Source organism: Sphaerodactylus townsendi, linkage group LG05 (genome assembly GCF_021028975.2).
Source record: "Sphaerodactylus townsendi isolate TG3544 linkage group LG05, MPM_Stown_v2.3, whole genome shotgun sequence".
In the NCBI taxonomy this organism is placed as follows: domain Eukaryota; kingdom Metazoa; phylum Chordata; class Lepidosauria; order Squamata; family Sphaerodactylidae; genus Sphaerodactylus; species Sphaerodactylus townsendi.
In genome coordinates, this window is record NC_059429.1 from 20919767 (window position 1) to 21205404 (window position 285638).

Genomic DNA, 285638 nt, shown 5'->3' on the forward strand with positions numbered 1-285638 from the left:
CCCCCCCCCCCCACCCCCCCCCCCCCCCACCCCCCCCCCCCCCCACCCCCCCCCCCCCCCACCCCCCCCCCCCCCCACCCCCCCCCCCCCCCACCCCCCCCCCCCCCCACCCCCCCCCCCCCCCACCCCCCCCCCCCCCCACCCCCCCCCCCCCCCACCCCCCCCCCCCCCCACCCCCCCCCCCCCCCACCCCCCCCCCCCCCCACCCCCCCCCCCCCCCACCCCCCCCCCCCCCCACCCCCCCCCCCCCCCACCCCCCCCCCCCCCCACCCCCCCCCCCCCCCACCCCCCCCCCCCCCCACCCCCCCCCCCCCCCACCCCCCCCCCCCCCCACCCCCCCCCCCCCCCACCCCCCCCCCCCCCCACCCCCCCCCCCCCCCACCCCCCCCCCCCCCCACCCCCCCCCCCCCCCACCCCCCCCCCCCCCCACCCCCCCCCCCCCCCACCCCCCCCCCCCCCCACCCCCCCCCCCCCCCACCCCCCCCCCCCCCCACCCCCCCCCCCCCCCACCCCCCCCCCCCCCCACCCCCCCCCCCCCCCACCCCCCCCCCCCCCCACCCCCCCCCCCCCCCACCCCCCCCCCCCCCCACCCCCCCCCCCCCCCACCCCCCCCCCCCCCCACCCCCCCCCCCCCCCACCCCCCCCCCCCCCCACCCCCCCCCCCCCCCACCCCCCCCCCCCCCCACCCCCCCCCCCCCCCACCCCCCCCCCCCCCCACCCCCCCCCCCCCCCACCCCCCCCCCCCCCCACCCCCCCCCCCCCCCACCCCCCCCCCCCCCCACCCCCCCCCCCCCCCACCCCCCCCCCCCCCCACCCCCCCCCCCCCCCACCCCCCCCCCCCCCCACCCCCCCCCCCCCCCACCCCCCCCCCCCCCCACCCCCCCCCCCCCCCACCCCCCCCCCCCCCCACCCCCCCCCCCCCCCACCCCCCCCCCCCCCCACCCCCCCCCCCCCCCACCCCCCCCCCCCCCCACCCCCCCCCCCCCCCACCCCCCCCCCCCCCCACCCCCCCCCCCCCCCACCCCCCCCCCCCCCCACCCCCCCCCCCCCCCACCCCCCCCCCCCCCCACCCCCCCCCCCCCCCACCCCCCCCCCCCCCCACCCCCCCCCCCCCCCACCCCCCCCCCCCCCCACCCCCCCCCCCCCCCACCCCCCCCCCCCCCCACCCCCCCCCCCCCCCACCCCCCCCCCCCCCCACCCCCCCCCCCCCCCACCCCCCCCCCCCCCCACCCCCCCCCCCCCCCACCCCCCCCCCCCCCCACCCCCCCCCCCCCCCACCCCCCCCCCCCCCCACCCCCCCCCCCCCCCACCCCCCCCCCCCCCCACCCCCCCCCCCCCCCACCCCCCCCCCCCCCCACCCCCCCCCCCCCCCACCCCCCCCCCCCCCCACCCCCCCCCCCCCCCACCCCCCCCCCCCCCCACCCCCCCCCCCCCCCACCCCCCCCCCCCCCCACCCCCCCCCCCCCCCACCCCCCCCCCCCCCCACCCCCCCCCCCCCCCACCCCCCCCCCCCCCCACCCCCCCCCCCCCCCACCCCCCCCCCCCCCCACCCCCCCCCCCCCCCACCCCCCCCCCCCCCCACCCCCCCCCCCCCCCACCCCCCCCCCCCCCCACCCCCCCCCCCCCCCACCCCCCCCCCCCCCCACCCCCCCCCCCCCCCACCCCCCCCCCCCCCCACCCCCCCCCCCCCCCACCCCCCCCCCCCCCCACCCCCCCCCCCCCCCACCCCCCCCCCCCCCCACCCCCCCCCCCCCCCACCCCCCCCCCCCCCCACCCCCCCCCCCCCCCACCCCCCCCCCCCCCCACCCCCCCCCCCCCCCACCCCCCCCCCCCCCCACCCCCCCCCCCCCCCACCCCCCCCCCCCCCCACCCCCCCCCCCCCCCACCCCCCCCCCCCCCCACCCCCCCCCCCCCCCACCCCCCCCCCCCCCCACCCCCCCCCCCCCCCACCCCCCCCCCCCCCCACCCCCCCCCCCCCCCACCCCCCCCCCCCCCCACCCCCCCCCCCCCCCACCCCCCCCCCCCCCCACCCCCCCCCCCCCCCACCCCCCCCCCCCCCCACCCCCCCCCCCCCCCACCCCCCCCCCCCCCCACCCCCCCCCCCCCCCACCCCCCCCCCCCCCCACCCCCCCCCCCCCCCACCCCCCCCCCCCCCCACCCCCCCCCCCCCCCACCCCCCCCCCCCCCCACCCCCCCCCCCCCCCACCCCCCCCCCCCCCCACCCCCCCCCCCCCCCACCCCCCCCCCCCCCCACCCCCCCCCCCCCCCACCCCCCCCCCCCCCCACCCCCCCCCCCCCCCACCCCCCCCCCCCCCCACCCCCCCCCCCCCCCACCCCCCCCCCCCCCCACCCCCCCCCCCCCCCACCCCCCCCCCCCCCCACCCCCCCCCCCCCCCACCCCCCCCCCCCCCCACCCCCCCCCCCCCCCACCCCCCCCCCCCCCCACCCCCCCCCCCCCCCACCCCCCCCCCCCCCCACCCCCCCCCCCCCCCACCCCCCCCCCCCCCCACCCCCCCCCCCCCCCACCCCCCCCCCCCCCCACCCCCCCCCCCCCCCACCCCCCCCCCCCCCCACCCCCCCCCCCCCCCACCCCCCCCCCCCCCCACCCCCCCCCCCCCCCACCCCCCCCCCCCCCCACCCCCCCCCCCCCCCACCCCCCCCCCCCCCCACCCCCCCCCCCCCCCACCCCCCCCCCCCCCCACCCCCCCCCCCCCCCACCCCCCCCCCCCCCCACCCCCCCCCCCCCCCACCCCCCCCCCCCCCCACCCCCCCCCCCCCCCACCCCCCCCCCCCCCCACCCCCCCCCCCCCCCACCCCCCCCCCCCCCCACCCCCCCCCCCCCCCACCCCCCCCCCCCCCCACCCCCCCCCCCCCCCACCCCCCCCCCCCCCCACCCCCCCCCCCCCCCACCCCCCCCCCCCCCCACCCCCCCCCCCCCCCACCCCCCCCCCCCCCCACCCCCCCCCCCCCCCACCCCCCCCCCCCCCCACCCCCCCCCCCCCCCACCCCCCCCCCCCCCCACCCCCCCCCCCCCCCACCCCCCCCCCCCCCCACCCCCCCCCCCCCCCACCCCCCCCCCCCCCCACCCCCCCCCCCCCCCACCCCCCCCCCCCCCCACCCCCCCCCCCCCCCACCCCCCCCCCCCCCCACCCCCCCCCCCCCCCACCCCCCCCCCCCCCCACCCCCCCCCCCCCCCACCCCCCCCCCCCCCCACCCCCCCCCCCCCCCACCCCCCCCCCCCCCCACCCCCCCCCCCCCCCACCCCCCCCCCCCCCCACCCCCCCCCCCCCCCACCCCCCCCCCCCCCCACCCCCCCCCCCCCCCACCCCCCCCCCCCCCCACCCCCCCCCCCCCCCACCCCCCCCCCCCCCCACCCCCCCCCCCCCCCACCCCCCCCCCCCCCCACCCCCCCCCCCCCCCACCCCCCCCCCCCCCCACCCCCCCCCCCCCCCACCCCCCCCCCCCCCCACCCCCCCCCCCCCCCACCCCCCCCCCCCCCCACCCCCCCCCCCCCCCACCCCCCCCCCCCCCCACCCCCCCCCCCCCCCACCCCCCCCCCCCCCCACCCCCCCCCCCCCCCACCCCCCCCCCCCCCCACCCCCCCCCCCCCCCACCCCCCCCCCCCCCCACCCCCCCCCCCCCCCACCCCCCCCCCCCCCCACCCCCCCCCCCCCCCACCCCCCCCCCCCCCCACCCCCCCCCCCCCCCACCCCCCCCCCCCCCCACCCCCCCCCCCCCCCACCCCCCCCCCCCCCCACCCCCCCCCCCCCCCACCCCCCCCCCCCCCCACCCCCCCCCCCCCCCACCCCCCCCCCCCCCCACCCCCCCCCCCCCCCACCCCCCCCCCCCCCCACCCCCCCCCCCCCCCACCCCCCCCCCCCCCCACCCCCCCCCCCCCCCACCCCCCCCCCCCCCCACCCCCCCCCCCCCCCACCCCCCCCCCCCCCCACCCCCCCCCCCCCCCACCCCCCCCCCCCCCCACCCCCCCCCCCCCCCACCCCCCCCCCCCCCCACCCCCCCCCCCCCCCACCCCCCCCCCCCCCCACCCCCCCCCCCCCCCACCCCCCCCCCCCCCCACCCCCCCCCCCCCCCACCCCCCCCCCCCCCCACCCCCCCCCCCCCCCACCCCCCCCCCCCCCCACCCCCCCCCCCCCCCACCCCCCCCCCCCCCCACCCCCCCCCCCCCCCACCCCCCCCCCCCCCCACCCCCCCCCCCCCCCACCCCCCCCCCCCCCCACCCCCCCCCCCCCCCACCCCCCCCCCCCCCCACCCCCCCCCCCCCCCACCCCCCCCCCCCCCCACCCCCCCCCCCCCCCACCCCCCCCCCCCCCCACCCCCCCCCCCCCCCACCCCCCCCCCCCCCCACCCCCCCCCCCCCCCACCCCCCCCCCCCCCCACCCCCCCCCCCCCCCACCCCCCCCCCCCCCCACCCCCCCCCCCCCCCACCCCCCCCCCCCCCCACCCCCCCCCCCCCCCACCCCCCCCCCCCCCCACCCCCCCCCCCCCCCACCCCCCCCCCCCCCCACCCCCCCCCCCCCCCACCCCCCCCCCCCCCCACCCCCCCCCCCCCCCACCCCCCCCCCCCCCCACCCCCCCCCCCCCCCACCCCCCCCCCCCCCCACCCCCCCCCCCCCCCACCCCCCCCCCCCCCCACCCCCCCCCCCCCCCACCCCCCCCCCCCCCCACCCCCCCCCCCCCCCACCCCCCCCCCCCCCCACCCCCCCCCCCCCCCACCCCCCCCCCCCCCCACCCCCCCCCCCCCCCACCCCCCCCCCCCCCCACCCCCCCCCCCCCCCACCCCCCCCCCCCCCCACCCCCCCCCCCCCCCACCCCCCCCCCCCCCCACCCCCCCCCCCCCCCACCCCCCCCCCCCCCCACCCCCCCCCCCCCCCACCCCCCCCCCCCCCCACCCCCCCCCCCCCCCACCCCCCCCCCCCCCCACCCCCCCCCCCCCCCACCCCCCCCCCCCCCCACCCCCCCCCCCCCCCACCCCCCCCCCCCCCCACCCCCCCCCCCCCCCACCCCCCCCCCCCCCCACCCCCCCCCCCCCCCACCCCCCCCCCCCCCCACCCCCCCCCCCCCCCACCCCCCCCCCCCCCCACCCCCCCCCCCCCCCACCCCCCCCCCCCCCCACCCCCCCCCCCCCCCACCCCCCCCCCCCCCCACCCCCCCCCCCCCCCACCCCCCCCCCCCCCCACCCCCCCCCCCCCCCACCCCCCCCCCCCCCCACCCCCCCCCCCCCCCACCCCCCCCCCCCCCCACCCCCCCCCCCCCCCACCCCCCCCCCCCCCCACCCCCCCCCCCCCCCACCCCCCCCCCCCCCCACCCCCCCCCCCCCCCACCCCCCCCCCCCCCCACCCCCCCCCCCCCCCACCCCCCCCCCCCCCCACCCCCCCCCCCCCCCACCCCCCCCCCCCCCCACCCCCCCCCCCCCCCACCCCCCCCCCCCCCCACCCCCCCCCCCCCCCACCCCCCCCCCCCCCCACCCCCCCCCCCCCCCACCCCCCCCCCCCCCCACCCCCCCCCCCCCCCACCCCCCCCCCCCCCCACCCCCCCCCCCCCCCACCCCCCCCCCCCCCCACCCCCCCCCCCCCCCACCCCCCCCCCCCCCCACCCCCCCCCCCCCCCACCCCCCCCCCCCCCCACCCCCCCCCCCCCCCACCCCCCCCCCCCCCCACCCCCCCCCCCCCCCACCCCCCCCCCCCCCCACCCCCCCCCCCCCCCACCCCCCCCCCCCCCCACCCCCCCCCCCCCCCACCCCCCCCCCCCCCCACCCCCCCCCCCCCCCACCCCCCCCCCCCCCCACCCCCCCCCCCCCCCACCCCCCCCCCCCCCCACCCCCCCCCCCCCCCACCCCCCCCCCCCCCCACCCCCCCCCCCCCCCACCCCCCCCCCCCCCCACCCCCCCCCCCCCCCACCCCCCCCCCCCCCCACCCCCCCCCCCCCCCACCCCCCCCCCCCCCCACCCCCCCCCCCCCCCACCCCCCCCCCCCCCCACCCCCCCCCCCCCCCACCCCCCCCCCCCCCCACCCCCCCCCCCCCCCACCCCCCCCCCCCCCCACCCCCCCCCCCCCCCACCCCCCCCCCCCCCCACCCCCCCCCCCCCCCACCCCCCCCCCCCCCCACCCCCCCCCCCCCCCACCCCCCCCCCCCCCCACCCCCCCCCCCCCCCACCCCCCCCCCCCCCCACCCCCCCCCCCCCCCACCCCCCCCCCCCCCCACCCCCCCCCCCCCCCACCCCCCCCCCCCCCCACCCCCCCCCCCCCCCACCCCCCCCCCCCCCCACCCCCCCCCCCCCCCACCCCCCCCCCCCCCCACCCCCCCCCCCCCCCACCCCCCCCCCCCCCCACCCCCCCCCCCCCCCACCCCCCCCCCCCCCCACCCCCCCCCCCCCCCACCCCCCCCCCCCCCCACCCCCCCCCCCCCCCACCCCCCCCCCCCCCCACCCCCCCCCCCCCCCACCCCCCCCCCCCCCCACCCCCCCCCCCCCCCACCCCCCCCCCCCCCCACCCCCCCCCCCCCCCACCCCCCCCCCCCCCCACCCCCCCCCCCCCCCACCCCCCCCCCCCCCCACCCCCCCCCCCCCCCACCCCCCCCCCCCCCCACCCCCCCCCCCCCCCACCCCCCCCCCCCCCCACCCCCCCCCCCCCCCACCCCCCCCCCCCCCCACCCCCCCCCCCCCCCACCCCCCCCCCCCCCCACCCCCCCCCCCCCCCACCCCCCCCCCCCCCCACCCCCCCCCCCCCCCACCCCCCCCCCCCCCCACCCCCCCCCCCCCCCACCCCCCCCCCCCCCCACCCCCCCCCCCCCCCACCCCCCCCCCCCCCCACCCCCCCCCCCCCCCACCCCCCCCCCCCCCCACCCCCCCCCCCCCCCACCCCCCCCCCCCCCCACCCCCCCCCCCCCCCACCCCCCCCCCCCCCCACCCCCCCCCCCCCCCACCCCCCCCCCCCCCCACCCCCCCCCCCCCCCACCCCCCCCCCCCCCCACCCCCCCCCCCCCCCACCCCCCCCCCCCCCCACCCCCCCCCCCCCCCACCCCCCCCCCCCCCCACCCCCCCCCCCCCCCACCCCCCCCCCCCCCCACCCCCCCCCCCCCCCACCCCCCCCCCCCCCCACCCCCCCCCCCCCCCACCCCCCCCCCCCCCCACCCCCCCCCCCCCCCACCCCCCCCCCCCCCCACCCCCCCCCCCCCCCACCCCCCCCCCCCCCCACCCCCCCCCCCCCCCACCCCCCCCCCCCCCCACCCCCCCCCCCCCCCACCCCCCCCCCCCCCCACCCCCCCCCCCCCCCACCCCCCCCCCCCCCCACCCCCCCCCCCCCCCACCCCCCCCCCCCCCCACCCCCCCCCCCCCCCACCCCCCCCCCCCCCCACCCCCCCCCCCCCCCACCCCCCCCCCCCCCCACCCCCCCCCCCCCCCACCCCCCCCCCCCCCCACCCCCCCCCCCCCCCACCCCCCCCCCCCCCCACCCCCCCCCCCCCCCACCCCCCCCCCCCCCCACCCCCCCCCCCCCCCACCCCCCCCCCCCCCCACCCCCCCCCCCCCCCACCCCCCCCCCCCCCCACCCCCCCCCCCCCCCACCCCCCCCCCCCCCCACCCCCCCCCCCCCCCACCCCCCCCCCCCCCCACCCCCCCCCCCCCCCACCCCCCCCCCCCCCCACCCCCCCCCCCCCCCACCCCCCCCCCCCCCCACCCCCCCCCCCCCCCACCCCCCCCCCCCCCCACCCCCCCCCCCCCCCACCCCCCCCCCCCCCCACCCCCCCCCCCCCCCACCCCCCCCCCCCCCCACCCCCCCCCCCCCCCACCCCCCCCCCCCCCCACCCCCCCCCCCCCCCACCCCCCCCCCCCCCCACCCCCCCCCCCCCCCACCCCCCCCCCCCCCCACCCCCCCCCCCCCCCACCCCCCCCCCCCCCCACCCCCCCCCCCCCCCACCCCCCCCCCCCCCCACCCCCCCCCCCCCCCACCCCCCCCCCCCCCCACCCCCCCCCCCCCCCACCCCCCCCCCCCCCCACCCCCCCCCCCCCCCACCCCCCCCCCCCCCCACCCCCCCCCCCCCCCACCCCCCCCCCCCCCCACCCCCCCCCCCCCCCACCCCCCCCCCCCCCCACCCCCCCCCCCCCCCACCCCCCCCCCCCCCCACCCCCCCCCCCCCCCACCCCCCCCCCCCCCCACCCCCCCCCCCCCCCACCCCCCCCCCCCCCCACCCCCCCCCCCCCCCACCCCCCCCCCCCCCCACCCCCCCCCCCCCCCACCCCCCCCCCCCCCCACCCCCCCCCCCCCCCACCCCCCCCCCCCCCCACCCCCCCCCCCCCCCACCCCCCCCCCCCCCCACCCCCCCCCCCCCCCACCCCCCCCCCCCCCCACCCCCCCCCCCCCCCACCCCCCCCCCCCCCCACCCCCCCCCCCCCCCACCCCCCCCCCCCCCCACCCCCCCCCCCCCCCACCCCCCCCCCCCCCCACCCCCCCCCCCCCCCACCCCCCCCCCCCCCCACCCCCCCCCCCCCCCACCCCCCCCCCCCCCCACCCCCCCCCCCCCCCACCCCCCCCCCCCCCCACCCCCCCCCCCCCCCACCCCCCCCCCCCCCCACCCCCCCCCCCCCCCACCCCCCCCCCCCCCCACCCCCCCCCCCCCCCACCCCCCCCCCCCCCCACCCCCCCCCCCCCCCACCCCCCCCCCCCCCCACCCCCCCCCCCCCCCACCCCCCCCCCCCCCCACCCCCCCCCCCCCCCACCCCCCCCCCCCCCCACCCCCCCCCCCCCCCACCCCCCCCCCCCCCCACCCCCCCCCCCCCCCACCCCCCCCCCCCCCCACCCCCCCCCCCCCCCACCCCCCCCCCCCCCCACCCCCCCCCCCCCCCACCCCCCCCCCCCCCCACCCCCCCCCCCCCCCACCCCCCCCCCCCCCCACCCCCCCCCCCCCCCACCCCCCCCCCCCCCCACCCCCCCCCCCCCCCACCCCCCCCCCCCCCCACCCCCCCCCCCCCCCACCCCCCCCCCCCCCCACCCCCCCCCCCCCCCACCCCCCCCCCCCCCCACCCCCCCCCCCCCCCACCCCCCCCCCCCCCCACCCCCCCCCCCCCCCACCCCCCCCCCCCCCCACCCCCCCCCCCCCCCACCCCCCCCCCCCCCCACCCCCCCCCCCCCCCACCCCCCCCCCCCCCCACCCCCCCCCCCCCCCACCCCCCCCCCCCCCCACCCCCCCCCCCCCCCACCCCCCCCCCCCCCCACCCCCCCCCCCCCCCACCCCCCCCCCCCCCCACCCCCCCCCCCCCCCACCCCCCCCCCCCCCCACCCCCCCCCCCCCCCACCCCCCCCCCCCCCCACCCCCCCCCCCCCCCACCCCCCCCCCCCCCCACCCCCCCCCCCCCCCACCCCCCCCCCCCCCCACCCCCCCCCCCCCCCACCCCCCCCCCCCCCCACCCCCCCCCCCCCCCACCCCCCCCCCCCCCCACCCCCCCCCCCCCCCACCCCCCCCCCCCCCCACCCCCCCCCCCCCCCACCCCCCCCCCCCCCCACCCCCCCCCCCCCCCACCCCCCCCCCCCCCCACCCCCCCCCCCCCCCACCCCCCCCCCCCCCCACCCCCCCCCCCCCCCACCCCCCCCCCCCCCCACCCCCCCCCCCCCCCACCCCCCCCCCCCCCCACCCCCCCCCCCCCCCACCCCCCCCCCCCCCCACCCCCCCCCCCCCCCACCCCCCCCCCCCCCCACCCCCCCCCCCCCCCACCCCCCCCCCCCCCCACCCCCCCCCCCCCCCACCCCCCCCCCCCCCCACCCCCCCCCCCCCCCACCCCCCCCCCCCCCCACCCCCCCCCCCCCCCACCCCCCCCCCCCCCCACCCCCCCCCCCCCCCACCCCCCCCCCCCCCCACCCCCCCCCCCCCCCACCCCCCCCCCCCCCCACCCCCCCCCCCCCCCACCCCCCCCCCCCCCCACCCCCCCCCCCCCCCACCCCCCCCCCCCCCCACCCCCCCCCCCCCCCACCCCCCCCCCCCCCCACCCCCCCCCCCCCCCACCCCCCCCCCCCCCCACCCCCCCCCCCCCCCACCCCCCCCCCCCCCCACCCCCCCCCCCCCCCACCCCCCCCCCCCCCCACCCCCCCCCCCCCCCACCCCCCCCCCCCCCCACCCCCCCCCCCCCCCACCCCCCCCCCCCCCCACCCCCCCCCCCCCCCACCCCCCCCCCCCCCCACCCCCCCCCCCCCCCACCCCCCCCCCCCCCCACCCCCCCCCCCCCCCACCCCCCCCCCCCCCCACCCCCCCCCCCCCCCACCCCCCCCCCCCCCCACCCCCCCCCCCCCCCACCCCCCCCCCCCCCCACCCCCCCCCCCCCCCACCCCCCCCCCCCCCCACCCCCCCCCCCCCCCACCCCCCCCCCCCCCCACCCCCCCCCCCCCCCACCCCCCCCCCCCCCCACCCCCCCCCCCCCCCACCCCCCCCCCCCCCCACCCCCCCCCCCCCCCACCCCCCCCCCCCCCCACCCCCCCCCCCCCCCACCCCCCCCCCCCCCCACCCCCCCCCCCCCCCACCCCCCCCCCCCCCCACCCCCCCCCCCCCCCACCCCCCCCCCCCCCCACCCCCCCCCCCCCCCACCCCCCCCCCCCCCCACCCCCCCCCCCCCCCACCCCCCCCCCCCCCCACCCCCCCCCCCCCCCACCCCCCCCCCCCCCCACCCCCCCCCCCCCCCACCCCCCCCCCCCCCCACCCCCCCCCCCCCCCACCCCCCCCCCCCCCCACCCCCCCCCCCCCCCACCCCCCCCCCCCCCCACCCCCCCCCCCCCCCACCCCCCCCCCCCCCCACCCCCCCCCCCCCCCACCCCCCCCCCCCCCCACCCCCCCCCCCCCCCACCCCCCCCCCCCCCCACCCCCCCCCCCCCCCACCCCCCCCCCCCCCCACCCCCCCCCCCCCCCACCCCCCCCCCCCCCCACCCCCCCCCCCCCCCACCCCCCCCCCCCCCCACCCCCCCCCCCCCCCACCCCCCCCCCCCCCCACCCCCCCCCCCCCCCACCCCCCCCCCCCCCCACCCCCCCCCCCCCCCACCCCCCCCCCCCCCCACCCCCCCCCCCCCCCACCCCCCCCCCCCCCCACCCCCCCCCCCCCCCACCCCCCCCCCCCCCCACCCCCCCCCCCCCCCACCCCCCCCCCCCCCCACCCCCCCCCCCCCCCACCCCCCCCCCCCCCCACCCCCCCCCCCCCCCACCCCCCCCCCCCCCCACCCCCCCCCCCCCCCACCCCCCCCCCCCCCCACCCCCCCCCCCCCCCACCCCCCCCCCCCCCCACCCCCCCCCCCCCCCACCCCCCCCCCCCCCCACCCCCCCCCCCCCCCACCCCCCCCCCCCCCCACCCCCCCCCCCCCCCACCCCCCCCCCCCCCCACCCCCCCCCCCCCCCACCCCCCCCCCCCCCCACCCCCCCCCCCCCCCACCCCCCCCCCCCCCCACCCCCCCCCCCCCCCACCCCCCCCCCCCCCCACCCCCCCCCCCCCCCACCCCCCCCCCCCCCCACCCCCCCCCCCCCCCACCCCCCCCCCCCCCCACCCCCCCCCCCCCCCACCCCCCCCCCCCCCCACCCCCCCCCCCCCCCACCCCCCCCCCCCCCCACCCCCCCCCCCCCCCACCCCCCCCCCCCCCCACCCCCCCCCCCCCCCACCCCCCCCCCCCCCCACCCCCCCCCCCCCCCACCCCCCCCCCCCCCCACCCCCCCCCCCCCCCACCCCCCCCCCCCCCCACCCCCCCCCCCCCCCACCCCCCCCCCCCCCCACCCCCCCCCCCCCCCACCCCCCCCCCCCCCCACCCCCCCCCCCCCCCACCCCCCCCCCCCCCCACCCCCCCCCCCCCCCACCCCCCCCCCCCCCCACCCCCCCCCCCCACCACCCCCCCCCCCCCCACACCCCCACCCCCCCCCCCCCCCCCCCCCCCCCACCCCCCCCCCCACCCCACCACCCCCCCCCCACCCCCCCCCCCCCCCACCCCCCCCCCCCCCCACCCCCCCCCCCCCCCACCCCCCCCCCCCCCCCCCCCCCCCCCCCCACCGCCCCCGCCCCCCCGCCCCCCCCCCGCCCCCACCGCCCCCCCCCCCCCCCGCACCCGCCCCCCCCCCCCCCCCCCCCCCCCCCCCCCGCCCCCCCCCCCCCCCCGCCCCCCCCCACCCCCCCCCCCCCACCCTGCCAGCATGGCCAATTGGCCATGCTGGCAGGGGCTGATGGGAATTGTAGTCCATAACATCTGGAGTGCCAAAGGTTCGCCACCACGGCCCTAGGGGCTCTGGGCGGTGTACAACATTCACACATACAATTAATTAAAATCAATAACAGACAATATAATACTAAAATCCGTTAAAATCTACTTAAAACAGCAGTTAATATCACTTGCTCATTTCACAGGTACTTTTTTTATTTGATACAAATTATCTTGACTTTAAGGTCATAAACAACCTTTTAGCAGCATCAGACCACACTTAGGAAAAGTTTTGTTCTTCCAAGACTGAGTAATTCAGATTCACCCCACTTAATACATATTTAAAATCCATACTGTAATTGTACAGGGTGCTGTTAAAGAAAAGACCTACAACAGTGATGGCGAACCTCTGGCACTCGGAACCCTCTCTGTGGGCACACGCACACAGGGTTTGTCATGTGGGGGGCGGAAAATCACCCCCACACACATCTAGGCTGGCCTATGCCACTGAGCACAATATGACTGCACCGTGGTGAACAAGGAGGACTTGGCTGGCGGGCCTGGTGCCAGTGCTCCGGGTGGCTGCTGCCCGAGGGGGGGGGGGCAAAGGAGGCAAAGATGCTGGAGATGCACAGAGTGGTTCCCACGGGACTTGCTGGAGTCTAGAGCAGGCTAGCCCCTGTTTGAGCAGGTGGGGTGGAGGAAGAGGGAACCAGCTGTTTATTCTAAACTAAAACATCAACATTCAGGTTAAATTGTCGGGTTGGCACTTTGCGATAAATAAGTGGGGTTTGGATTGCAATTTGGGCACTCGGTCTCAAAAAGGTTTGCCATCACTGATCTACAAAAAGCCAGACATGAATGTTTAGTAATCTATTTACCCCAAACCTTGCTTATACACTCAGGTATCTTATCCTGTTACACCAAACCATCCAGACAATTCTACCCGAGATGTTCTACCCTCTAACCAGTGTGGTGTAGTGGTTAAAAGCAGGTGGACTCTAATCTGGAGAACCGGGCTTGATTCCCCACGCCTCCACCTGAGTGGTGGAGGCTTATCTGGTGAACCAGATGCATTTCTGCGCGCCTACATTCCCGCTGGGTGACCTTGAGCTAGTCACAGTTCTCTCAGCCCCACTTGCCTCACAAAGTGTCTGTTGTGCGGAGAGGAAAGGAAAGTAAGCCACCTTGAGTCTCCTTACAGGAGAGAAAGGTGGGATATATAAATCCAAACTCTTCTAACAATGTGTTTGTTCCCTACATCCATTTCCATTTGGACCCGGAACTTCTCTTGCGCTTGCTGTCCCCACACGGCTGCCATTAAGAAGCACGCTGCCGCTCCGTCGAGTTCGGCGGACGCCCTTTCAGGATACACAACACTTGGGGAAAAGGGCGAGTCCGCCTTGTGTTGAAGGCGGGATCAAAACTGGAGGCGGGACATAGCTTCCCGATCAGCCAATGAGTATTTCCATAGCGTCACTCGCAACCAATGAGTGGACGAGTACAACGACAGGAGGCGGGGGGAGCGGTTGCTGAGGAAGGAAAAGGAAGAAGAAGGTGCGAGAGAGGTAAGGGCGCGTTAAGAAAAAGTTGGGTGGGTTGTGTGGGGGTGTGTGTGTGTGTATGTGTGTGTATGAGGAGATTATACCTGAGGGAAGGAAAGGTCTTGGGGAGTGGGGCCTTTAAGGCATAATTCATTTCCTGGTCCATGCTGTACAGCGCCGAGCACAAAAGCTCATAATGTTCTAGTGGCCTTAAAATAGCCAGGCAAGATCTCTGCAAGGGAGAAGAGCTCATCTGGCAGGCAGTTACTAGAAAATGAACCAAGATTTGCAACTGGGATTTGCAGCCAAATGTGGTGATCCACACCCTTAATTTTGGAAATGATAAAATAACGATATTAAGACCTTAATTAGAACAGGGAACAGCTCTTGAGAGGGGAGATCAGGAATGGGGGTCAAAGAACAGAAGCTGTTGGGTTTTGAAGGGTTGTAGTGAAAGAACTGCTTGTATTGACACCTCAGATGCTTTTCTATGAAAGCTTTCGTGCATCTCTATATTTTTGTCTGTATATTTTATGTTAGATTCGTGCCGCAATAAATCTATTGTCTCAAGGTGCCGTCAGATGCGCTCCATCTCCATTTTTGGTGTGTTCTTGTAGAGACGGAAGGAAATCCCGTATGCCAAAACTGTGTGTGATGCTGATGAAACGGAAGACAGATGGAGGAGGTTGGTGTCTAGCAGCAAAGATGGTATACACCCCTTGTGCTTTTTAAAGACTTGACAATTATTGTAGCAGAAAGTTTTCATGGAATGTGGTGGTGGGGTTGAAATCGCCATCCATTTGCAGCTGATTTACGGTAACTCTGTGAAGTTTACGAGGCAAGAGACAAACCAAGGTGGTTTGCCGTGGCTTGCCTCTGCGTCATAACCCTGGACTTCCTTGGTGGTCCCGTATCCAGTGGTGGGATTCAGCAGGTTTGCCCCACTTCAGCAGAACCGGTTGTTAAAATGGTGCTTGTAAACAACCAGTTGTTAAATTATTTGAATCCCCCCACCGGAACCGGTTGTTAAATTATGTGAATCCCACCACTGCTCCCATCCAAATATTAACCTGGATGACCTTCCACAATTTGATGAGATTAGGTTAGCCTGGGCCATCCAGATAAGGGCATTTCATGAAATATACCCTCCAGGAACCTTGTGGAAGCAATCCGTACCTGGCAAATGTATACATAAGAACATAAGAAAGAGCCTGCTGAATCAGACCAGAGTCCATCTAGTCCAGCAGTCTGCTACTCGCAGTGGTCCACCAGGTGCCTTTGGGAGCTCACCTGCAGGATGTGAAAGCAATGGCCTTCTGTTGCTGCTGCTCCCAAGCACCTGGTCTGCTAAGGCATTTGCAATCTCAGATCAAGGGGGATCAAGATTGGTAGCCATAGATCGACCTCGCCTCCATAAATCTGTCCAAGCCCCTTTTAAAGCTATGCAGGTTAGTGGCCATCACCACCTGCTGTGCAGACACAGAGGAAAAATGATAAAAAGTGGGTCACTTTCCAATCCATACTGAGCCTGAGTTCAGTAGCTTCAGATTTGCAATTAACATCCAGGTTGGATTCAATAGAGATAGAGAGTATTTGTAAGCTTACTTTGGAAAGTGATAATTCTCTTGATGCATGTCGATTGTCATGGATGGACCTTGCTTTGAAAAAAAAATCCCCTTCTTTCCCTTTTGTCCTATCTCTGCTTCGGGTTATGGTGAACTTGTACACCAGGAGAAGATGGGAAAACCATGCTTCTGTGTAACAGCTGGTTGGATCTGCACCACTATTTATAATTTTTTTTGCCATCAAGTCACAGCCAATTTATGACGATGTCATAAGGTTTTCAAGGCAAGAGATGTTTAGAAGTGGTTTGCCATTGCCTGGACTTAGCAACTCTGGACTTCCCTTGGGGGTCTCTCATTGAACTGCTAGCCAGCATGGTGTAGTGGTTAAGAGCAGGTGGACTCTAATCTGGAAAACTGGGTTTGATTCCCCACTCCTCCACATGAGTGGCAGACTGTAATTGGTTTGTTTCCCCACTCCTATGCCTGAAGACAGCTGGGTGACTTTGGGCTGGTCACAGTTCTCTCAAAACTCTCTCAGCCCCATATACCTTCAAGGTGTCTGTTGTGGGAAGAGGAAGGGACGGACTTTGTATGCCACTGTGATACTCCTTATGGTTGAGATAAGTGGGGTATAAAATCAAACTCCTCTTCTACTAACCAGGGCCTATGCTGCATACCTTCTGAGATCAGGCTAGAAAAATGTTATGCTGCCTCTCTAGGGAACCTCCTTTGGTTTACAAAATAAAGCATCATGAAATGTGAAAAATCAGTCAATGAAAATCCAGCATTAAAAGCCTAGGCAGAGCATAAAAGCACTACATAGCTCAAAATGAACGTAACAGTTTCCAGGCTAAAAGCACACTGTTAAAATCGTGTTTTACACTGTACATAAACAAGAGCTTCTCTTACTATATTCAGTGACCTTAATAATGACAGAAAATATTGTCTACTTTTCTGCAATATGTAGGCCTAAGACAGGTTACTGCTCCATTAAAACAGCAAAAAAAGAATAGAAATAAGTAAGTGCAGCTCAATTTCAAAGCTTCCAGCGGCTTAAAATATCTTCTGGTATTGAAAAGGCTGACCATCTACCAAAAGTGCCACAAATACTTCTGTCCCTAGCATGAGACTGTTAAAAGGACAGTCATTTACAAAATACTCCAAGTCTGGTGGAACCCTGTTTATGCAGAGAAATAGACGAATGAAAAGGTGAGATCTCCTTGGTTCTCCTGTCATACTGCTGTCTACAGCACTCCAGGGGCCCTTAGGTAAAGAACCTGCTTTGCATGCAGAAGGTTTGAGGTCCAATCCCAGGCATCCCTGGTTAAAGGTGTTGGAAAGAACCTTTCCCTGACTACAATACTGGAGAGTCGCTACTTACTGGGATATATCAAGCTGGATCACTGGTCTCTGTAAGACAGCTTCCCATGTTGATGAGGTTACTTTAAGCAGAATCTTTTTTTAAAAATCCTTCCTAGATCTCCCTGGGATTCTACCAGCCATCTAGACTCCTGATGTCTTAATTAACTTTGTGGACTGAAGAACATCCCAAGTGGTCTAGTTCCGTCCACCCCCTTCTGTGGCCCCCTGCCCGCGGTGCAGCCAAGATGAAGGTGCTCATAGCCAAGGTGCTGTGTCTCCTGGGGGTGTTTGTGCTCATGCTGGGTGGCTCGCTCCTGCCCGTGAAGATCATCGAGGCCGACTACGAGAAGGCTCATCGCTCCAGGAGGCTCCTTGCCCTCTGCAATTCCTTTGGAGGGGGCGTCTTCCTGGCGACCTGCTTTAATGCGCTGCTTCCTGCCGTGCGAGAAAAGGTAGGCTGGAGGGGAGGGCCATGTGTGTCAGCAACCCCCTCTTCAAAGGGGGTGGAGACAGTTTTGCGGAGGAGGGATTTGCTTGGGCTACTAGTCATGATGGGTAAATGGAACCTCCATATGCAGAGGCAATCCACCAAACTCTAGAGGCAGTGAGTGGCTATTGTGTGTGCTTGTGGCTTCTGTGACTGATCTGGTCTGCCTTGACAGGTCAGGCCTAGCCAACTTCATGTGTTCCCTGCCTAAAAAGCACTAATTTTAGCTTGATAGCTTTCTTGGTTGCTGCATCACACTGCTGACTCAAGCTTAGTTTGTGGTCTACTAAGACTCCCAAATGCCTTTCGCGTGTAGTGTTGTCAAGCCAGGTGTCACCTATCCTATATCTGTGCATTTCATTTTGTCTGCCACAGTGGAGTATTTTATATTTATCTCTGTTGAAGTTCATTTTGTTAGTTTTGGCCCATCTCTCTTACCTGTCCAGGTCATTTTGAATCCTGACTCTGTCCTCTGGGGTATTAGCTATTCCTCCTAATTTGGTGTCATCTGCAAATCTGATTAGCATGCCCTCTATTTCATCATCAAAGTCATTGATAAAAATATTGAATAGCACTGGGCCCAGGACAGAAGCACCCCACTAGTCACTTCTCTCCCGGATGAAGATGAGCCATTGGTGAGCACTCCTTGGGTTCGGTCTGTCAACCAATTGCAAATCCATATCCAGTTCACATTTTTCTAGCTTACTTGCAAGAATGTCATGGGACACCTTACTTTACTAAAATCTAGGTATACTACATCAACAGCACTCCCTTCATCTACCAAGCATCTACTCTATCAAAAAGAGATGAGATAAGTTTGGCATGATTTGGTTTTGAGAAACCCATGTTGACTTTTAGTGATCACACTGTTCCCTTCTAAGTGCCTACACACTGTCAGTCTGATTATTTGCTCCAGAATCTTCCCTCATATTGATGTCAGGCTGGCTGGACAATAATTGTTTGGGTCCTCTTTTTCCCGCTTTTGAAGATGGGAATAACATTAGCTCTCCTCCAGTCCACTGGGATGTCTCTTGTTCTCCAGGAGTTCTCAAAGATTATAGCAAGTGGTTCTGAAATGACTTCTGCCAGTTTTTTTAATACTCTGGGATGTAGCTCATCAGGGTCTGGAGTTTTGAATTCATTTAAGGTAGCCAGATATTCCAGTACCACCTATTTATTTATTCTGTGCTGAATTTCCCCTGCTGTATCTTCTGTTCCATTTTCCTCTGGATGAGCACTTGTTTTCTTTTTGAGAAAATACTGAGGCAAAGAAGGTGATAAGTAGTTCCGCCTTTTCTCCATCCCCAGTTAGCATTTTGCCATCTTCTCCATTCAGTGACTCTATTGTAGCTTTTTTCTTTCTTTTTCTACGGACGTACCCCCAAAAACTTTTTTGTTTTTAACTTCTTTGGCTAGCCTGAGCTCATTGTGAGCTTTAGCTTTTCTGACTTTCTTCCTACATGTCCTTGCTATTCGTTTGAATTCCTCTTTGGTGATTTCCCCCCTTTTCCATTTCTTGTACATGTCCTTTTAAAATCTTAGCTCAGTTGAAAGTTCTTTAGACATCCATCCTGGTTTCCTTAGATACCTTCAATTTTTCCTCCTCATTGGAACTGTTTCAGATTGTGCCTTCAAGATCTCACTTTTATGAAATTCCCATCCATCACTTTTATGAAATTCCCATCTCATCCATTCAGTATTTTCCTAAGCTTACTGAAGTCTGCTTCCTTAAAGTCTAGAATGTGTGTCTGACTATACTTAGTATCCCTTTCCACTGTATAATAAACTCCAGGAGAACATGATCACTCCCACCTGAGGATCCTACCACTTCCACTCCACTGATCAGGTCATCATTATTGGTTAGAAGCAGTTCTAAAATAGCCGTTCCCCTTGTTGCTTCATCCACCTTCTGGACCATGAAATTGTCTGCAGGGCAAGTGAGAAATGTGTTGGACCTGTTAGTCTTGGCAGAGTTTGACTTCCAACAAATATCAACAACAAATTGAAATCTCCTATTACTACTACTGCTTTCCTTTCTGAACGTTTGGTCATCTGTTCCAGGAAGCCTTCATCCAACTCTTCAGTCTGGCATGTGGGTCTATTACAGACCCACAAGGAGATCACTGCTGTTCTCTCCCTTCATTTTTACCCAGATGCTCTCAATATGGCTTCCAGGATTTAAGTCATGGACCTGCTCACAGTTATAATCATCCCTGATGTATAATGCTACTCCTCCTCCTTTCCCGTTGGATCTATTTCTCTGAAATAGGTTGTACCCTTCCATTATTACATTCCAATCATGAGACTCATCCCACCAAGTTTCACTGATGCCTATTATATCGTATTCGCTTAGCCATGTTAAGAGTTCAAGCTCATCTTGTTTATTTCCCATGCTCAGTGCATTAGTGTAGAGACATCGAAGGCCACCGTTCATGCTCTCTGGCTGCTTATTTAAGGTTTTATCCCTCACACTGGTGGGTTCATGAACTATTCGTTCAGTTCTCTCCATAACCTTAGGACTATAATCTCCAGCACTTGATGAACTCCTGCCCACTTGAATACTGTCTCCCTCTCCCACATAACTCAGTTTAAAGCCATTCTGATGAGGTTTGTGAGATTCCTAGCAAAAATGTTCCTACCTACAGGTGTGTGGTGCAACCCATCTCTAGCCAGTAGTCCCTCCTCATGAAACTGCAGCCCATGATCCAAGAAACGGAAACGTTCCTGGGGGCATCATCTGCAAAGCCAGGTATTCACCTCTGCTGTTCTTCCTTCCCTCCCTGGGCCATGTCCTTCAACAGGGAGTAGAGATGAAATGACCTGCTGGGCATCCAGATCCTTCAACTTCCTTCCCAGAGCCTCAAAATCCCTTCTTCTGTCCCAAAAGCTACATCTTACAGTGTCATTTGTTTCCATGTGGATCGAAAGGAAGGAGTAACGATCAGTGGGCTTGACAAGTCTTGTCATCCTCTCTGTGACAAGGGAGACAGCACACCTCTCGAGACATCTTGTCAGGCCTGCCAATGGCTGTTTCTGTTCCCCTCAACAACAACAAGAAGAAGAGTTTGGATTTATATCCCCCCTTTCTCTCCTGCAGGAGACTCAAAGGGGCTTACAATCTCCTTGCCCTTCCCCCCTCACAACAAACACCCTGTTAGGTAGGTGGGGCTGAGAGCGCTCCGAGAAGCTGTGACTAGCCCAAGGTCACCCAGCTGGCATGTGTGGGAGTGCACAGGCTAATCTGAATTCCCCAGATAAGCCTCCACAGCTCAGGCGGCAGAGCGGAGAATCAAACCCGGTTCCTCCAGATTAGATACACAAGCTCTTAACCTCCTACGCCACTGCTGCTCTTACCACCACCACACGTCTCTTACCACCACCGCACGTCTTTTCTGGGGTTTTGCAGGTGCCATTTCATGGGTTGAGCCTTCTGACGCCTGACCATTTTCTGAGAGCTGACTCTTTTGCTCCTATATCTGTTCCTTATCCTCACCGACTAGGGAAAGAACTTCACATCTATTTTGTAGATTCAGACTCACAGAATGTTCCCTGGTCCCTCTACTTCTTTGAGTCACATTCCTCCCAATTGCCCACCTTTGGTGTTTGAGAGCTGCTATCCTCCTCAGAGAGATCCTCTGTGGGTTCCACACCTATTATTGTCTGCTCCATTCTGTCCAGGAAATCTTACTTTTTCTTAAATGTTCCGAAGTGTGGATACTTGCGCCTCTAGCTGCTGGACCTTCTCTTCCAAAAGAGCAACCAGCGTACACTTGCTGCAGGTGTAAATACCTACGTTGCCCAGCAAAACAACAACAACAACACACACACACATTCCACAGCTATTGCATGTGACTGCAGCAGTTCTCTGACTATCCATATTTAGTAGTCTTCAATAGTGTTTCTTTCAAAAAGTCTTGCCTATTTAACCAAGAACTTGTTCACTGAGCTCCAGGGAATGAGACCTAGCTTTTGAAGCCTCTACCTCATGCCCAGACTCTAACTCACCTTCTATTGTCTCCTCCAAGATCTCTGCTTAACTGACAAACACACATACAAAAAACTGTGCGCGCCACTGGGCGTGCGCCGCTGCCTCAATGAGAGTGCTGAAGACTGCTGAATGGCAGTGAAATAGAGGTGGTGACTCACCAGAAGCCCCACCTCTGAGAAGCCCGAGGCAAGAAGAAGAAGAAGAGTTTGGATTTATACCCCCCTTTTCTCTCCTGTAGGAGACTCAAAGGGGCTTACAATCTCGTTTCCCTTCCTCCCCCACAACAAACACCCTGTGAGGTGGGTGGGGCTGAGAGAGCTTCATAGAGCTGTGACTAGCCCAAGGTCACCCAGCTGGTGGGTATTGGAGTGCACAAGCTAATCTAGTTCCCCAGATAAGCTTCCACAGCTCAAGTGGCTGAGCGGGGAATCAAACCCAGTTCTCCAGATTAGAGTGCACCTGCTCTTAACCACTATGCCACTGCTGCACACAGCCAGGACAAAGAAAAACCCTCATGGGCACAAGAGCCTTCCCAGGCCCTCAAAAAGCAAACACACAAGCCCTCCAAAAATGCACATAGTTAAAAATTTGACCTTAATGTCAAAAAGCACAGCCCCCAAAAAGCATAACTTACCTTTTCCTTTCTGCTGCTCCTTTTTTGTTTTCTCCCAGAGTTCAGGGCGTGTGCCTCAGTAGTCCCAGTTGCTTATCGAAGATGCTTCCGTCCATTGCTCTGTTGAGCTTCTCTCTTCTGCTTCCCTCTTAGTTTTGCCATGATTGATTCGAGAAAAACGGCACTCGGCAATCCAAATGCAGACTCACCGTGCAATATTCCTTTGCTTCTGTGTATTGCATGGCAGAGATCAGGTGTGCTGTGGAGTGCGGTGAGACAACAGCAGATAGGGATGTGTGACGTGAGGGGAGTAGTGTATACAGACAGGTCAAACCCGAAAAACCCTACTGGTTGCAAGCGAAGATATGCAACAATCCGATCATCTGCTTATTTAATTATAATAGAATCATAGAGTTGGAAGAGACCACAAGGGCCATCAGATCCAACCCCCTTCTATGCAAGTCTTGTGGAAGTCTAGTGTGAACTAGACTACAATAGCATGTGTACAATACGAACCACAACCCTTGCCCAAGATAAACTATTGCATATATCACCAGGAAGACAAAAACATGATCCAGACTCTACTCTCAAAGCACATGTAACTCATCAGAAACATAACCTCGACAATACATAATAACCTCAGAAACGTAATTTTGTATGACATCATCGATGGGTTCACCAGAGTGGCAGTGGCGTAGCAGTTAAGATCAGGTGCACTCTAATCTGAGGAACAGGATTTGATTCTCTGCTCTGCCACTTGAGCTGTGGAGGTTTATTTGGTGAACCAGATTAGCTTGCGCACTCCAACACATGCCAGCTGGGTGACCTTGAGTAAGTCACAGTTCTTTGGAGCTCTCTCAGCCGCTCCCACCTTACAGGGTGTTTGTTGTGGGGAAGGGAAAGGAGATGGTCAGCCCCCTTGAGTCTCCGTACAGGAGAGAAAGGGGGGTATAAATCCAAACTCTTCTTCTCTTAAATGTCCATTTTCTGGTGGCCTGTCCACTTCATCAATATCACTGTTCGTGCTTGCCCGTTCTTGGGTTCATTGCTTCCAGACATCTCGCATGAAATGAGAAATAAACAATGGAAATAGAAAAAACATATGTAGCATTTGTAATCTGTTTCATAGTACGATATAATAAATGCCATATAAATACATCACGGATAAATCTCCTTAACTGATGCTGTACAAAAATATATAATTATTGTTAATAAGTATACGATCGTGTAAAAATGGTTTCCCGCAGCCTACCCTTACCTCCCACGGCTATTGCGAGGTTCAATTTTATTCATTCGTTCGTTAACTTGATTTAGTACGCCGCTCTCTGTGGCAGAAGTGGGCTCAGAATGGCTCACGACATACATATGCAGTAAAATTACATATAAATGCCATATACAATAGTAGCTTAAAATATACTATCCGAATCAAACCGTATGCAGGTGGTGCTAGGACTTAACCAAGGGTGGGACAATTTACTGCCCCTCCCCAATTTGATGAAACAAAGAGGGGGAAGGGAAGGAGGGAGAAGAAAAGTTTGGATTTATATCCCCCTTTTCTCTCCTGTAGGAGACTCAAAGGGGCTTACAATCTCCTTGCCCTTCCCCCTTCACAACAAACACCCTGTGAGGTGGGTGGGGCTGAGAGTTCCGAAAAGCTGTGACTAGCCCAAGGTCACCCAGCTGGCGTGTGTGGGAGTGTACAGGCTAATCTGAATTCCCCAGATAAGCCTCCACAGCTCAGGCGGCAGAGCGGGGAATCAAACCCGGTTCCTCCAGATTAGAATGCACCTGCTCTTAACCACTACGCCACTGCTGCTCCTTGGAGGCCAGCCGAGATGGACATGTCATCCCCCGGGGCTGCATCTCAACTTGTAGGCCTCGTAGAATAGCTATAGCTTGTAGGCCCTGCAGAACTGAGGCTGGTCCCACGGGGCCCTGCTTTTGCTTGAGAAAGCTTTCCACCCTTTGCCCTGACCCCAGAGGAAGGGGATGCTCAGACCATCCATCGCAAAGGGGTTGTTCCCCTTTGACCTCCATGCAGGAAGGGGAGGATAGGAACAGGATACAGATGTGAGAACTTGCTTGTGGGCTTCCTGTATGGGCTTCAGGGCCAGCTGCTGTGCAGACCGGATGCTGGACTGCATGGCCTGATCCAGTGAAGCCACTGTACTCAAGAAGCTGCCTTGCTGAACCAGACCCTGGGTCCACCTGAGTCAGCGCTGCTCATTCAGTCCACGGGGGCTCTCCAGAGTATCAGCTGGGGTTCTTTCACGCCATCTGCTGCTGGGTTTTTGAACTGGAGGTGCCAGAGATCAAACCTGGAATCCTCAGCATGCTGAGCAGATGCTGTTCCACTGAGCCACTCTCCCTGCCCTGACGATGTTCCTAAAAGGGACTTTGTGAGAAGGGGAGGCTTTCTGGAGGCAAAGGGCTGCTCATACAAACATTGGTGCCATGGGCAGGGGCGTACCGGCCACGGGGACACGTGGTCTCACATGTCCCTGGGTGCAGGCCAGTCAGTCATGTGGGGGCTGCAAAATCACCCCTCCTCTTCCCCCCCACACCCACTGAGCCCTCCCCCCACGCCCACTGAGTTGGAAACCTGCCGTGGGTTGCCCCTCAGCCTGGCCCTGGCCCACCAGGCTGGTCCGTCAGCCAGCAGAGCCTCGGCTGAGGGGCAGCCCATGGCAGGCTCCCGGCTCGCCGGCTGGAGCTGCCCTCTGCCAAGGCCTGCTCCTCCTTCACCTCCAGCGGAGGCTGAAGCGAGTTGCAGCCACAATGGTGGAGGCACGCCCCAGGCCAAGGGGCAGTCCATTGAAAGCGAGGCCCTTCCTAACCCCGCCAGGCTGTTTGGGACTGTCGCCACCGGCTAAGGTAAGTGGAGTGGGGGAGGTAAGGGGAGGAGGCGCCCGGAGTAGGTGTTGCCCCGGGCGCCAATTTTCCCCGTTGCGCCTCTGCACAGAGCCCAGAAGCTTTGCTCTTGATTTGGCATCTTTCCCTTCTTTGTCTTTCCAGCTCCAAGAAGTCCTGAAGGCTGGAGGTGTGACCACAGACTACCCCCTGGCTGAAACCATCATGCTGCTGGGCCTGTTCCTGACCATCTTTTTGGAGCAGCTGATCCTGACATTCCGGAAGGAGAAGCCGTCCTTCATTGACCTGGAGACCTTCAACGCCGGTTCGGACATCGGCAGTGACTCCGAGTACGAGAGCCCTTTCATTGAAACTTCCTGGGGGCGGCACCATCCCGGCGAGCACAGCCACCATGCCCACAGCCACGGCCTGAATGTCCACGAGCTGTCCCGTTCCAGCCCGCTGCGGCTCTTCAGCCTGGCCTTTGCCTTGTCCACCCACTCTATCTTTGAGGGCCTGGCCCTGGGCCTGCAGGAGGAAGGTGACAAGGTGGTCAGCCTTTTCCTAGGCGTGGCCATCCACGAGACGCTCGTGGCGGTGGCCCTGGGCATCAATATGGCCAAGACGGCCCTGACGATGAAGGACGCCGCCAAGCTGGCCATCGTTGTCAGCTTGATGATCCCGGTGGGCATTGGGATTGGCGTGGGCATCGAAAGCGCCCAGAACGTGGCCAGCAGCGTGGCCTCGGTGCTCCTGCAGGGCGTTGCGGCAGGCACCTTCCTCTTTGTCACTTTCTTTGAGATTCTGGGCAAGGAGCTGGAAGACAAGAGCGACCGCCTGCTCAAAGTCCTCTTCTTGGTGCTGGGGTACGCGGCGTTAGCAGGGCTCGTCTTCTTCAAGTGGTGAGGAGTCAGCTGCTGTCCCCTTCCGCACCCTTTGCCTTGCCTTCTGGATGGGAAACAGGACCCTGCTCCTAAAGATAGGGAAGGATAAATCCAAGTGGAACGGGAGATGGAGGAGGGACAGTTGCACGGCAGGGCTGTGTGGTCTGCACAGTAGGCCTTCTCCAGTCGGCCTGGTGTTGGCAGGGTGCTTGCCAAGGCGATTGGAAGCACTGTTTCTACAGCCACCTCTAACACCCTCAGGGAGACATTTGCCGCCAGACCAATCCCATCCCTTGCTATCATCCACATTGTTGAATACCTGAAACAAATGAACCCAGCGGGCAGGGTTGGCACATCTTGGAGCAACCCCACCGGTTTTGCAATCCTCTTTTAAAGTCTCGCAGCCAGCCAAAGTCCCCCGCAGTCAAAGAGGCGACGTCTCAACTTTTTGTTGCAGGACCAGAGAACATGAGGCCATTCCCCTCCAGTTCTAACTGGGCTTTTTTGTTTGTTTGTTTATAGGCAACAACCCAGTTCTTGCGTTTTGCGGTCAGAAACATTTGGTGAAAGAAGTACATGGGACCATTTGCAATTTCCCCCTTTGATATAGGTTGCACTCAGGAAGGTTTTATGAACGATGTGCCCCCCCCCCCCTACTTTGCAGCTCTCATTGTGCCAAGCTGACCCTTCCAAGTCTTCCAAAAAATTTCTGGCACGTTTTTCTGGCCAGACGTTGATGCCATGTGGAGTACTTCTAGGCTGGGACCCTTGTATGATACACAAAAAGGCCTGTTTGGCTGGGGGGGGGAGGGGTTTGCTCCCCCAAAGCCATTGACCAATGAGTTTCCTTAGGCATATCCAATAGCTCAGGGGTCTACAACCTGTGGCTCTCCGGATGTTCATGGACTACAATTCCCATCAGTCCCAATTAACCATGCTGGCAGGGGCTGATGGGAATTGTAGTCCATGAACATCTGAAGAGCCACAGGTTGCAGACCCCTGCAATAGCTTATGCTGAGGAGAGGTTTGGGAGATGAAAGTTTCCTTGTCGTAGGTCAAGCAAGGTTTTCGCTTCTGCATCTGGAGACCGGGGGCATGTTTTCCTTGGAGCAAAGCTGATCCCCCCCCCCCCCCAACCCCAGCCGAGTTAAATTCGCAGTGTCCTCTGCAGGTGACTTCGCTCTGAAGACCGCATACCGAGATCCCACATCCAAAGCAACCCGTGACACTCTCTTAGAACCAAACTCTCTCTTAGAACATCTTTCTGCTTTCCAATCCGGAACTTTCCGCTTTTGGCCCCAGGTGTACAAGGAAGAGGACGGAACGACATCTGTCGGCAATCGCAGCGTTTACGGTGTTGCTTCTGCAGAGCTTGACATCAGCCAACAATCTTTCATTGTAATTCCGTGCGGCTGCCGTGTGGGACGACCAGCTGCCCCTGAAAATCTGTTGCGAGCAAGCGGAGAGAGGGTAGCAGCTCTTGCCATCATTCTCCTCTCCTGCTTCTTGTTGATGCCGGCCCCCGGGAGAGCCCTGTGGGAGGGGGGCCAAAGTACACCTCCCACAGCATCTGCGCCATCTAACAGTGACGGGTTCTAGCTGCGGGAAACTGCTGTGGAAACCCCAGATAACGCATGTGTCCTTTGGAGAAACAGAAGTGGGAGGTGTGCGTGTGTGTGTGCGTGCATCCGCGTGTGTCGCTTGGCTCTAGAAAACATCCGTGAGGTTTGCGACAGAAATATGCCAAGAGCCTGTTGGCCTCAAATGTTGCGAACCGGCTGGCCGTTCCTCCTTGTTTCTGCTTTTTTAACTGGCAAATCGTACAGCGATGCGTAATCAAAGGGGCGAACTCTTCTATTGTTGAGCTGTTGCGTGATGCAGGCAACCACGTCAAACCACGCTGCCCCCCCACCACACACACCCCCAACCTTTCCCCACAGAACAGAGGAAACAGCGAATTTAAAACCGATCACCAGTGTTTTTAGCAGTTCTCATACATCCCCAAATATCAGCCCGTGCTTCCTGTTGGACTTTTTCCACATGTTTTAAGCCTGTTATGGGGCAAGAGACCAGTAATCTGTTTTGGGTTGCCGCCTCTCCAGTGTCTTTAATCCGAGCACAGTTAGTCTGTCAACATGGGAGTCCGTGAGCTTCTCTGCCTGCTGTTCCAAAGAAACTCTGTTTCTTCGCATTTATTAGTTGTTTTCATTTCGGTGATTCAAGCCCCTGCTGCCGCAAGGAAACCCCCGTCGATTTCCAATATTTTCTTCCTTCGCATCACCTGCAGGTTTATCCTAATCGGGCCAAACGAGTGTCTTTTTAGGAGCAGCCTGCCCTGTAAAAAAAATGTGAATGAATGTGCACTTGGAACCCAGGAGCGGAATAAGCCCTTGGACGGAATTTCAGACGCTGCAAAAGGGTTGCCCGCTTTGTGTTGATTTGGTAGTGCCGAGGAGGGAGTTTGGGGGAAGATGGCAGGGAACCATCCGTGGGTGCGTTTTATGTTCCTTCCGCATTCTGACTAACTCCTCTGCACCCACTTTGTGTCATCATTGGTTGAACAGGGTGGGAGAAATGAGTGAGCCAGGAAAGGGTTTAGCCCATTTTTCCCTTAAAAACACTTATCCTTGCATTGCAGAAAGACACATTTTCTGACTTCGGTCGCAGTTCTGGTCTTAGTTTTTTTTGCCTGTGCTTAATGAGGCTTGGCTGCCAGTGAGATTCTTTTTGACAGAGTTGGCCCTTCTCGCTGGGCAGCGACGGCCCAAGCAATGGAGAAAGCCTGATACATGTCAGAGGCCTTCTCATGGCTGATAAAAAGTTCTGTGTAACTTGGAAGCTTGTGTGATCTTTCAGACTATCGTCGACCTGCACATTCCTGCCTGAATGGCATCGGCGCAACAGCTGCCATCTTGGTCGCCAAACCGACATGATACCAGACCAGCCCTTTCTCTTGAAACAACCTCTAGTTTCTCAGCCTCGCTGGCCAATTCCACAGTCTGCACCCGCACTTGCAAACCACAGTGTCATGCTGGGTGCCTTTGGAAGGAAATGGGGACGCACAGGACTGTTGCATCAGGCAAATATGGTGGAAATGTTCTCTATGCTTGTGGGTCATCCTGGAGCCAGGCCTCTCCCTTTGAGTTTGGTTCTGGGATTAATACCAGCTCCTTTCCTACTTACTTCAGCTGACCACGGGGAACCTGTGCATGTGTGTGATTGTATGTTATTTATTACATTCCTGGTTTGAGGTAGACCTTTTCTGGGCACCGTTGAGATTAAGGAATCTCTGTTTTGCTGGGAGCTGGCCAGCATTTTGTTCAGCGGTATTTAAATAAAGCTCTTTTTTTGTAAAAAAAAATAAATCCCTTTTCTTGACAGCTTGTTTGGTCTCAGGGAGAAAAAGACTCAGGTGAAATCCACCTGCGCTCCAGGCCCGGGTCTGTCAGGGGGAATACCAAGCAGAGCTCTTAGTCACAAACATGGCACTTTCCTTTGGCTTAGAGACTGGAGCGGGTGTGAATTCTGAGCCGCGAACGCGGCCAGCAGGTCTTCGTAAGGGAGGGGGGTTGTAGGTGAGTGTTGCTTTGTTCAATTACGTATCAGTTTCCTGCTCCCTGCTTTCTTCCTTAATATCGGGAGATTCCCAAGGCTTAATATCGGGACGTTCTTTAGAGCAGGGGTGTCAAACATGAGGCCTGGAGGCTGGATGTGGCCCTTTAAGAAGGTTTATCAGACTTGCGAGCCAGACCAGATTGGGAGTGTGGGGAGCCTCACAGGCCTGATAAGCCCTCTCAAGGCAGCCACCCCACCCCACACCACTGTGACCTCGCCAGTCCAGGCACAGCCACCCCCAGAGCCTTTCTGGGGCCTGCTGAGGCAATCATCCCCACCCAAGGACCTGGCCTGACCAAGAACCAAAGGTGGGGAAATTTATGTCATATCCAACCCTCATTTGATACCCCTGCTTTAGAGAGGAGAGGAAGAAGAGTTTGAATTTATACCCCCCCCCCTTTCTCTCCTGAAGGAACTACATGGCGTAGTGGTTAAGTGCTTGCACTGCCACTCACACAGTCAGGAGTTCTAAGCCCCCTGTGGGTCAGATATCCTGGCAGCTGGCTCATGGTCAACTCAGCCATCCATCCATTTCTTGGTCGGTAAATGAGTACCTAGCTCGTAGCTAGGGGCTAAAGAATAGCCGGGGAAAGCAATGGCAAACTTCCCCACAGAGAGGCTTGCCCATAAAATCACTGCTTGCAGTGGTACCCCAGGGTCGAACATGACTGAAGGAGAAACTTTACCTTTACCTTTTCTCGTGTAGGAGACTCAAAGGGGCTTACAATCTCCTTTCCCCGCCCCCCACCCCCCACAAACACCCTGTGAGGTAAATGGGGCTGAGAGAACTCTGAAGAACTATAACTAGCCCAAAGTCCCCCAGCTGGCATGTGTTGGGAGAGTACAGGCTAATTTAGTTCCCCAGATAAGCCTCCACAGCTCAAGTGACAAAGCAGGGAATCAAACCCGGTTCTCCAGATTAGAGTTCACCTGCTCTTAACCACTACCCCACACTGCTGCTCAGAGTGGCAGTAACAGCAGAGCTTGACCACAGATTCACTAAAATTTTCATCCTGGATATATTTTTTTTTAATTCCGTCCCCTATCTTCTGACAGCAGAGATGGCATTTTAGTGACCTGACCAAGAATGCAGGCTAGGTGGGCTGCGGGCCCGATTCAGCCAAAGGTGCTCCTTTTCAGCCGATAGGTATTCTTGAGAGTGGCTTCTAATCACTGGCCCCCGTTCGCCGCGGCAGCAGAGGCCAATTCCAGGCGGCAAAATGCTGCCAAACGACAGCGGGTCGCTTTGCTCTCGCTGGTCGCCCAGCATGGTTAACGATGCCCCCGTGGGCGCGAGGCTGCGATAAACAAGGTGCGCCGGCCTGTTGCGCCCAGCCGGTGCCCACGCCAGCCTTCCTGCCGCCTTTGATCAGCCTTCATCCAACAGGGGAGGGAATCCTCGGAGTCCTCTGAGCGGAATCGCACCACCCCCAACCTTGTCAGCGTGCCTCAATGGCAGACGTGTCTGGCTTGCGTGGGTGCCACGCAGCCACCCCCACCCCCACAAACATTGCCGTCCATGCCCCTTTCTGGCAGCTCTATTAATAACCACCCTAGATATTAATTTGGTGGATGAGTCATCCTGCCTCTGGCCACGCATGGGGAATTATCCAAAGAAGCAAGGCAAGCCCTGTTCCTAAGAGACCCCCCCCTTCCCCAAATTCCCAGTAGTGCCACGGTGAGGTGCATAGGGCACGGGAGGTTTGGGAAGGGAGATAAAACCTGCTATGGGCCGTCCTCGTGGGCTCCAGTGGAGCTGGCCGTATGCATTAGACACAGCAAGGCAAAACCTTTACAGAAGAACCAAAGGTGGAAAAATTTGATGGGGGTAAGGGGACCGGGGCGGGGGGTCGAAACTGATAACGCTTTCTTTCTTTTACTCAGGTTGGCCAGGAAAGGTTTCCCTCCCCCTGAATGGCAAACCTGCCAGTGACTTTGGTTGATAATTTCCCCCGTCGTGAAATGTAGCACGGTTTCCCAGACTTTTATTCTTTGGACATCTGCCTGTTCAGCAGGTGGCTGTACGGCGGGGTGTGTGTGTGTGTCTTTGATCCTGTAGAGGGAGGGAGCCTTCTTTTGGGGGGCAGCTGGCTAAAATCATTGCCATTCGGGGACGGGTCCCCATTCTGCATCCCACCCACATTCCCTCCTTTCCTCCCATGCCACAACAGGCCACAGATTTTTTTTGCCTTTCCAGAAACCAAAATGACTCATATTTATCCCTGTGGTCCTCTCTCCCTGCTTCTTTTTAAAGTCAGCGCAGTCAGGTGCCCGCCCTGAATTTCTGTATTATGGGAGGGAGAGAAAAGGCTCTTCCAATTCCTCGTTCACCATGCGTGATTTTACACCTCCAAAAGCCGAGGCCCCGGCTGTCCAGGTCTTAAACCCCTTCCTTTAATCTGATAAAGCGGTAATCCCCCAAGACGGAATTGCCTGGATTTTGCTTGAGGAGGCACCGTAGATCCTGGGAAGCAGACGAGGGCCTCTTGGAAAAGGGGAGCGGAAAAGGGCTGACAGACCTCCCTTGCTCTTTTCAAGCCTCTTATCTGGTATCCGGCAGTGCCACACAGCTCAGCTAATGATGTGTTACGTTCTGGCTGGACACACGGGTGTAGTGGTTAAGAGCAGGTGAAGTCTAATCTGGAGAACCGGGTTTGATTCCCTGCTCTGCCACTTGAGCTGTGGAGGCATACCTGTGTTTCCCTGAAAATAAGACAGGGTCTTATATTAATTTTTGCTCCAAAAGATGCGTTAGGGCTTATTTTCAAGGGATGTCTTATTTTTTCCCATGATTTTGCGCCTCCCACGTGACCAGATCAGCTGCGCTGGGGAATCTGTAACTAGGGTTTATTTTTGGAGTTGGGCTAATATTTCAAGTATCCTCCAAAAATCCCCCCCAAAATATGCTAGAGCTTATTTTCGGGGCAGGTCTTATTTTCAGGGAAACAGCTTGTGCACTCCAACACATGCCAGCTGGGTGACCTTGGGCTAGTCACAGTTCTTCAGCCCCACCTACCTAACAGGGTGTTTGTTGTGGGAGGGGGAGGGAAAGGAGATTGTCAGCCCCTTTGAGTCTCCTTATAAGAGAGAAAGTGGGGGGTGGGATATAAATCCAAACTCTTCTTCCTTCATTTCTCCCAGCAGTTTACGACTGGTGAGAATCCAGTAAAACTGCCCATCAAGGGCAAAGCAGTGCAAGCGTGAAGGGCTATTTCCTACCGAAGAACGATATTTGTTCTCCACCGGACAGCTTGCATAATAGCACTCTTGTGATTTCTGCGGCACGCTTATTTACGATGGGGATTTTAACCCTCCCCAATGTTGCTACCAATATTCTTTTCTGCTTCTTCAAAGCAACCTCCTGAATAATTTTTCCCCATCAAAGAGCACATTACCTGCTGGTTTGAAAAACGCACTGGACGTGTATGGGTGAAACTCACTGCTGCAGGATAACCAGATGAATAAGATTTTTTCCCCCATATGCCCATGGCAATTGGAAGGGTGATTGCCAGTTTGTGCTTGTGGCCTTTACTAGTAGTAGTAGTAGTAGGAGTTTGGATTTATATCCCCCCCCCCTTTCTCTCCTGTAAGGAGACTCAAAGGGGCTGACAATCTCCTTGCCCTTCCCCCCTCACAACAAACACCCTGTGAGGTGGGTGGGACTGAGAGAGCTCCAAAAAGCTGTGATAGCCCAAGGTCACCCAGCTGGCGTGTGTGGGAGTGTACAAGCTAATCTGAATTCCCCAGATAAGCCTCCACAGCTCAAGCGGCAGAGTGGGGAATCAAACCCGGTTCCTCCAGATTAGAATGCACCTGCTCTTAACCACTACGCCACTGCTGCTCCTAGAGAGACCATAGCATGTATGTCGTGCAATCCATAGCATTCCAACTTGTAATGACTAATGAAATCACCTACACAGTAGGGAGGAACCAGATGCCACACAAACAGTGCTCTTTATAGTTTAAATACTGGGGGGATGAGGACGCAACCTCGGGTCTGTAAACTAAATCAGATCATCACTGGGGTTGAAAGCTGGGCCCCCCTGGACCCTCCTGTGGGCTCAGCAAGCTTATTCCCCAACCCACAACCCCCCAATGCCTTGTTCTCTGTAGTCTTTATGATTTACAGTCCTAACCAGTGGTGGGATCAAAAAAATTTAATAACAGGTTCCGATGGTGGTGGGATTCAAACAGTGGCGCTGGTGCACACACGCCCCTCCAGTCCCTATTGGGCAGGGAGGTTGCTTTAGTAACCCCTTCTCGGGACTCAGAAAAAATTAGTAACCACTTCTAGAGAAGTGGTGAGAACTGGTTGGATCCCACCTCTGGTCCTAACCATGATTTATATTTATTTATTGGCTTCATTTATGCCCTGACTTTCTCCCTGCAGGGGGGACTCGAAGTGACTTGCCTGTCCTTCATATTACCCTTGGAGCAAACCTGTGAGGTGGGTTAGGTTGAGAGCTACAACTGAACCAAAGTCACCTAGGGTGTTTACTTGGCAGAAGGTGGATTCGAACCTGCACCTTTCTGGATCCAAAGCGAGGACTGCACTAGTTCTCCCGGCCCACCTGGATCTGACTTCTTTTTTATGTTCTTCTAGGAAGGGTCCCCTGTCACCTGGATGACCAAGCACACCTTCTCATCAGATCTCAGAAGCTAAGCATGATAGGCCCTAGTAAGTTGGTGTTTGGAGGGGAGACCACAAAGGATGTTCTGTGCAGGGAGCAGCAATGGTCGCCACCCAAACCCCTGTTAGTCCCTTGCCTTGAAAACTCTACTAGTTGCCATAAATCGGCTGCAACCTGCAAGCCAGGGTCCAGATAGCGCGATGCAGGAGTTCTTTCTTCCTCGTCTCGCCGTGCATTGGGGCGTAGAGTTCAGGCGCTCGATGGAAACGCGTGTCTGAGGTTCACACGTGCATTTTTGTGTGTGGCTGTGCTCTGTGTCGATCCGGGATTCTCTCAGCTGGGGCAGCATCCCCCGAGCTTTCTGGGTCACCGAGCGAGCCTGTCTGCAGAAACGGAAGTTGCGGGGGGGGGGGAGGAGAGGAACGGCGAAAAGAATGAATGAATGATGAATGAATGAGCACGACCCAAAAAAGGAGGCGAGCGCCCGCGAGCCCCGGAGCGCATGAATGAATGAAGCCGGGAGCGCAGGGCCGCGGGAGGGGCCTCCCTCTCCCAGCTGCAGCGCGGCGCCCCCTCCCTCTCCCCCCGCCTCGTGTCAGCGACGTTCACACGTGACGCGCCCCCGCCCGGCTCCTCCGCCTCTTCTCCACTAGCGGCGGCGGCGCTTCCCGGCTGGCCCTCCGATGGCCGCGCCTGAGCCTTGCTGGCGCCGGGGCTGAAGCCCAGAGCCGGAGCCCGAGCAGGTGAGAGGGGTGGGGGGGAAGGCCCTGAGGAGAGGGGGGGGCGCAGAGGTGTGGCTGAGGGTCTGCGGGGTCCGGCCTTGGCTGGAGGGGGGGGGGCCTTCGTGCGCGCCCCTTTGGGCCACGGATGCGCTCTCGGGACTGCAGAAGCCCCCCCCCCCCCTCCGCGGCATGCAACGCCCCCCGCCCCTTTTCTCTTCCGCGGGTGGCGAAGGGAGACGGCTGCGCCGGGCCCCCGACGTGAAAACCGGGGATGACGTGTGTGGTGCAGGGAAAGAAGGGGGCGGGGGGGGGGGTGCCATTGAGAGCCACTCCGATTCAGAAAAAAAGGGGGGCCTGCCTCCACCCCCCCCCCTTTTTTCCAATCCTTCCCGCCCCCAGTTTGCTAAATCGGCGGGTTGGAAGCTCAGGTGTGTGTCGTCGTCCCCCCTTGGAGCCAGGTAGCGAGGCAGGGAAGGGGTCTTTTTGCAAAGGGGGGGGAGGCCAGTGGAGCGGTTTTGGCGCACGTGCGTACGTGCATCCAACGTGTGTGTGTGTTGTGTGTGTGGGAGAGCGGGCGCCTGCGACACGGATGCGTTCGTGTGGTAGAGAGGGGGGCCATCTCGTATTTGCTGGAGGACTGGGCATCCCCTCAGGTCAGGTGAGCGATCAGAGGGGGGGGGGGGCCTGATTCTTACTCCAAGGAAAAATGGGAGACCCCCGCCCCCAGGAAACAAGGGGTTTTGAGTATAGGCTCTCTGTTTCGCATCTGATTTAACCCCCCCCCCCCTTTAATAATAAAGATCTTGGATTCTAGACCTTTGGTGAGCCAGAATCAGGACTATTACCTGGCAAGATTTCGGTGAGTCTGTCCCCCTCCCCTGTGGGTGAAGCTTTGAGTAAAAAGCAGTTCCAATGGGCATATGGAGGAGTGTAGGTGGGCTAGGCTTTCAAGTGTGGATGCGTCGCTGTGTAGAGCCCCATTGGATCCAGTTGCACCCGTCTTGCCTCCAGCATCCTGTTCCCAACAATAACCAGGTAAATCCGGTCCAGAAGCCTGCAAACTGGGCACGATGGAGATAGCTGCATGGAGATAGCTGCGTTTCCTGCAATTTACCTTTGGTATCTGGTGTTCAGAGGTAGACTGTTTCTGCATGTGGAGGTTCCACTGAGTTTGCATGGTAGATTTCTTTGAAATCTTCTAGGGGCCAAAGTAGATGTGCGGTTGGAGTTCCGTGTTGTGAATTTCCAGGGCTTTTTCTTGCTTTTAAACATCTTTCCTTAGGGTTTTTTTAACGATCTGAGAACAGAGATGAGAGAATATCCCTGGGAAATCTGGACATGAAGCTCTCGGCATGTTTCTGGTCTGGTTCTCTGGTAGTGACTGTCACCTTGTCCCGTGGCACTGAATTTCCTGGGAGCCCATTGGGGAAAGATCAGCCTAAAAGTCCACCCCCTTATTGCGTTCCTGAACTGTTCTGCTGTAGCTTTCTTCATGGAGCAGGTGCCCTGGTTGTTTGCACTGTCTTCTTCTGCACCTTTTCTACTTCCAAAATCTTCCTCTTTGTGGTGTGGCTGCCAGAACGTGGAGCTCAAGGTTCAGTCCCAATCCAGATTTTGGGACATATGTGTCACCTTATGCTGAATCAGGCTGAGGTTTCAATATTGGTTCCCAAGCAGTGAAGGGGCTTTCCCATGATCTGGAATCCTTTAAACTGGGGGTGCCGCCGGAGGTTGAACCTGAGACTTTCTGCATGCTAAACAGGTTGTGGGATGCTGGTTAGCCGAGGTTTCGTTTTAAAAACAACCCTGCAGTGAACTGACAACCCTTCTTTTTATTTTCTTTCCTGCTGTTGTCCCTTTCCCCCTTTTCTTTCCCTCCCCTTCTCAATGTATGAGTAATACATGGGGGTGGGAATGGTATTTTATTAGAAATGTTTTATCCCCCGGAGGGAATATCTGGCACCAGAGACAATACTGCACTGTATTATTGTTTTTTTAACATTGTTTTATTGTAAGCCACTGTGAGCCCATTGGGGAAAGATCAGCCTAAAAGTCCAATCAATCAGTCAACCAACCAATCAACCATTGATCAGAAACCTTGTTGCCTAACATCAACAGTTCTGGGGTTGTTGTACTGACGTGCAGGTGATGGTGGAATGCCCCTCTGCTCGTGCTCAGAGGCATCCTTCACTGCAGGGGTCCCCAACTCCTTGCATAGGAGTCAAACTCGCAGCCCTCCAGATGTTATGGGCTACAGTTCCCATCATCCCCTGCCAGCATCATGCAACTGCTGTCTAAACAACACCTAAAAATCTGCATAGTCAAATCTCCAATAGTCAATCAGAAGTCTTGTTGGTCAAAAGCCCTACGTGGCCCACCAACTTCCTAAAAACACTGGGCAGGCTCTAGAATAGATGCTGGCAGCCCTGTGACCCCCGTGGGTCCCACGTTGAAGACCCTTCATCTACTATTACAACTTCCCTGGCTGAGGTGTGATTTAGTCATAGCATCTCTGTTTCTCTTGTGCCAGCCAGAGGTTATTGTCCTCCTAATGTTTGGCTCGCTTCCCTTTACCCCAGTCACGAGGATGCAGTTACGTCAACAGGTTACTCAGAAGGAAACGGTTAATATTTTAACAAGCGCCTCGAGATTCTCTTCGCATCTCCCAAAGGCAAATCTATTCGCTCTTGTCTAGTTTCCAAAACTTCTCTCTCTCTTCCCCCACCCCCCCGCCAACTTAGCAATTGATATCAAACTCTTTTCAATAATTAATTGGTACATTTCTGAACGGGATCCAAGATTTTCTTTCCAAGACTCAACAGGATGGATTCTTCTTCGTGTTGCAGTGTTGGAGGCATGGTTCAAACCAGTCCACTCCCACGGTGCTTGTTGAATCTTGGCATTGTTTGCTTCTAGCTGGGTCTCCAAGAGCTGAGAAGTAGCTGATTAAAATGTGTCTTCTCAAGGGACTTGCCGGTTACCTTGGTACAAATGCCTGGGTAACATCAGTATTTCCATCCTGAATAGGTTTCCTTTTTGCGTGGGGAAGAGCAGATGGAGAGGAAAGTTTGTATACCTTTGTGGCTCGAGGAAAGAACCTCGCTGTATTCTTGCAACCACTTTCCCATCACCCTGCAGGTGGAACTAACTCTGGATAGGGCTGAGATCACATGCGATCAACAGCAGCTCCATCGTCTGATAGCCAGTTTGGTTATGGCTGAAAAGGTCCCACAGGGGGAAATTGGCATGTGCCAGGGAAGTCACGTTATAGGGAAGGTGTTCCTAGTTCAGGTGAACAGCTTCTCCCAGGTTTAGAAGAGGAAGAAGAGTTTGGATTTATATCCCACCTTTCTCTCCTATAAGGAGACTCAAGGTGGCTTGCAAACTCCTTTCCCTTCCTCTCCCCACAACAGACACCTTATGAGGTAGGTGCGACTGAGAGAGCTCCGAAGAGCTATGACTACCCCGAGTCACCCAGCAGGAATGTAGGAGTGTGGAAACACATCTGGTTCACCAGATAAGCCTCTGTCACTCAGGTGGAGGAGTGGGGAATCAAATCCGGTTCTCCAGATTAGAATCCACCTGCTCTTAACTGCTACACCACGCTGACTCTGTGGTGCACTGGATTTTCTAAGAAATCCAATTATTCTCTGTGGGATGAGGAGATCCAGCACCATCTTCTAATCCCACCCAAAGTATAATAACTGGTTATGGTGGATGAAGAGAGGGTGGCCATTGTCTTTGCCTCCTGTCATGTTGGAAGGGCAAGCAGGAATCGCTCCTGGCTGCGAGGGACGAGCCGGAGAACGCTGAAGCTAGGCAGAAACGGGGATCTCAGTTTGGCTCAATTAAAGTTGACAGTGGCAAGGAGGGGCATCCCTCAAAAGCCCTGCAGGGGAAGACAGAAGGGCAATGAAGGCCCCGTGACAAGACAGGAAGCCCAAGGTCTGTTCCCTGAGAACACAAGAGAAATACTACTCCTATCAGGGCAAGTCTGGCGTTGTGTTTCCTGCAGTCACCAACAGGAGGCCTGCGAGCAAGGCATGGAGGCCAAAACCTCCCTCAGTTGTTATCCCACTAAGTGATGTTCACAGGTACACTGCCTTTGAACATGGAGGTTCTGATTAGCCATCCTGAGAGCTGACATGGTGTAGAGTTTGAAGCAGGGTGTCCAACTCTGGCGCTTCAGATGTTCACGGACTACAATTCCCATCAGCCCCTGCTTTAAACACTTGGACTTGTTTCAGTTCCCCAATCGTGCCATGGACGCTTGCTGGGCGACCTTGGCCCAGTCATACACTCTCAGCCCTGACCCTGGCTAGTATTTGGAAGGGAGGCCTTCAAGGAATCCCAGGATCCTGAAGCAGAGGAAGGCAAACCATCTCATGCTGTCCCTTGCCCTGGAAAGGCAACGGGGTCACCATAAACGTTCTGTGGCTCGATGGCAAAAGAAGAAGAGGAGTTTCATTTTATATGCTGCTTTTCTGAATGGCAAGGAGGCTCAAAGGGGCTTACAAACTCCTCTCCCTTCCTTTCCCCACAGCCGACACCTTGTGAGGGTGTTGGAGCTGAGAGCGTTCTGAGAGAACTGTGACTGGCCCAAGGTCACCCAGCAGGCTTCATGTGGAAGACTGGGGAAGCAAGCCTCCTTCAACAGATTTAGAATCTGCTCCTCAGGCGGAGGAGTGGGGAATCAAATCTGATTCTCCTGATTAGAGTTCTTAAACACTGCACCATTCCACCATAAATGGCCATTCATAAATGTGGTTAATATTATTTTACAGCTTTTTTTCTTGCGCTGCCTTTGCGACTCCAGCATTTTCTGCCCACTGGAACGCTGCAGAGGTTGTGTGTGTCTGTGTGATTTAGATGCTCCTTCTGTTCTGCACCAGTACATCTTCGGGAGGGTGTGGGGGGGGTGCTACCTTCCTATTTCATTCATTTCCTTTGTTCATAATCCAGCGTTTTGACAAACTTAAATGTTTTCCAAGACAATCCCAAGACGATAAAGCAACTTAAAATTTTCAGATAAGGTGACATCAAGCAGTTTAAACCAGTTTCAGAGCTGTCAAAATAGCGTGCTTGTGGGTGGATTCCTGATGCCCTGGTAGAAGAATGTGGCAGTTTTGGCCTGTTGCTGAAAAAAAAAATCCCAGGAAGAGGGATGTCAATGCATCTCTGGAAGATGCCCCAGGTGCTGGAGCTGCAGTGGGCGAGGATCCAGATCTTGGCGTGGCATGGCCTCCGTTCTTCCTTTCTCTCTGGAGGGGCAAAGAGATTCATCTGATGCACTGTCTCATGAGGAAGATTTGGAGATCACAAAAGCATGTCCCTTGCAGCAGAGCAAGAGAGCTTGATTCAAGTCCACTAGCACCTTAGATACCCAACAAAATGATTGGGGTACGAACTTACTTGAGTCAAAACTCCCATTGTCAGTTGAAGCAGAGGATTGCTCTCCTGTTATTGCACAGGAGGGTTTCCCACATTCTCTGAGGCCGTGGTGGCGAACCTTTGGCACTCCAGATGTTATGGACTACAATTCCCATCAGCCCCTGCCAGCATGGCCAATTGCCAGCATGGCCAATTGCTGGCAGAGGCTGATGGGAATTGTAGTCCATAACATCTGGAGTGCCAAAGGTTCACCACCACTGCTCTGAGGTTATCCTTCCAAGAACCTTGTGGAGTAGGCTGGCGTCTCACCTGCAGGGAATGCTGCGATGCCACTTCATCTCTAGGGAGCCAGCGTGGGGTAGTGGTTAAGAGCAGGTGGATTCTAATCTGGAGAACCAGGTTTGATTCCCCACTCCAACTAAGTGGCAGAGGCTTATCTGGTGAGCCAGATGTGTTTCTGCACTCCTACATTCCTGCTGGGTGGCCTTGGGCTAGTAAAAATATATATAGTGAGCCAGAGACAGTATCTTGTTAAAAGAAAGGGAAAGAACCGGTCTGGCTCTAGTGCGAAATATACAAATCTATTTTAATCTATTTTAATGAAAATAATTCAAACATCTACATACCAGAACAACAACTCTTAATCAACAACATATTTACACAACAACAACAACAACAACAACATAGTGAACAATGTACACACAGAGGATCCCAAATATAATAATATAATAATATATTAAGTCTCTGTAATGGAGTTAGAGATCCACTAATGACACAGAAGGATACCAATGTCTGATGTCTTTAAAAACTGAACTTCTGTTGTTAGGTGTCATGTATATAAAGATGAACAGGATGTTGATAAAATCCTTGGCCTTGGGCTAGTCACAGTTCTTCGGAACTCTCTCAGCCCCACCTGCCTCACAAGGTGTCTGTTGCGGGGAGATGAAAGGAAAGGAGCTTGTAAGCCACCTTGAGTCTCCTTACAGTAGAGAAAGGTGGGGTATAAAGCCAAACTCCTCCTCCTCCTCCTCACTGCTATGTTGGGCTTAAATCTAAAGCCAGATGTGCTGGATCTGCAGCCAAGGAGTAATTGCTTTTCATGCGCTCCAAAACGCTGTCCTGACCACATGACGTCTTCTTAGATTAAACCCTGTTATTGATGTGGGGCTCAGACGGAAGAAGTTGGTCCTGATCTTTGAGAAATAGATAAGGGCTGAAGGACAGAGGATCATCCATCATCTGTCTTGATTGAAGTCGTGGCTCTTGCTTGGAGTTTCCTCTTCCCGAGAAACCCACCTTGCCCAATAGTGTCTCCAGAACCTCAGGAGAGATAAGTTTCTCCCAGCCCTCCCACCCAAAATACCTTTCTTACTAGAGATTTATTATTTACTTATGCGTTTCTCCGCAGTGGAGACCCAAAGTGGTCTCCATCATTCTCCCTTCCTCCATTGTATCCTCACAACATCCTTTTGAGGTAGGCTGGACTGAGAGTGCGACTGGTCCAAGGACACCCGGTGAGCTGATATGGCGGAGTGGGGACTTGAACCTGGATCTTTCCAGATCCTGGTCCGAAACTGCAACCATTACACCAAGCTGTCAAGATGCAGGGGGCCTCGTGCAGACGGCCTGGGTGCTCCTCGTCCGAGCCGTGGCTCGGAGCGGAAAAGGACACTTGCTTGCTTACGAAAATATGGAGTGACTTTCTGCCAAGTCACACCCTCAGGTCTCTCATTATTTCCTCCTTTAACATCACGACAGCTCTTCTGGCCGGCTGCTTGGAATCTGGAGACCGAACCTGGAGACTTCAGTATTCAACGCATGCACTTCACCTCTGGCTAAAAGCAGAAGAATTCTGTGTGTGTGTGTGTGTGTGTGTGTGTGTGTCTGCTCATCAGCATACTAAACTGCCTTCCACAGTCTCAGCCCCTGTTTCATTTAGCTCCATCGCTGTCTCCTTAGACTGGCAGGAGCTCTTTGAGGTCTCTGGTCTTTCCCGGCCCTGCTATACTCTCCCCACTGAGCGTGGGTCCGCCCCATAGCCAAAGTACAGAGTTTTCATTTGCTGTCCTCTAACCTGGGCCTTTTGGTGTTGTAATTGCGGGGCCCGTGGGGGAGAAGGGTAGGTTGCATCGGCAGTGTGTTTTATTGGGGAGTAAGCCGAAAGCGGTAAGAGAATAAATCTGACCTTCCCGTCGTCAGCACTCTGAAGCATCCGGGAGGAGAAGGTGTGTGTATTTGTGTGTGTTTGAATTCCAGGAGGTTTGCAAGTAGTGGAGCTGCCCATTTAAGATACGCCCTGTAAGCTTATCTTAATGATAGTTTGCTAAATGACTGCAGAGACTCTAGCACTACATCTTCAACACCACTGTGACTTAATTTACGCCGACCAGCATTTGTTCAAATTGTCGATGGTCTTTGCTCCCCAAATGGGTGAAGTGGTAATCACCAATCCCTTAATTCTTTGATCAAACTCATGTACCTTTGCACCTGAGAAGATAATGGTTCTGAAGGAGGCCGGGAAGAGAGACATCTTTTCGTCTTGCTTTCACCTGATTTCCTGTGCCCTTTTGAGGAAGTGTTCCTTCCTCTTCTAGATTGTGCTGGCCATCCAGAAGGGTTTACAAGTTGTCTTATTACAAGGTCGGCCAGCTGTTTATTTTATTCATGGGCTTTATTTATTTTATTCAGTTTATTGGCCTCCCTTCCCCATTTTGGTTCAGTGTGGCTTATAGCTTTGGACTATAACAATAAAATCAGTAAAATGTAACTATCAATATCCCAGCACAATTAATGTCCTCAGAGGGATCGACAAGCCAACTAAGATTCTTGCTGCCTCAACCGTCGGCCTGGCGAAACAGCTCCATCTTGAAGACCCTGCAAAATTGTACCAAGTTCCCCAGGACCCGAATCTAACTTGGCCCAGAGAGAGGTCAGCTGGACAGCCAGGGACCACCAGTAGGTTTTTCCTTGCTGAGCCTAAGACTTTGGGGGGGGGGGGGACGTACTAGGCGAGGCAGTCCTGTAGATGTGAAAGCCCTGGACCATTTAAGGCAGGGGTGTCCAAATCTGCTGCCCCAGATGTTCATGGACGAAGATTCCCATCATCCCCTGCCAGCATGGCCTGATGGGAATCGTAGTCCATGCTTATCTGGGGCATCAGAGTTGGACACCCCTGGTTTAAGGCTTTGAAAGTTGGCACCAAAACCTTGAAGGTTGATTCGGTGCTCCTCCTGAAGGCGATGCAGCTGTCAGAGCCCTGGCTGGATTTTGTACCAACTGGACCTTCCAAAGCAGCCTCAATGGCAGCCCTGTGAACAGCGAGTTGCAGTAGTCCAACCTGGAAGTGATCCTTGCACTGATTATTGCGGATAAGTCAGGTTGGGATAGGGCTTATGATAGACTCAGTGTTAAGAAGAAGAAGAAGAAGAGGAGGAGGAGAAGGAGGAGTTTGGATTTATATTCCCCCCTTTCTCTCCTGCAGGAGACTCAAAGGCGCTTACAATCTCCTTGCCCTTCCCCCCTCACAACAAACACCCTGTGAGGTAGGTGGGGCTGAGAGAGCTCCGAGAAGCTGTGACTAGCCCAAGGTCACCCAGCTGGCATGTGTGGGAGTGCCCAGGCTAATCTGAATTCCCCAGATAAGCCTCCACAGCTCAGGCGGGGAGGGGAGGAAAGGGGAGGGGACCTGGCCTCTGGACCTGGCCCACCCACCCTAGTGGGGAGGGAGGGAGAGGGGAGGGAGGGGTAGCATGCAAGGCAAGAGGAGGGAGTGAGGAGTGGCATGCAAGAGAGGGGAGGGGAGGAGTCATGAGGGAGTGACTGAACTACTGTTTTCCAAAGGCCCCAGATGTTAGAAAGTGGGGCTGTTAACAAACAAGGGGGTGGCTGTGGACAGAATTTTCCTCCCACCCAGAAACCGTGTCTCTGCAGCGCCACAGAAACTGTCCTGCTGGTGAGGCCAGGACGGCCATATGGCCGTGTTGCAGAGGCATCCAGAAATAGAACACGCTGATCCTATTATTGGGAAGTCCACCTGGGGCAGTGAAGCCAAGTCTGCTTCGTGCTCCGTCAAGGCCAGCCATCTGGGGGAACAGGTCCTGGAGGGGAGGCCGGACTAGTTGGGATGTTGATGGAAAGGAGGCTGCATCCAAGGGCTGCTGGAGGGGCTGGTATGATCAGCTCCTGGGGGAGGGCATATGGGAGTTGAGGGCTGTGGAAAGCGAGTTCAATCATGCTCCTGAGCAGGGAAATTGTAAGGTTGGGGAGAGAACAGAGAGAGAGGGGCAGTGATAATAATGACAGGATGAGGATACTGTTCATTTCGAGAAGAACGCACCAGTAAAGTCATTGCACGAGTTTCTGGGTGCCTTGAGAGAGCCAGCGTGGTATAGTGGTTAAGAGCAGGTGGATTCTAATCTGGAGAACCGGGTTTGATTCCCCACTCCTCCACCTGAGTGGCGGAGGCTTATCTGGTGAACCAGATGTGTTTGTGCACTCCTAGATTCCTGCTGGGTGACCTTGGGCTAGTCACAGTTCTTCAGAACTCTCTCAGGTGTCTGTTGTGGGGAGAGGAAGGGAAAGGAGCTTGTCAGCCATCTTGAGTCTCCTTACAGGAGAGAAAGGTGGGATATAAATTCAATCTCTTCTCATCTTGATGGCCAATATGGTGTAATGGTTACAATGAAGGACTCGAATGTGGGAGACCCAGATTCAAATCTCTGATTTGCTATGGAAACCTGCTGGGTGACCTTGGGCAAATGGCATACTTTCAGCCTACTTCACAAGTGGTTGTGGTGGGTTTTCCGGGCTGTGTGGTCGTGGTCTGGTGGATCTTGTTCCTAATGTTTCGCCTGCATCTGTGGCTGGCATCTTCAGAAGTGTGTCACAGAGGGAAGTCTGTTACACACTGTGTCCAGTGAGAAGGGAATGTTTTAGTGGGGTAACCAATTGTCACGTCCCCAGGTGGGGAACCAATCAGTAAGTGTTTGGGTGGAACTTGCTATGCAAAGGTGTGGTTGATAGTATAGTATTGCAGGTGGGGGTTCAGTCACAAGGTTTGTCCTAAGGGTAAAATGGAGCAGAGAAGAATGATGTAAGCTGTTTGTGGTCCCATCGGGGAGAAAGGGGGGCATAAATGAAGTCAGCAATATTCCCTGTAAGCCATAGTTGTCAAACTCAGGCCCTCCAGATGTTCGTGGACTACAATTCCCAGCAGCCCCTGCCAATTGTCCATGCTAGCAGGGGCTGCTGGGAATTGTAGTCCATGAACATCTGGAGGGCCTGAGTTTGACACCTATGCTGTAAGACGTACAGCCCTGCAGACACCATATTGGTACCGTGCAGATCGGGTGGGTGCCAGCAGGGGGAGCTCTGGCAGGCGACTCTGTGCCACTCAGCGGTAGGGAACTTCTGTGCAGTTCTGGTTAGAGAGACCATTGGGAGTAAATAAATAAATAAGTGCATTAAATCTAGCAAAGAGAGGTCGAGATTCCAGGTTTCACTCCCAGTCTGTGTGAGGGGAAAATAATAATTTTGGATGTGTCATCCTGCCCCTGCATGATGTAGTGGTTAACAGCAATGGACTCTAATCTGGAGAACCAGGTTTGATTCCTGATTACTGCTCAGGAGCTGTGGGTTCATCTGGTGAACCAGGTTAGTTTCCTCACTCCTATATTCCTGCTGCGTGACATTGGGCGAGTCATCGTTCCTTCAGAACTCTCTCAGCCCAGAACTCTCTCTCAGGTGTCTGTTGTGGGGAGAGGAAGGGAACGGAGTTTGCAAGCCACCTTGAGTCTCCTTACAGGAGAGGAAGGTGGGGTATAAATCCAAACTCTTCTTCTTCTGCTAATTGTAGCCCAGTGTGGTGCTCTTAGAATTGTAAACTGTGGGATCTAAGGAATAGTTATTGGCATCATACAAGGTCAGAAAGCAAGACCTGAAAATGGAGGGTAGATGTTTGTCCAGAGTTTAGAACGGTATTATGGTGATGTGATTAAAGAAGAAGACAGGTGGCTCTTCCCCCACCTTGGGACCCCTGATTGGGTGCAAAGGCAGCCTTAAATGTTTCAAATACATATTGAGGAAAATAGGACAAGAATAAATGGTTTGTAATTTTAGGAAAGAAGCTTTCCTGTATGTGGGGATTATTCTGAACCCTTGGTGCAAACTCAGATCGCTGCAAATGAGAACGCAGGTTAACTTGTAGCATTACAAAGTGATGGTGAGAATTAGTTACTCATTCAAGCATGCTTTGGAACTTTGAGGAAGCTGATTCAGAGGGAGATAATGCACTTTCAATCCACTTTCAGTGCACTTTGCAGCTGGATTTTATTGTGCGAAATAGCAAAATCCATTTGCAAACCATTTTGAAAGTGGATTGAAAGTGCATTATTCTGCATGGTCAGAAGGGGCCTGAGTTAGATGGAGCCATGTGCAAAATGTCTCAGGTTCAATTCCTACCATTGCCAGCTATAAAAGATGTTGGGAAGCTGTCTTCTTTACAAAGACGTCGGAGAGTTCCTGCCAGCCAGATGAATACTTGTTGGGGGAGGGGGTTGTCTTTTTGCTGTCAAGTCACAGCTGACTTATGGCATGGGTTTTTCAAGGCAAGAGACGTTCAAATATGGTTTCCTATTGCCTTCCTCTGGGGACTTCCTTGGTTGTCTCCCATCCAAATACTAACCGGGGCTGACCCCTCTTAGCTTCTGACATCTGATGAGATCAGGTTGGCTTGGGTTATCCAGGTCAGGGCGATACCAAGATGGACCAGTTTTCAGACTCTTTAGAAGACAGCTTAATACGTTTGTCAGGGGTTAGATAGAAAATGTTCCTTTGTCAAAAGGATGGTCAAGATAAAAGTCCAGGCAGGCTCCAGAATGTCCTGCATTGAAGGTAACTGGCAGGCCTTGAAGAGTCCCTTCCAGATTTATGGTTTTGCAATGGGGATTTTGCTTCCCATGGTGACCATTTCCACAAGCTCAGATGGCATTAAAGGGGGACTGGACAAATGCACAGAGGAACATTGCAAATCAGTCAATGGCTGGTGGCTCTGATGGCTGCATTCAGCACCCCTGATTGAGAGGAAGTTTTGAGCAACAGCAGAGAGAGCGCAACAGCAGAGTCATTGGGATTTTACAACTTTGTTTAGGTCGAGGGATATGGTTGAGGGGGTGGAAGGCTAAGCTGGAAGAGCAAAGTGAAAAAGCCTCCAGTGCCCATTCCAGTGACAAGGAGTTTAGTCCGGTGCAAGTCTTGAACCGGGCCTTGAAAGTTTCTCCAGGCAAAAGGGGGCAAAACCTGAATGCTCGGATCGGAAACATGATATAAGAGGAACGTAGAAATAAGATCATATGAAAAACAGCCAAAATGTTAAGATACTAAAAACATAGTAGAAGAAACTTGAATGAGTGAGAATGTTATGCAAGCAGGAAAATCCCAGTGACTATAAATGTTGTCATATTGCAGGCATCCTAGCAAAGCAATAGAGAGCTGTATCCGCTAACACAGAGAAATAGAATCATTTATTTACTTATTAATTTACATCATTGATATCCTGCTTTTCTTCTCAAGGAGGACCCAAAGCAGCTTCCATCAGCCTCCACAACAGGCTGCAGGTATGTGACCGGCCCAAGGTCATCCGGAAGCTTCCGTATGACAGTGGGAATTCAGACCTCCCAGATTCTAGTCTGACACTCTAGCCATTTTGCCACGCTGGTTCTCATCTGTCCCAAGTCTAAATCGCCATGAATTATAATACATAAGCCGACTAGTTCGGGAAAAATGTAAACAGAACCGTAAATGGGAGATACTGAAGGATTTTAAAAAGAGAAAAGAGTAATTCATCCCTGTGCACAGGAAGCAGTACAAGAATCAAAGTATTCAACATGGAGGTAGCTTGTGAGTCAGCGTTAGAAAGTGCTTTCTTGTGAGCAGGTCGCTCAGCCACAACTCATGTTGCTCAGTAAGAGTTCATAGATCCTCTGTCCTTGGAGGGGTTCCCATTAGGATGTGAACTGGACATTCTGAATTGATCATATTGTTCTGGTCGGAAAGGAGGGGGAGCCAGGAAGGTGAGAAGAGCAGACATCCCTTGAGCAGGTGGATTCTAATATGGAGAACTGGGTTTGATTCCCCACTCCTCCACCTGAGTGGTGGAGGCTTATCTGGTGAAACTGATGTGTTTCCGCACTCCTACATTCCTGCTGGGTGACCTTGGGCTGGTCACAGTTCTCTCAGAACTCTCTCAGCCCCACCTACCTCACAAGGTGTATATTGTGGGGAGAGAGGAAGGAAAAGGAGCTTGTAGGACACCTTGAGTCTCCTGACGGGAGAGAAAGGTGGGGTGTAAATCCAAGCTCTTCTTCTTGTTGAACTCCAGGGTGGCTGATGGAAGCTGTGAGTCAATGCGCATAGCTGCTTTTCCAGGATCCAGAAAATCCTGTTAGGGATACATCCATGACCCTAAAACTAGGGTCATCAACCTGCAGCTCTCCAGATGTTCATGGACTACAATTCCCATCAGCTCCTGCCAGTTGGCCATGCTGGCAGGGGCTGATGGGATTTGTAGTCCATGAACATCTGGAGAACCGCAGGTTGCAGACCCCTGCCCTAAAAGGAGACAGTTAGGAGTAAAGTGGCGATCTTGACCATAAACAGTCCAGTTGTCCTCAACCAGGGCTAGGACTTTTTCGGCCCTGGCCTAGTAGAATGCCCTGTCAAGTGAGACCAGGGCCCTGTGGGATTTAGTACAATTTTGCAAGGCCTGTAAGACAGAGCTGAGGACAGTCACGATTGACCATTGTGCTGGCCTCTCTTCCCTCTCCTTTTTCCCTCCCTCAGCGTGACTGATGAAGATATTGGGTGGGTGGGGGTTTACTGGGTTTGATTGATTTACCCTCAATTTTTAATTACACCAGGTATAGGTATATATTGGAATTTTATGTGGGTTTTATGGGTTTTATCACAGGGCACTAATTATGATGTTGTGAATTCTTCGTAAGCTTCCTGTGTGTGGTCTGGAAGAGTGAGTGAGTGAGTGAGTGAGTGAGTGAGTGAGTGAGTGAGTGAGTGAGTGAGTGAGTGAGTGAGTGAGTGAGTGAGTGAGTGAGTGAGTTAGTTAGTTAGTTAGTTAGTTAGTTAGTTAGTTAGTTAGTTGCAAGGTGGTGGAAGGAAGGCCACTAGGGGGCAGTACAACTGGCAGAGTCCTTTCTTACCCTACTCCAGGAAATGCCAGATGGCAGCAAAGTCCATCAAGCTAATTAGCAATGCCCCCCTTTAAATACAAGCTTCTTAGAATAACTCACCAAACCTCATGAAGACTCGGAGCTGCAGTAGGAATGAAACAGTGAATTCATTATAGCCGGATAAAAGGAAGAGGAGGCTTCCCCCCACAACTCCCGAAGAACAGGAAGCCGAGCTTCATGCTCTTTGATGTAGACTAGGGAATGCCCTGCTTGGCCTTGATGCTGTGTTGGGGTGTGGGCTGGAGGCATCCCCGTTCACAGCCAGAACTGAGCTCCTTGCAGCTGGAAACATCTCAAGAGGAGGAGATCAGAGCCACCTTCCCTACCCTCAGAGCAGAGGCTGCTTTCTGAGCTGACGGGAGGGATGCTGTAAGAGCCTGGAGCCAGAGAGGGAAGCCAGAAGGGAAGCCATTGATGAGCACAGGTCATAAGCAAGGAGCCACATATGGAGGGCTCAGAGTTTGGCTGCTGCAGTAAGACTCTGTCTGGAAGCATTTCTGGTCTGGCTGGGCTTCAGAGGATGGGCGGGTTGCTTGGAAGCCAAAGAAGGTGGCATCCATGCCGGGCCCCTCTTTCTAGCATCCCTTTACAGGTCCTTTGGTTCATTCCTGCCATTTAATTCCAGCTGAATCCAAAGTGCAGAGCACAGCAGGGTTGTTTCCTCTCCAGACAGAGTTCACTGATGAAAGGGCTTTGAAAAAGCCTCTCTAACCAGTGTTGGTGGATGTGTGCGGAAGGCAGAAATACAGCTCAGCGCGAATCAGGTTCTGCAGGTGATTTGATGCAGGAGCGGCGTCTGTGTGTATGGATTGCAACCCCACAGTGATCTCTGTGCGTTGCTGCGAAGGAAGACGTGCTCTCCAAAGCATTTTTAACCCCCCCCCCTTTTACCGGTTTCCCATTTTGGAATCTCTCCCTCTATTTTTTCTTTTTCACGTTGCAATTTGTGCTTGCTGCGTGGATGGGTCTCTGATCGTTGTTGGTACGATTCCCAAGATGTTGGGGGGGGGAGGGAGCAGATGGAATAAAAAGCAGCCAAAGCAGTGGGCAGAATCCACAACTGTTTTGCAACGAGGTTTACCCAGCTAAATGCGAGAAGCTGTAAAAGAGGGGGAAAGAGAACTTGTGTGGATCTTGTGTCCCTGAGTTCCACTGTCACTGCAGTGGCTTACCCTGCAGGACCCATTTTTGGGCTGGCTTCCTCAAGTTCTTAAATGGACGATTGGTTTCTCCTACTCACTGAGCCTCTCCTTTCTGCATGCAAGTGATTTAATCCCTCTGCAGAACTCAGGCGTTTCTTTACCACCACCTCCTTTCTGAAACGGGATTATGAATGCTGCTCTCATACATGTCCTTGTCCCCTCCACAAGATGCCCTCAACAGAGGGGACGCCGATGACGAACCACTCTGGAAGGCTACTGCTGCGTGGTCTGCCTTGCCAGCGCCTCCCTTGATTAGTCAACGCGGCTTTAGTAAGAAGATTGAAATGCCTCCACCCACCCACCCACCTTCCCAGCTGTCCCCCCTGCAACTGGAGACGCAGAGCGCTGGTGCCAGCAGAAAGATGCGCCCCAGGGCCTGGAGGGGAGTGGAAACGCAGCTGAGGGTGTTGGGGATGCGGAATTTATTTATCTCTTCTGTCAGCTTTGTTTTTCCACTATGCAAAGAGGGAAATTCAGGACTGACAGAAGTCCCTTTTTAAAGAATTTGCGTGGGAGGTATTTCTTTTGTATCTCCGCTCATGCCGCCAACGGGCTGGATTTGGGAATGCATATTCAGCATCCTGAATGACAGCGCATCCGTGTATGCACATTGGGGGAGGGGAGCATCCGTACATGTAGCCATGGCGAATGTGATGATTCAGGTTTCTAGGGAACAGGTAACCTCTTCCTCCCTTCCGGTATAAAGACTGGAAATCCTACTGTGCCACATAGATCTCCCCCATTGAGAGCCAGCTTGGTGTAGTGGTTAAGAGCAGGTGCACTCTAATGTGGAGAACCAGGTTTGATTCCCCGCTCTGCCACTTGAGCTGTGGAGGCTTATCTGGTGAACCAGATTAGCTTGGCAATTCCCAACACATTGTGCATTCCCAACACATGCCAGCTGGGTGGCCTTGGGCTAGTCACATTTCTTCGAAGCTCTCTCAGCCCCACCCACCTCACAGGCTGTTTGTTGTGGGGCGGGGAGGGGAAAGGGAAAGGAGATTGTAAGCCCCTTTGAGTTACCTTACAGGAGAGAAAGGGGGGATATACATCCAAACTACTACTACTCCTTCTCCTCTTCTTCTTCATCTTCTTGTTCTTCATCATCATCATCATTATCATCATGAAGGCCAGTCTGTGGCTTTTCATGAATGCACATTAATGCCAGTATTATCAACTCAGATTGGCAGAGGTCTTTCCCTTCAACTACTCAGGCACAGGTGTCAAACTCACAGCCCTCCAGATGTTATGGACTACAGTTCCCATCACCCCCTGCCAGCATCATGCTGGCAGGGGGTGATGGGAACTGTAGTCCATAACATCTGGAGGGCCGCGAGTTTGACACCTATGAGCCACTGTATGATCTTTTTAGCCGGAGATGCCCAGGACTGAACCTGGAACCTTCCGCATTCTCTTCCATTGCACCACAACCTTTTATGCGTGAACAAACCATTGCAGATTCACCACCCCAATAGAACTTTCAGCTCATATTCTTGAACTTGATGCCAGGTCTTTGGTTGATTCTTCAGGCTGAATGGGCGGCCGTGTGGATACACTTTCTTTAGAATACAGCCTAATGTTCTAGGTCTAAGCCAGTGATGGCGAACCTATGGCATGGGTGCCAGAGGTTGCACTCAGAGCCCTCTCTGTGGGCACTCCCCCACATCTACACTGGCCTGGGCTGCTGGGCTTGATTATTAGCATTAAACCTAAGACCTAGTTTTGGGGAGGCAGTGTAGGTAACCCTGTTAAGCGCTGTTAAACCCCACTGATTTTCATGTGAAGAACTAAAGCCCTCCGGGGAAGAGGCGGCCTAGAAATCTAAAATATAAATAAAAAATAAAAAATAAAGCGCCATCCTTTACCTGGGAGTAAGCTTGGTTGCTGGCAGTGGGGCTTGCTTCTGAGTCAACCTCCTAGGGTCATGATTCACCTGTTGGAAGAGTTGCACGGTTGCTTCAAAGAAAAGCCATCGACTACCACCAAGCTTACTCCCGAGTAACGCAGGCCTCGGAGCCAACCGTTTTTTCTAAACTAAAACCTCAGTATTCAGGTTAAATTGCCGTGTGGGCACTTTGCGATAAATAAGTGGGTTTTGGGTTGCAATTTGGGCACTCGATCTCAAAAAGGTTCACCATCACTGGTCTAAGCAGTGTTTCAAGATAAGGCAAGATCGAGTTCAGAAGTAAGTACACAGGCAAGTCTAGTTTTGTAATCTACCCTGAGACCTTATTAGGAGGAAGGTGATGTAAAAGTGTTTTTTTTTCCCCGAATATAAGTTGAGTTTTTCAGCACATTTTTTGTGCTGAAAAAAGTCCCCCCCTCGACTTATACTCGAGTATATACGGTAATTTCCTCAGCTCTAACAGCGAAACAGAAACTGCTTTGCAGCTGACAGATAACTTGGTATCTCTCAAACTACTGGTATGTTTTTCTGAGTTCCCCTAACAGTTTTGGCTCCGCTTACAGAGCTAGTTTGCTGTTTTTCTTTGAAATATTCAATAACATTTAACCTACTGATGCCTCAATTAATGTAATTTTATTGGTATCTATTTTTATTTTTGAAATTTCCCCAGTAGCTGCTGCATTTCCCACCCTAGACTTATACTCGAGTCAATAAGTTTTCCCAGTTTTTTGTGGTAAAATTAGGTGACTTATATTCGGGTCGACTTATACTCGGGTGTATATGGTAAAATTCCCTGACCTGGACGGCCCAAGCTAGCCTGATCTCAAATGCTATGCAGGGTTGATCCTGGTTAGTAATTGGATGGGAGACCATCCAAGAAGTCCATGGTTGCTCTGCAGGCAACGGAAACCGCCTCTGAACCCCTCTTGCCTTGAAAACCCCATCAGGGAGTTGCCGTAAGTCAGCTGCAACTTGTCCGCACTTTCCACCACTAGATTTCTGCGGCAACCTCCGTTCTGTTGTTGAGGCTAATGACCAGTTCAAGTGTACATAATATGATAATAAAAGAGAGGAACACTGAACTAAACGGGAGCAAAGAAATACAACAGCCGTAAAGAATGTTGTGAGACTTTATTCTCCGAAGAGAAGGGCAAGTCCAGACAACTCTGCAGGGCTGGTGTATTCAATGCGGGAAAACTCTCCCCCTCTGCAGTGAAAATCATGCACGTGACAGCAAGGTGCAAACCAGCCAGACCCTTGACAGTGCGTCTGTACAAAAATTATGCACAGTCCCTTATGGACAAACACAGTGTACCAGTAAGGGAACATTATACAGTCCAAGAAAAGATAGTAACAAGCCTTTATTGGCATAAAATAAACATACAAAATAAGCATACAAAATTTGCCCATTATTGCTCACAGTTATAGACACTGGTACTAAAATATATAGATGGTCCTTCTATAACTATAGAACCTTCCTTCAACTAAGTTGACTCACTTAAACGTCATCGGATACTTACAGAAGCTAGAAAAATTACTGCTGGCTATATGTGGTCATAATACATATACATTGATTAGTATCCATCTAGACTTACGTCTATTATCTTTAGCAGAAATTTTGCTACATTCTCGCACACTGTGGGATCCATGTTGTTCAAAAGCATAGGCATCTTAAGAGCATCAGTTAGATTGTTATACAGAAATGGGATAGTCCAAGAAAAAAGAGGGTGAGATATCTGGTCGACTCTGATCTCGTTTTGTGGGAGCCTGTGCCCGCTTCAACAGCCTTCATAATCAATTCTGTTGCTTGCCTGTGCTGCTTCAGTGTCCCCGCTTCCTCCTTTGCCTGACTACCTTCTCTTTTTCTCCTCCTCCCAGGTGTGATAGCTGCCACCCTCCTTCAAGATGCCGGAACAAAGTAACGATTATCGTGTGGTGGTCTTTGGCGCCGGCGGCGTGGGGAAGAGTTCTCTGGTCTTGCGCTTCGTCAAGGGCACTTTCCGCGACACGTACATCCCGACTATTGAGGACACCTACCGGCAGGTCATCAGCTGCGACAAGAGTGTCTGCACCTTGCAGATCACTGACACCACAGGGAGTCACCAGTTCCCAGCCATGCAGCGCCTCTCCATCTCCAAGGGCCACGCCTTCATCCTGGTCTTCTCCATCACCAGCAAGCAGTCCCTGGAGGAACTGAAGCCCATCTACCAGCAGATTGTGCAGATCAAAGGCAGCGTAGAAAGCATCCCCATCATGCTGGTGGGGAACAAGTGCGACGAGACGCAGCGCGAGGTGGAAACGAAGGAAGGCGAGGCCGTGGCCAAGGAGTGGAAGTGTGCCTTCATGGAGACGTCAGCCAAGATGAACTACAACGTCAAGGAGCTCTTCCAAGAGCTGCTCAACCTGGAGAAGAGGAGGAACATGAGCCTCAACATTGACGGGAAGAGGTCCAACAAGCAGAAGAGGACAGACAAAATCAAGGGGAAGTGCAGTCTCATGTGAAACGCCCCATGTCTCCATTCTCCTCCTCCACCTCTTCATTGTTGGTGTCCACATTCCAAACCGTCATTCACGTTCCTCCTCTTCCTCACCTTTCTCTCTCCCTCTTTGCATCTTAGCGCTGTGACGACATTAGGGACGCTGTAACACCTCAAGCTCACTTGCCGATGATTTCTCCTCTCTGCTCCCTCCATCCAGTACGGAGCAACGCAATATTGCATGGGAGAGCCGCTCCTTCTTGCAGCCAGAGATGAAACTATCTCTTTTCCCCACCCACCCCTTCCCACCCCTTCTTTGCTTATTCCTCTTGAACTGACCCAAGTGGCGGAGGATAAACTTTGGAGCTTGGCGACACCAGGGTGGGGCGGCAGCAGGTCTTCTCCACCTGAGGCAATGCTGTTCTTGGAAGGTGGTCTTCAAAAGAGGGCTCCACTGTTTGGAAAACACATCTCCATGGGGAGTGGGGTCCCACATGGTAGGAACAGATCAACGTTGCACAACGGGAAGCATGGATCGGTGCAGAGAGACACTCTTGCGGCATTATGTGGGGAAAGGGAACTCTTCCCAAACTCCAAATCGTGCAAGGGGGCTCTTTCTGCCCTCTTCTCCCCCGATCTTTCGTGTGTGAGCTGCACAAAACAGAAATGCACAATTCCCAGATGGGTTGGCTTTTCGCTCCTCTTCCCCTTCACTCCCCCTCCCCCCGTTTTCACGTTTCTTTAGTCAAGAAGGATGACTGACAAGCAACTCTGGGAGGTTCCCTCGGTCATCGCAACTCTGCTAAGTCAACGAGGCTGTCTCAGGGTGTCTGCCTAAACTCGATAGGACTCCTAAGTGATTCATTAATGAACATATCAAATGTCTAAGCCCCGGAGCTGTTCCCACTGTTGAATATAAAGATGGAGCTAGGTGAAGATTCCAAGTGGGGTGGGCAGCTCTTGCACCTGTCAAAGGGGAAGGTATGCAGGACTGAAGTGTTTCAACGGCTCAAAGAGAACTCTGTGTTCACCTCTGAGAAAGGAGTAACTCGCCTGTTGCATGGCAAGACACAGCAGATGGGAGCAAAATAGTAAAAGGCGGACAGAATTAAGAAACCTGACCAAAGCAGGTCTTCACATGTTACCTACCTTCATTCCTCTTTTTTTTTCTCTTGCCAATATGCCAAACTTTGAACATTTCAACTTAAGACTTCTTATTTTGCTTTTTCTAAAAAAAAAAAAAATAGTGTCTTATTTTTAAAGCAACTAAAAACAAAACACCACATTTCTAGGGAGGAGGTGAGTATTTAGCTAATGTAAAAGGGAAGGTAGCAGGGGCAGAATTTGGGAAGGCAAAACGGAACCAGCCAGCCCAGTGAGAGAACAAAAGCAGTGGCTGCGTGATTATTTATTCGGAATTATATCCCACTCTGGGGCTAAAGGGCTTGATGGGGGTTCTACACCTAAAAGTTTACAGTGTTGAAGAGAGGGTGAGAATGAAGTTCAGGATCCTGCAGTGGAATGCGCCCCAATTGTGGCTTTGCGGTTTTACCTGGCAAAATCACGTGCCAGCTTACAGAACAAAGAGTTACATCAGCACATAGTCCGCAGTGGATCGCTCGAAGAAAATAACCTTTAACCACATTCCTTCAAGAAGCTCAGGGTCACATACCTGGGATTATCCCTCACCACAAACCTGCAAGGTCAGGTTAGCACATGGAGTGACTTTCCCCCAAGTAAATGTCATGATTGAACGTGGCTTTAAAACCCAGGTCATCCTGGTGCAGGACTTGACAGCCACTCCTGGATCTTTGGTAGGAGAGTCTTGTTAATCCCCATTCTCTTTTGTGTACATCAAACAGAGCTTTCCTTGTGTGCTGAAATCCCCAAGGCAATTAGCCTCCCCCCCCCATATTTAGTATTAGAATGTTAAGTAGAAGGTGATTCAAATGGCTTCAAGGAAGGAGTGGATATAACAATGGGAGAGGTCATTATGGGGTTTGCTGTAGTGTAGGACAGGAGTCTGCAACCTGTGGGTCTCCAGATGTTAATGGACTACAATTCCCATCAGCCCCTGCCACCATGGCCAATTGGGGCTGATGGGAATTGTAGTCCATTAACATCTGGAGAGCTGCAGGTTGCAGACCCCTTGTGTAGGAAGAGGTGGCACAGGGACACTTGGAAATAGCGGCTTGCCCACGCAGGCAGTTCCAGATGGGCTACTTAAGGTCACTTCCTACCACGTCTTCCTCCTTTCCTAGCTTCACTCCTTGGAGTCTGTCCAAGTGACAGGCCGGAGCAAACGGACCTCACTAAGCATAGCTCCTACAGACCAAATCCCGCCTGGCACAGAATCTGGAGTCTCAGATATTGTGATTTTTCTGTCTGGCCCTTCTCACTGCAGATATAAGTTCGGAAAAACGTGCCAGCAGAGGATTGGCTTCTTCAGACTTGTTTCACTAGGTGTGGTGGTATTTTTCTCTGAAAGAGAGCGCCTTCCCACAAAAGGGTCTTGCATCAAGGGCACTCTTCTTGTGCTAGAGCAGGGGCGTCCAGCTCTGGCGCTTCAGATGTTCTTGGACTACAATTCCCATCAGCCCCTGCTGGCATGGCCAATTGATGGGAATTGTAGTCTATGAACACCTGAAGCTCCAGAGCTGGACATCCCTGTCCTAGAGGGATGTGCCACGGCTAGTGGAACAGATGTATGGCACCCCAACTCAAAGTGGGCAAAAAAGTCTCGAGGAGTTGGGGCTGGGAGTAATGTTCTTCTCTGCCTGGGTGTTAAGTCTTTCTCAATCGTGTGTTTGTATTTCTCGGTCTTGTGTTTCCATTCTGTTTGTTGTCTGTGCCTTCCTTTTCTCCGGCCTGCTACTTGCCATACCCTTTTTAATATGTTTATTTGCCCAAACCGTTTGCAAATTCTGAGCCCAAAACGCAGAGTCGCTTTAAAAACAGCTGCTGGCATTTGAGATTAAATTTGTATAAAAATTCTGAAGAGGAAAAACAAACATCCCCCTTGATCTGATTTTGACCCTCCTGGTGAAGCTAATACTCTGTCTCAGATAAAGATATTAGTATGGTCAGTTGAGGTGCAGCAGTTAAGAAGATGGCATGCTTCCGCATTAGAATATAGTCCCAAATGAATATGAGAATTATCATTCATTTTTATGTACTGCCTTTGGCAGTTTTGTGCATTATTGAGCATGGTACTTTGATACAAGAGCATTTGTAGTTCATTGAACAACTATCATTAAACTTTCAAAAGATGGCGGGGGGGGGGGAGCAGGGATAGGTAGGCACGAGGACCCAGGGGGAACACGCTACAGCAAGGTCTGGCACGTTGAGTTCTGTGGTGGAGGAGTATACAATTTACTAACATCTTTTTCTGAGACAGAGTGATAATCTCTTGCAAAATTGCGGGGGAAATGGTTTATTTTTGGAGAAGGTACTCCTTTTGACAGGATTTTGAGCGGGAAAATGTGGAAGGGGAGGCAGTGATGATTGTGGGCGGAGCTTTGGCTTGGCAAGGCAAAACATCTCAACTGAACTTTGCGGTTGCCTGACCGTAACGTTGGACTCCCCCTTTGAAGGAAAGAAGTGGCGTGTACATTTTTAAAAAGCAATTTCTAGAATTGTGGAGGGTCCCAGCAGCCCCAGGGCCTGGGAGATGGGGAAGCTGCTTTTAAGATGCCCCAGAACTCTCTCTCTCTCTCGCCAGCCAAAGCACAACACTTCAAGCTCCTTATAGAGCACGTTGACTTCAGCACAATTGCAGCTGAGCAGGGGGTGGGGGGAAATGGATGCCAGACTATGGATGTGGAAATTGGAGTGAGAAACTGGGCCATGGTGACTCTTGAACCTGGATGCAGGCATGTTGTGGGAAAGAAGGATGAGGTGGATAGGGAGGTGCATTTGGATCTTCTCAGATTGATTCTAGTACATGACAAATTTATAGAGCCTCCAGATGGAAGGACGACAGCCGCTTAACAGCACTACTGAACTCAAAACAGCAGAATTGCTATAATACTTTTGCCAAGATGCTTGGTATGGTTCTACTGCCCTCTGTTGGGTTTTTGTCTTTTCTCCATTACCCTTTCCTGCACTCTGGCAGCACTCTGGATGTGTCCTGTTCATACCTGGTTCTACCCAGTGGTGGGATTCAAATAATTCAACAACCGGTTCCGGTGGTGGGATTCAAATAATTTAACAATTGGTTGTTTACGAGCACCATTTTAACAACCGGTTCTGCCGAAGTGGTGCGAACCGGCTGAATCCCACCACTGGTTCTACCCCTCAGATATACCGTTCTTGGGGTGGTTCGGTAGATAAATTAAAAAATGCCGAATGTGTCCGTAGACGGTTTTTGGACCTGGAACATCCGAGAAGTTTGTTGGGAGGCCAAAATTAGGAAAGGGAACCTCTGTCTCTGTTGAGTTCAGAAATAGCTTCAGTGGTATGGGGAGGGGAAAAACCTAAGCATCCCCCACCCCACCCCACGCCAAACAATAGAACGGCTGTCAGCTATGTAAAGCCATCTTGAAGTCAAAGCAGATCATGATCAGCTGCCTCATGTGGCTGTTTGTGTGAACTTGTGGGGGGGCATGATGCCAGAGCTGGGGGGAGCTTTGTGGGGGAGCTTTGAGGCAATCCCTCTATCTTTCTTATGGTTTTGGAAGTTCATCTTTGAAGACGTGGAAGGGCTGAAGGAGTTTTTTTTGGAGTTGGGACAGAGTTTCTGGGTGGCACGTACCTCCCTGCTCATCTCTCCCTCCTTCAAACGGCATTGGAAGACTGAATAATGCAAAAACAAGCAGGTACAGAAAAATCTGCCTATGTGGCTCCATCCATACCAGATATTTCTTTTAATAAAGCGCCTGTGTTGGCCCTTGGCACTGAAACTGGATTACCTTGGCACAGAGAGTGCATGGCCCCGTCCCTGCTATTCCTAGTCTTATTGTGTGTGTATGTGTGTGTGTACATATAAATATATATAAATGTGTGTGTGCGTGTGCGCGTGTATGGGGAGGGGGTGCCTCCTCTAGACCTGCACAAGGGCTGTAATGCCCCATACATTCTACAGTCCCCTAGGCAGGATCAGCACAACGGGGGAAGGGAAAACTGCCAGGGTCCTCTCCTCTCCTGTCTCCTTATAGGACACGTATTTGTATCTGTTTTGTTTTCTTTAAAGCAGCTGTCACTTGTTTGCTGGTTGGTGTACTTATTTGCTTTTGAGGGGGTGCATACGGCCCAGGCTCGGGGCCTTAACGAAACCCCGCTCGCATGACCATGCACAACACGAGAATTTCATGCTTTCCTTTGACGAGCGCATCTTGCGGTCGAGGTTTGGGTTACTTGTAGTCCCGAGGTCCAGTCCCGTCGAAAGGAAGCTGCGACGTTTTCTTTTCTTTCTTTTTTTTCAAAAAAAGAAACTGTGGTTTTCACATGAGGTGTAATCCAACTAGTCTGAGGATACAAAAGATCTCTTCATCTTCCCAGCTAAGATAAACACGTCTTGAATAATGTATGGTGCTTCAGGGGTGGGGAAAAAAACTCCTTAAAAACCCACAAAAAAAACAACCAACACTGAAAGGCAACGTTTGCATTGTAAATAAACCGTCCTTATTAGACTTCCTCTCGATGCCAGCATGACGATATTAGCTACTGTGCATAACTGGCTTTTTAAAGAGAAAGAGATGAGAAATAATAATAATAATAATAATATTAATAATAATATAACAATGTAATAATAAAATGAAAACAAACCAATGGTACAATGTAGCCTTTATTCTAGAAATAGTCTTCCTTGAATGAATGAATAAAAAACATGAATTTATCTCATGTCCACACATCATTTGTTCTTCGGTTCAGCGTGGAGTCCGGATGGATCCTTTGGAGAGTCTGTTCCAGTTGCTTGCCTGTGAAAAAGCATGCTGCAGGGCACAGCGGTTTCCCCAATGTGCCCAGCTGGCTCTTCCCCCCCCCCAAAAAAGGAGGGACAACAAGTAGCATTTCAGCTGCCCTCACAGGTAAGATGTTCTCCCCGCCAGTTGCCCATTATTGTGGCTGACCTCTAATGCAGCGGTTCTCAACCTGGGGGTCGAAGGACCCTTTCACAGGGGGTCACCTAAGACCATCGGAAAACAATGAAAATACATCCTGCAGATCAGATATTTACATCACGATTCCTAACAGTAGCAAAATTACAGTTATGAAGTTGCAACAAAAATAATTTTATGGTTGGGGGTCACCACATGAGGAACTGTATTAGAGGGTCGCGGCATTAGGAAGGTTGAGAAGCACGGCTCTAATGCAATTTGGGGCAGAGGCCGAGCAACCGTTTCACTCCGAGTTACTTTGCAACTGTTCAAAAACTGACCACGTCACTTCCCCCGAGCTTCTGCACCTCTGCTGTGCCCATGTGCCATCTCCTCCTGCTTTTCATCAAGAACGCCATTGTCCAGAGTGGACTGGCCCTTTAACTGGTTGGGAAAATCCCCGGTAGGTTGCCGACGTCGTTGGCCCGGAGCACACAAAACCAACTGGTCAGACCCTGTTTCAGACCGGTCCTGCTTCAGGGCTGTTTTCATAGAATCGTAGAGTTGGAAGAGACCCCAAGGGCAATCAAGTCCAACCCCCCTCCCATACAGGAGCACACTATCAAAGCACTCCTGTCAGATGGCCATCCAGCCTCTTATTAAGAACCTCCAAAGAAGGTGACTCCACCAGTTTTGAGATCCCTCCCAGCCCTGCTCCATCAGCTATGCAGCTCTGCCCTGTGAGTCCTTTACAATACAACAACCTTTATTAGGCATATTAAAATAGGCTCCAGAGCATTACAGACATTTCTGAAGTACAAATCAAATGTACATTCAAAACACAGACAGATAAACTGTATCTAGCATTGGACGTTACTTAGAAAATTCTGTCACTTGTAAAAGAAATTTTGCTACTTTTTCCAAGAGCATGGCCTCTGTGTTATTTAACAAAAGCTCCACAACAGAGTTGTCAGAGTCTCTTTCAGATTTGTCTAAGACCCGGCCAGGAGAGAAATTCCTAATACCCACATATCTCGGACAGTCAAGTATAATGTGAGCAAGAGTCTCCACTTGGTTTTTACAGTGTGGACAGACCCGATCCTGGAGAGGGATAGATAGGTAGCGACCCTTTGTAATGGCCGATGGAAAAGTATTGCATCTGGCCCTTGTAATAATCCATCTCTGTTGGGGTTCAGTTAATAGTTCAAGATATTTGGCTATGTGTCCCTGTTCTGGTACTGTTCCGACAGAAAGGGGTGAGGTGAGTCCTTTCACAGTATCAGAGCTGGAAGAGACCCCAAGGGCCATCAAGTCCAACCCCTTGCAGTACAGGAAATAATTGGATTTCCTTCAGTATCATTAATATCCTTTGCGGCTCAATGAAAAGCCCAGAACAGAACGCTGTGCTCCAGGGGAAGTCCTGCTGCAGTGAATGAGTTGATATGAAAACCGGTCAAGTCCTCAAAATGCAATGTGAAGGGCCCCGTGGCTCACTGGTAAAAGCATCTGCTGGGCATACAAGAAGGTCCCCAGTTCCTAGAGAAAGGCTCTGGCAGGAGGTGGTGAGAAATATCTCTGCCAGAGACTCTGGAAAACCACTGCCTGTCAAAGTAGACCAGGGGTCTGCAACCTGCGGCTCTCCAGATGTTCATGGACTACAAATCTCATCAGCCCCTGCCAGCATGCTGGCAGGGGCTGATGGGATTTGTAGTCCATGAACATCTGGAGAGCTGCAGGTTGCAGACCCCTGAAGTAAACAATACTGGCTGATGAACCAAGGGTCAGAATCTGGATAAAGCAGCTCCGTGTGTGCGTGTGATGGTTCTGTTGATGCAGCATTCTTTAATCCAGAAGCTCACAGCGGTGCTATAAGTATGAGCTGCCAAAGACGTGCAGTGCTGACCGGATCCAGACCTGTTTCATTTAGGCAAGGTTTCTGCATAAAGTGTCTTCAGATGGGCACCCTGGGAGGAGGACTGGGAAGTCCTTGCGTGCAAGAAGAAGAGTTTGGATTTATATCCCCACCTTTCCTACCTGTAAGGAGACTGAAGGTGGCTTACAAACTCCTTTCCTCTCCCCACAATAGACACCTAGTGAGGCAGGTGGGGCTGAGAGAGTTCTGAAGGAACTGTGACTTGCCCAAGGTCACCCAGCAGGAGTGCGGAAACACATCTGGCTCATCAGATAAGCCTCTGCCGCTCAGACAGAGGAGTGGGGAATCAAACCCGGTTCTCCAGATTAGAATCCACCTGCTCTTCACCACTACACCATGCTGGCTACAGTCCTGTGGCTCAGCTGCTTTAACAGAAGGGGTGAGATAAGCTGTTTTGCACAAGAGGCAAGCAGTGGCAGTAGAGTCAGCATGGTATAGGGCCGTGGTGGCGAACCTTTGGCACTCCAGATGTTATGAACATGGTCAATTGGCCATGCTGGCAGGGGCTGATGGGAATTGTGGTCCATAACATCTGGAGTGCCAAAGGTTCGCCACCACTGGTATAGGGGTTAAGGTGTCAGACCAGGACCTGGGAAGCTCACGTTTGGATCTCCACTTGTTTGAATCTCCACTCCACTTCCTGGATGATCTTGGGCCAGCTGGTGACACTCAGCCTCGACCCTGGCAGGTGTTTGGTTGGGAGACCTCTGAAGAATGAAACCCGGGTCGTAACACAGAAGCAGGCAATGGCAAACTACTTCTCTAGCCATGAAGACCCTGTGGGGTCAGCATATGTCTCCTGTGACTCGATGACAGAACGTGCACACACGTGCAAGTAGTGGCAATTGGTAGGAACGATCGCCCCCTTTCGTCCCATGACAGTTCAGTTGTAAGCACAGCCACACCCTCCTGGGCCAGCAGACTTCAGAAAAGTGCAGCGGCTGAGAACATGGTGACGTGCAGTAATCCCTCCTCAAGTAGCATTTATCTCTCTTCTTTTTAAAATGAGATTTTGATCTGCGTGCTTCCATGTTACCAGCAGAGATCTTTGCCTGCCTTCTGGTCCAAGATCCTTCATTAACCAAAGGTGCTGGCAACTGAAGAGGGGAATTTCTGTGAGCAAAATACACAGACTGTCGAAATGGGGACCCTACCCAATAGGAGCATTTCCTGGGACGGAATCAGACCTGAGCTAATCAGTGCAGCAAATCGTGACCGTACGATGGCTTTCACAGTTTGTTGTGGAGGTATCCCGTACGGTCCCAGTGTGGCTGAATATTTATCTCTTCTTTCTGAGTCCAAACTTTGCTGGGCCCTCACTATCGCCAGATGTGATATCCTGCCCTCTTCCTTAAGACTTGGAAGGATTTAAAAAGTACCACACCATGATGGTGTGTATTTGTGAGATGCATTGTGAAGAATCTGTGGACCATGTTTTGCATCACTGCCTCCTCTATGCAGAGGCAAGAACGTCGCTATTATTGCCCAAGAAGAAGGGGAAGAAGAAGAGTAGTAGTAGTTTGGATTTATATCCCCCCTTTCTCTCTTGCAGGAGATTCAAAGCGGCTTACGAACTCCTTTCCCTTCTCCCCTCACAACAAACACCCTGTGAGGTAGGTGGGGCTGAGAGAGCTCAGAAAAACTGTGACTAGCCCAAGGTCACCCAGCCGGCATGTATTGAAGCGCACAAGCTAATCCAGTTCACCAGATAAACCTCCACAGCTCAAGTGGCAGAGCGGGGAATCAAACCCGCTTCCTCCAGATTAGAGTACACCTGCTCTTAACCACTACTCCACTGCTGCTCTTTTGAGCGGCGCTGATAACTGGACTGACCAGCAAAAGATTGTATACTTACTAAATAACAACTCTGGAGCCATCTTAGAACAGACTGCAAGGTTTCTTAAATTGGTTTAATAATAATAATAATAATAATAATAACAACAACAACAACAACAACAACAACAATAATAATAATAATAACGAGTTTGGATTTATACCCCCCCTTTCTCTCCTGTAGGAGACTCAATGAGGCTTACAATCTCCTTGCTGCCCTTCCCCCCTCACAACAAACACCCTGTGAGGTAGGTGGGGCTGAGAGAGCTCCGAGAAGCTGTGACTAGCCCAAGGTCACCCAGCTGGCGTGTGTGGGAGTGCACAGGCTAATCTGAATTCCCCAAATAAGCCTCCACAACTCAAGCAGCAGAGCTGGGAATCAAACCCGGTTCCTCCAGATCAGAGTGCACCTGCTCTTAGTCACTATGCCACTGCAATAAGCGATCTTAACCTAATTATGTAATATATAGTTTTTACTTTTTTAACCTTTTTATATTTTGTCCTGTGCATCAATAACATGCCATTAAAGGTTTACTGTACTGAGTTGGGGAGGATACACAACTGTCCTTCACTGGAGGGTCTGAGTGTATATAAAAGTAACTTAGGAAGTCAGACTGCTGAGTCAGTATTGTCCACTCTGACTGGCAGTGGCTTTACTGGGCCTAAGCAGAGGTCTTTCCAAGCAATTGAAATCTTTTAACTGGAGACTGAGCCAGGGATTTCCTATACACAAACCAGAGCCACGCAGCCTACTCGCTGCTGTGCACCAGTTCTACACTGTCAAACACTGCTCTGCAGGGTTTGCGAGGAGATGCAGAGAGCAAGAATGACTCACAAAAGGTCTACCCAGTCTTGCTTTCTCTGGTCACGTGCTTCAAGTCGATTGAACGTACCTGCTTTTTCGCTCATGCTGAGGGGACTGCTCCAATTGCACAGGCCCGCTTGTGTTTGTGTGAGCACAAAGCGTGTGCGCGCGTGCGGGCACCTGGCAGGAGGTCTGCAGTGTGTTACCTCAGTGCGAGGCTACGCTCTGTTTCTGCGCTGTCTTCTTCTCCCCCTTCCTCTGCCACTTCTTTTACCACTCGGCCCCAAATCAGAAACGGCAAGTCCCCCCTTAGGCTTTCAGTCGGCAAATCTCAAAATGCGTCATTCGGAAGGTTGCTGTGGAAACCATCTGCTCCCTTGACGTTTTGGAGCCAGCTGCTTTGGGGATGGAGGAGATGGTGATGGAAGGTGGGGAGGGGGGAGGGGGGGAGATGGTAACAGGGAGAGGGGGTACAGAGCTCTGCAGAGAGGTCCCTGCACAAGTGCAAAGTGCTTGGAAAGGGCGTGCCTTTCCCCTCCAAGCTTCCTGCAAACAGAGGGATCAAGAGCTCACTTGCTTCCTCAAATGCAGGCCTAACCATACACCAGTGATGGCAAACCTTTTTGAGTCAGAGTGCCCAAATTGCAACCCAAAACCCACTTATTTATCGCAAAGTGCCAACGCGGCAATTTAATACCTGAATACTGAGGTTTTAGTTTAGAAAAACCGGTTGGCTCTGAGACGCGCGTTACTCAGGAGTAAGCTTGGTGAAGCAACTGTGCAACGCTTCAAATGGGTGAATCATGACCCTAGGAGAGTTTACTCAGAAGCAAGCCCCGTTGCCAGCAACTGAGCTCACTCCCTGGTAAAGGATCGTGCTCAAGCCAGCCTAGATGTGTGTGTGGGTGTGGGTGTGATTTTCCGCCCCTTCACATGATGGACTCTGTGCATGTGTGCCCACAGAAAGGGCTCTGAGTGCCACCTCTGGCACCCGTGCCATAGGTTCGCCACCACTGCCATACACTGTGCCCTTTTACTTCTGGGCAACTGACCATAGGAGCACCTCTCTCTTCAGGAGCAACCGTGGCGTAGTGGTTAACAGCAGGTGCACTCTAATCTGGAGAACCAGGATTGATTCCCTGCTCTGCCACTTAAGCTGTGGAGACTTCTCTGGTGAACCAGATTAGCTTGTGCACTCCAACACATGCCGGCTGGGTGACCTTGGGCTGGTCACAGCTTTTCGGAGCTCTCTCAGCCCCACCCACCTCACAGGATGTTTGTTGGGAGGGGGAGGAGATTGTAAACCTCTTTTGAGTTTCCTTGCAGGAGAGAAAGGGGTGTGTGTATAAATCCAGACTCTTTTTTCTTTTCTTCCCATCCACAGCAGATTGCAAAGGTCTGGTGGTGAGATCCCAATCTAATGAAATCTGCCGCCTTTTAAAAAATTCTTCTCCAGCAGCAACCTGCAAATCGGCTACATACTTACATCTGCATTTGGCATTGCCAGTATTTGAACAAAATCCCTGCTGCTGAAATTAAGCTTAATTTTAAAAAGACAGACTTGAAACCCCCAAAAAGCAAATGAAAACTTGGCAGGTAATAACACCCAGTGCCTTCTTAAAGCAAGAGCTTCCCCCACCCCCAACTGGTAAGGCATATTTACACCGATATGATCCAGGCTTTTCTGAGAATCCATATAAATTGATTGCTGTATCGATTCCCATATTATCATATTGCTGAATATTATTCCCATATTACCATCTTGGCCACCAGTGGGTACGGAAGCAGGTGGGTCTTTGCCATCTGTTGCTGCTATTGCTGAATTGTTTTTATTGTATTATTGTTAGGGTTGTTTTTACTGTTTTATTGTTCACCGCCCTGAGCCCTGCAGGGGAGGGTGTGACATAGATAGATGGATGGATGGATGGACGGACAGATGGACGGACGGATGGATAAGATGGATGGATGGATAAGATGGATGGATAGATGGATGGATGGATAGATGGATGGATAAAATGTGGTGAAGGTATTCAGGACAGAGTAGAGGAAAACAGGGCGTATTCATCACCATGGGGGAGAAACAAGGTCTCTGCTTTATTGCTGCCATTTATTGAAAAGTAGTTCTTAACCACATCAGCAGGTAGCTGATGGATTTTCCAGCCAGCCTCCGTGTTTCTTTTGAAGCTCCCAGCTTCTTAAAAGACACCCCCCTATATTTTTATATGCTCAATGCATGCCCTTTTCTGAGTAGGAAACTGGGTAGTGTCAAATAGACAGTAACATGCGTCATAGAAAAATGGCTTTTCTCTTTATATACGTGTGTCAGGTAGCTATGGCCAATCTCAGCTTTCCAGCACATGCCCTTGGAACCAAAATAATCAAGGGTATGATTGGCATACAGTAATCTCTGCTTATACGGATAGCACCTGTGATGTGCCAAAGACGTCCTTTGTTAAAGAAAAGCACAGATTCACAGCTCCCTATTAACTCTTCAGGTCTGGATTTGGCACTTGGACACTCTGTTTCAAATTGCTAATACGTTTGCCTTTGGTAAGACAGTTGAGGTCAGCAAACACACAAAGCTAAGGTTTCATTCCCCCACTGGCGGTGTCCAGATTGTGGATTTCCTGCCCCAATAAATTAGCTTTGCCCCTTCACTTCTTATCTTCTGGAAGAGTGTCAAAGCTATTTTTCGCAATGGAGGGCATACGATTTATCTCCTGACCTGTCAGTCTAGGATTTTTCCCCCTTGTTGATGACTGATAGACTTCTGATCTTGAGTTTTTAAAAAAATACCTTTTATGGATATGTATTTTGTAAGCTGGTTTGAATCGCCGCTCCTTTATTCATTATCTTTATTAGTTGTAGCTGTTCTTCATTGCGGTTTTGCTTATGGCTTTTATTGCTTTATCTCTTGAACCGTATTATATGCAGCTTCCAGTATCACAGTAAGGGCTTACGTTTTCTAAAATAAGAAGAAGATGAAGAAGAAGAGAAGGAGGAGTTTATATTGGTTTTATATTCCCCCTTACAGGAGAGAAAGGGGCTTACAATCTCCTTTCCCTTCTCCCTCCCAGAACAAACACCCTGTGAGGTGGGTGGGGCTGAGAGAGCTCCGAAAAGCTGTGACTAGCCCAAGGTCACCCAGCTGGCGTGTGTTGGAGTGCACAAGCTAATCTGGTTCACCACGCTGGCTTTAATAAAAGTGAATTCAATTCTCAGGGTCCCCTGAACAGTTATGGCATAGCTAATTTGTGTAAAGTAGCCCTGAGTGTTGCATGCTGGTTTAGGAACATAGAAAGTTCATTTTGTAGGATCACACCAAGGCCAACTAGCTCAGCATCCTTTTACAACAATTCCAGCACCGGAAAATGCTAAGTGGTGCGATGCACACTAGCCAATGGTCATGGGTATGCCTACTCATCCATTTTATCTCCTCTTCCTGCAGTGGCATCGTGATTAAGAGCAGGTGCATTCTAATCTGGAGGAACCGGGTTTGATTCCCCGCTCTGCCGCTTGAGCTGTGGAGGCTTATCTGGGGAATTCAGATTAGCCTGTGCACTCCCACACACGCCAGCTGGGTGACCTTGGGCTAGTCACAGTTCTTCTGAGCTCTCTTAGCCCCACCCACCTCACAGGGTGTTTGTTGTGAGGGGGGAAGGGCAAGGAGATTGTAAGCCCCTTTGAGTCTCCTACAGGAGAGAAAGGGGGGATATAAATCCAAACTCTTCTTCTTTTTCTCCACTCTGCTGCCTGAAATTAACTTGGGGGGTAAATGCCATAGAACAGCCCCCCCCTCAACCATTTTGAGCTTGTGTTCATCTTTCAAATTCTGATCCAGAGTGGGGGGGGGGGTAAGCACAAAACAGCTGCAACAAGAGGTGGAGTCAGCCACGAAATGTGAGGAACTGAATTTCACAGGATGCCTTTTTAAATGCACACATTGTTCTAAAATATTTTCTTGCATACACACACAACTCATCTTTAGTCACACAATGAAGATCCTTGTGCTGCAGTGGGAGCTAGTGCCAATTTTTTTAATTAAAAAAACCCCGAACAGCCAATCAGATCTCCAATAGCCAATCAGCACCCCTGCTGGGCAAATGCCCCACTTTCTAAATCCACTGGGTGGGCCCCAGGAAAGGTGCCCACAGGGTACCCCGTTGGGGACCCCCGCCTTGAAAACAGCAGTCTTGTTTTCTGGGTCATAAAAGGCAAGGAGAGCTGAAGGGACGGATCCTGCAAATGTGTTCCAATACATTTTTAAAGCCTCTTGAGTCAAGGGAAATCTCCTTTCGCTGAAGAAAAGCCCCCCGCCCCCCAGTCATGGAAATGACTAGCAGGATACAGCACAATGTTTTGAGAGCGGAGGACACAGACTGGGACTCTTTCAGGTCAGTGTTGCGTGTTGCAGCTGTCCTCGGCCAGCAGGGGGTGTGCACCACCTAGAAGCAAAACTGGACTTGCATAGCAATTAAGAACAGGCAGGGTACTGTGGTGAGCAGTCGCTTTCCCCAGCCAGTGCTTAAGAGAAGGCCTTGGAAGAGAGGGTGCCTTCCCACGCCTGCAGCTGGCCATTTACATAAGAAGAGCTTTGCTGCTGGATCGTAGCATCTAAGTCCAGCATCCTGTTTCTAACTGTAGCCAGACAGATGCTTCCGGGAGGCTCACAAGCAGAGGGTCAAGGCAACTGCCCTCCCCTGCCTCTCTGCTCCCCTGCACCCATAACCCCTACTCTGAGGCATGCTGTCACTGTATGTGGAGGTTCCATTTAGCAAAATGAGTTTTACTGCACTCACAGTCAACTCACCAGTTAAGCTGTGGTTAAGGTTTTCCCCTGCAAAGGCTGTTGCTTTGCTGGCCAGTCGACCCACGGTCTCTTTAGATCTGGGAGGGAAAGAGAAAGAGCAGGGATGCACTGAGCCCTGCGGCCTCGCTTGGAAGTCTGGTTGGTACCTTTCCCTTCCCTGCACCCGTCCTCCAATATGTTAAACCGCAGCCTCATGTGCAGAAAAATCAATGCTTCTTCCACAAGCTCCAAGCTGGGGAAAGCTTTGGTGGAAACGCTCCCATGGCCATTTACACAGTTGCGGTCTCCTTTGCATTCAGCATGCGTTCCCTTCTGGCTTTAGTCTCGGTTATGCAAATGTCCCCCACTCTTTGGAATGTGTCACCTTCTCAGATCAGAGAATCAGTGCCGTTTCCAAAAGCTATTAAAGTGCATCTTTTCCTCTCCCTTTGCAGGGAAAGTGAAGGAGATCAGCAAGCATTTAGCTCTCTTCGGGTTTTCTCACTCATCCCCACCTTCCCCCGCCTACGCTGCAGCCGTTCCGCCCACTCTTGGGCCACCATTTCAAAAGGATCAGAAAGCTTTCTTTATTTTCATGCCGAAGAGTTGTTACTGGAGTGATCGAACAAGTGAAAGTGACAAGGAAATCTAGCAAATTAACACTAGACCAAAGACACACATAAAAAAGAAAAGGAATGGGCGGGAGTGGGTGGGTGGGTGGCAGGCTTGCACGGTAACAACAAGGAAGTTGGAGCAAGCAAAATGGCGGATCAGCTCAGCTAGGGACACTGCAGGGGGACAATCCCTGTGTAAACAAATAAACAAAAAACCACAGGAAAACCCCACTGCAAAGCAAACTGTCAAGGGGGAAGTAATGCATGCACAAATGGGTCTGTGTTTCAGGCAAGCTGCCTTGAAATAGTGCAGAAATAGAGCCAATGCTCAAGAAGGTGTTGATCTGTGACCTGTGAATACCAGTGTGCAGCAATTAGCGTTTTAGATCCTGTATGTGGAGTTCAAGTCCTCACCTGCCCATGATGTTCATGGGCAGGTGGAAGTAATCATGTATGTCAGCCAGAGTTCCTTGGAGGAAAGCCAGGATAAAACGGGTGAGTAGGTAGATGCTTTGCCTTTGGGATATGGATTTCTGACAGAGCTGCAGACGGAGCCAGGTTGGATCTGTGTCTGGCTTTTGCAAGTGCAAACCAAGCCAAGAGGTCTTGAATGGCTTCGTCTGCACCCACTTCTTCCCTGGTAAAGTTACAATCCCATTCATTCCCTGAGCCAGGGTAAAGCAGGCACTTCTGAATGGAGGCTAGGAGTTCGGACTATTTTGTCCATAATTTAGGAACAGATGCTCCGCTGCAGGCCATAATAACAACAGCATGGTTTTTGCTGGATTATGTCCTTCATGGTCCTGACCTGGATACTCAGGCTAGTCTGATCTCATCAAATCGTGGAAGCTAAGAAGAACATCAGTATTTGAATGGGAGACCTCCAAGGGATACCAGAGTTGCTGTGCAGAGGCAGCCAATGGCAAACTGCTTTGAAATGTCTCTTGCCTTGAAAACTCATAGAGTAGTCATAAATCAGCTGCAACTTGTTAGCAAAACAAGTCCTTCACGTATATTCTTTTGGCAATCCCAGCAGCAATCCTGCAAGGTTGGATAGTAAGGTAATAAACTGTGGAGGCTTATCTGGGGAATTCAGATTAGCCTGTGCACTCCCACACACGCCAGCTGGGTGACCTTGGGCTAGCCACAGCTTCTCGGAGCTCTCTCAGCCCCACCTACCTCACAGGGTGTTTGTTGTGAGGGGGGGAAGGGCAAGGAGATTGTAAGCCCCTTTGAGTCTCCTTACAGGGGAGAAAAGGACGATATAAATCCAAACTCCTCCTCCTCCTCCTCCTCCTCCTCCTCCTCCTCCTCCTCCTCTTCCTCTTCCTCTTCCTCTTCTTCTTCTTCTTCTTCTTCTTCTTCTAATATGGTAAAAAGTAGGGGGGAAACGCTGAGACTGAGAAAGTGACTAGCTAAAAATTGAGTTTGGGGCTGAAGAGGTGTTTTGACCTAAGAGATCCCTGGCAAATAAATCACATTTTCATACAATTAGAGTTGCCAACTTCAGAACTAGTCCCTGCAGCTGTGCTTTTAATAGCCTCTTGATTGGTAGCAATAATTCTGAATCATCTTCAAGGTGTGGGTGTTGACCTTCAAGGCCTTACACGGCCTGGGACCTTCGTACCTTCGGGACCGCATTACCCCGTATGTCCCTACTCGGCCTCTGCGTTTGGCAGAGGCCAATCTACTGGAAGTCCCTGGCCCCTCGATGATGCGACTGGCCTCCACCCGGGCCAGGGCCTTTACGGCTCTGGCCCCGGCCTGGTGGAACACTCTCCCTCCAGCTGTCCAGGCCCTGCGGGATCTCGGCGATTTCCGCAGGGCCTGTAAGACTGAGTTGTTCCACCGGGCCTTTGGAGAGACCAGTCGCTGAATTGTGCCCCCCTCTGTTCTCCTGTGAGGGTCCCTTTACATCTTTGGGACCCACCGTGCCCCCCACTTCCCTCTTTAGGAGGATTTTTAAGTAAGGGTTTACAGGGCGCCAATTTTATGTAATCGCTGTTTTAAATTAAATTAATAATTTTAGAGTTTATGGGGCTGAGTTCTTAATGTTAGGTATTATTTATTAGTTGCTATTTACTCGCCCTCTTGTTATTGCATTTTATGTTGATGTTGTACACCGCCCAGAGCCCTTCGGGGATGGGGCGGTATACCAAATTGAATAAAATAAATAAAATAAATTAAAAGGTAGGGGTCATCTTTAGTTCTGCTAAACTCACTAGTTTTCTAGCAGATCTAGTAAAAGCAGAGGAGTAGACCAGCCTGGATCTCTTGTGCTCTGTTGGCTGGCCTTTAACCAGTATGTTACACCAAGCCTTCAGGATGTATCTTCTCTATATACCAGGGGTCAGAAACTTTTACCACCCAAAGAGCCATTTGGACCCGTTTTCCACGACCCTGAAGATCTACCGAGCCGGAGAGGCGGCTCCAGTTCGGCCCCTCCACTCACCTTTCCTTCCAGCGCTGCTCTGGAGGGCTGGAGGGACACGCCCACGCTACCCTCCAACCCCCAGGCCATGCAGAGCCGCAGTATAAGGCTGAAAGAGCCGCATGAGGCTCCGGAGCCACAGGTTGCAGACCCCTACTATATACCATACATAAAAGTTGGATTTGCTCTTTCTGCAGTGAAGACCTAAATTGTTAGGAGTGTAAATAGTGGGCCTCACCTGACCTTCCTCTGCTATTTCACTATTGCTTTGCTGTTCAGAAATTCCATTTGAAGCAGGGCCATAATTGACGTAGGGAGAAGCTCGGTCCCCTCAGGCATATATTCCAAAGCTTTCCCTGAAATTCCTGCTCCTCCTCTTTAAAAAATTACCAGAGAAAACCTATAAGCCATATTCTGCCCCTATTCTTGCTCAGAAGCTAATATCCCCCTACTTTTGCGTGATTTGGCCAGTGACCTGCAAATGCCAGCTGCTCATTTTTATGTTTTGCAAAAATCAATGTTTAATTAATATTTAATACAGTTTTTAATTATTATTAATATTTAATATGCTGCATTTAGACACTGGCTGCTGTGCATCGATTTCTATTCTCTCCTCGTCACAAAATGCCTGGCTACTGGCCTGCTTTCCAGGCATCAAAACAGCTGCATTGGCAAACGCTGACACAATTTTTGCATTTGTCTATGGCTGACTGGCTTAATTGTTTGGAATACTGGTATCTATTTGTCTATCTATCTATGTAAAAATGTAACTGTGCGTTTGTTCTTCACTCTTTAACGCCGAAACGGCTGGACTGATTGCTCCCATATTTTGACACGACGTGGCTTCCCATTGCGGGCAGGTTTTGCGACCTTCACCAGGCTCGCAGGTCACACCGGAGCCCGGTAAAATGCACATTTCCCCAAACCCATGGCAGACCAATGGGGGCCGCCGTACCGGGGGAAGGGGCGTGGCTTGGCCACGATCGCTCATGCCACGCGAAGTCACCTGCTGCTGGAAGCGCCTGCAACACACAGGGGCAGGAAGGAGGAGCGTTCCAAGCCACACTGTGGGAACAAGCCGGTAAGCCTCTCCCCTTCCTCCTCCCTTCCGTGCGTGGCTCCACACAGTAAGCTACAGCGAAGCCGGGTCTGCTAGTATTCAGAAGGCCAGTGGATCCCCCCCCCCCCGAAAATGGGAATAAAGTACCTTTAAATAAATAAAATACCTTTAAGTAAATATTTTATATTGCTCTTCCTGTGATATGAAAATGCTTCTTTCTGCTCTTGTTGGAAGGGTTGCCAACTCCCTAAATGAAAAAAAATGTCCTGTCCCTTTAATAAAGGTTTGATGGGATGTTACTTACCAGGAGATATTGTTTACTTTCGTGTCATGAAAAATTCACCTGCCCATTTCCACACATTAAAAACCTATTAAAGAGCCCAGACATTTCCTCCAGGACGGTAGGAGCCCCTGCCTGTTGGTTTGATGCTGTTTTTTATTTATATGAACTCTGGTTTTCTTCCAAATAAGGATCCAACACACTTATAATGTTGTTCTCCCAACCTTGATTTTATCCTCACAACAAAAGGTAGGCTAGGCTAAGATAAAGTGATTGATTCAAGGTCATCCAACAACCTTCTATGGCAGGGGTCTGCAACCTGTGGCTCTCCAGATATTCATGGACTATAATTCCCATCAGCCCCTGCCAGCATGGCCAATTGGCTCTCCAGATGTTCATGGTCTACAATTCCCATCAGCCCCTGCCAGCATGGCCAACTCTGGAGAGCCACAGGTTGCAGACCCCTGTTCTATGGCATAGTGGGGAGTGGAACCTACCGTCTCAGTTCTTAGTCCACTCCAATGGACTCTAACCATGCTGGCTGTGCTACACATGGTGAAAACGACAGAACGAAGTCCAACAACACCTTTTTGCCAATGCATCATCTCATTGTAGAGCACCATCCTCTACAACCAGCATTTGACATACTAACACAGTATAATGGCTGAGTTTTGGGCGATGTATCTGCATGTGTGCCCAACAGCATCCTCAGAGGATAGTGTAATGAGCAGAACAGTCTTAAGCAGATTTGCAGCTTTCTGAGCCCACTGATTTCAATAGACTTAGAAATGTGCAACTCAGAATTGAACTGTGGGTCCATGGAAGATGACGTGATAAATCTGTTGCTGCTGATTGGACGACATAGAGCCAATGTTGATGTCATGGGTGTGTGTGTGTGTGTGAGAGAGAGAAAGGCATTACCTGACAGAACTCATGGGCTATTTTGAAATATTATTTGTCACCAAATAATTCACATTTCACTTCCTTCCGTGTATTTCCCATTGTAAACGAAAGACAAATCTACTTGAGAATATTAAAATTGTAACTTGGTTTTAGAGGATACATTAAAAACTGACTAATTTCTATAAGGAGAATCACTAGTTTTTTTAACTTTGTTAACTTAGACTTAACTTAATTTAGCCCCATTGTATTTCATTCAGTTTCCCCCTGGTTGCAGGGGGAAACTGCTCAATTTCCATTTTTGCCCCTGCGAGAACTCTGTTCAAAACACAATCGTATTATGCACCATTTCTCATATTCCTGAATCGCTTTAATTTTTTTTTAAGATGTGACTAAACATCTAGGGGCTACACAACCAAAATAAGCCCCACATTGAAATAAATTGAATGTACATGTACAGTGGAGGTATTGCAGTATGCGCCCGCTTGATGTCTATGGTAGTGCACTCTACCAGACCTTTCAGGTGATGGTAGCACCTTTATCCAATGAAACAGGTTCCTTCTGTATTGGAAGAAGACTCCTGGCATTGGACAAAAATGTCACTGTTTGCTAAGGAAGAGTACTATGATTGAACTTATCATTTCTAAGCCAACCATGACCTTCTAGTAAAATCTAAATAACCATTACTATCCTGAGGAGGGTTACACCTTCCTAAGCTTAGAAGTATATAATTTTACATGGGAAGAATCTGTAAGTCACAAATATGTCAATTATTCTGACATTTCCACCCCCACCCCCCATTTTTTAATATAAAGAAGGCAACTCTTTCATTGATGTTTTTGACTTTTCCAACAGGTCAGAGTTTTCAAAACTTTCAGACTCTTCAAAAGTGGAAAAGCAGGATACAATAAGTTACAGCAAATATGATGTTCCATGAAAAGAGGGGGAAATCCAAGAAAGAATTTGGAATAATTTTCTCCATATGGGCTGCTATCCAGGTGAGTTAAACCCTTTTAACCTCTAGTTATTACCGTGTTTCCCCGAATATAAGACAGTGTCTTATATTAATTTTTGCTCCCAAAGATGCGCTATGTCTTATTTTCAGGGGATGTCTTATTTTTCTGTGTTCTATTCGTCGGGCATGCTTCCAAACAAAAACTTTGCTATGTCTTACTTTCGGGGGATGCCTTATATTTCGCACTTCAGCAAAACCTCTACTATGTCTTATTTTTCGGGGATGTCTTATATTAGGGGAAACAGGGTAGGAGAAGGTCAAGTAAGTGTTGCCTTGGAAATCAGTGAGACATTGACAAGGTCTGGATGGTATCCTTTGCGTTGACTTCTTTTTATTTGAAATGTATGTATACATGGGGTTTATTTCTTAGCTTCATTCAGTGGTGGCTTGGTAAAGAATTCCCTGTACTTTACACTCTTCGTTTTACGGCCAAGATTAATTCCTTACTGCTAAGCAACATTTCCCTGTAGGACCATGATGGATCTTCCTTAGAGAGCTGTAAAATAGATTGTGGTAAGAAATAAAGTTTAATTAAAAATTGTCCTCTCCTGAATGAGCTTAGAGTATAACTGCATACTAATTTAGCATTTGTAAGAGTTATATAGGTCATAGGAAAACCATATGAATTTTCTCCATCACAAGTTGCAAGACTAGGTTGTCAACTGGTGGGCAGAGTTTGATTACTTTTAATGTGCACATATAAACTTAAAAAGATTGAAGTAATATTTAACAATACAGATGTACATTGGACATATTTGCTGTAACTACTAACGTGCTTAAATTTAGTAATTAAATGTTTAAAGATTTATATGCTGCTGTCTTCACAAATCTGCAAGTGATGTTTAAGTAAAACTATGAAGTAACATAAAGTAAAACAATAAATATATTATTTAAAATTACAAAAATTTAAAATAATTCCATAAACCAAAACCACACATATATAAACATAAGACGGGATCGCGCAACCCCCTTTGGGGGTTGGGCGGTATAAAAATCCCATAAATAAATAAATAAATAAAAACATGTCAGAGAGAATTTGTAGAAATTGAAATACGTATTGGGAAATTTATGTATACATATTCAGAGATGTATAAACAAAATATTTTTGTGCACGTTTATATAAACTTGTGTAAGACTGGTATGCATATGTGTGTGACTTTGTTTATTCTTTAGGTGCGTATTCACATCATGCAAATACATACAAGAAAAACAATTTTAATTATATAGATGTAAACCAATTGTGTTTTATTTGAATTATGTTTCTGATGCTTGTTTTAAGTGATTTTGTTATTGTTTTGAATTGTGTTTTAGCTGTTTTATGAATTTAATTTTTTGTTGTGGTAAACTGCCTCTGCCAGGAAAATGGAAAGGTGATCTACAATTTTTTAAAACAAGTAAATAAATGAATTTCAAATAAAACGATAACCTGTACAAAATTATTATTATATTATATTATTATAATATAATTATTACAATATTTTATAAGTGTATAATATTTATTATATTTTATGTTTGAAGAAAAGAAGAAGGCTTTTTTAACATGGAGGGAAAAGCAACTCAAAATTGACAAGGACAAATACCGTCTCTTCAAATCAGCAGCAAAACAGCCAGTAGCAAAAGCAAAGAATGAGCACTACCGGCATGTGTATGACAAGCTACATACACCAGAAGGAACAAACATGTTGTACCGACTTGCCAAATCACGCCAGAAATCAACACAAGACGTAAACCATGTCTTTCAAGTCAAAAGCGAGGATGGGAAACTGCTGTGCACCCACCTTAATATCCTCCAGCGGTGGTGGGAATACTTCATCAGCATCAGCAACACCGAGTTCCTCCATCCACCAATAATAAGTGCACCGCCAGCCTCAGGCCCACAGAGGTAAACGAAGCCACCAAGAAAATGAAGAACGGGAAACCCACTGGCCCAGATGACGTTCCAATAGAAATGTGGAAAATGCTCCAAGAGAAGGGTGCCACTTTTCTTGCTTCACTGTTTGATTGCATCATTGAAGAAAAGAAACTCCCCAATGCCTGGACAACCAGCACAACCACACCTATCTGGAAAAGAGGAGGAGACGTACGCGACTGTACTAACTGCAGACCAATACGCCTACTCTGTCATGCAATGAAAATATTCGAGAGAATATTAGATCAATGAATGCGAAATCACATATCCATCATCACACCAAACCAGTGCGGCTTCGTCAAGGGCTGTGGTGCTACTGATGCTATACATGCCCCCCGACTGTTAATGGAAAAACATCGAGAAAAGAAAATGCCACTGCACCTGGTTTTCCTGGACCTGGAAAAAGCCTTCGATAGGGTCCCTCATGCTCTCCATATGGCATGCACTTCGAACACATGGAATCCCAGAAGAATATGTGCAATGGACGCAAATGCTATATAGCCGTGGTGGCGAACCTTTGGCACTCCAGATGTTATGGACTACAATTCCCATCAGCCCCTTCCAGCAAGCCCAACTGGCCATGCTGGAAGGGGCTGATGGGAATTGTAGTCCATAACATCTGGAGTGCCAAAGGTTCGCCACCACTGCTATATAGCAAAGCAACAAGCATGGTCCAGCAGGAATCTCCCCACTTTTTAACATCAGTGTCGGCGTACATCAAGGCTCTGCCCTATCACTATTGCTGTTTATACTCTGCATGGATACTCTGACCGCTGACTTGCAGACGGACACTTCTGTGTGCTGACGTCAAACTTGCCAACAAAGACCAGCAGGCACTACAGCAACAGTTGCCGTCATCGAACAATCGGCTCACAGAATATGGATTACGTCTGAACGTTCCAAAAACGGAATACCTCGAATGTGGCCCCCAAACAGACGGAACAATCGAAATCAGCAGCCAGAAATTAAACAAGGTCACCGAATTCAGATACTTTGGATCACTGGTTTCAGCTGATGGTAACACATTGACAGATGCCCGGTCATGAGTCAATACTGCGTGGCTTAAATGGTGGCAAACCACTGGCATTTTGTGCGACAAGAAAATGCCCGAACACCTCAAGGCCAGAGTCTACAAAACAGTTGTTCGCCCCGTAGCACTGTATGGAGCCAAATGCTGGCCAGCAACAAGAAAATATCCTTCATGTCATGGAAATGAGGATGCTTCGATGGATGCTAAACCTGACGCTGTTCGACCATGTGCCCAATAATGACATACTGCAAAGACTTAAAATAACACCAATTGACCAGTTCCTGAGGCAGGCTAAGGTGGTATGGCCACGTCATGCGCTGTGAGGAAACATCTGTAGCATAGACAGCCCTGCACCTTGCACCTGGTGGATGCCGCCCACGTGGCAGACCCAAAAAAGGATGCATGGGCACAATCAATGAAGACCTGCGGGCAAAGAACCTTGCCCCAGAAGACACTCAAAAGCGTGCCCTTTGGAAGAGACAGTTACAAAACTGACCCTGCACGAACAGGAAACCAGTCGGGAAAGAAGATTTGATAAGTTTGAGGCATGCCCTTGCCTTCCCGCCTTTTCCCCCTTTCAGTCCCCTCACCACAAAGAGAGGCTTATGAATAACACAATGACGTCTCTTGCATAGTAAAATAAACTTTTATTTGCATAAGACTCCTGGCTCCGCCTCCGCTCCTTTCTTCTCCCTCCATGGAGCGCCCAGATTGGCCGCCTCCTGGACACTTCCCCACCACCCTCCGCTCAGCTCGCGGGCCCCCTTTCTCAGCGGCGACGGGGCCGCGCAACCTAACCTAGTGGGATGAGGCTGGGCACCGCCTTTGCTTCTGAGGGGCGCGCGGCGCTGATTGGCTGAGGCGGCCTGTCGGTCAATTCCTGACGAAGGAGGGGAGGGGGCTGCCCTGCTCGGTTCGGGGCTTGGCAGCAGTTTGGGTTGCGCGGTAGCGGCAGCGAGAGAAGCTGTGAGGCGGCGGAGGCGGCCGGGAGGAACAGGGTGAGAGGGAGGTGGGGGGGGGGGGTGTCAAAGGGGCGGGGCGCCGGGGCCCCTGACTCACGTGACCGCCCTTGAGTAAAGGGGGAACGCAGCGGCCTGCTAAGGCTTCTTTTCGCTCCTCCCCTCTCCGGTGGGGGCTGGGGGAGAAGTGTGAGAGGGTCACGTGAGGCACCTGATCCCCTCTCCCCCCCCTTGTGTCTGTTGGGGGCCAGTGAAGGAACGGAAGAGGTAAGGGGCGGGGCTTCGAGCCTATCGGGCGGGGCCTAAATGTTGGGGCGGGGCTGCTACTGCAGGAGAAGTCAACCTGTGGAACTCATTGCCGCAAGATGATCGGACTAAAGGAAAAGGGATTGTATGGAGAGGCTTAACTGTTGAAATGGTGTGGGGTTGGGGGCTACGTGTTGAGCTCTTCACATCCCAGAGGCAGGGGTAGCTTGAGGAGTTCGCTGTGGTAAGGTGCAATGGTGGTTTGTGTGTAGGTGGGCAAGAATGCCTAAATCAAGTAAGGGGAAATCTAGCAGTGAGTGAAGCTTTTGTGTACAGGGGCAGTCTATCTCTGCATAGGGTTATGAACTTTTGGTTGGGAGACTTTTAGAAATTTTGGGGTGGGTCATGGGGAAAAGAGGGGAGGGACCTCAGTGACATATAATGCCATAGAATCTCCTTTCTTAAAATGCCATTTTCTTGAGAGTAAATGATCTCTTTAGTATGGAGGTAAGTAGTAAGTCTGGGAGATCTCCAAGCCCTACCTGATGGTTGCCAGGCCTACCAAATGACCATATGTCAGGGAGAGGAAACAGGCTATGCCTTGGTTGTGATATTGTGTGGCTGCTCAGGAGCCAGCGTGGTGTAGTGGTTAAGAGCAGGTGCACTCTAACCTGGAGAACCGGGTTTGATTCCCCTGCTCTGCCCCTTGAGCTGTGGAGGCTTATCTGGTGAACCAGATTAGTTTGTGCACTCCCAACACATGCCAGCTGGATGACCTTGGACTAGTCACAGTTCTTCAGAGCTCTCTCAGCCCCACCCACCTCACAGGGTGTTTGTTGTGGGGGAGGGGAAGGGAAAGGAGATTGTATGCCTCTTCAAGTCACTTTACAGGAGAGAAATGGAGGATATAAATCCAAACTCCTCTTCTTCTTCATTGCTGGAATGGAGGGACTCACGTTGCTTGGATCAAGCAGGGCTCTTCTCATGCCTTAATGTGTTTGAGGACAGCAGTCCACTGTGTGTGTGTGGGGGGGAAACCCTTAAATGGAACATTTCTACAGCGGTCCTTTAGTTCCTTCTAGCAGCCCTGCAGGGCGGCTCAGAATTATTATCTCCCTCTCATCCCTTTTAGAAGGGATGCTAAAAGAAGAGTGATTTGCCCTGGAGAATTGAACCCATGGCTTTCACCCTCATGCTCTTAATTGCTATGATGCGCAAAGGAGCTTGCTTGAGAGGTGTGTATGTGTGGGGGCATTGTGTGTGTGTGTGCGGGGGAGGAACATTAAGATATGATGGGTATGCCCCGTATTCTCTTTCTGGTTTGTAAAGGATTATGAGGAGGTTAGAAGGAATTTGGGGGTGACAGTCACCAAATATACTGGGACTGAAACGTTCATATGTGCAGGATCATGGTTGGTGCATTTGGTGCACTTACCCTGTTGGGCCTTGGAGTGAGGAAGGGTAAGCAGGTGGGTTGCTTCAGTCAACCTTATGTGCTCGAGGTATATAGTTGGTTGAATGGAAGCGTGTGGGGGGCTCAGGTGTTAACCTTACCCAGGTCCTTTTATCCTGGGTGTGGGTCTCTGGAATGTTAAGGAGGTTTGTTGTGATAAGGGAGGAGGCAGTAGATGTGAAGCTGTTTTGCATATCGTGGCTGTAAGTTTTCTGTAGAGAAGACTGTGATACCCTTTTTAAGAAACCTTGGATTTTTTGGGGGTGAAGTGCCATATACATTGAAAAATGCAGAGAGGGTTGGCCTGCCAGAAGGGTAAGTCAGAGAAACTTAATTAACTAGCATCTAGTCTTAAATGTAATAGCATTAATTGATGCTTAGTATCATGTTGACGGTGTTCTCCGCTTTTCCATGTTTATCCTCATAACAACCTTGTGAGGTAGGTCAGGCTGAGAGTGTGTGACGGGCTCACAGTTAACCCAACAAGCTTCCCTGGCATAATCATGATTGGAATGTAGGCCTTCCACCTTTTCACCATGGTTCATGCTCATTATTGCCATTATCCTCTGTGAATTAGGTTAGCACTGTTGATCCCCAAATGTAGCGGCGTCCGTTGAGAGAGTCGGTTGCCAGAGTCAGGCCTGGCTAGTTTGCAGCAGAAATGGAATTAAACCACACTCCTGGACCATAGCATGTTATACTCCATCAACCCTTTGTGGACTAGAGCCCACTTCTTTGGAAGACCTAGAAACTTCTGAGGGCTGTGGAGCAGATGACGGACAGCAAAGGTGATCTTGCCATTGGGGTTCAGAAGCTGGGGTTCTGATTGAAAGGGGTGGTTTTCTATACAAGCCGGCGAGGTGTGCCATGAAGTTGCACTCGTGGTACAGATGCGAGATTTCCTATCAAAGACTGGATTTGGTAACCGGGTAGGGAAATTCTGAGAAGCTAATCTTTGATTATCACAGAAGGATGGCTGATCTGTCCTATGTCTGTTCCATCTTTCTTCCTGAGATCTCAGTGTAGTTTACATGATTCTTCTTTCCAGGTATGATCCTTAACGGAAGCCCTGTGAGGTAGGATAGGCCCAAAGAGTGTGGAATACTCAAGGTCATGCAGTGGGCTTTCTGGCAGATTTCGACTTGGGTCTGCCAAACCCTTGTCTAACTGTACATTGGCTGTCACGGCCCAGTATTTTGGCTGTTTGTGTCCAGTGGGGACGTAACTGCCCAATGGTGCATCTCATGTGTAGCATTTTTAAGGCTTTTCCTTTTAAAAAAAACATCCTTTGTGTACCCTAAACCAGTGGTGGGATTCAGCCTATTCGCATCTATTCGGTAGAACCGGTGGCTAATTTTTTTGTCCAGTTCAGAGAACTGGTTAAAAAAAACAAAAGGGAAACAGACTCATTAGTCAGCATTGCTATTATTAAAGTATTGTGGATTTTAGCCTGGTTTTAAAATATCAACTCAGAAGGTTCTTTAATATAGTCTCTCTCAACAAAATTGCAATAGAAAGCTCTAAATTAAAAGAAAGTGCTAAATACTAAGAGATAAAACTACAAAGGGTAGGAGAAATTTAAAACTTATCTTTAAAAGGTGGAGGAGCTCAACGAAGAGCGACCGCTCGGCACCAGCTCAACGTCTCTTACTCCCCCCACTGGCCCAGAGAACTGGTTGTAATCCCACTGCTCAGTTTTTTCGGAACCGGTTGTTAAATTATTTGAATCCTACCACTGCCCTAAACCAGTGTTAAGACCAGGTGTTCAGACCTGCCATGCAGTTGGAAAGGAAATTCGGGGGGAAAGGACCGTGACCCACCTCATCTTGTAACATGTCATGTCTTTTTTAGTGTGGCTGATTGTAAACCTCTTGGAGAAGAAAGATGGAGTTAGCACATTTTAAAGGGACAGGAGTAAGAATCATTGCAAGCTGCTACTTTTCTGGCTTTAGTAGTGTGACAGTCCATGTTCAAGAGTGACGCTTGCTGTCAGTTATCGGAACCATGTCGAGATATTGCAGAAGAAACGTTGGTTGATGTGTTATGCACACTGGATAACCCAGGCTAACCGCATCTTATCAGATCTTGATCCTTATCAGTATTTGGATGGGAGACCACCAAGTAACCCTAGCGCGCAGGTGTCAAACTAATGCCCTGCAGATGTTATGGACTACATTTCCCATCACCCCCTGCCAGCATCATGCTGGCAGGGGATGATGGGAACTGTAGTCCATAACATCTGCAGAGTCACGAGTTTGACACCTATGCCCTAGCCACGGGTAGCAACGCAAAGGCAGACAATGGCAAACCATCTCTGAACATCTCTTGCCTTGAAAGCTCTGCAGGGTTGCCATCACTCAGCTGTGACTGGACAGCAAAAAAGAAAGAAAGAAAAAGTGTGCTTTTGAAACTAGATTTTTGTTGTGGACAAAGAAATTGTAGGGAATCCTTCACAAAAAGGAAATGGAGCGTGGGGTAGTGTTAAGTAATATGGAAGGGTCATTGCTAATATTTAGATGACTTGAGGTTGTAGGTTCTTCAGTTGAGAGCCTGTTTGTTCTGGGGTTGTGCAGTTTTAATGTATTCTTAACTCCCGCCTATTGAATAAGTGGGCTTAAAATGTTCTTAAAGATCAGGGTATTTTTAGTGTCGGAGTTGTGAGTACACTGTGTTGGGGAATACTTTGTGATCGCTTCCAGATTGGCTCTAATTATGTGCTCTTGATGGAGGCATTAGGGTGGTCATTTAGAGAAACAAAGTGTTCTAATCTGCGAGGTGTTCCTATCTTCAGAGCTGTGTCAACAAAAGGCTGTAGCTGGCGTGGTGTTGGAGGGAGAGCCACCAAAGTCAGGTGTTCAGTTCGCCGAAGAAACATCCGTGCATTAAACAGTTTTGTGTTTGAAGTGCTGAAGGTCTTTGCATTCCAGGAGTTTTGGACCGGCCAACTTGTCTGTTTTTGATTCTGTAACTCAATATGATTCTGGGTATTAGGGAAATCAATGAATGGCTAATTATAGGTATTTGTTTACAGTATTTTCCGTACGGTCTCCTTAGTTCCTGGACTGATGGAACAGGGGAGGAATGAAGTCCCAAGTATTATGGGTTTTACATTTCTCAAAGGAAGCTGACCTAAAAATAGTCTATTCCTTTGTAACATCCGTTGTTTCTTCTTTTTGAGGATATGTTTAGCTCTGTGGCATCAAAACAGTTTTTCAGATATTGACTCCTTGATATAACAAAGGAAAGGAGGCAGGTTTCTTATTTTGGCCAGGCCTGGGGAAATGGAAGTAGTGTCAGCTCACCTGTTAGCACGTGTGTCTGGTCCCTTACCTATCAGTAAGTAGGGTAGCAGAACAGGGCTCCCTGGCAGCAGAAGGAAGATTTCTGCACGCACAGGGGCTCAGCAGGTATGCAGAAAACTATTATTTTGCTTCTGCTACTCCTTTAAAAAAAGTTAAAGCTAAGAAAACTCTGGCAAGGACTGAACATGCTCATTGTCCTCTCTGAGCCACAGGTAATAGAGGGTAGCGAGAAGAGAATAACGGATGGGGGAATTGGCCTTCTCAGTCTCCTGTAAACTCCCTTCTGGCTGAAGTGAGGCCTTCAGTCCCTTCCCCCAGGTTTCTTCCCCTGAAACAGCATAGTGAGTTCGAAGCAAAAGTACCTTCTCAGTGCACTATTTAGTTTGGATTAGTGTTTTGCCCCCCAAGTGAATCTGTTAGAGGTGTCCTGTACTTGGCTAGGACAGAATGGGGGAGACACAAGCCAGGTTCAACAGTACTTATAATAGATTTATTACTGGAGAGAAACAAGACCCTAGCTCCGTGATGGCGAACCTTTGGCACTCCAGATGTTATGGACTACAACTCCCATCAGCCCCTTCCAGCATGTCCAATTGGCATTGCTGGAAGGGGCTGATGGGAATTGTAGTCCATAACATCTCCTCCCTGGGGTCTGTCTAGGTCAGAGTACTTGCTTGTCTTGAGCAGGTTTGAAGCTGTAGACTGTGACTTCTCTTGGTTGCTTTAGGAAAGTCCACTGTATCTTGCTTCCTTTCAGCTCTTTCAGTCTTTTCTCAGTTCTGACTGCTGCTGAACTTGACTTGTTCTCTTTGGACCTCCATATAAACATATGGACGTCACGAATATTCCGGTTTCCAACTACCCTTAACACCTCTCTCAGACTGACTGACTGAAACTAAAACAGGGGATGCTGGGTAAAGAAAGGAAACTGCCTATTGGGAAATGTCTTAAAGGGACAGGGGCTGACTAAAATCCCTCCCGTAGAAGACTTAATAAAAATCATGCTATCTATGGGGAAACTAAAGCTTAATGGGGAAATTACAAAAGCCTCTGTGGGGGCATGACAATTAGAAATCTAGTTTCTTGCTCTCTTAGCCCTGAACCTCAGCAACCCATTCTATGGGACAGTAGTGAGCTAGGCTCTCATACACTAGTCTGAGGAGGCTGGTCAGGTCCCGAGAACTTCCCTGTCTTGCACTATAGGAACGTCTTCCAGGATTTTAGGCCTGTCAGTTCATTTCCTGATCCCTGGTGCAGGCCATCCTCGACATTAAGATTTTGGAACATGCTGCTTGCATTTTGACAACAAAAATCAATCCATCTTTCAGGCATTTCTCAAGATTTAACTCCCATTGAATTGGGATGACAATGAGCCCTCCCCCCCCCAATTGTCCAATTAGGGGAGCAGCCTCTCTAGAAAGCAAGTGTCACCATAAATATCCATCACTACCCCAAAAAATTATTGCAGGAGCTGAATATGTAAGCGGGATGGGATAATGGGGAGGCCATGTTATGATTGCCTGTAGGGTAACATCATTGAGAAAGTCAGTGGCCAGTGTGCTGGATTGGTGCCCCTGGTGCTCAGCTGACCTTCTGTTTGGAATAGCCCTCAAACAAAGATTGAACTGGTTGTTGTGAGTTTTCCGGGCTGTGTGGCCGTGGTCTGGTACATCTTGTTCCTAACGCATCTGTGGCTGGCATCTTCAGAGGTGTATCACACAGAGAAGTCTGTTATACACTGTGTCCAGTGAGAGGGGAAGTTTAGTGGGGTATATATTGTCCATGTCTCAGAGCAGGGAACCAATCATTAAGTGTTGGGGTAGAGACAGTGCATCACACTCTCTGTGATACACCTCACAGAGAAATTCTGAAGATGCCAGCCACAGATGCAGGCGAAACGTTAGGAACAAGATCTACCAGACCACGGCCACACAGTCTGAAAAACCCACAAAAGCCAGTTGAATCCGGCTGTGAAAGCCTTCGACAATGCAAAGATTGAACTGTCCGATATGTGCCTTATTCCACTGCTTGGACGTCAGCTTTTCTTCCACGGTGCCAATTAAGCGTAGCTCAAATCAAAAGGAGGGCAACAGGATACTGGAAGCTTTAATAATTGTATAGAAACCTCTGCCCAGTAGCTTTGTGTGTGCCTGTGTTGCTAATTCGTTGTGTTTTGGACGGATTTTGTAAACTGCCTTGTGGGCTGTAAATAGTGAAAGGGCAGGGAGGAAAACACCTATAAAGAATGATACAAGGAGGTTTCATCCTGTAGGTCTATCTTCCGCTCTTCTAAAAATGTAAGAGTCTCTGTAGCCACTCACCTGAGCACTGGCACACAAGGAGGATGTCAGTTCTTTGGAGCCAAACACTTTCTTCTGTCGGAATATCCTGGGCACGCCCGGAAGCAGCCATTTCAGTAGCTGTATGTGCTTTCTGGGAGGGTGCAATTAAATTCAGTTTGTTTGAACAGCGAAGGAGATGATCCTTATGAATGCACAGCCACTTCCTGTTTTCCACCATACCTGCCCCCCCCCCTTAAAAAAAATATGGTTCAAAAGAATTTAAACTCAAGTTCTCCCAAAGTTAAACTGGTCTCCTGGAATGTGCTTTGTAATTTCCAAGTGCATGAGAACAATCAATTAAAATTATTTGCATTTCCAGTTTAATGGGACTTGCCGTAACAGTGGATGGTGGGGATTTTTAAGGTGCAGGTGGTCGCTTCTTTAAGGGTTTTTGTTGTTGTCATCGAGTCACAACTGGCTTATGGTGACCCTTATAGGGAGTACCAGGCAAGAGATGTTCAGGGGTGGTTTGCCACTGCCTGCCTCTACATAGTGATTCTGGTAATCCTTAATGGTCTCCCATTAAGAGTCAGCGTGGTATAGTGGTTAAGAGCAGGTGCACTCTAATCTGGAGAACCAGGTTTGATTCCCCGCTCTGCCACTTGAACTGTGGAGGCTTATTTGGGGAACCAGATTAGCTTGTACACTCCAACACATGCCAGCTGGGTGATCTGGGGCTAGTCACAGTTCTTCAGAGCTCCCTCCGCCCCACCCACTTCACAGGGCGCTTTTGGTAGGGCTGGGGGAAAGGGAAAGGAGATTGTAAGCCCCTTTGAGTCTCCTTACAGGAGAGAAAGAGGTAATATAAATTCAGACTCTTTTTCGTCTCTTCTTCTCCCATCCGAATCCAGATAAGGTCCGACATTACTTAGCTTCTGAGACCTGACGAGATTGGGTTATCCTGGGCTACCCAGGTCAGGTTTTTAGGGTTCGGGATGAACAAATGTCTCCATTGTCATTTCTCTTTTCAGGTCTCTGCTTTTTGCTCCTGGTGCTTTAGATTCATTGGTAAAGTGTACATTTGTCTTTATGGTTTGTACTTGTTGTTTGTGCGTTATCTATACTGTACCGTGCATAGGTGTCAAACTCGTGGCCCTCCAGATGTTATGGACTACAGTTCCCACCATCCCCTGCCAGCATCATTCTGGCAGGGGATGATGGGAACTGTGGTCCATAACATCTGGAGGGCCACACGTTCGACACCTGTGCAAGAACATCGATGTACCTGAAAAAGGTTGAAAACTAAACACATTTGCTGGGAAAATTCAACGTGAAGAAACAGGAAATTTGATGAAAAACAAGGAATATGACTTTTGAGGCAAACTAGGAGGGAAGGAAAATTGAAATGAGAATTTGGGGGTTGGAATGTTTGCTTGGAGAAATTGAGAACCGTCCTGGAGAACTTAAGGTAGAAATTTCATGCTTGTTCGGTTCCCTTTTTTCCCCCCACTGCTTCTCCTAACGTTTGTTACCAAGGTGATAGGTTGTTACGCCAGCACCCTCATTTCTGGAGCCTCCTCGTTTGAAGTCCAGAATATTAAGAGAAACTGCATGAGCCTGTTAGCATTTCTCTTCGGAGCAGTTCTTTAAATTCATTAAGAGGGCTGCTTGCAGAACTGAGCTGTGTGCTTCTTTTGCCAGTGTCATCCTGAGCCGTGTAAAACTCCCATTCATATTATTTTTAAACTCGGGGGGGGGCGCCTGGGATAGGTAGGTGTGTTGTGATGCCATTCTGTCTGTTCCAGGTTTCATTGCTTTATTTGTTGTACCGTATTTCCCCGAATATAAGACAGTGTCTTATATTAATTTTTGCTCCCAAAGATGTGCTATGTCTTATTTTCAGGGGATGTCTTATTTTTCCTGTGTTCTGTTTGTCGGGCATGCTTCCAAACAAAAACTTTGCTATGTCTTACTTTCAGGGAATGCCTTATATTTCACACTTCAGCAAAACCTCTACTATGTCGTATTTTTCGGGGATGTCTTATACTAGGGGAAACAGGGTATGTAGAGGCAGACGTTGACGGGGAATGATCCTCAAGTCCTAACAACATAAAACTATAAACATAAGCAAATAGTATGAACCAGGTGTCCTAGATCCATGTTCTAACCCAGGGTTCTCCAACATGGTACCCAAGGGCACCTTGGTTCTTACAGACTATACCTGGCAGTCTTGGGGGGGGGGGGGCTGCACTTATCACCCCTTTCTCAAAATTCCAAAGGTGTTTTCCTATCAGTAGTACCAAAGTTCGTATTTGGAAATTTCAAATTAAGGCAGCCATTAAGATAAAAAGGCAACAGTGCAGGTTAAAATAAAAGTGTGGGGTTTTGGGGATGGTGGTGGTGATGGTTAAACCCTTGAGGCAGGGTGGAAATCCCTGTGGTGGTGTTCTAATAGCTGTGGCCCTATCACAGAGGAAACCCTGCCTTTTGCTCAAAAAGTTTTTGCTTTGTATGGAGGAAGAATTTGGAAGCAGATCTTAATCTGGAAGAAATAGACTCCCCTCCCTGCATTTGATTTGCCGAATGCTAATACGGGTCAGAATTAGCTGGCTTGCAGCACCGTCTTGTGCTATTGGCCTTCTGGCATGAATTGATTAACCCTTTCAAAGCTCTGAGCAGGCTTTTGGCTACGCAGACAGGATAGCTGCCTTACTCCAGTCAATCTCAGTCGTGGAGAAGATCAGAATCTCCGCTAAACCCTTTAACAAGTTCTTAGAAGTCTGGGAAAACTCCGCGGCATTTGTCAAGGCTGGGCTTCACGGACTTGCTGATGGCTGACGTATATTTGGGATAGGGTGGGGTCTGACGAATTAGCAACCAGCGATCTTGGGATGATCTTGTGGACGTAATTTCTGGACAAAGCCCTCATTGACTCCCATGCCAGGCTGTATGATTCTGCCTCAGGAGCCTTTGCTCGCTATTATTTATAGATTTATTCTTTAACCCATAATGAACTTGACACACTCCAACCTGCTTTTAGCAAATGAAGCGTTGGACTTGAAGGTGTATGAGAGAGCAGCAAGCCTGGTACTTTCTTTAACAGTTCGGGGGGGAAAACGCCCATTATTCCAAAATGCTTCTGAAGCGTGACGGTTGAGCTGTATTAGAATTTCAGATGGTGCACATGGGGAAGTTGTGGTTATATTGCATGTTTCGGGTGCTGTTAGCAGCGTTGTGAACCTGACGGGGGAGGGCGTAGCGGTGGTGGCATAATCCTAGAGCTCGATGGTTCACTTCACTCTTGCCTGGCCAGTCAACAAGATGCCTTTGTGACATACGTCTTTGCTGTTGCCCACAGTGTATAAACTGTGATCTGCCGTTTTCCTGCAATCAGGTGTGAAAACTTCTATTTAATTTATAATCATGGCTTTCAGGGAACTGGCAAACCGTAGTTGGCTGGTTTGGACTCTCAAGAAGAAGAAGAGAGAAGAAGAAGAAGGAGTTTAGATTTACATCCCACCTTTCTCTCCTATAGAGGAGCTGCGTGGCGTAGTGGTTAAGTGCTTGCACTGCCACTTACACGGTCAGGAGTTCGAGCCCCCTGTGGGTCAGATACCCTGGCAGCTGGCTCATGGTCAACTCAGCCAGCCAGCCATTTCTTGGTCGGTAAATGAGTACCTAGCTCATAGCTAGGGGGTAAAGAATAGCCGGGGAAAGCAATGGCAAACTACCCCACAAAAATGGCTTGCCTATGAAATCACTGCTCCCAGTGGTACCCCAGGGTCGGACATGACTGAAGGGGAAACTTTACCTTTTTCTCTCTCTCTCTCAAGGTGGCTTACAAGCTCCTTTCCCTTCCTCTCCCCACAACAGACACCTTGTGAGGTAGGTGGGGCTGAGAGTGTTCTGAAGAACCATGACTAGCCCAAGGTCACCCAGCAGGAATGTAGGAGTGTTGAAACACATCTGGTTCCCCAGATAAGCCTCCGCCACTCAGGTGGAGGAGTGGGAAATCAAACCCGGTTCTCCAGATTAGAATCCACCAGCTCTTCATCACTACACAACACTGGCTCTTTGTTGTAAGAAGAGGCCATGTTGTAAAAAGAGGCCATGGCAGCAAACCAAGGTTTTATGCTCGATGTGAAACACCGTTTTTTCAAGTTACTCTTTAAGGGCTTTTTTCATGTTTTGAAAGGGGAAAAGCAGCCTCTGAGCATTGAGCCAGCAACTGAAAAACGTACCCGCCTGCTCTGCTCAAGTAACAGCGGTGTCTTCCTGCAACACAAGAGGCTTTTCAGTCCCCTGACATAGGGGGAGGGTTCATTGTGGTGGAGAAAGGCGGTGCCTGGTGTGGTAACTACTAGCCTTTGTTTCCATTGTCCCAGCTTAAGTTCTAGGGATGGGATCGAGTGTCACAAGCTTGCTCCTTCAACCCAAATTACCTTGTTTTGATTTTCCGCTTCTCCCTTTTGCAGATCAAACCCACAGTGATTTTGCACCAGTTTCTATTTTTCGTACGGCGATTGTTGCCCGTGAAACATATGTACTCCTTAGTGATGTTTGTTGCTAAAAACAGCATTTTGCGATCAGTTTTATACCCGACACAAAACAAAAATACAGCGTATGCTGAGTTAAAATGCTTTGAAAGAAGCAAATGATGAATGGCAGGGGTGAAAAGGGATGGATCAACGTCATTCACAATGACTGTTGTGTAGAAATAAAAAAGGCAGTTTCGTCCATCCTTGCTAGATTTCAACTCAGAAAGTGATGGTTTGCACTTCCAGAGTGAGTTCACTGTTGGAAACAGTTCAACTTCTCATGGTTTGCCACAAAAGTAAGATGGAGAACACTGATGCAGAGAGTCTTAGGTGACCCCTGTGAAAGGGTCGTTCGACCCCCAAAGGGGTCACAACCCACAGGTTGAGAACCACTGGTGTAGACAGTGAAACTGCTTGGGAGGGCCAGGTTGGATGTGAGTGTAGCCTCTTTGAACACAACATCCTTCCCACTCCTTTTGTTTTTGTTGATAGGACCCAAACTCTGACTCCATCTTGAAGTCACTGTGTGGATTGTGGAGCCTATTGTAGTAGAAAATAATTATTTGTCAGTGTCCTAGTATTTCTGAGGGCTTCACTTAGAGAGAGAGAGAATGATGCGGTGACTCTCCCTTCTTCCTTTATGTGCGACAAAAGACATATTTCTGTTGTGCATTCTCCGTGGTTTAACATCTGTAGAAAAGTGCTCTGCTGGCATGTGGGGTGTGTGGAACACTGGAGCCCAGCAGGCATTTTGTGCATTACGCTGGGTCCATCTTCAGGTTTCCTTCTTTTGAAATCCGTTTGTCCCTAAGGCTACTCCATCTCCCCAGTCCCCGCTTTTAAAGTCTTACAACAAAATGCTCTGGTAAAAACGTAGCACATCAGTGAAATTGGCAGTACAGTTTTAACAACAAAGAGAGAGAGTAATTTTGGTTCCCCTCCGCAAACTACAGAGTAATTGGCATCAGCTCCCCCCCCCCCTTTCCATGTTAGCCAAACCTTGTCCTTATGACAAATATACACTTATCTGAAGCAAGTTAGACAGAAGAATCTGGATTTATATCCTCTCTTTCTCTCCTGTAAGGAGACTCAAGGCAGCTTATAAACGTCCTATCCTGACAACGGATACTCTGTGAGGTCGGTGGGGTTGAGAGAGTTCTGAAAGGACTATGACTGGAAACAGTATGGATATATGAAGACAAATTACTCTGCCTGGCTCAGGAGAACAGCAATTAAACCGTAAACTTTAATAGAAATGATTGAAAGCACCATATCCAAGAACCCAAATATCAACAAATGGAAACAATAAAGCAATACATGAACAACACAGGCAGACAGAGAAGGAATCCCAAAATATGCACAAAAGATGATGAGTATAAATAATATCCCTTCTTTGAAATCCTTCCGTTCAGTAGAGGCTTGAAGTACTCCAATTGCCAGTTTCATCCCATTGAAATTTCTTTTTTGGATGCAGTCATTTATTTCACACCATATAGAAAATTAGATTTTTAGACCTTTTCACAAACCTAGGCCCCTTCCGCACACGCAAAATAATGTGTTTTCAAACCACTTTCACAACTGTTTGCAAGTGGATTTTGCCATTCTGCACAGCTTCAAAGAGAACTGAAAGCAGTTTGAAAGTGCATTATTCTGCATGTGCGGAATGAGCCCTACAGACAGGGCTTCTGGGTTACATTTTAGATCTTATCACCCAAAGTCCTTAAAAAATAGCCTTCCATGTAGTCAGCCTATTCGCCTGAAAAGAAATTCTTCTCAGGACATTGATTTCAAAAGGGAAGCTGAGGGACTGTTGCAGGACTTCAAGAGCAGAGGTTACCCTAACGTAGGCGTCTGCAACCTGCGATTCTCCAGATGTTCATGGACTACAATTCCCATCAGCCCCTGCCACCATGCCAGCATGAACACCGGGAGAGCCGCAGGTTGCAGACCCCTGCCCAAACTACATATTGGAGTCAGTTTGGAAAAAGGTACAATCCTTCAATAGACAGGATCTTTTGCAGGAAAGATCTCCATCTGAGAGAAAGAAGAGATTAGAAGAGGAAGAAGAAGAGTTTGGATTTATATCCCCCCTTTCTCTCCTGCAGGAGACTCAAAGGGGTTTACAATCTCCTTGCCCTTCCCCCCTCACAACAAACACCCTGTGAGGTGGGTGGGGCTGAGAGAGCTCAGAAGAGCTGTGACTAGCCCAAGGTCACCCAGCTGGCGTGTGTGGGAGTGTACAGGCTAATCTGAATTCCCCATATAAGCCTCCACAGCTCAGGCGGCAGAGCTGGGAATCAAACCCGGTTCCTCCAGATTAGATACATGAGCTCTTAACCTCCTACGCCACTGCTGCTCCTACCTCCTTGGGTTATACACCAGGATCTCATACTATTCGGAGGATCATTGATCTTTATTAGTGTATAGTCTGATCACTTCCAGGCTGCAGCCTACCCCCTGGGGTTGGTTTTAGAAAAATGAAAAATTTGAAACAGACTCTGGTCAGTACCGATATTGAGCCTGCTAAGATGCATTTGCCTGTTGCGAAAGGGCATTGTGCTTGTGGAAGTTGCAGGGCGTGTGATTTAGCCATTTCTACTCAAGAATTTGTCCATCCTTTTATTAAATTCAGACGCATTATTAATCATTTTTTTCCAACTGCAATACCCAAGATTGTGTGTATGTAATCTCATGTGCCTGTCAAGCCTTCTACGTAGACCAGTAAAACAGAGGATTTTGGAACATTCCTCCAACGTCAGATTAAAAAAGGCAGATGAACTTTTAGTTCAACATTATATGCATGAAAATCACAGACAGAGACCTTTGGTTTTTGTGGCGTAGTGGTTAAGAGCAGGTGCATTCTAATCTGGAGGAACTGGGTTTGATTCCCCGCTCTGCCGCCTGAGCTGTGGAGGCTTCTCTGGGGAATTCAGATAAGCCTGTGCACTCCCACACACGCCAGCTTGGTGACCTAGGGATTGTCACAACTTTTTGGAGCTCTCTCAGCCCCACCTACCTCACAGGGTGTTTGTTGTTGGGGGGGGAGGGCGGGGAGAAGGGCAAGGAGATTGTAAGCCCCTTTGAGTCTCCTACAGGAGATAAAGGGGGGATATAAATCCAAACTTTTCTTCTTGTGTATTGTCGAAATTTTCTTCTTCTGTATTGTTGAAATCTTCTTCTTCTTCTTCTTCTTCTTCTTCTTCTTCTTCTTCTTCTTCTTCTTCTTCTTCTTCTTCTTCTTCTTCTTCTTCTTCTTCTTCTTCTTCTTCTTCTTCTTCTTCTTCTTCTTCTTCTTCTTCTTCTTCTTCTTCTTCTTCTTCTTCTTCTTCTTCAAGTAGTTGGGGTTTGAATCAGGATTTGGATATGAGTTGTTATTTGTGATCAATATCGCTTTGTACTGCCACGTTCCTTTCATTCTCTAATCCTGTTCTGTTTCTTTAAGTTCTGTCCATTTTTGGCGGAGACAGCTGCAAGCAACATAGGGTTAGCAGGCTTGTCTATGTCTTTCTCTGCTAATTATTGGGGATGCTTCATCCATTATTCTCAGATGCATTTTGGTTTGAGAATTTTGATGCTTCATCTTCTTAGTTATACTTTGGGGCTAGATGCCTTGATACCTTTTGCATATGTAAGTATGAATCATGTGAATTTATTTAACTGGCTGTTGTGGGTTTTCCAGGCTGTGTGGCCGTGGTCTGGTAGATCTTGTTCCTAACATTTCGCCTGCATCTGTGGCTGGCATCTTCAGAGGTGTGAAGATGCCAGCCACAGATGCAGGCGAAATATTAGGAACAAGATCTACCAGATGACGCCCACACAGCCCGGAAAACCCACAACAACCAGTTGAATCCGTCCGTGAAAGCCTTGGACAATACATTGAATTTATTCAGTTTGTTAAGTTTCTTTACGTATAATGTATTTTTACTGGAATTGTAACGTGGTCTCTGCAGAATTGTTGTGGGCTGAAGAGGACTAAGGTCGAAAGTGTATAACTACTGATATCTATTTGTATACTACTGTATACTACTGATATCTATTTGATGTTCACATGTGGCCAGCTTATCTCCTGACGTGGCATCCAGCTGAACATCGGGCAACTTGAGTACTTCCAACTTTTGATATTTATTCATGCTTATGCATGGCCAGTTTATCTCTTTTTATGATATCCAGGTGAGATCTGGCAACTGGAGTACTTCAAGTCTCTACTCAGCACAGGTGTCAAACTCGCGCCCCTCCAGATGTTATGGACTGCAGTTCCCATCATCCCCTGCCAGCATCATGCTGGCAGGGGATGATGGGAACTGTAATCCATAACATCTGGAGGGCCGCGAGTTTGACACCACTACTGAATCACAAGGATTTCACTGAAGGGATATTATTTATACAGAGACTCATTATCTTTTGTGCATATTTTGGGATTCCTTCTCCGTCTGTCTGTGTTGTTCATGTATTGCATTATTGTTTCCATTGTTGATATTTGGGTGATTGGATATAGTGCTTTTAATCATTTCTATTGAAGTGTATGGTTTTGTTGCTGTTCTTTTGAGCCAGGCAGAGTAATTTTTCTTCACATATAGAACTAAGACTGGCCCAAGGTCACCCAGCAGGCTTCATATGTAGGAGAAGGGAAACAAATCCAGTTCACCAGGTAAGAGTCTGCTGCTCTTAGCCACTATACCAGTGGTTCTCAACCTGTGGGTCGCGGCTCCTTTGGGGGTCGAACGACCCTTTCACAGGGGTCGCCTAAGACTCTCGGCATCAGTGTTCTCCATCTGTAAAATGGATAAATGTTAGGGTTGGGGGTCGCCACAACATGAGGAGCTGTATTAAAGGGTCGCGGCATTAGGAAGGTTGAGAACGACTGCACTACATCATTCTGGCTGTCTGGTTGATGAGTGGTTGTCACCTAGGGAGAAGGGTTCTGTTTTCCAGAAAAACGTTTGATTGATGATGGTAAAACAGAGCTTTTAGTGGACTGTTTGATAGGAGAGCACAGTTTGTTTCCAAACATAAATTTATTACCTCTGAGTTCTGCTGATTTTCCCCTCCCCACTTTGAGATAAAATATCAGAAAGATGTTCAGGAGGGGTTGGATACCTTTATCTACATTTTTCATAGAAAGACAAGGCTAGAGATGAATACTAACTCTAATGATAAGAGACTGCACCATGTACACACATTTTTAGCCCCACATAGTGTGTATTTAACACCGTGGTGGCGAACCTTTGGCACTCCAGATGTCATGGACTACAATTCCCATCAGCCCCTGCCAGCATGGCCAACTGGCCATGCTGGAAGGGGCTGATGGGAATTTTAGTCCATAACATCTGGAGTGCCAAAGGTTCGCCACCACTGAACATGTGGGTGCAGGGATGCTGGTGCTGTGCCTGGTGCTGAATCCCACCACCAGGAAGGGCGGTGGCTATACACTGTTGGATTTGCCCCTTCATCGGGTCAAGTGCCCTGGAAAGGGCAAATCCTCCAGCATGACTGCCCGCTGCTCCCATTGGCACCCCCCCCCCCCGGGAAGTGTAAGTGCTGACCATTAGCTTAGATGGCTTAATAACAGGGCTGGGCAGATTCACGGAGAAGGCAGAGAGATCTGTTGATGGCTATTAGTCTGGATGTCTGATTGGAACTTCCCTGTGCAAAAGCTACATAGCTCTGAATACGAGTTACCCGTGTGTCAGCCACAACATTGCCGGTTCCTGTGCTTGTGGGTCTTCCCAGGCATGTACCGTGTTGCCCCAAAAATAAGACAGTGTCTTATATTAATTTTTGCTCCCAAAGATGCGCTATGTCTTATTTTCAGGGGATGTCTTATTTTTCTGTGTTCTGTTCGTCAGGCATGCTTCCAAACAAAAGCTTTGCTGCGTCTTACTTTTGGGGGATGCCTTATATTTCGCACTTCAGCAAAACCTCTACTACGTCTTATTTTCAGAGGATGTCTTATATTCAGGGAAACAGGGTAGTTGACCACTTTGGGAAACCGTTCTGCAGGGCTAAATGGACGTCTGGTCTGATGCAGTGGCGCTCCCTGTTTGTTCTTTTAATCAGATCTTCAGCTCTGTGAGGGGAAAAAAAACACCTCAGCAATCTCCAACCTGAAAGACAACAGGGTTGATGACCAGGCCCACTTGGGTGTTAAAATTTGTGAATTATGAACTGGTTTTAATGACAGATTATCTGGCCTGGCCTATCTCCCACAGAGCGTGTGAGTATTTGGGGTTCATGTTTACAAGCATTGCCATAGCGCCGTGGTAGCGAACCTTTGGCACTCCAGATGTTACAAACTACAATTCCCATCAGCCCCTTGGCCATGTTGGCAGGGGCTGATGGGAATTGTAGTCCATAACATCTGGAGTGCCAAAGGTTCACCCCCACTGCCATAGCGGGTCCTCTGTTGCATTTAGAAACCCCCCTTTCTCTGCCTTATCGGCTGAAAGTAACAAACTACAGATCCCATCAGCCCCTGCAATTGGCCATGCCAGCAGGGGCTGATGGGAATTGTAGTACATGAACATCAGAAGTGCCAGAGTTGGACACCTCTGGTTTAGACTAAACACATCTCTATTAGTGAAAAACTTGCTATGATGGAAAAAAGGAACATCACCAAAGCTGGATCTCTCTGTTTCTCCTTACACTTGCCTACATTTGGAAACTCAGAACGTGTTGGAAACCAGAACATTTCTGAGCCTTTTTTTTCTTCCGTTGCAGTTAGCTAGTGGCTGGAACCCCTGTGGCGGCATCCCACAGCGCCCTTTGTGTGGGGCTAATATCATCGGTATGGATTTAATTGCCGGCTAATCCTGATTAAGCCCTTCCATTCATGAAGTCTGTGACCAGAATCCGTCCTTGTTATCCGGGTAGCTCCAGGTGTCCCGTCGTAATGTTCGGCTCTGTAGTTTACAGAGTTTTCCGCCTTCCGCTTGGAACTGCCTGCAAAAAAAGAAAGAAAAGAAAATCAGGGTATTGATTCACATCCCAGTGGAAACAGTCAGGGAGGGCTAGAAAATGGGACAGGTTTGCACGATTAAACTACGACGCTTGGAAATGTTGGCAGCTGCCCATCTTCATAAGGCTTGTGGAACTCTTTCTGGTGAGCTGAAGCATTTGTGGTAGTTTGCGAGCACCTGGCGTTCACGTGTCCTGTTCATGTTGGACTTCTGTTTGGCTGCAGGGGGTGAGTGAACTGGCCATCTGCCTCCAGATGGTTCTCCTGTTATCGGTGGGTGGATCTTTCGAAACATGCTTTCCTCTCCTTTGCTTGTTGCAGCTTTACCTTGTCTGCCGTGTACGTGTTGGACAACCCCGTGCAAAGCAGCCCCCGGCAAAACGGTAGCATCTGAATTGTTCCATAAATGGATACTTGGGCAACGCTGATGGAATGTGACATGAATGTTGTGTTAGAAGCCATAAGTGGAGGAAGCAGAATCTCATGGGTGGGGGCAAAATGTCTGGCAGTGGGGCCTCCATTGCTTCTCCATGTCTTTGAATTGGCCATGGTTCAGACTAGGGAAAGAGAGGTTTCCCCTTAGAATCTGGAGTCTCTGGGTGAAGATGTTTGGCCTGCATGGCTTGTGGACTAAAGCACTACTATGGCATTGAACTGCAACTGGGTACCTCTGTTGTCCTGCACATCTTGATCATCATAGTATTATAAAAGTGGAATATATTTTTAATCTCAAACATCAAATGATGCAGAATTGATGTGCAAAATGTATCTTGTTAAGGCAGGGTTTTCCAACCTTTTCGACGTCACGGTACCCTTGACCTCATTCTTCATATCTCACAGTACCCCTGCCATCCTCCCCCACCTTCTCCTCCCAGTTCCCCTGCTTGCCACCCCCCAGGGTGAAGGGAAGCAGGGTGGGTGGGCGTGGCTGGGAAGTGGCTGCTGACCTTGGGGCAGGTCCTGCCCCCTTGGCCAGCTTCATATCCTTGCTGGTGCTGGTGGAAGACCCCGCAAAAGTGAGGGGGGGGGGCGGTAGCATTGCCGTGGTACCCCTGGGACATGCTCACGGAACCCCAGGGTACCATGGAACCCTGGCTAGGAATCGCTGTGTTAAGGTGACCAGCCCAGCTCAAAATGAACAAAGGCATGGATAGTTTTTGTGCATTACTGTGGGGATCTTTTTTCTTTTTCTTTGTTTCACAGAGTGGAGGGAGAATTCCCCCCACCAAACAATTGAAGCCACCTCAGATTTGTGTGTGCATTTGCATTAGAATTCAGAAGTCTCTCTCCTGTAGAAGAAGAGGAGGAGAAGGAGGAGTTTGGCTTTATACCCCACCTTTCCCTCCTGTAAGGAGACTCCAGGTGGCTTACAAGCTTCTTTCCCTCCCCGCTACAGACACCTTGTGAGGTAGGTGGGGCTGAGAGAGTTCTGAAGAACCATGACTAGCCCAAGGTCACCCAGCAGGAATGTAGGAGGGCAGAAACACCAGATAAGCCTCTGCCACTCATGTAGAATATGAGCTGTACAGATTAGTATAAGAAATGTGGACACAGGCTTCTCACGTGGGGGTGGCTGCACTGAAGTACCTGTGCTGGGTTAAATACATATTAGTTTACTCATAATTCTTAAAGCAATCCAGGAACATTGTGGAAGAGAAAGGGTAGTGGAGCTCCAAGTTTTGGCGTGTGGGGCAGAGTGGTGGGGAGATACCCACAGGTACTTTATGGGAAGCTTTGTGGGCCTCCCTGTGATCCTTCAAAGCATTCTCCTCGACTCCCTTGATGGTGTGGTGGGAGCTGTACTTCTTCCAGACCTTTCCTCTGCTAGCAAAAGGAATACGAAAGTGGTTCTGGTGGGTTTTCCGGGCTGCGTGGCCGTGGTCTGGTGGATTTTGTTCCTAACGTTTCGCCTGCATCTGTGGCTGGCAACTTCAGAGGTGTATCCCAGAGAAAAGTCTGTTTCACACTGTGTCGTATTGTGAAACACATTGTGTTTCACAATATGAAAGTGATTCCACATTAAAATAATACCGGGGGGGGGGGGGGGACATAACTGGATTCAGCCTCTGGTAGGTGAGAGGAATACCAAAATGGCAATCCCTTCCCCACCTACTCAGAGCTGTGTAAATACATTGCTGCGTACAGGAGAGGGATTTGATCCTTCCTTTGGATTTTGGTGTGTTTTTGTGGTGTTGGTACTGGTGCTGGTGGTTCTGGTGGTGCTGGTGGGAATAGAATGTAACAGATTCTCCCGTTGAGTGTCTGGGAAGTGCTGAACAAACATTATGTGCCAGCAGCCTGTCCCCGCGTGGAAACCGGCCGGTCCCAGTGTAGCCTCTGCTGTGGCCATCAGCGTAAGTTGTGTGCGTCATACAAGGCTTTGAGCTGGAGGCTTTGGGCTATTTGCGGCTGTTGTGCGGAGAAGAGGGTCTCTCGTGCTTCGCCTTTTTTTTTTTGGACTTCAGTTCCAGCTACAGCTGTTGTGCGCTGCTGCCGCGGCTGCACACTTACAGAATTCCTAAGCAGGTGAATTGGAGTCTTGCCAAGCTCTGCTCAGGGCATACCTAATCATGCCTTTTTGGGGGGGGGGGGGAAGGGAAGTTGGTTTGCAGAAGTAGTTATTTTAGAATGACTCTGTAGGGCAGTGTTTTCCAACCTTTTCGACGCCACGGTACCCTTGACAACCCCTGCCATTGTCTTGCCACCTTCCCCTCCCAGTTCCCCTGTTTGCCACTCCCCATCTTCCCCTCCCAGGGTGAAGGGAAGCACGGGGGGTGGGGGGTGGGAAGTGGCTGATGACCTTGCAGCAGGCCCTGCCCCCTGGGCTAGCTCCATATCCTTGCTGGTGCCGGCGGGAGACACCACAAAAGGGAGGGGGGCCGGTAGCGTTGCCGCGGTACCCCTGGGACACGCTCACGGCACCCCAAGGTACCACAGAACCCTGGTTGAGAATCGCTACTGTAGGGCATAAGTAAAGCAATTCTGTAACCTTACGAGGGCTGGGGAGAGACTTGCTCCGCGCAATCAGCACAAAACATTTTGTTCCTTGTGTCTCTGAAGAGCAGGTAAATGTGGTTGTCTAGGTCTCAGCTATTTTGGGAAATGGGAATGGTGTTGTACTTGTTTGTGAACCTTCAGGAAGGACCTGAAGGGTTTTGCGGAAGGCTAGTGGTAGGGTAGTCGTTAGGAGCATCGGACTCTAATCTGGGTAACTGTGACTGGCCCAAGGACACCCGTCAGGCTCCCATGGAGAAGTGGGGTATCGAATCTGCTTCTCCATGTTGGAGTCCTCTGTCTTAACCACGACACCATGTTGGCTCTCAGGTTGTGCCTTGCAACCAGTTTACTTTTGTTACTATGATTACGCTGTCCTTTTTTGCCATCCCAAATAATGCTTTAAAATGCATGACCCTTCCAGATCCGTCATGGATGGTCAGCTGATGAAATCTTTGTTAGGTCGGTGGATGGCCGTGTCAGTTGAGCAACTGACTGGCCAAATGCCCAACCCTCCTCCACACATCCCCGGATAACGATCCAGGTTGCAGGTGACCGTTTGGAAGTTATTGGTAGTTCATCTTCATGTGGCTTTTGTATATTATGGCCACATCTGGCAATAGCATCTCTGCTTGGTTGGAGATAAGCAAGCTGGCTGGGCAGAGAAATGGAGCTAGGGAAAATGGAGCCCGGTGCAAAATCTGAGTTTTGCTCCCCCCCCCCCCCCATTCATTTGTTTTTTGTATTTTTAGTGTTTTTTCAGTTTTTTTGCCTGCAGGGGGCACTGTTTTTAGGCTAGCACAGGGGTAGGGAACCTGCGGCTCTCCAGATGTTCAGGAACTACAATTCCCATCAGCCCCTACCAGCATGGCCAATTGGCCATGCTGACAGAGGCTGATGGGAATTGTAGTTCCTGAACATCTGGAGAGCCGCAGGTTCCCTACCCCTGGGCTAGCAGCACCAAAATGTCAGGGTATCTTTAAGAGACTATCCTGATGATACCAGCCAGGTTTGGTGAGGTTTGGTTCAGGGGGTCCAATGTTATGGACTCTCAGAGGTGTAGCTCCCATCTCCTATTAGCTCCCATTGGAAACAATGGGGGATGGAGCACCCACTTTGGGAGTCCATAACTCTGGACCCCCTGAACCAAACCTCATCTAACTTGGGTGGTACCATCAGGAAAGTCCCCTGAAAACGTTCTAAAATTTTGGTGCTGCTAGCCTAAAAACTGCACCCCCTGCAGGCCAAAAACTGAAAAACACTAAAAAATACCAAAAAACCCCTGAAATTTTTGCTGCCCCTCCCAGGCGTGAGCCCGGTGCTATGCGCACCCCCCCCCCCAGTCCCCTTGTAGATACGCCTCTGCTGGGTTTCTGAAGGAATGAATTGTTTCTTTCAGACACAGGTAGGAGAAGATCGCCCTGATAACAGTTGAGGACTCATGTACATTCTGCTGTTGTCTGCTTGCCTGTCATGTCTTGAAGTTGTTGGCATTTTGTCAATTAAGACTTTCCATGTACTGTGTGGAAAACACCAAATTCAGCAACGAGGCAGGAGAAAATCACTTGTGATCCCGTCTCGCCCTTGCTACCAGGTTGGTGCCGCTCGGCTCCATCTTTGTGGGAAAATGCTGCTTATTTTGCGGAATTGGATTTAGATGGATCCATTACTAATGTCCTTTCCAAATATTGGCTTTCTTAGTCCGTAATCTGATGCTGACGGCTTATTTTATTAGGGGCCGGTTGGACATCCGGCACATCGGAAATCTCCCCGCCGTTTTCTTTCAACAACGCTTCCATCTGCCTTTTTTTTCCTTTTGGGATTTTTGCACTGAAGTCCAGTTTGAATGGCCAATCTCTTCTCTCTCTTTTTTTAACCACTTGCTGTCTTGGTAGCTCTGTGAGATGCCCCAGTAGGTGTCATTGCATAGCGGGAGAGAATGTGGAAAGTCCCAGCTTTGGTCATGTGTGGGTATTTTTTTGAGGGAGGGGCGGAGGGAAGTAGCAGATGTTTATGTCTGCCAAAGATTGCAAAGAACCATGGCCCGTCAGAATGTGCTGGGCGGGCTCACAATGTCCAAAGTAGTATCGTCTTGTAGAATTTATAACGGAAGCAGCTGAGAGCAAGAGTTGGGGGAAAGTTTGACACTCGGAGCCTTCAATGCCAATGGAAAGACGTCAGTATCTTCCACCTTAGGGACCCCCCCCCCCACACACACACACACAATCTTGCAACTATTCCACTCTCATTTGGTTTCCAAAGCATCTTGGATTTGGACAAGCTGGCAGAACTGGATGTTTGAACGTTTCAGCCAGTGGTTACAATGCTTAGAACAGGGGTCTGCAACCCACGGCTCCGAAGCCGCATGTGGCTCTTTCAGCCTTATACTGTGGCTCCGAGTGGCCTGGAGGTCGGAGGGTAGCGTGGGCGTGTCCCTCCAGCCCTCCAGAGCCACGCTGGAAGGAAAGACAACTGGAGGGACCAAACTGGAGGTCACTCCGTGTGTCCCCTCCACTCACCTCTCCTTCCAGCGCTGCTCTGGAGGACTGGAGGGACATGCCCACGCTGCCCTCCAACCCTTGGATGTCAGAGGGTAGCATGGGCGTGTCCCTCCAGAGCAGCCACCATCCCCCCTCTGCCTCATCGAGCAGGCAGCTGCCTGCTCTGTCGGGCAGAGGGGTTTTCCCTGCCTGGTGACTCCGCCTCCCAGCGCTGGAAGGAAAGGTGAGTGGAGGAGCCGAACCGGAGGTGGCTCCATGCAGAGCCGCCTCTCTGGCTCGGTAGATCTTCGAGGCCATGGGAAATGGGTCCAAATGGCTCTTTGGGTGGTAAAGGTTGCCGACCCCTGGTTTAGGAGGCTCACTACTGTCCTAGCCTCATCACTGAAGGAAGAGTGAGGGTCACCTGTTGACTCCACAGAAGGCTCGTAAGGGAGAGGGAGGATTCACTTTGTAATGTCGTTGGCACAGGTGTCAAACTCGCGGCCTTCCAGATGTTATGGACTACAGTTCCCATCATCCCCTGCCAGCATCATGCTGACAGGGGATGATGGGAACTGTAGTCCATAACATCTGGAAGGCCGCGAGTTTGACACCTGTGTGAGGTTTCAGTCTTGTGAGTTTTCAGTCTCAGATGATCAGTACAGGGGAAATGAGTTCTAGCTAAAAGGTAAAGGTGGTCTCTGCAAGCACCTGGTCATGGCTGACTTTTGGGATGATGTCACATCATGATGTTTACTAGGCAGACTGTTTTATGGGGTGGTTTGCCATTGCTTTCCCTGGTCGTCTACCCTTTACCCCCAGCAAGCCTGGGTACTCATTTTACCAGCCCCAGAAGGATGGAAGGCTGAGTCAACCCCGAGCTGGCTACCTGAAATGGACTTCCGTCGGGATTGAACTCAGATGATGAGGAGAGCTTTGACTTCAGCTCTTGCAGCTTGCTCCTCTGTGCTACAGACGGCCTCAGTGGGTTCTGTCGGGAATGAAAATCTTGGTGGGTGTCAGACTGGGTTTCCAAAAGAGACCAAAGCAAGGCTGAGCTTATGGCTAGAAACCATAATGAGGAAATTGGCATGGTCCGTGGTGGAACCTCTGTTTCGCATGCAGAACCCCTGATCAGACCGTAGCATCTCCCCTTCAGAGGTCGTGTGAAGCTGCCTCATTGTTTCATCCAGGTCGGTATTATCTGCCCTGACTGCCAGTGGTTCTCCAGGAGCTCAGGTTGAAGCCTCTTCACATCACTTGTTACTTGGTCCCTTTGGCAGGAGACGCCAGAGATTAATCCTGGGACCTTTTGCTTCCAAAGAACTTGGCCTTGCATTGAGCCAGGTGACTACCCCCTAGTTCAGGGGTATGGTTCAATTGGTCATACTGGCGGGGGCTGATGGGAATTGTAGTCCATGAACATCTGGAGAGCTGCAGGTTGCAGACCCCTGGCCTAGTTACTGGTAGCAAGAAAGGATTAGCTTTGCCTGAGACTCTGGAGAACAATTGCCAGTCATTGTGGGTTAGGTGGGCTAACTGTATGTGAGCTTCCTCACCTCTTGACTAGAGGAGGGAAAACCTACCACTGTGTAGGCCTGCATCAAAATTCCCTTGACTGTCCGTCTGTATCCCAAGGAAGTCCCCCTTGTTTCTGTTTCCTGTCGAATCTTTCTATGTTGTTAGCCACCTGGTTTGCATTGCAAGTCTGTAAAACTTCCCTGGGGGAGAAAAACTTGCCTGCCTGCTCTGTTTCTCATTTGAGATACCGTCACATTGACTGAACTCTTTCAGAAAGGATTCTAATGGTGGTTGACGGAGGGGGTATGAGGAATTGTTTAATGGAAATGCTTATCTTAGTTGTAGTAGGTCTAGAGCAGGGGTAGGGAACCTGCGGCTCTCCAGATGTTCAGGAACTACAATTCCCATCAGCCTCTGTCAGCATGGCCAGTTGGCCATGCTGGTAGGGGCTGATGGGAGACCCTGAACATCTGGAAACGTTCCTGGTCTAGATCCATGGTGGCAAACCTATGGCACTCCAGATGTTCATGGACTACAATTCCCATCAGCCCCTGCCCGCATGACCACTGGTCCAGTGTATGGTGCACCGTGGCCTAGAAGATGAAGAGTTTGGATTTAAATCCCCCTTTTTCTCCAATAGGGAGACTCAAAGGGGCTTACAATCTCCTTTCCCTTCCTCCCCCCCACAACAGACACCCTGTGAGGTGCATGGGGCTGAGAGAGCTCCGAAGGACTGTGACTAACCCAAGATTACCCAGCTGGCATGTTTTGGAGCGCACAAGCTAATTTGGTACCCCAGATAAGCCTCCACGGCTCAAGTGGCAGAGCGGGGAATCAAACCCGGTTCTCCAGATTGCAGTGCACCTGCTCTTAACCACTACACTATGCTGGCTCTCTAGCCTAGGTGCTTAAGGTGCTCTCGAGCCTAAATGCTCTAGCCTAGATGCCTAGGGCAACCTCCACCCATCTTCCTGCCTTCAGATACCTGTCTACTAAAGAAGAGAGCCAGAGGGCAGCGAACACAAGAGGAAGTATTTAGGCATGATTGATGTTTGATTGTGGAGGGCCGCTGTGTGATGCGTCCAAAGGGTCCACCTGTTCCTGTAAATCAGCAGGTTTTTGACTTGTTACTTGACTCCTTTCTTTGCTAACCCTTCCTGTGAAATATTTTGCCCCTGCAGTGGGAACCCGGGAAAGAGGCTGAGCAGAAAAAGAATAAACACCCAGTACATTCTAGCAGTAAATGGCTAATAATACTTTTTTTATTGGATTCCTCAAAAAAAAACCCCACCGTTTTAAAAAACTAAAACAAATGCATAACTTCTTTATGTGTTTCAGACCGCATCTGCAGGCTGGCAAGCATTCACAGCGATCAAAGAGGCGGCTGTGATCTTGCAGCGTCTGGTTTATTTCTCCCCCCATCCCTAACAGTTGCCATGAAGACAGACTAGAGAATCATAAATAAAGGTACTGCTAAGCTGCATCGGTTGGAGGTTGTTGGCTAGCGGAGGAGGAGGGGTTTGGAGCAGCGCCCGTGATTTGAAAGCGAGGCCGGTGGAAGGAACTTGCAGGGAGAGCCGCTGCTGAATAATAAGTGGATGGCTTTCCCTCTGAGGTAGCAGAGAAAAGGCCACATCTGATTCGGTGACAGTTGCGAGGGGTGTGTGTGTGTGTGTGTGTGTGGATTAGAATATCTTCCCTTATAGGATTGGAGCTTTTCAGTTGAGGAAAAATATGACTCTGTGGGGGGAAATAACATGATAGCGGTTGATTTAAAATTGCGGATGGGGCGAGAAAAGGGGAGGGAGAGAACTTAGTTTTCCCTTGATTTATCCCTCTGATATATATTTATGCTTTCTTTACACTGAATTTAGCATAATGCAGTTGGTTCTGTTTCCCGTTCAATCCTCACAGGGAGCCTGTAAGTATGACATAGGCTGAGATATTGTGTCTGGCCCAGGGCCATCTTGCAAACTTCATGGCGAGGGCAGGAGTCTCCAGATCCTGTTCCTATGCTCTGAACACTTATACCTCCACTGGCTGTCCTGATTTTAGGGCACCCAGTCCCCAAAAATTTGGGGACTGATTTTAGGGCAAGCCATAGTGCTAGAACTCAGGACAACCCATGAAGTTGATGGGCAGTGGATTCAGGCCTCATAAAACGATGTGAGAAGAGCCCTGCTGGATCAGACCAGAGGTCCAGCTCGTCTGGCATCCTGCCTCACACAATGGCCAAGCAGTTAACTTGAAGGGAAATCCTTTACTCCTACTTGGGATTCAGTTATTGTGGGTTAAGACAGCTTCAAAACGCCCTATATGAATTTGACCTTCTTGCATTCCCCTTTCAGTTCCTTCTAACTATTCTTCTCAGTGTATTGTCAAAGGCTTTCACGGCCGGAATCACTTGGGTGCTGTGTGGTTTCCGGGCTGTATGGCCGTGTTCTAGCAGCATTCTCTCCTGACGTTTTGCCTGCATCTGTGGCTGGCATCTTCAGAGGATCTGGATATTCAGAGGATATTCTTCTCAGTATTGTGAAGGTCTCTCTTTTGACATCAGATATTAACAGTTTTGGACTTTAGGGACGAGGCTGAACTTAGTAGCACTGTGGCCACTGTTCCCAATTGGTGCTGCAACAGCTGTAACTCGCACCTCTCAGAAACAAGGCCAACATCAGTTCTCCTGTGATTGGTTCTGATACTTTATTACAGCCTGTTACCTCCTGCCTTTAGCTTCCCTGCCTCCTGGGACCGCTTCCTGGTTAGCCTTCCTGCCTTGCCAGCACAGCTCTTCCTGCCTCTCAGCTTGATCCGGTGTGAAGTTTCATTTCCGCTCCAAGTGACCTCGTCTTTCTTCTGTCAGAGGAGGCTCTCTGTGAACGTTCCACGCCGCCTGTTTTCATCCACTCAGCGTTTAGGATGTGAGAATGGCTGCAGATGCATTGCATCTGCTCAGCTGCTGGAAGCTAGAGGCTGCTTTCCTGATTCTGTTGTCTTCCAAAAATCCCATAGCACATTAAAAATGTAAACTCTGGAGGGGGAGGCGTGTCTGTAAGTCACATGGGTGAGTGTTAGTTACAGTAAGATCTGTCTGAGCTGTTACTTTACCAGGATCTGAAGCTAGTGAGAAAGTATCATGTGCTGTTAACAAATCAAGTATGCTGTTTATCTCAATGTTTATTTGATGCAAAGTTTTGCTAAACCAAGGAAGTCTTTTTCTTCCTCCAAGGAAGGTCATAGCAAGGCCTTGCGATTTTTGCACTGGTATTTTCAAAGGCTGCTGAAAGACTGTTAACTACACGTCTGGAGATGAATGCTTTTCCTCTGCGGCTGGGCATTTTGTGGTCAGTTTTAAAATGCACAACACACTTTTTCTTTGCTGTGTTGAGATAAGGCAGTGGCAGTTTTCAAACGGTTTGTATGCCGCTTTTGGAAAACTCACATTGGAGAATTACCCCTGCACGCATTATCTGTTTGCTGATGAGATTTTTTTGTTATTTTGCCCTTTCTCCAAAGAATTCAAGGCAGTATATATGGATCTCTCCTATTTTATTCTTACAACAACCCGGTGAGGTAGACTTAGCCGAGAGACAGTGACTTGGACTGCAGTCACCCAGTGCTACTCTACCATAGAGATTCCCAAACATTTTGAACCCATGGGCATGTTTGGAATTTCGAAGACAGCTAGCGGGGCCCGCAGGAAAATAGCTGCCACAGGGCTGGATTCTGTCCCAAAACATTCAGAGGTTCCAAGCCAGGCACCCTTCTGTGATGGAGGCAGCTGTTCCCAAGCAAATGGTTCCTGCAGACTCAAAGGAGATGCTGTTCCCACGGAAGGGGAAGGAAGTCGTTTGATTCTTTGCTTTGGAAAAGAGACGCTTTGCAGAAGGGGCAAATGCCAAAAAGCAAGTGAGCACCAAGAGACATGCCAGGGGACACCATGATGGACGCCACTGTCCTTCAGAGCCTTCTGTTTGAGGAACAGATTTGTCCACTGGACAAGAGAGTGTAGTTCCTTCTGCTCTTTCAGCGTCCCTCTCCCCATTTGTGTGTGGTCTTCAACTGCTTCCTCCTCCCCTAGAGTTAATTTTTATTTATTTATAATTAGATGATTTCTAGGCCGCCCTACCCCACGCAGGCTCAGGACAGCTTCCAACAGTAAAATTAATCAAACATGAAAAACAATCAGCCATGAACCCATGACACCACAATACAACGTATTAAAGGTTGGAACCGAACATGCAACAATATGATCAATCATAAAAAGCAGAAGAAAACATCAGCAGCAACACAGAGAAAAAGGAAGGGGAGTGTGGGAGGCCAGCCAAATTGGGCACTGTTGATATTCTCAACTGTCGGCCTGGTAGAACTGCTCCATCTTATAGGCCAGTGATGGCGAACCTTTTCGAGACCGAGTGCCTAAATTGCAACCCAAACCCACTTATTTATCGCAAAGTGCCAACACGGTAATTTAACCTGAATACTGAGGTTTTAGTTTAGAAAAAACGGTTGGCTCAGAGGCGTGCGTTACTCGGGAGTAAGCTTAGTGGTAGTTGGTGGCTTTGCTTTAAAGCAACCGTGCAACTCTTCCAACGGGTGAATCACGACCCTAGGAGGGTTTACTCAGAAGCAAGCCCCATTGCCAGCAACCAAGCTTACTCCCAGGTAAAGGATTGCGCTTTAGTTTAACAGCTTAACAGGGCTACCTACACTGCTTCCTCAAAACTAGGTCTTAGGTTTAATGCTAATAATCGAGCCCAGTGGCCCAGACCAGCCTAGATGTGTGGAGGGGGCACTCTGTTTGCGTGTGCCCACAGAGAGGGCTCTGAGTGCCACCACTGGCACCCGTGCCATAGGTTCGCCATCACTGTTATAGGCCCTGTGGAAGTGTGGTAGGTCCCTCAGGGCCCAGGTCTCACTCCACAGAGCGTTCCACCAAGCTCAGACTGGAGCAGAAGAAACTGTGTCCCTGGCTGAGGACAGCCGGACATTTTTGGGGCCGTTCTTTTCCTCAGCTTCCAGCCTGGCCTCCTGTCGCCTGGCTCCAGAATTCTGTTTGTGTGAGTATATCCCCCACACCTTGTCCTGCCAAAATGGTCTGCCTTTATTCCAGCGGGAGTTTGGCCACGTAGATGCTAAAGAAGACCGATGCAGCGAACACTGCAAGCTTCCAGATGTAGGAAGGCTGCTCTTCACAGCTGCCTCGCATTCTTCCTCCCCCTGCACGGTTGTTTTTAATCTCTGTCTAGAGGGGGGGGGGGAAACACCTTAGCTGGGTTGCTCTTGCCCCAGATGATGCGTTTCTGTTGAAGGGGAGGAAGGTGACGTTGCCCTGAAGGTTTTAACTTGAGGCTCAGGCCTGGTTTGAGGTGTGATAGATGCTCTGAGACAATTCCGGCATCCTCCTCACACCCAGTGCTTCAATTGATTCGTCTGTCACATCCAAAATTTGTGAGCAGGTGAGCAAAGTTCTTGCCCTTGTTTTTTTCTAGTTCAGTGTTTCCATGTGCATCCTCCCGGGATGGTAGTTACCTGGGAGAGCCAAAATCCCCGGAGAAGCCCTAGATTCCCGTTCCTGGATGGTCAGGCTGGCACAGTGGGGTAGTGTGCAGAAGGGATAAGAACATAAGAACATAAGAACAAGCCAGCTGGATCAGACCAAAGTCCATCTAGTCCAGCTCTCTGCTACTCGCAGTGGCCCACCAGGTGCCATTGGGAGCTCACATGCAGGATGTGAACGCAATGGCCTTCTGCGGCTGTTGCCCCCGAGCACCTGGTCTGCTAAGGCATTTGCAATCTCAGATCAAAGAGGATCAAGATTGGTAGCCATAGATCGACTTCTCCTCCATAAATCTGTCCAAGCCCCTTTTAAAGCTATCCAGGTTAGTGGCCATCACCACCTCCTGTGGCAGCATATTCCAAACACCAATCACTGCGTTGCGTGAAGAAGTGTTTCCTTTTATTAGTCCTAATTCTTCCCCAGCATTTTTCAATGTATGCCCCCTGGTTCTAGTATTGTGAGAAAGAGAGAAATTTCTCTCTGTCAACATTTCTACCCCATGCATAATTTTTGTAGACTTCAATCATATCCCCCCCTCAGGCGTCTCCTCTCCAAACTAAAGAGTCCCCAAGCGCTGCAGCCTCTCCCTCATATGGAAGGTGCTCCAGTCCCTCAATCATCCTTGTTGCCCTTCTCTGCACTTTTTCTATCTCCTCAATATCCTTTTTGAGATGCGGCGACCAGAACTGGACACAGTACTCCAAGTGCGGTCGCACCACTGCTTTATATAAGGGCATGACAATCTTTGCAGTTTTATTATCAATTCCTTTTCTAATGATCCCCAGCATAGAGTTTGCCTTTTTCACAGCTGCCGTGCATTGAGTTGACATTCCCATGGAACTATCAACTAAGACGCCTAAATCCCTTTCCTGGTCTGTGGGGACAGCTGTGGGGAGGCAGATGCCAGGCGCCCCTTCTGCAACTGTCACACTCCCTCTTTCTTATCAGACAGCTTCTGATTGAAGCACTAGGGATAGCTGTCAGGGGCAGGTGCAAAAACACACACTTCGGCCCCGTGATCTCAAGCTGAAGAAACAGCAGAGGTGCAGATCTGAAAGAATTTTCAGGATACGTGGCCTGTGCAGACATCTGGTTCAGTGTCGAAAATAGGAAATTGCTTTTTTAAAAAAAATAATTGTTGGCGCACAGCTCATTCGTGAGGTTGAAAGTCCCCTTTTTATAGATCTCCCTGCGTATTTGTTTGAAGATGGCTTTTGTTGCCATCGGAGGCCAGTTTTGCCGGAACAAGTTTCAGAAGTTGTTTACCCCTTAATTGCTTTTAGCCTTTTAATTAGTTTTGCACCGCAGAGAGTAACCTTATGATAAAGCAAATCAAAGGGCAAAAATACAGAATAGAACACCCTTGTCTTGTACTGTGCGCGGTGCTGTGGATGCGGAGGCGGCTGACTCCCCCTCCCCCCTCCCGTGCAAATGAAGAAAGTGGCACAGTCAGGTCACTGCAGGATAAGAGTGAGGTCTCTGACTTCTTGGAGGACTTAATGGGTATACAAAAGAATTAACCAAAAGAAGAACCCCAGTATATACTGTCCTCAGCAGCACTGAGGATGGTATGTTGAGAACATTCGAGAGTCAAAGAGGAAAAAGGGGGCAAGGATTGCTGTGAAAATGTGTTGTCGAAGGCTTTCACGGCCAGATTCAGCCGGATTCTAACCCTAACCGCACCTTTGCATAGTAAGTTCCACCCAAACACTTACTGATTGGTTCCCTACCATGGGACATGGGCAATGCATACCCCACTAAAACATTCCTTTCTCACTGGACACAATGTGTAACCGACTTCCCTCTGTGATACACCTCTGAAGATGCCAGCCACAGATGCAGGCGAAACGTTAGGAACAAGATCCACCAGACCACAGCCACACAGCCCGGAAAACCCACCACAACCAATTGCTGGGAAAGTTTTGAATGCTGGGAAGGGGAAGAGATTTTGAGGAGTGAGGTTGAATTTCCAAATGGTTCCTCCCACCCGTGATTCCTTGCGGGCCCACAGGCTGTTGCTATATTGAATGGCGAAAGGGAGTGCCCTCTCCGCCTATCATGAAAGCACGAGAACCATAAGAGCCCTGCTGGATCAACCAATGGCCCACCTTCTCCGCCCATCCCATCCACACAGTGGCCAATCAGTTGCCTTGGAGAGGCCACAAATGAGGAAAAGACCAAGGCCCTCCCCCGGTTGTTTCCTCCTACTGCTAAACCTCTGAGGTTTGGAACATCTAAATATGGAAGTACCATTTGTTCACCATGGCCACTGACGGGCCTCTCCCCCATGAAATCTATCTACCACCCCCCCCTTTTAAAGCCATCTATATACTCTTGACTGTCACTACATCCATTGGCAGGGAACTCTGCAATTTAATTATTCATTGAGTAAAAAGCAATAAGTATCTCCTTCTGCCTGTCCTGTGCCTGTTAAACATCCCTGTGGGACCTTGGTGACTTCTGCAGGGCCTGTAAGACTTGAGTTGTTCCACCGGGCCTTTGGAGGGACCAGTCGCTGAGTGAAGTGCCCCCTGTTCTCCTGTTTTAAGGGTCCCTTAACGTCATTGGGACCCACCGTTCCCCCCTCCTCCTCGGGAGGGCTTTAAGTAAGGGTTTTTCGCAGGACGCCGATTTAGTGTAGTCGCTGTTTTAACGGAAATTAGTCTTTTATAGTTAGTGGAGCTTGAGTTATTAATTTTTATGCATTTTATTGATTGGTCAGTTATCTATTCGTTCCTCTTGTTGTGACTGTATTTTTACGGTGATTTGTGTTGTATATCGCCCAGAGCCCTTCGGGGGTAGGGCAGTATACAAAACCAAATAAATAAAAAAAAAAGAAATTTCATTGCGTGTCCCCCTAGCTCTAGTACACAGATGTCAAACTCGCGGCCCTCCAGATGTTATGGACGACAGTTCCCATCATCCCCTGCCAGATGCTGGCAGAGGATGATGGGAACTGTAGTCCATAACATCTGGAGGGCCACGAGTTTGACACCTATGCTCTAGTAGTATGAATGGGGTAGGGGGGAGGCTCCCCTTTCTCCATTTCATGCATTATTTCATAAACCTGTATCCTATTCCTCCTTGGCTTTCTCTTTTCTAAATTAATCCCCAGAGAATCTGTCCCCTTAATAGCAGCAAAGTGGCAAAAACTCGATTTTTACCTGTCTGGCCTGAGCCTCTCAAACTCAACGGACTTGCAGGTATGCAACACAAATACATCTGTCAATGAAGTTAACACAAGGGGAGTACAGAGGCACCTTGCCCTTTGGGAAGAACCTTGTTTTGCGGCCTGACTGGTTGCATTCTCTGCACGCACCTGCTTACAAGCACCATTTGCCAGGCTATGGTGTTTTTTGTCCTGGTTGCCGGAGCAGAGCTGTACATGCGTGTGCTTTAAAAAGAGCGGTGGGTTGCAGCAAGAGAGCCATCTGCTGGCGTAGCTGGGAAGCTGCCGTTCTTGGGCTTGGCAAGGAAAATCATGAGTCAGGTCAGCCACAAAGAATCCTTCGATTAGATTAGCCATTAAGAATGCTTAGAGGCGCATCTTACCCGTGACATGCCTCTGAAGATGCCAGCCACGGCTAGGAGCAAAAACTACCAGACCACGGCTATACAGCCTGGAAAACCCACAGCAGCCACTCCTTAGATGCTCTGAAGCCCTTTGTCTGGTGGGCGGGTATATTTTAAAGTCCCAGCCCCTCCCAGCTTGTTTTAATGTCCCCGTAGAACCCCTTCTTGCAGAATTCACTGTATCACTGATTTCACAGGGCAGTTCACTTCAACCAGGGAGGTGGTTGGCTTATTCCAGAGGTGGCGAACCTATGGCTCCCCAGATGTTCATGGACTACAACTCTCATCAGCCCCTGCCAGCATGGCCAATTGGTGATGGGAATTGCAGTCCTTGAACATCTGGAGTGCCATAGGTTTGCCACCACTGGCTTATTCTCACGGATGTCCTGTGTGACTTGGGGCTGACCAACCAACACATGGGTGGTGGGATCACTGATGGGGGGGGTGGGGTAGCGAGTCCTTGGTTAAGCAAATGAATGTTGCTGTCCTCTGACCCCCGTTAGGGCTGGGATGGGGGAGGGCAGTCCCTGGCTCCTCTGGTCTTAAGCAGTGGTGGAGCTACTAGGGCTGTGGTGGCGAACGTTTGGCACTCCAGATGTTATGGACTACAATTCCCATCAGCCCCTTCCAGCATGGCCAATTGGCCATGCTGGAAGGGGCTGATGGGAATTGTAGTCCATAACATCTGGAGTGCCAAAGGTTCGCCACCACTGTACTAGGGGATGGAGGGTGCGCCATGCACCGGGCACACGGCTTTGGGTCACATGGGGAGCAGAAAATCACCCCTCCCCTTCCCTCTCCCATTGGTGCTCTCCTCATGGCGCCCCACACTTGCTGCCTTTAGCAAACCAAGCAGGCTGGAGAACAGGCCTGCCTCTTCCCTTCCAGGCTGCAAACAACCTGGTGGGAACTACATTTCCCAGGGTCTCCTGGGAAATGTAGTTCCCACCAGGTCGTTTGCAGCCTGGAAGGGAACACAGGCAGGCCTGTTCTCCAGCCTGCTCGGTTTGCTAAAGTAAGTGGGTATGTGTGTGTGGGGGGGGAGTGCCACGGGGGGCAGGGGGGGCAGGCGAAAAAGCCAGAGTGTGCACTGGGTGCACTCTGGCCCAGCTACGCCTCTCGTCTTAAGAGAATGGGCTCTTGTCTCAAAGGCAAATGTCTTAGCCTTTCTTGAAGATGCAAAGCTTATCCAGTGTTTTGCTCATTCTGACTGGCAGTGTCAGTCCAGGGCCCCAAGCAGAGAAAAGTATTTCCTAATGCTGTAGATGCTCCTGCGGATTGAACACAGGACGTCCTTTGTGGAACTCGTGTGTGATGATGCCCCCTGTGCGTGTGCATATCTGTGGCACATGTGGTCACAGTAGCCATCACTGACCAGGGACTCGGGCAGAGAAATCAGTGTCCCAGCTTTTCCAACTGGAGATGCGAGGGACTGAATCTGAGACCTTTTGCATGCCAAACTGGTGCTCTGTTACTCAGTTGCAACCCCTCCCTCGTGGGGGGCTGGCCATCTCACGGAGGGCCCTATTAAAAGGTGCAGGTGGGGAGGGTAAAATGGAGAATGTTGTAAGCCTTGTTGGTCGGAGGGGCATATACGAATTAAGTAAATAAATACAGGGAAACAGTCCCGGGTCAGAAGTTTCAGCTGACCTTGACCTGTTGTGTTCACAAGAGGTGCTCTATCATACTCAAGAGCCAGTGTGGTTAAGAGCAGGTCTGGAGAACCGGGTTTGATTCCCCACTCCTCCACCTGAGTGGCAAAGGCTTATCTGGTGAACCAGATGTGTTTGCGCAATCCTGCATTCCTGCTGGGTGACCTTGGGCTAGTCACAGTTCTTCGGAACTCTCTCAGCCCCACCTACCTCACTGTTGCAGGGAGAGGAAGGGAAAGGAACTTGTAAGCCACCTTGAGTCTCCTTACAGGAGAGAAAGGAAGGTATAAATCCAAACCTCTTCCTGTCTAGCTACTTGTGCATGTAAGAAACCTGAGTGACTGGGAGTCAGGGTCACTAAAAGGGCTCTCTGTTCCTCTGGGGCAGGGGTCTGCAACCTGTGGCTCTCCAGATGTTCATGGACTAAATACGAGGAATTGGCCATGCTGGCAGGGGCTGATGGGATTTGTAGTCCATGAACATCTGGAGAGCCGCAGGTTGCAGACCCCTGCTCTGGGAACTTGTTTTTGCAGCTGTACTTTGCCTATCCTTGTGCTTAGAAGTGAAACTCATAATGCCAAGGGGACAGGGACCGTTCAGCTGTGGCACCCTCTCCACATCGAGTTGATTTGAGATTTTGATGCCAGATTGAAACACCGTAGTCTCCCTAGACCTGATAATTTGTTCAGGGTCTTTTTGTTTTGATGTTCGATGTATACATGTCCCTTAAGGCTTACTGTTATTGTAAGACTGACTTATTGTAAAACTATTTTGGGATATTATCAGTGAGATTGTCCAAGGCCTCCTCTTACTATTCATTAGGTGCACCCCCCACCCCAAAGATTTCTGCCAGTTCTTAATTGCTAGGGATTTTGTTGGGTTTTTTTAAGAAGTGTGCCTGTTTTTATTGATTTAACTGTTTCTGTTATTGGCAGCCATTTCCAGAGCCAGCTTGCTTAAAATAACTAAACAGATAAAGCGGGTCCATCATGTCCAGCGTCCTGCTTCCTCTAGACACCAGTCAGCTGCTTCCAAGAAGCTCTCAGAGGAGGCATGAAAATAATCATGACCTTCCTTTGTTTTTCCCTAGCATCAGGAATGCAGAGGGGAGACTGCCTCAGACCCTGGAGGCTCTACTTTGCCATCTCAGCTACTGCTACATCCGTCCTCCCAAAAATGTTTCCCATTTGCCCCTTTAACACCATTTAAACCTGCAACCGTTGTTCCATCTTGTGGCAGCAGATTCTAGAAATGTGCTTTATTGAACTCAGTTGAAGGTGTCCATTTCTTGTAACTGTAGCTGTTGCTTTTCTGTTTTAGGAAAGAAGGCACAAGTTGCATGAGGGAAAAGCAGATCCCAAGGTCTTTGCCATCAACCTAACAGGTAAGCCTGGGGAAACGGTAGACTACCATATGATGCAGCAGGCCCCCCCAACAGCCCCTGAGATGGGTGACTCGTAGGGTAACTCTGGTTGTCTGGGCAGCCTGCCTGAGTGTGCTGTGTAGAATATCCTGGAGGAGCCACCAGGGAGCTGACTGCAAGTGTGAAGGACACGAGAAGGTGATGCCTAATAGGTTTCTGTCTGTGTGTTCCTGCATGGGGGAAATCTTATAAAAACAGCCTGGAGGGGACTACAAACTTGCTAAGGAGGAGGAAGAATGCGTCCATCTGACTGCAGGCCACAAAGGAGGTGGACGTTACAAAGCAGATCCTTTTCCCCAGGACATCTGGGGTGTGGGGCTGGGGGCAGGGAACTGTTCCTTCAATATCCTAATGCAGGGGTCTGCAACCTGCGGCTCTCCAGATGTTCATGGACTACAATTCCCATCAGCCCCTGCCACCATGGCCAATTGTAGTCCATGACCATCTGGGGAGCCGCAGATTGCAGACCCCTGTCCTAATGCAAAGACCCCTGGTAGGAGCAGGAAGGTAAGTGCTGCACCTGCAGAGAAACTGTTATTTGTACCTAGGGTGTGGGAGGGCATGGGAATCACAATGATGGTGCTTGGTGTCCATTTTCCCCGTTGCTGAGTGTGATCCCTCTGACTCCCTCCCCCCAGCAGTAGAGGTTTTGCTCACCCACTGTTGCCCGCAACAGCGTGTTTCTGTGAGTGTCCCACAGTCGCTGGGTCACAATAGCTTGTCAGTTTTGCACAGGTTCCTCCTCTTGGTGTTCAGTGAGGGCATTTCCGTGTCAGGCCATCCTGTTGAAAAGGTTCACTGCTTCCAATTAATTGTAGTTGTTAAAATCTTTTGCGCCTTGTCTGTATCTCCCCCAGCTCATGATCCTTTCTTCTGATGTGAATTGGTTACTCTGGAAATTCAGTTGTTGGCACCTAAAAAACCCCACACTTTTCCAGATGCTGCAGGGGAACCACCTTGGAGAGGCTGTCCTCGCAGCGCAAGCTTTGTGCATCCTTCAGGGTAGATGGAGGAGAATTTCTTGTTTTAATGTGGGCTGATAATGGATAGGATATGTCTTCACACAGATGACCTCTTCGTATGCGATGAATAAAACAATACGAAATGCCAACAAAAGGCAAACTATCACTCTGTTGATTTTCTTCACGTACAGGCTGAGACCTTTTTTCATTGCCTTTCAGTTTTTGTCTTGTTGCAGTTATATGCCTTGTTTGAAGGACTATGTCTCATTGGAGTCACTTCCCTCTGAGTAAATTTCATTCCCCCCCCCTCCCCAATCAAATCACAACTGACTTAAGGCGACCCCTGGTGGCTTTTCAGGGCAAGTAATATTTAGAGGTAGTTTATCATTGCCTGTCTCTGCTTAGCAACCCTGATCTTCCTGAGTGATTCTGCAAATGAGGCAGGAGGACATCTTGACTGGGAGATTCCATCCTTTTTTAGGGAGACAGGAAACAAAATCTTGAACTTCCTGTTTCCTTGGTGTGGATCAGTCCCCTTCAGTCTTTTTCCTGCCTCAGATGGGAGTAGCAGCATTCCGAGCGGGTTGTTCATTTCAAAACCTTACTCAGTCTTTAAAGCTGCCCTTTAGTCTTCTCTAAATATCTCTGATTATTAGATCTTTGTTCCTCTCCTCATTGCTGATTCTTAAGACTTCAGTCTGTTAACTATCACTCCTTTCTGTTGTCTGTCTCTTTCTCTCTCCTGTCTTCCTTGCCTTGTGCTAGTGGTAAAGGAGCAGGCTTCTGAGGTGTCCTCACAGTATCTAAAGAGGATGACTTTCTAGGAGATGGAGAATGGCAGCAGGAGGCCCTTACACCTTCCGGTGAAGGCGAAGAGATTAGGAATTGGCCGAATTGCCCAGGACCTTCTGTCGCAGCTTACCGGGTGGCTCACCTGGTTGAGGAAGAGACAGGATGCGGCTGAGAAAAGGCGCGAAAATGACACAGCAACCATTTTAACCCAGCAGGAGTCTTTGCGTCGGCCCGATAAGGTTTACCGATTCACATCCAAGGCCACCAGAGTGGCCGAGGCGGCTGGGTCTGGTGCAACTGTAGCAACTTCAAGTACTCTTACCGATTTACTCATGAGTAAGGACCCGGCTCTTGGGTACCAACTGATTTCCCCTGAACTTTAGACGGCCTATGCTGGAGCAGATCATTGCATACCATAACTGGAGAGACTCTTACGGTAGAGCAGCCTCTTCTAGGCATTCTTTCCAATCTACCCCCCCCCCCCCCGACCTTCCCAGGATAGAGAGTCTGAACCTGGCTGTTCCTCATGGACTCAGGAGTCATCAGCAAAAAAAAAACAAAAGGGAGGGGGGGCGTAAGAGACCAAAGAAACCTTCCCTGTCAGTTCATTCGTCACACAGCGAGGGTGAACGACGGGAGGAGGAATTTATGTCAGATGGTGAAGAAACCCCTGTTGAAGTACCAGAAAAATCTCTTAAGGTTTTTCAAATCTGATGGTTGTCAGCAATTGCTATCTAGGGCTGTAGCAGCATTGAATCCGCAGGAGGAATCCACTGTCGATTAAGATCCTAAAAGGGGCAGACCCATGGGCAGCAAGGAGTGCTTTCTGTGGTGTGAGTCTGCCAAAAAGGTCTTTCGCTTCCCTGATTTCTTTTGCGCGTCAACTCAAAAAGGAATGGGACAAGCATGATGCCAATAAAATGTTTCCTCCTCCTGTTAAAAAAGTTGTATGCTCTTCCCAGCTTTACTAACGGGCTCCTCAGCATTCCGTGCCACTATCTCCGCTTTACAGGCCACTGGGTTGGTCTCTGCAGACGGGGAAGGCAGTGCACACGATCCTCTGGATAAAAGGCTATTTGTGCATTGGCTACTTCGTCTTTAGTTTCCAGGGTGGCCGTCATCTGGACCAAGAAGCTCATTGAGCTATTACCATCATTCAGTCGCAGAATGTTGGAAGGAGCTTAAAGAATCCTGATAGCCCATTAGTTCACAGCTGATGCCACCTTGGGCACCCTGATCTTTTTGTCCAGCGCACCAGACTGTTTGTTCATGGCTTGCCGCAACATCTGGCCTAGAGCAAGGTCAGCTAACTTGCTCTCCAAATCCATCGTCAGTGTATACCCCTTCCAGGTGGATCCTCTGTTAGGAGAAGCACCGAAGAGCACCCTTGTTGACACAAAAGACAAGAAGGAGGCCATGCCCAGATTCGTTTTTTGTAGATCTGACAGGAAGAATACAGGACAACTTACTTTCAGATCTCAGTTGGTTCCTCCTGGATTCTCCAGAGAACCCAGGAAACCCTCCTAGGGCAACAACAGATCTAATTGTTCCTTTCATCGCCAGGGGTTCTACAGATCCTTTTGCAACTTCAACAAGGCTGACAAACCTTACCGTGACAACAAGAATCCCAAATCATGGCTGTGCATAGCTTCCTATCTTGAGATTGTGTGTCTGGGGTGGGGGTGGGGGGACCTCCTTCGGTTCCAATAGGTATGGTCTCAGCATCAGACAGATACCTAGGTATTGGAAATTGTCTCTAAGGCAGGGGTCTGCAACTTGCCTTACCTGGATGGCTTACTCATCAGATCGAGTTCCAGAGAGAGGTCATTGGAAGGTACACAGACTGCTGTCTGAGTTTACAGGAACATGGATTTCTCATCAACCTGACCAAGAGCTCCTTCATACGTACCCAGCATCTAGAACATCTGGGATTCATCATACACTCCTCCCACTGGTCCTTATTCCTCCCAGAACCCAAGGTTTAGAAGATCAAGGGAATGGCTTCTTGGGTCATGCAAAGCAAGTCATACTTTCTGATGCAACTTGCCAAACTGGTGGGTCTCAACCACTGATGCAATGGGGACGTCTTCACTCCAGATCCCTTAGAGTCTGCTACATCCATACCAACTAGACATCATCACCAAGATGGACAAGGAGAGACCCATCTCTCAGGAGGTGCGTTCCAGCCTGGCTTGGTAGACCTGGCCTAACATTCTACGCCAAGGTAAGATGTACCATGTCATGACACAACTACACCAGTCTGACGGGATGGGGGAGCCATACTAGATGACCAACCAATTCAAGGGGTATGGTCGGTGATGAAATCCGAGCTGCCCGTTAACAGGCTAGAGATCTGTGCAATCTGCCTTGCACTAATTTCATTGTGTCTAAGATTCAGGGCCATCCTGTTCCTGAACAATCAGGGGGGATCGTGATCATCCAAACTTCACTCAGAAGTCCTGAAAATTTTCCTGTGGGTGGAGAATGATCTAGCCTCTCTTTGGGCAGAACACATAAAGGAATGCTTAAACATCCAGGCCGGCTAGCTAAGTCGCCAGCAGATCCAAGACACAGAGTGGTCTTTAAAGAAGGCCATCTTTCAGCTGGTAATGAGGAAGCTGGGCCATCCACTAGTGCAGGGGTAGGGAACCTTTAACACTCAAAGAGCCATTTGGACCCATTTTCCACGGGAAAAGAAAACACTTGGAGCAGCAAATAATTTTTGACATTTAAAATAAAGATAACACTATATATATTTGGTTTTTTTTACCTTTTACTCTGCTCATTCTGAGAAGTGCATGGATGTGTCCGCGCTGCTGCCTGCAGGGCGGGCAAGGATGGGGCCAGCGGCTCGGCCTCACCGGCTGCCGGGAAAGCGCCTGCCCCGCTCCAGCGGGGCGGGCGAGAGGGGAAGCCCGCAGCGCGACACAGCCAACCGCAGGCAGTTGGTGCACCCGCCCTGCTGCCTGCAGGGCGGGCAAGGATGGGGCCAGCGGCTCGACTTGTGGAGCCGCAATGCAAGGGCAGAATAGCCGCATGCGGCTCTTGAGCCGCAGGTTCCCTACCCCTGCACTAGTGGAACTGTTTGCCCCCTTGACAAACCATCAGTTGGAGAGGTTCTACATCAGATATTTTCACCCCTGGGCAGAAGGCACCAACACACTAACCGTGGACTTCCCTCAAGGCCTTTTGTATGGTTTTCTGCCCATTTCGATCCTTCCACATCTCCTGTGTAGAATCAGAGAACAACAGGCTCTAGTAATAGTCATAGAACCCTATTGGCTGAGACATCCTTGCTTCTCAATCCTCAAGGAACTGTCATTAAGGCCTCCGTAACATCACCTTGTGGAGGAAGACTTGCTCATCCAGGGCCCAGTACATCATCCCAGTCCTCAGTGGTTCCACTTGACTGCTTGGAAGTTGAATGGAGCAGGATGACTGCCAGAAGCATCTCGGAGAGAGTAATTTCCACAATTGCACCTGGAAAGCATTTTGCCAAATGGCTCAGGAGGACAAAGAAGGATCTGATGACGACCAATATTTCTGCAATCCTTGAATTCCTTCAAGATGGTGGGGAACAGAATCTTAAGGCATCCTTGCTCAAAAGGCAGATAGCAGCTCTTGCTTTAGTACTACCACACTTCAGAAATTTGCCCCGTCTAAGCATCCATTTATTCAGCCGTTCCTTAAAGGCGCTACTCAGCTGGATCCTCCTCTATTACACAGATTTCCTAGCTAGAGACTCCTCATGGTATGGTCAGCACTTATGTCTCCTCCTTTGAACCAGTACGGGGCATTCCCTTGAAGCGTCTTTGAATGAAGACTCTTTTTCTCCTAGCTGTAACATTTGTCAAGAGAGTATTGGAATTGGGAGCACTCTCAATCAATCCAAATGTCTGCGTTTTGCATCCTGACGAGGTCGTCATGTGACTGGATCCCACGTTTAAGACCAAGGTCTCTTCCAACTTCCACTTGAACCAGGAAATTTGCCTGCCTGCATTTTGTCCCAGACTGTCTCATCCCATGGAGAGAAAACGGCATAAGTTAGGCGTCACGAGATCTCTGAAGGCGTTCATCACACAAACTGAAAACATTAGGAAATCTGAGAGGCTCTTCATTTCTCTCAATGCTCCTAATAAAGGAGGGTTTTTAGGGCTGAACTCCATTCGTTCAACCCTAAAAGCCTGCATTATTGTGGCCTACAAGGCTAATAAGACACCTGTTCCAGCTGGAATCACAGCACATTTTATACACCGTCCTGCTACCTCAGCAGCATTTTCCAGTCAGGCTTCAAGGGATGAAATCAGCAGGGCTGTGACATGGTCCACGCCTTTGACCTTTGTCAGACATTACAAACCAGATTTGTACAGCTCTGCCAAGGCAGCCTTTGGTAGGAAAGTGCTGCAGTATATTCAGGATGAATAAAAGTAGACTATGACCCACCTATTTGGGGACATTGCTTTGGGAGGTCCCAGTCAAGATGTTCTCCTGCCTCATTTGGAGAAGTGACTGTTGGATACTCACCGTGAATGGTTCATCTCCTAGGAGGTCAGGAGGACATCTTGTCCTTCCCGTTTACATCGCTTGAACATTAACCTACCAAGGCTGTGGTACTTGTATTTACCTGTGAGATTAGATGCTCATTATTTCTTCATGCTGTTGTTATTATTCCTGTTACTGATCAGCTATGCTCTTTGCCTGTTAGTAGTTGCAGTTTCTCAGTTTAAGCTTGAGTTATAGTCCCCCCCACCCCAGACTTATTGGACTGCTAATGGAATATCCAGACTGAAGTGGGCTGATCCACACCGAGACAGGAAGTTCAAGATTCTGTTTCCTGCCTCCCTAAATAAGGATGGCAATCACCCGGTCAAGATGTCCTACCGCCTCATTCGGAGAACCACCAAGGAAGATCAGGGTCACTACACAGAGGCAGGCAATGGCAGACTACCTCTAAACACATTCATGGTGAGTATCCAACGGTCCATTTCCCATCCAAACAGTGTCCAAGGCTGACCATGCTTAGCTTCCAAGAGCTAACAAGATTGGCCTAGCCTGGCTACCCAGGTCAGGGCAAAATGTGATTAGGGTTTTGTTTTTAAAGTGCTGAATGTCCTCCCTCCTCCCCTTGATGTCTCACTTGATTCGAGCTGCCCTCAAACCGGTACCCACCTACATACGAGCAAGGCTGACTGCAGTTGAGTTCAGCCTCACATTTTGGGACTTGTTCATGCAGTTTAAGCCAGGTGTTCTCTCTTTTTTTTTTAATAGTTTATTTTTGCATTTTAAAATAAAATAATACATTACATTATAATGGATGCGTAACATAACAAAGTTGCTAAAAAAATCTTAATTGTAAGTTTCAACATTGTCCAATCTTGATACAGTTATTCTCGATCATTTTAATACTTACTATCTTCAGTAATTACATCTCTTCATCTCGTTATTGTAAATTTCATTTTAATGTTCAACTGAAAGGATTTTGTAGTGTACAAGTTTGGCTTGAACTTATACCAAAAAAGAAAAAGGAGGGGAAAAATACAGAGTAAAAGAGAGAGAAAAAGAATAGAATGAAGAAATCAAAAAAGAAAGAAAGAAGGAAAAGAAGAAGAAGAAGAGTTTGGATTTATATCCCCCCTTTCTCTCCTGTAGGAGACTCAAAGGGGCTTACAATCTCCTTGCCCTTCCCCCCTCACAACAAACACCCTGTGAGGTAGGTGGGGCTGAGAGAGCTCCAAAAAGTTGTGACTAGCCCAAGGTCACCCAGCTGGCGTGTGTGGGAGTACACAGGCTAATCTGAATTCCCCAGATAAGCCTCCACATCTCAAGCGGCAGAGCTGGGAATCAAACCTGGTTCCTCCAGATCAGAGTGCACCTGCTCTTAGCCACTGCTCTTAGCCACTACGCCACTGCTGCTCCAGGTGTTCTCTTTACCCTGATGCTGCCTTCTGAATTAACCGTAGTTTGGGAGCATAGAATCGACTTACTAAGTGCTTGAGACCAATCCTGGACTGACTGACTGTTAACTTGTGTTCTGTTGGGTTTGTTTTTAAGCAGAGCTGAGAGGCTGTGGTTCTGTCTATGCCTGCTTTGCACGCGGAAGGTTCAATCCCCTAGTACCTCCAGCTAAAAATATCTAATTTAAGGCTCTGTGTCTGAGGTACTGCCAGCTAGAACGGACTGTACCAGGCTTGGGGGGTCCAAGATTCTGACCATATAAGACAGGCTGTTGTGGATTTTTCAGGCTTTTTGGCAGCGGTCTGGTAGTTTTTGCTCCTAATGTTTCTCCTGCATCGACGGCTGGCATTGTTCGAGGCACGTCACAATGAGATGTGTTCTCTAATTGAGAGTCAGCGTGGTGTAGCGATTAAGAGTGGGTGGACTTTAGTCTGGAGAGCTAAGGTTTGATTCCCCACTTTTCCACATGAGCGGCAAAGTCTTTTCTGGTGAGCCAGATTTGTGACAGTTCTTCGGAACTCTCTCAGCCTCACCTGTTGCACAAGGTGTCTGTTATGGAGAGAGGAAGGGAAAGGAGTTTGTAAGCCCCTTTGAGTCTCCTTATAGGAGAGAACAATGGGGTGGGGGTGTTATAAATCCATACTCCTCTTCTTCTCTACATGAGCAAAAACTACCAGACCACTCCCACACAGCCTGGGAAACCCACAACAGCTTGTTTATTCCAGCTGTAAAAGCCTTCGACAATACAGTGCGTGAGGCAGGTTCTTGTAGTTGAAGTGCTCTCAAGCCACAGTTTGGGAGTCCTGGGCAAGCCAGATTGAAACGACTCAGTCTACACTCTTGACTGTCGGTATCATTCAGGAAAATGAAATAGAAACCTCATTCTTAACCTGCAGCTTAAATGTTCATGCTTCAGTTCTGCTCCTCTTGACTCATAAGATTTCCAGTTAGTGGCAGGCAAGATGTCTGCTAGCATCTTCATCCTTTCTGAAGCTTGTGATGTGTTTACAGTGTGATTCCCCCCCTCCTCCTCCAACCTCCCAAGAGAGTTATATCTGTTTGCTGTGTTCCATGGGCTCAAAAATAGCCTTGAAGTGAAATCGTGAGCATTAACGTGGAGTGGAGTGGGAATGTTGCGTGCCTCCCCCCAAAGTGAGTCCCTCACGAAAGCAAACCTTCCCGGGTCTTCCGTCCTGTGTATCAAATGCAGACTGGGGCTCTCAGAATGGATATCGCTGTGCAAAATGAATCAACTCTTCCTTTTTAAAATTCAGAGTGGTCACGACTCGAGTTTGAGCCTGAGGGAAGTCAGTTTCAAGTAGCCATCTCAAGGTTGACTCAGCCTTCCCACCCTTTTAAGGTCAGTCAAACGAGAAGCCAGCTTGCTGGGGGCAAAGTGTAGATGACTGAGGAAGGCAGCGGCAAACCACCCTGCAAACATAGACCTGCCTAGTAAGTCTTGTGAGGTGACATCACCCTATGGGGTTAGTCATAACCCGGTATTTGCACAGGGGACCGCCTTCTCCTTTCAGAACTTACTTGACCTGATCTCTTGTGAGAATGATCCACCAGAAAGATCATTTCAGAGGGTAGCCATGTTGATCTGCAGCAGAACAGCTAGGATTGAGACCAGACGCTCTCTTGAGATCTGCAAGATTTCTGAGGACTATGAGCTGTCAGTAGTCCAGTCATAGAGGATCACCTTCGCCTGGACAGGATGATATTGCCCTAAAACAGGGGTCTGCAACTTGCGGCTCTCCAGATGTTCATGGACTACAAATCCCATCAGCACCTGCCATCATGCTGGCAGGGGCTGATGGGACTTGTAGTCTGTGAACATCTGGAGAGCCACAGGTTGCAGACCCCTGCCCTAAAAGAATCAGGTGAAAGATTTGGGGGTCCTTCTAAAAATGCAGCTGTCTATGGAGGTGCAGGTGGCAGCTGTGGCGGGGGCGGGAGGGGGGCTGCCAACATCTCTGGCTGGTTTGCCAACTCTGCCCATTTCTGGACCAAAATGACCTGTCCACAGTGGTCTAAGCTCTGGCGATCTCCAAGTTGGACTATTGCAATGTGCTTTGCATGGGGCTACCTTTAAAGACAGACTGGAAGCTGGATCTAGTGTAACAGACTGCTGCTCAGCTTCTGACTAACACCCCAGGCTGGACGCATATTACACCAGTACTGAAGGATCTATGCTTGACAAAGGGAGCTTTGATTCTTGAAAGCTTATACTCCTAATTAAAAAAAATAGAAAACATTATTACATAAGAGAATGACATGTGGAGCTGACTTAACACCTGTCAAAATCTTGTTGGTCTCAAAGCTGCTGCTGGACTTGAATCTTGCTGATTCACCATGAAAACGACGACTTCCCTTCATCCTTCTTGTGTGCCAAGTGCCCCTGAGTTGCTTCTAACTTCGGGCAGCCCTGTGAATCAGTGGCCTCCAAAATATCCTCTCGTTAACAGCCTTGCTCAGGTTTTGCAAACTGGGGGGTTGTAACTTCCTTTAGTGAATCAATCATTCTGCTTACTAGTCCCCATTTCCCCAGTAACCTTTGCTGTGTGCAGATGTTTCTTCTAAGTTCTTCATGCAGCAGTGACATTCAAGCCATGTCCTGAATGCAGAGAAGCCGTCACGTGTGGGCAAGCCGTGTGGTTTTCAGCAAGCACACATTGTCTTTCCTAGTTTCACAAAAACCAACCTTCCCCGTGCTCTTTCTCAGTTGCGGCTTGAACGCCCTTCCCCGTACAAAGATTATGCTGCCAAACGTTCTGTCCCTGGCAGACCTGATGCAATTTCTTGTCGGCTTCTCAGCGACAGGATCTTGCACCACGAAGAAGCGATGAAAAGGGGACATTGAGGTGACGTACCTTGTCGGTGACGGTGACTGGTGATTTTATTCCAGAGGTGATTCTGGGCTTTTGCCTTCTCCCAAACTTGGAGTATCTTCTGGGCAACAGGGAGGGTGACTAATCCGTAGGCTGAGCTCATTCCGAGGACATCTTGAGCCATACAGGTTGAGCTCATTCTGAGAATATCCAATTGTGAAGGCTCTGCAGGTAACTTGTGCCTGCTTGCTCAGAGGCAGGCGGTTTTAATGAGGAAATCTATTAATACATGAGTCTCTGGTGTCTACTCTCAGAACTCAAGTGAAAGCCAGGTGGTAAAGGATTTGCCACAAGAGGGCAGCACGTATCCATGTTGTCCAGCTGCGTATGACCCTATCCTGAGAGACGACCTCCAGTATTCACAGCTGTCAGTCGTACATACAAGGCTCTTCCCTCTTAGGTGCGCCACCGGAGGCAAGATTCAGGTGACCCCATTGGACAGATTCGTTAGCTTTCTAGTCAGTATGTAGAAATGCTAGAAGTGGTAACAAAGAAGTTATTCAGTCGTATTTTGTCTCTCTTCTCCCCTGCCCCCATCAAATCGAGGGGTTTTTTTCGGCAGGAGATGTTCAGGGATGGTTTGCCATTGCTCATCCCTATGTAGCAATCCTTGCTGGTCTCCCAACCGGTAACCAGGTTCGATCCTGCTTAGTTTCCAAGATCTGACAAAATCATGCTAGCCTGGGCCATCCAGATCAGGATTTTTTTCAATATTTATTTTGAATTCAGTAATCATTACTTTCAAGATCAGGGCATTTTGCAGGGGTGGCCAACCTGTGGCGCTCCAGATGTTCGTGAACTACAGTTCTCATCAGCCCCTGCCAGCATGGCCAATTGGGCTGATGGGAATTGTAGTTCATGAATATCTGGAGCACCATAGGTTGGCCAACCCTGCTTTTGGGTCAAGAAATGAGGCACCCCAGTATGAAAATATTACCTGTGGAGACTTCAAGCTCAAATCCTGTATAACCCTGGACTAGCTGAGTACTCCATGGCCTTTCATACTTCATTGTCTCTCACTCTGGACCTATGGTTGTAGGACCAGTGAAACTGATTGGCTGTAGATTCATCACATGCAAAAGGATACCCTCTTTCACACCACGATCAATTCATTGATGGAATCCGCTGGTACATGATGTGGCGATGGCAAGCATTTTAAATGGCTTCAAGGGGGGATTAGGTGTTATTTTGTTTCATGGAACCGTAGAGTTGGAAGAGACCCCAAGGGCCATCAAGTCCAACCCCCCTGTAATGCAGGAACACACAGAATCTGTGTTACGCCTTTCTGCTCAATCAGGGCCACGAAGGCTGCTAATAATTAAAAACAGAATGTTGTAAAACAATGGCAAAACCAATTGGGGAAAAAATTAAGTACATATATAGAAAAGCACAGATCAATCAATTAAAAGAGGGGGCAGGAAGGAGATAAATTCGCAGAGGAAGAGGAAGTCCAATAGTAACTATTGGGCACCATGATTAAGTACAGCCTCTATTTTCAGAGGCAGCGCACCTCTAAAGAGCGGCCACAGGGAGAAAACTGAAAGGGGGAGTTGTTGCTTTGTGGGCTTTCTAGAGGCATCTATCTGATTGGCCACTGTTCGAAACAGGATGCTGGGCTAACTGGATCATCTGGTCTCACCTGTCATGCTTTCTTTATCTTCTGGTTTCTGCATCTAAAATGTGATTTTTATCCACCAGCTCAGAGTCAGGGCAAGCGAGAGGCAGGGTGACCATGAAGTGCTATATACATTTATGAGCAACTTTCACATTGGGTCTCTGAACAGCAGGGCAAAATTCAGCAAGCGTTTCGTGCGCTTTGTGGCCCGCTCTTTCTAGCACGCCACATCTCTCACTCAGCAACTCAGGGAGGGTTCATTTCTGAGGCCCCGCTTTGATGTTCATCGCTGGACCGGCAGATCGCAACCCAAGGAGCTTAGCTGTTAATTTGCAGCTGGTGCATGACACTCGTCCCCTTTTTCACCTCTTGGGTGACAGCAAGACTATACTGTTGCGTATGTTTTGTAACCCTTACCTAATGATTTATTCTGTCCTGTACTTCTAATGAGTGTGAGCAGACGCTAATAAAATGTTCTTGTTGCCTGCAGGGCTTGGTTGTAGGGACAGTTCCCTTTCCTCATTACTCACTGCAGAGGGATGAGGGTTTAAAAACAGTGCTGGTGTCGTATAGCATCTGTCATGCAGCCAGTATCCCACAATGCCTTGGAAAGAAATATTGGCAGGTGGACTATCATTTATGGTGAATATGTGCTGTTTTCCGGGTTATATAGTCCTCCCCCCGCCCTCCCAGCTGCTTTCTCTTTCCTTCCTGTGCCATCAGTTCTAAGAAAGTCCACCTTCGTTTTTAGAAGAAAAGTTGTTCTTTATACCCCGCTCATCTCTACTTGTAAGGGGCCTCAAAGTGGCTTACAAACGCCTTCCCTTATCCTCCCCACAAAAGGCACCATGTGAGGTAGGTGAAGCTAAGTGAGTTCTGAGAGAACTGTGACTAGCCCAAGGTCACTCAGCAGGCTTCATGTGGAGGAGTGGGGAAACAAACTTTGTTGTCCAGATTAGAGACCATCACTCTTAACCACTGCACCACATTGGTGCACACTGTACTGGGTTATGGGGGACTTGTGGAATGTGGCATTTAAATCCACGAAGCTGCTTTTAGGTAGACTCCACTGAGCTCAGTATGATCTTTTGAACTGGCAGAGTCTTTCCTATCGCTGTTTTTAAAGGTTTTAGCAATTATATTTAAAACTGTATTGGCTTGATTGTACTGAGATTTTATGTTGTACACCACCCAGAGCCCCTGGGGGATGGGGCGGTATAAAAATCTAAACAATAAATAAATAAAAATAAATAGGTCTTGGCAGAGAGAGGCCTCTCTTCACCCGCTGATCGATATCCTATGAATGGGAGATGCCGGGTTTGAACCTCGGCTTTGCACCAGGCAAAACAGGTTCTCTACCACTGAACACTGGGCTCTCCCAGCTAAAAGCAGGCTAGCAGACTTGTGGATGTCTGCCCTCCTTTTGATTACAGCAAGCAGACATATAGACCAAGTCAAACCATTGATCCACCAAGAAAGATGTTCCTAATACCAGATATCCTGTGATTAGAGGCTGGAAATGCAACTGTCCGCATGCAAAACCTTTTCTGAGCCACAGCCCCTCCCTGACATTTTGTAATTTAGTGCATATTGCAGATAATGGGAGGGGGTGGCTGAGGGTATGTGACTTGCTGCAAGGCCACCTGGCTGGGTTTTTTAACTTTAAAAGGCGCTTGGACAGATTGATGGAGGAGAAGTCGATCTCTGGCTACCAATCTTGATCCTCCTCGATCTGAGATTGCAAATGCCTTAGCAGACCAGGTGCTCGGGAGCAGCAGCAGCAGCAGAAGGCCATTGCTTTCACATCCTGCACGTGAGCTCCCCAAGGCCACTGCGAGTAGCAGAGTGCTGGACTAGATGGACTCTGGTCTGTTCCAGCAGCCTCTTTCTTGTGTTCTTATAGCTGTGGTGAGTTTTGAATGCAGGACTTCTCAACTGGCAACTGTCTGTCTGTCTGTCTGTCAGCGTGCTGCACCGGCTCCCAGAACAAGGAAGACAGCGATTTTGTTGGGTTAAGTTGGGGTGTGTATGCCTGAGAAGCAGCAGTGCTCAGGACTTGGTGACAGGGACTCTTGCAGAGCAGCGATGGGAAGAGGGCAGGATAGGATTCTGAGCAGTGCATGGCTGAGCTGCTGTGGCCAACATAGCGAGCCAGTATGGCATGTTGGCTGTTGTGGGTATTTTGGGCTTTGTGGCCATGGTCTGGAGGTTTCTGCTTCTAATGTTTTGCCTTCAGTGTCTTCAAAGATGAATTATCGAAGGTTTTCACGGCCGGAATCACTGGGGTGTTGTGGGGTTTCCGATCCTCTAAAGATGCCAGCCACAGATGCAGGCACAGATGCCCCCATAGCCTTTGGGGAGGGCAGTATATAAATATAATAAATAAATAAATAATAAAACGTCAGGAGAAAATGCTACTGGAACACGGCCATGCAGCCCGGAAACCCCACAACTCCCCAGTCTTCAGCCATGGAAGCAGGTGAAACATTAGGAGCAAAAACTACCCCACCACAGTTTGGAAAACCCATCCTAGCAGTTGATTTTGGCCATGAAAGCCTTTGACAACACATTGGCTAGACCAGAAGTGTCCAACCCTGGCCCTCCTGGTGTTTGTGGACTATGATTCCCATCAGCCCCTGCCAGTTCTGCTGGATACCCCTGGAGCGTTGGATTAGGATCTGGGAGCCTCCAGGTTTGAGCAGCCCACTCTGCAAGGGAAACTTGCTCAGAGACATTTGGCCATTCTCAGTATTTCAGCATAACCTACTGTGCAGGGTTGTAAGGAAGAATCAGAGGAGAAGGAAAGAAGCCACTTCAGGTATCCACTGGGAGGAAAGTGGGGTGCAAATGAGGTAAATAAGCGGAGCGAAAGGCAGCCTGCAGCTTTGCACCTGAGGAGAACCTGCCTTGCGCCCAGGAGGTCGGAGAACCTTCCCACCGAGAGGACAGTCCTAGGCATCTTGGTCCAGCTGCTTCCCATGCTCCCATAGCCACTTGTCAGGATGCCTATGGGGTGCTGGGGCCGCTTGCAGCTTGGGGGAAGGGCTTTTAGCAGAATATTATGTAGTGTGTTTCTGCTCAATTTCTCCAGCAGGTGTTGGCCAAGGCCAACCCTAACGGACTTGCGTTTTTATCTCACTGTCTGCATATTTCTGCTTTTGGTACACATGGGTGGTGGGGGGGGTGCACCCTCACTGATATTACTGACAGTTTGCACGGGGAAAAGTCAGTTCTGGCTTTTCCACGCTGTTCTCAAGATGCTGAATAAACTACTGTTTTAACAAGACAACGTCTCCATCATTGGGAAACTGACACCACTCTCCTGCTTCCCTTCTGCCTGCTAGATCGGAATTAGGTAAGTCCCTAGTGGCTCATGACCTCGTGGCCCAGAAGACGGAAGCCAGCTAAGCTGCACTGACACACTACCTGGATTAAACCCGCCCTGCCGAACTGTGGGCATCTGCTCATGTGCCAGAGCCCGCCTCAATTTCGGCTAATTAGACCTTTTTCGTAATTAGTTGGAACAGCGAGCAGCCACATTCCTGAAGGGCGAGTGTGGCCTTGCGTGCATCTGCACCAGCTCCAGTGGAGCGGAGTCCCACCGGGAGAGGCATACCAAGCTCTCTGGGAGGAAGGGCTTCCTTAGGAGGGTTGGAGCTGCTTGCGTATTTAGCACAGCACTCTGGAAGCCCACCGGGCTCAGCCACTGCACACAACATGAAACAGCTCAGCTATGTCTGTAATCCCAGGCTGCGGAGCAGTCCATTGGAATCCAGGTGCAGGCTTAAAAATCAGTAATTCCATTTGGGTGCTGTGGTTTCCGGGCTGTATGGCCGTATTCTATCAGCATTCTCTCCTGACGTTTCGCCTGCATCTGTGGCTGGCATCTTCAATTTATTTATTCAGAGTATAAGAAGAGGTCACTCTGCTGACTGCTTTCATCCCTGTTCCTTCTGTGAGGTTGTAAATTTTTTGCTGTGGGTGTTCTGCAGCTGCAAGCCACTTGGTAGACTTGGGGGGGGGGGGGCGGCAAAAGGAAGGAGATACATATTCAAATACACAAAAATTGGAAGTTGATTTAGGCACCCTTCAGAGGATCCTCTGAAGATGCCAGCCACAGATGCAGGCGAAACGTCAGGAGAGAATGCTGCTAGAACATGGCCATACAGCCTGGAAACCACACAGCACCCAAGTGATTCCGGCCGTGAAAGCCTTCGACAAGTAATTCCATTATTTGTAAAGGGCTCTTGCTGGCTATTCCTTAGTTGTTGTTGTTGTTTTTAAAGACATGGCTCTTCCCTCAAATACTTCCATGCAGCCGAATCCCAAACCAGTTCTGTGTCCCCAGGTTTTGCTTGTGCAACCTCTGTGTAATACGACCGTTTAAAATATGCGCATGTAACACGAGGAAGGGACAAGGGCCACAGAGGCCCATAATGGGCACAGCTCCACTGCAGAGATTGGTCTGCGCGGCCTGAATCGAGACAGGCCATCCTGTCCCTGCGGTGGCTCTTCCTTCCGCAGAAATCGTCCTCTGCCGGCTGAGCAGTGGGCTCTGAACTCTCTGCCCCCTGAGAAGCAGGAGGTTTTGCGTCAGCAGGTGGCCTGTGGCTGTCAGTGAGAAGGAACGACCTTGCTCTCCGGGGTGCATGCTCCCTTGATGCCCCACACCTCCTTGTTTATCCTTGGATGGAATCCAAGAAGAGTTTCTGCAGAAAGGTCGATGGCATGGTTCTGCTAAGCATGTCGGCTTCATGGCAAAGAGGGTTTGCCCTCTGTCTCATTTTCCATAAGGGTGGAGTTTTTCCTCTGAAACTGGCTGAACTCGGCTTGGCCAAGGCTGTCTCTAGTCAGCAGCCTTTGTGTCTCTTAAATTTCCTCTCTTCTCCTCAGATCCCCCCCTTTTCCTGCAGTAAACAGGAATTGAGGGACCACTCAGTCCCGCCCATCCATGTTTTCATATTTTCAGCTTTGCCTAGAAGAAAGGAGCGTGCACTGTGTGTGAAGTGTGTCAGGGAAGCGCCTCCCCTGTTTTTTCTCTGAATGGGAAGTCCCCTGGGGGAATTTCACAACCCTCCTCCCCGTTTGTCAAAACACTGATGGTAGCTCCTTGCGTACTGCAGAGTGCCTCTGAGAAAAATTCCCTGAATGTTTCATGCTCTTTGACCCATATCTTGTCCTGTTCTGTTCCAGTGGATGCTTGTTTCTCACTTAGAAAGGACAGGGGAGGAATGTGGCTCTTCCTACATGTTTTCCACAAGCTCTGGAACAGTTGACCCCTTTGCAGCATTGACCGGCCAGGGGTCGGGTTGGCAGCTGCAGTGCAAAGTTCTTTCATGCCGTTGCTTGGCACATTGAGGTATATTGCTGCAGGACGTAAGAACAACGGGGGAAGCAGGAAAGAGTATTTACTACCAGCCCTTTCAACTCTAGGGGAGTTTTAACATGTCAGGAAATGTTTTTAAGGTGGACTGGAAGTCTCTGTAGCTTGGCCAATGAGGCCTTTGCAGATTTGCTTTTTGGGGGAAGGAGGCGGCGGCGGCATCGGAAATCTTTGAGACCTGTCAGCTGGACATATAATTGTCATTCATGCCAGTTCTGTTTCGGCAGCTTTTGGGGGGGGCTTGTATCTCAAAGTGAAGGGTGCCTAAATCAACTTCCAATTTTTGTGTATTTGAATATGTATCTCCTTCCTTTTGCCCCCCCCCCCCCAAAGTCTACCAAGTGGCTTGCAGCTGCAGAACACCCACAGCAAAAAATTTACAACCTCACAGAAGGAACAGGGATGAAAGCAGTCAGCAGAGTGACCTCTTCTTATACTCTGAATAAATAAGTACAATTGAGTTGCATCTTTCCACACTGTTCAGCTGGTGGCACCTTCCTTCACCAGGACCAGAGCCTCTTTTGTCAGTGGGAGAATGGGGCAGCCATGCTTCCCAGGGGAAAGAGTTCTGCAGCCTAGAATCTCTGCCACAAATACATCAGACAAGGCAATCTGAGAAATCTCTGCCACAAATACATCAGACAAGGCAAATGCCTGTAAAGGCACCATTTTCCAGCCAGGCAGGCTGATAGGAGCTAAGATGGTCCTGTGAGTATTTTGGACCCACACCACTGAAAGGTTAAAAACCAGTACCTTGAACTGAACTTGGCAGCATGCCAGCAAGCAGTTTGGGCCACAGTACACAGCGATGCACAGAATATACTTCCCTAAATCTCTAAGGAGATGAGTAGCCTGATATTCTATCAGGGTATCATCTATCCACCTGACTCTTTAATCCTACCTTTCTGCCGAAATACTGAATGCAGTGTAGACGTCTTCCTCTTGTCTTCACAACGGCCCTGTGAGGTAGGTGAATCTGAACATGATTGACAAGCCAAAGGTTAACCCAGTGAGCTATCTAGCGGGAGCTTCCATGCAGCTCTCCCTAGTTCTAGTCAACACAGCAATCTGTCTCTTGAACCACATTCTGCACTAACCAAAGCATCCGAGTTGTTTTCAGGGACGGCCTCGCACAGCGCAGTAGTAAAGCCTAAGATCCTAAAAGCTTCAGATCCGTACAAGTGAGATCCCTTCTGGTGGAATCAACATAATATAGCTACATTATTTTCAAAACCCTCTCTGCGCAACTATGACCTCTCTAATTAAAAAATAGAGCCAGGTCATCAAATATTCACTACTTGTAATATTCTTGGTGAATGAATGATCTGGGGGGTATCCAACTCTGGCACTTCAGATGTTCCTGGACTACAATTGGCCACGCCAGCAGGGGCTGATGGGAATTTAGTCTAAGAACATCTGAAGCGCCAGAGTTGGGACACCCCTGATCTGGGTTAACCCTACGGTGGGGCTTTCCCTAGAAAGCGAGAGTCTTTCTTGCCCTAGAGCGGCTTCGTGTTGTGATGGCCGTTGGATGGTCAAGAGTGCCTTTGTCCTAGCATTGGTTCATATCCATCTACAGGGGAGAGTGTTCGAACTAGAGTGCAGTGAGGGAGACCTCCTTGACATTGTACTGACTCATTAATATAGCCCCTACATATTACTCGCATCAGAGATCCGGTTGGCCCTCCTCAGGGCTTCTCTGCAGATGGGTGTAGGGCCAGACAGTTCGCATGTACTGTTTGGAAGATTCTGGCCAGCCATTTTGGGTACTGGTATTTGACACCCTTGATTTAACTCCCGAAAGCATTTAAGCAATTGCATGTATTTTGCAGGGTCAGAGGAATCTGCCAGGTCTCTCCCCCACCCCCTGGGTTGGGGTAAAATTGCATGCATTGATTCTGATGATTTGGGACCGGGGGAGGGGGGGGGCGCTAAATTGCAAGAAGTAAGATATTGCATGTAGATTAAATCTGCTTGCCGTATTGGAAGATTTTGTAACCACTGCTGGAAAAGATAGGTTTGTGTTGAGGAGGTCTGGAATCTCCATTGCAGTGTGTATGCAAGGGGGCATGATTGGGAATTCCCCTGAAATGGAAAGTGCTCAGGGACCCCTTGAAAAATTTCACAGCTCAGAATAGCTGCTCCTTACTCCTTGCACAGTGAAGAGTGGTGGCCATATGAATCTGCCTTATACCAAGTTACTATCATTCATCTGTCCTGTCCACGTGACTAGAAATGGTGCACCCAGTGCGTCGCGCCCCCCCGGTGGCTTTGCCACTGATGGGTGCATGTGAGGGAGAGGGGCCTAAAGTGGCCACAGAAGCCCAGCTGGTGCTCACAGGAGTGTGTGAACATCATGCCATGCTGAACAAAAATATCAAGGGGGGGGAGGCACATCCTGCCATGCAGGTATATGTTGGTTTTAATTATCACACTGGGAGAGAGGACAAACTTGCAGGATTGGAGTGCTTTTTCAGGGACTTCATCCTGAACCAGCTGTGTCTCTGCATTCCTACATTCCTGCTGGGTGACCTTGGGCTAGTCACAGTTCTTCGGAACTCTCTCAGCCTCAGTCTACCTCAAAAGGTGTGGGGAGAGGAAGGGAAAGGAGCTTGTAAGCCACCTAGAGTCTCTTTACAGGAGACAAAGGTGGGGTATAAATCCAAACTCCTCTTCTCCATAATGTGAAATGATGCCTCCACCAGTGTCTGCTCTGCCAAGTGTGTCCAGAAACATGGCTTGGTCTTACTCTCCGGTTGACTCCTGTCCTGCTTTGCATTTTGCAGTGGAAGCGGCCATGTGTTCGCTCTTGGGCACGAAACGCAGCTTCCCCACACCAACGCCACCTCCTCAAAGAAGGACATTCCTAGCCTGGAAGCCCCTGCTGCCCTCCAAGAATTCTAGGCACCCACCCGAATGTTCTCGTCTCCTGTTTCCTGCAAGGAAGCATGAGGGGAATTCTAGCCATCTGTTCCTCCCAGCTTAGCTGAAGGTCAGTTTAAAAGGAGGAGGGGTCAGCAGGCCCATGGCTGGCCTCTGGAGAGAGAGAGTGCATGACTAATTCTGTGGAAATCTTTCTGGAGGAACAGAGGCTGGCAAGAGGAGGAAGGGACAGTCTGCATCTTGACTTGTGGGGGAGATGTTTGAGCAGCTCTTGGAATGCTTTACTGGTTTGGCAGTAGTGGCATGTACTAAAGCACAAGCCCCTCCCCCCCAACCTACAATGTATAGGGCAGTGATAGCGAACCTTTTCGAGACTGAGTGCCCAAACTGCAACCCAAAACCCACTTATTTATAGCCAAGTGCCAACACGGCAATTTCACCTGAATACTGAGTTTAGAAAAAAAAAGCAGTTGGCTCTGCTCTGCACTTCTCTAGTATCTCTGTCTCCTTTGCCTCTTGCCCCACCACTCCTCCGAGGCAGCTGACCACTCATAATTGAGTACACAGGCACCCAGGCCCGCCTGCTCGAAGTCTCTCTCGTGCTTCGCCATGGTGCGCGGCATCGCCGCGGCTTCAGTGGCCCAGACAAGTCTAGATGATAGCGAGATTTCTGCCCCCCGCTGAACTCTGTGCATGCCCACAGAGAGGCCTCTGAGAGCCACCTCTGGCACGCGTGCCATAGGTTCGCCACCACTGGTATAGGGCAATAAAGAGTTTCACCTCCCAGTAACTTGTTAACGATAAGGAGATGGGAGAGCTGCAGGCAGGTGTTGAGGGAAGGGGCCAATTCCGTCAGCTGGCCACTTTCTGGGCATGCATGGCCTTTCAACCCTTCTGCGCCTGCTGGTGGTTGCACTGAGCTGCGAGGGCCAGCATCTCACGTTTTTCTCCTGGTTAATTCTGTAGGGGGGCAAGGAAAGGGCGTCAGGAATGTGTGTTGATTGAGACTGGAGAGCAGGGGTGGCATCTGTTGCCATTTCAACAGCCGGCGGGCACTTGCGCACGATGGAGGCTGTTGCCTGGAGCTGGCCAAGCGTTGGGTTCACGTGAGAGCAGATCGCCTGTTGGAGCACCTTTTCAGAGAGTTCTGGGCACCATTGGTTAGGCGATGGAAGCAGTTTTGGAGTCCGTCGTGCGATTGTGGGAGAGGTTTGCTCTCTGCAAGAGAAGTTTACTCTCTGAGAGCAGGTAGCCTTTCGAAAGCTTTGGGCCTGTGGGTTTCAAGGCTAGAGCTCCAAACTCTTCTTAGCAACCTGGCGTTGGGACCAATGTTGCCTTCAGCGCTTGGTACATGTGAGGCTGCTTTGAGCCAAGTCGGACCTGCAGACTGCCTCAATCTCTGACTAGTTGGAGGCTTCCCCGACACCTTGGGTACCAAAACACCTTGCCTTGTTCATCTCTCCATGGTCTCAGATAGAGTCATGCAAGTGACTCATTTCAGCTGCTGGGGATTGTTTGCAAAGCTCGGCCCCTGAGCTGTAGCCCCTTTTGAATAAAAACAAGAGCCAAACTCCCTGTTCTTCTGAGCATACGAAGCTGCTGCTTAGTGAGTCAGACCAGCAATCCACGAAGGTCAGGACTACCTGCTCTGAGTGGCAGCAGTTCTCCAGAGTCACAAGATCCCTTCCTTACTTTACACAAGATCCCTTTCCTTACATTTTCACAAGATCCCTTCCTTACTTTAGCAGCAGATTTGCAGTGTCCAGACACTGAAAAGCAGTCCCCCGTGGAAGCCGAGTTCCTGGTGTAAGTTTACGAGCAGTCTTCACCGAGTGCATGTGACTTTTCGCTCACTGAAATCCAAGAGAGAAAACAAACCGCCGAGCTAGTCACCGGCCCAGCCTGAAAGCTGTCTGTGCTCAAAACAATATTTTTGTTTTTCCCAATTCGTGGGGAAAAAGAGCTGGCTTGAATTTCAGCTCAGTCAGATTCTTGGAATCGGTCCACCCCAGTCGCCCTTGGCTTTGCCTCTGGTGTAGTAAGCAGGGTGACAGGGGAAAAAAAACGGTTGGGCAACGTGGCCTTACTGGAAGGCAGGAAGCGTCTCTTTCTAAGGAGAGCTGAAAGAGGATTCCTGGCGGTGGGCTGTCCAAGAGATTAACGTTAATGAGGCTTTTAATTCTTCCTGTTTCTCTGCGTGGTCTTTCTCTGCAGTGTTACTTTGAAGCCTGGCCTCTGCAGCCTGTCCTATGTACTGTTTTTTTTTTTGGGGGGGGGGGGGGTATTGGGTTTAGGTTAAGGTACTGACTGCTTAGCCTAGGGCAGTGATAGCGAACCTTTTTGAGACCATGCCCAAATTGCAACCCAAAACCCACTTATTTATCGCCAAGTGCCAACACGGCAGTTTAACCTGAATACTGAGGTTTTAGTTTAGAAAAAAAAGGTTGGCTCCAAGGCGTGAGTTACTCGGGAGTAAGCTTGGTGGTAGTCAATGGCTTTGCTTTGAAGCAATCGTGCAACTCTTCCAACGGGTGAATCACGACCCTAGGAGGGTTTACTCAGAAGCAAGCCCCATTGCCAGCAACCGAGTTTACTCCCAGGTAATGGATCGTGCTTTAGTTCTTCGCATGAAAATCAGTGGGGTTTAACAGCACTGAACAGGGTTACCGTCACTGCTTCCCCAAAACTAGGTCTTAGGTTTAATGTTAATAATTGAGCCCAGCAACCCAGACCAGCTTAGATGGAGGGGGGGGGGGGCTCTGTTTGCGCGCGCCCACAGAGCGGGCTCTGAGTGCCACCTCTGGCATGTGTGCCATAGGTTCGCCACCGCTGGCCTAGGGTTAGAATAGCAACACATGGGCTAATTCTGTGGCCACTGTCGGAAATTTGCATATTTGGAAAGAAGAGATTGGCCCAGCAAAGTTCCTGCAAATAGCATTCGCCGTTCTTGTCTGTCACGGAAACGTGGCTGGAAATCCCACCCTTACCCAAAGCTGCACACAGCCATTTGTGCACCTTGTGGGAGCGTGGACGGTGGATTTGAGGAAGACAAGAGGCACAGTTAATTTGTGGCTGGATTGTTTTAGAAGGGGACTAGACAAATTTGAGGAGGAGGAAGAGAAGTCTGTCAGTGAGGCAGTGTGTCACTGAGATCCAGATGTGCCGTGGGCTTCCCAAATGATCTGTCTGGCCTGGGTGGGAAACGGAATTCAGAAGGATGACTCACCTTGGCTGGAGCCAAAAAGGCAGTTCTTATTAGCTGGGTTATGTAAATAGAATCACCGTGTTCAGTGATAAGGCTACCTCTGGATCCTGGTTTTCCTCTTGCCTTTTCATTGGGCTTCTGGGAGCAATCTGGCTTGTCACTGTCAGACGTAGAGTGCTGGGCTAGGTGGATCTTTGCTCTTATTGTCTTACGTTCTAGCCGGATGCTAGAAAACTCCAGCGAACCAGTGTTGCTTTATTTGATTCAGCTGGTGTTTAGTTGCTTGGAGACTCCTTAAAATTTGCTATCTATTCTGCTTTCCCCCCTCCTTGTTCATGTGTAAAAACAGACAGGCAGATTTCACTTTCCATTTTCTAGGGTCCAGGCTGGGAATTTCCATGGAAAAACCCCTCAGCTGATTTAAACTTTGGCTGGTTCTCACTACGCACTCCTTTTTCTGTAGAAGTCTCCGTGGTTCACGGCCCTGAATGTTTTCATCCCTGTGTGATCCCAGCGCACTACGAACCTAGTCTTGTACATACTTATTCCACCACAGGTAACGTGTGAATTTTACAAAAGTTTCAAAGCACAAGGTATGGTTTGGAGCCAGCGAGTCCGAGTCGTGACCGAGATTATGGATTGGCAAAGAGGTATCTGGATTGCATGAAAACATACAGATCTTAAGAGAACCAAGCAAGGTTTTAGGGTCGCCTTGAATATGTGGAACCGGTGGGTAAAAAGTGCCTTGGTGTGAGCAGAGGGCCCCAACAGCTTTCCAGCATGGCTGTCTGTCAGCCTTGGTAGTCAAGTTATGGTACATATTCCATAAAAGTGGCTACCGTGGATGGCAATTTAAGTTATTTTAAAGGGCCTTGTGCAAGTTCAGGGAAGAGATGAATGTCCTTCAGGCTATTCGCCAGGATACCTGAATAGAACCTTCAGAGGCGTAGTGGGGGGGAAATGGCGCCCGGGGCAAAATCCCCTCCCCCGCTTACCTGAGCCAGAGGTGGTCCCAGGCAGCCTGGCGAGGTGGGGCTGAGGGGTGCCTGGCTGCGGCCTTTGCTGGGCCTGCCGGATGGGTCCTGGCTGAGGGGTGCCCTGCGGCAACCTCACTAGGCCTCTCCTTCAGCCTTCGCTGACTGAAGGAACGGTCTGGCGGGGCTGGGGCCGGCTGGGGGAGGAAGGGGGAGGAGTGTGAAGGGCAGGGCCCCCTGAATGGGGGCCTGCCCGAGGCGTTTGTCCCCACCCTGCATTGCTGTAACTACACCACCGGGGACCTTCATGTCCAGAGGCCAGCTATGCTCAGGAGAATCGAGGCTGTTGCCTCATTTTGTTTGTTGGCTATCTGGCTGGCCACTGCAGGAAGTGACATGCTGGATTATATATATCCACCTTCATCTGATCCGGCAGGACTCTTCTTACAACATTAGCACGTGCCACGATTCTTAAGAAGCACAATGCAATGTTTGGGAGCCAAGCAGAGGATTGTGCTGGCCCTCCTGCTTCTGAATGGGAGTGCCGCGCGGTCTCGCAACTGGTAATACGAGTTTGAGTCTTGGGATGAACTCCCGCCGCCCCACGTTTGTTGTCACTCCAAATCGCATTTTTTTTTCTCCTCTCTTGTCTGCTCATCTCGTGCTCTCTTTTTGATTATGCTGAAATCTAACCACCGCCTTATCAGGGATTCAGGGTCAGCATTGCACATTAATTTTAAAAGGCTCTCTGGGTTTGTGCAATATAATTGGGGCACATCAGCAGCCTCGGTAGAATTCAAAACAAGCCAACAGAGTTGTTGTTTTTTTCCTTTCCTCAAAGTGTTCCCTGGACTGAACGTACCTAGAAATGAAATCTTATCAAGAGGTAAACAAGCTGTTTTGGATTCCTGTGACAAGCGAGTCATGACAGCCTCTTCATTTCCACTTTGTCAAAATATTGTTGTGATAAAATTGCTATGTGGCAGGAGCTTTCCCTCTTGGATAACTGAGAATGTGCCTGTTAAGATGACACTCTGCAGGTGCTTTTTGGGCCACAGGAATTTGATTTTGACTCACAACAAGCCTGCTGTTCTGCTTAAGGAGTTGGTGGCTCTCTAAGGTCTTGGTGCAGTGGTTAAGAGCCGGTGCACTCTAATTGGAGAACCGGGGTTGATTCCCTGCTCTGCCACTTGAGCTGTGAAGGCTTATCTGGGGAACTGGATTGGCTTGTGCACTCCAACACATGCCAGCTGGGTGACCTTGGGCTAGTCACAGTTCTTCAGAGCTCTCTCAGCCCCACCTACCTCACAGGGTGTTTGTTGTGGGGGGGGGGGAAGGAGATTGTAAGCCCCTTTGAGTCTCCTTACAGGAGAGAAACGGGGGATATAAACCCAACTCTTCTTCTTCTATTGACATAGGAGCAGGTGTCCAGCTTGTTGTTTAACCCCCCCCTGCCCCCCCCATCCTTCTGCCAATGTGCTCCTATATCAGTCAAGGTATACACTAAACCACATAACTGTAACCCTTGGTTCTGTGGGTTTTCATGAGCCCCATGGGCAGGGGCAGGTAGATAGGATGGCATTGTGGGTCATTTGATGGACGGCCTTAGCCGCCTCCAGCAAAAGTGTGTTCTTGCACGTTGTGGACCGCGCAGTTTCAGCTTGTTATTGCAGCTTGACGCCAGAGCTGGGCAACTTCTGCACTACGAATTTGCTTGCCAGCCATATCACACAGGAGGTCGTGACCACTGGATTTGCTCCCATCTCAGTCAGGACGAGAAGTCTGGTCCGACTTAAAATGCCCTTCCGCCTTTCCATGCATGTCCCCACCCTCAGAAAATACCCCCCCCCCCGGGTCATCCTGTTGTCACACTGCTTATGCCAGCACCATTGTGTACCGAGGAATGTGCCAGCCTCTGTGCCATCTTTGCTTTGTGTTGGGCAGGGCTCGTGCCACTTACCTGCAAAATACAGAACGTCCTGAAACAGGCCCTGGAACCAATTAAAGAGATGTCTTGATGAGGTGGCGATTCTGTTCTTCACACATTTGCATGAAGGAGCTTCTTCCCAGGGTGACTAAGAAGCACCGGTCACTCCGAAAGGCCTGGGTGGAAGTCCTGTGACTCTTATTATATAATGAGGCAATTTTCCTTTGTGAGATGGCAGAGCCTGATTGACCTGCAATTACCTAGAAAGGTGATGACTGCCTCCTTTTATGTAACAGCAAAACCTTCTCTGCTACCTTTTGGCTCCAGCTTCCCAAACCGTAGTGGCAATTTTTTCTTTTTCTTTGCTGCCTTTGGCATCAAGTCCAAATGGGGATTTCTGCAGAGGCATGGTAATAATTGCTATTTAGAATTCATTTCTACAGTTCTGTGATGTAAAATACAATCACTGACTTGGACAGACGTTGTTTTTAGAGGGTGTGTTGTTTTTGACTAGCAGCAACTGACTTTTAAAAAGGCCGTATTTTTCACCCATAGTAGTTCCTTAGCGAGGAATGTAGATACTTCTCCCCTCAACCACTTGAAGCCTCTTTAACGTCGACATTCCCACACACTCTGCTGATGCTTGAGCTGACTGTGTGAATGGGTATCTCTTAACACATTTTAACCTCATCCTCTTGTACTGGCAGCCTGCGCCAAGTGAGAAGATCCTTGTGTATACTTGATTGATCGTGGGCTGAGGATCCTTAATTTATTGCAGCCTGCACCAAGAGAGAAGATCCTTGCAAATACTTGTTCGAGGGCTGAGGATCCTTAATTTATTATATTGGTTGGTGGGAGAAATTCCAGAGGGGCAGCCATATTAATCTGTTACACATATGTTACACAACGGAGAAACTGGTATTAAGTCAGTTTGAAAACAAAGCAGATTTAAACAGGAGTCCCGTAGCACTTAACAAGATTTGTTCCACTGTATCTTTTGTGAGTCTCAGCTTGCTTCATCAGATGCATGGGGTATCAGTACACAGCAGATTAAATTTATGCTCTGTGTTGAAGTGACAGAAAAGGGGGAGAAGTTACAAGGGGAGGCAAGAAACAGTCTATCAGTACATTCAGATTGGGCGAGAAGCACCCCTAACTGTTGGTAGACACACAGGTTAGAATCAGTGTAGAGTGTAGCTCTTAAGAGCCGTGTGGCGTAGTGGTTAAGTGCTTGCACTGCCACTCACACAGTCAGGAGTTCAAGCCCCCTGGGGGTCAAGATATCCTGGCAGCTGGCTCATGGTCAACTCAACCATCCATCCATTTCTTGGTCGGTAAATGAGTGCCTAGCTCATAGCTAGGGGGTAAAGAATAGCCGGGGAAAGCAATGGCAAACTACCCCACAAAAGCGGCTTGCCTATAAAATCACTGCTTGCAGTGGTACCCCAGGGTCGGCTACAACTGAAGGGGAAACTTTACTTTTTACCCTTTAGAATCTAGCTCATAGGTGTCAAACTTGCGACCCTCCAGATGTTATGGACTACAGTTCCCATCATCCCCTGCCAGCATGCAGGTGGTGATGGGAACTGTAGTCCATAACATCTGGAGGGCCGCGAGTTTGACACCTGTGATTCTAGCTAAAGGAAATTCAGTGTGAGACATATCAAGTGTTTATCGTTTATTAATATGCTTCATAGTCCGCCTTTTTTCACTGAGACTTGAGGCAGATTACATAGTGCAAGTCAATGCAATCAGTAGGATGAGACGTCAAGCAAGCGATGTGGCAGAACTGGTTTTTCAGCAATCTGGAACAAAGCATAAAGTATTTGACAGGATATGTTACACAATGGAGAAAATGATATTACGTCAGTGTGAAAACAAAGCACTGAGAGCAGGATAATGTCCACACTGAACAGTAGTGTGGTTCGCAGTCTCATTCCTTACTGAATCATTTCGTTATGGTATAGACCCATTTCCTCAATTAAAATGTCCTCCTGAACCATTCTGGTTTACACAGTGTGCAGAATGACAAAGATGTGAGAGGCCTTCCTGGTTTTTTCCGACAGGCCATTTCCCAAGATGGGGGCCACAGCAGAGAAGGCAGTGACTGATTTTGTCTGTTTGCAAGGTAGTACATATAGAAGGCCCTGATCAGGTAAGTAAACTGTCCTGCAGATATGAGGGTCAAAGGTCATGAAGGGCTTTGGGTCTGTAACCTGTGGCTCTCTAGATGTTCATGGACTACAATTCCCACCACCCAATTGGCCATGCTGGCAGGTGCTGATGGGAATTGTAGTCCATGAACATCTGGAGAGCTGCAGGTTGCAGACCCCTGGGCTAGCCTGTACCTTGAATTGAACATGATGACAGATGGGCTTGCTCGATGGAATGATTGTGGAATGTGTGCAGTGTGCATACTCTGCCTAGCTCCTGATATTAACCAGACTTCTGCATTCTGTACCAACTGGGGTCTCTGAGTTGACTTCAAGGCCAGACCCATGTTGTGTGCAACACAATAGTCAACTCTTGATGTTACTTTGGCCGGATCAGCAGGGGGCCGTCCTCTGGACTAAGTGATGTTGGAAGTGTTTTCAAACAGCTGTGTTATTCATTTGGGCAATGCAGAGACCGTCAAATGCAGCTGAATGGATTAATACCTGTAACAGGCGCGGTCATGCTGAGACATCAACACCCATGCTGAGTGTGGAAACCAAGGGCTTTATTCAAGCCTGGCAAGAAGATAGTGGTAAACATCTCAGTGGCAGCTACTCCAGTACAGGGCAAAGTCTTTGAGCAAGTCGCACGCTCTCAGCGTAGCCTGCCTCATGTCGTTGCAGTGAGGATAAAATGAAGAAGAAAATGATGTAATCTGCTTTGGGTTCCCATCGGGGAGAAAAGTGGAGTGGAAATGAAGTGAACAATTTGTTTATTGCCTTATGATATTTTGTGCCCGTTTTCTACACAAGCACATTTTACAGCTGTTTCTAATAAAAAGATAACAGTTAGCAGCACACAGGAGCTCATTGGTTGAAAGACGCGTGTTCCAGTGTGATGGAGGAGTGCCTGGCTGACTGCTGCTCTGTCTTGTGAGTTGCATTATCCTTGCTCCATTTTGACTCCATGGAGTTGCCTTCCCCCCCTGCAGGACCATTGGACCCAGCCGCCTCTCTTCTGTTTGGCAGCTTTTTCTTGCACGCAGAGCCGCTGCTGGGCTAAATGTTGATTTGTTTAACTCTGGTTGTCCCATTTTTCTTGGCTCATTCACCAGGGGAAGTCCATGATCATGAGAACATGCATGTGGATGGAAGCAGTCCATCAAGTCCTAAGCCGGAGCCTCCAGCCCTTGTTAGCTTGCGAGCACATTTGAAACTCTGACGTGGCACAGCAAGAAAATGGCGGCTGCCGGAGGCGGAGCCAGCCATAGAATGATTGCCACCGTTGAACTTCAGTAACGAAGTGCAGATACTTGTGCTGTAATGGCAGCTGCTTCCAAGCAACGTTTTAAAAACCCTGCACAGCCAATCAGGTCTCAAGTACAGTGGAACCTTGGTTTTCGTTGGTAAATCCGTCCGAAAAGAATTCATGAAAACCGAAACCGATGAAAACCAAGGCAAACTTTTCCACAGGAATCAATGTAAATCCAATTAATCCATTCTAGGCACTCCAAAAAACATACCAAAAACACATTTTTTTGGTGAATAAACATAGTGTTTAATGCTGAAAACAGTAACAAACAATAACACTAGGACCAGCTTCAGAGCCAGTGGACCAATGTCGCACTAGGAAGCTGTCCAAAGATGTCTGTTTCTGACGCCTCTTTAAGATTTGTCTGAAATGGGGCAAGACATTGTCATTAAACAAGTTGCAGACCCGGCCTGCAACAGCTTTGTCCGGGTGATTTTTCCCCGCAAACCCCTGCACCTTCCTGCAAATCGATGAAAACCGAGACAAATTTTTCACTGAAAAAATAGGTGAAAAACGAAACCGATGAAAACCGAAGGCAATGAAAACCGAGGTTCCACTGTAGTTGATGAGGTGCCTTTCTAGCCAGAAGCCCTCCCTAACTCATCCCCTCTATGAAACACTTGGCAGGCACCATAATGCCCATGGGCATCACGTGGGGGACCCCTGTCCTAAGCCATTCTGAATTTTGAATGATGTGCTAGTTAGACTCTCGTTAGAACCCTTATTATTCAGAGACTACCCCCGCAGTGAGTGTGTCACAGTAGTCCAGCCCGGATGTTACCAAAGTATGTTTGATGGACCCGTCCAGAGACCCAGCTTCTCCAGGAAGGAGAAGATGGAACTCTGGCCAGATCAGTCTCCAGGATGGAGAAAATAAAAGAGCCCCATATCAAGAAGAAGAGTTTGGATTTATATCCCACCTTTCTCTCCTGTAAGGAGACTCAAAGGGGCTGGCGCAAATCGCCTTTCCCTTCCCTCCCTCCCACAACAAACACCCTGTGAGGTGGGTGGGGCTGGGAGAGCTCCAAAAAACTGTGACTAGCCCAAGGTCATCCAGCTGGCATGTTGTTCACCAGATAAGCCTGCACAGCTCAAGTGGCAGAGTGGGGAATCAAACGTGGCCCTCCAGATTAGAGCGCACCTGCTCTTAGTCACTACACCACGCTGGCTCTCAAAACGGCATGTGGAGGAAGGTGGCTGTTGGAGGTATCTTGGTACACAGTTCTTTTCTTTCACCTGCCTTTGGGAAGCAGCCACAGAGCCGAGTGGAGTTGGTAAAGCTTCTGAGCGTCCTGCTAACGCTGTGGAGGAAATTGATGCCCAAGAAGTAGATTGCACAAATGGATGTGAATTCAATTATCTAGCAAGGGCACTGCAGCTGCTGTTCTCTTCGCTCACCTTGGAGCACATAGATTTTTTCCCCCCTGCAAAAGGGAGCCGAAGAGGAAGAGAATGGCCAAGGAAATCAATAGTCTCCTAGTTAATGGGCTAGTCTTGAACACTTGAGACATGAGCTGTCTGAAGAACTCCCGCTAGCGTAAATGCCTGTTCTTTCTCACTCATTTCCCCCGAAGCCTGAAACCTTGTCCCAATGCCCCATATATCTCTTGCACCCTTAAATGACGCTGCTCTCTTTTTCTTGTTGCCTTGTATGACTGGAACTGTCTCGCACAACCACCAGTGTGAAGCTCATCTCTCGGGCTATTTAATTCATAACTCACTTTTCTCCCTAATGGAAGAAGAGTTTGGATTTATATCCCCCCTTTCTCTCCTGCAGGAGACTCAAAGGGGTTTACAATCTCCTTGCCCTTCCCCCCTCACAACAAACACCCCGGAAGGTAGGTGCGGCTGAGAGAGCTCCGAAAAGCTGTGACTAGCCCAAGGTCACCCAGCTGGCGGGTGTGGGAGTGCACAGGCTAATCTGAATTCCCCAGATAAGCCTCCACAGCTCAAGCGGCAGAGCAGGGAATCAAACCCAGTTCCTCCAGATCAGAATACACCTGCTCTTAAACCACTGCGCCACTGCTGCTCCTAATGGAGCCCCAACGCAGCTGAAGTTGTTCTCTCCTCCGTTTTATCCTTGCAGCCGTCCTATGAGATGGGTTAGGCCAGGCAAGCACCTTTGGAATTCTGACACAGGGTAGTGGGCATGGTCACACAATGTCAGTCACAAAGCAGACGCTGCAGGAGGAAGAGCCGGCCACAAAATGTCAGGAATTGAGTTTCTATCCTGCTCTGATAAACTCTTGTTTAACGTGTTACCTTTTACTCTGCACAGCCAACCAAAAGCTCTGCTGAGCATAAGCCTCGTCTCCTTCCACCCTCTTTCTAAAGCCACTTGGCAGACACCAGGAAAGGTGCTGGTGGGAATCATGGAGCCCATGGGCAGCATGTCGGGGACCCCTCGGGTCAGCTGAGAGCATGTGACTGGCTCGGAGTCATTCTGAGAGTTTTCATGGCAGAGTGGATATTCAAACCTGCCATCTCTCAGATTCTAGGCTGATGCTTGTAACCACCACTGCGGCTCTCAAGTTGTCTGCAAAAACCCATCTTTTCCAAGAAGCCTTTAACATGGTTCCTTATTTATTATTTGATGACAAATGACCCCCCCCCCTCAAAAAAAGAACAAAATATGAGGACATTCTGGTTTTTCTTCATGCTTTCCTTTGGAAGTAGACAATAGCGACTAGGCCAGGGGTCTGCAACCTGCAGCTCTCCAGATGTTCATGGACTACAATTCCCATCAACCCCTGCCAGCATGACCAATTGGCCATGCTGTCAGGGGCTGATGGGATTTGTAGTCCATGAACATCTGGAGAGCCGCAGGTTGCAGACCCCTGGACTAGGCCTTGACTTGGGAGAGTGTGAATCTAGATGTGTGGAGTGCATGTATGCTGTCCTCAAAACTGCCCAGCCGAGGTATTGTGTATTCTGCATAGTAGACTGAGTACCAGAAGAATTTATTGTAGGGTTATAGTCTCAACAAATAGTGACTAGGCCTTGACTTGGGAGAGTGTGAATCTAGATGTGCAGAGTGCATGCATACTGTCTGCAAAACTTTGCCCAGGCAGTGGTGGGATTCAGCAGGTTCACACCACTTTGGCAGAACCGGTTGTTAAAAGGGTGCTTGTAAACAACCAGCTGTTAAATTATTTGAATCCCACCACCAGAACCGCTTGTTAAATTTTTTGAATCCCACCACTGTCTGCCCAGGTATTGTGTATTCTGCATAGTAGGCTGACTACCAGAAGATTTTATTGTAGGGTTATAGTCACAACAAATAGCGACTAGGCCTTGACTTGGGAGAGTGTGAATCTAGATGTGTGGAGTGCACGTATACTGTCTGCAAAACTGTCCAGGTACGGTGTTTTGTGCATAGTAGGCTGAGTACCAGAATAATTTATTGTAGGGTTATAGTCACAGCATACAAAACACTGTCCTATTGCAAGTAAACGACCAACAAAAGAAAGTCCTGAACATCAAAGCAATTTGTGAAATTGATACCAAAACATTTAATGAGCATAGAGTAGTGCAAGTCGATGCAACTTTACAGTACATTTTATTTATTTAGATAGTTGTACTCTCCCCAGTAGGAACCTGAACTGTCTTACACTGTCATTTTCCCTTCCTCAATTTTATCCTTAGAAGAGCAATCCTCATGAAGTTAAAATGCTACTGACGAACCCAAGGTCACCCGTGAGTTTCCATGGCTGAGTGAGGATTTAAAGCTGGGACTTCCAGACCCTGGTCATCATTCGAATCAATCCAATTGTCCACCAGTTTTGCCTCAGCAAACAGCCCCCCTCAGCATCTGAGCAGCTGCTGCAGAGCTGCCTTTTCTTTCTATTGCAAACTTATCACAGCAAGGACAGCAAAAATATAATTTTAGTTTGCCCGCTGCTAGTAGACTGACAGGTGGTCAAACTCAGCATACATTTCTTCGTTGGTTCAGTGTAAAAAGAGCAGTGTAACCATGATGTGAGATTGCAAATGCCTTAGCAGACCAGGTGCTCAGGAGCAGCAGCAGCAGAAGGCCATTGCTTTCACCTCCTGCATGTGAGCTCCCAAAGGCATCTGGTGGGCCACTGCAAGTAGCAGATTGTTGGACTAGATGGACTCTGGTCTGATCCAGCTGGCTCGTTCTTATGTTCTTCTTATAATAACGGCACAGATCTTCTGCAAACAAAAGAACTGTTTTCCTGGAAACTGAACGCTAGCGTCCCTCTGGGAGAAGGGCCTGGTTTGAAAAGGCAGTGGCCCCAAACTCCTTCCTCCACGACTGGTTTGTCAGTTCATAAAGAACGGCTCAGATCAGTCGTGTGGTGGAACAGTAGGTGGCAGAGTTACTCCTTCAATGTGTCCTTAGCAAGGAGCTCCTGTTGCTGAACCGTCTCTCAGCCTTCACCAGCTGAAGCTGATGCAAACAGCTGCAAGCCCCAGAGAAGCAAAAGATGTTGTTGAGATTTTCCAGGAAGGAAGAGCTTCTGTTGCCATCGAGGTTGCAAGGAAGGGCGCCGATTCTCAGCAATTGGGTGTGATTTCTGAATTAGCACTGCGTTACGCAAGAGTGTTTTTCTGCCTTGTGCCTCTGGAACACATTCAGGGTCCCTTTTAAACAGGGGCAAAATCTGCAAGGCCGGGAACATGTCCATCATAGTGAAAGCAAGCTCTAAGGGTGTTTTTGGAGGAATGTGCTCAAAATTCCCAGGAGGCTGTTTGCAGTTCCTTTTTTTTGAAAGAAAACAGTAGAGGACTTTAAAAAACATTCAGCCGCTAGGGGGCGATCGTGGCCTTCCTGTCAAACTCGCCGATGAAATTTCCATTGTGTTATTTCTGGCCCGCAGATTTCCACAGTCCTATGGCCGCCTGATCACCACAGTCTAGACTGGCTGGCTGAATTAATTCTTCCTTGCTTAGGTAAGTAGGGTGTAGGCACCTGCAATGCCTGGCCTCAGCCTTAGAAAAGGAGACTATCGTGCCCTTCCCTCCCCCCCCCCACCTCCAATGAAGGATTTGCTGTTCTGTGCGGTGAGATATTTCGCAAGCACCTCTGTGTTGGCGTTGCGCAGAGGTGCTTGAGCCATTGCACAGGTGGGGTGACTTCCAGAGCCGAAAACACCTCCACAACATCCGAAGGCGAGAGGAATGAAATGGCACAACCCGACACCGACTTTTGGTTAAAAACAAAAGGACTTGTGGCTGCGAAGCTCTTGTTTTTCTTGGTGGCAGATTAATCCGGCTACCCCACTGGAATGTGCAACAAATTTGACTGTGCTCAAGTTCTCGAGATGTTAAAGCGTGAATGACAACGTCGTGGTTTGGAGGCCTGGTTGCTCTGCCCCTAGTAGGGAGATGCAACCTAGGTTCTGCTCTTGCAGCACATTGAGTAATGTTCTGTTAAATCGCTGTTGCGTCTGATTGGCTGTGCCTGCCGAACTTTTAAAGGAACTTTTGTGCACTGAAAGATTGGAGCAGGGTCTGTGAGCCCTTTATCCTGCCCTTGTTTTTGCTCAGTCGAATGCGATGTAGGTGCCAGCATACGAGTACACGGAGAGCCCTGCAAGATCGGGCCAAAGCTCCATCTAGGCAGGCACTCGGTGTGCTTGGCAGGCCGACAGGCAGGGCTCAGAAACCCTGCTTGCAGGTCTTTGAGGGACACCTCTTTCCCCCTCCTGGCAGATGGCATTCAGAGGTATGCTGCCACTCAACATGGAAGTTCATCTGTTATTCATGGGTAATCGCTGTTGATGGACATACATTCCACAAACGTGACTCATCCCAGTTTGAAGCCACCTAAGATCACGGAGCCCCGTGGCGCAGGGTGGTGAGCTGCAGTGCTGTAGTCAAAGCTCTGCTCATGACCTGAGTTTGATCCTGACAAAAGTTGATTTCAGGAATCCGGCTCAAGGTTGACTCAGTCGTCCATCCTTCTGAGGCCAGTGAAACGGGCACCCAGCTTGCTGAGGGTGAAGTGCAGATGACTGGGGAAGGCAATGGCAAACCATCCCATAAATATAGTCTGCCTTGTACAAGGCTCTGCAACCTGCGGCTCTCCAGATGTTCCTGGACTACAAATCCCATCAGCCCCTGCCAGCATGGCCAATTGGCAGGAGCTGATGGGAATTGTAGTCCATGAATATCTGGAGAGCCGCAGGTTGCAGATCCCTGGGCCCTAGTAAATGTGATAATGCGATGTCACCCCGTAGGTCAGTAGTGACCCGGTGCTTGCACAGGAGACTACCTTTACCGAAGGTCACGGCGATCATTACTAGCACATCAGCTCAGGTTCTAATCCCCATTCAGCTAGCGGGTAGCCAGGATTCTTGCTGAAGTATAACGCGAAAATGGGGGAGAACCCTGTGTCCTGGGAACAAGCAAAGGCTAAACATCTATCTGGCTTCATCTGGGGTGCCCTCTTGCCCTGCCAAGCAAGGACTACAGTGGCAGCTTGCTCCCAAGCCTTGTAGTGGAGCAGCAGCCTAAACATCCTCAGTTTCTGGGCACAGGAGTGTCTCTTGGCTGCCCGTAGAAGAGAAACTGATGCCCATTTGTCTGTGTCAGGTATTGTCCGCTACCATGCCAGCAGGAGGGAGAGGCAAGTGAGGAGCTCCCAGTCCATGTTCCCCCCCCTCCTCTAGCCTACAACTGCTCTTTGGCAAGCAGCAGTTTCTCGTTCCTGGTGGCATCTCGTGCCAGGGAAACTTCCTGTAAACAAAGCTTTGGCTTCCTTTATTAGGCATGTGGCTTCTTCAGTAACCTGGGAAACCTGCTGGGTGCTATGCAGGATGTGAACGGTGAATCAGCAGGCCAAGATCTGGGCCCCTGATAGGGTTGGGAAGGCCTGACAGAGCCATGGAGCTGGCCAGGTGTGCTTACCTGAGCGGTTGATGCAGTTACTTCTCTTTCCCAGTTGCTTTCCTTTTCTGCATCTCATTTTCCTCCAGTCTGCTTTGGACACGGCCCTAGCAACTTGTGCATTTCTACTGGGGAATGTGGGGGACTGTGTATGCTCTGATTTTACATAATATTTCTCATAGGCAGTGGTTTCTAGGTCTGAATTCAGTCCTCTCTGTGACTGTTGTTCAGATGGTCTGGTGGTTGTAAGAGCAAGCAGTTGAACCCTGGGTTCCTTCATTTGAGCCCCGCTGCCACCAGGTTGCTTGGATCTTATCTAACAGAGCAGTTCACACAAACGTTCCTTTCAGATCTTTCTGGCCAACTTGCTGTTCAGCCTCTATGCGTGTCACGTTATTCTTGAAAGGGAGACCTTTGCCAGAGAGAGAGGAGAGTGAGTTAGCACACATAAGTTTCCTAGGCATTAAGTGAAAAGGTGCACCGAAGTATCAGTTTGGGGTAAAACTGCCCTTTGCATGGCACGGCATCTTCAGGAGGATTTTCTTAGCAGATCTTCGATGGCGAGGTGGGGAGTGAGCTTAATGCCGGAGCTGATGCTTCCTGCAGCTTTCAGAATCCAGACATTTTAAGGGTTTACAGCCAAACGAGACTAGGAACTGCTTGTGTCTACAGGCTGGGCAAAACCAGAACCCGACTCCAATTAAGATGTCGCAAACAGATCGCTGATGCAGCCGGCAGAATGGGAAAGTTGGCTTTGGCGCTTAATTTTGGCCGACTGAGTCGGGTTTTGCAATTTAGCACCATATGTCTGTGTTTCTGAGCTTGTTGGTTTCCTCTCTGCACCTGTGACAGGAATGAACGCCTCTGAGCACAGCTGTTGTTTGGCACCTGAGGTTGGCAGGGAGGGGCAGCCTTGCAGGTTTAAGGATTAAATGAAGCCCCCTCCTGCCCTGTATACCTAGGATATCATGTTGCACTCTCTGGGGTTTGTAGACAGCCATGCATTAAAGTAAAGCATGACTCCCACCTCCAGAGATATTCTATAAACTACCTCTGGCTCCACGTTCTAATTTGCAAGTGTCTTTTTAACATCCCCACAAGATCTCAAGATAATAGGAGGGGGTGAACTTGGCTGAGTCAGCCCTCCCCCCCTCCAATGTGTCCCTTCCTCACACTGGCCTGACCTTAAGCAGCTGAGGCCTCCTTTTCTCCTGTTGCCTCCTGGCAATCCGGGGCAGCAGCTCTGAGCTCTCTTTCTTCGTTCCTTCCTTGTTTTTGTTTGGATTCTGTTGTTTGCAGCTTAAACCAGATCTTGTCTCCGCTCCAAAAAAATGCGAACTGTTGTTCTGCAACTTGTTTTTTGTTTTGTGTTGCCAGCCTAGGGGAGGAAAAAAGCAAAAAGCAACATTCCTTTCCAGATTTCCACACAGGATCTGCGGCCGGCCCTGAGCGAGGCCTTCCCTTGCGGAAGACGCCCGCTTGAGGAATGGGTTTGTAGGCCAGTGCAGAAGAATACAGTGCTAAGCTCTGCAGTCCGAGGTTTGCATGCACCCTGCGTTTGATAGCAGTAGTTTCACGTTGACTGGATGTACCACAAGAGCCACAAAACAGTAGCGACGGCCCTGCTTTGCCTGCAAAAGGCTCCAACAAAGACTGGTTTGCCCGAAAGCTTTGGAGAGTGATAACTCTTGGAGCAGGTGATAACAAGGGCAGGGTCTTTTGGACCTGCAAATGTTTCATCTGCCTGTATGAATCGGGGATGGTTAGGAAAGGTGCGATCATGCATGCCATAACCTAGATCAGGGGCAGCAGTGTGCCATATCCGTACCAGCCTTCCGCATGCTGAAGAACTGAGGAGGGCATGGGGACATCTTAGTTTGCACTGGCATTTTGACTGTGGGCTACCTCTTCTTACAACTGGTCAGATCTTGGAATACTTGGAAGGCAATGCTTGGTGTGCTCATGTTTCAATGCACTCTTAGAAAGGGGAGTAGCCATCCCTCCCGTGTTCCTGTTAAGGGGGTGGTGGGGAAGGGAGAATATGCCTTGTTGAGCTCCACATCTCCCCAAGTAGCAGAAGCCATCCGGAGTTGAGGCGAGCCGTCCTTACCTTACCCAAAAGGTAGCTTAAAATTCCGCTTCTCTGTAGTTACGGGAAAACATGTAGCCGTTGGATGACAATGATGCTCGCTGCGTTTCTTTTTTAGAAATCAATAACTAACTCTGCTGTGTTTGCTCCACTTTACATATTGATTGACTTCATTTTTACCCTTTTACCCCAGTGGAGACCCAGAACAGCTCATGTGGTTGTTTATTTTATCCTTGCAACAATCCTGTGAGGTAGGCTAGGCTGAGAGAGAGTGACTAGTCCGAGGCCACTCAGCAAGCGTCCTTGCAGACTGGGCACTCAGCAAGTGTCCTTGACAGACTGGGATTCGAGCCTGGGTCTCTCAGATCCTGGGCTGACACTTTAAGCCAGCGGTTCTCAACCTGTGGGTCAGGACCCCTTTGGGGGTCGAACGGCCCTTTCACAGGGGTCGCCTAAGACTCTCTGCATCAGTGTTCTCCATCTGTAAAATGGATAAATGTTAGGGTTGGGGGTCCCCACAACATGAGGAACTGTATTAAAGGGTCGCAGCATTAGGAAGGTTGGGAACCACTGCTTTAAGTGCTACACCACACTAGCTCTCAGTGAGGTGGCCACTTCAGTAGTAGGGAACTCCCGCATCGTTGTCCCTTTTGTTGCAATTTTAATTGAGCTATCGTTAGGGGTACCTCTTACAAAATTGCAGGGGGTGGGGTTTGCAGGTCTGAGTTTGAACCTGCAGGCCTGATGGAATTCAGAGAGAGAGAGAGAGAGAGAGAGAGAGAGAGAGAGAGAGCGCGTTCTTAGCTCCTGCTTAACAGAAATACTTGTTTAAAGAGTCAAGGTAGGCAGATGTGGTGCTTCCCCACGAGTTTGCTCATGCAATACTAGAACCAGGGGGCATTCATTGAAAATGCTGGGGGGAAGAATGAGGACTAATAAAAGGAAACACTTCTTCACGCAACGTGTGATTGGTGTTTGGAATATGCTGCCACAGGAGGTGGTGATGGCCACTAACCTGGATAGCTTTAAAAAGGGCTTGGGCAGATTTATGGAGGAGAAGTCGATCTGTGGCTACCAATCTTGATCCTCCTTGATCTCTGATTGCAAATACCTTAGCAGACCAGATGCTCAGGAGCAGCAGCAGCAGAAGGCCATTGCTTTCACATCCTGCACGTGAGCTCCCAAAGGCACCTGGTGGGCCACTGCAAGTAGCAGAGTACTGGACTAGATGGACTCTGGTCTGATCCAGCAGGCTAGTTCTTATGTTCTTAACCATCACTCTTTCTCAAGAACCTAAGGGTGCCTTCCTTAGGTTTGACCTCTATTGGTGTCTACTTGTCCTGCAATTTCTAATAGTTGCAGGGCAGGGGAGCACTCTGGCAGATTCCCCTCCATGCAAACTGCTCTAGCTCGCCTTTGTGTCTAAATCTGCAGCCCCTCCTGCAGAATTTATTTCAGCTGCCCTGGCCAAAGGGGACCGTGTTTGCACTTCTTCAAGACGTTGCCGTGTGCTTTTAACTTCCAGAAATGGTTTGCAAAATTCCTTCCCGACTCCCCAGAGCGGCTATGTTCTGTTCCGTTCAAACTCTTCCCTCCTCCTCCTCCTCCTCCTCCTCCCTGGCACTTAACAGTATGTCTCATATTCCTCCTTTCTAAAAAAGGGAGCCCGGCACCAACTGTCTGTGTGTTGCTATAGTGTTTTGGGTGTGGGTTTGACTTGGAAACCCAAAATACCATCTGATTCAGAGCCGTGGCGGTGTTGCAGTTTGCTCATTAGGCAAACTGTGATTTCATTCTTTTTAAGGCCTTAAGCCGGGTGGGCGGGGAAAAGGGGGGAGCGTCTGTGGTTTGTTTGTTTCTTAATATTATTTTTCTTGTTTTGCTGGCTGCGTTTGTCTGTTTTGTACTTTCCGTCAGTTCTGCATGGAGCGTTCCCTTCTTGGCAGAGGATGTTGCTTCTCAGCCTGTTTGAAGCCACTGGTACACCTTGCCTTGAAGCTGGGGTCATCCAGGGGCGGGGGGGGGCTGCATCTTTTTGCTGGCAGGCACCTGAAGCAACACCTTGGGGTTTGTACCTGCCCTGCCCTTGGTCTCTCTCCTTCCAGCCTTCTATGTACTTTGCTTTGTCCAAAGCCAAACCACTCCTCCCCCTTGCTTAGCTTTACAGTGTTTTGCGGCAAGCTGAGTTTAAAAAAGCTGGTTGGCTTTTCTCTTTCCAGCATTGAGCTATTTTGGTACATCCCGTTCCTTGGTGTTCCCCTGAAGGTATATCTCCCCCGCCCTTGCAGCATCAGAGAGTTGTGAGAAAAGGTTTCCAAGAAACAGTAAACAGTAGTTCTCCTGCCCAAGAGTTGCAGAGGAGAAAAAAACTTAAGTACATCTTAGTGAACTCCCAGGTGCGTGGGCCGGGGATTAGTGTCTCATCATAGGTTCAGAGGGGTTGTCCCCTGCCCCCACACTCAAGGCCAAGCTTTTGCTTTTATTCTCGAATGCTCATTGGATAGCCTTTCTTCACATAATGGTGGAATTGGTGGAATTCACCACTTCACAATATAGTTATGCTTGTTGGCTTTAAAGGAGGAATTTAACAATTACTTGAAAGTCTAGATAGGTTTTTGTCATGACTATTTGTGTAGCTGACTGAACAGAACCTCCATGTTCAGAGGCACTGTATCTGAGTACTGGCTCCCGGGGACAAGCAGGCTGTTTCCTTCTTGCTCTGCTTGTGCTGTTTCTGAGGTGTCTGGTTGGTTACTGTTGGAAATGGGATATTTGAGTATGTGCACCTTTGGGTCAGACCTAATGGAAATGATCTGTCTGTCAACAGCTGTTGTTTTGAAGAGCTAAGTAGAACCTACATTTTCCTGTGTTCTCCAGGTATTATAGACCCTTGGGGGAGGGGGCTTTTGATTTCATTCCCAGCAAATTAGTTTTTCATTGGTCATTTGGCTAGCTATCATTGTAAGGTGGATGTTCGATCCCCCGATCTGATCCTGCATAGTAGGGCAGAAAGGTTGTTGATGGATCAGGAAAGCATAAGTGTTGTGCTTCTAAATAACCAAGAAACATACTTGGCATAGCTGGTAAGGCAGCAAGACCAGGGAATGAAACACTGGTATTTTTAGCTGCACAGGATCACCTTCGGGAAAGCAGAGGAAGCAAAGAAAAACACAAGCAGTTTGTCAAGCATCCCTGCTTAGTGTGGTCAGCTCAGACATTCTCCAGCTTATCCCAGCGTTCCTTAAACTTTTAGAATTCTTCACCTGTCATCTAACTTTTTTGTATCTTTCACAGCACCTGCCTGTATGCTGTTCTTTTGCCTGTTCCCACAGGTGATCACATATTCATTCTCTTATGCAGTTGTATGTGCAGCCTGCTGCTGAGAACAATCCCACTCCTGGCATTAGTTACAAAAATAAATAAAGGGGGGAGCAGAGTAAACTCTCCTGAGCTTGCTGGATGAAAAGTCTGACTTGGTATAAGGCAGCATCGTATGTTCCTAGAAGGGTCTCCTAAGCTGGGCAGGTCAAAGCTGTGCTAATCTCCTCCAATGCCTGACACAATCAGGTGCAGACTGCGAAGATATTATCTTGAGGATGAGCCACAATTGTATTTCATTTCATTGCCTGATAGAAACATATCCTGCCCTCTTTCTGTCCTAGGATTTGAGCGGGGGTGGGTGCGGTGCGGTGGGGTGGGGGGGCTTCAGCTGGCCTGCCATCCAGGCCCTGGCCAAATTGAAACCTCTTATGTTCTGCCCTGGTGGCTGCATCCAGAGGTTTTTGAGCAGACCTTGATATGCCAGTGACTCCTCTTTATAAGTACCACTTTTCAAGATCTATATCTGAAGCATACGAGAGTCTGATATAGCAGGTCATATAAAGGGCACTGCTCAATCTCCTTTTGGGGAGGCTACTGAAATCGAGAGAGAGAAAAATCACCTAGCATGTTTACTTCATTTCAATTCATTTATACCCTGCCTTTCTCCCCAATGGGGACCCCAAGGGGCTTACATCCTTCTCCTCTCCTTTGTTTTATCCTCACAACAACACCATAAGGTAGTTTAGGCAGAGAACGTGTGAGTGGCCCAAGGTCACCCAGGGAGCTTCTATGGCACGAGTGGGAATTCGAATCTGGATCTTGCAGATCCTAGGCGGATTCCGCACGGGGCGAGGGCAGCAGTGTTCTACTGGCATATATGATGCCGGTGGAGCGCCGGGGCCGTTTGCATGCTGAGGTGTGAGCAGCCCCAGAGCGGCCGCTGCCCACCCCCACACTCACCTTCTCTCCTCGCCGAGCTCCGCAAAGACAGGGAGCCATGCCTACGCTGTCCTCCGCTGCCCCCTTGTTTGAAGGGCAGCGTGGGCGTGCCTCCCCATGCCTGCAGAGCTCGGCAAGGAGAGAAAGTACTCTGTGGGGGAAAATGGACACGCCGAAAAGCCAGTGCCTTTTGCATGCTTTTCCCCAACAGCATTTCCCCGGGATGAGCATGGCACTTCCTCACAATTCAGAGGTGGCAGCCATGCAAACAGCACCCCTGGAACGGTGTTTTTGCCGTTCCGAGGGCCCTGTGTTTCGCCCACGCGGAATCCGCCCAAGTCTAGCACTCTCAACCACTATGCTGCTCTGGCTCTCTGTATTAAGGTGCCGAAGTGACAAGTCAGAAGTTGAAAGGGAATATTACAGGAGGCAGACTCCCTACCCTTTGTTCTGCTTCTACACCTTGGTTTGCTTTTTCTTGTTATGTGCAGTGATGCTTCGATGTATAATCAAACGGAAAGTTCAGTGAAAGCCTTCTGGCCTCTTTATCTCTGTGTGTGGTTTATACAATTTGCCACCTGCGCCCCTCCCTTCCCGGCGTTCTGGGGAAGCGTATCTTGGAGTCATAATTGGAAGATGCAGTGCCCTGAGGATGGCTCTCATCTGCCATAGCAACAGCCCCCCTCCCCCCCCGGCCCCAATCCTGTCCTTTTCTTGTTCATCTCCTTTGTGCTTTGTCTCCAGGGTCCATCACGGGAGATCTGGCTAGTGCTGAGTGGAGCAGTCTACTGCTTGCTTGGGTTTTTGGAGACGTTGTTTTGCTAATTTAGTCTCACACAGCCTGGATGTTTGGGGCCATATCGCACCCCTTATGAACCTATCTGACCACTGTGGCAATCTTTGGAGAGACTGCAGCAGTTACCTCCAGCAGCAGTGGTGTAGTGGGTTAAGAGCAGGTGCACTCTAACCTGGAGAACTGGGTTTTGCCACTTGAGCTGTGGAGGGTTATCTGGGGAACCAGATTAGCTTGTGCACTCCAACACATGCCAGCTGGGGGACCTTGGGCTAGGCACAGTTCTTCGGAGCTCTCTCAGTCCCACCCACCTCACAGGGAAAGGACATTGTAAGCCCCTTTGAGCCTCCTTACAGGAGAGAAAGGGAGGATATAAATCCAAACTCTTCTTCTTCTGAGATTTTGTGCTCCTGTCCTCAAGTCTTCCCTTCCCCAGACAAAGCATTCCTAACTCCTTAAAGGCACCCTTTTAAAGGAGAGTGCAAGGAAGCCAATTGGGAGCCATTGTTTACAAAATCCCAGCTGGAAATAAGTGACGTGTACTGCCCAGGGAAGCACTGCACTTTACAGCCATAGGGCAGAGGTGGAGAGAGGTCACCCTGCCTTGTGGCATGTCTAGGCATTGCAGGTTATGGCTTCTTCCGTACGCCCAGTGCCTGGGTGTTTGTTTCCAGCCCCACAACCTCTATCTCCTGGCCCAGTGAAGGCCACCCAGTTGGATCTCTCTGGAGGAGGGCTGGAGGTGGAGGCACCCACTCTTCTTTCAGCAGCTGCACACATCTGTTGGAGGGGAACGCTTGGCAGTGCCCAGTCGGAACACTCTGTCTCTCTCCACAGGGGCTGGGAGGGCCTGGCGGGTTCTGTGGGTCTTCAGTAGCTGGCCACTGCTGTCGGCTCCGGCTTGTAAACCTTGCCCAGTCCCTACCCCGCCCCCCTCTCCCTTACAGCACAAGGGTGTCTGTTCCTCCTGCCTGGCTGTTGGAGCTTGTCGTTCGCTGAGTACTTATCTAATTTTTTCCAAAGCAAAACAAGCCACACACATACAGTATGTCTGTACTGTCCATGCAGGGCACACCCAGTAACATGCACTTGCCAGGGGATTCTTGCTCGTGTGTGTGTGTGTGTGTGTGTGTGTGTGTGTGTGTGTGTGTGTGTGTGTGTGTGTGTGTGTGTGTGTGTGTGTGTGTGTGTGTGTGTGTGTGTGTGTGTGTGTGTGTGTGTAAAAAAAAACTGAACTGCCGAGAGAAAACTGTTCGATCTTTCCAATCCCTTCCCTTCATCTGTGTAGAAAGGGCAGAAGTGAGGTTTTGGCATCAGTAAAAGGAGCTGGACGCCCTCCGAGAGCGGCCAGCTTCTTTGGAGGCGTGTTTGTTTGTGTGGTCTTGTTCCCCACCCCTCAGAAGAGATCAGACCGCTCCTGCTCCTGCTTCATTTTTAATGGGCTCTGTCCCTGCGCAGCCTGAGCTTTGAAGGCAGACGCGAAACAAAAATGTTAAAAAGACGTCGATTAAAACGTGTCACCCTCTCCCCACCACTCCACCTCAAAATAACAGTAAAAGCAGAGTGGCAGCAGCAGAGAAACACGTCGCCCGTGGAAGATAAGGTGCCTAAAAAGTCATCCAAGCCAGTGGGTGCTTAATTCACTTACGGAACTTACTGCTGCAAGATGCTGACATCCACTGGTTTAGATGGCTTTTAAAGGAGATTAGAAAAACATTCTGGAAGAGGAATAGCTGTTTGACATGTTGGCAGTAGACCACTGGGGGTGATGGCAGAAGTGGAGGATCTTCCAGAGCAGCTGAATGGTCCTTTCCAGAAACTGAATGTTGGACGGAACAGCCCGCAGAGCTCTTCTTAGGTCTTGCTTAAATTTATCATTGTTATAACTTTCCCTGGGGCGGGCATTGGTGTCCCTTGTGACTTCCCTTCCATGACTGCCTTCCTCACATCCATATGTTGTGATGGCTGAGCTGCTTCCTTCCGATTTATGGCTTGACTAAGTTTCCATCTCCTCCTCATGCTCTCCCACCACCTTCTGCGAGCATCCCTTGTTTAGACACCTGGCTCCTGTCCTCAGAGGCTCAGTTCGGAAGACTGGCAGGATGCAGTTGTTAGGATGTTCACCTCAGATCAGGGAAAAGCAGGTTCGAGGAGGAGGAGGAGGAAGAGGAGGAGTAGTTGGATTTATATCCCCCTTTCTCTCCTATAGGAGACTCAAAGGGGCTGACAATCTCCTTTCCCTCCCCTCCCCAAATAAACACCCTGTGAGGTAGGTGGGGCTGAGAGAGCTCTGAAGAACTGTGACTAGCCCAAGGTCACCCTACTAGCGTTTGTGGGAGTGTACAGGCTAATCTGAATTCCCCAGATAAGCCTCCACAGCTCAGGCGGCAGAGCGGGGAATCAAACCCAGTTCCTCCAGAGTAGAGTATACCTGCTCTTAACCGCTGTGCCACTGCCACTGTGCCCTCTTGGCCATGGATTTCATCGGATAACCTTGAGCCTGGTGCACTTTCTCACAGACTGGCACAATGACTGTGAGGGTAAAATGAGAGAGGGGCAGAATCTGCACAGGGTGAATGAAGAGAGGATAGATGCAGAGAGACCCTCAGACAGATGGCTTCCAAAGGCCCCCTTCCTGGATTTTTTAATCTGTAAGTCTTTTCTTTGGCACCTTCACTGAATGATCACTGCAGATCTTTGCATCTCCCTCCCCTCCGCCCCCCCCCCCCCTTTAGCTTTATGTGCCAGGAGCAAGTAGTACATTCTCTGTTTGAGGACAGCGTTTTTCCAAGCTGTGAGTAGGTGATGCTACATGTGGGCTTCATTGGGATTGTCAGAGAAACCTCCTGTATTCCTTTCACCCGCGCATGAGTTGTGTGTCACTCTTGTTTCATCGCAGAAGACGTGACGCTGGGGAAAACAACCACACATGGCCAGCGCCAGCCGATACGCTGTGCTCTGTACGTACCGTTGGTAGCAAAAGGCGTTCCTGTCACACATTTACCCTGCCAATCCCAGAGTTTGTCTGAAAATAGACATGCTGTACGTTTCTCGCTGACCCAGCTGGAGAAAGCTTTGTTTCCTTTTGTTTTCTGAAGGGTAAGAGGGAACCCGGCCGATTTATCTCTTGGACAGAGCACAGCAGGTCTTGTAATAAGACTCCTGGCCCAGGAAGGCTGTCCGTTCTGGAAGCAGAATGTCTTCAGAATAGGCAGTCTTAGTAGCCGGGAGGACAATTACTGTTCTGTACTAAAGAAACCTGGTTACTGTGCCCGGCAGTGAAGGGCAGGACCAAAACCATGCAAAATGCCTATTGCCTCAATTAACATGTTGGAAATGCACCCTTTTGTAGATCTACAGCACAGGTGTCAAACTCGCGGCCCTCCATATGTTATGGACTACAGTTCCCATCATGATGATGGGAACTGTAGTCCATAACATCTGGAGGGCTGCGAGTTTGACACCTATGATCTACCGGGACCCAGATTGTCATAATCACTGTTGCTGTTGTTTTCATAATAGTGCATATTACATTTTTATCTTTTCCTCCATGTGTGAAGCCCCCCTATGAAGCATATCCAAACTAAAAACAGGAAAACGCAGTAAAGGCCACCGAACAAAGTCCTGGGATATTAGGATATTATGTTAATTCACCAGTTGTTTTTTTTAAACTGGTCAGTCATTTTTTCAACTGGACAAGCTTTTTTACCTGTTAGTCCTTCACATTGTAAACATCATATTTAGATGATTTTGTATGGTCCTAGGAATTGATATTAATTCTCCAGCCAGCTATTCAACCGGTAGGGCTGTCCTATTTTTGACTATGCAAGTATTTGTCATTTAAGTCATGTTCAGCCGTGATGGCGGGTTGGACTGTGTTCAGTCCAGACAAGTGATGAAGTAGCAGGGAATTTGCATTTGAAATTAGTAGTCTAGAAGTTTTATTAAGCTCTATTATAACAGCCATTAGGGATCTGTGAGCAGCTGAAATTAATCATTATTTGGGGAGGTTCACAGTGCAATATCACATCTTGGTTTTGTTTTCACGAAGAATCCTCAGCATCTGGGGGTTCCCAAGGGAAGAGAAGAGGTCTCTCAGTGGGGGTACTTGAGGATTTGGATTTGCTGCATGATCTTGTTGAGCAATCCCCCCCACCCACCCACCCACCCCCATCAAGCACCTGAACTCTTGATTCCTCAAACTGCCATGTATAAAACATTCAGGAGACAGGATGAAGGGATGTGCCCTTCAGCTATGCAATGGAGGCAACCACCAAGGCAGCCTTAAAGACGGGAGGGCGTAGCAAGCACAGGAGGGGTTCCCCAATACACAGCATTGAGGGGGATTCTGAGAGTGAGGAGGAGGAACACTTATTTTCTGATGAGGTTCCCATTCAGGTTTCTGAACAGGCCTCTCATTTCTTTCAGCCAATTTTTCTTAGCCAAATCCATAGCAGCCCTGGATCTCCAAAAGTCTCCCTCCAGTGAGGAGGGAAAAACCTCTGGCTATTAAGGATAGACCCAAGGGGGACAAAGACTACTTTCCCCAGCCTGAATCTTCCCAGAGGTTTTCTCCTTCCCAGAATATTTTTGAGACCCAGTCCAGGGGAGGGCGGTATATAAATAGAAAGAAAGAAAGAAAGAAAGAAAGAAAGAAAGAAAGAAAGAAAGAAAGAAAGAAAGAAAGAAAGAAAGAAAGAAAGAAAGAAAGAAAGGGTTAAGCCATCCTCCAGCAAGAATTTCCCCACATTCGTTAAGGTTTGTGCTTTACTAGAATTCCCCAACAAACTCCTACAAGGTCCCTCCAGCAAACGCTCCAGTGTCAGTGGACACTGAGACGGTCAGTCTCGGAGGATGAGGAGGGTTCCATTCGGGACCCGTTAGACAAAATATCTGAGTTCACCTTAAGGAAAGCCTATGAATCGCTGCCATGGCGATCAGAGCATTGGCCACATCATCTGTTGTGTCTAGAGCTGTGATCGTCTGGGCTAAGAAGTTATTCCAACTGATCCCGAGCTCCAAAAAAAAAAAAAGATAACTGATGGCACTTCCAGAATGCTCAAGGCATCCTCCTTTGTCGCTGATGCCACCCTGGACTCAACAGGACCACGGTATGTGCGGTTTCTGCCAGACGCAATCTCTGGCTCAGGGCGTGAAATGCTGATCTGCAGTCCAAGTCAATTGTGGCTGTGTATCCCTTCCAAGGGGACATGCTATTCAGAGGCTCTCTAGATAAACTTCTGGTTGAAACAAGGGACAAGGAAAAGGCCATGCCAAAATTTGTTAGACAGGATAGACTACCTTCAGGTTCAGCCACATTCAGATCACACAGGACCCTTCCCAGACCCAGCAGGAAGAGCAAGCTCCAACTAGCAACCTTACAACTACTCCTTTCACAGACAGCAGAACTTCAAACAGTTCTCAACCAAGGGCACTGGAGTCAACAAACAACTTAAACAATGACTATCTGGAGATTCTGGTGGGGGGTCACCTTCAGTTGTTCCAGGGTGAATGGATGAACCCTCATTCACGATGCAGGGCCCAAGGAGGGAGTGGGTGGAGGGATATGCCTTAGAATTTTCAAGGATTTCTCCTCAGTGTTTCATTTCCTCTCCCGTGTGCTAAAGCAAAGAACCTTCACACCCAGTCATCCAGCATCTTCTGAACATTCCATAGAAAGAGTACCCCCTACAGAAATTCAAACAGGCCTGTATTCAATTTTCGTTACTGTTCCTAAGCGGAACTGATGCTGGAGAATCATCCTGGCCCTCAAGCTCCTGAATCGGTGTATGAAGCTGAGGCATTTCAGGATGGAAACCCTTCACTCTATTACAGAAGCCATGGGGTCAGGATACTTCATGACCTCGTTGGACCTCACAGAGGCGTATCAATACATTTAAATCAGAGTCCCATTGTCACTTCCTGATGTTCTCCTTTCAACAACAGCAAAACCAATTCCATGCTATGCCCTTCATGGCTCCACGGGTCTTCTCCAAGATCCTTCTCACTCCCATAACCTAGCTGAGGGGATGGGGAATACATAGGCATTCGCACCGAGACGATCTTCTGATGTGATCTTCCTCCAAGGAACAATCACTTTGTGACGCCCAGATTACTGTCTCCACCTGACAATAGCACGGTTTCCTGATAAACCTCCAGAAGAGCTCTCTCCCACTCAGAGAGACTTGGGGGGTAGTCATAGATTTGTTTTGCAACAAGCTGTTTTTCCCCAAGCCTAAAGGTCAGAAAATCATTTGCAATCAAGTCCAGAAAATCATTTGCAATCAAGTCCAGAAAATCATTTGCAATCAAGTCCAGCCTCACATGGTGGACACACCTATTCAGGTTGAAGAAGGGCAAGATCTATCACATGGCAGAATGACCATGTATGTTCACGGATGCCAGCCTCTTGGGTTGGGGAGCAGTTCTGGATGAACAACCAGTCCAGGGTCACTGGTCCAAATCAGAAGCCAGCCTGCTGATAAATATTTTAAAGATTCAAGCTGTTCTTCTGGCCGTGCCACACTTGATCAGATCGAGGGGAAGCACCTTCTAGTTAGGACTAATTAGGGAGCAGCAGTGGCGTAGTGGCTAAGAGCAGTGGCTAAGAGCAGGTGCACTCTGATCTGGAGGAACCAGGTTTGATTCCCAGCTCTGCCGCTTGAGCTGTGGAAGCTTATCTGGGGAATTCAGATTAGCCTGTACACTCCCACACACGCCAGCTGGGTGACCTTGAGCTAGTCACAGCTCTATAGAGCTTTCTCAGCCCCACTTACCTCACAGGGTGTTTGTTGTGAGGGGGGAAGGGCAAGGAGATTGTCAGCCCCTTTGAGTCTCCTATAAGAGAGAAAGGGGGGATATAAATCCAACTCTTCTTCTTCTTCTTCTTCTTCTTCTTCTTCTTCTTCTTCTTCTTCTTCTTCTTCTTCTTCTTCTTCCTCCTCCTCTTCTTCCTCCTCCTCCTCCTCCTTGTGCCAGGATGTACATCAACAGTCAGGTGGCATCCAGGTACACGTGGAGATCCTGAAAATCCTCACCTGGGCTGAGGCCAAACTACAGAGGCTTGATCAAGGCAGAACACGTAAAGGGTGTTCTGAATGTGAAGGTGGACCGACTGAGTCAGCAGTTGGTAGACGAGGCCAAATGGATGCTGTTCAAGATGATATGCTTGAGACTATCAGATTCCTTATTTATCTCCATTAGCCCTCCTAATGCAAGCAAACAGATGTCAGCAGCCATACTCAGTTCTACCTTAGAAGCTTGCATCATTGAGGCCTACAAGGCGCAGCAACTGGTGATACCCTTGGGCATCATGGCACACTCAGTCAGAAGCTTGGCTACCAATGCCACACTGTCCAACCATGCTACCATGGAAGATATCTTCAAGGCAGCTACTTGACCGAGTGTGTCCACCGTCATCAGACGCTATAAGCTGTACATGTTCTATTCCACAGATGCATCCTTTGGCAGAAAGATGCTGCAACACATGTTGGATACATGACTGATGGCCCACCCATGAAGGGGACACTGATTTGGGAAGTCCCAAACAGAATATCCTCCTGCCACATCAGGAGAACGAACCATTGGATACTCACCGTGAATGGTCCTCCCTGTATGGGGACAAGTGAACATCTTGGCCCTCCTTAGTCATTCTAATCATACATACATCCTGTATTCTGAAGTTAAAAGTTCAGTTAAAGGCCTGCTTCTTCTTTGCCTTTTGCTTCCTGTTCCTCTCTTGCAAGCGTATTGAGTTCTGATTGGAAGTAATCAGTTGGTTACGTCCGGAGCATTCAGTGGTTATAGTAACGGACTGAACGGTTAGTCTATCACTGCTTCCGGAAAGATCCAGCTGAGGATGGATGACTCCCACATGAGAAGGCAGGAAATGAAAGAGAAATAAAATTCATTTCCTGCCTCCTAGAGAAAGGGGTGGGAATCACCCCAAACAAGATGTATTCCTGTCCCCATAGAACAGTGAAGGCGAACCTTTTCAAGACCGAGTGCCCAAACTGCAACCCAAAACCCACTTATTTGTCGCAAAGTGCCAACACGGCAATTTAACCTGAATACTAAGGTTTTAGTTTAGAAAAACGGTTGGCTCCGAGGTGCGCGTTACTCAGGAGTAAGCTTGGTGAAGCAACCATGCAACGCTTCAAATGAGTGAATCACGACCCTAGGAGGGTTTACTCAGAAGCAAGCCCCATTGCCAGCAACCGAGCTTACTCCCAGGTAAAGGATTGTGCCCAGGCCAGCCTAGATGTGTGTGTGGGGGTGATTTTCTGCTCTGCCCACAAGATGAACTCTGGGCGCACGTGCCCACAGAGAGGGCTCTGAGTGGCACCTGTGCCATAGGTTCGGCACCACTGCCATAGGAAAAAGACTGTTCACAGTGAGTATCCAACAGTCCAATTTCAGCCATCTTGCCTCCGCACTTGGAGCATTTAAAAATAATTATCCCTTCTACTTATGGTGGCAAAAAGAGAATTGAAGAGAGCGGTCCCTCCGCCATCCTTGCCTCGCCTCTGCTTGGGCTGGAGATTTTCCTGCCTGAACTGGAGGGGAGGGGGAGGGAGTGCTCGGGGAATTTCTGGGAGTTTCTGGAAAATTCTTTCCTGAAGCTGACAAGTCTCCTACCACAGCAGGCCTACAGATATGCAGACCCACGTGTGCCTACACAGAAGACCGCTCTACGAACAACAGTTACAAGTAAATGCAACATTCTTCTTCCTCAAAAAGCCATATATAAAACATTCAGGAGACGACCCACAAAACCAACATGATCCAAATATCCTGGCTCGGATTTCATTTATGGACATCGGATCGGTGGTTAGAATGGGAAATATAAAATTGCAGAACTTTGCATGCTCCACTGCAGCCTCTACGGCGGATGATCTTTCCGTGACGTTCCCCGGGACAATCTGTAAGGAGCCCGAGGGTGGCTGATCACTTCCCCCTTTCTAGGACCAGTGACATTTGCAGAGCATTTTACTGGCACAGTAAAGCCCTGATTGAGACCCTGATAAGAGGGGTGTTTTGTTTCTCTCTGTGTCTCTCCCTGGCTGACTCTGTGTCACAAAAATGCCCCTATTTCTCACACACACACACCCCAATCCATGGAGAGAGAGAGTTTGCTTCTATCTACTTCCATCTGTGACCCATGGCCTCTGACTTGTATTCTTTGAGCAGGAGGGAGAAACTCCAGACCAAAAGAAAACAACCCCATTTAGGTTCACTTTCATTCTTTGGAAGGCACCTTGAATGACCAGAGGTTAACCTGTGTGACATCTTTAAAAAAACCAAAAAACTTCCGTCCCTCGGAGATGATTACAACTAGGGGGTTGTTAATGGGCAAAAGCAGGCAGACTTTCCACAGAACCTGGGGTGGTTTCCTGTTTCCTCGTCCCTTCTGCTTCTTTCTGTCAGCCCCTGCCACCACTTTGAAGAATCACTTTGAAGAATCACAAATGGAGAGTTGTGCCAATTCACAAGAAGAAACTGGAGGGAAAAGTCAAATTTGCTTAGCAATCTTGTCCTTGGCGGGCCATTTAGCTTAACGCCAGGGATTGGATCCTGCAGGATCTGTTCTGGCAGCGGCGGCGCTTTCCCTTTATTAAAGAGGCTCAGAGTGCCGCCGCGAATGGAACAGATCTGTGGGATTTAATCAATTTTTTTCTCAGATAATGGACAAATACCTTAACCCAGCCCCTTTGCAGCTCATCACCAGGCTCGCGATCTGATCTATCCATACTCTGATGAAAGTTTTGAGACTTGCATGCAATTGATCGGCTTGTGGTGATGCACTGCTGATTTTTCCCCTCCTTTGGGCACAGGTTCATCTCCTGGGCCTTGGGGATGATGGTGAAGCTCGACTACGTGCCCACCCACATCTTTTAAGTGCAACATTGTCTGATTCTTTGTAATAGTAGGTCCTCAAAGTGTTTCATGGAGATTAACCCATAGTCTCCAGCTGGGTTTGAAAACAGCACACATTTCCTGTTCCACATGTAGTTAAGGCTTTTGTGACTCTTCTTAGTGTCAGGGTGGGATGCTGAGACCCCCAATTCCAAAAATACATATTTGTGTTTACATTTCAGGGGAAGGGGGGCAAAATGAGGTGCCAGCTTTGTAAGGAGCTGCTCTTTGACCCGGCGCCAAGCTTGGAGACAGAATATGCCAATTCCTGAAAGAGCTCCTGAAGTCAGACTGTTTACTGCTTTTAATTACAGGGTTAGAAGGAGGACATGTTTGCTTTTCCATCTCTGCACATTTCGGGGCTGGGGGCTGAATTTCTTAGAAAGGACCTGATCTTCAAAGAGCTATATGCACATGACAGGGAGGAAATCCTATAGCAGCATTAGTGGTCTTACTGGAAGACCATCAAAGCTGAGACTTTCATCCAAAGTGTGAGCAATCCCCCCCACCGCCCGCATCTCTGCTATTCCACTAGCACAGGGGTCTGCAACCTGCGGCTTTCCAGATGTTTATGGACTACAAATCCCATCAGCCCCTGCCAGCATGGCCAATTGGCTGATGGGAATTGTAGTCCATGAACATCTGGAGAGCCGCAGATTGCAGAACCCTGCACTAGCCATTGGACTACTATGATTTTGGAGCACTGTCAGTTTTTTGGCGCACTGCAAGAATGGAGTACATCTAAAGAGGTAGCCGTGTGTGTCTGTTGTAGCAGAACTACACAGAGAGCAAGTTGCGCCTGACAGACTAACAAACTGATTTCAGCATAAACTTTCATGAGTCAGATTTCCCTTCTTTGAATGAAATTCTTGAAAGCTTGTGCTCAAATAAACCATTCACCTTCAAGGTGCTACTTGACTCCTGCATACTTTTACAAGAAGAGTTTATTTAGTGCATTTTTGTCTCATCCAAGGAATTCAGGGTGGTGTGTGTGGTTTTCAAACAGTTATTCCTCTTCCATTTTATTCTGGCAAGAACTCTGCATGACAATGCAAGTAATTTCTCCTTCTTCTCGCCCATATTTTACAGATTCAGGGGTATTCTTTTTATAAGAAGAGGAGTTTGGATTTATACCCCACCTTTCTCTCCTGTAAGGAGACTCAAGATGGCTTATAAGCCTCTTTCCCTTTCTCTCCCCACAACAGTCACCTTGTGAGGTAGGTGGGGTTGAGAGAGTTCCCAGAGAACTATGACTAGCCCAAGGTTACCCAGCGGGAAAGTGCGGAAACACATCTGGTTCATCAGATAAGCCTCTGTCACTCAGGTGGAGGAGTGGAGAATCAAACCCGATTCTCCAGATATGAATCCACCTGATCTTAACCACCATACCACGCTGGCTCTCTAAGTGCTGGGACTATTCATGTTCTGCCTTATGCAAATTGCTGAGGAATGCTAGGCATGCTGGTGGAGAAACCGTCTTGTGGGAGGCAAACATGCTTCATTTGCCCAGCGCCACAGCCCAGTGGCAAGGGGAGGGGGTGTGCCTAACGCTTCTCAGCAGCAGGGCCAGGGGCAATCTTCAGATGCAATTCTCCTTTTATCCCCTTGCATATTTTATCATCAAAGTTTGGCACGGCCTCCTCTCATTTGCTGGGAAGGCCTGTCTGTTGAAGAAAGCTGTCTCTTAAGTCTTGCAACACACCTTCCCCTCTTTGCTGTGAATTCAGCCGCAGCTGGCACCTCTGCTGGCCCCAATGAGCCTGATCAAAATTCCTGGAGCAGCAACAGTGTAGAAACTGGCAATCGACGGACCTCTCTTGCATCCCCGTGGGAGAGAGTTGGCTGCTACCAATATGTCTTGCAGGAGATCATTTGGCAGGTGGAGTCAGGAAGTGAGGCTCTTGAGGCTTGGTCAAGTGACACTTGGGGAGTCTCATGTCCAGATGATACAGTCGAGCGTGCTTTGAAGTCAGAGGGAAGATTCTGGATGCTGTTCTTCCCATGTTCATTCTTCAAAGCAGAGTTGGTTCTGCCGAAGAATGTCAATCCCCTTCCGCGTTGCGTCTCCTTTGCGGCTGGAATATTTTGGCTTGGCAGAGCAGAAAGCAGAAACACGCAGCAACTGTTCCTTTTGTTTCACAAGTGCCCTGCATTGTTGGAACGCTGTGCAACTTTTTCTGACTTTTTATTCCTCGGGGACAGATTCTGTGGTAATGCTTGCTTAACGCGATACAGAACTGAAGTGCTGTCGGAAGGGAGACCCTTGTTCCTGCTTTCAGGGTCCTCCGCAATGCTCATCAGGAGCCAAGCACAAAACTAATAACCTTCCACCCCCACACATGGGCACCCGCACCATTCCGTCTCTACGTACAGTCTCATGAGCTGTGAAAAAAAAAATCTCTTTCTGAAATGTGTTGAATAAATTGTGAAGACATAATCCACCCCGCCCCAGGAGACCTGGGCTCCACTAAAGGGTGCCCCTTTTGCCCTTGGAAACAGGCTTTGACGTACATACAGAGGTGGGATCCAGCAGGTTCTCACAGGTTCCCGAGAGTAGGTTACTAATTATTTGTGGGTGCCGAGAGGGGGTTACAAATTGGTGATTTTGCCACGTGAGTTTTGCCTTAGTTACGCCCCTCCTCTCAGCAGTAGCGCGCAGAACTTGAAGCAGTCTAGCAGGAGGTGCACCGACGGGCATGGCAGCCTGCGCCTACGCGCATTCGTTTCCCGCGTAAGTACTGCCGCAGCGGCTGCGTCATTGCCACAGCCCCGCCCAGGAATGCCCCGCCCCTGGAATGCCCAGCCACACCCCCGTCGTGCCCCGCCCAGCCCCATTGGTGCTACGCCACAGTTTGAATCCCACCACCATGGGAACCTGTTACTAAAATTTTTGGATCCCACCACTGCATACATTTCCCAATACACCTCAGTACACCTAATTCTCTTACCTTTTGCGACGCAAAGGACTCCTGCTGCCTCAGTCTTGCACTCTTTGTCTCTCTCAGGCCCCTTCCGCACTTGCAGAATAATGCACTTTCAATCCACTTTCACAATTGTTTGCTAGTGGGTTTTGCTATTCCGCACAGTAAAATCCAGCTGCAAAGTGCACTTTAAGTGGATGGAAAGTGCATTATTCTGCATGTGCGGAAGGGGCCTCAGTGTCACCCCCAATTTCATTCCACTTGCACCTGCATAGCTTGGCTTGCCCTTGAATGAAAAGGAAAACCCCTTCACAAAGAGGAAGTGAGCGACTGTCTGTGTGAGGAAGAGGGGTGGTGTGCACTAAACACACTGAGAAGAGTTGACGAAGGGTTGTTTCATTTCTTCGTGACTAATCCACTTGTCCGCTCTTTGCCTGCCTCTTTTTTCATCCGTGTCTTTATTACTACTTCTATCAGAGTGGGAAGTGATACCTGGAAAGAAGGCCAGGCCATCTTTCTCTCACAGTGCCTGAAACTTGGCATGGGAGCAATTCTTCTGAAAGCAGGCATGGCTCGGCTTCAGTTGTCAGAAGCTGAGAATGAGAAGGGGAGGGGGACCCTCCCTTCTGTGGAACTTTGTGTTCATTGTGAGGACAGCCTCTGATTTTTTTTTCTTAACCTGCCAAACAGGGCCCGTGGTTGGTAGGTACTGTCTTTTTAAAGCTGGGAAAATGCGTTTTACCTATTCATTCGAAGCATTTTATTTATTTATCTGTCACCTTTCCGCCCCGTTCAGAGCCCCAAGTTGTGCCTCGACTGAGGAGAAGGAAAGGTTCAAAAATCTGTAAAGTAAAATAGCCTTTCTGCCTTCCAGGACATCCAGACTTCAAGCAAAAGGACAATCATGGTAAATGCATAAAAACTGAATAAACTAATTAAACACACCAGAGACATAATGATGCACCCCTGTGGCAGTTTAAAAGATGTTGGTGCAGGCAAAAATGCCTGCTGAGATCAGAGGCCTTTCAGACCGTGCGGGTGGTGTTTTAATTTCATTGGAAGTTTAAAATCCTGCAATCGTGGGAAGAAATATGACTCGGACAGGAAAGCAGGGGGTTTATGCAGACCCCCGTTTCTGTGTAACTGGTTGTTTTTGAAGAGCGACAGATGGAATCTCCGCCTTGCTGTGGCTGTGCACTAGCCCTCCTGTGACACTGTCAGGTACCACGCACCTGGAAGTTGGAGCTGCGCCATGAGCCCTTCCTCCATGCTCCGCCAGTGAAGGGAATGCACATTCTGCAAGCCAGTGAAATTACATCGGCAAGCTTCTGGCGATTCATAAGAACCAGGTACAAGCTGCTGCAACCTTTCAGCCCAGGCAACTGATGGGAATCCACTCAGCAGTCCCTCTAAGCCACAGGTGTCAAACTCGCGGCCCTCCAGATGTTCTGAACTACAGTTCCCATCTGTAGTCCAGAACATCTGGAGGGCCGCGAGTTTGACACCTTTTTTCTAAGCTCCCAGTGTGTTCCTTCCCTGCCCCATCCCACCCATCTGTAGAAACCCCCAGAACAGTGGTGTCAACGGCACCTGTTCTCCCCTGTAAATGGTGCGTATCAGTGATTCCCTGGTATCCTACGGCAGGGTATTCAGACTGCGACTTGCGAGCCGTATGTGGCTCTTCGCAACATAATGTGTGGCTCGTGGCCGGGGAGGCAGATCTCTCCTTCTCTCAGCTTACTTCCAGGTCTGTCTGCCTCTGTCTGGTATATACACTTGCGTGTGGATCTCTTCTAGGGACGTGGCCCAGTTTCTTGAAGAGCACCGTGGGCTCTAGAGCAGGGAAAGAGGCACGGAAAGGGAGAAAGGAAGTGTAGGAAGGCAGGAAGCCGTCTGGGCAGGGAGCTCCAACCAAGCTTGCTATCTAGTCAATTTTTATTCCCTCCCCCCTTTCCTCCAATTGGCTCAGAGCAGCGCACAAGATTCTGTGGCCTACACTTATCCTCAGACAGACCTGTGAGGTAGGTGAGTCCTAGACAGAATGGCTGGACCGGAGCTCCCCAGCCAGCTTCATGGCAAGCGGGGATTTGAACTTGGGACTTCCTGATCCTTGTCCAATACTCTAACAGTCAGCAGGTGTCAAACTCAGGCCCTCCAGATGTTCATGGACTACGATTCCCATCAGCCCATGCCAGCAGGGCCATTCTAGCAGGTGCTGCTGGGAATTGTAGGCCATGAACACCTGGAGGGCCTGAGTTTGACACCTATACTTCTAACCCCTGCACTGCCAAAAGACATAATAGTTTTTGTTCTTAGTGACATTTTGTCTGGAGCTCCCACTGGCCAGGTAGGGAGAAAGAGAGTGTGCTTTGCAGAAGAGCTATGAATCACAAAAGCATTGTGCTGTTTAGCCCCACATGGCTAAACCTAGAGATGCAGGGCAGAATTTTTTCCATAATAGAAAAAAATTCCACTGTTACACTTTTCCATGGATCTTGTTTCTATTTCTAGCTTTGCATTGTTTCCATAAAAGTAATGAATAGCAAATGTATACAATGTTGGGAACTTTCCAAGTTTTAGAACTAGACTTTTTTTTTCTTTTGAGCTGACTGCCTAGGGTATGAAAACATTAAATGTCACACCCACATGAAATGTTGTAGCCACATTAGCCACATTAACGGGCTAATGTGTTGTAGCCACATTAAGGGAGTGCATAGTTGAACTTATATTTTTTTCTAGCAAAGTTCTTCATTTTAGCTGTCAGCATATTAAGTTAATGGTGTAGGTTTCTTGGTTTTGTGCATTAAACTATAAGTCAAAAAGCATCCAAAGTCACGACCCAGATAGATTTTAAGAATTTTAAGAATAAGTGGAAGAATATTCACTTTACTGCCCTAAAGAACCATAGAGTTGGAAGAAGTGGAAGAATATTCACTTTACTGCCCTAAAGAACCATAGAGTTGGAAGAGACCAGAAGGGCCATCAAGTCCAACCCCCTGCCTTGCAGGAACACATAATCAAAGCACTCCTGTCAGATGGCCAGGGGTCAGTCATGACCAGGTGCTTGCACAGGGGTCTACCAAAGAGAGAGCAGGCATAGGTATGGCAGAAAAAGTAGAGTAACTAAAAGAAGCAGGAGACCTATGGCAAGCTCAAGGTATGCAGGAATAAAAAATATCAGATGATATCAAAGCAGCAGGATGAAGAAGAGGAGGAGGAGGAGTTTGGATCTATGCCTCACCTTTCTCTCTTGTCAGGAGACCCAAGGTGGCTTACAAGCTCCTTCCCCTTCCTCTCCCCACAACAGACACCTTGTGAAGTAAGTGGGGCTGAGAGAGTTTGAAGGAAACTGTGACTAGCCCAAGGTCACCCAGCAGGAATGTAGGAGCGCGGAAACACATCTGGTTCGGCAGATAAGCCTCCACCACTCAGGTGGAAGAGTGGGGAATCAAACCTGGTCCTCCAAATTCGCCACCACAGGCCTAGGCTATTACAACGTGGGCAGGTCACAACAGCAATCTTGAATGAATGGGGCTGACCCCAATGCTCTGTCAGTGGCAGGTGCTTATGGTGTGTATCTCTCCTGTGTTTTCCTATCCTGGAAAGTTTATTCCCAGGCTCAGGAGACAGAAGTGCAGTAACAGCCATGTGGTTCGGGAGGCAGCAGCGAAGAGGTGAAAGGAAAGGAAATTAAACTCCCCCCCCCTTGTTTTAGTGGAGCTTCACTCATACAAGAGAGAGAAATGAAAAATTTTATTCCCACTGCAGCCTCTCAATCTCTGTGGTGCACGTGGTCTCCTGATGCCGGGAATTAAACTTCCCAGGATTTGGAAAAGACTGGAAAAATGCAACAGTCCTTGAATCTGCAGATCACTGGATCCTACTCATAAAAAAGCCTCCGTCTTCAAAGAGAAGAAGAGGAGGAGGAGTTTGGATTTATACCCCCCTTTCTCTCCTATAAGAAGACTCAAAGGAGCTTATAATCTCCCTTTCCTTCCCCCCTCACAACAAACACCCTGTGAGGTAGGTGGGGTTGAAAGAGCGCCGAAGAACTGTGACTAGCCCAAGATCACCCAGCTGGCATGTGTTGGAGTTCACAAGCTAATCTGGTTCACCAGATAAATCTCCACAGCTCAAGTGATAGACTGGGGAATCAAACCCGGTTCTGCTGATTGGGGTGCACCTTCTCTTAGCCACTGCACTACACTGTGAAGTTGTAACCTCCCCTCCCAAAGTTCACACTGGGGATTCTGAGCTAAGTGGACCCTTAAGGCCTGGAAACGAAATGCGTAACTTAAATCCTAACAAGCCTCTCGTGAAACAGCAGGATGTATTTAGCAACTGAACACTTCCCACCACAAACGAAGTGAGACACCTCTCCTGCCTCCCACCCCAAGCCTTTAGCGGCTTATCTGGAGTGGTGAAAGGGTGAACTTTATCTCTGCTACATGGAGGCTGATCCTGGGAGGGTCCTGGACCGGGATTCCTTCCGGTCCCAGGAGGTGACAACCCCTCCCTGTTGCTCCCCAGGCAGCTCCCAAAAAGATCAGTTTGTGCAGTTCCTTTCAAAAGAATCAAAGGAGGGCCCACTTGGACCGCGCAAGCGTGCATGTGATTCACTTTTGTCCTTTCCTTGTGGGTGTTAGTGAGTCTTCTTGGCTCTGCCTTCTGTGTTCCCTGCGTGGGCAGCTTCTTGGAGTTGGAGGGTTCCCCGGTCCTTCTGATGCCATAGCCTGACGTGGTTTTCTTCTGCATTCAAGCCCTCGTTGCATAAGTTGCCTCTTCGCTACTGGAGCATTCATGTGCAAAAGCTATAAAAAGTAGGGAAGTACGTTGTAAACTAACATTTGCAGCAGTGCGTTCAACTGAGCTATTGTACAGGAACCAATTCTTGCTTCAATGTGTTGTGGAAGGCTTTCATGGCCAGAATCACTGGGGCGTTGTGGGGTTTCCGGGCTGTATGGCCGTGTTCCATTGGCATTTTCTCTTGACGTTTCACCTCAATCTGTGGCTGGCATCTTCAGATCCTCTGAAGATGCCAGCCATAGATGCAGGCAAAACATCAGGAGAAAATGCTGCTGGAACACGGCCACACAGCTGAAGATGCCAGCCACAGATGCAGGCGAAACGTCAGGAGAAAATGCTACTGGAACACAGCCATACAGCCCGGAAACCCCACAAAACTCTAATTTGGGAAGGGTGGGGTGGGGTTGGAAAGTTTTTTGTTCACTGATCGCCAGTGGACACAAACAGTCCCATAGCCTTTGACTTTCCTTGCAGCTGAGACAAGTCTTCTGCAATCAGAAATATAGACTGGGCGGGGAGGTGGGGGGAGCGTTTCTGATGGTGGTACTGCCTTGTCCAAAGCTTTGTAAAGTGTCTCTGTGCAAGTTCAGTTCCCAGTTATTTGCCCCTGTTATACAAACTATATCCCTCCATTGACTTCCTGTCTGCTCCAAGATCCAGTTCGAAAGCCCTCTCCGCCCCACTCTCACTGGACTCTGGACCATTCACTTTTCCAGCCTTAATTGCCCTATAAGGCTGTTGTGAAGATAAAGGGGATTGGAAAGAGGGGTGAGGCGGGGGATGCCCAAGTATGCTTCCCTGAGCTCCTGAATGAAAGAGTCCTGTCTAGTACTAGTAAGGATGACAAAAGAGACACCTTCTCTGTACCGTCCAGAACCGTCCATGGGCTTCTTCCCCTTATCATGCAATTTTTGCTTCTACATCACCCTCAACTTGCTACAGGTCCCCTGCGCCTTTAAATGACTCCACTATTTCTGCCTTACCCCCACCCCCGTTTACCCTTCTATCTGCCTCCTTTTCTCGCTCTCTTTATCCAAGCTGAAGTGGCAAGCTCCTTGGGGCAGAGGACTTTTGTTGCTTCGTAAAGCGCTTCGGCGATGTGCATGAATGTAATCTTAACAAGACAGGACTCAAAATCAGGTCCAGCCATCTGCTGAATCGTGGCGTGTTTCAGGAGGAATGGAGGTCTAATTCCATCGCTGGAAGTGACTTCCTCGTTGCGATGCACCAAAGACGCCACCTTTGGGGCGCGTGGATGTGCCAAGGCTCTTTTTCTGCAGCCGGCCTGAGCGGTGAGAAAACACTGCCCTCCCCTCTCCCTTCTGAAATGGAAGCTTCAGCAAAGCCCTTTCCCATTTTGTACGTCTGCTATCAGATCACCTGCGCTTTCCCCCATATCCCTCCAGCTTTGCCGTTGCTGGGGAACTGCAGATATGGGGAACTCATTGCCAGTTGAAACTCCCCCGAGAGCAGCTCTGTACTTGGATGTCCTCTTCAACGAGAATCCACTGCAGGAGTCTGAACTTGCTTTCAACCAGCTGGTGGGAAGGGATCTGCTTCCAGAAGAAGAAAAAGAGTTTGGATTTATATCCCCCCTTTCTCTCCTGCAGGAGACTCAAAGGGGTTTACAATCTCCTTGCCCTTCCCCCCCTCACAACAAACACCCTGTGAGGTAGGTGGGGCTGAGAGAGCTCCGAGAAGCTGTGACTAGCCCAAGGTCACCCAGCTGGCGTGTGTGGGAGTGCACAGGCTAATCTGAATTCCCCAGATAAGCCTCCACAGCTCAGGCGGCAGAGCTGGGAATCAAACCCGGTTCCTCCAGATTAGATACACGAGCTCTTAACCTCCTACGCCACTGCAGAGGAGAGACACTCATCCTACTTTTTTTTTAAGAGTAAGGGGGGGTGGGGTACACCCACCCCACAAAGTCTGCCGTTTGAAATAGCGACGGTCTGATCAGAGGAGACGGTGCCTACCTTTCTGGCTCCGCTGGCTGTTGGGGGTTGACTGTGTTTGTTCAGCACATTTCAGGTGGCGGCTGTAATTATGTTTTCAAAGCAATGTAAAGTTCGTGAGAAAAAGCCGGACTGTCTGTTGCTCCTCACCTTTATTTTTTTTTAATTGGTATGAAACAGGGATGCATCCCGATGGCTGCAAGACAAATACAGTTCGTACCGACTGCTGGGGATAGAGTACGTGGCATCCAGCTGTTTAATTCTTGGCCTTTTGCGTTTGGACTTGTTCCCTCAGGCAGTGGGGGTTCGGTGGCTGCCATTTAAAAAAAAATCTGCAGAATTCTGAATGCAAGGGGAAAACCATCAGCCCTTGCAAGGACTGAACCAGGGGGCATTCATTGAAAATGATGGGGGGAAGAATTAGGACTAATAAAAGGAAACACTTCTTCACACAACGTGTGATTGGTGTTTGGAATATGCTGCCACAGGAGGTGGTGATGGCCACTAACCTGGATAGCTTTAAAAAGGGCTTGGACAGATTTATGGAGGAGAAGTCGATTTATGGCTACCAAACTTGATCCTCCTTGATCTGAGATTGCAAATGCCTTAGCAGACCAGGTGATCTGGAGCAACAACCACAGAAAGCCATTGCTTTCACCTCCTGCATGTGAGCTCCCAAAGGCACCTGGTGGGCCACTGCGAGTAGCAGAGTGCTGGACTAGATGGACTCTGGTCTGATCCAGCTGGCTTGTTCTTATGTTCTTATGTTCTTATGACTGTGGAAGCCAGCCAGTGGACCTGAGGGCAGGAGCGGAGCGCCCACGGGGACACGTAGGGTCACATGTCCCCAGGCGCATTGCCAGCTGGTCACGTGGGGGCGGAGAATTGCCCCCACACCCTTCCGCTTGGCCCCGCCCCGCCAGGCTGCTCCTTCAACTACCGGCGCCTCTGCCGGCTGAAGGAGCGGCCTCCTGGGCCACCACCAGGTACCCCTTAGCCCAACCCTGCCAGGCTGCTCCTTCAGCCGGCGGAGGCTCCACTGGCTGAGGGGCAGCCTGCAGCAGGCTCCTGCCAACTAAGGTAAGTGGGACGCCCTGGGCGTTGCCCTGGGCGCCATTCCCTCCCCCCCCACCCCCACGCCTCTGCCTGAGAGATGGAAGAAACTGGAAAAAGGCCTGTGTCATGTAGTGCTTAATTATCATACAAAACTCATTGCCACAGGAAGCGGGGACGGCCACACAAGGGAATTGGACAGATCTGCGGAGGAGTGCTGTTAGCCATGATGGCTAAAGTGAACCTCCATGTTGGAAGGCAGGCTACCTCTGAATGCAAGTTGCTGGGGGTAGGGGGAAGCAGGGGAGAACTATAGCCTACATGCCTTACCTGTAAGACTCAGAAACATCTGGCTGACCGCTGTTGGAAACAGGATGCCGTGCTTGGACCTCCTTATCTGATCCTCCCAGCCAGTTTGGGTGAAGCTGAGTGAAAAAGCAGGTTGCAGCAGAGTCGATACAAGAGAACGTTAGCAGCAGCTTCTTTCTCATCAAGCTGTGCCGCTGAATTTGATCCAAAGCCCTTTAGGGCAGGTGATCAAATCCATTTCTCACTGTGGCTGTTGGCGAAAAGGTTAGCTGAGGCTGCAGTCCTAAGAATGCTTTGCACACCAAAGCCTCCAGAAAGTCCAAGCGAAAGACCCTGTATCTGACAGTAGGGCTTTGGGATCTCTGCCGTCCACAGTGGCCTCGACAGACATTGTGTTTGATTCTGCACCAGGCAGCTTTTTTGGGTACAGATCTCCAGGCGTTTGGTCCCCCCCCCCCCCCCGTCTATGCTGTGGCAAGCGCAGCTGCGGTGATATATGAAGCCGTTCCCAGCGTGAGGAAGCGGCATGTCTTTGGGTTGGGGTCCCCATTGCAGAACTGCTGTAAACGTCACTAGGAGGTGCTTGGATTCCGTTGTAATTGGCATCCTAGCAAATGTGTATGTGAGAAGTATTGCCTGGAGTTTTCTTCTTTCGGAGAAATGGAATGTTTGGGAGACGCCGGACCAGCCTGGCTACTGGTGGGAGCTGAGGAAGCAACCCAAATTGTTGTGTACTCTGCTGCCTCTTAGGATCCTTTCCTGGAAGGGGGAGTGCTGGAAAGAGGAAAGCCCCAGTCCCATCATCCATCTCTGTGACTCACTGGCACCACTGCAGCTAAAAGGAGGCGAGCTGTGAGAACCATGCCTCACGGCTTCCAACTTAATCGTAATGGGGGGTGTCAGTGGATGCTATGTGTCTGGGTCCCTCTAAAACCCTGCATTTTGCCGTGGGTTGTTCAGTCTCATATAGGAGCTCGTATTAGTCAGTGAACCAAGAGCTCAAGAAGTTTATGTCCCACGCCGGGAAACCCCTTGGTTGAGTTCAGTGCCCTCCGTAATCTGACAAATTAGCTCAGGGGTCTGCAACCTGCAACTCACAAGTCCATGAACATCTGGAGAGCCGCAGGTTGCAGACCCCTGAATTAGCTTATCAAAACACTGGCAGGAAGAACTCTGAACGTTTTCTCCAGCATCAGGGCAGACGCAGCCCTTGTTCTTTAACTGGGCTGCAGGGGGGGTTGTTCTAGCTTTGTAGGCACATTTGCCCAGGAGACTGTAGTCATTTGACTCCTGGGGGTGCTTGAGGTCTGACAGAAACATCCCGCAGAGCCGCTTCCCTGCCTGGCGAATACCATACAAGGCCAGCCTCGGGCTGACTTCCGCACTTCCAGTGTGGCTAAACAAACGTGATTCATCCTCTCTCTCTCCTTTGTGTTGTAAAGCTTCACAGACAGAGGAATGCGAGAGGCCGATGATGGCTGAGCAGAGGAATGCCAGCCATGTGAAAAATGTCCCGGAAAACGTCCCGAAAATGCTGCTCAGGCGGGGCTGGCTGGGTGCTGTGCATCCCACCCGGCCTCTTCCTACCTTCAGATTATCTCATCGTTGCTTTTGTTCGGAGCTCTTCACGTGCATAGGGTTATTTCCTTGCTGGAGCATTTTGGCAAGTTGCCTCCCCCCTCCCCTGTGTAAAAAAATCAGAACAGGAGATCGTGATCTTTGAGCCCGTGTGGCACGGGGAGTGCCCAGAATGAGTTCCAATTCAGCAAGTCCCTGGTTTGACTTTCATCTCTGCCTTACAGTTTAGGCACACACGCCCCCGTTAGCCTCAGACCCTTTCATTACTCAGGGGTACAAGCTTGCTTGTTTGTCTGCCCCAACTAATACCACCTGGTTATTTGGTCTTCCACTAGACCATTGGTGTCAAACTCAGTCCCTTCAGGAGTTCATGGACTATGATTCCCAACAGCCCATGCCAGCAGGGCCAATTGGTCATGCTGGCAGGGGCTGATGGGAATTGTAGTCCATAACATCTGGAGTGCCAAAGGTTCTCCACCACGGCCCTAGACCCATCCAGCTGGCTGGGGATCATTCTCTTGGAGTCATTCAACAACTGCAGACTTGCAGTGCAAACTATCATGAGCATTGACTGCATACTCCTTACATTAGGAACAAAGGAAAGATTAGGCATTCTTTTTGTATACTGGTCACCTAGTTCCCCAATGAGAACCCTCTATGACAGGGGTGTCCAACTGTGGCCCTCCAGATATTCATGGGCTATGATTCCCATCAGCCCCTAGCAGGGGCTGATGGGAATCATAGCCTATGAACATCTGGAGGGCCACTGTTGAACACTATGAGATGACAGAGATACTCTCAGATGGGGTACGTGGGACCACAACAAGGTACCAACAAGGAGCAGCAGTGGCATGGTTAAGAGCAGGTGTGCTCTAATCGGGTTTGATTCCCTGCTCTGCTGCTTGAGCTGTGGAGGCTTATCTGAGGAATTCAGATTAGCCTGTCCACTCCAACACATGCCAGTTGGGTGACCTTGGGCTAGTCACAGTTCTTCTGAGCTCTCTCAGCCCCATCTATCTCACAGGGTGTTTGTTGTGAGAGGGGGAAAGGAACGAAGATTGTAAGCCTCTTTGAGTCTCCTGTAGGAGAGAAAGGGGGGATATCAATCCAACTCTTCTTCTTCTACTACTGGAGACTCCTAGACTGATCATTCTGGAGAATTTAAATATTTGTGCTGACAATTCCTCACTCGGGACAGCCCAGAGTTTCATAGCCTTTTTGACTACTTTGGATCTCTTCCAAATTGTGATTGGCCAACTGTTTGTCAGAGATCGCACACCGGACTTAATCTTTTGCCAGTCAGTCAGTGCCTTTTATTAGCATGTCTTTTATTAGCAATCTTTTTGCAGAGCCTTTGTGCGAAGGTTTGGTTCTCAGGGCTGCAGGTTTGCCCTGAACCATGGTCTGACCGCTTCCTGCTTAAAGCCAAGGTGAATACGGCTCCAAAATCCCACATAAGAAGGGGGCCAGTTGCAATGATCTGCCTTTTAGAGGCTCATGAATCCTACTGGATTCCAGAACACCCTGGGGGATTTTAGCATTCCAGACATGTGTTCTGTTGAGGCCACAACAGGAGTGTGAAACATGAACCTCTTTGAAGCTATCAACAAGGTTGTCCCTTGTTGACCTCTCCTGTCCTTGGAACAGAATCTGGCTTCCTGGTTTGCCATAGAGCTAGGCAATCTGAAAAGGGTCGGGAGAGGCCTAGAATGGCACAGGTGGAAAAATCGCATGGAATCTGAATAGAGCTGTGAAGGATAAGACCTGTGAAGCAGCTGTGATGACAGAAAAGAAAGGCCTGATATACCACCTTGTCTGTTTATGGATCATTTTAGTCCAGTTTCCATGATGGATGTTGACAAGATCCTGGGATCTCTGAAGGTCTCAGGAAAATGATGCGGCCAATTATTGTCCGAATCTTTCTAGGCACGGTGATTGAGAAAGCAGTAGAAGGCCAGCTCCAGGTCTTCTAGGGTCTTCTCCTGCTCTAGACCCTTTTCACTCTGGCTTCAGGTGAGGCAGAGGCAGCTCTGCTAGCTTTAGTTGATGATCTCCGTCTGAATGTAGACAAAGGCTATTCCACGCTGTTGCTCATAATTTATCTGCAACCGTTGATATAGTAAATCTCGCCGCCTTGTTGAGGTATCAGGGGGCAGCAATAAGTATCAGAGGATGTGCAGTGGTTTAAATCATTCCCCACAGATTGGACTCAAAGGGTTGCTATTGGAAACCAGTTTCATTCACGCAGGACCTATCCTGTGGGGTTCCACAGGGTGCAGTTCTGTTCCCAGTGCTTTTCTCTATGTAAAGTCCTTGAAACAGACCATTCATGGCTTTGGGGGTGGTTGTTATCAGTATGCTGACAATACCCAGCTCTGCGTATCCTTATTCAAATCTCCTAGTTATGCGACAGAGTGCCTGAATCGCTGCCTGGCTGCTGTTCTTAACGGGCTAAAAACGAACAAACAAACTAAACCCTGAATCAACAGAGGTAATGCTGGTTGGGATGTTGGAGCTCTTGAAGGACATTTCTCCCCCCTCCCCCTCTTAATGGAATTCAACTGACCTTTGCTGACCCGGTTAAAAGCCTTGCGCTTGCACTGGATCCAGCTTTATTGCTGGATAAGCAAATTAACGCAGCTGCGAAAAAATGCTTTTTATCAACTCAGACCAGCCTGTGAAGATGGCCCCTGATCTTGATACGGCTAATCTGGCCACTTGGATCCAATGCCACACTAACTTCACCACTGGACTACCGCAGTGCACTGTATATTGGTCTCCCCTCAAAATCCATCTAGAAACTCTGGTCCAGAATGCTCTGGCTCGGCTGTTACTGGGAGCTAAATGAAACATGGCTGTTACTCCTGTTCTGCAGACCTTCCACTGACTACCAGTTTGCTTCCAGGCTCAATTTATAATATTGGTAATCCCATACCGAGCCCTTCACGACTTGGGACCCTCGTATTTGTGGGACCGTCATCATGGTGTAGTGGTTAAGAGCAGGTGCACTCTAATCCGGGGAACCGGGTTTGATTCCCCGCTCTGCCACTTGAGCTGTGGAGGCTTGTCTGGTGAATCAGATTAGCTTGTGTACTCCAACACATGCCAGCAGGGTGACTTTGGGCTAGTCACAGTTCTTCGGAGCTCCCTCCGCCCCACCCACCTCACAGGGTGTTTGTTGGGGAGGGGGGAGAGAAGGGAGATTGTCAGCCCCTTTGAGTCTCATTACAGGTGAGAAAGGTGGGGTATAAATCCAAACTGTTCTTCTTCTTCCCTCTGTGTGCCTCCATGACATTTGCTCCTCTGAGCAAGGTCTTCTGCAGGCGCAAATCAACAACTGCCCAAACATATGCTTTCTCCATTGTGGTTCCCACCTTGTGGAACGGCCATCCTGAAGGAGGCTCCCTTCCTCCCGGCTTCCCGCAAACTATGCAAAACTGAATTATTCAAGAGAGCTTTTCTGCACAGGTTATAGGTTTGCACTGCATGAAACGGTTTGCAAACTTAACTTTCCTCAGTTCCTAGGGACCGTGGTCTGTACTGGCGTGTGTCGCTTACTATATATAACCGGGATCCTATTTTGTCATTTTTGCACCGCTTAATGTGTGCTGCGCCTCAGTTCTTTTTTTTTTTTGGTTCATCCAGACTTCTGCAATTCTGATGCCTTGTGCATTGAATGCCCTATTTTGTCAATTCTACTCACTTGCTATGTTTCATCTACCGTGAATCTCTGTGAGAAAGGGGACAATAAATAATATAAAGAAAATCTCTTAGGCTCATTCCGCACACGCAGAATAATGCGCTTTCAAACTGCTTTCAGTGCTCTTTGAAGCTGTGCGGAATAGCAAAATCCACTTGCAAACAGTTGTGAAAGTGGTTTGAAAACGCATTATTTTGCATGTGCGGAAGGGGCCTTAGTTTCCCAGTTGTTGCTGTGGCTACCAGTACAGCGCAGCAGCAGCGGGGCTTCTATATGACAGGTGCCCCCACTACAGCCTCCTGGCAGTAGCTCTTACCTGGGCCACTTGGGCTTTTTCACGCTTGTATTGTATTGTTATAGCAATAAAATACGGTAGCAACATCTATAACAAGTATTTTAGATTCCCATCTTTCAGTTTAAAAAAGAAAGTAAATATGTAGCATCTTTCCTTGCAGAAAGAATCTTTCCCCCTTATGTCTCCACAGTGAAACATTTTTGTGTTTAAAGTCTTGGAGTGCTGTCACAAGGACTAAAGGGCATGTGAAGTGGTTTAGTCACTAGAGCTAGTTATATACCCTTTGGGGATTGGGCGGTATAGAAATCCCATAAATAAATAAATAAAAATAAATACCCTGTTCAGGATAAAAATGACAGGAGATTTTGTGAATTCATCCGCCCTTTCCTGGCCTGTCTCTGTTCTCGAATGCTCCGCTTGGGTCCTAGTGCCGTGGTGGCGAACCTTTGGCACTCCAGATGTTATGGACTACAATTCCCATCAGCCCCTGCCAGCATGGCCAATTGGCTATGCTGGCAGGGGCTGATGGGAATTGTAGTCCATAACATCTGGAGTGCCAAAGGTTCGCCACCACTGTAGTGCCTTGGGGACAGACCTAGGTAGGCACTAGGACCCAAGCGGAGCATCCGAGAACAACGATGGTCCAGGAAATGGCGGACGAATTCACAAATCTCCTGTCACCTTTATCCCGAACAGGGTCTAGGGCCGTTCCTAAGAAAGTGCCAGCTTCCTTGGTGTTGGAGGGTTGCCATCTCCAGGCTTGGAAATCCCTGGAGATTTGGGGTGGAGCCTGGGGAAGATTCGGTTTGGGGGCTTTAGCAAGTCATAATGCTACACAGTCCCTCCAAAGGAGCCACTTTCTCTAGATTGGTTTTGATCCCTTGAGATCACCAGGTCCTACCTGGAGGTTGGCAACCTCATGTTCGTGGGTATTCCTTTTAGAAAGAAAGTAACCTCCTCCTCCCTTTTCTTTCAGGATTATCCCAAGAACAGTGGAAAAAAAGGTATGGATATAACCGATTTCCCGTAACTGTCTTCATGTCTTTATCTTTTCCCCCCCCCCCCCCCGCCCATTATTTCACACTGAGATGAGAATTTGGTTTTTCTGCTTACCCCTGACTGCATTAAAAAAAGGAGTGGTTCCTTTGCCTGCCTTGGAAGAGCCCGCCTTGCCCTTCCATTCTCAGCACTGCGTTGCTTGGTTAGAGCATAGGGGCGGGGGGAGCGCTGTATCCATGCTCATGATGTCCTGTGTTCCAGAGCCTCGCTCTGTCAGCCATTTTGGAGAGTGGAAGGAATACAGTTTGGATGGAGCTTGCAGGTTTTCTGTTGCCTAGGACTGCAGTCATAGAGCGGCAAAGGCACCGTCTCTCTCTCTCTCAGCTCCCTGAGGGAGGAAGAGGGGCAGTGGCACACACAGGTACCAGAAAGTTGCCGGGCGTGTGCTCCGTCCTCTCAAGAGCAGCAAAGAAGAACCCAGCCTGAATTCTACACCAATCTGTAATCAGGGTTCTGTGTGGCTACCTTAAGTTTTTCCTTTCTCACAAAGCCTGCTTGCTGTTCAATGTTTTCAAGGAGGGATGAGAGGATAAAGAGTGGGCAGTTGTTGCAGCGATTGGTAGCCGTGCTCCCCCCCCCCCCGTAGTTCTGTCCCCCTCCTTTGTTCTGTTTCATTTTGACCCCCACTTTGACCCCCATTTTGACCCCACTACGCTTGAGGCAGTGTAGAAGAAAAAGAAGAGTTTGGATTTATACCCCCCCATTTCTCTCCTGTAAGGAGACTCAAAAGGGCTTACAGGCTCCTTTCCCTTCCCCTCCCTCCCAGCAAACACCCTGTGAGGTGAGTGGGGCTGAGAGAGCTCCCAAGAACTGTGACTAGCCCAAGGTCACCCAGCTGGCATGTGTTGGAGTGCACAAACTAATCTAGTTCCTCAGATAAACCTCCACAGCTCAAGTGGCAGAGCGGGGAATCAAACCCGATTCTCCAGATTAGCATGCAGCTGCTCTTAACCACTACGCCCCTGCTGTATTTATTTCTCCTCTTTTCCAGTTAGTTAAGTTTGGGGAGAGGCCCAAGAGAACTCGTGGCTGAGTGGAAATCTGAATCCAGGTCTTCCCAGACCTGTGCTGGTGACTTAAGCACGACATCACACTGGCTGTCCCTGTGTTAGAAACTAGCTTATCTAGGCTAGTTCCCTGCATCCTGTGGCAGCGAGTTCTTAACTCTGTTTTTTACCTGTTGTGAATCTCCTGCCCATCAGTTTCTTTGAATTCTTTCCATTTCTGGTATTATACAATCATTTTTCATGAGAAGGATCAGAGCTTGCCACTGTTTACCTTGTGGAATGCAAATACGTGCCCAACTTAAGCGGCCATGAAATGAAATCAAAGGTTCTTTGGGTCGGAGAAACACAGCTGATTTTTGTGCTGTTTGCTCTTCAGTGATCACGGTGCCTGTCTTGCAGTGGCGGAGCTACAAGGGGAGGGGGGGTGCACCGTACACCGGGCGCACGCTTGGGGGATGCAGAAAATTGCCCCCAGGCCCCTCCCCCCGCAGCTCCCCCTTGTGGTGCCCCCCACCCCCCTTCCCACACTTACCTTAGTTCCTTTCCTTTTCCTAGAACTTTTTCAGGCTGAAAAAAAAGGCTTGTTCACAGTACAGGCTAAAAACGGCCTGAGGAACTACAGTTCCCAGGAGACCTTGGGGCTCATAAGGTCTTCTGGGAAGTATAGTTCCCATCAGGCTGTTTTTAAGCCTAAACTGTGAATAGGTCTTTTTTTCAGCCTGAAAAGGTTCTAGGAAAAGGAAAGGAACTAAGGTAAGTGTGGGAAGGAGGTAAGGGAGGGCGGGATGCAGCAGGGTGGCCACGGGGGGTGGAAAATATAGACTGTGCACCAGGCGCAGTTTGGCCCAGCTACGCCTCTGCTGTCTTGGGCTTTTTTTTGAACCTTGCAAAAATAGGACGTGACAGAGGCAATGTGGCATCAGGACCTGGGACTCCAAACTGCTCCAGAGCAGGGGCCTTCCTGCAGCAAACCTAGCTTGAGCTTTGCCATAAAGTCATAGGTAAGGCAGGTTGTGATCACAACAGAGCCATTTCAGTTAGGATATCCTGCCTTGGGAGTTCCTTCCCTCAAAAGGACTGCCTGGTACCTTCCTCATTCAGCATTCAGATGACCAGCCAAAGTCCTGTTTTATTCTAAGGTGCTTCTGATGAATTCCTCATTTCTTTCTCTCCATTTCAGCTTTAATTCCTTATTGATTCCAGCATAAATCATACTTTGTTGCTGATGTTTGTAACGTTAATAAGTGAAAGGGCATCTTGGAATATGCTGCCACAGGAGGGGGTGATGGCCCCTCACCTGGATAGCTTTAAAAGGGGCTTGGACAGATTTATGGAGGAGAAGTCGATCTATGGCTACCAATCTTGATCCTCCTTGATCTGAGATTGCAAATGCCTCAGCAGACCAGGTGCTCAGGAGCAGCAGCAGCAGAAGGCCGTTGCTTTCACATCCTGCATGTGAGCTCCCAAAGGCATCTGGTGGGCCCTGCAAGTAGCAGAGGGCTGGAATAGATCAGGGGTCTGCAACCTGCAGCTCTCCAGATGTTCATGGACTACAAATCCCATGAGCCCCTGCCAGCATGGCCAATTGGGAATTGTAGTCCATGAACATTTGGAGAGCCGCAGGTTGCAGACCCCTGGACTAGGTGGACTCTGGTCTGATCCAGCAAGCTCTTATAGTTCTTATAGGATCTCCAGTAGATGGTTGCAGTCACTTCCTTAAGCCTCTCTGGTTTGTAGCTCCTTTGCGAGGTCAGCGAGTCCATTAGAAAGCTGATTGCTCACCTTTTTTTCACTTTCCCCCCTCCTTTCCCCTTTGCACAAGTGTTTCCTTATTTAGCATCTACTTCCTATTTCCATCTTGACACCGTTTCAGTGTCTGCAATCTGTTAGCTGAAGCCTTTGAGCCCCAGCCAGGCCAGTATGACTGCTCTTCCTGTTCTCCAGACAAAAGGATGGCAGAAATCTTTCTCTCCCATTCTATCTGCCCCCCCCCCCCTCCGGTCCGCACCCCGGCCTGCAGCCCAGTGTGGGCTCTGCTCCCTTCTTGCAAATCATCACATGATGTTGGAGTCATCAGCTTTTACCGAAAAGGCTGATGAGAAAAGGACTTGGCATGGGGCCCTGAAGGGTCACGTGGGGGAACAGAAAGTGATTTGTGTTTTATTTTGCTGGATAATTGCTTTCGATGACCCGAACAAGCGCAGAGTAATCATTGCTTCCTCCAGATTGCAATACCGGTCTCGTGGGCAGCTAAATGAAACCGGGGGGGGGGGGGGGTGTCTCGCCTTTGTGGCCAATCTATTTTGAGTTGTTTGTGGCCTGTTTGCCTCCCACTCCTCACCCCAAAATTAGATGCAGACAAGAGTGCCACACATAAGGCAAGGAGGGAGAGAACGGTCACAAGACCCTCTTCCATTCGCCCGTGGGTTTTGTCCACCGCACCCCTTTGTCTTTCAAAGGGCGACTGGTGACTTTGATAGCCTCATGTGACGAGCGACTGTGGAAGAAAATCAGGACAGGCACTTGTCTGCGCAGGGTGACGAGAGAAACCCTTCCAAAACAGCCAGGGATGTTCCAGGAACGGCTTTCACGCCCTGGGTGGCCCGCGTGCGGCTGAATCGGTCTGTCCTCATAACAAACAAGAGAGCTGTTGATTCCGCACACTCAGAATGTAGCATCCCGTGTGACCATGATGAATTCTTCGCATCATCTCTCCTTCACATCTGGGATCGCTTCTGTGTTCAGATGTATGGAGCTTGGCTGCAGATACCCAGGACCTGCACAATTTACCCATCCTGCCTATCAAGCAGAGTTCTGCAGCATCCCTTTAGAGTGGCCCAGTTCCTGCTTTGGGGGGATTCGAGAGGGTTCACCTTCCGTTGTTGGCGCACACGCACTACTTATTGTGGGCTGCCCTGTATGCAGTGGCGGCTCTTCAAGAAGTGACACTTGAGAACACCATTGTTAGGAGCTGCTGCCTTTTGCCACCAGGTTAGGGAGAATCAGGGGAGGAGCAATGTCTGTTGCTCTAGCTATGGGACAGAGGGTGGACAGTGCTGTGGAGGGGACAGCGGCCAGAGGGTGCCGCCCCGCAACATTTGCCATAAGAGTCCATCTCCTCTTTTTTGGTTTTAGAGGCAGCCATGCCTGCATTGACAGAAAAGTGTTGAATGAACAAAGGAGACCTTTCCCACCGTGCCTCTGACTCAGTGTGCCCGTGTGGTATAGTGGTTGAGAGCAGGTGGATTCTAATCTGGAGAACCGGGTTTGATTCCCCACCCTTCCATCTGAGTAGCAGAGGCTTATCTGGTGAACCGGATGTGTTTCCGCACTCCTACATCTGCTGGGTGACCTTGGGCTAGTCACAGTTCTCTCTGAACTCTCTCAGTTCCACCTACCTCCCAAGGTGTCTGTTGTGGGGAGAGGAAGGGAAGGGAACTTGTAAGCCACCTGGAGTCTCCTTACAGGAGAGAAAGGTGGGATATAAATCCAAACTCGTCTCTTCTTCTCTCCTAAAGCCTTTACAGTGCCATAGGAGGCGCGCACTGTTTTTTTTTCCATGGGCCGACAACCCCTGTGATTTTTTTTTCATCTGTACAGCACGTCTCAGGCTTCTTCTGGGGTGTTAGCATCCATGGGCTCGATGCTAGCTGGCAAAATGGTGTATGCATGGAGTCCCATGAGTCATCTTAACTTTTGCTGGTCTTCCTTTCACCTCCCCGACCCACCCCAGCTCTTTTGCAAATAATGTGTTTTGCATCGTTAACACCGTTCCTCCGCCCCAAAGTGAAAGAGGTGCTAAATCAAAATCACAGGAGTCTTAAAAACCATCTTTATCCCAAACTCACAGCTACAGGTCTTGAGGCAGTTGGTGAGAACGCTGCAGAAAAGCACAATGAAATATAAAAACCGTAAGAACATTTTGAAGCCGAAACTCTTCCAAGCCTCTAGCGCCAGGGGAAAGTGCCATTGGCTGCGTGTTTTCGCCTGTCACTCAGGGCTCGGTTTTCAGCTAGGAACAGAGCCCAGAGGCCTTCGGAAATCAGGATTAGAGAAAAATACACCCATGGTCTTACTCGCACAGTCTGACTGTGGCATGCGAGGAACCGTGCAGAGATACGGACCGATTGTAGTGATCGCAAGGACATCTCTATTAATTCAGTTCTGTGCTCTCAGAGGGTCCAAAATCCCACGCTTTAAAAGGAGGCAACATACATCCCCTCCTGTGTTTCCACAGAAGCCCCATTCAGTGGTCACTTGTCACATCTAGCCATACACTAAAGTGACCTCTGTGACACCTGCTTTCCTGAAGTCATCCCCTGTCACCATGCTTGTATAATTTCCTGCATCTCTTGCTGGACTCTGGGACCCTTTCTCCTGTTTCCTCAAAAGGGTGAGTTGGGGTGATTCACTCCCCACAGAGGCCGCTCTTCCGGTGGTGGGTGGTCACCTAAGGAAATGACATCAGCACTTCCAGGTAGGGATGCCTCGGGTGAAGCGGCCTTCCCCTTTTTTCCTACTGCTTCTCTTGAGGGGCGCCTGCTGATTCCCTGCACCCAGGGCACCCATAAGAACGTAAGAGTTGCTGCACTCTTTTAGGCCCACCTGGGCCTGTGGCCCTCAGTATATGTTGCAACAGTGAGTCAGCTGCCCATCGGATAAAACAGTGCATCCTTTTTTGTCTGCCTTGAACCTACTCAGATAAATTCAGTAGGGTCAGTTTTGTGGGAAAGGGGGAACAACTTTATCCATATTTTCTGCACAGCGCATGAGTTTTTAGACACCCAATATGTGCCTTGGCCTGTCAAAACTAGAGATGGAACGGTGAAGTTTGATGCGTCAGCCAGCCTTTGCTTTCTCACAATACTAGAACCAGGGGGCATTCATTGAAAATGCTGGGGGGACGATTTAGGACTAATAAAAGGAAACACTTCTTCACGCAATGTGTGATTGGTGTTTGGAATATGCTGCCACAGGAGGTGGTGATGGCCACTAACCTGGATAGCTTTAAAAAGGGCTTGGACAGATTTATGGAGGAGAAGTCGATCTCTGCCTACCAATCTTGATCCTCCTTGATCTGAGATTGCAAATGCCTTAGCAGACCAGGTGCTCAGGAGCAGCAGCAGCAGCAGGCCATTGCTTTCACATCCTGCACGTGAGCTCCCAAAGGCACCTGGTGGGCCACTGCAAGTAGCAGAGTGCTGGACTAGATGGACTCTGGTCTGATCCAGCAGGCTCTTTCTTACGTTCTTATGTTCTGAGTCTAGCAGTGAACATGTCAGATCCGAACTGGGGAGACTTGGATTCACATCTCTGCTGTGGTGTGAAGCTTAGTTCAGGCCAGCCTCTCCAGCCTAACCTACCTCATGTGGACGAGGAAAGGGAAGAAAACATGTACATGAGCCTCTTGAGGAGAGAACATGGGGAGGGAGTATGTAACAAAATGAATTTCAAAAGAGATAAATGTAAGATACTATTCTTGGGCAGAAAAAATGAAATGCACAGATATAGGATGCGTGACACCTAGCTTGACAATACTACATGCAAAAGGGATCTAGGAGTCTTAGTAGACCACAAACTGAACATGAGTCAGCAGTGTGATGCAGCAGCCAAGAAAGCCAATGCGATTCTGGGCTGTATCAATAGGAGTATAGTGTCTAGATCGAGGGATGTAATTGTACTTCTCTATTCTCCTTTGGTTAGACCTCACCTGGAATATTGTGTACAGTTCTGGGCACCGCAATTCAAGAAAGATATTGACAAGCTGGGTCCAGAGGAGGGCAACCAAAAATGGTAAAAGGTCTGAATTCATGCCCTATGAAGAGAGAGGGAGCTGGGTATGTTTAGTTTGGTGAAGAGAAGGTTAAGCGGTGGCATGATAGCCATGTTTAAATATTTGAAGGGATGTCATGTTGGTGAGAGAGCAAGCTTGTTTTCTGCAGCTCCAGAGACTAGGACCAGGAGTAATGGGTTCAAGGTGAAGGAAAAGCGATTCCACCTCAACATTGGGAAAACTTCCTGACAGTAAGGGCTGTTGGACAGTGGCATGCACTACCTCGGAGTGTGGTTTTTAAAGAGAAACTGGATGGCCATCTGTCAGGAGTGCTTTAATTATGTGTTCCTGCATTGCAGGGGGTTGCGCTTGATAGCCCTTGGGGTTTCTTCCAACTCTATGATTCTACAGGAGGGGAGGATTAAAAATTAGGTAAAGAAGTACCTTATGACAAATCCAGTCTTGGGTCCATTTATCGTACTATTACCTACTTTCCAAGGAATCATCTCAAGAGGAGGTGTTCCCATCCCTCTGGATGTGCCAGGAAGAGATTGTGGGATATTCTGCATTCGAAGCAGGTTCTCAGCCCCAGAGTGCCGTGGCTCCGCTCCCATAATATACAAAGCTACTTCGCTCCACATCTGTCCGTTGCTCCATCTAGCCTAGAATTCACTCCCGAAGCTGGAACCAGTTTCTCCAGGATATCAGGCATAGAAAGGTCAGGCAGGATGGCCTGTTTACAATTGTCTTTTTGTGAATAGACATGGCATTCCCGAATTGTATTGGTAGTCTCCTCCCACCTTCCCTCAATACCTTTGGACACATTTGGCTTACCTCGTCTCCCTGCGTGGAGGTGTGCAGGGGAACCTTGCCAATTTCACCCAGTTCCAAATTTTTCTCTGCTATCTGCTGAACCCGGAAGGAGTTTGGTCAGTTTCACTTGGCAAAGCAAAGGGTACGGCAAGGAAGGAACATGGCTGGAGGAACCCTTCCACGTTTCCCTCCAAGTCTAGTTGCAGGACAGTAATTCAGGTTAGGTAAACAGGGAAGTGTCTTCACCACCATTACACTGGAGGGCAGGCAGTGACAGTTTAGAGGAGGCGTAATGTAACTTGTGGACGGTGGTAATACGTGCTAACTAAAGGGGGAGATGCGGCGCTCTGCCCCTTTATCCGTTTGGGTTTTTTGGGTGGATCATCCAGGCTAGCTCCGTGCTTCAGGTTGGAGCGATAAAAGCGGTTATCTGAAGAAGTGTGCAGGCCCATCAGAGCTTATACCAAGATTAAAACTTTGTTGGTCTGAAAGCTGTCACTGGACTCAGACTTTTTGTTAAGCAGGAGAAGGGCAATTTTCAGTTCCAACCAATTGTTGTTTCAGCTTGAATTTTATCATGGCAGTTGACTGCCCAGCCAATAGGATTGAAACCCAGATGGGCAAAGGTCACATTATTCAAATCAGAGCACAAAGCGTCCCTCGTTTTCACTGTCCTTCCATTGGGAGCCCTGGGGGCAAGGAGGAGGGGAGATGTGCCATCCTTGCAGGAAGCACCTACTGAGTCCTGGCCTCTGATTGCCTTTCTCTCTCTATTCTAGCCCTTTACATGTAGACTGTTTTTCTGTCCTTTCTGCTCCAGTTCAATTAGTGACTTGCAGTTTCAAGCAAACCATGGTTATCCATTGCATCTCGACCAGCAAGCCTCAGTTTGCATTTCTCCTCTAAAGCAAGCGAATGGATGGATGGATTTTATTTATTATGGGCTTAGGGCAGCTTCCAACATATGATAAACGTAGTAAAATCAGAATTAAAACAGTTATCAACCCGGATGACAAGTAAATATTCAGCTTCAAAACAAAAAACTCCTGTGATTAAAAATGTATAAATGAAAGGCTAAGAAAGGAGAGGGAGGAAAGATGGGGAAAGAGGGGAAACCGTTTAGGTGATAAACCGTTGCTGGTTCAGTCATAAGCCTATGGGACTGTTCTGCCTTACGGGCCCTGTGGAATTGCATCAAGTCCCGCAGGGCCCAGTGGTTCTCAACCTGTGGGTCGGGACCCCTTTGGGGGGGTCGAACGACTCTTTCACAGGGGTCACCTCTTTCTGCATCAGTGTTCTCCATCTGTAAAATGGATAAATGTTAGGATTGGGGGTCACCACAACATGAGGAACTGTATTAAAGGGTCACAGCATTAGGAAGGTTGAGAACCGCTGCACCAGACGGAGTATTCCATCAAGTTGTGGCTAGGGTGAAATGGTTTGAGGTCAGCTGGACATCTTTCAGGCCAAGGTCAGTTCAGACTGAGAACTGGCATAGTCTAATGGCCCAAGGAATGAGCTGGATTCCAGGAGGTTCCCTGGGTTAACTCTTGCCTCTACCACAGGGTCATTAGGTGGTCTCATTCCTGGTGTTCTCGCCCAGACTCAGCCCCCCTCCCCCCCCCCCACCTCTCCCAGTAATATGGAGACACAAAAGCTGGTCTCCCTGGTTGGACTGATAACACCATGTGTGAAAAGTGCTTTGAATGCTATGTAAATTTTAAGTATGGTATTAAGCCTTGTTTGTGATCTGCTCGGAGAGGAAGCAGAAGTCACAGTTCTTGCAGGTTCATCTCTAGGGGCTGATTCACATAACTCCAAAGCAGGCCATGCCAATTGGCCATGCCAGCAGGGGCTGATGGGAGTTGTAGTCCATGAACATCTGAAGCGCCAGAATTGGATACCTCTGCTTTAGCAGGAACAGCCCACATCAGCGGTGTCAACCTGGGGGCCGGATCTAGTCCCTTGAAGGCGCTTATCAGACCCATGAGCCAATCAGACCCATGAGCCAGTCCCTTGAAGACGCTTATCAGACCCATGAGCCCTTGCTCATGACCTAGTCTCACAAGGCCAGATCGGGAGCTGCGCGGGGGGGGGGGGGGGGAGTGTGTCACCTGAGCTGGCTTATGGGTCTGATAAGTCCCCTCAGGACAGCTACCACACCCTGCTGTGGGGCTCTCCAGTCCAGGCACCCACCCCCCTTCCCAGTGTTGTCCAAGGCAGCCCCACCTCCCCAAACCTGACCGACCAAGTCACATTTATCTCATATCCGGCCCTCATAACACATAGGTTTGATACCCCTGGCCTGCATGCTCTTTTCCCTGGACTGATTTGGCTGCCACCGAATGTCATGAACCCTCACAGACCCGCGTCTGTCTGCGTCTGCCTGGCTCCACCAGTGGGTGCTCTTGGAAAGCTCCCATCGGCTGAAGTACACGTTTTCTGACTCAGTCCCGTCTGCTGGCTGTGGCAACCAAGCAGGGAAATCCCTGCAAACAGCAACTTCGCTGAAGCGGCCCCGCCAACCGTTCCGTGGGCTTGCTCTGGGACAGATTTGCTTCACCGCCTTCAGCCAGCACACTTTGTGCCACTCCGATAGATACTCCAGCTGACCCTGGAATGCAAATGTCCCCAAAGGGGTACGGGCGGGGTCACTTGGGGCAGCTTCTGCCGTCTGGCTTCTGCCGTCTGGTCTCTTAGCGTCTGGACGTCTCATCCATGGCTTTGCAGCGGTGTCTGGCTTGCCGTTGCGTCACTTGTTTGGCCGTTTGGGATTTGCTTTCAAGTGTACACTCTGCACCGGGCTTGCACAGCCCTGCAAGGATTGTTTTATTTTTGGTCTGGGAATCTCCCCCCCCCCCCCCCCCAGTCTTGAAGCTCCTTGTTTTCAGAGCATTCTTTGTGGTTTCCTGAACTCAGCCTCTTTTCCGTCTTTGGCGCATCTGGTTTTGAAGGCTGGACTGGAACTGTAGTCAGGAAGGTACCATCGTACCCAGAGGGCCTCCAGACGCTTGCCCCGTCTCCGTCTGTGCCGCACCCTGAGACAGTGCCCTGGTTCTCAGATTTGTTTTGTTCAGAGGCTACTTTAAATTATTCCTAATGACCAAAAGATATCCCTGCTGGGCATGTGCCTAGGGTGGTGCTTCAGAGTAGGGTCACAGGAAGGTAGGTTCCTGTTCGCCCAATTTCCCCACTCTGCTCAGCCTTTTACCGATTCCCAGCTGCCTTGGAATGGGTCTGACTTTTCCTCTCTGGCTGCTCCTGGGCACATCCTTTCAATCAGGGGTGTTCAACTGTGGCGCTTCAGATGTTCATTGGCCATGCCAGCAGGGGCTGATGGGAGCTGTAGTCCATGCGTTGGCCATGCCAGCAGGGGCTGATGGGAACTGTAGTCCATGAACATCTGAAGTGCCACAGTTGGCCATGCCAGCAGGGGCTGATGGGAACTGTAGTCCATGAACATCTGAAGTGCCGCAGCTGGCCATGCCAGCAGGGGCTGATGGGAAATCTTTCTTTAGCCTTTATTTGGCATAAAACAAATAAAATAAAATCCTATCAAAAATACAGAATTTATAATAAAAGCAGTATTCAAATACAAAATATATAGCATAAGTGTAGGCTACTGGATATACATCACTTCCAATTAAAAAATTGTTAACATTTCACAAGTTATGAGATCAGAATTATCCAGTAAAAAAAGGAGTCTGCATGGAACATCCATTTCATCAGGAATCAGAGAAAACATATTGGAATATTTTATTCTAATATTTGTGGACTTAGGGCAGCAGAACAATTGATGTATCAATGTTTGGCTGATGGGAAATGCCACAGGGGCTGATGGGAATTGCCACAGGGGGAACTGTAGTCCATGAACATCTGGAGTGCCACAGTTGGCCATGCCAGCAGGGGCTGATGGGAATTGTAGTCCATTAGCATCTGAAGCGCCATAGTTAGCCATCCCAATTGGCCATGCCAAAGGGGCTAATGGGAATTGTAGTCCATAAACATCCGAAGTGCCACAGTTGGACACCTCTGCTTTAAATGCTTCCCTAAGAGTGGGCCAACCCTGACCTCAATCAATCTTTTCTCCACACTCCAGCCCTGGGGAGTGACAAGGCTTTGGGTCAATGGTTACTTTCCTTGGAGTAGCAAGCTCACTTCCCCTTTCCCCTAGACTTCTTTAAATAGCAGGTTGCCCTGCTGACCTCCTTTAAGAAGATCAGTGCCGCTGAGCCTCTTGCTGAGAGCCAGCTGGGTTCCTCCAAGCTGGCTGACTCCTGAGTAGACTCTGCCAAAGACCAGGCCCTGCTTCAGCCTGACAGGCTCCTTCCCCAGCTGTGGGACTTGCAGTCTCCTGGGTTAAGTGCAGGGGCGGAGACATCACCCCCGGACGATAGCTATGATTCAGCAAAGAAAGTCACTGCCCTCAGTTTGCAAGTTCTGAGCAAGGCTGTTAACAGGAGGACTTTGGGCGGTTATTCATAGGTTGCCATAAGTCAGAAGAACTTGACGGTACTTCACCCACACATGCAGGAGAAACGGACCAATGTTATCTCTTTTTTCTCTCTCACATGCATTTCTCTCTCACCTGGCCGAGCAAGAGCTTAACTCGGGAGTATTTTCCCCACTGTTCTGGAGACTTGTTTTCATTCAATACCGTTGCCTGCCTTGGCCTCCAGGAAAAGGGAAGAACCAGAGAGTGGGCAGAGTGGGGCTCTTCTAGCTTCCTGTTGTGGCAGTTGCAATGGAACTTGGTTGCACAGACAACTGTGCTGACACACACGGGTGCTCTTTATTCCTGCTGAGTCAAGAGAGCAAGGTCATGTGATCCCTCCTCTATTTTATCTTCCTCTGTGGAAAGGGCTGTGGGGTTAAGAAGAACTGGCCCTCAGGACCAAGGGCCTCTTGTAATAGCTTTGCATTCTGATAGCAAAACTAGTTCTATCCTTCGTCACACAGGAACATAGTCTGAGGCCAAGGGGTTAGAGATTGCATTTCATGTGCTGAATTCCTCTGCTGAAATCCAAACACAGCCTTGGTTCCCCTGAGATCCAAAGCTGCAGCACTTCTGGGATTGCAGAAAAAGAAGAAGAGCGGGATTTATATCCCCTCCTTTCTCTCCTGTAGGGAGACTGAAAGGGGCTTACAAACTCCTTTCCCTTCCCCCCCTCACAAGAAACACCCTGTGAGGTGGGTGGGGCTGAGAGAACTCCGAAGAACTGTGACTAGCCCAAGGTGACCCAGCTGACACGTGTTGGAGTGCACAAGCTAATCTAGTTCACCAGATAAGCCTCCACAGCTTAAGTGGCAGAGCGGGGAAACAAACCCGGTTCTCCAGATTATAGTGCACCTGCTGTTAACCACTATATGTGAGAGTTTCTTTGCTGGATGAGGCCAAATTGGTTCCATCTGGCTAAGCACCCCATTTCCAGCATCAGCCTGTCAGAAGCCTTGGAGCAGGTTGTGATTTATTTCTATACTTACTTATACCCCACCTTTCTCCCTAGTAGGGAGGCCCAAAGCGGCTTACATTGTTCGAACCTGGTTTTCCCATATCCTGTGCGTGACACTGACTCTCAATCTTGTGGCCCAGAAAACGCCAGCTATTGATCAAGAGCTTTGAGACACAAAAGAACCAGTGAGGAGGGTCCTCTGGGAGAATTACAAAGGACCCACCTTGTCCCAGGTAACAAGGCCAGGAGAGATTCTGAGCAACCCCCCCCCCCCCCCCCGATTGTGACTCCCCTGATTCTGAGGAGCTGAGAAAGCTTTATTCACTAGGGGCAAAACCTCAAGGAAGCCTACTTCAATGTTCCTCCCTTCTGCTGTTTTGGGTTTTCCGGGCTTTGTGACCGGGGTCTGTTAGCTTTTGCTGCTAACATCTTGCCTGTATCTATGACTGGAGACTTCAGAGGAATGTGGAGATGCCAGCCGTGGACACGGGTGAAAAGTTTGGAGAAAAACTACCAGACCACAGCCACACCACCCAGAAAACCCACAACGGCCCATTGATTCTGGCCACGAAAGCCTTCGACAATACATTTCCTCCCTTTTCATTTTTCCCCCCTTGCTTGGAATACGAATGTGTGAAATGGCTTGTATCGCATTAGGTTTTTTGGTCCACCTGGTCCGGTCATTTCCCCTCTCCATAACAGAGGTTGTTGGGCAGAGAGAGGCATCGTGTGCCCCCGAGATCCTTTCGCTGGAGTTGGTGCCAGGGCTGGAACATGAGGCGTTCTCCATGCAGGCAGGTGTTCGGCTGCTGAGCCACAGCACCAGGCTAGCTTTTTAAAGGAGCTTATCTGGGTCATAGCCATCAATTTCTCCAAAACAAGCGTGGAGCGATTCTCTAGCAACCACAAATCTTTCAGATCTGTGTCAAGCAGCCAGCTGCAAGGGGATACGGGAAGGCCTCTTTACATAAAACGAGCTCTGACTTGGCTCCAGCCAACGTCTCTCCTCCTCCTCGGCATCAGGTCAACGTGTCCGGAGAGCTGGCAAAGAGGCCGCCTGCTTCAGCATCACTGCTGAGATTCTGGGAGCTTGTAAAAAAGAAAACCTTCCCTTTGACAGGCAGCGCTCCTAATTCTTGGTCGGCAAATGAGGCGGAATGGCACTGGCTCTGAAGCGGGAAATGGGGACGGCTCCAGGCACTTACTGGAAGAGCGAGTCTCGGAGATTGCGTGGACCAGGAAGAGTTCATGGCTTCCTGCTGTGATAAAGCAGTGGGGTTTGCTCTTACAGGAGGGCCATTTCCTGGACATTTTGTCCCCTTGCTCTCAAATTAAGGCCTTGGGTTTGCTTACTCTAGGACAGTGGTGTCAAACTTGCGGCCCTCCAGATGTTATGGACTACAGTTCCCATCATCCCTGCCAGCATCATGCTGGGAACTGTAGTCCATGCCATCATGCTGGCAGGGGATGATGGGAACTGTAGTCCATAACATCTGGAGGGCCGCGAGTTTGACACCTGTGATTGGGACGGGATGCTCACTAGAACCAGGGCCTGAGGCAAATATCATCTTGGCCGATGTTGATAAGCAGAAATCTACATGTCTGTTAGCTGAAGGCCTATGGAGTATCCTTTGAGATTCAGAGGGTCCCAAGTTCAGTCCCCAATAGGACAGGCTGTCTGGCAGCAAGTGTGTGTGTGTGTGGGGGGGGGGGGATCTCTTTCTGGGATTTGTAGGCAGATGGTCTGATGCAGCAGAAAGGAAATGTAAATGCTAGGGATTTGAATGGCATAATAGGGGAGGACCCTCGCTCACAGGTTGAAGGTCCCAGGATCAGTTCCCCCTCCCCAGTTTAAAAATGTGTCAGTGAGTCAGCGTGCGTGGTTAGAGTGTCGGGCTAAGAGCCAGGAGACCCAGGTTCAAATTCCCACTCAGCCACGAAGTTCACAGGGTGACGTCAGGCCACTCACCCTCCTTCAGTGGCGTATCGCTAATGGGATCATGGGATATCCCATGTTCCTGGGCGCACGCTGTTTCGTCAAGGGCGGGACGCCGTGGGGAGGGCAGCAGCTGGCCTGCAGGGGGAGGGACAGCAGGCAGCTACGGCGTCTGCCTGGGCCGCCCAGCGCGGCGCCCTGCCCTCCCTGCAGCCCAGCTTCTGCCCTCCCCAGGGTCTGGGGAGGGAAGAAGCTGGCTTGCACACTGCAGGGAGGCCGGGGGTGGGGGGGTGGGCAGAGCTTGCCAGCGTGCAGCCTAGGAGCTGGCCTGTCACCGCAGTGCCAGTCCAAGCCCGCCCTCCCCCGGCCTCCTTGCTGGCTTCCATAAGGGGGGGGGGGGCGACGGTCATACCCCCAGGCACAGTGTAGTCCCACTGCGGCACTGCCGTCCTCTCAGGGTTGTTGGGAGGATAAAATGAAGAAAGGAAGAAATAACGTTTGGAGGGAGGATGGGATAAAACGGGGCAGATACTCAGACACAGGGAAAAGCTTCTTTCTCTCTAGAGAGCCACTGTCGATCTGAAGTTGGCCTTCCTGAGGCTGATCCACCAAGGCTGATCCTCTGTTCAAGTGGGTTGAGGGGTGTCTGCTTCTTTGGGTGCCCAGCGATTGAGAGACCAGGCAGCCCCCCACCCCTCCCCACCCCGTTCATCAGGTGCAAGCCTCACATTTACCAGTGTCTAATTTTCTTTTGTCACAACTCTGACGATCTAGCTGGGCTTCGGCAGGAGGCTCTCACCCTGCTTGGAATAAATCTGCCGCGTGCAACAGTTTTAAAATTCTCAGCAGTCTCCGGCTTGCAAGAAAGGAGGCTGTGTTGTTCCCCTGCTGCGTGGCTGCAATTTGTAATCGTGTTGGCAACAGCCGCTGTGAACCTCTCCGCGGCATAAAACCCGCTTTTGAAAAGCGGCGGGTTGCTGGCACAGTTGAGGCCCGTGTTTGTGCTGGTACGGTGGCTTCTGGCGCTGACCTCAAAGATTTGCGGGAGTCCCTGTGCAAAGCTCTCTTTCCTGGGGCAAGGAACTGGGGCCGAGGAGGCAACAATCCCTGCCTAGTTGTAGATACCCTGCTTTGCAGTTCAGCAGCCTGGATCAGCCAGCTTTGAGAAGAGATCTGTCCCCCTGAGGCTATTGTGTCTCCGCACCAGAGCACCAGCCGTGGGCTTTCTTGTCCCGCACAGTGACCCACTTCTGAGCCTGCATCTCAGCCAGCTTAGTCCTTCCATCGATGTGAGTGCTGATCGGGTGTAACGATAGGAGAAAAGCTGCAGCAGTTTGCAAGCAGAGACTTAGCCGGGTTGTTGCATCAAGTTTTCAAATCCCGAGCGGGCATTTATAGATTATCTGTTTGTTTTGTAAATGGTAAGGCAGTATGGAGTTTGATCACAACATTGCCAGGCACCTAGATCCCTGCTTGGTGAGGGAGCAAGCTTGTTTTCTGCTGCTCCAGAGACCATAAGAACATAAGAAGAACATAAGAACAAGCCAGCTGGATCAGACCAGAGTCCATCTAGTCCAGCTCTCTGCTACTCGCAGTGGCAGGTGCCTTTGGGAGCTCACATGCAGGATGTGAAAGCAATGGCCTTCTGCGGCTGTTGCTCCCGAGCACCTGGACTGTTAAGGCATTTGCAATCTCAGATCAAAGAGGATCAAGGACCAGGACCAGGAGTAATGGGTTCGAGGTGAAGGAAAAGAGATTCCGCCTAAACATCAGGGGAAATGTCCTGGTAGTAAGGGCTGTTCAGCAGTGGAATCACTACCTCGGAGTGTGTCTTGGAGTCTCCTTCTTTGGAGGTTTTTAAAGAGAGGCTGGATGGCCATCTGTCAGGAGTGCTTTGATTGTGTGTTCCTGCATTGCGGGGGGTTGGGCTTGATGACCCTTGGGGTCTCTTCCAACTCTGTGATTCTGTCCATGGGTTTAAGAGATGCTGATCGAGCATCAGGTTTTTAGAAAACGATGAGAAAGGTTCGGAAAGGATGTTGTTTTATTAGGAGCAACCAAATTTGTACCAAGCAGCAAGCAAGCTAATGATTGCTCCTGAGTGCTTGCTCAGGTCGCCTGCTAGGCTGCTACAGTAATAAAAGGGTTTGGGGATAAAGAGATTTCAGAATAGACTCCACCCCTTCCGCATTGTCTGTAATTTTTACCCTTCTTGAAATGAAGACCAGGAGCTGCAATAGGCTCGGTGGTGCTTGGTGCAAAATTGGTTTCACAATACACTAAGACAGAGAAGCAGGAAAGGATGGCTGCCCTCCCCTTTGCCAGCGGAAAAGCAGGTAGCAATTTGCATCTGTTTCCTGCGCTCGTGGGATCAAGTGGATCTCACGGAAGGCGGAAGGCAGACGACGGGGAAAATATGACAGCCCTTCCCTTGAAATTCAGGAGAACCGCTGAGCTGAGTCAGTGGGAACCACGATTTGTGGCGACTGCTAGTGACTACAGGGCGAGTAGCTCCCAAAAGCCAGAGGCTCATGTTGAACCCAACACTATCTAATTAACACCACAGTCCTAAACAGAGTTTCCAGTGACCTCAGTGGACACAGTGATATAGCTCTGCATAAGATTGGGCTGTTACAAGAAGAAAACAGCAGCAACCTATGTGCTTCTCTGTCATGCCCTGAACACCTTTATCTTCCTCCCACCCCATCCCCTTTTTCTACTAAGCTTATTCAGCCTGTTGAGGATCTCTGTGTGACATGGACGTTTGCATGCTGCTTTCCGACAGTGTGGTTGTTCCCTGATTAGACGATATTGCCCTGCTGATGTTTTTAGCTTTTCTCCTTCTCTTTAATGCTCCTTTGTTGCAAGGAGAGGCTTACGAGGAATATTATTAAGAAGAGGAGGCGTAAACAGCCTTGGAGTTTCCAGGAACTGAATTACATTAAAGCTAATAAGGTGAACAAGGGAATGTTGGTGAATGGGGCATGTTAGGGCAAACTCTCTTAATGGCCTTGGAGTTGCTTAGCAGGTACTGCCGGAGGAGCAGAAACCACCGGACATGAGGTGATGCATTTGTCCAGGCTTTCAGGAGGGAGGGTTGCCAAGAGACTTAGTTCCCTTCCGCACATGCAGAATCATGCACTTTCAATGGGTTTGCAAGTGGATTTTGCTATTCTGCACAATAAAATCCAGCTGCAAAGTGCATTGAAAGTGGATTGAAATTGGATTATTCTGCATATGCAGAAGGGGCCTATGTATCCCAGAGAATGCTTTTTGTTCCATCAGTAATTTTTATTTAATCTACATTTAAAATCTACATTTCTGGGCTATTCCCCCGTCCAGTTTTGGCGAACGGCATGGAAAAAAATTAATTAACATCCGACCATGTTTAGATCCCAACTATAAATTTAAAATGATATAACGTGCAGGGATTTTTATCATTGGCTCAGCTCAAAAATCCGTTCCAGTAATCTTTGTAATAGTTTGTAATAACGTCAAACTTGCAAACCCACTTGAGCGATCAGGTTGTGCCGTGGTCCTGAGAGGCTCTGGATTAATAAATATAAAAATTGATTTTTAAAAAAAATCAAGGGTGGGGGGGCTAAAGAAAAGAACTTGAGCAACCGGGGGGGGGGGTCCCCCAACCCTTTCCCTGGCATTTTTCTAGACTTTCACATCTCTTTGAGTTCATCAAGAGTGAGAAGTCATAACAAAACAACCATATTTGTGGCCTGGTCTCTGGTTTTGAAGAAGAGGAGTTTGGATTTATACTCCACCTTTGTCTCCTGTAAGGAGACTCAAGGTGGCTTACAATCTCCTTTCCCTTCCTCTCCCCACAACAGACACCTTGTGAGGCAGGTGGGGCTAAGAGAGTTCGGAGAGAACTGTGACTAGTCCAAGGTCACCCAACAGGAATGCAGGAGTGCAGAGACACATCTGGTTCACCAGATAAGCCTCTGCCACTCAGGTGGAGGAGTGGGGAATCAAACCCGGTTCTCCAGATTAGAATCCACCTGCTCTTAACCACTGCACCACGCTGGCTCTCGTGGGTCTTTGTGGGTCAAACCCTGAAAATCACAGCTCCAGTTCAAGGCTGAAGGTTCATAGCAACGCATCACAGGGGGCGGGGGAATCATCTCATTTCAGCAAGCAAGTTCTCAAAACCAAGTTGCCAAGCCGTGTTTAGGGTGAAGAGGTGAGCATTAGAGAACAGCTCAACGTATCTTATCGTGCATACTGGGCAATGGAACTGGGGATATTTCTGTTTTTGGTACCTCATACTAAAATATATTAGTGGCGCAGCTACAAGGGGAAGGTGGTGCGCCGCGCACCAGGCGCACACCTGGAGGCAGAAAATTGCCCCCGACCCCTTCTCCTTTCCCTTGTGACCCCCCCCCCGCGGAGCCCCCCCGACCCCTTCCCACACTTACCTTAGTTCCTTTCCTTTTCCTAGAACTTTTTCAGATTGAAAAAAAGGCCTGTTCACAGTATAGGCTGAAAAACGGCCTGAGGAACTACAGTTCCCATCAGGCTGTTTTTAAGCCTGAACTGTGAATAGGCCTTTTTTCAGCCTGAAAACGTTCTAGGAAAAGGAAAAGAACTAAGGTAAGTGTGGGAAGGGAGGAAGGGGGGGTGCCGCAGGGGGGGATGGGGGGCAGAAAATACAGACTGCGCACCGGGCGCAGTTTGGCCCAGCTACGCTTCTGTATTTACTTGATATATGACTATATGAATTTGCCTTATGCAGAGTTGGAGCATTGGCTCATTCCGCACATGCAGAGTAATTCACTTTCAAACTGCTTTCAGTGCTCTTTGAAGCTGTGCGGAATAGCAAAATCCACTTGCAAACAGTTATGAAAGTGGTTTGAAAACGCATTATTTTGCATGTGCGGAAGGGGCCATTGTTCTGGCTAGCCCTCTACTGCCTTCTCTGCCTGGCTCTCCAAGATCTCCAGCGGAGAAAGACTTTTCCCAGCACTGCTATAGTCCCTCTCACTCAAATACAAAGCCTTTATTGGCAACATACAACGAAACATTTTACAACCAGAATGTCTCTTTCGCTCTTTCACAGTCTCTTTCACTTGAGTCTGAAGGCGGACCTTCTGCATACAAGACAGGCGCCCTCCCACTGAGCCGCAGTGTTGTTTTTTATTACATATGCTTTGAATTTTTGCTGAACCATCCATGGTTAGTACATCACGGTGAAGCCTCAGTTTGGGTAAGAAGCATTTTTGCCAGTAGGGGCTTTGCATCTAGCATGCCCACATCTTGGCCAAACTGGCTGCGCCTGCTGGCACAACAGCATTGTCGAGTCGCCCGCTGCCCAGCGTGGAATCGCCACCTGTTCTTTGGCAAGCGACACCATCTCCAGTTTCATACAGAGTGGTCAGGCCAAACTTTCCTCACACGCTTTAAGAGAGCACCGGTTTTCCTCGTTTCATAACCGTCCCCAGGGATTAGAGTTAAGAAGCTGTGGTTTTGTGTAACTCCGTGGCCTATTTTCCCTGCACACCTGAACCGCTGCAGCTGCGACTGTCATGAAGTTCAGAAGGCTGTGCTATTATAAATCAGGTCAAGGTTCATATTGTTATCTGGAGAGTGAAGATATTGCTAATAGCCTTTAGAGGTCTTCCCTGCTACTGGGTCATGGTAGCTGTTTAATATCCTACGATCTGAAATGGCCCTGACCCACATAAGACCTGGATTTTTGAAAGGCGTGGACCGTCGCCAGCATCCCTAGTTGAGAGGGTCTCGAGGAATGACTGTTGCAAAAGAGCTTGCTCAGCCCATGACCCCAGGGAGCTATGGCCAGTCGCAAGTGATGCTGCCAAGTTCATTGGACTATGGGTCTGACTTACAAGAAGACCCTGGAGAGCTATGGCCAGTCGCAAGTGATGCCACTAGGTGCATTGGACCAAGACTTAAAATAAGGCCATTTCATATGTTTATGTCGGCGAATTTGGGTTTTCCCTAATGTGTCTTCTTGTGTATTAAGTATCTGGTCCTTATAGGACAATACAGGGCCGGTTCCACTGAATGCAGGCAGTTTCTTATACTGAAGCTGCAAAGGTCTCTACCCCCCATCCTCCCTGCCCAAAACACCCCCCTTCTCCCTGCGTTCTGATTGGAATTAGCAGTGGCCAATTGCTCCCCTGCTATTTCAGGTCTGTTGCTGCAGCATTTCTCTAGCTGTTCTGAACCTTCCCAAGTCCATGGGCCTGAAACCCCTGCTTGGCAGTATCTTTCACATTTGCTTTCTAAGAAGCTGTAAAATAAGAAGAAGAGTTGGTTTTTGGACCCCACTTTCCTCTAGCTTTAAGTAGTCTCAAAGCAGCCTTCCCTTCCCCTCACCACAGCAGACCCCTTGCGAGGTAGGTGGAGCCGAGAGAGTTCTGAGAGGACTGTGACCGGCCCAAGGTCATCCGGCAGGCTTCACGCGCAGGACTGGGGAAACAAACCCAGTTCACCAGATTAGAGTCTGCCTCTCAGGTGGAGGAGTGCGGAGTCAAACTTGGCTCTCCCAATTGGAGCCCACCACTCTTGACCGCTACGCCCTGCTGGCAATGAGACTACCTCAAGGGTCTGCACCCTGCGGCTCTCCAAGATGTTCATGGACTACAAATCCCATCAGCCTCTGCCAGCATGGCCAAGTGGACTAGCTCCTAGAGATGGAGAGATTGCGTCAAGTTGTGAGGCAGCCTACCAGCTGCCTTTTGCCTCCAGGTCCTGCTTCCACCACCACAGCTCTCTTAGCCAGTATGCTGCCCCCAGGACAACTCTTTTGTGGACATTCAGCAGCAGTCGGCCGCCGCCACCTTTCAAGAAACCCTGAAATATAGGGTTGTCGCTGGGGATACCCCATTCCCTCACAATGAGCAAGGGTCAAACCAAAGATGGGGGCGGCTAGGGGGGGGGGTTGTTTTGCTTTTTCCACGAAACAAAAAGCAGAGGCCACAAAGGAGTGTGAATTCCAGGGAGCATTTTGCCTTGGAAATACATGAGAAGCAGAGAATTAGGATGCTACCGTGTTTCCCCGAATATAAGACAGTGTCTTATATAAGACAGTGTCTTATATTAATTTTTGCTCCCAAAGATGTGCTATGTCTTATTTTCAGGGGATGTCTTATTTTCCTGTGTTCTGTTTGTCGGGCATGCTTCCAAACAAAAACTTTGCTACGTCTTACTTTCGGGGGATGCCTTATATTTCGCACTTCAGCAAAACCTCTACTACGTCTTATTTTCAGGGGATGTCTTATATTCGGGGAAACAGGGTAGAACAGATTTTTTTTTGAGTGGCACAAGCTTAAATATGTATTTTTTAAAGTAAATGTTTATTGAAGTTACAACATTACAAGAAAAAACATGTACTATACATCAATTAAATTTTTTTTACACAAAATTGACTTAAAGTGAGAAGAAAGTATAAATGTTAATAAACCCCTATTGGGGATTGCGTTTGTGCATGCTGCAACTGACTTGCCACCCTTCTGGAAGACAAGTTTAGCAAATGAGTCTCTCTCTCTCTCTCTTGTTTTTGGCACGCTGCACGCTTTCTCCCTTGCTGATCAAATCCTGCTCCTTCCCTGCCTGGCACAAGCCAGAGGGCTTCCCAAAATCTCCCTGGTGATGCAATCAACAGAGGTACCTGGACATGGTGACATTGCCGAGATTCTCTGTCACTCGGATGATCTGGATGACTTCACCTGCTCTGGCAGGCTGATAAAAGAATCTCCTCAGGGATGACTGCATCCATCAGCTGACATCAGCAGGCTGTTCTCCCCCCCCCCCCCCCCTAAAGTATTGTAATGCAGCTCAGGCATGATGTCATCCCAGCCCCTGGGCTGCTTCCTGCAATTGTAGGACCCCTTTGCCTCGTCCCTTCTCCAGACACTGGCTCATTATGTTCATGCAACCGGCTTGGCATTTGTACAGGAGCTACCAGTTCAAAGCTTAGCAACCGTGAGCTCAGAGAGCTATTTGTGTGTTGTTTATTGTCACGGTTCAGTGGACTGGCCAAACTTGCGCAGATCTGCACAAAACGCTCTGGAAAGCCGGGCACCCTTGAAAGGTCGTTTCTTTCCGCCTGGCCCCAGGTTTGCAAGAGCTGCATCCTCATGACCTGTAGCATAGCCGCAAAGGTCCCTGGGGATTAGGGAAGCCACCTGGAGGATCTTTCCCTGGTATTTCAACACCCCTTTTTCACCCATTTTCACAGGTTTCACCAGAGCCTCATACATGCAATTTATTAATGTCACCATCCTATTCTTAGAGCGAACATCATTCCATGTAACATTTTATCCTCACAACAACATCCCTCTGAGGTAGGTTAGGCTGAGAGTATGTGACTGGCCTTCCCCTCCCACAACAAACATCCTGCGAGGTGGGGCTGAGAGAGCTCTGAAGAACTGTGACTAGCCCAAGGTCATCCAGCTGGCGTGTTGGAGTGCACAGGCTAATCTGGTTCACCCAATAAGCCTTCACAGCTCAAGTGGCAGAGCGGGGAATCAAACCCGGTTCTCCAGATTAGAAAGACAGGCTACTCAATCTCCTGTTGAAAATATAAATGCCAGGCGTTTGGTGTCTGAAGCTGGATGACCGTCCTGTCCCCCCACCACCGATGTTAGTGCCTATATCATCCTTTGCTTGCCATTTCTTCCTTCCTTTCTCATTCTGCTTTCTCTACGTGGGGAAATCAGAGGTCCAGTCAACTCAGGCAGAGCCTGAGCCTTCAGTAGTGGTCACAGGGCCAGGGGCTCCGGCAACACCCGAGGAAGCAACCTCTAGGATGGAAACTGCTACCCCAACGCTACTGCCAGATCCCAGCTCTGTCCTTCCCCAGTACCCAGTTGTTCAGTCAGGGGACAGCCCATCAACTCCTACACCCCCAGAATCACCTGAACCCTGAGAACAACGGCAAAGGCAGCTGTGGAGCCACCTACAGGAGCGGAGGCGCAGCAACAGGTTGCCAGCCTTAGAGCAAGCAAAGAGAAACAGGGAGTCCTTGCAGGAGCCAGGCTAAGAGGGTGCAGCTGTGGGGAGGTTGGCAATTAGTGGGAAGGCCATTCTGTATGTAAGGCTGTAGGAAGAGGGCTTCAGAGTGGTAGCTACGTTGTTTTGGGATGAGTGAGCCTTTGCATGTGTTGATCCTTGCCTTGGACTAAACTCCAATAAACAGTGAAGTACCGGACTGCTGTCTTGACTTCTGGTTGGCAGGGAGTCTGGGCCACGACAGGTTGGATCCAGACCAAATTTTCCAGTCATGCAAACTTTTAAAGAACAGGGGACTGTCAGGAGCAGCACGAGAGGTAAATTGTGGGTCTTCAGGAAGACTGTGGAATGGCGATCTGCTCCTTGCGAGCGCAACCTCCTCCCATCCCCACCCCTATGAAATCTCTAATGAACACCTCTCTGGGGTGAAAATAAAACCATGGTGCCGAAATGACACCAAGAAACCTGCCATCTGACTGGACCCCCGAAGGAGGAGAGTTTGAATGGGGGGTGGGGGGGAGAACAATACCTGTCTTGCTGAAACGTTCAGGAAGGAGCCAGCAGTCTTGGCTCTGAGCGCCAGGTTCTTTGCAGTGGCTCCCCCCCCCCCTTTTCGGAGATGACCTCATCTTTGTAGCAACAGAGAGAGAGAGACTGTGAGGGGGACGGGAGTTTTTGGCTTGTCTGGGGGAGAACAAAGCCGGCTCCATTTTGGGTTTACACTTCCTGCCACCAAAGCATAACAGCTGAATGAGCTATTGAATTCTCCCCCCCCCCCTCTTCCCCAGAGCTGGAATTCTCCCCTGCACAAGTATTTAAAAAACCAACCAAATATGTCTGGTGCAAAACAATGTATGTGTGAGACAGAGAGCGTGTAAGTAATGCTAGACTGTTGGTGGAGAAGTGGAAGAAAAGAAACGTCCATAGACTAGACCAGTGGTGGCGAATCTATGGCACGGTGCCAGAGGTGGCACTCAGAGCACACACAAACAGAGTCCCCCCCCTCCCCCCACACACACATCTAGACTGGCCTGGGCCGCTGGGCTCGATTATTAGCATTAAACCTAAGACCGAGTTTTGGGGAAGCAGTGTAGGTAACCCTGTTCAGCGCTGTTAAACCCGACTGATTTTCAAGTGAAGAACTAAAGCGTGATCATTTACCTGGGAGCAAGCTCGGTTGCTCGCAATGGGGCTTGCTTCTGAGTAAGCCCTCCTAGGGTTATGATTCACCCTTTGAAAGAGTTGCACAGTTGCTTCAAAGCAAAGCCACCGACTACCACCAAGCTTACTCCCGAGTAACGCACGTCTCGGAGCCAACCATTTTTTCTAAACTGAAACCTCAGTATTCAGGTTACATTGCCGAGTTGGCACTTTGCGATAAATAAGTGGGTTTGGGGTTGCAATTTGGGCACTTGGTCTTGAAAAGGTTCTCCGTCACTGGACTAGACCAACTGACACACAGCTGCCCCATCTTTGGAGGCAACAGAAGCCATCGAGCTATACTCTTGCTGGTTCCACGGCCCACTGTGTTAATTTTTTTGGCACCAAAAGTGCATTTGTGTACAAAGGGTGCTGCAGCCGCTCTGGTGCATACACTCGGGGAGTGCATTTGGATTTTCCGAGTCAAAATTGTCCCCCAGAAATTGCTGTTTTGTTTCATCTCAGGGATATGCAAGATTTTGGGATTCCCCAAACTCGTTTCCTGAAAGTTCAGGAGCTTTTTGGGGTTATTTTGGCTTCCATTGGTGCCAGTGGTGGTAGACCAGGTCCCTAAGTCTGGATCCCAAGTACCACCACTGTGGCAGGGGGATCTGCAGGCTGGATGCAAAAGATCACATCTATTGCTCACTGAAATCTGTGGCAGTAGACCTGGCCTCTAGATGCAGGCAAGGTCTCCTGATAGCCAGCATTCCTGAACCTGAAAAAAAAACTACCCCAAAATGAGTTCCTGAAATGGCCTAAGTATTCCCAGCATTTTGGGATAATGATCATCTTGCCCGTTCTGAAATACCAAAGCTAAATTAAGACAAACATTTTTGAAGTGTGCTCTCCTAGCGTGACCCATACAATCAGTGATAGGCTATTTGTTTCCACACTGTTACTGTTTAAAGCTCAGGAGTTATGAGAATGGCTTCCAAGGCTTGAAGAAACTTCTTTCAGCAGCAACGCCAGAGTGGAGAGATATTCCTTGCCATATTTCGGTTAGAAAAGTGTGTCTTCCTTTTGATTTCATTTGGCATTCCCAGTTCGGACATTTCAGAGAGGAAAATATTTCTGCAGCAATCCTTCACCATCCCACCTTCAGGCCTACTGCGGATATACACCGCCTTCCAGATCCCTTCATGGTGGCTGGGTGGTTGGGAGAAAGCTGCAGGACCATACGCCTCCTTCCTGAACTGGGACTCGAAATGGGTTATCAAACGATCAGCAGCAGCCCTGGTGGTTCCTAAGCTTGTGCATATGCCAGTGGATTCGTTAAACAGTTACACAATTGTAAAGAAAACAACAACCAGCCACTCCGCATTCCTCACAGGTTTATTAGCTGCAAAAAGCTGCCGTCTCCAACTTGCCTGCGTAAGTTGTTGAACAAGTCCTTTTACTCTGGAAAAGGCTGGAGGAAAGTGATCTGGTGCCAAGCTGTTTTTTTCTTCTTAATTTTAAATGCCAGGTCTTTTCCACCACCACCCCCAGGAGGAACACAAACACCACACTCACGCTCTTTCTTGAAATGCACTGGAAATGTGGAAATCGGTTTTGGGTAGACTGGGGACTTTCTGAGCCACATTGGAGGCCCCCAGGTCGAATCTCGCTTCTAAGGTGAGGCAAGAAGCTATCTCTCAAGACCAAACTAGACCATGGGTCTGCAACCTGTGGCTCTCCAGATATTCATGGACTACAATTCCTGTCAGGAGCTGATGGGAATTGTAGTCCATGGACATCTGTAGAGTCACAGGTTGCAGACCCATGAACTAGACCATTCAGTATCCTGGGGGCTGCAGCTGCCAGTTTACCCCTGAAATTCCTCCACTTTACAAATGCTGCAGGGGGCGATCCTACTTGGAACCACAGTGTTGCAGAGAAGGGCTTGTTTGGGCTTTTGAAGACCATATTTAGGGAAGACAGTAGCCCCTTCTCCTCCTGTGGTTTTGAGCTGGATTTGGTCCCTGCTGCGATTATAAAAGTAAAGTTTCCCCTTCAGTTGTGCTCGACCCTGGGGTACCACTGCAAGCAGTGATTTCATAGGCAAGCCGTTTTTGTGGGGGTAATTTGCCATTGCTTTCCCCAGCTATTCTTTACCCCCTAGCTATGTGCTAGGTATTCATTTACCGACCAAGGAATGGATGGCTGGCTGAGTTGACCATGAGTCAGCTGCCAGGATATCTGACCCACAGGGGGCTTGAACTCCTGACCGTGTGAGTGGCAGTGCAAGCACTTAACCACTATGCTGCGATTATGAAGTGAGAGAATTCTAGAAGCAGATTGGTGGCAGCATCTCTGGGGGCCCCATATAATCTAGTTTGGTCCTCAGTCCGTCTCCTATTTCTCTTGCAGCAAGAAATCGTGTCTCCGGTTGACCTTTTAGGCTTCTTGGAAGGATTACTCCAATCCTTGAAGAAGAGACTCTGGCTTTGTTCACGGAAGGCCCTGGGTCCAATCCACAGTTAAAACAGGATCAGGTAGTAGGAGAGATGAAAGACGTCCGTCTGACTCCTGGAGAGCTGCTGCCTGTCAGAGTCACGTGTTCAAGGAAATGTATCTGAAGCATTTCATGTATTTGATAATACTGCACAGGAGCAGCCTGCAATACGAAATCTTTATTGCAGCTCTAGACTTTGCCCTTTCCCTTCGCGTATTCGCCACCAGTGTCAGCCGGAAAAAGGAGGAATCCTCCCCCCCACTCCACTCGCGCTCTGCATGAGTATTTGCCTCCTGGAGGACCCAGAACACGATGTCCTAGTGGAGTTTAGACCAGTTGTGAACCGAATTGCACTGCCCTAGTTCTGCGTTCCCTCAGCCGGCAAGATAACTTTCCAGTTTGCAGAGCCGGCGCACAGGATCAGGGAAGACGTTCTCCCTTTGTTAGGGGTCGTAAAAATAGAAAAGCCTAGAAATCCCAATTAAGGGCCTTCTTCTGAGCGTGATAGGGGGAGAGAGGCGCTTTCCGGCTCTGCCGGCTGCTGAGTCATGGTTTCTCACAGCCTGCGATGTCATCCTCTTCTCGCAGCCTGCGATGTCATCCCCGAATTGCCCGTGAGTCACCGAGCTGAAGCAATCTGCCTATAAAAGGCTGAGGTCCTTTGCGTTGTAAGTGGCTCTGTTAGCTGGGGGGCGGGGGGGAACGACTATCACTGGGAGAGGCAAAAGAATAGAGTTGTAAGAGATACACGCTGGGTCTCCCACTGCGGGGGCACCAGTGAGCTGAGTTGTAAAAATAGGACTGATCTGTCATCATCTCTGCTAAAGGCAGGAGCTGAAACACAGTACACATTTAGACTCTGAACACTCCGCTGCCCCCCGCTTCCCCTCCGTATCAGAACGAAGCAGAAGACTGTGGAGGTTAAGGGGTGTGGGGGCGGAGGGGGGTTCACAGGTATTTGAGAGCAATCCCCCTTGCGTTGCATAAGACTGGTTTCTGAGGAAGCGTAGAGAGAGCGAAGCAATATCTTCCCTTGTTCTTTTATAGCCCAGAAATAAGGATGATAACTGAGGGCTCACCTCCGAGGCAGACGGGGTGGGGATGGGGGGATAGAACCTGGGGACAACTGTGGCTCGGGGTGCAGAGCTCAACTGGGGATCAGCGCCTCTGAGCCATGCCCCCGAGCGTGGGGGGGCGCAGCACCGCCCCAAGCCATGCCCCCGCCTCCCTGCAGGCCATCTCCTGCCATTCCCAGGCCCTGAGGACAACAGGAGACAGCCTGCAGGAAGGTGGAGGGCGGAGCTGGGCCACATGCTTGCCGCCGCCCACGTGACCGAAAGGCGTGCGCTCGGGGACATGTGCGACACCATGTCCCTAGAGACCGTACGCCTCTGGCTCACCTTGCTCAGAGGTTAACTTGTCTGAAAAATCCAAAGGGTTTTAAATTGTGCATGTCTCTGGTGACTGGTGGACAACAAGCATCCTGAGAAATGGCACCTGTCCTGGTCGAAACTGACACACAACAGTTGTCTTCTCTGCGTCTGCGACACGGAACCCTTTCCCGGGGCAGGTTGTCCTCCTGAGAGTCTATCAGCAACCTTGCCTTGTTTAAGGAAGGGGGAATGGTCACGTTGTCGTTCTGGTAATTCTGAGCCAGCGTGACGTAGTGGCTAAAGTGCGTAAGGATGCAGGAGACCCGGATTCAAATCCTTGCTCTGCTGTGGAAGCTTGCTAGGGGACCTTTGGTCAGTCGCCTGGTCTCCGCCCAGTCCACCTCACAGAGTTGTTGTGAGAATCAATCATAGAATAGAATCATAGAGTTGGAAGAGACCCCAAGAGCCACCAAGCCCAACCCCCTGCAATGCAGGAACACACAGTCAAAGCACTCCCGACAGATGGCCATCCAGCCTCTCTTTAAAAATCTCCAAAGAAGGGGACTCCACCACACTCCGAGGTTGTGCATTCCACTGTCGAACAGCCCTGACAGTCAGGAAGTTTTCGCTGATCTTTAGGTGGAATCGCTTTTCCTTCACCTTGAACCCGTGACTCCCGGTCCTAGTCTCTGGAGCTGCAGAAAACAAGCTTGCTCCCTCACCAACATGACATCCTTTCAAATATCTAAACGTGGCTATCGTGTCACCTCTGAACCTTCTCTTCACCAAACTAAACATCCCCAGCTCCCTAAGTCTCTCCTAGGAGGATATGGATTCCAGACCTTTCACCATTTTGGTTGCCTTCCTCTGGACCCGTTCCAGCTTGTCCATATCCTTGAATTGCAGTGCCCAGAACTGTACACAATATTCCAGGTGAGGTCTAACCAATGCAGAATAGAGAGGTACAATCACATCCCTCGATCTAGGCACTATACTCCTATTGATACAACCCAGAATCACATTGGCTGTCTTGGCTGTCGCATCACACCGCTGACTCAGATTGAGGGGAAGAGAACAGTGTAAGCTGTTTTGGGCCTTCCCACTGGAGAGGAATTCTGGGTGCAAATGGGTAAATAAGTAATTAGTCCTGATCTTCAACTGTTTATTGAAGAACTTCTTTTAAGACACAGGAGCCGGGCAGGGTCAGCTCTTGCTTCCTGGCCTAGAAGCACGCCAGCTCCTCAGTTTTCAAAACAAGCCTCCCCCGTCCCTTTCTGTGCCTGGCTGCACACCCCCTCCCCCTGGGCTCTCAACAGCTTGCAATATTTGGGTTGTTCCTAATAAGGTGGAAGGCCAATATCAGGGGGTGGCATTGTTGGGCAGCGGCACAAGAGCTTCTGGTACACCATAATAATAACAACAACAACAACGATAATAATAATAATAATAATAATAATAATAATAATAATAATAATAATAATAATAATAAATGAAGAAGAAGAGGAGGAGGAGAAGGAGGAGTTTGGATTCATATCCCCCCTTTCTCTCCTGCAGGAGACTCAAAGGCGCTTACAAGCTCCTTGCCCTTTCCCCCTCCCAACCAACACCCTGTGAGGTGGGTGGGGCTGAGAGAGCTCCGAGAAGCTGTGACTAGCCCAAGGTCACCCAGCTGGCGTGTGTGGGAGTGTACAGGCTAATCTGAATTCCCCAGATAAGCCTCCACAGCTCAGGCGGCAGAGCGGGGAATCAAACCCGGTTCCTCCAGATTAGAATGCACCTGCTCTTAACCTCCTACGCCACTGCTGCTCCCTCTGCTTCTTTCTCTGTCTGAAGGAGGAGAGGAGATGCCGACAGGGTTGTCAGAGTGCTGGGAGGGAGTGTGAAATTGGGGGGGGGGGTGTCCTGCCCCACAAACTGGAGGTGGCTCTGAGTTCTAGTGTTCTGCCTTTATGGATTTTGTTTTGTGGACAATCTGGCGTTTTCCTGCGAGATAAGTCCAAGTTTCTGTGAGCCTGGCACGGGATCGTAGGCACTCCTTGGCAAAAATCGGTGTGGCCCGATTCATCTTCGCTTCCTGCTAAAGGAAGAATTCCCTGTCGTTTGCATAAAGTTTCTCTTTCCGGCTGCCAGTTTCTGGCAGCTCCCGTTTTGTGTTTGAGGCGAACAGTTCCGAGGAACCGGGATTCCAGTTTCAGAAAGGAGCCCATGTTGCGCTATAAATAACCCTAACTACCCTGCTCGCCATGCAAATCAGCGCTGGTTTTTCCTCAAGCCTCCTTCCTGCTCTTCTGTCCCTTCGGGATTGCCTGTGCCTTTCCCATCAGAAGAGCTTACAACCCCGGGAGAACTTGTTTGCTCTCGCTGGGAAGGGGAGGGTGAGGAGGTCCAAGCCAGTGGAAGAAAGTGCTGAGTCACAGAAGCAAAACTGCTGGGTCAGCCTGCCTCAGGAAGACACAGATTACCACAGCAAGGAAAGGAAGGAGAGAGATTGCGACAGGCAGGTCTCTCAAGGGCAGTGGAATGTGGGCCAAAGGCTGGGACTTAAACGCTAGCTGGTTTATTCCTCTCTGGTTCTCTGCAGCTCACTTGGATTTCGTAAGCAGCGGTGCTACTGTTGTTTGCACTGGACTTTCTTCCCAGCCCCATAAAAAAGCCCTGCCACCGTCTCCATGTTTTTCTGTCCACCATGTCATAGAATAGATTCAGATTTCAGAGACTTTTGATAGGTATTAGAAGTCATAGAATAGGGTCATACAGTTGGAAGGGGACAGACAGGCAGTGGCGGAGCTACAAGGGGGACGGGGGTGCGCCGTGCACCGGGCGCATGCCTGGGGTGGAAGATTGACCCAGGCCCCCTTCCCCTTCTCCCCGCCCCCCCACGGCGCCCCCCCAGGCCCTCCCCACACTTACCTTAGTTCCTTTCCTTTTCCTAGAACTTTTTCAGGCTAAAAAAAAGACCTGTTCAAAGTACAGGCTAAAAACAGCCTGAGGAACTACAGTTCCCAGGAGACCTTGGGGCTCACAAGGTCTCCTGGGAAGTATAGTTCCCATCAGGCCATTTTTAAGCCTGAACTGTGAATAGGCCTTTTTTCAGCCTGAAAAAGTTCTAGGAAAAGGAAAGGAACAAATGTAAATGTAAGGAAAGAGAAGCGCCGCGATGGTGAGGTGCCATAGGAAGAACAACCATGGAAATTTGGAATATATAGACTGTGCACCAGGCGCAGTTTGGCCCAGCTACGCCTCTGCTGACAGGCCATCTAGGCCAACTCCCTGGTCAAAAAAGGATCAGCCTAGCATCCCAGAGAAGTGTTTGTTCAGCCACTGCGCCGTAAAGACTCAGTGAGGGAGAGCCAGAGGTGGAGTGCTTACATGTGGGGTCACATGTCCCTGGGCGCACGCCAACTGGTCATGTGGGGGGCGGAGAATCACCCCCACACCTCTCCCCTCTGCCCAGCTGCTCCAGGCTGCTCCAGGAGGCTCTGCCAACTGAAGGAGCAGCCTGAAGGGGCTGGGCCAAAGGGCTGCCCATGGCAGGCTCCCACTGGCTAAGGTAGGTGGGGGCGGGGGGGGCAGTGGGGGGGGGGCCCGGAGCAGGTGTTCCCATGGACCCCATTCCCCCCTCCACGCCTCTGTGGAGAGCTCACCGCCTCACCATGACCTCTAGCCCCAACCCTGCTGGACCTCCCATCAGTTCTTAGCAAGCTATTCTCAGGCACGCTGGACTGGACATGCTTGAGGATTCAGTTTTTTAAAAAGTCTCCCCAGCTCCCCCCAACCCCCTCTGATCCTAGACTCATGTTACTTGGCACCATGTTAGAATGCACAGAGCTCAGCCTTAGCAGCTTGGCCTGGGTCAACAGCTACTTCAGATGCTCTGCTTTTAGGCACGGTTTGATGGCGGAACACATTGCTCAGCAGGGCCCAGGTTTGATCTCCAGTTACATGGATCTCTCGCTCAAGCAGTCTGGGAAAGACCAACGACTTTGGCGAGTTCCTGCCAATCCAAGAAGGCAGTGTTGATGGGTCTGAGTCGGTATCAATCAGTTTCACATGGCCGGGGAAAGCCCTAAGCTCACCTTTGCAGGCAGAAGGTCCACATTCAACCTCCAGCATCTGCCACTCAGAGGCATTGGAAGCACCCTGTCATTCAGCGTGGGCAACCCTGGACAAGGCTTTCCAATGGTTAGCCCAGGGGTCTGCAAGCCAAGTGGCCATGCTGGCAGGGGCTGATAGGAATTGTGGTCCATGAACATCTGGAGAGCCGCAGGTTGCAGACCCCTGGGTTAGCCGAAGGCAGCTCCCACTGAGCCAGCGTGGTGTAGTGGATAAGGGCAGGTGTACTCTGATCTGGCTTTGATTCTCCGCTCTGCCACTTGAGCTGTGGAGGCTTATCTGGTGAACCAGACCAGCTTGTGTTCTCCATCATATGCCAGCTGGGTGACCTTGGGCTGGTCACAGTTCTTCAGAGCTGTCTCAGCCCCACCCACCTCACAGGGTGTTTGTTGTGGGGGAGGGGAAGGGGAAGGAGATTGTAAGCCCCTTTGACTCTCCTGTAAGAGGGGCGGGGATATAAATCCAAACTCTTCTTCTTCTTCTTCATTGGCGCACACATGGGGGTCCACTGCTCACCCGGTCATTCTGCCCCATTCTGCTTTCGTTGCTTACTGCCTTTCTCCCCCAGTCTGTTCCTATCCGCCCAAACATTTGAAAACCTGGGATCTAAGCTGCTTTTTCAAAAGTAGCAAATCTGAACTATTACAGTGGAGTCCCATGATGGGAAATGCTGCAGGGGATGGGGTGGAACCGCAGGCAAACACCGAACCTCCAGCACAGTCCACGTTGTTCAGTTGCAGCGCAGAGAGCAAAACCTTTCCCCCCCCCCCCGCCCCCCTCCGTTCACTTTATGCTGGTACTTGGTGTTCCTGAGAGCTGTTTTGACTGACTTTATCAACTATTAACTAGGTTACAAGGACTTTTAATGGGGGGGGGGGTTGTTCTTAGAAAGCACGGAAAACAGGAGCCCCGTTTCAGAGAAACGTTCCGCAAAAACCACGAGATATTTTGTACTAACTGAAGCTTGCAATTACTGACCTTTTAGGTATCTGGTTTGATCCTGGGCAGTTTCTAAGTGCTGGTTTCTTAGCTTCAGGAGTTGTTGTTGTTTTAACCCTCCCGTGCAGTTCTTCCTGGCAGACCATTTGCTCCTGCAGGTTAAAGAGGGGGGGGGGGGAATCATCTGGGAATATATAACTGGGGTTTCTACTTTGAATTGTGAAAGGTGAGGTGCAGAATGTCCCCCTTGGTAGATGATTTACAGCGGTGATTCCCTGACCCCATTTACTCACACAGCCCAGGTTCCCAAGTAACCAGTGACATAGGGGGGGAAATGGCGCCTGGGGCAAAATGACGCCTGTCCCCACCCTTTGCGGCACCCCGCCCCCCTCCACTTACCTTAGTTCAGCTGGCTGCAAAGAGCAACTGGCTAAAAAACCACCCTGATGGGAACTACACTTCCCAGGAGAGCCCCAACTCCTGCAGAGGCCTCCCTGTGGGGGGGCTTGCAAGATCTCCTGGGAAGTGTAGTTCCCACCAGGGTGGTTTTTTAGCCAGCTGCAGCTGGCTGAACTAAGGTAAGTGTGGGGGCAATTTTCTGTCCCCCACGTGACCCCAGTGGTGCGCGCCTGGGGCGGGGTGCCCCACCTCTGTCCCGTTGCAGCTACGCGCCTGCAAGAAACCCTTTTGTGCTACCGTTGGACTGTGTTTAGAGAGGGCCAGTCATCCAGAAAAAAGAATTCATATTAATGGGATCTTCATGGCAGGATTCAGCAGAAGAGGCCAAGTTGCTTAATGTTGAGCACCTGGGTAAGCTGATTGTGAGCTGTCTTGAATGTAGAAAAGGGATACCGTATATACTTGTGTATAAGCCAAGGCACCTAATTTTACTACCAAAACCTGGGAAAACGTATTGAGTCGTGTATAAGCCGAAGGTGGGAAGCCGGGAGGCAGAGAGAGCTCCTTATTTGGGCAGTAACTACCCCTGATGTCATTGCCCAAATAAGGAGCTCCCTCCACCTCCCGGCTGCCTGGGCTTCCTCAAACCCTGGGCTTCCTCAAACCCAGCGGGGAGGTGGAGGGAGCTCCTTATTTGGGCAATGACATCAGGGGGAGTCACTGCCCAAATAAGGAGCTCCCTCTGCCTCCCTAGGTTTGAGGAAGCCCAGCCAGTCAGGGTTGGAACCCTGAGGAGGGCAGCAACAAGCGGCTTGTGCAGCTACAGGGAGGTCGTCCTGGCCACGCCCCCATTGACATGCTGTTTAGTGATGTTTGATAAGCTGGGGTTATGGTTTTGGTGTACTTGTTGTTCATATTTATTTATTGCTCATATTTGATTCTGTTTTGTTGGCTGTTAGCCGCTCTGAGCCCTATGGGGGAGAGTGGGGTACAAGTCCAATAAATGAAATGAAATGAAATGAAGAGCCGGCTAGTAAGCAGTGACTCGTGTATAAGCCGAGGAGGCATTTTTCAGCCTTAAAACAGGGCTGAAAAACTCGGCTTATACGGGAGTATATACGGTACTTTTCCCCCTTCAAATATAGCAAATAAAATACAGTTCTATGGCAGATGGGCTTTGCTTGCAGAAGTTCCCATGTTCATTCCCCCGGGGTGTCTGGTGTTAGAAAATACTATTCCCTACCCTGGAGAACCGCTGCCAGTCAAAGAGACCGTCTCAGTTGAGCTTGATGAACAAACAGCCTGGCTTGAGAGAAGGCCGTTTGGGGGGCAATATTGGCATGCCATTTCCTTCTTTAATGGATGTGGAAGAACCGGCGCTCCTTGCCTCGTGGCCAGGTTACAAGAGCTCAAAAACGAGAAACTTGGGTTCCCCACCAACAGCAGCACTATTGGCGGGGTGATCGCTGCACTCTGAAACTCAAAATGTCTTTCCCTTGATCGTGTATCGGCTGGATTCATTCTGGACAAAGCCAAAAAGCTCAGCGGTTCAAAGCTTACGGTGGCTAGATGAGGGCATTCTGGTGCCTTTTGGCTGTTGTTTCTTGATGGTCCCCTCTGCCGTCACCTCCACCAGAATTTTTGTTGAAGGCACTTGGCATTCACGGGCTGTTGAGGTGCTGAGCACAGGGTTTAACTTCAGTGTGGCATTGTTTATAAAGGAAACTCCCCCTGCCCCCTCCTGGCTTGGTCTCCTCCTCCTACCTGGGTGCCTTTTGATCTGTGCATCTTTTTATTTTTATTTTGCTATTGCCAATGGATGCAGAATCACCTTCTTCTGGCTTCCTAGCCCCTCCCTGCACCCTTATCCCTCCCCCCCTTTTCTTTCTTGCTCTTTCCCTTTGATTTTGTACTTCCCTCCAGTTCATTTGTTTGCTCAACATAACTTATTTTTCAAAGAGGAGTGCAACAGAAAGTCACTAAAAGTGTGAATGGGAAAATATTGGCTGGGGTAAAGAGGGCCTGGTTTGAAATCGGGTTCTCTTTTCACGGTGCTCCGTGTAGGAGTACACCTGCTTTGCAGAAGAGAGACCAAAAATAACCTGAGTTTGCTGTCTGGTTTCATTCCAGAGTTCTCGGTGCTGGCTGGGCCTAGAACCGATGGCAGACAATGTCTACAACTAACAACATAGCCCAGGCCAGGAAGCTGGTTGAGCAGCTGCGCATCGAAGCTGGCATCAACAGGATAAAGGTGAGAATTGGCAAGGAAAAGAGTTGACTAGGTGGAGCAAATCAAATCAGGCCATGTTCCCTTCAGAAGAGGCATTCCCTGCTATTGGGTGGAACGCGGAATACCTCTTCCTTGGGTGGAATGCAGAATACCTCTTCTGTGGGTGGCAGGAAGTTTCTTTGAAGCAGCATTCCATCTGCTGTGAGGAACCACAGTGAATGCTTTTCCATGGATAGTGTGGCCTTTCTATGAAGAGATGTGCCCCCTTCTTCCCTCAAGCACCTTCTAGGAATTAGCATTCCGTGGAAGAAAAGATCTCTTCCCGTTGGGCATCCTGCCGTCTTCCCCTTTTATTAATTGTGCCGCACAGTTCGTTGGAAGCACCATTTTAGTTGATTGAAAGGTTTTTAATTGTTGAAATTTAACAGTGGATGGACTCTTTCAGGGCCATGTGTGAATCCATCGTGCATTGCTCTAAGGAGATTGGAAACAATCTGGAAGGAGCCCCATGTTGGTTCTTTCAGAGAGTTGGAGCTGGTTTGAAAGAAAAGTTGTTGCCAGTCATTTTTGCCGCAACTACATATGTTTATACTATCTCAGAAATCTGTGCATAGGTGTCAAACTCGCGGCCCTCCAGATGTTATGGACTACAGTGCCCATCACCTCCTGCCAGCATCATGCTGGCAGGGGTGATGGGAACTGTAGTCCATAACATCTGGAGGGCCGTGAGTTTGACACCTATGCAACGATTAGAGGCAATAGTGGCCCAAAAGAAACTTGGGTGCGTAAGCTATCCCCACAGGACAAAGCCCCTCTCAAGCCGCATTCAGGTGTGGGGAGGTGTACCTGTGTTCATTCTCTGGTTGCCAACTTTTAAACCAGACGCTCCAACCATGCCGTTTGCAGCTGGGCCATTGGCCACCATCAATGCATGATCATATTTGGTGCTTTACCACAACAAAGCGTCATCAGCTGATTGTCCAGGGTGGGAGAAAGAACCATTTGCATTGTTTTTGTGTTGTTTTGTTTGCACTTGCAAATTGCACCCTTAACACTTTTAACCAATGCAAATGGTTCTCCCACCCTGGACGTTCCACAGGTATATATACTCCACTTGCTTTACTACCATCAGATCCTCTGAAGATGCCAGCCACAGGTTCAGGTGAAATGTCAGGAGAAAATGCTACTGGAACATGGCCAGACAACCCGGAAAACCCACAACACCATTTAACAGTAGTTTTGAGATAAGAAAATCAGCTGATGGTGCTTTGTGGTGGTAAAGCACCAAATATGATCATGCACTGATGGTGGCCAATGGTCCAGCTGCAAACAGCATGGTTGGAGGGTCTAGTTGAAAAGTTGGCAACCAGAGAATTTGCATGTGCAAATTGCCAATGCAAAAAAACAAGACAAAAACAATGCAAACTGTTCTTTCTCCCACCCTGGACATTAAAGGAAAGTGGCATGAACCCATGTGAATATAAGGATATGTCACTTGGGGATACTGAATGCATTTCAAACCAAGAAAATCCCATCCACTGAAGCTGCACAGCGCCATCTCTGCTTCTTCCAGTGCCTGTTCTCTGTGGTTGAATGAGAACACCCAGGAAGGAGGAACTGTGGGACGGACATCTGAAGACAGGCAACCCTTCTATTAAGTACCCTGCATTAGCACCACAGTCTCCAGGGCTGGTCCCAAATAGTCCAGCCCGGCCCGCCGTTGTCTTGTAATTTGGCGAAGTTTGCGCCCGTCCCTTCCATCCCACCCTCACGTCTCCGCTGGGTTCGGTTCCCGGAATAGACCTTTGAACTAAAATAAAACTCGAGCCTGGAGCAGTTTTTCCCTGCCAGCCGCTTTGCTGTGGCTTCCAGGACTCCGTTTTTAGCAACTCAGGGACAGCCACAATCCAGAGGCTCCCTCTTCCTGGAGCGAGAGGTGGGGGAGGCTAGCGGAGGCAGCCAGCCGAGGGGGATTCAAATCGGTGATTACATTTAAATCGGGTGCTCCTCTCTCTCCCTCCGCACAACTCATTTCATGCTCCCTTTCTCAGCTTGCGGTTCTGCTTCCCCCCCTGTGATCAGTAAGTTAAATAAACAAGGCTTGAAACAACAACTGTTTGAGTCACGGAAGCAAACAAGCCGTTTAAAGCAACTCCCCCGTTCCCTTTGATTTTTACCTAACCTTTTCCTCCCCTCTTCCTCCCTGCTCAGGTCTCCAAAGCATCCTCCGAGCTAATGAATTACTGCGAGCAGCAGGCCAGGAACGACCCTCTGCTGGTTGGCGTTCCGGCCTCCGAGAACCCCTTCAAGGACAAGAAGCCGTGCACCATCCTATAGCTTGGCCCTCGCCTGCATGTTTGCCCTCTGTCTCTCTGTCTCTCTCCCAGGCAAGGCGCTGGCCTGCACCGATCTAAAGCCGAGTCGAGCAGACTTTCAAAACTGTGCAGAGGGGTAAGAAGGACTGGGAGCTCAGGCTTAGCCAAGGCAGTCCGCAAAAACTTCTCAAAACAAAAAAAAATATCTAAAAAGCGTTCGCAAATCCAAGGTTTACCTCTGATCTGGAGAAGGGTTCCAATTTTAAAAACAAAGCCAGTGTCCTGGTTAAAGGGAGGGAGGTCTGGGGGGGTGGGGGGGCATCTGTTTTTAATATAGTGCTGGAGAGGTGGGGCCAAGCTTGGATTCACAGCCACTGACTTTGCTTTGATCTGGCCTCTTGTCTTGAGAGACGAGACCAGAGTCGGGCATGTGTGCGTGTGTGTTTTGTTGTACAAAAAAAAATGTTTTCAAATAACTGAATTTGTGCCATAGAGGCGAGCCAGAGGGAAATGGGGCATAGAAAACACAGGAGCCATATTTCGAGGGGGCCATCGCATGAAAATCATGACACTTTCTGTCCGTTCTCAGGAGCGGTGCATGGCTGGGAATCCCCTCGTGACTGTACAGTGTCTGTAAACAGGAATAAAGGCTGTGACGTTGCATGGGGGCGGGGAGAATTGGCCGGCGACCTGTTCCTTAGTAAACCCTGTGGCCTCATGGGAGAGAGGATCCAGTTTCAAGAAGCAAAGAGATGGGAAAGAGGGTCCTATGTTCGCTATCAGATCCCCTCTGGAGACCTTGGCGCTCCTTTTCCTCACTCCATGTCGTAGTGCTGCTGGCTTTATGGTCCCTTCTCCCCCGCCAAATAGATGGCGCAGGTAATTCTCTCCCACAGACCCGCCCCCCGCCTTTAATTTTCTTCCCTTGTCCTACCAACTCCTTCCTATCTTAAGAACCCCTTCCTTCATTACATCGATCTGCATCGAGCTAAATCAAGAAGGCCCACAGTTTGCATTTTCATGTGGCATTCGGTAATGTGAAACTTCCTTTGCAAAGAAGGGCAATGCCTGCACAGGCCAGCTGTGCTTTGAGAAGTCCAGCTAGCAATAGAGAAGGGAGACTCTTGGCTAGTCCTATCCCATACAGTGGAAGCAACCTGACCAACTGGTTGCCTCTTTGCTGAAGTCCAGCATCGTTTTGAAGGTCCTGTTTTATTTACGGATGGGAGGAGCCCATCTTGGCCCATTTCGGGGTGGGGGGGGCGGGCAGATAGCCTCGTTGTTAGGCTCTCTCGCTGCTTGCTAGCTTGTGAGCAACAGGCCTTTCTTTACTTCCTTTTCTCTGCATTGTTGAGATGAGTCCACATCTTCCACCATCCTGTGATGGGTGCTCTGGCTCACAGTCAGGCGACAGACCACCTCAAACGAGAAAGCCTCAGGCCAGCTTCCTGGTTAATCAAATGCACGTCTCACACTGGGATAGAACCCCGACAGGTGAAGATCGTGTCTGTAGTAGCCGAAGTCGTAGGCGGCATGAGGTTAGTAGAAGGGTGGAGATGTCCCAGTCTGCCTTGGTCCCAAATGAGCGGGGCAGGGGAAGGGACTGAAGAACCTTTGCCTGTCTTTGTGGACCCTCTTGGATATCGTTCTCCCTTCGATTTTCATAGCCGGGTGTCTCGAGAGGATATTCCTCGGTCCCTTCTCTAGCCAGGCTGAGCCAGTGGAATGAGCTGAGCTGCTTAGCAGATGCCCTCTTGGCAGCATGAGAGGTGAGGGGCCGATGGAAATGGCAACATCTCAAGCCCATCTTAAGGCATGGGCGGGGTCCGCTCTCCCAAGTACCCCAGAGGTTAAATTTGACGAGAGCGGGCAAGGCTTGGTTTGAAGGTTTGACCTCCAGTCAGGTAGGAGAAAAAGCTCCTGACTCAATACTGTCCCATAGAGGACCAGTCGGTCGTGGTCTGATTTTGGTCAGCTTTGCAGCCCCGTTGCGTCACTCTGCTTGGCACGGGAGCATTTGCTTTGTTGACAAGAGTGGCATTTGAGGCCTCGCCGGGAGGTTCCTTGGACCAGAACAGCCCATGTTCTAAAATATTCCCTGAAACATATCTTGGTTTGCCTCCCTCTGCGGCTACTCCTGAGAATTCAGCAGGTGCCACTTTTCCTCTAGAGGTGCTAGCCATTCTCACTCTCTCCCCACACACCCCCTCCCCATCAGCCTTTTAAAACACACCTGACCATTGCCAGCCAGTCGGTTCACAATTCCTCCGGAGGGAGGTCTTTGGAACCAGTCAGCACAGCCTGTTTTCACTGTTGTCAGGAGGACGAAAGCAGTTTGGTGCGGGTTTGCAGTCTTTCCTCCTTAGCGAGGTGCGAGGTGCCCCAGAGAAGGCTTTGTCTCCTGCCAGCCTTAACCCCTCTTCCGCCAGGCAAGGTGCTACCAGGGAAAGAGCCCACTGGCCCGTGAACTCCAGGCTGGCTTCCTCCAGGGCGCCGTGTCTGACGCCCTCGCAGCTGGAAGAGCAGGTACCAAAGCAGGACGGCCGGAAACTCGTTCGTGGGCCCGGCATTTTCATTCGTTGTTTCTCCCCAGGCTATCTGCCACCCTGGTCACCCCAACCAAGTCGCTAGACCGAAGGCCAAGCGGGCTGGGGTTCGTTCCCCACCTGTCCCCTCTCGCACTGCTGGAGAGAGGGTTACCCGGCTGCTTGCCCAGGAGACTACAACTAACACTGGCCAATCTCAGTCTGTGTGAGGTGAACACCCCCGTCCCCCAGACTGAGCGGGCTGCATTTTGTGGGAGCAGGAGGGGCTCTCGGTGGCGTTTTCCAGACACTGCATGGAAAGGAGAGCAGGGTGCCCCGATAGGAGGAGGGGGATAATAAAGAATCCCTTTTTTCGGGATTTTGAAAAAAATGAGGACATTGGAGGACAGTGATCAACGAAGAGAAGAAGGGAGCCATCTCCAGGCAAAACAAAGGCGAGGATGCAAACGGTGCAGAGGGTTTGTGACCATTTTTACAGCCCTCTGGGTCGTTTGTTTCCTGGCCTTTGGCATTGTAAGGCCAAGTAGTCCATCGCATACGCCCTTTGGAGCTGCCCTTCTTTGGCTGAGCTGGGCAAAATGATGGTTGAAGGGACAGGGACCAGAGAGACAGACCCTTCCCTTTCCACTAGGGTAAGCGGCTTGTCTTGCTAAATATGCAGCAAAGCAGTCCCCCAACCACCAGGCGTGTAGAATCGCAGGCTGCAACCGCCTGCGACCTGTGCTTGCAGCAAACCAGTTGGACAACGGGGCCATATATCTCTGAGGCTTTATCATGGGTGGGTACGAGGCAGCAGGGCTGGGAAACATGGCCTTGACTGACTGGTGACTTTTGGGGCAGGGATGTTAGGGAGCGAGGCAGGGCCCCCAAATCCTTCACTCCCTTGCTTTTTAAAATGAACTTCCCTTAGATCAGTGGTCTGCAACCTGCGACTTTCCAGATGTTCACGGACCACAGCCCCTGATGGGATTTGTAGTCCATGAACATCTGGAAAGCCGCAGGTAGCAGACCCCTGCCTTAGATGAATTCAATGCCTGACTGTGATTTGTGGATTTTGTGTTCCTTTTCTTTTATATAAGTACAGAGTTAACAGTAGCAGCTTTGCTCTTTGTGTGTCTCTCCAGAACAACACAGAGAACTAGGAACCCCTTTCTGGACCTTTTTTAAGTGCTGTGTAAGGTGGAAAGGCAGAAAAGCAGAGCAGGGTGTCTGTGCCAATGCCAGGAGATTTGGGGTGTGTGGGTGTTCCTCCTAGAGTTCAGGGTCTCCAGCTTTCTTTGGAAGACCGTTTCAGTTTGGATGTCAGCACACTTCCACTCGGGAACTTACAGACTTGCTCCAAAGAAAGAGAGAGAGAAAGAAAATGGCCGAATCCCTTCTTTCCAGTCTCCGGTTGGAGCAGAGGGAGCCATTTTGCGCACATGACTTTCATAACTCGGATTGGGCCCGCACTTTATCCTATGAAAGTCACAAGAATGGCTTGGAAAGCCATTCTTGTGTACAGAACAATTGCCTCTCGCTCTTTCCCTCTTTCCGCTGCAAGGCCGCTTGGACTTGCTTACAGAGCAAAAGGGGGAACTCGAATAACTGTGGAGAAGTCAATTTGGGGGAAAGGTGGGTGGGCCAGAGAGAAGCTACACCCCTCTTAACTTTTTCTGTCCTCCACAAGTGCTAAAGGTAACAGGCCCCCCCCCCCCCCCCTTACACTGTCTACTTTTGCATCCGGCCATACAACTTGCTTAGCTGTGAATTATGCCTTTTCTCTGCTTTGTTGCTTTCTTCAGGAGAGGAGGCCAAGTCCTCCCCACCCCACCCCTGCTCTGGCACATAAAACCAAGGCAAGGGCTGTCTCCAGCCCACCCCAAGCTGAGCAAGATTCCCTGTCCTCTTTACCTGCGAGGCTCTCTCAGGAGATCCAGGCCTTACGCAGGCCCGCCCGCCCTCTACAGATACTAACTTCTCTTTCTCCTTTGCCAAAACTCAACGAGTACTTAAAAAGTCAGCCTTCTGTTGTTTTTATTTAACAAGGTAAAAACAAAACCACACCTACATTCATTTCATGTTCTTTCAGGAAAGAAATTGCCAGCTTCGTGTTGGATATTTTGTGCTCTTAATTTCTCCTTCCCTCTCTTTCTCTCTCTGGTTTATTGTTCTCCTTTGCCAAATCCTGATATCGTTGCCAAAAGCAAATCGAAGTTTATAAAGACTGTATCTTAGGAAAGTTTTTAAAAAAAATCTGTGTATGTAATTGTAGGCTTGATCATCTTTCTCCTTTCCCCCCCTCCTTTTTTAATTTTATAATTTCTTCATATTTCCAGTGTGCCATAGACCAATTTTCTTGCACAGTGTTTAATATTTTGTGGAATTGCTGTTTTAAAAAAAAAAGTGAATTGATAACACACCAAATTAAAAAAAAACCCTCACTTTTGCCAGAGTTTCTGTCTTTTTTCCAGCTCGGAAACTTCGTTACACAGAAGCAGGAATTTTTTAATGATCCGTGTTGTCGTGGGGGTTACGCGCCAGGTAAGGGAGGGGAAGGGGCGTAATAGAGCCCAATCTGATCAGATCTTGGAAGTTAAGCAGGGTCAGTCCTTGAAAGGGAGACCCTCAAGGAAGACCTCCGAGGCAGGCATGGCCAACTACTTCTGCTTCTCACTTGCCTTCAAAGCCCTTTGCTGAGGTTGCCAAAAGTGGGGTTCAACTTGAGGGCATTTCTTTCTCTTTGGCTGATTCTGCATTGGCCAAATGGAACAGGTTGAGACTCTTTTTACAAGCATGGGGGGGGGGGGATTTCCCACAGAACTCGACCCCCCCAACACTTCTAACCAGTTCAATTTGCCAGAACCCAGTTTAAGTGAAAGTTGCTAGTTTAACCCACCTTTAACCCAGATTTCCAATGCTTCCTGCTTGCCTGTGCAGGCTACAGTAAGTAGGAAGCGCTCAATCCACACCCCTTCCGTCCACCATTATGGTGGATTCCCCAGGTGGCCACCATAAGAGTGGATTCTCTAATAGGTTACTGCCATGCCATGCTAGTAAGTGGGTGGGGGGATTCTCAGATGGAAGGATTCTCAGCTGTGTGGTTCAGACGGAAACCCTGCGTTTCCTGTGCGAATCGTGCTCCCTTCTGCCGCCGGGATCCCAGTGATCCCGGCTGGCCCCGGCATCCACCACACAAATGCACAGGCAATTGAAACAGGTTCCACGAAACCACGTTGCCTGTGCGGAATCAGCCTTTCTCGGGCCACCCGTTTGCAGCTGTCCCCTCGTTCCGCAAGAGAACCTGCCACCTCTAAAAGCACCTGAAAAGGGTTCGTCCGCAGCTGTCGCTGGTCTGTATTGCCCGGCCTGTTTGCATCTTGCCTGGCCAGTCTCTCCCCCAAAGCCAGAGCAGCCCATCAAAGAGTGAAAGAGAATCTAATCCCGCTTCATTACAAAACGCCTCCCTTCCCCTCGAAGCTCTGGCATGCATCGGCTAGGGCAGCAGGAGAGGTGCTTTCCGGTCAGCTCAGCTGCGTCAGGCGCAGGAGTGTGCCCTGCCACTCATATGACCTGGAGCAAAATCCCCCTAAGATCCCCTTTGTAGCTGAAGGGCTCACAAACCCCCGCAAGGCGCCTGCAGCATGCCAGTCGTGTGCTCAGCTGATGAAACGCAGCCTTCCCCAAAGAGCACAACGCACACGTGGCCAACGTTGCCCTTTCCGGGACGCTTCTGTCTTGGCTTTCCATTCCTTTTGCACTTCAAGCGCACACATTACAAGCCTGCACCACAGATGACCCAGAAGTCCTTGGGAAACCCTGGCCTGATCCGCACAGGGTCAGCTGTCCATCATGACAGGCGCAGCAGCCAAAAACTGGGAAAACACATCTCAGTTTCCAGGAACGATCGGGGAAGGGGGGGGGGATTTTGGAGCTGCTAAACAGGAATGTAGGCTACAGCCAGAGTGTCTGCAGAATGGGAGTTTCCTCCACATTCCTGGTATAATCCTGATTTTTTTATATATATTGATTTACTTTACTGGTGTCTGCCTTGAGGCTTGGAGCTGGAAATTTTCTCAGAAGAAACTGGCGCAGCCTGGCTGGCTGAAGGGGCGCAGCCCGGGTTTCTGATTGCTGCCTGCCAGCTTCCAAATAAGGGATGATTATTGCTACCTGGAGAGAGAAAGAGAGAGAGAGAGAGCTATATATATCCTCTGCTCCTTTCTCCCATGTGAACAGCCACACCTTGAACTTCCCTGGTTCACTCCTGTGACCTCCCACAAATTAGGTTTGCCAAGTCCAGTCGCTGAGAAGCGGGAGGCAATTCCACCCGAAGCAACTCCGCCCTGTGTTTTGAACGTTCAAAAACCGGGTCTTGATATATTGGCACCTTTTTTCTCCTGCAGAAGCCAACTCTATTGTTAGGCATTTACCCCTAGAGCTGAAATAGTCCAGGGGCAGCACTTCTTGTGGTACTTGGCTTTGTTAATGTACAAGTGGGGCCATGACAGCCCTCCTCCAGGGCAATGGATCTGTTACCATGCATAGGTGTCAAACTCGCGGCCCTCCAGATGTTATGGGCTACAGTTCCCATCATCCCCTGTCAGCATGCTGCTGGCAGGGGATGATGGGAACTGTAGTCTATAACATCTGGAGGGCCACGAGTTTGACAGGTCACCCCTTTTTGAAAAATGTTTCCTTTTACAGAGTGGGTTCTCCTAGTGCAGTGGTGGCGAACCTATGGCACGGATGCCAGAGGTGGCACTCAGAGCCCTCTCTGTGGGCACGCACAAACAGAGTCGCTCCCACCTCCCCTCACACATCTAGGCTGGCCTGGGCCTCTGGGCTCGATTATTAGCATTAAACCTAAGACCTAGTTTTGGGGAAGCAGTGTGGGTAACCCTGTTAAGCGCTGTTAAACCCCACTGATTTTCATGCAAAGAACTAAAGCGCGATCCTTTACCTGGGAGTAAGCTCGGTTGCTGGCAATGGGGCTTGCTTCTGAGTAAACCCTCCTAGGGTTATGATTCACCCGTTGGAAGAGTTGCACAGTTGCTTCAAAGCAAAGCCACCGACTACCACCAAGCTTGCTCCCGAGTAACGCACGCCTCTGAGCCAACTGTTTTTTCTAAACTAAAACCTCAGTATTCAGGTTAAATTGCTGTATTGGCGCTTTGCGATAAATAAGTGGGTTTGGGGTTGCCGTTCGGGCACTCTGTCTCGAAAAGGTTCCCCGTCACTGTCCTAGTGCAACAAATAAGCAAGGTAGCTTCTCCGTTAGGCTTTGACTTCAAGGCAGAGCCAGCTCAAGGTAGCGATCAGTGCCAGGGGTGGGGAGAGCTACATTCGAATCACCACTCTGAAACGGAAGCTCACGGGTGTGACTTGCGACCAGCCACAGTCACCTACCTCGCAGGGTTGTGAGGATAAAACGGCGGAGGGGTGAATTATGCTGGTAAGCTGCCACTAGCGCCCACTGGGGAGAAAAAAAACAGGCTTGTGTGTCTAACCAAAACAAAATCCAGCTTTTCCCCAACAAAGCGATTCCATGGTGCCAGGACTTAACCTGTTGAATTCCACTCTTCCCTGAGCAGCATCACCAGGAAACTGTAACTGTTCACAGTGTGTTGTCAAAGGCTTTCATGGCCAGGACAAACTGGCTGTTGTAGCTTTTCTGGGCTGCGTGGCATTGGTCTGGTAGTTTTTCTTCCTCACGTTTCACCCGTATCTATGGCTGGCAACTCCAGCAAAACACATCTCACCGTGAGATGCTTCTGAAGATGCTAGCCATAGATGAAGGCGAAACACTGGGAGCAAAAACCACCAGATCACGGCCACACAGCCGAGAAAACTGACAGCAGTCTGTGTTCACAGTCCTAACCACAGTCCTAACCACAGTCCTGAGCCCTTCGGGGGTAGGGCGGTCTATTAAATGTAATTAACAACAACAACAACAACCAGCAATATCTACACACCAACAACATCCACACAGCCTGGTTTCCAATTGCGCTTTTCCTGGAGGCTGCATGCAAAAGAGAGCAACTGACCACATACAGAGTTTCCGAAGAAGAAGCGTTTGGATTTATACCCCCCCCCCTTCTCTCCTGTAAGGAGACTCAAGGGGGCTTACAATCTTCTTACTATCTCCCTCTTTCCTTGCTTGGACCTGTTCCATGTCTGTGGCAAAAGAAGCGGTGGGGACTAGACTGAGAGGGTTGCTGATTGACAGGTCTTGTCCTGTCAGAATCCTTTACCTGTTGTTGTTTTTTAAGACCTTTCAAATGAAGGCCAGGCTCCAGGTTTCCCTGGCCTCTTTTGTTCCCAGAAGTTGCTTCCTGCAATGGTGAATTCTGGGAAGGTCACAAGCTGGACTCCTCGGCTGCACCCGCCTAAACCTGCTCCTTGTACCCAACTTTTGGCACTCAGAGATACACTGCCTCTGTACATGGGGGTTCCATAGAGCTCTTCAAACTATCAGCCCCCACCCCACCCCCACCCCACCCCGTGAATGCATCCTAATCCCCTTTAACAAGGGAACCAGAGCACTCCTGTTGGATGGGAGTAGAACCATCAGCCAAGATGGGAAGGCCCCAAGAATGGCCATGAATGTAAAAGGCCTCCCCTGCTGTTTTGCCTAATTGCCAGAATCAGAGGTAGACTGCCTCTGAACGTGGACGTTCCACTGACGACTCCTAATAACCCTGGCCACACATTCCCATAGTCACCTGACTGACCTAATCCCTCTTTCTAAATCCAGTGGCCACCATCCCATCTTGTGAGTCCCGCAAGTTCATTCTTTCAAAGAGGCTTTTATTTTTCTTCTCTGCCCTGGGCGTGTCCCCCCCTCCCCGGTAGGTTTACGGAACAGGGACCAAGATAACGCTCCCTTTTTTTCCACCCTATGCAAAGCCTGCCTCCTCCTCCTCCTCTGGCTTGCGGTTGGAGCTGCAAATTCAGCCGTCGGCCCTCACTTTCCAATCTGCATCACCCGGGCCGGGAAAAGTGGTTGGCAGAATAAAAGCTATAAATAACCCGCCCTTGTTCCCGCCGGAGCTATTTTTAGCTCCTCCCGAACTATAATTAGCTCCTGCCGTCGCGGGCGCTGCGTTGGAGACCAGGAGGAAAGCAGCCGCTCGGCCCCGGAGCCGGCCTTGGGAAAGGGGCGGTTTGCCAGGCGCCAGCCAGGTCGCTCTCTCTGGCGCACTGGGACTGGGCAGGCAGGCAGGCAGGCATACGGCCGGTCGGGTAGGAGAGGCCACGGATCATGCCACCGCGATGCCAGGCAGGCCCGGCGCATTCATTCCTCCGGGCGCAGCTGGCTGGGCAAGCTGGAGTCCCACTCGCAGCCCGTCTAACCATGGGATGGTCCGTATATATTAAGAAGAAGAACAAGAGTTTGGATTTATATCCCCCCTTTCTCTCCTGTTGGAGACTCAAAGGGGCTTACAATCTCCTTACCCTTCCCCCCTCACAACAAACACCCTGTGAGGTGGGTGGGGCTGAGAGAGCTCCAAGGAACTGTGACTAGCCCAAGGTCACCCAGCTGGTGTGTGTGGGAGTGCACAGGCTAATCTGAATTCCCCAGATAAGCCTCCACAGCTCAGGCGGCAGAGCGGGGAATCAAACCCGGTTCCTCCAGATTAGATACACGAGCTCTTAACCTCCTACGCCACTGTTCTGGAAGTCAAGGTGGGCGACAAATGACTTGGTCTCCCCCCAAAGTGAGCCCACCTATCCCAGCATCCCCGTGTCCCCAAGTGGCAGCACTTCAAAGAGAAGAAGAAGAGTTTGGATTCATGCCCCACCTTTCTCTCCTGTAAAGAGACTCAAGGTGACTGACAAGCTCCTCTCCCCACGACAGACACCTTGGGAGGTAGGTGGGGCCAAGAGAGTTCTGAGAGAACTGGGACTACTAGCCCAAGGTCACCCAGCAGGAATGTAGGAGTGCAGAAACACATCTAGTTCACCAGATAAGCCTCAACCGCTCAGGCGGAGGAGTGGAGAATCAATCCCGGTTCTCCAGATTAGAATCCACCCTGCTCTTAACCACTACACCACGCTGGCTCTCATAGAGGCATAGTCACCGCATGGATGCCCTCTCAATGTGTCATTTATAGGTAGACCGCCATTGTACGTGGAGGCTCTATTGAACTTCCGTAGGTTACTGCATAATATTTGGCAAGGGTCAACTATGATTGCCAGCTTCAGACAGGGAAACACAGGGATGTTTTGGAGGTGGAGCCTGAACAGGGTGGGGTTTGGGGAGGGGCGGGACGTCAGTGAGCTATAATACCAAGGAGTTTACCTTCCCTGGAGGCTGTTTTCTGCAGGTGAGCTAATTAATCTCTGTCACCTGGAGATCAGTTGTAAATCGCCAGCCGTCACCTGGAGATTGGGATACCTGTCTGCTGTTAAGTTATTTTATTTTTTGTAAGGCAGCACGGAAATGTTTCAAGTAAATAAACATCCTTGTTCATCAACAGCCTTGTTTCCTGGTCAGATTTTTCCAGGAAGCCCAGAAGTGGGGCAACTGCCCTCCCTCACTCTTTGTTCCCTTAGTGTCTAGTATTTAGAGATAGACAGCCTCTGAACATGGAGGTTCCATTTTCGTCCTCTCCTCCCCCATGATTTTTTTTCTCATAGCCTCTTTAAATCCACCTAAGTCACCACATCCTGGCAGGGAGTCCCATAAGTTAATTATAAATGTGGTAAAGCACTGGATCGCACGCCAGAAATCTGTGAAACAGACGCAGAGTGTGGATGTGAATTGGACCTTTGGACAATTGTGGAAATTCACCAGATTAAATTGGGATGGGGGACGACAACAAAATAGTATTCCCAGCTTTCCACCTTCCTTCTGGTCTTTGGTCCCTTGGAGAACATCAGTCAGCAAATCTTGAGTCCCTTGAAGAACATCAGTCAGCAAATCTTGCTGTTATGCACTGTCTCAGAAAAATATGTTAGTATGAACATTTGAGGTACAGCGGCATAAAAAATGGTATGCTTCCGCATTAGAATATAGTCCCAAATTAATATGAGAATTATCATTCATTTTTACATGCTGCCTTTCTCAAAACCATTATTTTGTACATTTTTGAACATGGTATTTTGGTACAAGAGCATTTATAGTTCATTGAACAACGATCAAATGGAGGGGTGGGAGCAGGACTAGGAAGGCACTAGGACTGAGGCGGAGCACTCTACAACAAAGAAGATCCAGAATGTTGAGTTCTGTGCCGAAGGAATATATAACTCTACTAACATCTTTTTCTGAGACGGACTATAGTGCTGGACACAAGCACAGAAAGCAGGATGATGCCGCAAAATCTTCTACAGCAGCAAAATCTTCTACAGGTGCAGCTGCATACATGAAGTTAGAAAGAGGGCTAGGGTCTCTCTTTCGCTGTCATATCTCTCTTAGGAGTTGTCCAAACAGACACTTTTTCATGTGATACCAGCAAGGTTCTTTTCCTTGTAACATACAGTGTCTTTCATCTTGTCCGTCTTTATGGGGTCTTTTTTGCTCTGATATATCTTTTTATATAATTTCTGTCTGAGTTTGCATACTGGCTATTAGCAATCGAAACTTTTTCTCAACAAGTTTTTTTGCCTTTTCCATTTTTCTTTTTGCAGTACTCCACATATTTTTTTAAAATAAAGCCGCGGGCCATTACTGATCCATGGGGGGACATCACATCTCAATGTTTACTAGGCAGACTGTACAGTTATCCTTTCCATAGTGTGACTTTCCCTATTGCGTTTTTGATTTATTGCAGGTTGGCATAAGAAATTAAATGGGAATTTTTGGGGAGTTTTGCAGAAGTCGCAGGTGACACACAAAGGTGTGTCCATCACTAGGAGTATCTAGGTGACACAGGAAAAAGTGTAGAAACTCAGAAATGCATAAAACGTATGTATTGCATAATATCAAAATATTTTTAATTTTTAGTACTACCCTGTTTCCCCAAAAATAAGACATTCCCTGAAAATAAGACGTGGTAGAGGTTTTGCTGAAGTGCTAAATATAAAGCATCCCCTGAAAGTAAGACGTAGCAAAGTTTTTGTTTGGAAGCATGCCCGTCGAACACAACACCAGAGCATGCAGCTGTGGAGCGGAAAAATAAGACATCCCCTGAAAATAAGACATAGCGCATCTTTGGGAGCAAAAATTAATATAAGACACTGTCTTATTTTCGGGAAAACACGGTATAAATACACTAAATTTATTTTTTTAAGTTAAAAGAAAAGAAAAAGTCAGTCTTATTTTCTGGTACGAAGGGAGGGCCAAAACATTTTACGGGGATTTCCAGGTCACAGGGGGCGCTGCACCCATAACCCCAGAAACATAGAAGAGATAACTGTATTTATAGGTGATTTGCCACTGCCTTCCCCAGATGTTTACCCTTTACCCCCAGCAAGCTGAGTACTCATTTTACGAACCTCAGACAGATGGAAGGCTGAGTCAGTCTTGCACAGGCTACCAGAAACTAACTTCTGTCAGGATTGAACTCAGGGCACGATCAGAGCTTGGACAGCAGTACTTGTAGCTTACACTCACTCTGTGCCATGGAGCTCCTCCACATGTTAAGCAAACTATTAATGTGTTTTGAGAAGATAAGACAAAGATCCTCTGAAGATGCCAGCCACAGATGCAGGCGAAACGTCAAGAGAGAATGCTGCTAGAACAGGGGTCTGCAACCTGTGGCTCTCCATGTAGTTCGTGGACTACAATTCCCATCAGCCCCTGCCAGCAGGGCCAATTGGCCATGCTGGCAGGGGCTGATGGGAATTGTAGTCCATGAACATCTGGAGAGCCACAGGTTGCAGACCTCTGTGCTAGAATACAGCCCGGAAACCACACAGCACCCCAAGACAAAAATGCTTAGAAAAAGTTCATGGTAGCAGGAAAAGAGGAATGAGATGGCTTGACTCAACAGAGGAAGCCACGGCTCTCCGTTTGCAAGATTTTGAGGTGGATCATGGGATGAATTTTGAGGGCTTCTTGGAGGAAGCAGAAAGCTGTTACATCAGCAGAGAATCTGACAAGTTTATAAAACATTGCATGTAGAGTAGGCTGGCCAAGACCTTTTATGGCATCCACCAAGTGTTTTCAAGAAGAATCATAGAATCATAGAGTTGGAAGAGACCACAAGGGCCATCAAGTCCAACCCCCCTGCAATGCAGGAACACACAATCAAAGCACTCCTGACATAGGCTGATCCAGCCTCTGTTTAAAAACCTCCAAAGAAAGAGACTCCACCACTCTCTGAGGCAATGAGTTCCACTGTCGAACAGCCCTGACGGTCAGGAAGTTCTTACTAATGTTTAGGCGGAATCTCTTTTCCTTCACCTTGAATGCAGGAAGGTCTGTTACCTCACGTCTCTTGTATTTATGCCTTCATACCTGCCTTGGGGTTGACCAGCGACAGAAACAGGATGCTGGAGTAGATGGACCTGCCTTGGTGTGATCCTCCAGGGCAATTCTACTGCTGGCAGGGAACGTTTAAAAACAAGACAATTAACCTATTGCAGACAACCATACAACACTTTCAGCGTCTGAAAGAGACTTTGGTCAATTGTTTACATTTTTTTTCCCTTTTAGCATTTCTCAGCTACCGTGTTTCCCCAAATATAAGACAGTGTCTTATATTAATTTTTGTTCCCAAAGATGCGCTATGTCTTATTTTCAGGGGATGTCTTATATTTCTGTATTCTGTACGTCAGGCATGCTTCCAAACAAAAACTTTGCTACGTCTTACTTTTGGGGGATGCCTTATATTTCGCACTTCAGCAAAACCTCTACTACGTCTTATTTTCTGGGGGTGTCTTATTTTTCCTGTGTTCTATTCGTCGGGCATGCTTCCAAACAAAAACTTTGCTACGTCTTACTTTTGGGGGATGCCTTATATTTCGCACTTCAGCAAAACCTCTACTACGTCTTATTTTCAGGGGGTGTCTTATTTTTCCTCTGTTCTATTCGTCGGGCATGCTTCCAAACAAAACTTTGCCACGCCTTACTTTTGGGGATGCCTTATATTCGCAGACTTCAGCAAAACCTCTACTACGCCTTATTTTCCGTGTCTTATTTTTTCTCCTGTGTTCTATTCGCCGGCATGCTTCCAAACAAAACTTTGCTACGCCTTTTACTTTGGGATGCCTTATATTTCCTCGCGACTTCAGCAAAACCTCTACTACGCCTTTTATCTTCAGGGGTGTCTTATTTTTTCCTGTGTTCTATTCGGTCGGGCATGCTCCAAACAAAACTTCGTCACGTCTTACTTTTGGGGGATGCCTTATATTTCGCACTTCAGCAAAACCTCTACTACGTCTTATTTTCAGGGGGTGTCTTATATTTGGGGAAACAGGGTAGGACCTTTTGCTTTTTCACTATTTGGTTGGGCCAGCATGGGGAAAGTGGTCAAATCCGGCCTGCCGTGAGTACCCCCTCCCTTTCCCCCTTCTCATCTCATGTCTGGAAATCTCACCCTTTCCCCTGGAAATTCCCTCCCTGGCGACTGTCACATGCATTCCATACAAAACAGCCAGGAATCCACATGCTGCATCCATCACTTGGGTGTGTGATCAGAGGTCCCTGTAGCCGGGGGGGGGGGGGGAGAGCAGAGCAGGGGCTGGAAACGGCCTCTCTGCAATGCATCCCCACCCGGAGTCGGGCAGGGAGGCCAAGCAGCACACTTCCCACCCCACCCACGGGTGCTCGGAGTGTTTCCCTTCCATCCAAGCTGCTCCGCTGGAAAATCACTGACTCCTGCGCCCAAACGGAGCGGCAGTTGTTTGCTTTTAATCCACACCCCCTGACAGTCGGCAGCCGGTGCCCACACGTGGTCAGCAGGAGGGATGGAAAGCTGGGGTCCGGGCCAGAAAAATGGGCGAGGGTGAGCCAGGGAGAAATCGTCCCCGAAGAAGAAGCCCGAGACTGAAGAATCAGGTTCAGTGCACATGCATTCTCTCCCTCCGCACCCCGCCTCTGGCTCGGAGCCAGCCGTTGACACGATGCCAACAGCAGAGAGCCGGCGGCTTGCAGGGCGCCAGAATCCCAGGTAGCTCAAAAAAAGCAAGCCCAGCCTCATTGCCTGTGGTTCGGCACAACAAACCCCACTTGCTGTTCTGTCCGCCTTGATTTTAAAATGCTTTTCTTGTTACTGATTTGGAGCATGTGTAGCCCAATTGAATAGGGTTGTCAGGGCATCACATCAGGCCAGTGGCGGGATCCAAAGATTTTAATAACAGGTTCCGATGGTGGTGGGATTCAAACAGTGGCGCCGCCGCACACACGCACCTCCAGTCCCTTTTGGGCAGGGAGGTTGCTTTAGTAACCCCTTCTCGGCACTCAGAAAAAATTAGTAACCACTTCTAGAGAAGTGGTGAGAACTGGTTGGATCCCAAACAGCAATGATTCTCTGCTGCTCACTCAGTTACACTGGAACATCTATTGAGGCAGTGTTCCCTGCTTTTGCATTGACTGGCTTTCATACAGCTGCTGCCACACACACACACACACACACACACACACACAATTACAACAACCAATTGTGTCCATGGCTTTATACCCCACTGAGATCCCTCTTGCTGGTGCTTTCCACAGGGGATTCATTGCACTGCTGCATATTTTTCTATCCTTAAAGCATACTGTAAATCACAGGTGTCAAACTCGCGGCCCTCCAGATGTTATGGACTACAGTTCCCATCATCCCCTGCCAGCATGCTGCTGGCAGGGGATAATGGGAACTGTAGTCCATAACATCTGGAGGGCCGCGAGTTTGGCACCTGTGCTGTAAATGATTAATATAACAAAATGCCTGAAAACATATACATGTCCCCCCCCCTAAAAAGTGGGCTTTTGGTTTCTGTCCTGGTCGTGGGACCCAGGTTTGTTCATTGAGTGATTGGTGGGCCTTAAGATACAACAGAACCACTGTACTGGGCCGTATACGGTTTACCCAGTTCTGGGACTCACATGCCAGTCACTTCAAATGGCACGATACTGGCAAACTTGTTTGTTCAAGGTTGGCGGTGGGTGTCACCTGCAAACAGAGAATTTCAGCATCTTGGCAATCTCATGGGGCATGATTTATACAACTTGAGCACGACTCTGGGCAGCAGTTGGGTAAGAACAACATGTTTATCATATGAAAAACCAAGCCGTCACCCGAATAAAGAAATCTTAGTCGATTCGTCATGCCAGTTTTTGTTTATGTATAGGTAAGGCCTGCTCCACCCTTCCGCCACGCACGGTTTTCAGGGCAGCTTGCAAAACCCCATCGGAGCGTCGACAAATGAAACATATAACCAGATTTGTAATAAGTCAAGCAGCGATTTTAAAAAGCTAGGGAGGGGGCAGACATAAATATCAGTATGAATGAAACCAAGAAGAGACAGAACATTATAATTGATCAGCCAGATCTGCATAAGTTTGCACAGGAATTAAACATTTAGTCAAGGGGGGGAAAGCATTTTTCCTTGGTTTTCATTGATGGGTGCCAGTCAGGTCTGGATTAAGACCTTTAGAGGTCCTAAGCACTGAAAATCTCATGGTACCCCCATATACTGTATATGTTATTTAAAACAAAAACAATAGTAAACTGTAAAATATATTCTAATGAATAAACATCATTCTTTGGGTGAAACAAAATACCAATCATTCCATTGCTTTCTTGCCTTGAAGATACATAGCATTACAACTTACATGAATCAGAGGTGCCAAATAATGTTTGCTGTTGCTCACTTCGAACTTTATTTAAACTACAGAAAGTTTTCTCCTGTCATTTTTAAGTAGCACAGCCTTTGATCGTATCCTCTGACATAACAAATCTGCTTCAATAAGCAGAGATAAGGAGGGGGGAAACCCCTATACTTGAGGCCCAAACACCTGCTTATTTTGCTTAATGGTTAATCCAGGGGTGGTGCCTGTGTCAACAGCAGGCAACTTTCCAAAGAGGTGTTCTCTGCAGGGCCGAATCTGAGAGGGACAGTGGCCAAAGGCACAGGGGGAGGTTGCCATGGCAACCCATCAGCTTCGCTGGATCCCCTCAAGTTCTAAAATTTTGGAGAGGCAGAAAAAATTCTCTTTGCCAACTCCCTCTGACCTGTGCATAATTTTATAAACCCTTGAGAGCCAGCGTGGCATAGTGGTTAAGAGCAGGTGGATTCTAATCTGGAGAACCTGGTTTGATTCCCCACTTCTCCACCTGAGTGGTGGAGGCTTATCTGGTGAACCAGTTGTGTTTCTGTGCTCCTACATTTCTACTGGGTGACCTTGGGCTAGTCACAGTTCTTTGGAATTCTCTCAGCCTCACCTACCTGTCTGTTGTGGGGAGAGGAAGGGAAAGGAGTTTGTAAGCTACCTTGAGTCTCTTTACAGGAGAGGAAGGTGGGGGTATAAATCCAAAACTCCTCCTCCTCCTCCTCCTCCTCCTCCTCTTCTTTGTCTTCTTCTTCTTCCCCCTTAGACGTCTCTTTTCTAAACTGAAATGAGGCTGCGTTCAGTGCTGTGCTACACTGGATATGCCTATCTTGATTATTACTCATGTTTAAACATACTGATCTCTGTGTCACTATGGTGTCAAACGTTTTATAACTGCTTAAACTGGGCTTTGAATTTGTGCAACTGCTATGGATTCTTTTGAGTGCTAGGCACTTGCCTTGGTTAACCAATAAATGTTGACGTTTTTCTACAATAAAGGCTTCACACCTACTAACTTTATTTGGGCAGTGGGCTCTTTTAGTTGAAATTCCCCTATCACAGTGAATCCTGTGAACACATTGGCCCCTTCCGCACATGCAGAACAATGCACTTTCAATCCACTTTCACAACTGTTTGCAAGTGGATTTTGCTATTCCGCACAGTAAAATCCAGCTGCAGAGTGAATTGAAAGTGCATTACTCTGCATGTGCGGAAGGGGCAGGCAGTTTGAACAAGAGCTCTTGTTTTGGAAGGGCCCGCCTATCACTGGCTCTTCTTTCTTGCAGCATTCTTGCCATGGAATGATTCTCATTGTGCCTCTGAGTTCATTAAACTCTGTCTTCTTAATATCTAACATACATGTCTGGCTATGAACTCCTTTGGCTCCCGACAACAAAAGGCATTCTAAGAGGAATTCGTAGCTACTAGATCAGATGTGTTCAACTGTGGCCCTCCAGATGTTCATGGACTACGAATAGCATTATGCTGGCAGGCGCTGATGGGAATCGTAGTCCATGGACATCTGCACAGCCACAGTTGAACACCCCTGTATGAGATTGATAAGGTCATGTAAAAGTGCAATTATTCATTAAGGTCATATAAGGTCATATAAAAGTGCAATTATTCATTAAGGTCATATAAGGTCATATAAAAGTGCAATTATTCATTAAGGTCATATAAGGTCATATAAAAGTGCAATTATTCATTAACAATTCATAGAGATCAACACAACGTATTTAAAAAGTTATTGATTATATATGTATGTTATATATGTTGATTTTGTATGTGTATATGTATGTTATATATGTTGATTTTGTATATATGTTGATTTTGTATGTATATAATATACGGGGAGGTGTCATTTTGTCCTCTTGCGCCTCTTCAAAAAAACATAGATCCAGCCCTGATTCTTTGTGGCGTGAGAACATGGGGAATGCCCTTTCCAAGGGCCGTAAGTTCTTTCTTAGAAAGGGCATTTTCTTGAGTGCGTGATAAGAAGGAATGCTTCTTGCTCAGAACAGACCCTTCTTAGAAAAAGTTTTCCTTCTTGAGAAAAGAAGGAAAGCCTTTTCCCTGAATGGCATATTAAGTTTTAAAAGCATTCCTTCACCTGCTGTCAAGAATTGAGAAAGCCTCTTCCAAGAATGCCTCTGCCTCCTGTCAATTTTACAAGTGCGTTTAATTAGAAACGTTTAAGGGTTTTGAAAATGTGTTGCCTGGTTAATTGAAGGGGAAAGTCTTTTCCCTATCAACACTCTCTTGATTGGCTGTTGGGGTTTTTCGAAGTTGCGTGACCACGATCTGGTAGTTTTGATTGATTAACCGTTAACTCGCGACCCTCCAGATGTTATGGGCTACAATTCCCATCATCCCCTGCCAGCATGATGGGAACTATAGTCCATAACATCTGGAGGGCCGTGAATTTGACACCTGTGCTTTAGGGTAGCCAACTCCAGGTTCAGAAATTCCTGGAGAATTAGGGGTGGCTCCTGGGGAGAATGAATTTTGGGGAAGGGGCGGGACTTTCATGGGTAGTTGCCAATCTCCAGGTAGTGGCTAGAGATCTCCCACTATCACGTCTGATCTCTAGGCAACAGAGATCAATTCACATGGGGGAAATGGCTGGTTGGAAGGTAGACGATGTGACCTTATACTCAACTAGGGTTGGAGATTCGGACTGTCCGAATCCAGATTTTGACCGAATCTGCACTGATTCGGACAGATTCAGAGGAGCTGGTTAAGAATCTGAGCTGTCCGAATCCCATCAGATCCGAATCACCAGCCGAATTGCGTTTTTATTTTTTTGCTGTTTTTCACGTTTTCGCCTGCAGAGGGTGCATTTTTAAACATATCGGCACCAAAATTTCAGGGTATCATCAGGGGACTGTCTTTATGATACCCCCCCAAGGTTGGTGAAGTTTGGTTCAGGGAGACCAAAGTTATGGACTCTCAAAAGGGGTGCCCCTGTCCCCCATTCTTTCTAATGGGAGCTAAGGAGATGAGGGCTACCCTTTTGAGGGTCTATAACTTTGGGTGTCTGGACAAGCCTCCCGGGAGGGTGTCCGGACACTCCTCCCGGGTGGGTTTGATATATGTTTTATGGTTTTACATGTTGGAAGCCACCCTGAGAAGAAATGAAGAAATGAAATTAAATGAAAGGTGTGCTGGGGGCAGGGAAGAGAGGTGAGAACTCCTGGAAGCCACCTGTGCAAAGTTCTTCTCAAAGTCCAACCAACCGTGGTTTAAGACGGTGTTTCCCAACCGGTGTTTCCCAGAAGTGGGTTGTGAAGCCTCTGGAAATGCGCCGCAGGCCTGCCTCTCTCCAGGCTGCTCCTGACCTTTCCTCCATCCCTTCTCTCCATGTCAACATCTCATCTTCTAACCTCCTACCTCCCTTTGCAAAAACATCTGGGGGAAATCCATCCAGCCGCTAGTAACTTTACAGTAGTCGCTGGAAGGAGGGGCGAATGGAATGCCCCTTGCTTGGGGGCAGCTGCACCCTTAGTGGGATGTTTGCGAGTTTCTCCACAACATTTAGAAAATGCAGCAGCGTACCAGATGAGAGACAAGGTCACTGTTCACCTCTAGTGCCAAAAAACCTTGGATAGGTCACTGTACCAAGTAAATACGTTCTTGTGGGTCACTGTACAAAAACAGTTGGAAACTTACCCTTTATAGAAACCCAGCCTGCTGGAGTGTTTTCCTCCCAGATGTGGCCCCAGGAAACACACCACAGGAAGTCAACCCCTGAGGACTTTGTGGACGTGAACATTCCCCTTTCTTCTTCTCCTCCGGGCCAGATAAAAAGGCTCTGCGTTTGCACTGGGAGCCTCGGGTTTGCTGTTTGAAATCTGATTCCTTCTGGGAAGCAGCTGGGAGTTTCTGCCTCTGGTTCACGCACAGCTATGACAGCAGCGGGACTCCCGGAAACGGAGAGCAACGTGCCACAGGAAGGGGGTGCAAACATGAGCTGTGGTTGGCTGTGGAGGATCAGCCTTTCTAGAGGATCTGTCCTGCAAACCAGCAAAGGAAGGACTCAGGGCCCCGAGGACACAAGTGAAGCTTAAGAATGTAAGAGGAGTCCTGCTGGATCAGACCAGTGGTCCATCTAACCTCCAGCATCCCATACTGCAGAGTAGCCGATCATTTCCTCTGGAGGTCCAACAACGGGGCATAGAGGTCGAGGCCTTTCCCTAACATTAAGAACCGTAAAGGTTCAACCTATATAAACACAGGGGCTAAATATCTATGCATTAAAAGCACAAATGTGCCTGTGTGTATATGTTCACATTTAAATGTGTGTATGTATATACACACACATATATAACAATATTCCTTAAAACACATAGCTCAAGTAAAAGCCTCACAAATATATATATAAAAAAACATAGCTCAAGTAATAGCCTCACAAATAAATACAAAGGGCCATTGCTGACCCTGACCAGATATGTTTCGGCCCAATGACCATCCTCAGTGGTCAAATAATTGAGAAAGGCCATTGGGCCAAAATGCAGCTAGTATTTATTTTTATTCAATTTATTTTTGGTTTTGGTTATTTCCCTTTCTTTTACTTTTTGTTGTCTTTCCCTAACATTGGGATTTGGAGATTGACTGCCTCGGAATGTGGAGGTTCCTTTGAGTCACCATGGCTAGTAGCCACTAATAGACCCATCCACCTTGAATCAGTTGAATCCTCCTTTTGAAGCTGTCTATGCTGTGGCTGTAACTGCCTCCTCAGGAGGCTAAGAGTTGGATGCTGCAACCTTTGTTAGCTTTGATGGCTAGCTATAGAACCTCCATGTGCAGATGCAGTATAGCTTTGAATACTGGTTGCTGGGGACAAACAGCATGGGTTGAGGCCCATGTTCAGAGGCAGTCTGCCTCTGGGAACCAAATAATGGAGAACAGACAATGATGCTGGGCAGGGAAAAGTGCTATTGCATTCATACCCTGCTTATGTTCTTCCTAAAGGCATCTGGCTGGCCACCCAGGGGAACAGGATGCAAACAAATCACTAAATGGAACCTCCATGTTCAAAGGCAGTCTACCTCCAACTGCCAACTGCTGGAGAGAATCAGCACTAGGGAAAAACTATTGCTTATCAGCCCTGTTTGTGGTTTCCCCACCAGGACATCTGGTGGGCCTCTGTTGGAAGCCAGATGCTGGATCGTTTGAGACTATACCTGCTGGAAGGAAAGAGGGCTTTAATTTAGGAGGTGCTTTGTTGTCACCAGAGAGGGCGCCAAATCGAAACTGAAGGTCAGGGCTTGCTTTTGAAGGGAGTGGGCTGAATGGGAGGTAGGATTCAGCTCCCACTCCAGAAAATTACCCCGACCACACAACAGGTCCCGTAGTTCTCTTGCAGGTTGCAAAAGGCTTTGAGCTCGTGATTGTCAGAGGTCATTTACGTACTTGTGGTCTCCTTCACTCTGAGCGTATATTCCCTCTGGGTTTGATTCTCAGTTATGCACACATTTTTCCCTCTTCATAAGTCACCCCATCTTCAAATCAAAGAATCCCCACGGTTTCTGAAAGTTCTAAAAGTGCAACTTTTTCTCTCCCTTCACGGGGAAAGCAAAGGAGATCAGCATGCATTTATCTTTCTTTGAGTATTTGCACTCATTCCTGCCTTCCCGCCGCCCGCCCCACAGCAATTCCTCCCACTCTTCAGGCCACCATTTCAGAAAGGCTTTTTTTTTAAAAATTCACACTGAAGATCTATTGCTGGGGAGGAATTGACAACAAATTGACTGGGTCTAGCAAATTTAACACTAGACCAAAGATGGCAAGAGGGGATGGTGGGGAAGGCAGCAGGCAACCTTTCCAAATGGAGGCTATACAGAAACAACGAGGAATTGTGTGTGTGGTGGAGAATGGTGGAGAATGGTGGATTGAATCGGCTCAGGACACTTTGCAAGAGGACAATCCTGTGCAAACCAAAACCAGCGAGAAAACACCACTGTGATGCAAACACATTAAGTAACGTGTGCATTAGTAGTCTCTGTGTTCTGGTTAACGTCTAAAGGGTGCAACTTGTTAACCAATGCAAATGGTTCTTTTTCTCACCCTGGACATTCCACAGGTATATATACTCCACTTGCTTCACTACCATCAAATCCTCTGAAGATGCCAGCCACTGATGCAGGCAAAACGTCAGGAGAAAATGCTGCTGGAACACGGCCTGGAAACCCGACGACACCCCAGTGATTCCGGCCATGAAAGCCTTCGACAATACCCCCGTCTTTCCTTCTCTTTTTTTGCCCAGGCCCAGCTTTGAGTGCAACGGAAGAATTTTGCAGGGCTCCCTGCCCTTTCTGATCCCTCAGCTGACTGCTGACTCAACAGCTGCCTGGTTTCGGCAGAGCTTGATCGGCAAGCAGTTGCGGGCTCGCCTCCTCCCAGGTGACAGGGCAGATTCGGTGCCCTGGGCAGGACAAAAGGGCTTGCCCAGATATCCATCAGCTAACCCGCCCCACTGACAACCAAAACAAAGCAGCCTTCCCTTTTCCTGTCCAAAGTGGAACTTTCATTGAATCCCAAACGCCCTCCGGGGCTGTGCAAAGGAGCCAGCAAAACAGACAGACACAATTGCACGGGGCCGAGGGTGAGGCATGTCAAGGGCGAGGGGGTTGTGGCTCAATGGCTAGAGCCCCTGCTTGGTCTGGATGAGTCCCAGATTCCACCTCCTCTGCATCCGTGATTTCAGGCAGCAGCTGTTGGGTTGGGAAAGACCTTTACTGCTTCAGAATCGCTGCCAGCCAGAATAGACACAAGTGGATAGATGGACTGGACATCTGACACAGCAACTCTAGGAGGGACAGTGGCCTAGTAGGTGGAGCACTTGCTTTGCATGCAGGAAATCCTTGATTTTTTCCTCCTGTTAATAAATCATCTCAAGGGAGCAGGGGATGGGAAAGGCCTTTCTCTTCCAGAGACTCTGGAGAACGACATAGTTGGGCTATGGTTCTATGGTCTGACTGGGAACCTGGCAGCTCCGTGTGATTCTGAGCAAGCAAAAGTTCAAGCCCATTCTCTGCTTTTTGTTCAAATGGAACCATTTTCTTTCCAGGGTCAAGCTATGGGGGGTGGGGGGATTATTCTGCAAGGTGCAGCAAAAGCCAGCTGTGCACAGCACTGATTGGTCAGCACCACGTGATGTCACACAACTCTCCACTTCTTCAGCTCCAGTCCAGCTTTGTGAAGCAGGAATGTTCAGTTGGATCATGACTGTGATTTCCTTTTAGGAGTCAGAGTATCAGACGAAGACCTGAGAGGCTCTGGGTTCGATTCCCCCATGCCATTATGGGGGCTTGTTGGATCGCCTCGGGCCAGTCACCCACTCAGCCTAGCCTACCTCATAGGATTATTGTAAGATAGAATGGAGGCAAGGATAATGGTGTGAGCTGCTTAGGGTCCCCCTGTTGGGAGAAAGGCAGGTATACATGAAATGAATGAATAAACAAATAATATTGTCTCAATTACAATTTATTTATTTATTTATTTATTAAATTTATAAACCGCCCTCCCCCATGAACATGAAGTGGATAAGCATGAACACTGTACTTTTAAGATTTGTTTTAGAAGGTGGAGAAACACGGGGTAAAGGAGAAGACCAATGAACAAACCAATGCCTGCCGCACATGCAGAAAAATGCACTTTCAATCCACTTTCAATGCATTTTGCATCTGGATTTTACTGTGCGGAATAGCCAAATCCACTTGCAAACAATTGTGAAAGTGGATTGAAAGTGCATTATTTTGCATGTGCGGAAGGGGTCGCCTCAGTGATATATACCTCTCCCATTTCTCCCAGGTCCACTGCAGCACCCATTTTAAACTCCCTTCCGGACACTTTGTTCTTTCTCCTGGCTCCTAATTTTCCTTCCTCTTCAAGGTGTGGTGTCAGGATTGGCTCCAGGTCACCTGCTTCCTGATGTCACTTTCTCCCACCTCCCAAACACCATTTGAGTATCCTTTCTCTGCCAAAGAAGCATGCTTCAGGTGGCTCATGGTCCCTGATGTCCTTAGGAAACACCTGCAGAAGGAGAAGCCGCCTTTTAACTCCTCCACACCTGCAGGTTCAGCTCAGAGCGGCGTTGGGGGTTTGCATTGCATGAATATTTGCTTTGTTCCGGAAGCTTTCATCATCCAAGCAAGAACAGTGCTCCTCTTCTTGCAATTAGTAGGCTGTAATGTGTAATTTCAGTGTAATGTTCTTGTACGCCTGATTATTCTGTCCTCTCAGCGTAACCTAGCTTGACCTTCTTTGCCTTGCTTAAGAACACCAAGGTTTGTCCTAGGTTTACCCCGAGAAGGCTACAAACCTACCACTTCAGATCAGGCCCCGAGAACCAGAAATCCAGCACCTTTGCCGCTTTGAGTGTCCTCAGGGAAGCTGAGGCTGAGATGGCTATCTGACCCTAGTGCAGGAAGAACTTGTCAAAGGCGGCAAAGTGGACTCCACTCTACCGTTGACACCACACTGGCCTTGAGCGTTTCTCCTAGCCAAATTATGCCTACGTCCTAAGCAGCTAAAGCTTTGGCCATTGTCTTTGAGCATCCCTGAATTCTCAGCATCTATCTGGCCCTCAGCATTACTCCCTTCCAAATAGAGACCTGGAATTTTAGGTCTGTGCAGCTGATCTCTTGCAATGCTAACTCTGCCCATTAACATTACACTGATACTAAGTGTACACAGATTTGTAAGCTGGAATCTTGATTGACGTGCAGAGGAATTCTTGCAAAACTTATTGCATGCACTATATTACTGGAGCGGCGGAGCTGATCTCGTGAAAACTGAAATCTCTACCTTGGAGTCTTAATTGCCTTTCAGCTGAACCCTTGCAAAGCTTACTCTAATGGCCAAGAACGTTTCAAGGAACAAATAGCGTGATATTAAGATGGTGGTAAACCTTCAGCAAGTAAACAGGAGGAGAAGTAGCCAGCCAGTTTCCCAAGTAGTCATCCAACAATCCCGGTGGCCTTATTCCCAGGAAAGCGGAAGCATTCAAGAGCAGGAGAATCGGAGATGGAGAGGCCTGAGTCATAAATGACAACCTACCTGGACATTGTGTTGTTCAGCCTACATGGGAATGAATGCTTATTAAGTCACACATCCTGGGCAGTTGAGCTTACTAATTAGTAGTAAGGTGAGATTTTGGGAATAGCTTTTACTGCATGGCTGAAATGATGAAGGGAACTTTGGGAGCTTTTATTGAAAAGTACAAGACCCCTTTCTCTCCCTGGAATATAGCCAGGGAGTTATGCATAGCCCTCTACAATCTGTGGCCGGGGGCCATCACATAAAAGGAGAAGGAGAAGGAGAAGGAGAAGAAGAAGAAGAAGAAGAAGAAGAAGAAGAAGAAGAAGGAGGAGGAGGAGGAGGAGGAGGAGGAGGAGGAGGAGGAGGAGCAGCAGCAGCAGCAGCAGCAGCAGCAGCAGCAGCAGCTTGGATTTATACCCCACCTTCTCTCCTGTAAGGAGACTCAAAGGAACTTACAAACTCCTTTCCCTTCCTCTCCCCACAACAAACACCTTGTGATGCAGGTGAGGCTGAGAGAGTTCGGAGAGAACTGTGACTAGCCCAAGGTCACCCAGAAGGAATGTAGGAGTGCGGAAACACATCTGGTAAGGGGTTACACCTCTCTTACCATCACACACTCCTCCCCACCCCCCAGATGTAATGCAAGGATTGCTTTAATTTCAAGAGATGATTAATTAAATTGATTACATGACAATATTTACCAAAGAGGAGATTTGGCTTAGCAGCAGGATTTGGCAAAAACCAGGCTTCGTCAGTTGCAAATCCGAAAAAAGAATGTATTGTCATGATGTAAAGATTAGTGAAGCTTGAACATTTGTGGGTTTGGTTCGTGTTGTGATTGGTAGTTGTGATTATACCACCAGATTATTGACAACTGGATTTATTATTTGCTGACCTATCAATGGCTGTTTGCTGGGCAACTGCACACCTAGCGCAACGGCGTGACCTCAGGATCAGCGTTCACACTTGTGCATTCTCTCACACAGCCCGTTGGCGCTGTCCTCTGTGCCACACAACATACTCCTTTGCTTAGCAGCCAAACCACAGATCTATACCTATCACAAGTTTAATGTGCTGCAAAATTAATTTGTTTTGAAAGAAATCCCTACCTTCCACTCCCATTAATTATTTTCGATTATTGCTAACAATATGTGAGGTTCAGCACGGCTTTTGTGCAGGTACGGTTTCGCAAAGGACTATGGGAGTTGTAGTTTCCCCCCTTTTTTGTGGTACTCCACTCCTCACTGTCACACTAGCAAAGTTGGGTTCACTCTTTTCCAAACTTATTCTTAATGTGTTATTACACGCTTGGAGGTGAGGGGGCAGTTTACCACCCACCCTCAGGTACCCCAAGGTCCATAAAAACCCCTGGAAGATTATTTGGAGCAATCCCACCAGGTGATATCAGAATGCACCACTGTATTTTTGCTCTGTACAGGGGAAAAAGAGAAAGCTGCTAGGGTATCTTCTCCTGTTAATGGAAAACAGCCAGATCCTTGAAATATAACCTCTAAGTCAGCAGAAGAACATAAGAACATAAGAACAAGCCAGCTGGATCAGACCAGAGTCCATCTAGTCCAGCTCTCTGCTGCTCACAGTGGCCCACCAGGTGCCTTTGGGAGCTCACAAGCAGGATGTGAAAGCAATGGCCTTCTGCCGCTGTTGCTCCCGAGCACCTGGACTGTTAAGGCATTTGCAATCTCAGATCAAAGAGGATCAAGATTGGTAGCCATAAATCGACTTCTCCTCCATAAATCTGTCCAAGCCCCTTTTAAAGCTATCCAGGTTAGTGGCCATCACAACCTCCTTCCAACTGTTCCATGCAGAACGAATGGCAGCCAAGCAGTCAACTGTTACCTTGCTATTAGATACAGCCCTATAACTCCCCCCCCCCCAGTTTCTAGTTCAGTGGGTATCCTCATTTGCATACCTATGTGCCTCTGGGATCCCCACTCCACATCATACTTGCCCTTGAGATCTGGAACAACCAATTGAACCAACATTCTAAGTCCCTTTGTCAATGAGGCATGGCGATCAAGTAACTAGTACAGCTAGTAAGCACAAAAGGTACTGCACGATTGCCAGTTCAGCAGTAGTGTGTGAAGTCTTGTTGAAGACTTACACGTCTGGAATCACTGGAGTGTTGTGGGGTTTCCGGGCTGTACATCTTCAGATGCCAGCCACAGATGCAGGCGAAACGTCAGGAGAAAATGCGACTGGAACGCGGCCATACAGCCCGGAAACCCCACAACACTCCTGTATGAAGTGTGTTGCACCAACGAACTGCTCGAGGGATTCGCTGACAGGAATCACTGCCACCAAAGAATGGGAAATTCGTCCAGCAAACTCTTTCACGGTCAGCATTTCGCAGCAAGCGGGGAACGGAATTGCAGCATTTCGAATGCAAGTGGGGGACGGAATCTTTTTTCCCTGTTGTTGTTTCTAATTTTCAGAATTCCACCGGGAGGGTGGAATTTGGCTCTTTTCCCCCTGGCACCACAATGCTTTGCCAACCGGTGTCAACAATGCACCTCAAAACATGGAACTCAGGTGCAAACCACCTGTTCCTTCTGACCTTGGGAACATGCCTCCCCCTGACACTGATGTGGTTCATTTCTTCCCAGTCCGTGTGCCAGTGTCTTGCCAGATCCTGCAAAACATTTGTCACTGTTTCCCATCCACATTCCACTCTCCTTCTTGCACAATCCGGCGGTGCCTCAACGCCTCCGAGATGCAGTGGCTTCGCTGAGCTGGTGAGCCCCACCTGACCCCCAGGCTGAGGACCAGATGTCTCATGTGGCGGTGGCGCCTCCTCCTTTTTCTCGCATTCCTTCCCAAGTTCTCCTCGCTGTTCACACAATGTCCTTGAAAACATTCCTCCAAAACTTGCTCACCTCCAGACCGTCAGCTGTCCCGAGTTGACATCACATGCGCAGGGGACAAGGAGCCACCCGCACCTGACACTTACCTGGGTGGTGACTCAGCATAACGCTGCTTATTTCTGCCTTCCTCGATGGTGCCCTGTTTAAGAAAGAAAAGGTCGACAGCTCCCACCACCAAGAGTAATTAGAAAAGGTCACCGGGCGAGGGCCGACTCAAGGTTAGGACTTCAAGATCTAGGGGTAGGGGCCCTGTAACCCAGAAGATCTGAGACGTGTGGAACAAGAGTTCTCTCACACATAGATTTAATGTGGCCAGATCCAGGTTGTGGAAACTCCTAGAGATTTGGTGATGGACCCTGGGGAGGGCAGGAATCTTAGTAGGGTACGGTGCCACAGATCCACCCTCCAAGCATCCCTTTTCTCCAAAAGAACTGATCTCTCTAGTCTGGAGATGAACTGTGATTCCAGATGATCCCCTGGAGGCTGGCATTCCCTGCTTGTGATCTTCCTGGGCTCTTCACACAGAATGGTCCTAATAGTCCAGCAATGGGTCAATCCATCGTCTTCTAGGGGGCTAGCAGATGCCATTCTTCCTCGTCTTGGTGAGAGCCAGCGTGGGGTAGTGGTTAAGAGCAGGTGGATTCTAATCTGGAGAACTGGGTTTGATTCCCCACTCCTCCACCTGTGTGGCGGAGGCTTATCTGGTGAACCCGATGTGTTTCCGCACTCCTACATTCCTGCTGGGTGACCTTGGGCTAGTCACAGTTCTTCAGAACTCTCTCAGCCCCACCTACCTCCCAAGGTGTCTGTTGTGGGGAGAGGAAGGGAAAGGAGCTTGTAAGCCACCTTGAGTCTCCTTACAGGAGAGAAAGGTGGGGAATAAATTCAAACTCTTCTTCTTCTTCTTCTTCTTCTTCTTCTTCTTCTTCTTCTTCTTCTTCTTCTTCTTCTTCTTCTTCTTCTTCTTCTTCTTCTTCTTCTTCTTCTTCTTCTTCTTCTTCTTCTTCTTCATGCCCTAGAGTAACTCAGTGAAAGAATACACTGATTGGCTCAAACGGTTTTGACCGTTGCAATAATTAGCTTGATGAGTGACCCTTGGATTGCTCTCTTTTGGCTCAGATTCTGTTTCCCATCTCAGCTCTTACGCACTATTTATCATGTCGTCCAGGGGTGATTCCACTTCCAATTGGCCATGCTGGCAGGGCTGATGGGAATTGTAGACCATGAACATCTGGAGCACCATAGGTTGGCCACCCCTGACCTAGAGCCTCTCTGACAGGATAACATAGACGTGGTCCCTGTGGGTGCCATGGCACTCACTGAAATCTTTTGTGGTGCCCACCAAGTTTTTTTAGGAAGTGCTTGGGTGGAGATATATGATTGCCACAGCCCGAGATCCCTCTCTCCATTTGCAACACTTACTGTGAAGACTGTGAGCAGCTGCCTCTTTCTTTCCCATACACAGGCCATTCTGTAAGTGCTAAGCAATTTAATAGTGTTGTAGCAGTCATTACAATGATAACGTTTGATCCATTGATCTCTTAGATCGACAGATTAAGAACATATTGATTGTAGCGGTGGCTGCAATCCGTGCCAGACAAGGCGCCAGCACACAAATGGGCTTGAGCCTATCATGGGGTGATAATTACAGGGCAACAACATTGGGGCAGAGTGCCAAAGCAGGAATGGGGTGGCCGCAACACAGTGGCCCAGTAGCCCTGCATCAGCAGATAGGGATGAGGGAGTTCGGCATGGAGAACTCTACCACAGGAAGAGGGAAATGCAGCAGGCAAGTACTGACTTTAAAAAAGCATTCTCTCCTATGAAAGAGGAAAGGGAATGCTTCTTCCTTAGAAGAAGCATTCCCTCCTGCATGAGAACAGAGAATGCCTTTTCCACATGGGACAGATGGCAACAAGAGAGTCATTCCCTCCTGTGCTCAAAGAAAGAGAATGCAGGGGGCATTTGCATTCACACAAAAAATAATTCCTTCCTGCGTGTGACAGAAACGGGAATGGCTCTTCTGCGGAGGCCACCTTAGAAGACGTATTCCCTCCTACACGAAAAAGGAGAATGCCTCTTTCATGCCTTCTGAAAAGAGGCATTCTTTGCCAGAGAGGAGGGGGAAGTACCTCTTTCGAGGCGATGCCTGCTGTGTCATAGTGCGTAAAAACATTTTCCTCCCCCAGCAACACACCCGCGGTAGCAACCCGTTTCTCCTGCGCAAATGTATGCAGATTCAATCGATCCACTAATTGATTGGAGAAGCATGCAATGCAATGAGCTGGCGTTCGGCTGCGGGCTGATAAGATCGGTTCACCAGGGTGCTGTTCACCTCATGTGCTGCTCATGGTACCTGGGAACAGGATGTCTTCCAAGCACGGGCACGCATTCCTTTGTGAGCAAGAGCTTTTTGGGCTGGTTTCAAGACAGAAGGTTCCCAGGCCTGTGTGTTCCCCCTTTCCCAGCATACACATTCTGTCAGTCTCAGTCTCTCTCTTGCTTTTGCTCCCTCCCTCCCTCTCTCTCTCTCTCTCTCTCTCTCTCTCTCTCAATCTCTCTCTCACACACACACACACACAAACACACGATAACCATTCCTGTCTGCTTTTATGGGCTGGCTGGCTCCAGGCCCAGCGGCAAGGAGTTTAGACAAGCCAAGTGCTGTGTGAGCCGCACCGTTTACAGACAGCCGTCTGGATCCCTCCTTGTCGCTTCTGTGCCAAGTCTGGAAGGGAGGGGAGAAGGGGAGGTGTGCCCACGGTGGAATGGGGGGGGGGGAGAGCTGGATTTCCAGCCTCCCCAGAGGACCCCGGCGTGTCTGCACGGAGACACCCTCTCTGGCCGACAGAGGGGTGCAATTACCCACTCTGCTTCCAAAGGCCTCACCAGCCTGGGCTGTGTAAAAGTCGAGCCACAATCAGACAGACAGGGTGGGGGTTATCTGAGGACTTGGCCCTTGCAAAGGGGCCAGACGGCTGGCAGGCGGCAGAGTAGGACAGGAAAGGCCCAAATTGGTGCTGGAAAAGCTGCCGCAAGCAAGGAGCAGGCTGTGGTCAGTTGAGTTAGTGGCCGAGAGTCTTCAGACAAGGAACTAGGACAGGCCAATGGTGTTTGCATGCATGGGAAGCTGTGACTGATCCATGGGTATATCAGACAGTTTGGGCTCTCCGCCGGTTCCCCTCTTTGCAGGTGTGTCTCTGTGCGTGCAGAGATGAGAGTACCAGGAAGCCTTCTCAACGTCTCATCCCTGCATTTTGACTTTGCATCTCCCCATGTTCCTGTCTTTTCACCCCCTTCTCTGTTTGCAAGCGCCATAGGATTCCTGTGAAGTGTAGACATTTCTCAGAGTGAGTTCTGCAGCAATTTATCAAGAGGGACCCTATCAGCTGCCTGGAAAAAGCTCCAGGCAATGAAATCCACAAAGCCAGCACCAAAAGCGGGGTTCAAAAGCGGGGTTCTTGGCAAAACCACAAAGTAACAAAAAGGAACAGAGTGTTTCCCTAGTATCACAACTGTTTGTCGGAAAGTCTCCGGGTGACATCAGGCCTTCGTAAGTCAGTACAAAGCAGGAAGGAAAGACTCCAACTGTAGCAAGCAAAGGGGAAGTGATTCTGTTGAATTCATGTGCGAATCAAATTGAAAGGCTCATGAGACTGTGATTTCGTATTCGTGGGCCAGGACTAGGATGGCCGCCACACTCTGAGGACCAGTGGTGGGATCCAAAAATTTTAGCAACAGGTTCCCATGGTGGTGGGATTCAAACTGTGGCGTAGCACCAGTGGGGCTGGGTGGGGCACGCACGCCACGCACGCTGGTGCACCTCCTGCTAGACTGCTTCAAGTTCTGCGCGCTACTGCTGAGAGGAGGGGCGTAACTAAGGCAAAAATCACGCATTTATTTATTTACATCCACCTGCTCCATTTGGGTCTTCAGGCAGCTTTCAACCCAGCGTTCCCTTTTCTCCCCCATTTTCTCACAACAACAACCCTGCTTGGTAGGCCAGGCTGAAAAGTTGGTGCAGGCCCAAGGTGCCCCAGAATGCTTCCATGGTAGAAGTGGGAATTCGAACCAGGCACCCAGGTTGTCTAAGGTCCAGAGGCGTATCTAGGGAAAATGAAGCCCGGGGCAAAAATCTGAGTTTTCTCCCCCACCCTGCCCTGGCTCCATTTTCCTTAGATATGGTGGGCGGGGGAGAGATTGAGCTGTCTGCCAATCTCATGGAGGAGGGCCAGGTTGGCGGCAGTGCCCAGGTCTACCTCCCATAGCCAGCAACGGCACCAGGTTCTACCACCTGGAGCCATCGAGTGCAGGACTGGTCCAGCGTCTCCCCCACGTGATTAGATGATGTGCGTCCGGGGACATGTGACACCCCATGTCCCCGTGGGCGTTACGCCGCTGCTTAGGATCCTAATCCTCCACTCTGTCTACTATACCACACTGGCTCCCAAGAGAAGAAGAGTTTGGATTTATATCCCCCCCTTTTCTCTCCTGCAGGAGACTCAAAGGGGCTGACAATCTCCTTTCCCTTCCCCCCTCACAACAAACACCCTGTGAGGTAGGCGGGGCAAATGCTGAAGGTAGGGGAAGCAAATGCTGAAAACACCCCCACTTTGGCCACAATGACATCAGAAACGTGGGATATCTGGTCCATCCACATAATTTTGGACATCTGGAGATTGCAATACCTTGGAATGATACAAGGTGTAAATATATTCAGTTTGCATATTTTGCTTTTCCTTCCATATAAACGAGAGACGTAAAGAAAAATGGAAAGTTAAAAACATCAGGGAAGGGTTCTGGAAAGATTGGTTGTACATCTTTCCTCTCTCTGTGGGGCTCATTCCTTCTCTGAACTGGGGCCAATTCTGCCTTCATTTGTCTGTCACAGTCTGGATTCGTTAAAAGGCAACATGGATGGTTAGGAGTTTCGAGGACTTACAGCTGCCCTGTGTGGCAAACTTTGGTGCCCATGAAGTTTTCCAGACTGTCCAGAGTGACTTCTTTCAGACCTTTGCGAAAAGTGAAAGCCGACGTCACCCAGACGCGTTGACTCAGGGTGAGCCACGGCGAGACCGTGGAGGCGGGTGACCCGTTGGGGGAAGCTGGAGTAAGCGGGGTGTTTTCCCTTAACTGGCTGGTTTGGGAAGCGGCCCGATCAAAGCTGGCCACATGGCGGGAGGCCCAGATGGTCCCCAAATGTTTCTCTCCAGCCCAGGAGAATGAGAAGAGCCGGGCGCACATGGTTCTGTTTAGCAATTCAAAACTGCTGGGTCAGATGGAAGGGTGGGAGGTGGGTGCTTTCCTCCGGCAAGAAAAAACAGCCTTCGCTTTGGCCAGATCAAAACAACAAAGCTCAGAAAGGCTTAACAGTTGCAGTGACATGTTTGCAATGCCCACGCTCAACAGCACACAAGGAGTGAGGCCGGTTTGCCTGAGGCCCATTCTAAGGATATGGGCAGCCTGGAAAAACTACATTTCCCAGGGTCCTTGGCAACTGGAACCCAGATGTTGCCATGTTCAAAGATCCAGGAAGGGGGGGGGGGTTCAGATTACCATCTAAGCTAGATAAAATGGCCTTTGATAAAGGTAAAGTTTCCCCTTCAGTCGTGTTCGACCCTGGGGTACCACTGCAAGCAGTGATTTTAAAGGCAAGCCATTTTTGTAGGGTAGTTTGCCATTGCTTTCCCCGGCTATTCTTTACCCCCTAGCTATGAGATATGGGGTCAAGTGCCCCCAGGCTGCGGCTATTTAGTCATGTGTGGGGCGGAAAATCGCCCCCACACCCCTCCTCCCCCCCGGGTGCATACACTGACTTCAAAAAATGTTGTTTGGTCGTGGTGACGAAGGGCGACCACCCATTTGGGGGGGTGGGGGTGGGGACTCAGATTTTGCACCAAGCTACATTTTCCCTAGGTGCGCCTCTGGGATCCAGTAACCCTCACAAACCTTCCTAATAGGGGGTGACAGGATGGAGCCATTTGAGGGTCATACAGAGATAATCTGAGAGGTTTCCTGCTGTGGTAAGAGATCCAAGAGATGCATCCCTGAATCCCGTTCTGACTGCAGGCACGCAGCTCTGGCACCTTGCTTGGCCCTTGCTTGTATTTGTTTCAAGAGGCTCAAGAGACTGAAACTCTGCACCTGCATCTTTGGTGCCTATCACGCAAAGCTCCGCCTCTTTCCCTAAGCTCCGCCTCTTTCCCCTAAGAACATCAACAAAGCCCTGCAGAATCAAGCCAAACTCCATCTTAGGCAACTGCCTCAGTCCCCCCCCCCCACAATACCCTTGGTAAACCTACCAGCAGGGCATCTCCTTCTTGTTGCCCTCCCTGTGGACTGCCTCTGAACATGGGGGCTCCAATCAGCCATTCTAGCTAGCAGGGACTGAAAGGCCTCTCTTCCATAAGTGTATTTAATCTCCTCAAAAAACCGGCATCCGCCACTGCATCCTGAGGCACTGAGTTCCACCTGCTAATGACACACCAGACAAAGAAGGACTTTCCTTTTGTCTGCCTGGAGAAAAACTCTCACGAAGAGTTTTTCAGCTGCTTAGGAGGTCATGGCAGCCTTAGGCCAGGGAGGATTGTGGCAACCCTCTTCCTGCTGAGGAGAGTTGAAGGGAAGGAAATGCCTGTTTCCCCGGGTGTTGTTAGACTCTCCCCCATCCCTGTGACCAGTTCTAAAGCTGGGGCGTCTCCCATTGTGTCGGCTGGTTTTAAGAAAGGGCAGGCGGCGTAGGCCTGGGGTCCGGCTCCTTTAGGGTGGGGAGATATGCAGTTGGAATTAAAAGATACCCATCTGTTCCCAGGATAGGAGCTTAGACTTCTAGCTTCTCTAGGATCTAAGCAAGACCTCCTGTGCTTAAGATTGCCCTACGCTTTTCGGGCTGGGCTATAATTTCATGGGTGATGTTCCCAAGGGGAGAAGAAATAATGGAGAAACAGGGAGGAAGAGGGGAAAGTCAATCCCTGCCTGCATCCGAAACTCAGATCGCTTGGGGTGGAAAGAATGGACCAACTTTTCTTCTCTCTCTCTCTCTCTCTCTCTTAACATTAGAAGTTGCCAGCACCTAATTAAGTTGACAGGAGGGCAGACAAGGGAAGTACTTCTTCACACGGTGCCCAACAAAACTGCGGAACTCATTGTCACTGGATTTAGCGATAGGCACTGGCTTGAAAAGTAGATTAGACAAATCCACGGAGAAGAGGCCCTGCAAAGGCTTTTTAGACACAAGGACGACAAGATCAGGCTTCCATGTTCAGAGACAGTATATCTTAGAATACCAGTTGCATCTTTGATCTCTACACTGTACTTGAGGGCCTTTAGTGGCATATGGCTGGCTGGCCATTCTGGGAACAGGAACTGGACTAGATGGACCTTTGGTCTGATCCAGGAAGATACCTTTTATGCCTTTAGGAAGAAACCTCTTTCCTCCGAATCATGGTTTGGGGCTTCCCCAGAGGTGGGATCCAGCAGGTTCTCACTAGTTCCCGAGAGTGGGTTACTAATTATTTCTGTGTGCCGAGAGGGGGTTACTAATTGGGTCCACTTTTCCATCTCCACGCCCTCGCCTCCCCGAGAGGCATACTGCCTTTGAACATGAAGGTTCCATATAGCAATTGCGACTAATAATGTAACTCCCTGAACTGGGTTAATCCCTTTCAGGTACTGCAGTTCATTGATTCTCAGCCTTTCGTACCTTTTCTCTTACCAGTCTCTATCAAAGAACCTGTGTGTTTCACCATTGCTGTGTTCAGATTTGTGAGTTGGGGCATTTTCTATAATGTGATGATGATTTAGAAATGACCTGGTGCAAAAAAAATTTTTGGGGTCGTGGTGGGGTGGCTGCCCATGGGGGGGGGCATCCAACTCAGGTTCTGCCCAGGGCTCAGGTTTGCCTAGGTATGCCTCTGCCCCCTTTGCTGACGGGGGGCTGGCAAGGGAACCTGTTACTAAAATTTTTGGATCCCACCACTGGGCTTCCCTAATTTTCCTTAGTTAGATCAGGGCAGACTTTAAGCCAGGTGGACCAATTGCTCCCAGTTGGGCCTGTGTCTAAGGGGCCCCTGCACTAGGGTAATCTACTCTAGTCTTGTCAAATACGCACAACACATTACAACACACACCTTACACCACATTGCAGGTTTTACAGAAAACAGCAACAATTGAAATTATCTTCTTAAAAAGTCAGTAATGTTTAATGTATTGTCGAAGGATTTCATGTTTGTTTGTTTATGTTTGTTTATGTTTGTTTATATTTTGATTTTTAAAAATTGTACTTCAATGAAACATGTTAATTACAGAAGAACTGCCGCTTTTGCATCTAAAAGGGTCAGCTGGTTCTGGCCCCGAGCAACCTTTACATTTTTAGGGTATTTTTGCACTTGCAAATTTCATAAACTAGAGTGTTACATTTCAGATGTATTAAGACAGCTTTTGGGAGAATGCTTGAAATGAATGCTAGAATGCTAGAAATGAAATCCACTCAGTACATAAAGTATGTGTGCCAGAAAATCCCATTATGAGCTTAATTTGTACAGCATACCATTTGTAGCGATGCACTTTTCAAAGGGATCGACACATTTTGTTTGTATACTGGTAGGCTTATTACGTGTATACAATTTTGCATTAAAATCTAGCTTGGAGCAGCAGTGGCGTAGGAGGTTTTAGAGCTCGTGTATCTAATCTGGAGGAACCGGGTTTGATTCCCAGCTCTGCCACCTGAGCTGTGGAGGCTTATCTGGGGAATTCAGATTAGTCTGTGCACTCCAACACCCGCCAGCTGGGTGACCTTGGGCTAGTCACAGCTTCTCAGAGCTCTCTCAGCCCCACCCACCTCACAGGGTGTTTGTTGTGAGGGGGGAAGGGCAAGGAGATTGTAAGCTCCTTTGAGTCTCCTACAGGAGAGAAAGGGGGAATATAAATCCAAACTCTTCTTCTTCTTGGATCTGTTGGGTCCGTTAACTCATATGTACTTTTTGATTGACTGATTGGGTTCCTGTTGCCCTTTTTTGGAATTAGCAAGCTGAAGGTGAAATGAAAAGGGGTTTCGTGACACCTTGAAGGCTAGCAGGTTTATTGCGGCTGAAGCTTTTGAGGACTAGAACCCGCTTTGAGAAATGCATGAAGTGCATTGGCAAACATCTGGGTGGAGAGAAAGAAAGTTACAAACAGAGGATCTAAATGGCAACAAAACGCAGAGCTCCAGTCTGTGCCCCTTCTCAGCACGTTTGCACAAGTGAAGCATAATGACAGCAGCCATAACCGGCACCCAAATAATGGTTGCTAATTTGTAGCCAGTGAGAAAACCTTTATCTTGATGAAGTCCTAGGTCAGTGACGGCGAACCTTTTCAAGGTGCCCAAATTGCAACCCCAAACACGCTTATTTATCGCAAAGTGCCAACATGGCAATTTAACCCGAATACTGAGGTTTTAGTTTTGGTGGCTTTGCTTTGAAGCAACTGTGCAACTCTTCCAACAGGTGAATCACGGCCCTAGGGGGGTTTACTCAGAAGCAAGCCCCATTGCCAGCAACCGAGCTTACTCCCAGGTAAAGGATCACGCTTTAGTTCTTCGCATGAAAATCAGTGGGGTTTAACAGCACTTAACAGGGTTACCTACACTGCTTGCCCAAAACTAGGTAGGTTTAATGCTAATAATTGAGCCCAGCAGCCCAGGCCAGCCTAGATGTGTGGAGGGGGGAGCCAACTCTGATTGCGCGTTCCCATAGAGAGGGCTCTGAGTGCCACCTCTGGCACCCATGCCATAGGTTCGCCACCACTGTCCTAGGTGAATGTGATCAAATCTCCTGTTAAATTGCATCAGGAGCAGATGGACTGCCACCCACCCACGCAGGATAGTTCTTGCTGGAGGCAGGAAGGCAGGGAAACTGGAGAGGGATACCAAGTACTGGTTGCCATCCCCCCCTCCAAACCCCATGAAGATGACGTGGCTTTCTCTGTAAAATTCTGGTGCTGGAATCCATCCAGATGCCTGGGTGCTCTCATGCCCTGACGTAAACTTGCAGCGATTTGTTTTGGATCTGCCTTCCCTTTTGCCGTATCATAGTTTCCCCTCACCTCGGTCTTTCATTCCCCAGGGCTTTTTGCAGTACGTCAGCTGCAGGATTTATGTAAGGTGAATTACAAGGAACCCGGTCATCCTCACATGGCCCGGCCTGATGTAATCTCCTAAGAAATCCTGAATCCCTTTGGCGTGAGAAAGGAATTGGACAGCCTAATATTTGGGATATTTGGGAAAGCAAATCAGTCTTCTTTGGTTAATCACCTGGTTTGCTGAACATGCTGGAAACTGTATTGTGATTTGTGGGCCGCCCACTGGTGCAGGCGTGGTGTCGTCCTTGTTGTTCAGAGCGTCAAAAAAATGTTACATAACAAGTAACTGATACCTCACCTTGTCCAAAAACCAAAGATCAGAATCTGACACCTTTAATTCCTTCTAAATGCCGTTCTGTTAGTTCAGGCACTATTATATCCGTTTCACAGACTGCGACACTGAGGGTTGGTTTCACGATGCCCTAGGTCAACGGTTCCCACGAAGCGTCTCCAAAAGTGCTCCGCCAAGAGACTGGAATAAACGTGACTAATTGTTTTGAGAAAATGATGTTTAGGGTTCCAATTTTTAATGACTTTCAATGGGGGAAATTTAACCGCAGACCAAAATTTAAGCTATTTAGAATCTGAAAAATAATTTGTGCTTTTGCTATGTTTACGATAAAAGATGAACGGCTTGAAAAATACAGTTAGATAAAACCAGCCAGGAATGCACATACATTGGTGTACGGGTGATGATAAGTGTTCTATGACAAATTTATCTCATGAGAAGTGCTCCGCGACTCAAAACGTTTAGAAACCTCTGCCCTACGTAGATCTGTGGTGTGGCCACATGTCGGATGACATGTTCGGTTCTGGCTTTCTCATCTCCAAAAGGATACCATAGTGTTGGAAAGGGTGCAGAAAACAGCAACCAACGTGATGCAGGGGAAAGGCGAAAGGGTATTGGGGCTTTTAAAAGCTTTCGTTTAGAGCCGTGGTGGCGAACTTTTGGCGCTCCAGATGTTATGGACTACAATTCCCATCAGCCCCTGCCAGCATGGCCAATTGGGAATTGCAGTCCATAACATCTGATGGGAATTGTAGTCCATAACATCTGGAGTGCCAAAGCTTCGCCACCACTGGTTTAGAGGGATTATTATTTGCGGGGGTGTGCCCAAGAGAGGTTTTAAAACGGTGAGCAGGGTGGAGAAAGTGGAGAGCGCTCTCCCATCGTATTAGAACTCTGGAATTATCCGAGGAAGTTATCCAAGAGTAGACTATGGACCAGAGGGGAAGTACACACGAGCGGCTTGTGGAACTCTCTGCCACAAGATGTTATGATCACCACAAGTTTAGATGTTTCTCAAAGAGAATTAATTTGATACATGGAGCAGAAGCACAGGTCCAGCAGTGAAGGACACACAAGCCTTTATTGGCATACAAAATAGGACAGGGGTCCAGCCAGAGGTGGGATCCAGCAGGTTCTCACAGGTTCCCGAGAGTCAGTTACTAATTATTTGTGTGTGCCGAGAGGGGGTTACTAATTGGTGATTTTGCCATGTGATTTTTGCCTTAGTTACGCCCCTCCTTTCAGCAGTAGTGCGCAGAACTTGAAGCAGTCTAGCAGGAGGTGCACCGGCGTGCGTGGCAGCCTGCGCCTGCATGCATTCGTTTCCTGCCCAAGGACTGGCGGGCGACTGCATCCTTGCCACAGCCCCACCCAGGAATGCCCGGCCACGCCCCCGTCGTGCCCCGCCCAGCCCCATTGGCGCTACGCCACAGTTTGAATCCCACCACCATGGGAACCTGTTACTAAAATTTTTGGATCCCACCACTGGGTCCAGCAGTGGATTTTAGGTAGGAACTGCTGGTTTCATGTTGCCCGTGTAAAGGCAGCCACTCAGGTAAGAGGATGATGAACTGCATGGAGTTTCAGACCGAGACCGCAAGGTAGTTCATACTTGTATAACTTCGCATTGGGAGATGCCTATGGCAGGGCCTGAGACAGAGCAGCCCAGGATTGCCAAAATGCGCCCCCCCTTAAAATCTCTTCTTTACTGACTCCTCTTCTGAAATTATCCCCGTCTCAGCAGAACAAACCCCATGCATCTGATTTCATTCTGGCACAGTGACCTGGGTAGCCGAGGCTGGCCAGATCTTGTCAGATCTCAGAAGCTACACAGCAGTGGTCCTGGTGAGCAATTGGATGGGAGACCACCGAGGAAGTTCAGAGCAGGCAGTGGCAAAATTTCTCTGGACCTCGGAATCCTTGAAGACCCTAGGGCAGGGGTGTCCAGCTATGGCACTTCAGATGTTCGTGGACTACAATTCCCATCAGCCCCTGCTGGCATGGCCAATGGCAGAGTTGGACACCCTTGCCCTAGGGGGTTGTCCTGTCAGTTGTTACTTGACAGCAAAAAAGTGTGGGCGGGAAGGGTGCTCCAGCAGACACTTGGAATACTAGCAGCTTTTGCTGGGGGAGGGGGAGCCAACTCCAGGTTGGGAAATTCCTGGACATTTGGGGGTGGAGCCTGGGGAGAGGGCGTTTGGTGGAGGGTGGAGCCTTGTGGTACAGTGCTATACAGTCCATCTGCCAAAGCGACCGTTTTCTCCCGGGGTACTCATCTCTGTAGTTTGGAGATCAGTCGTAATTCTGGGAGAACTCCAGCCCCCACCTGGAAGTTGGCAGCCTTACTGAGGGTGGGGATGATGGGTGCAAGCGGACCCCCTCCCAAATCCTGCTGAGAACCTGTTTCAAGGATCAGATCATTTCTCCTGCATAGTATGCATCTCTCTGGTCCTGAGGGGGGTGCATCTGGGCACGTGCAGAGTGTATTCCCATGAGCTTGCTCACTCAGCCTCTCCAGAATTAGAACCAGGGTGAGCCTGCCTCGGCTAGAGTTCTGAGGCACCTTAGGGAAGGATATTCGAGCAGCCCCTCCATTCTGCAGGGGGCCAAATCCTCACCAGCTTCTCTGCCTCCGGCCTCCTGGCTAAAGAGGCACCAATCAGGAATTGCTCCCAGAGTTCAGATCCTGCTTTCACGGCAGGCATCACTTCTGGTGATCTTTTCGGGCGACGCTACAGGATCACCTGCCTCACCAATTAAAACCCATGAGCGCCTTCAAGGAATTTGCTGTTGCTATTTATAATGTTGGCCCCTGAGCCTGGGAACCGGCTTGGCAGCAGCTGTGATTCATGCATGCTTGGTGTGAAAATCATGGCACGAGACAGGCACACTGATCTTGTGGCCTGGCTATTGTTGGCCCGCCTCCCCAGCTGGTGTGAGCAAGATGGGAGGAATGGCTGAACTCAGGATTGGAAGAGAAGTTAATTTGCTCCAGTCCTTAGGGGCTTAGACACCCCAGTTCTTCACAGGCCCACTATTTCTGGAGCTCAGGAGGGAGAGGTACACTCACAGTTCATCAGCCACAGTGGAAAATGGTCTATGCTTGGAACTGCGCCCCGTATTGTCTGTGCAGCTTGCCTGTTTATCATCCTCAATAAGGGAAAGGCTGTCTTCGGGCAATATACTATAGGCCTTGGAAGTAAACAGATTATTCCAGCCCTGCTGGACATTTTCACTTCTCTCTCACCCTGAACGAAAAACCAGTTATACCTGACCATGCCATAGCTTGTGAGAGGAACAACAGGGAGCAAAATATTCTTGGCTTGGTTGTAAACAAAGAAGAAGAGAAGAAGAAGAGTTTGGATTTATATCCCCCCTTTCTCTCCTGAAAGGAGACTCAAAGGGGCTTACAATCTCCTTGCCCTTCCCCCCTCACAACAAACACCCTGTGAGGTAGGTGGGGCTGAGAGAGCTCCGAGAAGCTGTGACTAGCCCAAGGTCACCCAGCTGGTGTGTGTGGGAGTGTACAGGCTAATCTGAATTCCCCAGATAAGCCTCCACAGCTCAGGCGGCAGAGCGGGGAATCAAACCCAGATTCCCGGTTCCTCCAGATTAGATACACAAGCTCTTAACCTCCAGGTTAGATACACAAGCTCTTAACCTCAAACTGGAGCAGGGCTCAGCAATGGCACACTGCCTCTGTGTTGCCAGCTTTTGAACCCGAACCTCCATGTATAGAGGCAGTCTACCTCTGAATAACAGTTCCTAGGGGGCAAACATGATAGGAGGGCCGTTGCCTTCATGCATTGATGGTGACTGTCCAAGGTGGAGACAGGACATTGGTCATCTCCAGTGAAAGGGTAGCCTGGTTGGTCAGAACCTCAGACCCCATAGGGCTGCTGCTGGTCAGGATAAAGTAGCCCCCAGAGGAGGGCCCCCAATATCAGCAGCTATTGGCCATGATGGCTAAACAGAACCTCCATGTATAGGGGCAATCTACCTCTGAATGCTGGTTTGAGGGGGGAGAAAATGGCAGAAGGCTGTTGTCTTTGTGCATTGCTGGAGGAAACAGGTTTCTGGGTTGGTTTGATCAAGAAAATCCAAAAAGTCAGGAATGCAATGATGTGGACCAAACAGAGCACAAGCTGGTAAACTCGCCAGAACTCTTCATGGTTTTAAATATAGAAATCAGGCCAGATGTTACAGCAGAGGAGTGGAAAAGCCCATATTGTCAGGTCCTGATTTAAAAACCTAATAATGTCAGTATATTGAATTATTTGCAGTATATTGCAGTATATTGCCAACAGGTGGGACAGATTCCCGTGGAGCAGGTTGTCAGCAATTCTTAATTTACTGCAAATCTTTATTGTTGTTGATGATTTGTGTTACTTATGGCTTCCCTTTCTGCCTGGGATGTCAGATACCATAACGTGAGTCAGCGCAATCAGTACATTGAGGAGCCATCTGGAAGAAAAAGAAGAGTTTGGATTCCCACCCCTCTTTTCTCTCCTGTAAGGATACTCAAAGGGGCTGACAAACTCCTTTCCCTTCCTCTCTAACTCTTTGCCTTTTCTCTCCAGCAAGCTGGCATCTACTGTTGGAACAGCATCAATTATCTTTCTGTCGTAGCTTTGTTCAGTTATCTCCAGACACCTGCAACACTCAAAATGTTGCTGCAATACACGTACAAGTTGCTTCGCTGTATGCAAAAACTGTATTAGTGGCAAGTCTCAACAAGTTGCCGCTGAATTGTGGTGACCCCGGAGGGTTTTCAAGAGCAGAGACGTTCAGAGGTGGTTTGCCTGTCTCTGGGTTGTGACCCTAGGCGTCCTTGGTGGTCCCGAAGAACTAACCTGGGCTGACCTTGCTTAGCTTCTGAAATCTGAAGAAATCAGGCTCCCCGAGATCATCCAGGTCAGGGCATGTTATGACCCCTTTCAGAAGCTGCACTTATTCAAAGATGTAAAGGTTTCATGGAGACACCCTGCATGTATAAACGCATGTATGCATATATATGTGTGTATAATTCTACTCATGAATTAATGCTATGCAAAATACCACACACGTTCACCCACCACCTTCCTCAACATCCAGTGAAAATGGTCCCCCCCACCCCACCCCAGTGTGTGTTTGTGCACCCCGAAGCCTAGTTATGGTTGTTGCTGGCTGACTGAGAGCCCCGCCGTTGCCTCGTTCGGGCTGCGTGCGAGCTGCTCGCTCTGTTACTTTCCCGCATTTCATGTATGCTGCCTCCAAGGTCAATTCCAGAAAAAGGAGGGGGTATCATTTTTAATACAGATCAGAAACTGAAGCGGTGCCAGAACCAAAACAATAAAAAATAAAATGGAGCCCAGCGAATTCCACCCTTGCCTCCTCCACCCTAAACCACCCACCGTCCTCGCAAAAGAACACCCTCTTCTGATCTGCAAAGTTCCCACAAGGGCAATGTACCTTTTCCCGTAGGGACACCCCCCCCCCCACACACACACACGCACCCTACCCCAAGGCCTGCGGATCAGCCACGCGGAGGCAAAGTGCCAGGTTCTGTTTTTCCAGGAACGGAGCATGACTGCCAAGAAGGATCAGGGCCTTCTCAGGTGAGGCTCTGGAGCCAAGGAATGACAAACCCCCCCCCCCCCACCGCCCAGACTGTCTTTCATGTCTTTGGGGAGATGTGCAAAAACTTGCTTTCTTTGCAAGGCTTCCGGGAACGAGTTGGAATCCACGACGAGAGTATGCATATAAAGAAGTGTAATTGTATTTTGCTGTCATTCCATATATATAGGTTTTGGTAAGGAGCCGCGGGGCAGTTTTATTTACAAATTATTGATGGGATTTGGAGCTCCCTTTTTGATCCCACTTGGTTCCAAAAGGTGAGATGTTATCTATCTACCCATCTCCGTCTACCTGTATAAACATATACATAATCAGTATATGAATATACATATACAGAAAAGCATGTGAAAGTTGCTTGCTCTTGAATTTTTGTTTTTAATTCACTACTGTATATATATTTGTGTGCGTGTGTGTGTGTGTGTGTGTGTGTGTGTGTGTGTGTGCGCGCGTACGAACTGTTTAAAGACCCACAAACCTCCTGGTATAAACACAGCCATCTTTGTTGAAAAAGCCATACAACAAAACCAGAGATCAAGAAATCACATTTTATTAATGAAGAAGAAGAGAATTTTGGATTTATATCCCCCCTTTCTCTCCTGTAGGAGACTCAAAGGGGCTTACAAACTCCTTGCCCTTCCCCCCTCACAACAAACACCCTGTGAGGTGGGTGGGGCTAAGAGAGCTCTGAAAAGCTGTGACTAGCTCAAGGTCACCCAGCTGGCCAGTGTTGGAGTTAACAGGCTAATCTAGTTCCCCAGATAAGCCTCCACAGTTCAAGTGGCAGAGCAGGGAATCAAACCCAGTTCTCCAGATTAGAGTGCACATGCTCTTTACCGCTACGCCACTACATGACATATTCAGTCAAAAAGAAGAGTTTGGATTTATATTCTACTTTTCTCAACTGGGAGGAGTCTCAAAGTGGTTTACAAACACCTTTCCCCTTCCTCTCCCCACAACAAAAACCATGTGAAATGGGTGGGGAAAGGGAGTTCTGAGAGAACTGTGGCCCAATGTCACTCAGCAGACTTCATGTGTAGCAGTAGGGAAACAAATCCAGTTCACCAGATTAGAGTCCATTGCTCATGTGAAGGAGAGGGGAATCAAACCCGGTTCTCCAGATTAAAGTCCGCTGCTCTTAACCACTACTCTACACTGGCTCTCCTACTATACCACAAAAACAGATGCCGGGGAATTTTCGCTGCAGAGATCAGCAGAGGGCTGATCCAAGGCTCAACTGGGGAAGTCGCCGAGTCACTGTTTACGTCCAGCTGGGCGGGGAATGCAGCCAAGCAAGTCAGCAACAATTGGAGGTGGTGAAGCAGGCTTGCGTCAGGAGGAGAGCGGGTCCCTCGAGGAGCTGGTCTCCATGGGAAGAGAAACTTTGCAGTGTGCATCTCGGGGAAAACATTAACCCAAATATTATGGGGTTTGCTAAGGGGGAGGAACTCAGTTGCGTCCTCTGCTCAGCCCAGGCCTTGTTGATTTGACCCTGGTGGATCCTCATAACTGCACGAAGAGAGGCCAGCGGTGACGTTTGACTTGTTCTCAGGCTGACGGAGAGCTGTAGCAGCTCCTTACAAATTGACGTCGGTCAGTGTGCCGGATGGATTTCTCCCTGTGATTGGGAGGAGGAAGTTTGGAAGCAGAAGACGAGCCAGAGCTGGCCACATCATTCCTTCAAGAATGGCTGCAGATGTGACCATCGGACCGGCCAAGGAGGTGGGTCAAGGGTCCTAGAAGAGCTGGACCAGAAAGAAAAATATAATCCTGGACAGGACGACAAAGTCCTACTTGGCAGAAATCTTGACGAAAAATGACCTTCTGTTATTCTCTTTATGTTGTGCTTCGTGGGAAAAGATTCCAGCTGCTCCCAAGGCTACGAGAGAAAAGACACGATGATCGTTCTCCCTTTGGATCTCTTCAGCGCTGATCCAAATACAGGGATCCCTCGTGAGTCAGACACCAAGAACAGTGTGGCAGTCTTTTATCCCTGCAAAGCTGCAAATGAATTGCTAGTGGACCTCTAGGTAGAGAGTCAAGAGCACAGGTGTCAAACTTGCCAGAGGTGGCACTCAGAGCCCTCTCTGTGGGCACGTGCAAACAGAGTGTCCTCATACACCTCTAGGCTGGCTTGGGCCCTTGATTATTAGCATTATTGTTAGCATTAGCTAATTGATTATTAGCATTATTAGCATTAAACCTAAGACTGGGGAAGCAGTGTAGGTAACCCTGTTAAGCGCTGTTAAACCCCACTGATTTTCATGTGAAGAACTAAAGCGCGATCCTTTACCTGGGAGTAAGCTCGGTTGCTGACAACGGGGCTTGCTTCTGAGTAAACCCTCCTTGGGTCGTGATACACCCATTGGAAGAGTTGCACGGTTGCTTCAAAGCAAAGCCGCCGACTACCACCAAGCTTACTCCCGAGTAACGCGCGCCTCGGAGCCAACCGTTTTTTCTAAACTAAAACCTCAGTATTCGGGTTAAATTGCCATTTTGGCACTTTGCGATAAATAAATGGGTTTTGGGTTGCAATTTGGGCACTCAGCCTCGAAAAGGTTCGCCATCACTGTCATAGGGCCAGCAGCTATAGAGCAGGTCTTTCTCTCCATTAGGATCTTTCCGCACAGGCAACCCTAATTAACACAAGGCTCCTCCCCTTGTGAGTGATTCTTGCCCACAAGGACTTTGCCATCAGGCCTTGACATATTCCCCACCCTTTGGTTGTTTGTTTGATTTAGCATCCAGCATGATGAAGTGTTTTGTTGAACACTGAGGCTTGCTTGCTTCCTTGCAAACTTTGTCGTCGGTTCCTGTCAACACTTTGCCCTGTTGTGACTTTTGGACCACTTCAGACGAGTTGATCTGAGAGACCCAGCACAGGATGAGCAGAGCTTTCCTTTGGGATGGGATGCATCCGAAATTCTTCTCATTCCCAATTTTTGCCTGGAGTTTGGAGTTACTGGGTCTAGTAGTTTCTGAACAGATCCTATTCGTTAGGCTCTGTTGCTTCAGTTTTCCGCAGACTGCTGTGCATGCACGTAATAGCCTTCACGGAATGTCTCTTCCCTAGGTGGCAAAAACCTTCTTGGGTGAGCCCATCTCTCTGCCTCCGATTCAAGAGGGGATGCCTCTTCTCAAGACACCTTCCCCTTGTGACCTTTTGAGCACTGAATCTGAAATACTTACCTCTTTTCAAACCATCTCCCGCTCGGGTTCGTGCTCCGTCGCTCCTGAAAACGTCCACTCAATTGTTCCCGACAATTAATTCACCAAACATTCCCACTCTCCTTTGGGGGGCAGAGCTACAGCCGCCCTGGCATTCCCCTCCGCTCCCCTTCGTAGCAACTCATCTTGCATGGGGATGTTTTGCACAAACACAGCTGGACTTGTCCTTTTTGTGCAGATGCGCAAAGGTTCGCGGCTCCAGTTTACCATCCCCCAGCTTGGGAAATTTCTGGAGATTTGGGAGCAGTGCTTGAACCGGGCAGAGTTTGGAAAGGAGAGAGAGCAAGCAGGGATGCAAAGCCATTAAACCCACCGTTCGAAGCTGTCATTTCTCCAGGGGAGGTGGTCCCCGGAATCTAGAGCTCTGTCGTAATTCTAGGTCAGTGGTGGCGAACCTATGGCATGGGTGCCAGAGGTGGCACTCAGAGCCCTCTCTGTGGGCACGCGCAGAGTCCCCACCCCCACTTCTAGGCTGGCCTGGGCCGCTGGGATCGATTATTAGCATTAAACCTAAGACCTAGTTTTGGGGAAGCAGTGTAGGTAACCCTGTTCAGCGCTGTTAAACCCCACTGATTTTCCTGCAAAGAACTAAAGCGTGATCCTTTACCTGGGAATAAACTTGGTTGCTGGCAATGGGGCTTGCTTCTGAGTAAACCCTCCTAGGGTCGTGATTCACCCGTTGGAAGAGCTGCACGGTTGCTTCAAAGCAAAGCCACCGACTACCACCAAGCTTACTCCCGAGTAACACACTCCTCAGAGCCAACCATTTTTTCGAAACGAAAACCTCAGTATTCAGGTTAATTGCCGTGTTGCCCCTTTGGGATAAATAAGTGGGTTTGGGGTTGCAATTTGGGCACTCAGTCTTGAAAAGGTTCGCCATCACTGTTCTAGGTGGCCAGCTGGGTGACACAGAGGGGGCAGAGAGGAGTTTGCTCCCATGGGCCCCCTTGTCCTTTCTCTTCGGCTGCTTTCCATCCCAGGCCGGAGCCCTGGAGCATAAACAAGCAGTGAGTGAAAGCTGTCAGTGTTTCGTGGAAGTTCATTGCAGACCTCAGGCAAGGCCTGGCTCATTATACAATATTCCCCATATAATTATGATGATGGAGCCAGTCCCCGGCGCGTCTTACAGGGCAGTCTGGAAAGCAAAAGCGCCACGGCTCCTGGGGAATGCGTGATTTTCTCAGTCCAGCCCCCGTCAAGGGTGCAGCACCGACGTGGAAGATCCTTCAAGTCTGAGCCAATTTTTGCAAGCTCAGAGCCTGCCCTCTTCTCCCCTGGCATCCAGGTTTCTAAAATTATGCAGGGCGGTGGAGAGGGAACTTTTCTCTCCCTTTCTCATAATGCTAGAACTTGGGAACATCCAAGGAAGCAGATGGGCTGTACAGAATGGGCAAGGAGAAATAATCCTTCGTGTTACGTGTCATTAAATGGTGGCATTCGCTGCCAGTGGAGGCAGCGAGAGCCACAAACATCTGTGGCTTGAAAAGGAGATGAGACGGATGGGTGGAGGAGAACAGAAGGCGTACCGCCTATATAGGGACATGGGGTTACCCATGTCCCCGGGTACACGTCTTTCAGTCATGGGGGGTGCCAGGCACCCCCCCGGGACGAAATGGTATGCACCCCAGCCACACGCTGCTGAGCCCTGCCCCCGCCTCCCTGTAAGCCTTCTCCTGCCATCCCCAGGGCCTGCAGGGAAATAGGGGTGGATGGGGCTTGGTGGTGGGCATCCGCAGCACCCACCTGGGTCACCTGCTGCCGCCGAGCCCCGCCCCCTCAGCCTCTGTGCAGACTGGCTTTTACCCTCCCCAGTGCAAGAGCCGGCCTGCAGGGAGGGGGCGGGGCTCGGTGCCCCTGAGCCACGCCCCCGAGGGTGGGGGGGACGCCCGGAGAAGGTGTTGTCCCTGGGTGCCATTCCCCCCCACCCCATATGCCTCTGGAGAAGTCCAGCCATGGCGACCAGCAATCATGTGAAGGGAGCCTCCATATACAGAGGCAGTATGCTAGGGGGCTAGGGGCTCAAATCATGCAAGGATGGACCTTCTACACCTTGTTTGTTCGGCCTTCTGGGGCCATGGGTTGGCTGCTGTGTGATCCAGGTTGCTGGCCTGGATGGACCACAGGTCCAATCCAGCCGGCCTCTTCTTACGATCCGAATGCAGGCTCCCAGCCCTATGCAAGCTCTTTGTTCACAAGGCAAAGGCGAAACAGTCGTCTAGTCCTTACTGAGGTGGTAAACTTGGAAGCTGGGGCAGGAACTTGGATGCGTGCTCTTCCTTGCAAAAATAAAACATCTGGACATTTTTTTAAAAGCTAACAGGGGAAAGGTTTCAGCTTCCTCGTGTTTCCACTATGCTCGTCCGCCAGGGTCTGTTTCTGAACATGTCAAGACATCAGATTTGTAATTTCACTTATGAGTCTTGTCGAAGACTTTCACGGCTGGAATCGCTAGTGTATGGGTCTTCCGGGCTGTATGGCCGTGTTCCAGTAGCATTTTCTCCTGACATTTTGCCTGCATCTGTGGCTGGAGAAAATTCTACTGGAACGCGGCCATACAACCCAGAAGACTCACAACACATTAGATAGGAGTCTGTTTGTTACGCCACACCCCTCTCCCCCAAGTCAGCCTGTGTGTCTAAAGCAGCATTTTATTTATCTATTTATTGATTGCTGTTGAGTTGCAACCAATTTATGGAGCACCCTCAGAGGTGAAAGGCATGTATGTGGGATGGGGGATGCAGCACTTGCATTAAACGATGAGTCAGTCTTGATTCCCAGAACCATCTGCCAAGATAGCAATCTGAGAGGCACACAACTGATTATGAACTTTGGACCTCTGTGCCACAAGGTGCAGTGATGGCTATTAGCTCAGGTAGATAAGATGCAATTGTCTGCCAGCCATGCTACCTAATGGAACTTCCACATGCAGAGGGCAGGCAGAATATCTCTTAAGTCTGAGCCATGCTACCTATCTGGAACATCCATGGGCAGAGGCAGTATACCTCTAAGTTCAAGCCACCCTACCTAAATGGAACCTCCTTGTTAAGAGACAGTATACCTCAAAGTTCAAGCCACCCCCCCAAATGGAACCTCCTTGTTAAGAGACAGTATACCTCAAAGTTCAAGCCACCCTGCCTAAATGGAACCTCCTTGTGCAGAGGCAGTATACCTCAAAGTTTAAGCTAACCCACCTAAATGGAACCTCCTTGTGCAGTCGCAGTATAACTCCAAGTTCAAGCAGGAGGGGTCCAAAAGCCAGGACAGCCCTTGGGTAGAGGGTGAGCACCCAGGCTGAGCTGACAAGGGACCCAAATGGAGCCGCTGGACAAGAGCCAAATCTGCACTCTTCTGTAGGTAAAGCAAGCGCTCTACCACAGAGCCACGCCCTCCCACTCACCTGCATGCCCCTCTTGCGCACATCACTCCCTCTCCGGTGTGCCTGTCATCTCCGCTGCACCTGGCCGGGGCCTGCCCTGCCTTGAACAGCTGCATGCCGCGGGGGCCAGCTTTCTGCACAACCAATCGCCAGGGTGGGCAGCTAAGCCTCACTCCTCTGGCCGGGAAGGAGATGAGGCGAGCCTTCCCAGGGAGGACCCTGGGAGTGCTCTGTTTGCCCGGCGCAGACACCTGCTGTGGTGTGTGAGGCTCCCACAGTTCTAAGGACAGCTGCAGGCTTCGTGTCCGTGCTTGTGAGGTGTGCGTGTTGGAGCCAGGGTGAAGTGGCTGGCTCACACCGGTGGGGGGTGGGGGGTGTTGTTTGTGCAGCTTGTTCGGGGAGGTGGGGGCAGGCAGAGAGTGTTCAGAGCCGGTGCCTGAGCAGAGGGGTCCTGTTTACGGCCACTCTCCGTCCCATGTGACCGGAGCGTTTCTGGGTGCAGGAGGCACCTGGCTTCCTGGGCTGGCTCCATGACTCCCTCCTGTGTCACCTGGCGTCAAGAATGGGACAAATAAGCTGCCCGGCCGAGCCTCGTCGGGATGTCACCTCTGGCTGGGCTGAGAGCCAGCTCGGAGCCGAGAACCCAGAGGCCACCGGCCTGGCTTCGTTCCAACCCAGAGGATAAGCCTGAAGGCTGCCACTCCGAGAGGTTCCACCTCTGGCTTGGGAGAGACCTGGAGATTTGGAGGGTGGAGTGGGCAAAATTTGGGGAGGGAAGGGGTATCAATGGGGCACAATGCCACAGAATCCACCTTTCCAAGCAGTCATTTTCTCTAGAGGAACGGATCTCTGCCATCTGGAAATCTCCACAGGAGACAGACAGACAGACAGATAGACAGACAGACAGACGGATTTATTTATTTATTTATTTATAATTGATTTTGTATACCACCCCTCCCCTGAAGGATTCTGGGCGGTGAACAACACAATAAAACAACAATCACATTAAAACCCCATTAAAACAGCAGATCAACAAAATTACATTGGCGTCCAGCACAAAACTTCATAAACCCACCCTGGGAAGAAACAAAATAAGGGAGCAGAGGGCCCCCATAAGTATTAAGGGGCCCAGAGTGTAAGGGGAGGGGAAAGGGGAAAGGGGCGCACATCAGCGGCCGGCCCCCCCAAAAGCCCGGTGGAACAATTCGGTCTTACAGGCCCTGCGGAACTCTCCAAGATCCCACAGGGCCCGGATAGTTGGTGGTAAGGTGTTCCACCAGGCAGGGGCCAGGGCTGTAAAGGCCCTGGCCCGGTTAGAGGCCAGCTGCATCGAGGAGCTAGGGACCACCAGCAAGTTGGCCTCTGATGAACGTAGAGGCCGTGCAGGGACATATGGGGTAAGACGGTCCCGAAGGTCCCCAGCCACCCCCTAGAACAGGGCTCTGCAACCAGTGACTCTCCAGATGTTCATGGACTACAAATCCCATCAGCCCCTGCCAGCATGCTGGCAGGGGCTGTTGGGAATTGTAGTCCATGAGCATCTGGAGAGTCACAGGTTGCAGAGCCCTGCCCTAGAAGTTCATGGCCTACTCAGGTTCCCATTGATAGACATCTCCTGCTCTTCCTCCTCTTTCCCCTTATGTTTGGGAAATATATGTTGCCTCCTTCCAACCTGGAGTAGCTGACCTGATGCTCTGTAGTTAAGACCACTGCTTCCTTCCCTCCTGCGCACTGTGCATCTTACACCCAAATAACAACAACCTGGGTAGCAACCTGGAAAAATCCCTCGCTTTTTTCCCCCTCTCTAACTAATGGTGGGAAAGTTAGCCAGTGGAGATTTCCCTGGAACATTGTGGCTTTGCAGTGTCACTGGCCATGCACAGGTACATTGGTAAACATCCCCCACATTTGCATAGAAGTGCTGTTTCTTCTGCATGGAATGGTGAGCAGGCGGAAGCAGAGGCCATCCGCTCAGTGGATCCTGCCTGTTTTGGCAGTTTGGCTCGGGCGAAGCTTATTCTGCAGAGCTTATCTTTTGCACGGCCCGCTGAGCGGCGGTTCGCTGCTCTTGCTTTTGCGGGAGCTGGTTTCCATTGTCAGCAACTCGGCTTGGGAAGAAAGGAGACATGTTTTCGCGTCTGAGATGGAGCCCGATTAGAATCCGCTGGCTGAACGGGGCAGCTGTCAGGTTGGCACCCGGCTGCCCAGAAAAGAGCAGTCAGCAGATCTGGAGCTCGAGCTTCGAGTGCCTCACTTGCAACTTCGTGTTCTTCCCTCGGGCAGGCTCAGGGCCTCCGTGTCTCCTTGGATTCACTTCAAAAGCAAGTTTGAAGGCATCAGCAGCCAGCCCTGCCTGCTGCCACGGCTGAGAGGGGACCAGGCCTTCAGTCTTGGGAATGAAGAATGGCAGGTTAATCGCAATCAGGCAACAGAGCTGAGTAGAGCTTCCAGCTTCAGAAGCAGTCTATCTGTGAACAGCAGTGACAGGAGGGAGGCTCAAACAAAGAGGCTCTGAACTTGGTGCCCTGCTTATGGCTTTCCTGGAGGCATCTTTTGGCCTTTCGGAAAGCATCTTTTGGACCGCTGTAGGAAACAAGATTTTGGCCTAGAGAGACGCTTGGTCAGATCCACCTAGGTTTTCCAAGTCCCCTCTAGCCACCAGTGGGGGATAAGGGCATAGGGTTGCTAGCAGTGGCGTACCACTAATGGGAACATGGGGTATCCTATGTTCCCGGACACACACTATTTCGTCACATGGGGGGGCGCTGGATGCCCCCACTGACAAAATAGCGTGCATCTGAGCCACATGCCGCCAAGCCCCAGCACCCTCCCGGCCCCCCTGCAGACTGGCTCCCCAGGGCCTGGGGAGGGCAGAAGCCAGCCTGCAGGGAGGACGGGAGGAAAGGGTCTTGTGGCAGGTGGCCCAGGCACAGTGGTGGGATTCAGCAGGTTTGGCAGAACCATTTGTTAAAAATGATGCTTGTAAACAACCAATTGTTCAATTATTTGAATCCCACCACTGCCCAGGGGGGGCGCTGTTGGCACAGGCTGGCACAGGAGCTGGCCTGCCACTTCAGGGGCCATCCGAACAGCCTTTTCAAAGCTCCGCCCTCTCCCGGCCCCCCTGCTGGCTCTGGTAAGTGGGGCACAAGGGGGAAGCACAGGGAGCCAGATTGGGGGGGGCGTCGTCGTGGGGAGGCGGTCATGCCCCTGGGCGCCATTTAGGCCCAGTCCGCCACTGGTTGCCAGCTCCTAGTTGGGAGCCTCCTGGAGGTTTGGAGATGGAGCCCAGGGTGAAGGGACCTCAGTGGGGTGCAATAGCATAGAGCCCACCTTCCAAACCATCCATTTTCTCCAGCTAAAATGATCTCTGTAGTCTAGAGTTGAGCTGTGAATTCCAGGAGATCTGCAGGCCCCACCTGGAGGTTGGCATCCCTCGATCCAGTACGGCTCTTCCATGTGTTTACTAAGGGATTATATCGATTAATGGAGGAGATGTTTGTCACTGCTTGTGTGGCAGGAGGACAGCCCAACGGAGTCTCTGTTTTAAAAAGCAGGGAACATTTAAAAAGCAATCCACGTTGGGCTGACCTCCAGGCTGGTGCTCTCGGGCCCTGCTGATGGGGCTGTCATTGGAGCACACAAGAGCTGGCTACTCTTGGGAAAAGGATGCCGAACTGTGGACCTCTGGTTGGATTCTGCAGGGCAATGGATGGTCTAGCCAACCTCCAGGTGGGGCCTGGAGACCTCCTGGAATTACAACTGATCTCCAAACTACAGAAATCACTTTCCCTAGGCAGGGGTCTGCAACCTGCGGATCTCCAGATGTTCATGAACTACAATTCCCATCAGCCAATTGGCCATGCTGGCAGGAGCTGATGGGATTTGTGGTCCATACACATCTAGAGAGCTGCAGGTTGCAGACCCCTGCCCTAGAGGAAATGGCTACTTTGGATCAGGGGTGCACCACCCAGGGGGGCATATAAGGTTAAATGTCCCTGGGCTGTGGCCATTTAGTCATGTGGGGGTGGAAAATCTCCCCCCCCCCTTCCCCCTGGGTCCAAACACTGACTTCAAGACCTGGTGCAAAAAAAATTGTTTGGTCGTGGTGGGGGAGGGGAGCTTCCCACACGGGGCAGGGGAGGCTCAAATTTTGCACCGGGCTCCATTTTCCCTAGATATGCCTCTGCTTTGGATGGTGGGCTCTCTGGCAGTATAGCCCCATGGGGTCCCTCCCTTCCCCTCCCCCAAGCCCCCCCTCCCCCAAACCTCCAGGAATTTCTCAGGCTGGAATCGGCATCCAGAGTTTGCCCGAATGAATCCCCTGATCCTGTACGAACCCCGTGATGCACTCAAAAGGCATTCCGTTCAGCTCAGTGGATTCTTCTCCCAAGCAAACACGCACAGGTGTCCAAGGGAACATGTGCGCAGGACTGGGCTGCAACTTGCAGACGAGGAAGAACCAAGCAATGCTTCTTGCAAACTGCAACGTGTAAGAACAAAAGGCCACTGCCTGGAAGTTGCCCGGGCTCCGGTGCCTCCATCCTGTGGGAACCAGTGCGAGGCTGCCTTGAAAATCAAATACTTTTCCTGGAGTCCTGGGGGAACATGAGTCAGCACTTTGTCTGGGAAACCTTCGCCTGGATGAGGAGGCCAGGCTGCTGCGCATGAATGAGGATGATTCCCAGGAAATGGCGAGGGGTACCGAAGGCCCGCACCCTCCCCAATCATTTCCCGTTCAACCCTCCCAGCGCATACCCAAAGCAGCAGCAAAACAGCCGACCGAAATCTTGTGCAAACCTGCTTGCAATTAACTCTTGCCGAAGCCAACTGGAGCAAAAATGTGTTGAGGACAGCAGCCGAAATCCACATGCTCTGTCCTTGGATCTTTCTGCACTTAGAAAAACTCTGCAGTCGTCGGGTTCCTCCTCTCCCTCAACCCATCCCTCCTGATGGCTCTAAACTTGACAGGTGTCAGTCCCACAGGACAGAAGCTGGCCCTTTTTGCAGCTTTGGGTTACCC

General features: G+C 50.6%; 3 protein-coding genes across 16 annotated transcripts; all 3 read left to right on the forward strand.

Moving 5' to 3' along the window:
• Positions 1–13543: 13543 nt before the first annotated feature.
• Positions 13544–26353, forward strand: SLC39A3 (solute carrier family 39 member 3). Of its 7 annotated transcripts, none has more exons than XM_048498411.1 (4): positions 13544–13741; positions 14258–14425; positions 16761–17096; positions 24748–26353. In XM_048498411.1, exons 3-4 carry the CDS (start codon positions 16890–16892, stop codon positions 25486–25488), a joined length of 948 nt encoding a protein of 315 aa, XP_048354368.1. In that variant the 5' UTR covers positions 13544–13741; positions 14258–14425; positions 16761–16889; the 3' UTR covers positions 25489–26353. The 7 variants fall into 7 exon arrangements, with proteins under 7 accessions (XP_048354368.1, XP_048354366.1, XP_048354367.1 ...); XM_048498409.1 differs by having other exon boundaries at positions 14258–14402; XM_048498410.1 differs by having other exon boundaries at positions 14289–14402.
• Positions 26354–34209: 7856 nt separating this feature from the next.
• DIRAS1 (DIRAS family GTPase 1) lies at positions 34210–60488 on the forward strand. 4 transcript variants are annotated; one of them, XM_048497027.1, is made up of 2 exons: positions 34210–34455; positions 54054–60488. In XM_048497027.1, the coding sequence occupies exon 2, from the start codon at positions 54081–54083 to the stop codon at positions 54675–54677; it is 597 nt and encodes a 198-aa protein (XP_048352984.1). In that variant the 5' UTR covers positions 34210–34455; positions 54054–54080; the 3' UTR covers positions 54678–60488. The 4 variants fall into 4 exon arrangements, with proteins under 4 accessions (XP_048352984.1, XP_048352986.1, XP_048352985.1 ...); XM_048497029.1 differs by lacking the exon at positions 34210–34455 and adding an exon at positions 35000–35087; XM_048497028.1 differs by lacking the exon at positions 34210–34455 and adding an exon at positions 35001–35092.
• A 19653-nt stretch (positions 60489–80141) lies between these two features.
• GNG7 (G protein subunit gamma 7) lies at positions 80142–233814 on the forward strand. Of its 5 annotated transcripts, XM_048496072.1 has the most exons (6): positions 80146–80287; positions 107358–107486; positions 118122–118185; positions 189782–189809; positions 226426–226546; positions 228737–233814. In XM_048496072.1, exons 5-6 carry the CDS (start codon positions 226466–226468, stop codon positions 228860–228862), a joined length of 207 nt encoding a protein of 68 aa, XP_048352029.1. In that variant the 5' UTR covers positions 80146–80287; positions 107358–107486; positions 118122–118185; positions 189782–189809; positions 226426–226465; the 3' UTR covers positions 228863–233814. The 5 variants fall into 5 exon arrangements, with proteins under 5 accessions (XP_048352030.1, XP_048352027.1, XP_048352029.1 ...); XM_048496070.1 differs by lacking the exon at positions 107358–107486 and having other exon boundaries at positions 80145–80287; XM_048496071.1 differs by lacking the exons at positions 80146–80287; positions 107358–107486 and adding an exon at positions 80311–80515.
• Positions 233815–285638: the final 51824 nt, after the last annotated feature.

What these genes read in the sequence shown, in the direction of transcription:
- DIRAS1 (XM_048497027.1), top strand. Translation starts at nt 54,081, where the DNA reads ATGCCGGAACAAAGTAACGATTATCGTGTGGTGGTCTTTGGCGCCGGC.
- GNG7 (XM_048496073.1), top strand. Translation starts at nt 226,466, where the DNA reads ATGTCTACAACTAACAACATAGCCCAGGCCAGGAAGCTGGTTGAGCAG. An exon ending in CTGGCATCAACAGGATAAAG is followed by an intron (nt 226,547 to 228,736) that starts GTGAGAATTGGC and finishes CTCCCTGCTCAG; the next exon opens with GTCTCCAAAGCATCCTCCGA.
- SLC39A3 (XM_048498411.1), top strand. Translation starts at nt 16,890, where the DNA reads ATGAAGGTGCTCATAGCCAAGGTGCTGTGTCTCCTGGGGGTGTTTGTG. An exon ending in TTCCTGCCGTGCGAGAAAAG is followed by an intron (nt 17,097 to 24,747) that starts GTAGGCTGGAGG and finishes TTGTCTTTCCAG; the next exon opens with CTCCAAGAAGTCCTGAAGGC.